At 39.1% G+C, this 242513-nt stretch overlaps 4 protein-coding genes across 14 annotated transcripts; 3 read left to right on the top strand and 1 right to left on the bottom strand.

The window, feature by feature from the left end:
- The first annotated feature begins 10644 nt into the window (after positions 1-10644).
- On the top strand, positions 10645-79587 carry sh3rf1 (SH3 domain containing ring finger 1). Of its 6 annotated transcripts, none has more exons than XM_066719978.1 (13): positions 10653-10973; positions 11589-11729; positions 12098-12585; positions 59650-59925; positions 61946-62041; positions 64218-64523; positions 65521-65631; positions 70744-70895; positions 73167-73337; positions 74124-74392; positions 75568-75911; positions 76161-76492; positions 76593-79587. In XM_066719978.1, the coding sequence occupies exons 3-13, from the start codon at positions 12211-12213 to the stop codon at positions 76759-76761; spliced, it is 2601 nt and encodes an 866-aa protein (XP_066576075.1). In that variant the 5' UTR covers positions 10653-10973; positions 11589-11729; positions 12098-12210; the 3' UTR covers positions 76762-79587. The 6 variants fall into 6 exon arrangements, with proteins under 6 accessions (XP_066576077.1, XP_066576075.1, XP_066576073.1 ...); XM_066719976.1 differs by having other exon boundaries at positions 11589-11787; positions 12101-12585; XM_066719975.1 differs by having other exon boundaries at positions 11589-11787.
- Positions 79588-88497: 8910 nt separating this feature from the next.
- cbr4 (carbonyl reductase 4) lies at positions 88498-93812 on the top strand. 3 transcript variants are annotated; one of them, XM_066719968.1, is made up of 6 exons: positions 88498-88518; positions 90651-90793; positions 90921-91041; positions 91603-91739; positions 92422-92556; positions 93131-93812. In XM_066719968.1, exons 2-6 carry the CDS (start codon positions 90652-90654, stop codon positions 93307-93309), a joined length of 714 nt encoding a protein of 237 aa, XP_066576065.1. In that variant the 5' UTR covers positions 88498-88518; position 90651; the 3' UTR covers positions 93310-93812. The 3 variants fall into 3 exon arrangements, with proteins under 3 accessions (XP_066576065.1, XP_066576063.1, XP_066576064.1); XM_066719966.1 differs by lacking the exon at positions 88498-88518 and adding an exon at positions 88525-88672; XM_066719967.1 differs by lacking the exon at positions 88498-88518 and adding an exon at positions 88525-88672 and having other exon boundaries at positions 90638-90793.
- Positions 93813-95299: 1487 nt separating this feature from the next.
- On the bottom strand, positions 95300-196080 carry palld (palladin, cytoskeletal associated protein). Of its 4 annotated transcripts, XM_066719961.1 has the most exons (22): positions 195935-196079; positions 191616-192620; positions 151429-151604; positions 148985-149051; positions 147245-147362; positions 146353-146421; positions 145349-145490; positions 144685-144708; positions 142750-142869; positions 141495-141837; positions 111430-112131; positions 109291-109426; positions 108584-108685; positions 107850-107900; positions 106154-106378; positions 105833-105982; positions 103847-103935; positions 101418-101550; positions 98838-99045; positions 98456-98621; positions 97968-98101; positions 95300-97478 (listed from the first exon to the last, which is right to left on the bottom strand). In XM_066719961.1, the coding sequence occupies exons 2-22, from the start codon at positions 192617-192619 to the stop codon at positions 97306-97308; spliced, it is 4332 nt and encodes a 1443-aa protein (XP_066576058.1). In that variant the 5' UTR covers position 192620; positions 195935-196079; the 3' UTR covers positions 95300-97305. The 4 variants fall into 4 exon arrangements, with proteins under 4 accessions (XP_066576058.1, XP_066576060.1, XP_066576059.1 ...); XM_066719963.1 differs by lacking the exon at positions 108584-108685 and having other exon boundaries at positions 195935-196080; XM_066719962.1 differs by lacking the exon at positions 107850-107900.
- A 27403-nt stretch (positions 196081-223483) lies between these two features.
- On the top strand, positions 223484-234984 carry anapc4 (anaphase promoting complex subunit 4). The gene is made up of 28 exons (XM_066719955.1): positions 223484-223731; positions 224183-224299; positions 224797-224902; positions 225167-225299; positions 225575-225649; positions 225737-225763; positions 226060-226144; positions 226363-226470; positions 226738-226821; positions 226929-227015; positions 227191-227255; positions 227814-227856; positions 228196-228272; positions 228571-228671; positions 229015-229066; positions 229261-229316; positions 229564-229610; positions 229977-230033; positions 230116-230172; positions 230417-230510; positions 230766-230863; positions 231772-231833; positions 232534-232572; positions 232674-232775; positions 233076-233153; positions 233421-233579; positions 234286-234409; positions 234661-234984. Exons 2-28 carry the CDS (start codon positions 224192-224194, stop codon positions 234718-234720), a joined length of 2184 nt encoding a protein of 727 aa, XP_066576052.1. The 5' UTR covers positions 223484-223731; positions 224183-224191; the 3' UTR covers positions 234721-234984.
- Positions 234985-242513: the final 7529 nt, after the last annotated feature.

Genomic DNA, 242513 nt, shown 5'->3' with positions numbered 1-242513 from the left:
GGTTCAGTGATGTCACTCTGCACTGTTCCCTGTATTTTTAGACCTTTGTAAATACTGAAACGTTTCATTTTAATGTTGAGATGTGTATTCATTATTTCTGATTGCCTCTGAACAACTATTTTTTTTCACATACGCTTCAGAATGACACTAACCTAGGGGTATCACATTTTTATATTTCAAAGATCAAAACAAAAACAAACAAAAAAAAATCCTTGTCCCGAGACGAACAGTAAAGTTTCTGAGCATGGAAGAGACGTTTCCTGTATGAAATACATTGATTGGTTCCTTCAGTGACATGGGATGATAGTTTTAGAAAAGCACCACCTGTTGCACACTAGGCCTTTCTTCAAGAAGCAAGAGTTGTCTATCTCTGGATACCAAGCCAAGTCTTTGTTGGGGAAATAAGCCTTTATATAACTGAAGACCCATGCTTTGAGTGTTTTGGGGTTTTCCATTACTGCACAGCTCTTGGTTTGCAGATAGGATCTGAGAAACCAGTATGAATCTATTAAATATACGGAATACAGGTTTCTCAGAGTATTTAATGCAGCTTTTTTTTAAGATGTAAAAGCACCAAGGTTGGGTAGGCACTAATCCTTCCAATTTAGTATTCAGTGCGTACAGTATTTTAAACCTGCATTATGCTACAACTGTTTTAATAAAAGCATATATCTTTGCAATGTCACGTCCAGAGATGAGTCTTAAGCTATTCACTTCCACTCTATTTAAGTTTTTGAAATTGAAGATCAAAACACTCCACTCCAAGCCCCTGGCAGCCACTACATCAGTTTCAGGTCTTTATTTTTTGGTTTGTTTGTTTTTCCCCATATTTGTTATAATGTAATTTGCAGCTTTGAAAACACACTAGTTTGGAATTGGATGTCTGTCTTTTGTTGCTGCACATGAAAATGAGCAAAGCAGTATCTGCTAATGTGCATCTTTGCAGAGAACATGAGATGAACTGGCAATTCAACACATGAATGGAGACCCTAGTACAGATTGAATAACTCGGACATGAGTCAAGAGAGTGCTCAAGCTCATAATAAACCCTGTGTGCTCACTTTTGAATCTGTACTCATTAACTGGGATTTCTAGGGAAACCAGAGAACCCAGACTAATATGGGAGATTTTATTTAGGCTGAAACTGTTTTAAGAAATTAATTTGCTTTAAAGAGTGAAGCCATGTCTGCAATAGACTGCCTGTATATTCCATTAGAAATAAATACATAGATAAATTACTACATAATTGAAAATGAGATGCAGGGAGGGAAAAGCATTGGGTTTTGATGGAGGTGTCTTGCATTTGTATTGTTGTCTAGTGCAGCTACAGTTAGGTCCATACATATTTGTACAGTGACACAATTATTGTCATTTTGGCTCTGTAAGCCACCACAACGGGTTGGAAAGGAAACCGGATGTGCTTTAAGTGTAGACGTTCATCTTTAATTTGAGGGTAGTTACATCCAAATTGGGTGAATGGTGTAGGAATTGCACCCATTGTTATATGTGGTCCACCCAATTTTAGGGGCTCAAAAGTAATTGGACAAATTAACATAATCATGAATTAAATTGTAAGTTTCAATACTTGGTTGCAATCCTTTGCAGTCAATGACTGTCTGAAGTCTGGAATCCATAGACATCACCAGATGCTGGGTTTCTTCCCTGGTGATGCTCTGCCAGGCCTGCACTGCAGCTGTCTTTAGTTCCTGCTTGTTCTTTGGGTGTTGTGCCTTCAGTTTTGCCTTAGGAATCAAAGCAAACCAATCAGAGATACAGCAAAAACATTAGGTGTGGCCAAATCAACTATTTGGTACATTCTTAAAAAGAAAGAATGCACTGGTGCGCTCAGGAACACCAAAAGGCCCGGAAGACCACAGAAAACAACTGTGGTGGATGACAGAAGAATTATTTCCCTGGTGAAGAAAACCCCTTCATAACAGTTGGCCAGATCAAGAACACCCTCCAGGAGGCAGGCATATCTGTGTCAAAGTCAACAATCAAGAGAAGACTTCACCAGAGTAAATACAGAGGGTTTACCACCAGATGTAAACAGGAAACAGGAAGACCAGATTAGAGTTTGCCAAAAAACATCTAAAGAACCTGTACAGTTCTGGAACAACATCCTATGGACAGATTGACAAAGATCAACTTGTACCAGAATGATGGGAAGAGAAGAGTATGGAGATGGGAAGGAACTGCTCATGATCCGAAGCATCCCACCTCATCTGTGTTGTTGTTGCGGGCGGACACGGACCTGCAGACATAACGACCAAGCTCTGCCAAGTACCGGTTGTTTACTTTATTTAATTGTATTTTTACTGCACCTATATTCGTAAGGGCAGCTACTGTTTGTTAATTACTGTCTGTAACCAGAAATGGCTGCATTGCATATACTATTGTAGAGAATATATTGTACAGTGTTGTTGTGTGCTTAGCTTCGCCTTTTCTGCAATCAGAAGAGGCAGTTACGTAGAGTTTAGCATTCCAGACATTCCAAGCACTTAGTTCGGCTGACGCTGTACTTGCAAATCCTCCCTTGATTTTCTGTCCTCTCATGTCTCGTCCTGTCTGTCCCTCCCCTCCTCAGCCTTGGATCTCTTCTGTTCTCCGTTCAACTCGATCCAGTCTGCGTGCCGCTGAACAGAAGTGGAAGAGGTCCAAACTCCCAACTGCCCTCGAACTCTACCGCTCTCACTCACCTCAGCCAAGAAGTCAATCACTTTCAATCACTCTTTGAATCCTGTCAACAACCCCCGCAAACTCTACTCCACCTTCTCCTCCCTCTTTGCCCCCCCTCCTCCTCCTCCTCCCTCTTTGCCCCCCCTCCTCCTCCTCCTCCTCCTCCCTCATCTCTCACTGCTGATGATTTTGCCTCCTTCTTCTCCTCCAAGATCACAGACATCCGCAAGCTCTTCAACAGTCCCCCTTCCTCTCCCATCCCGCCCAAGCCTCCCACCGACCAAGCCTCCCACCGACCAAGCTTCCTTTTCTTCATGCTCACCTCTCTCGGACTCTGAACATTGCTCTCTCCTCCTAGGTCACAAACCTACAACGTGTACCCTGGACCCTCTCCCTTCTCGCCTCCTCCAAGTGGCCACTCCTGATTTACTCCCCTTCATCTCCTCCCTCCTCAACTCCTCATTCCTCTCTGTCTGTTTCCCTCTGCGTTTAAACAAGCTGCTGTCATCCCACTCCTCAAGAAACCAACCCTTGACGCCACCTCTCCTCAGAACTACCACCCTGTCTCCCTACTCCCCTTCCTCTCAAAGACCCTCGAGCATGCTGTGCTGTCCACCGTCAGCTCTCTGCATTTCTTTCCCATCACTCATTCCTGGATCCTCTGCAATCCGGCTTCTGCACAGCTCACTCCACTGAGACTGCTCTCCTGGCAGTCACTGACTCCCTCAGCTGTGCTCAGGCGGCCTCCCTCTCCTCCTCAATCCTTCTGCAGCATTTAACAGTGTTGATCACTCCATCCTCCTCTCCTGCCTCGCTGACCTTGGAATCTCTGGGACTGCTCTCACCTGGTTCTCCTCCTACCTCAGTGACTGGTCCTACCAAGTGACATGGCGAGGCTCCTCATCCACCCCCCAACCTCTCCTCACAGGCGTTCCCCAAGGCTCCATCCTGGGCCCCCTCCTGTTCTCTCTCTACACTCGCTCCCTGGGCCCCCTCATCGCATCCCATGGCATGGTTTCTCTTACCGTTTATACGCAGATGATGCCCAGATCTTCCTGTCTTTTCCCTCCTCTGACCCTCTCATCCCCTCTCGCATCTCTTCCTGCTTGTCTGCTATCTCTGTCTGGATGCACTCACACCTCCTCAAGCTCAACCTTTCCAAATCGGATCTCCTCCTCTCCTCCCTCTTCCTCACCTTCTGCTGAGCTCTCCATCTCAGTCCCCTTAGAAACTACGACACTCTCTCCCTCTTCTTCTGCTAAGAACCTAGGAGTCACCCTCGATCCTGCACTCTCCTACACTCAGCACATCACCACGTTGACACACACCTGTAGATTCTTCCTCTGCAACTCCCTCCTGGCCGGCCTGCCTGCATCCACTACCCGCCGCTCCAGCTCATCCAGAACTGCAGCTCGTCTGGTGTCTCTCTGCCAGGATTCGCACACGCTACTCCACTGCTCTGCTCCCTCCACTGGCTCCCGATAGCGGCACGCATTCAGTTCAAGACTCTGACCCTCACCTACCGCTGTCTCGACCACACTGCACCAAGCTACCTTCAGTCACTCGTCTCTCCATACATCCCCTCCAGACCACTGCGCTCCTCCAGTGCCAGAAGGCTAACTCTGCCTCCTCTCCACTCTCCCTCCTCCAGAGCCCACTCCTTCTCATCCCTGGCCCCTAAGTGGTGGAACGACCTGCCCACCGAAGTCAAAACAGCAGAGTCCTTGACCTCCTTCCAGCGCTTACTCGAGACGCATCTTTTCAGATTGTACTTGTAATTTAGTCTTTCATTCTCTTGTGAGATTGCACTTTTCCAACTTATACAACTTAACTTTGCACTTATCTCCTGTTACAATCTAGGATGTAAGAGTTTATATATTGTTTACTGTATATCTCATATACACTTGTGTAAATTTGAATTTGTAAAATGTGTTATGCCTTGAACTGCACTGTATTATTGCACTTTTATAATGCTCTTATATTTTGTAAGTCGCCCTGGACAAGGGCTTCTGCTAAGAAATAAATAATAAAATAATAATAATAATCTGTGAAGCATGGTGGAGGTAGTGTTATGGCATGGGCATGTATGGCTGCCCATGGAACTGGTTCCCTTGTATTTATTGATGATGTGTCTGCTGACAAAAGCAGCAGGATGAATTCGGAAGTGTTTAGGGTTATATTATCTGCTCAGATTCAGCCAAATGCTTCAAAACTCACTGGACGGCGCTTCACAGTGCAGATGGACAATGACCCGAAGCATACTGCGAAAGCAACCCAAGATTTTTTTAAGGTGAAGAAGTGTAATGTTCTGCAATGGCCAAGTCGATCACCTGACCTGAATCCAATTGAGCAGCATTTCACAAGCAGGAACTAAAGACAGCCGCAGTACAGGCCTGGCAGAGCATCACCAGGGAAGAAACCCAGCATCTGTGATGTCTATGGGTTCCAGACTTCAGGCAGTCATTGACTGCAAAGGATTTGCAACCAAGTATTGAAACTCACAATTTAATTCATGATTATGTTAGTTTGTCCAAATGCTTTTAAGCCCCTAAAATTGTGAGTGCCACTTATACAAATGGGTGTAATTTCTACACCGTTCACCCAATTTGGATGTAACTACCCTAAAATTAAAGATGAACGTCTACACTTAAAGCACATCCTGTTTCCTTTCCAATCCGTTGTGGTGGCTTACAGAGCCAAAATGACAACCATTGTGTCACTGTACAAATATGTATGGACCTAACTGTAGCTGCACTAGACAACAATACAAATGCAAGACACCTCCATCAAAACCCAATGCTTTTCCCTCCCTGCATCTCATTTTCAATTATGTAGTAATTTATCTATGTATTTATTTCTAATGGAATATAGCAGTGTAAGCAAACCCAGAACACAGTATCTGTGTTTATTTATTTATAGTTCTCAAATATTGGTGACTATTAAATTGGCAAAAAAAAATGCTATCAGCAGGTGCCAAATTGCATACCCTCAAATAGAACAGCATGCAACTCCGATCCAACCTGGACTCCTGTTGACATAGACGCATGTGTTTACACCATGTCTGACTGCCTAGCATTAATCAAATATTTAGTGCTGTGTGATTTGATGTCTACTGAGGGTTAAATGCAAAACACATTTCTGGCAGTAGATTGAACTGGCTTTAAAGCTGGGTTACTGGAGATCAGTTTCTATTTTGCTTGAGGAAATACCCATGCCTTTTAAATGCAGTTTCTATTTAGTGCTTCTACAAAGGGGTGCTATTTTAAACTCTGTGTAAAAGGATTATGTAGCGAGTTCTCCCTTTATTGCCTCTAGCTCTCAACACTGCTATGTTGTCCCACAATTCTGATCACCTGCTTTTTACCCAAACAGTAATTACAGCCTCTTGGGGGTGACAAAGAGTTTTACATTGTCTGATTGCTGTTGCTTTTTTTTAATGTGTTAGGAGATGGTATGCTACATCTAAAATGAATGGTGCAAAACCACCACCTACTGATCCCCCATATCAACCCTAGCTTCTAAAATCCTTGGAACAAACTAGAACTAGAAAGGATTAAGTGCTTCTTAATTGTTGGTGTGAAAGCAAAAGCTCCAGCAGCCGCGAATGGGAGCACTGGCACTGGAACAATCGTGCAAATTAAGTTGTATTGAAGATCGAAAAAATTAATTTGTGCCTGCACTCTGATTGTGGATGTATTCCACAGAGGTTACCGGACAGTCAAGTGCTAATGTTAACAATCAATAAATATCCCCCTAAAAATGCCTCTGGCTGTGTAATGGAAATGGCTTTAATTAAATCCCTATTAAAAAGTCTTTAAAAAACAGTTGCTGGTTTTCATTTGGTTTGTTTTAGTGCCTTCAATTCAAATGCAATTCTGTTCCTGCATTCTGTGAAACTACTCATTTCAACCCAATTTCCTACCCTCTTTTTAATAGTACCAGGCAGTTATTATTTTACAAAAATGTGATTACTATAACCTTGCAACAGAAATAGAGCAAAGCATTTACATGAATCAGTTTTATGAGACCCTGGTAATGAATCTCAGGGAGTACATTGTTTGTGAAGATAAATGAGAGTGGGAATCAGCATTTTAACATTCTTTGACTTTCTACTCCTAATGATTCATACTTAATTATATTTAATTATAAGACAAAATCCTCTTGATGCTTTCTTCTAAATCCATTGTAAGGAATCTTGGTCAGAAAATTAAAATAATGAGCACGAAATAAAATCATCTGTTTTATTCAAGCCACTATAATACACCATTCAGTGTTCTTCAGACATTCACATTGTGTGTCTTTGTCTATTAGACCAATAATAGTGACTAGAACATAGTAATACCAAAGCTGACATAAAACTGGTCATTCTAAATGCAGTATACAACAAATATCCAATTCTTAAAAAGTAATCATGTAAAACTCTGCCTTATAAAGTCCTGTGGCCTTGTTTTTATTCTCTATAGTGACAGCTGTTCCATGGGTGTCAAATAAAAGTGTCAGTGATGGTATTGTCCAAGCCATCGTGATTAATGACCCTTCATTCTTCTCCGTACCATATAGGTCTGTCCATGTTCCCTTATTATTATTATTATTATTATTATTAACAAAAAAAAAATCTGTTTTAATAATCCGCAAGCCCTGCAGTGTCTTGGTCCCATCTGACTTTCACCCCTCATTTGAGACATTGAATGAATAATATTCTTTCCAGGGAATGCACTGAGATGAAATCAAAGTAAAATATTCAAAAGACCATAAAAGAAAGAGTAACTGTGAGTTGTAAGATGCCACCTAATATGCAATGATAATTTACTATGAGAAACAGTTAGTGTAAGATTCTAGAATCCAGCTCTACGTGATATTCATTTTGTGGCAAATGGATCAAGGTGTGTTCAATGAAACGTAGCAAGAGGATAAAGTTACCTTGCATTTGCTTATCAGTGCTACGTGTTCAGGGGGATGGTCTGCTTGGCACAGCTTGTTGTCTCTGACCTTTGTGCAGTCAGGTGTGCATCTGTTGAAGAGCTCCAGTTCTTGTCAGTGCTCTGCTGCTATTTCGTCATTCAGAGAGTAATTCTCTAATAAAAACTACAAGCATCCTGTATCGTAAATAATAAAAAAAAAGTCTAAGACAAATTGTGTTATCAGAAAAATGTTAATTGTTAAAGGACTTTGCTCTCTTCATATATGGTAGAAAAAAATTGATTGAAAATATAGCATTTGCAATATACATCCACAAAAGTCAGCCATGAAAACACTTTTCATTTTCAGTACCGCTTTGGCACTCACTAATATCTGCGCTTCTGAGGTTCCAGTGACAGAAACCTCTGATGCTTCAGCTGTGCTCAAACAGATAAGAGTCTGCACCACCATCTTTCTGATGCATCTCCAAAGTGGCTGTATTTTTCCATTTTGTGTGTAAGCCTCAGATGCATGATGCCATTCCAGTGCAATCAATGGCTTGCAAACTGGGTTGCACTGGGCTGCATCCATCATTCCCCAGGCCCTGAAAATGCAGTGTCGTGTGATTCTCCTGCTGAGGAAAACCCTGGAAGAAAAATACTGAAACTGGCACATTTACAGAATCAACAGTGCAATGATTTTAATGTGAAGGGGTGTTTAATAAAACTCACAACATAGCAACACTATTTAAATCCATTAAACAAAACTGTTGGGCTTCTTGGTAGTGCAAAAGATGCAATAAAAATTGAAATTGCTCTTTCCCAGGCAGATCAATACCTGTATCCACTCCTTCCATGTCTTGTGCTCTCTGCAATCAGTTATCACTTCAATCAATCATCACATGCTGTATCATTCATATATGAATTCAATATATGTGTAACAGAGTTCATTGTGTACCGCTCGTTACGGTGACAGTCAATTTTATATGGGTAAGATTACAGTCTTTGGCCTATATTGTCTGGCGTGTATGTATTTGTGTAGACTTAACCATATTGTACTTGTGTTGTACTTAACCATATTTGTACCACATTTCTACCATGTTGTAACCATGATTTTACCAAATTTGTACTACGATTTCTCCATTCTTTCACCATATATTACCATGCTACACCACACTACACTATCATATTTAACTATATTCTTCACCACGGTAAGCTATACTTTACCACGTGTTTCCCATGCTACTCCACACTACGCCTTACTGTATTTAACACATATAATACTTCAAATCCAATAATATATCATGCAAAATGCAGACAATTTCATTTCTGATACTAAACTCTAGTCATATTATTATTTCTACTTCCATCTTTTTCATCATAAATTCAATTTTATACGCTGATACTTGGAAATGGTCAAATACATTTCACTACTCCTTAGTGTAAGCGCTTATAAGGATGATCAATCAGCTTTAAGATGTCGAAATAATATTCTCTATTTGCCTGGAATAACTAGACAAAGTGGCCTTAAATGACAGAAGGGCATTCATTATCCACGGTGTGTGTGGAACTGATGCATTACACTGATCAAAGCAGATATGCTCTACCACTGAATAGCTTCACAAGCACATCATCTGAATACATCTTGACTAGGGACAGCTCCCCAGAGCGGACATCCTGACATCGTGTCACTGTGGCAGGACTTCAACTGGGAGACGTGTGGGCTTCCATACATTTACATCCTCCCCACTGTGGAAGGACCTGCCAAGTCCTCATTAAAACACACCTCTACACTGTAGCGTCCTGCACCAGCTGTACACTCATGCAATCAACCACGCCAAGAAGCCCTCATAAACTGACTCGCTTACACAACCTGGCATCACCGCCGCGGAAACGTGACATCCATCAGTCACCAGTCAGTGACTACTGATCCTGTCTTTGAATACTGGACCAAATAATCAGTCACTGCAATAAAAATAGAGAACATACACATGTCTAACCTGTGCACGCCCTTAAAGATTTACACTTGTTGCAGTGGGCTGGCTTCACAGACCCAGATTTGCACTAGTCTGACGCGAGCCATTGTTGTGTCAGATTTGGTAATCCAAGACTCATGCAGTCGTGGTGTGTGAATCCAGTTCAATATGTTTTATGTTACACTTGTATTCAATCACAAAAGAATAGGCTTGCACTTGATACACTTGCGTGCTTCTTCTCTGTAGGGGTCACTGTGCTCATGCTCCTGATGGTTTTATGCTCTTGTTTAAAAGAAATGCAAGCAGTGGTGTTAGTATAAAAACACAAGGCAGAAAAAAAAATATATATATATATACAATCAAATGTCTTCATGTGTATTGCAGAACTAAAAGGGAAGCAGCAGCCAGGATTTGCGATGACCCTTTCCCTTTGTGAATATTTAACGCACAATCAGAACTTGACTAAATGACCTCAGTAATAGAAATCATAAAAGTGCTGGGTCAGTGAACTTACTGCACACAGGGTTTGCAACGGACTGAATCGATGCCATAAAAGCAACACATGCCTGCCTATATAAGCCTAAACCCACTGCTGCTAATGATTTTATTTTATTTAATTTCCCCGAGCTTTTCCCCTACCCCACACGATCCCGCCCGGGGGGGGGGGGGAATAACCTGTACCCGGTTTCCCTGCTCTCCTCCCCGGGCAAAGCACCTCCCCGCACCGGCCCCTCTGCGTCTTAAAGGCACCTTCAACATCCAGCCCCAGCCCGCCGCCAACCCCGCAGGGCTGTTACATGCGCGGTGCGGGCGGTGACCAGAAACTCACTTCATAAAAACCTGTACGCTATCGCAGAAACTGCATCTAAAACACTGTCAAGAAATAGTTGAAGACGTACATAAATACACATTACACATGTATGACCGTTAATGAAAAAAACGATTCCATCCAAGCGCATATTTCAACACTATAGGTGTTGTTAAAAAGTACAGCTAAACCTCTATCGAAACTCAGTTGTTCCGCGCAAATGACCGAATCGGTTTATTTCTGTGTTTTCCTATTTGTTTTCTTACCGACCGAGCGCTGTGTGTATATATGAGCAGCGGGAGTGTCCCGGCAGATCAATCCAGCTCATCATGGCGTACGAGTAGCCGCACCGGAGTCGGGTCTGGGATTTTGCCTTGGAAATCACACTTTTACCACAACGGCTTGAGTTTCCTCATCCCAGCGCCTGGGTGTGGGGGTCCACTTGCGACCAGGCCGGCTTATTTGCGGGACAGAAAGGCCTGCAATGGGCTGCGGATGAGTGTGAAGGGGACGAGGGGGAATTGGGTGGATGTCATTCTCAAGTACTGGAAAGTCTGGGAGAGATTTGTTTGGCAAGAGGAGGGGGCGAGCAGAGAGGCCCTTTAGAGAGTGGTAAGTTTGGGTTTTCTTATTTAATGTGTGATTTTATATAGAAGATATAACCCCCCCCCACACACACACACACACACACACACACACTCGTTGACTTAGTTGTAGGAATGAGATCGGACTTTCTTTGAACCTCTTGGATGCAACACACTTCCCAGTCAGCCTATTCATATTTCTCCTCATATTTTGCACAACTTGAAAATGATAATGCATGTCACTATGTATCGATACAGGACTAGTTTTCTTATATAAAGGGCTCTAGCTACATAAGACGACCCCCAGGGAGCCCAGCTGGCTTTTACTACGACAGTGTTCAATGAATAATGTTTCTGAAAATATAAATCTCTGCAGCGTAAATATGGGGTGTTTTTTTTTTTTTTTTTTGGGGGGGGGGGGGGGGGTTGATTTGTTACAGTATTTGTAACCAGTTTCAAGAAAACCTCCACTGCTAGACTTTTAAAACAGTTTTGAATAAAAAGTACACACACACGTTTCCAGCTCCAGGGTACAACACGCCTTTCTATAGGTTACATATTAAGACTTGCCTCTCATGGTTTTGTATGGGTTACATCTGAGACGCTGGTTTGCAATGTGAACTGTGTGACCTTGTTTTTTAAGCGAAAACCGGCGATTCAAGAGAAGCTGCTGGGTTTGTCATATCGGCCAACACCGCGCAGTGCGAGAGACTCGTCTTGCAACCAAGAGGTCTGGGTGGAAAAGGTCTTCGTGGTGGCAATTTGTGAAACTGCAGTTGTCTGGGTACAAATCGCATTTCCATTGCACTAGACTGACTGCACACACAATGCAGATTTGCGTTGTAAGTTTGAATATTCATTTCGCTTTAAGTGGGCCCCATATACTGTTTATGCATTTTTATGTGCAAATGTATGCTAATAAAGCTCACAGATTCTGCTGTCATGCGTAAAGGATAGCCGCTTCTGTACTGTGATTATTATGCAAGCCAATGTGATTTGTTATTCTGCACTCTGTAGCATCCCATTCATTTCAATCAACCTTCTTTTATGGGTGCCTTTGATTGATGACTTTTACATTGCTGTTGACAGGTTGATCAGATGGCCCATTTACAGTGATAAGTTCATGAAAACCTGTCCCTTGACTTTTTCTAGCAGATGCCTATAATATGGCGATAGACCAGGCATGGATGTGACGTGACCCAGCATTTGCTGCCGGACAAGACTCGCTATGCTCTTCTCGCATGTGTTGTAAGACTTCATGAAGAATGGATGAATCGGCGTTGTTGGACCTGCTGGAGTGTCCAGTGTGCCTGGAGCGGCTCGACGCCTCTGCCAAGGTCCTGCCCTGCCAGCACACCTTCTGCAAGCGCTGTCTGCAGGGCATCCTGAACTCTAGGAGCGAGCTGCGCTGCCCTGAATGCAGGACCCTAGTGGACTGCAGCGTGGACGAGCTGCCCAGCAACATCCTGCTGGTCCGGCTGCTCGACGGCATAAAGCAAAGGCCCAGGCGGCCAGGAGCCAGCGGTTGTGCCAATGGCACCAGCGGCACCAGCAGTGTGGCACGGGCACAAAGCAGTGGTATACAGGGAACCCCAAGTGGACAGCTGCAACGGATCCAAGCAAAGAGCCCACCAGTCAGGGTGAGTGGGGAAATTGCCTTTTCTCAGTCTGCTGATCATTTCCTCTTTAACTGCCTACTAAATGGGTCAAGAGGGTATTTTCTGCCTGATATTAATGCAAATAACATCTGAGAATTGAGTTCAGTCTCCATAGTTAGAGCACATAAATGTGTTTATATGGGCAATAAGGTCTTATTACTAACCTGGGATGTCTAATCTGTATTGTGCTTACATCTAGTAAATGAAGGTTCTTACTTTGAGAAACTCTATGACCTAAGAAAATATTTCAATAATATATTGAGTTACCAAGCATTAAATTTGTGATAGATGACCGCTTTCCAAAGGCAGAATTCTGGTTTGAAATGCTTTGATTTTAAATGGGCTTTACGGTGCTTCTTAAGAAACATAATAACACTTAGTTATAGAGGTAAACCGTTGATGTCGAAATAGCTTATGGAGGTAAACATCTGCACACGCGTGTAAACATCCAGCCTTTTTCACTATCTGTAACAGCTGAATAGAAACATGTAGCATCATCCATTGTTTGTGGTTGTACATGGCTGGTTGAATTGTGTGAAATTAATGCTTAATTGTTGAAAAACAATTTAAACCAGTGTGCATTTTTCCACAAGTATTTAACATAATGATGTAATCTTACACAGAGGAAATTTCTATGATTTGATAATTATCACTTTTGCCTGAACTTTTTTAGAGATCTTAGCCAGTAGGATACATTGCAATTTCTAAGAATAGACTTGTCTTATGATTACTGTGTAGACTAGTATTAAGAGACTTGATATGTCTGGGTGATAATGTGCAAATGTACAACTTACTACCCACGGATGCTGGAGAACAACCCAGAGGCACTGGTTCCTGTGAGCTTTTCGAAGTGTACAGTATAACAGACGGTCACAGAGAAATCCTGTAAGCTTATAACAGCCTGGGCTCCAGGATTTTCTTGGCTGTGCTGGTAAGCCTGTTTGTAACATTTAAAAACACGTTCATTGTGGACTCTTTGCTAAGTTCAGAGTATTAAGAGTTTTACCAGATTTGATGATACAGGTGAATGAACATGGGATGGATTCAGTACAAGGCATTCATCTCTGCTGTTAATTGTGTTTGTTGGGAACGTACGTTGTCAAGATGTCAAGCAGATGAAAACTCAGATTTATTTGAAGGAGCAAGGTGTGCCATGTCAATGTGCTTAGATTGTAACATTTCCAATGTCTGTGGTTAGCTGTACTTTTTTTTTATATAGCATACATCAGTTTGTCACAGCATTCGTATTGCGCTTTATTGTAAAATAATTGTACTCCATATGAAATGAAAGTGAACAGATTTGATTCTTTCTTACTGTATGTGATGAAAAGAAAATGTCCTCAACATTGAAACATGGGATGGGGTTTTTGAATAATTTGCTATTTGAATACTGCACCAGCATTTTCATCTATTCAATTAACCTAATATTACTCTGTTCTTCTGCTCGCAAGAATAAAATGTGTATACAGGCCTACTTTAAACTTGCAGCATAATTGTTTAACATTTGTAGCTACCACACACACCAAGTACCAACATCAGATTAATTTAAATCAAGTGAACTATTTATGGAATGGTTTTTAAATCGTCATAAAGGGGCATTTGCAAATGCACAATTTTTTATTTAAATTCCACATCATTTTTACTAGTCGTTTATTTTCTGCAGTGTGCCTGTCAGTCATTGTTTCAGTTCGCAACGCAGTGCTTTGTAATTTCCAATTTATAATACAATGGCAGGTAGTAGTCGCATATGTATTAAATGCAGTCCATGAATCCATTGTAATTGCCACTTTTTCTACAATCTCACACAAACTGCAGTGACACAATCTTTTCAAATGTTCAAATCCAGCAGTTAGGGTTTTACATGTTGGTATGAGATATTCTGAGAAATGTCATCAACTCCCCAAATCCCTTACCTTCTGCAAGGCTTATCGGAAGCACAATACTGATATTAAATGTCAATCACAAATGATAGCTTATATAATATATTGCAGTGCAAATATGTATTTTGGTATTCTAACGGTGAACTAATTTCCTAACTAACTTATCCCTAATTGAAACTGTCTTCTGCCTGATGCGTTCACTGAGCTACTGGAATTGATTTCTTTGGCCATTGAGTGATGAGCATCAATGTGCTGTATCCAGGGAAATGAGGGTTTTCAGAGTTGCCAAAATTGCTTGAAAATATGTTTCATTAGATAGTTATTGGAAAGTAAATATGTTTTGCAAAGTATAAGCTTGTTTTTCTAAAGCAGAAACTGCAAGGTTAATGTTTACATCACATGAAATGATGACACCAATGAGTTTTGAGTAAACAAAGGTTTTCACTTGAATTCAGTGACACCCTGTTCTCCGCAGTTGTGAGTGATATCCCAAACCCCTATAGTTCCTAAGAAGCTACGCCACAATGATTTTTATTTTATTTAAAAGTTGTTTATTTGAGATTGCATCTGTAATGTGCACTGTTGCCGCACCTTTATTGTGTCTTTGGTCTATTTTTCTGCTACTGTTATACAATGCAGTGCTCTTTGGAGTATCAAAACTCTTACAAAACTATTCAAGTCTTTACTGGAGATCCAGCAGTAGATATGGCGATGCTCTTTTAAGAGTCTTCAGATGTCTTTGTGGAATGCGTGGAGAGCATGAAGGTCCCACAGGTTTTGGGGCGGTAATGTGGTGGCCTGGAGGCAAAATAGATTCTTATCTTTCTGAATTTCTTTCCTTTTTATAAACAGTTTAAAGTTGCTTTCCTACAATATGGCATTTATTTCAGGATGTATTTTTTTTTATAATCAACTCAACCCAGATAGATGTATTTATATGTTTACATATTCTAAATATCACCCCTTAACTAAAAAAGTGAAATACTAGACGTTGCCGTATCTACTAAGTTTCAATTCAGTGAATTTACTGCTGTTTGAGGTACGAGAGTGAAAGAAATAGGGTAATGATTCTTGGTGGGACTGAGTTCCTGTAACCACACATCACATCTAATCTTTCCAAATTGCAGCCAAATTGCATTCAAAATAATGGTTAAAAAACTTGTGTACCTTCCTAAATGTAAACCAAATCTTTGTACAGCTGAAAAAACCTAAAAGAGAGGAAATGGCCTCCCAACACCACACGGCTGGACAATGTAACAGGATAAAAGTGAGAGATTAAAGAATCCCCAGCCCAGCACCATTCATAATTGATTTCTGATGTACTAGTGGTGTCAGTAGGGAGCAGTTGCCACAGCATTTAAGTGTTTTGTTGATTCGAATACAGCAGGAGTGGTTTTCAGCCCCCACTCACTTTTAAGGTGCTTTGAAAAATGCTATAAATCTTACGCCACCCACCCACATAGACATCTACAATCACAGCCTTTCACAGTGGATTTTAACTTTGAATTCCCATTCATTTTAACCTTTGCTTCTGAAATTATTTATTTCCAATACCTTCCATCACCGTTCATCACCGTTCATCAGGGAATGTCTGTTCCTATTTACTTCACGATGGTTATTTTAAACAAAAAGAGAATGCAGGCCTTCAAGCAGACACAAGACATTGTATCGTTGTTACTTAGCAGTCATCTGAGACCGCTGTATCAATAATGACTGGGGGTTAAGGGGTTAATGCAGTTTGCATTGTGGTTGCAGATTCTTTCATTCCTTCTATTCACAAGATCCAACTGCGTGGATGTGTCTATTGGAGATGTGAGCAGATTGTTTCCTGTTAAATGTGGACAGGTCCTCTCCTCTAAGAATTCAAGGTGTGCCAAAACCAAAAGAAATGCGCAACTGTGAAGGATACACACTTTTGTTTCTTGTATATCTACTGGTACAGCAGGAGACTCTTCTTAAAGCAAGGAAACAGGAGTTTTTTTCAAATCGGCAATGCTGGTCTTTTATAGCCTCTTACTTTTGCCGAGATACAAATTTTATTATTCTGTCGAGCTTCACAATTTATGAACCACATTGACATTTGTATTATTGACACAGAACCTTTGTTTGATAAGGGTGTGAAAAACTCCACCCTTTTTCCAGCTGGCAGATTGTAATTCTCTGCAGCCCTATTGTGCAAATGGGGGAGGGGTCCCGGACAGCAACATTTGAAACTGTGATAGGGTACCATTAATCAAATGTAATAGTTCAGTCCTTTTTCATTTTATATAGAGCCTTATATTGGTGATCGTCATATCAAAGCTCTGTACACATTTGAGTTACAACAAGGCATTGTGCGGTAACAGCACAAACTTAATACAATACAAACCGGTAATCATTTTTAAAAAGCGTGGAGTATTGAAATTCAGTCTATTTAACAGTATCGTGACTGGGATTTGATAGGAGTCGAAAATGTATGCAAAGTCACCGTTCAAGTAAATATATGGTCCCAGATTTGTTGCTGCTGTGTTGTGTGCTGACTGGAGCCTGTTGCAGTGCTAAAGGAGTCTAGTGAAGTTGGTACCACAGTAGTCCAGGCAGGAGGAAGGTGTTTGGGAGGCAAGAGACCGCAGCTCTCGCAATGGATGACGTGTTTGTTGCAGATTGGCTGCTCGATGTGAACTCCTAGATATTGTTGGAAAATAACACTTATTAACTGATATTCCATTTCAAAGCTCATGGTGATTAATCGGATGCATTACTTCTTATGCTTAATCTTCTTACAGAAAAAGGCATTAAAAGTAGAACGGGCAGCCAGTCGAGGCTTTATAATAGCCTTGAATTGTTGAATATAGCATCATTCACCATGGCGCTACTCTTCTTCAAAGTGAAGAATGCAGGAAGCATATTCCCGAGGTTGCGGTTTGTAGTGCAGCAGAAAGAGCCTGCTCCTGCTTACATTTAATGATCAAATCTATAGCGGTACGCAACCCACCTGCCAAGTCTGTCCAATCCCCCTACGACAATGTGTGCTAAGCAGGGACGTTTGGGCTGGTCTAGTCTTTGAGCATCAAATATTTCACGCAGATCCATCTCCATTTCTTTTTTCTTTTCACTTCAGGTTGAAAATGTTGAAGTAATACTCTCATGTTTTAGGTATGGAACGATGCATGTTAATTTGCTCTCCAGTGACTGACTGTCTGACTGTCAGCATAAAATATATACATCTGCCTAATTGTTGTGTGATGTATTGAAATGTCTTCATCTGGAATGCACTCGGGATGTTCTTTAGCCTAACTGTTCCTCTAGAGTAGTGAAATCTTACTGCTATATAAACTATATCAATTACATTTAAAATTGTTTGTAATAATGACTACAAGTTATTTGGGTGTTTTAATTGAAAGCATCTTTTTATAGACTAGAGGGACTAAGAAACCCTTTCCAGTCCTTTCCTTGCAAAATATTTGTATTTATCTACCAACAATATTGCCTGAAGAGGTTTAAACTGAATTGGTCTACCATTGCAGATGTATTTTGTTTTCTGTTAGATTTCTACTCAAGTTAAGGACACAAAAGCATATGAATGTGGCTATTACATTGTAACTAAAAAATAATTGCACTAGGTTGTAAAATGTAGTTCTTTGAATACATATCCTATCTGGGTGAAAACCATTTAAAAATAAATTGAGGCAAAGGCAGGATGAACCAGAACACACGCATTCAGTAAAAATATTATTTAAAAAAAAGTTTTCTGTTTTGTTACTCTTTCTCATTACAAGTTAGCGGAAAAAAACAACAGTTAAAGTAATCCCTGTTATTAAGGTGAAGTGGACCTATAATTAAACAATCCCCACTTACAAAACTGGTACCCTGAAGCAATCTGAGGAAGAACAATTACTGTAAATCCTATAGTAAAGAAAAGGTGTGGTTGAGTCTCTATCTCCTACCCTGTGTTTAGAGCTGGTCATTAGACCACTGTTGCCTTCCTTTAATGAAGGTTTATTAAATGCATGGGTGATTTCCTAGGGGGGATGCTGTCACTGAAGTATTGATGAGAATTTCAATGTCTTATCTATAGGGTGAGTCCTGACCTTGCCTTAGTTTGCTTCAGGGCTGGTACGTGTCCTGCCTGCCACCTGGAATGCATTGCTTGCAAACCAGACAGAAAGAGGAGGGCTTCCACCTGGAAAAAATAAATGAAAATTGTTGTTTGTGGAAATGGGAAGTATGCCTTATATAGGTCTACATTTCTTTCCTTTTTCTTCTAATATTGGGTGTTATTACCAAGTCGTGTGTTTACAGAACAGGTATTGTTTGGTGCTGAAAGACTATTTTGCAGTTGGCGGTTTTTCCTTTTTAAGCCTTTGTTCCTGGCAGCCGAGTGTCTTTACACAGAGGGTCCTCCGAGATTTCTTCAAAAAGCAATTTACAGTTGTTTTGTGGAAAGAAAGATTTCTCTTGACATTTACGTATGAAAAATAAATTGGAAATATTTTGAATAAAATGCTGAGTTTGGTTTGTAAAAGTTTCCTCCACCTGCAGATGAACAAGCACATTTGGAAAAACTTATACTGGTTTGAAAGACTACTACTTTGGAAAATCTTTAATTTTTAAAGGTTTGAAGGTGAGAGAGGGTAGAAGGTTTCATTGATCATTAGTTTTAATGTATACATTGTATTTAATTAATGCACTCTTGTACATGAAGAAAATGTAATCGTATATCAACAGACAAAGTTACAAGATCAAAATTGTATGCTGTTTTAACTATTACCTATAGTTAATGTAGACTGTGTCATTAGAGCCCTTCATTTCTTGAACAAGTTAATTGGTTCCTAATATGATGCCAAGGTCCTGGTTGTGTGTAACCTCTTTCACAATTTGACCTTTTTATCGAGATAATATGTAGGAGTGTGGATGTGTGAGGAGATGGGTTTGGCTTGGGACACTACAAGCCTTTTCATAGGAATGACAGAATGCTTGTGGTGGTCATATTGCAAAAGGGGGAACTATATGTGGGACTGCTTTCTGCTGCAGGTAGTGCTAAAGAAATGTGTGTTTTGCTCATTCTGTGGCAGACCCTAAAACCTCGGCAGCTTTCTCTGTGTTTTAAAGAGGTCAAATGGGACATTGGGAAATGCATTAAAGCACCCCAAAGATAGGCAATGCATGGAGGGTATAAGCTACGTGCTCCAAATGGTCCTTAAATGTTAGTGGACTTTTTTACACTGGATAACTAATTGCTCTGTTTACTATAGCTGGCTGCTAATTTCCTTTCAATTAACACCTCCTCGGTCACAAAGCAGCTTTATTTCAAGATTTTAGTGGACAAGGAGTTGGCCTGATTAATTTATTTGGCAGTTTTCATGACCTTTTTTGAAATGTGTGAATTACTTTTTTTTTTGGTCTGGTTAATGCATGACTCATAGTCTGTTTTGCATGTTAAAGAAAAGGTATTATGGACATTCCTTCAATGTCGATGCACCTCTTATACTTCCTTGATCTTCTACCCAAATCAAGATAAATGGCGTGAAAGGGCATTTATTTAATCTGAGTGGATTCTTCCCCTTCCCTTTTGCACTCACCAGAATAATTCTCACCTGCTGAGATGTGAGAATTGAACGGTTCCTAGAATATATTTTCTATACAACCTACCCTATAAATAAAGATGTCTTTTTTGTTAATTTTTATTTTTTCAATGTCCTTTTATTTTTTTTTAAAGATTATTATGGAAAGGCCCACACCAATTTTCTGCCTCCCACAGACCTTCCAAATAAGTATTGTTCAGGTAATTGTAGGTCTAGAACACCGGTACTTTGCTTGTTCAAAAAACCAACACATTTTTCCCCTTGAGAGGATAATTAAATAATCTATAAATACTATCCTCTGAGGCTAGCTTGTTTATTACACAGTAAAATCTTGCTGCAGCATGAAAAAGTGTAATTTCCAGCCAGGGAGTATTGCTTAATAGTAGGTTCTTAGTGAAGATGTTCTCAAGGGTTTGTTTAAATATATGGCGAGTTCAAGATCATACAATGTAATAACAGTTTGAAGTGTTTTTGCTAGGTTAATTTTCCAGGATCTATAACATAAACATGATGTTTTTGCCCCACCATGGCAGTTTTTTATACCTCTAAACACAATCCACTTCAGCGACTCTTCGTTTGTTTCACATATTCAAATGGACCCATGATGTAAGATGGTTAAAATAGCCTTAGGTGTATCATAGCATGCTCACTAACATTATGTGTAGCATGAAATGTTAGTTCAAGTTATGTGCAATCTGCCAAAACAAATAACAATCACACACAGTTCAGATTTGCAATATGAGGGGGTTGCAGCTCCCTTGCATGTGTAGTGTCACTGGAAAGAACCAACATCTACATTCTACAGCAGTGTTTGTTTTTGTAATACAGTACTTATATTCAGGTCACATATACTAAGTAAATAAGTTCACTGCTTCTCTTATCTAATTTGGGCTTTGAAAGGTAAAACTATCTTTGGCAACCACTCCTGATGAAGCTTCCTCTAAGGTTACATCTTATTTCCAATTTTCTGCCTCTATGCAAATGTGAAATTAGTGTGTGTGTGTATGCATGCATTGATCTTTCTTTACTTTTTTAATATGTGCTATATACATATAGATTTTTTTAATTGATAATCAAATCGTCAGCACTTGCAGTTGCATTGCTTCCTCTCTTCCACTGCAAATATTCTTTCAGCAGGGAATTGAATAAATGTGTGCCCTTTAGATTATATGCCATCTTTTCATATTTTTAATAGTTTTAAATTGTCCAGTCTTGTCTCAAATGTGATCCAAAAGGTTCCCTAAATTAGGAACTGAATTGTTCTTGAATTGCTCTTTTTGCTAATGCATTCTCCTCATGTCTGTAAACTCCTGTACTCTGCTTAAAGGCCAAAGGAACCTTTTGCATGAGCACTCATGCGAAGGATAATGAAGACACTGATTCAGAATAGGTTATCCGTTATTTCAGTAAATACTCCCAAGTAATTTGAGAGCAATGCAGGGTAATGTGTTCATATAAATTTTCGTTGACTCGATGTCACTAATGCAACTAATATTACAAAATGTAATATTTACAATATCGTAGGCACCCTGTCAAAATCAATGAAAAGCCTGTCCACAATTTGGCTTTTCCAAAAGTGTTTGCCAGCAAGGCTCTATTATTGAGGAATGGCAGACGGCAGCTGAGGCACTTTCTATAGGACTGGCAAAGATGTTGCTGAGCAAGCACAGTGCCAGAAATGGGCAATCTGTCACCAGATCTCCATTCCTTTGGGGGAGCTTGTTATATGGAACTATCGCCCCTTATTATTGTTTCCCATCGTAGATTGGACTACTGGGGGGATGGGTTAAAATGGACCTGTCCAGTCTCCAACTTGTGCAGCCCGTGAGGCCTGATGCAATATAGTTTTTGTTTTGTCAGGGAAAGTGTTTTGTGAAACTTTTTTTTGCTGGTGTTTTCCTTTGAGCTTTAGTATATTCCATCTTTTACAGCTAACTTGTTCATTTTTATTTCTCCTGTTAATTATAAGTGTTTAGAGATTCCAACTGAGAATAGTTTTTTTTGTTTGTTTTTAACATCAAGCACTTGAAGGATATTTTGTAGTCAATAACTATGGTCTCAAGTTATTTAGAGGACTGCTTCAAGCACCACACTTGCAGGGGGTAGATGAATGAAAGGGCTTAATCAGGTGCTCAAGCATATCCATGGAGACCAGTTTCTGTTTATGTGGTAATATTATTCCATGGGGGAAGGAGTGTGTTTGGAGAATATACAACACATTCCTGAATAAAATGCCAAAACAAAAAAAAACCCGATGCTTCTGTTTTTTTTTTAATTATTATGATTTGGAATTTTGGTCTTGTTTGTGCAGAGCTAGGTTAGTTTGTTTTGCAGTTTTACTCTGATCCCACTAGTAGCACATCACATGGGAACTGTAATTTTATAGTCTCGGTTTTGTTTTTTCTTTCCCCTTTTTTTGCTGTTGATAGGATTAGGTGGGCTGTGCAAATTATAATGTCTGATTTGAGTAACTCCCCGCAGGCCCTGGCTTGTCAGAAGGGTGCAGCTTGATGGTTGCCACTCCGAACGCTTAAGCACAGGTATCTGCTGTTAGTCAGGAACATCTGCAGCTGTTGTTTGGACAGTTTTCAGTGTTGTAGTAATATGAGTTTCTGCTCTTTGGTGTTTGATTTGAGGTTGAAGTGGCGACATCCGCAATAAATCTAAATCTTTGTACATGGGTGTTATTTTCAAGCCAGGAAAGAATGTTTTATAATTGTGCTCTAGTGTTAATGGCATTCACAGAACTCGGACTATAAATCACTGAACCCTGTAGAGACTGTGAAATACATAGGTTGGCAGTCTTGTTTTCACTACATTTCTTCTAGGAGAAGTCTTTAGTACGCCAATTGTATCCAATACTGCAGATCGCAGCTGAGTGGGTGACAACTGGAAGTAAAGGCCAGTGTTAGTAAATGGAAGATTAAAGCCCAGTTAACAAAACAGTAATGGTTTATGATCCATCTTGGAAGACTAAATGCAGATGTTATGAGACGTGACTTTTTGAATAAACCTCATGGACAGAGTTAATGTTAATAAAACGCATTTCCTTGCTAAGTGTAATTTGACTTATTGTAAACTTGTTCACATACGGCTTGTGGCAGATTACATTTGCAGCATTATAGAAGTAAATACATACAAATGTTTACCCTTGGAAGAGTAATCCAAACCTATAAACTAATGCTGAATGAAGGCTTGTGAAGTCCCTTCTATTCTTTGTTTGATGACCTTCCTTGTAGAGTGGTCCCACTATCTAGAGACACCTGCAGTGGGGGCAGTACTTACACAGCTGCCACTTAACTCAGGACTGTGGAAAAACAGTGCTTGTGAGGTCTGATGGACACAAGTATCTGACTTTCTACTAACAGGCTGTATAAATCTTGGCCTCCCCTGTCACTGAAGGCTGAGCCAGGAAGACTCTTTCTAACGTAGAATGGAATCTTCCCCTTCATCTTTCTTTAGGCTGGTCTCTTCTACATTTGTTTTAATTTCAAAGCTTAATAACTTGTTTGCTGTGCTTTGTTGTAAATGCATACTATGAGCTGTTCTTTGGGCTATGTGGAGATGTGTGTGGTTTGGACATCTCTGCAGTAAGGCTTAATTCCTCAGATTCATAATTATTCTCTTAAAAAAAATATATATATATCCCCAGCAAGATCAACTTAAATTGGTATGTTTAGATCTGGGGTAGCATGTAATAATGCATGCGACTGGATATTTATGTATACTCTAATCTCTTTGTGTGCTTTGTAGTGTGAATTATTTATTGGTTTTGTTGTAATTTATGGTTTTGGTCTGTGACTCTGAACCGCACGTTCCTTTTTTTTTTTTTTTTTTAATAACACAAATATTTTAGGTTTCCCTAATGGTGTAGGGAATTTTAAAGCATTTTATAGTGTATTTGTGAGAAGGTCTCAGTGCATTTCTATGGGATAGCGCAACATACTTCATTCCTCCTGTTTTATCCCAGGGAGAATTCTGAGCAAATAAATTGCATATCGTAATAAATAAGTGAAGAGGACAATGTAAAAATAGAACAAGCTCAGCAAACAGGTTTCAAATACATCTGGGATTCTGTAAGTCATGTACAACAGAAGCCCTAGTTTCCTCAAAGTGATGTGCTTGTTGCTTAAAATCCTGAAATGCACCAGGTTCACATTTTATTTATTTTAAGCCTAAATCTACATTCACTTTTGAGTGAATGATTGTTCCTTTTCACAGAACTAAGCTGTGTTTTCATTTAGAGTTACCAAAAAGTCAGTTTTTCATTAAATATATACTAAAATGAATGCTGTGTTTAAACCAAAGCTTGATGTAGGTTTTTGATAGTGAATGCGATGTCTAAAATCATTAATTCCGATTGTAAGAGTTTAAAATGTTTCAATTTACTGCACTGAAAGTAGAGACCTTTAGTCTGTTTCAGTAGCCAAACTCTAATCCAAACCTCACACTTACTCTAGACTAACAGTGACCCTGGCCCTGCTCCAATCCTAATCTTAACCATAATACATACCCAAGTGATAATCGTAACCATTACTTCAGACGGGAAATTAACACTCTCAGCCTAACACTGACACTTGCCCGTCCTTAATTTCATCCATGCCACTGATTTTGAAGGTCAAATGGCTAGGTGTCTGAAAATAGCTGGAAACCATTACTTTTGGTTGTAAGATGTCACTTAGTGAGTTTGTATAGTCCAAATTGCTCACATTCTTCTACACATTGTGAAGCGATTTAAAAAGACACGTTACAGCTTCCACAAAGTCTGACTGGAACATTTCTGTCGCAGCCGAGAGAGCAATGCTGCTTGCTCCAGTATCACATGCACTCGACTGAATACAGCATCTCTTTAATACGACTTCATGAACAGATGAAAGACCTGAAAGTGTTCGCTTGCCAAGATTGTGTTTGTAAACATATGTATGGGTGAGACCTTTGTTGTTCAGTGGAGTGTTTGGAATAAGTACCACTTTTCTCTGTACAGATATGGGCTCAGGAGGCTTTTAGAGTGAATTACCTAGCTATATATATAATATATATATTACAGCTCTAGAAAAAAAAATTGAGACCACTGCAAATTTTTCCTAAATCAACTTCTCTACATTCCATTCATATTTTTATTTGGAAGAAATGTCCGTAGATAATAAAATAAAACAAAAATGTTCATTTTACCCAAACCCATACCTATAAATAGTAAAACCAGACAAATTGATAATTTTGCAGTGGTCTAATATTTTTTTCCAGAGCTGTTTGTGTGTGTGTGTGTGTGTGTGTGTGTATATATATAATTTTTTTTTTTTTTTTTTTTTTTTTTTTGCAATGTTTCACAATCCAAACAATAAAACGACAAGTATCTGTTTTCAGAAACTTAGCTGTTTGACTTTTAACTCGGGTTTTATTACAGCGTTCAGACATGAAGTCAACTCGGAATACAAATGCAGAGATAAGGCATTATAAAATAAAACCGTTTTGTAATCCAAACTTTCTATCTCCCTCTACTGACCCTGTAATATTTAACAACATGTTTTTGAAGTTAAAACAACGTGATCAGCAGATGTGGAGGGAAATGCTACAATCAAAATGAGCAGTGATGTCTGTATCTGCACCGATCAGTGCTCTTTAGTCCCTGTGGAGAAGGATGCAACTTTTACTAAACTTCAGTGTCTCTGCATTGGGATTGCTTTCCTTCCTCAAGGGTGGCATGGATGCAGCTGCCGAAGTGAGAATGTGATGTTTTGCAAACCTGTAATCAAGACATCACCATGACAGCTCAATCTTTTGATGTGTAAAATGTGTTAAGATAACACAAGCCCAGAATTTTATTGAGGAATGAAATGTGTATGTGTGTGGTCTTGCCACCCTCATCACCCTCTTTCACGCCCAACCCCCCCCCCCCCCCTCCAATCTGGACAATTTCTAATGTTTTTGTCTTTACTGGAAATGCCCACACTGCAGGAGGGAGTGGATTAGCAGTTTCTGGCTAAGATTGTTTCCTCTACAAAGAAAGATAATCTGTGTTCTCCAGTGTCACTGACTCACTGGTTTCAGGTGAGGTCATTCTGTCTCTGGGAACGTCTCCCCCTTCAGAAGAGGCAGCTCGGAGCCACTCCCTTTGCATTCCTCTTGTCACAGTGCAGAGAAAGGGCGTCATTCCTTACCTGTCCTTTAAACCAGGAGTGCTCTCCCATCTAAGGGCTCCATGCCAAGCTCACAGCCTTTTGTGGAGCATGAATTCACAATAACAGACAATACGCTCCTGTTTTGGAAATGGTCTGATGACGGACAAAAGACCTTTTCTGTGCTACTGCAACTTTGAGGTTTATGACCGAATGGCCCCATCTTTTTTTTTTGGATTGTTTTTTCAGTCATGGAAACAATGGAAGTACCTGCACTCAAATGCTGAAGCCAGGTGCTACAGTGTAGTCCTGTTATTCCCCAACTCAGATTGCTATCATGTGACTTGCGTTATGTGTTTTGGAAACTATTAAGGCAGATTCATTGCTAATTTTGACTTAGTTTTGTTCCAGCATACAAAGTGCAACAATTTATGATGCGAGTCTGATAGATAATTCCTGTATAAATATGGGTGTGCTTTAGTGCTTTACTCCAAGACATGCAATGCTGTTTATATGCTGGTTCAGTAGTCTGTGTAAAAGTGTCAATTCAGAAACACTAAATCAAAAATCTAATCATCCACATAAAATGTCAGAGTTTAGTTTTTTGGGTTTAAACTCTGATATGTTCTAATGCACACATCTACCCACTGTAGCTTGTTGAATAAAACAAATATATAAAGTGAATAATGGAGACTGACTTTCTATTCTTTACTCATTTATCAATATTTAATTCACAGTTTTGTACTCTCATTTCAAGCTTTCATAGACGTCATTTATGGGTTTGAGCAAAGGAGAATGAAGCGTATAACTTGACAGTCACCCGAAGCATTTATTAATTAGACTAATAAAACCTTTGTTAGGCATATTAAAGCAAGGGGAAAATGTGATAGGCTGTATAATATCTGGCATTTTGAAGGTAAAGGATTCTAATTTAATTATTAGCATGCTAAGAGACCTAATCTTACATGACACGGTTACTCCGATATCTGATTAACACTTTCCAGTATGGCCTACTAGCAGTTAAATAACATTCTATTATGCTTTGCAGAAGAAGGCAGCCTATGTGGTTTAAATATAAAAGGTTCTAAGGCCTTTATTATTATTAATGTTATGTATTTCTTGGCAGATGCAATTATTCAGGGTGACTTACAGGTTAAAATAAATAAATATCTACCATCTTGCCTCAGAAGACATCACTGTATAGGCTATAGGAAGAGAGACCTGGTTACCCATGTTTAAGATCAGATATTTGGCATTCTTGCATCTTACACTGAAGTGTTTTGACATCTATGATATTCTCAGTATTATAATGCGCCTTGACAATATGTCCTTTTTGTGCTGGTATTACTAACATTAAAACCTTCCTTCTCCCCATGTATACAAGGAAGTCACGACTTTGAATCATCTTGGTTGCATTAGGCTTGCCTCATTATTTTGTTGAATTTCTCAGGCAATGGGGCTCTCTGCTTCACTCGGTTCTCTTCTCGTGCTTCAAAGAAGGTGTTTTTTAAGGATGAAGATTTCCATATTCCAGATTACTACCACACATTTCCATGCCACTCCTTTGGATATAATTGCCCTTGAGTTATTTATAGGAACAATTAGGACACAATTGCCTGAGTGTGAATGGAAATGTGAAATAGGATATGAAGCCTTCACCCCAGGGTCACCAGTGCCATCTCAGGCCTGATGTCTTATGTGGGGAAGTAGTTTATATACTTGAGGTTGATGTTTAATTAACCCTTGTTTTCTCTTCTTGATGCTTAAGAGAACTTTTCATACAGAATAACAGACTTTGGAAACAACTCTGTAGACCAGTGGTCCCAAACTCAATCCCCGGAGGGCCGTGTGTATGCTGGTTTTCATTCCACACTCATCAATGTCTTAATTGGTCTAATTGTTTAATTCGCTAGATACATTTAAACATCTATCCAGGCCCTGGGATATTTTATAAGCAACTGTACCTTGAATCAAATGCACTTTTAGACCATCAACTCTAAAATACCTCGCAATATATATTTTTTTAAATATAACTGAAAAATTAATTTGACAAATTAAGTACTTGAGGACTCGGTTGGAACAAAAACCAGCATACACACAGCCCTCCAGGAACTGAGTGAGACCACTGCTGCAGACTGTTAAGTTTACTTTGCTGGTTATATAGGAAAAGCTGTGAGTTTCCCATTTGATTTTGCGGTGTCATTGGGTGGAAGAGAACGGCATGAATAAACAAAATGCCTGATATTTACATAGAAATTACAAATTACTTAGATATTTACAAATATAAACCGCACCCATGATTAGGCTTTATCTTCTAAGATTATTAGACTAGTCATAGAGTAGAATCCATGGGGATTATACTGTAGGAACTGTAAACGGAGAAATAAGTGACACAGTGTTCCTTCAGACCATATCGTCAATAGTATGTATAGTATGTGATGCAGGTCTGTGCTTGCTTTGCAGACCTATATGGGGATCACATTGCAATATATTGTGTCTAGAATTTCTTGTGATCATATTAAGAATGAATCTTTGTGGAATGACTTGTGATGGAACCGCAAATGAAACGTGGGAAATGTTATACTTTTGGTTTAGTGTAGGGTTTACTAAGTTTTTATTTTCAAAGAAGAGAGATTGTAGATTTGTTTTATCCTCTAGACATATGTATTGTATTTGTATTCTTCACAACAGACAATGGAAGTGTTTGGTTTCTATAGATGTTCACTGTGTTTGGATGAGCTCATTTAAAATTACCTAATGTTTATCAGAAATGATGCTCGTATATTTGTATTGGAATCAAATATTGGAATGAAATATTTTTGTAGCGCAGTGAATGAAACACCCACTAAATGCTGGCATTGCTGTGGTATTTTGTTCCCGATTTAGTCACAATTGCATCAGCTCTGAGGAAGCAAATATTGCCCATCGGTGTGAGTGGGAGAGATTCGATAGCATAGAGCTGAGAGGTGTTAATAGCCTGAGGCTGGACTGCAAGGTGAAAATCAGGAATTCAGGCCCCACCTTATTTGCCCACATTGCAGTGTGTGTTGTACTTCTCAGAAGCTGTTTTTCTTTTGTTACAATATGTTATCTTAATCTGTGCTATAGAGTGGGCTCAAACACACAATACCATATCATACTTTAAACTGTATATCATTAAAAAATAACTGTGTATTATCCCCTTTTTTTAATAAGCGGGTAAAAGCGCTTCTTCAACATGACGGAGAACTCAATTCTCTTGAATAACAAATGTTTTGTTGTCTGAGGAGCAGTTGTTCTAAAGCAAAGACATAAGCATCTCGGTGCTGACCTACTTTATTAATAACCGTATAACCTGTAGCCTGTGTTTTTAAACTCAGCCTTTTCATTAGGTTTCCTGTGGTTCTCGTCTTGAACATGTTCACCAGCACCAGCCTGCGTGACAGTGTTTGAAGAACATTGAATTAATTATAAGAAAAACCTGGAAATGTGCCAGGTAGACTGCATAACTTCAGCTCTCGTGAAAATGTATGCACTTGTCAAGCTGTTGCATATCCAGAAAATAGAATAAAAGATTTTGTTTATATATTTATTTGTCTGTGAAATTCAAAAACCTCTTGAATGAGACTGAAAGCTGTAGAAGTATTTGGGCAGGGCATCCAAAAACGAAGGAGATAGTTCTTCAGGAGGGTGGATGACTGCATGTATTTATCCCTCTATTCAAATAATTCACCCCCATCCAAGCGGTGCCTCAAATGTATGAAATGTAAGATTGTAGAATTTAAATCTGTCATTCCAATAATAGTCAAAGCTGATAATATGGGGCGATTTCTATTTTGCAGAGAAAAAGCTTGATTTCATTCAGGGATTGTAATTAAGTATTAGCAAATGTCCAAAGTATACAACTGGATGCATCCTCCAGGCATCAACAGCTTACATTCCATAGCAATTGTGATGCTCAGTGTAAGAATTCAGAATACACTGTCTTACCGCTAGCCAAACTTGTTCTTCAGATATTGCCAAGAAAAGTCCTTGGATATTATTATTATTTTTTTTGGCTCCAAATGAACCAATATACACTCACCTAAAGGATTATTAGGAACACCATACTAATACTGTGTTTGACCCCCTTTCGCCTTCAGAACTGCCTTAATTCTACGTGGCATTGATTCAACAAGGTGCTGAAAGCATTCTTTAGAAATGTTGGCCCATATTGATAGGATAGCATCTTGCAGTTGATGGAGATTTGTGGGATGCACATCCAGGGCACGAAGCTCCCGTTCCACCACATCCCAAAGATGCTCTATTGGGTTGAGATCTGGTGACTGTGGGGGCCAGTTTAGTACAGTGAACTCATTGTCATGTTCAAGAAACCAATTTGAAATGATTCGACCTTTGTGACATGGTGCATTATCCTGCTGGAAGTAGCCATCAGAGGATGGGTACATGGTGGTCATAAAGGGATGGACATGGTCAGAAACAATGCTCAGGTAGGCCGTGGCATTTAAACGATGCCCAATTGGCACTAAGGGGCCTAAAGTGTGCCAAGAAAACATCCCCCACACCATTACACCACCACCACCAGCCTGCACAGTGCTAACAAGGCATGATGGATCCATGTTCTCATTCTGTTTACGCCAAATTCTGACTCTACCATCTGAATGTCTCAACAGAAATCGAGACTCATCAGACCAGGCAACATTTTTCCAGTCTTCAACTGTCCAATTTTGGTGAGCTTGTGCAAATTGTAGCCTCTTTTTCCTATTTGTAGTGGAGATGAGTGGTACCCGGTGGGGTCTTCTGCTGTTGTAGCCCATCCGCCTCAAGGTTGTACGTGTTGTGGCTTCACAAATGCTTTGCTGCATACCTCGGTTATAACGAGTGGTTATTTCAGTCAAAGTTGCTCTTCTATCAGCTTGAATCAGTCGGCCCATTCTCCTCTGTCCTCTAGCATCAACAAGGCATTTTCGCCCACAGGACTGCCGCATACTGGATGTTTTTCCCTTTTCACGCCATTCTTTGTAAACCCTAGAAATGGTTGTGCGTGAAAATCCCAGTAACTGAGCAGATTGTGAAATACTCAGACCGGCCCGTCTGGCACCAACAACCATGCCACGCTCAAAATTGCTTAAATCACCTTTCTTTCCCATTCAGACATTCAGTTTGGAGTTCAGGAGATTGTCTTGACCAGGACCACACCCCTAAATGCATTGAAGCAACTGCCATGTGATTGGTTGGTTAGATAATTGCATTAATGAGAAATTGAACAGGTGTTTCTAATAATCCTTTAGGTGAGTGTATATTGTTATGCATTTTAAGCTGTTTTTTGAAATGTAGGTTCATGTAAAAAGGAATAAAATGTAAGCATGTCTCTCCAATTACAATTCATTAGTAGCGTTCAATATTTTGTCAGATTTGTTGAATTAATCAGTCTAGTTTTTATGTTTAGATAATATTTAGTTTAATAATATCTTGATATAATTAAATTAATTTGGTACAGGATGTTCTCACTAATGAACTTGATTTCAGACAAGGGGAACAGGCACTGACGTCTCATAAGTCGCCTGCCAGCACGTTCCTAGCCAGCTGACAAAGCATTTCTCTAGATTTCTCTTGGCCTGTCAGGAGAGGCTGCCTGTTGCAAAGTAAGCTGACCTGAAGATGTTCTATGAACCCAATTAATGCGGAGGCTTGTTCTCTCAAATGAGATGTTCACATGCAAGCCCATTGAGCTTTAGTGTTAGTGGATGTGAATCCATCTAGCAAAATTGGGCCAGAGGGGTTCCTTCTTCTCTTACTCCTTTGTCCTGATCTCTGCAGCTTTTATCTGTACACTGCTTGATGTAAAGTGCTCCTGTCTTTGTATTTTTCTTCTACACAGCTCAGTCGATGGAATCCCCCTTTAGGTGTCCATCAATTTACACGTTAACTGTGTCAATTTTCCCTGCTGTGTGAGTGCATTTTTTGCCAAATTCTATTCAACTGTATTTCTAATATTATATAATAGTCTAATTTTGGCATGCAGTTTTTCTGCTGATTTGTATAGCAGCTGTGTACATTTCACTTACTGTAGCTTGACAATCCTCTGACTGGAAGTGAGCAGAGGGTACATTATTGGAATTCAGTGCATCTGGAGATAGGGTAGCTCTGGGAGCAGTTAAAAAAAAGATGAGTGGAGTAACTGAGGTTTTTATTTTGAGTTAAAAATGTCAGCATATTTCGGCATTTAAAATGGAAAACCAAATTACATTACCTCTTAAACATGTGATTTACATGTACAATACACTGCCTGTATCCCTCATAAAGCCTGGACCCCGTCCTTCACTGAAATTATTTTATTCCAAATTATTCTCCATATTATCCAAAAAACACTCCTGCATTTCCTTCAACAAGAAGAAACATAAGGACATCCTTAGAGGACGGAGAGATTCACATACACCCCATATAAATAAGATTCATAGGGCAACCATGTCTTAAAGCCTGATAATATCATGAACTGCAATATTCTGCTCATTGTCTGGTCTCAAAGCTGATGCTTGCTGTGGTCTCGGTGCATGACAGACAGACAAAGCTGTTGAATCCAGACTCTGAATGAAAGAATGTCTTGTGGAGGACCTATGACCGGCTCGGGCAGGAACAGATCAGCTGTGGTCTGGGCCACTGAGGGCTCACTCAGAGTCTGCAGGAAGTGTTTATTGAATCACTGTAGTTCCTTTGAATGCGTCCAACAGATTTTAATTAAGTTGGTCTTTGTCAAAAAATGTGAATTATTCTAGAAAACGGTTCCTGCTGATCAGTATTGGTGAGAAAATATCCACACTGACTGAACAAGGTCCCCAGAAAGGGGGGGGAAGAAGTATTTTGCTTTGTGCTAGTGGAACACTATTAAGGTCTAGAATGCATATTTTAGTTTTTAAGTTGTCATTCTTTCTCTCTTTATAGGAGTTAAAGCATATTCAATGTTTCTATAAAGAGGAATTCCCTTCCAACAGTTTTGCTGTTTCAAATTCACATAAATCATGAATACATCGCTCATTGTAGCTGCTTTGAATGTTAGTTCTTGACACTTGGCTGCTAATCTAACATCCCCCTGTGTGATTTGCTTTCTGCCCATTCTCCTGACTGGTTAGTGAAGAAAATAAAAACCCAAAGTGAGCCTAGACTGACAAGAAAATATAGGCTAAGTTTGCCAAAATGTTTTATTATTATTCCAGATAATTATCTAAAATATATCATAAATGTTCCACTCATAAATTAAGATTTTTACACACACGTGTGATGTGGTTTATCTGCAAAGCACAGAATATAATTTTTATCCTTGATGTTTAGATTTTCATCATCCAATTAAAGCATTATTTATGTTTCCCTTCAGTGTTTTCGTCTGTTCCAAATTTCTAACCTTATAAACAATGCATTAGGCAGTTTTTATATTGCTTTTGTATTTCTTCATGAAGGAGCATACTTTTGTTGTTTTGTTTTTAATATTCATACGCTGAGAAATAGCTGCATGACATGGCGAAATCATATTAGACGAAGAACACTGTTTAAAAAAAGCTTTATGGCTTCTTAGAACTAGACCACAAGAGCAATTAACATTTACAAATGCAGTTTCTTAAATGAGCCACAGTGTAGCTTCAGCATGCTTGTAAAATTGTAAATAAAAACGAACAAAGCGAAGCTGAGAAAATAGATTCCATTCTACTACTCCTTTATATCACACACAACCAGCATTGAAAAACATGTGCTGCCACACAACTGCTGCACATGTCAAGCTTTAATAGAAAAGCTACATGTCCTAAAATGAAATCTGCTGCACTTTCTGTAAAGAAATATGACATTGCCTTTATTCTCGCCTTGTTTGATCTTTTCGGTATGGTGGTAACAGATGCTTTCTTTCTCTCTCTAGTGCATTTTACCTCTAAAATTATTATTTATACCTTTCATTGACATTTTAACAACCAATATCCTGTATCGTGCCTGGATAATAAATTGTGCTGTAAACCAAGGTGTATCTCAAAACTAAATATATTTTGTTTTGTCTCAAGATTTACTGCAGGTTGTCTGCATTAGTATGGATTCCATTTTGAGATTGTTACCCAGTGCCCAGAAAAGTGTATTGTGAACATAGCTGCAAATGAAAGCAGATTTCAACTCTGTGAACAACCTTCTTGTTTTGAAGGCTTGGAATTCTTTCAGGTGTTTCTACCTACAATTTCCATAGTAACATTTTGCAGACAGTTTGCTTTCAGAAACCGCATGAGTAACATCCATGCTAAGACAAAGATGGGATGCTTGTTAAATAAACATTAAAAGAGTGATTGGAAATTAGTGCTGCAACTTTTAACTGTTAAAAAGCTGAATATTCTATCGATTAGTATAGATATAATTTAATCACAATTTTTGAATTTGTAAAATGCTTTATTTCTGTTTTAATGCATTTGAAATTGGCATGTAGGCTAATAAAGTAGTCATTGCATCTGTATTTCACAGTGATTTTGCACAACCAAGTTTGAAAAGTTATTTTGTGCTATGATCCATGCCATTTTATAATGTATGTATAAAAATTTAATACAATCTTTAACAAGATGGCATATTATAGAAGAAAAATAGCTGTTTGCTCAAGTTCAGGAAAAAGTACTCGTTTCAGTTTTATAAAAATAGATTCCAGTATAATAACCCTTACCCCTGCATCTGGCTTTAAGTAGTCACGTACAGATTTTTTATAATGATTAATGCTTGAACATTAGTCACTTGTGTGCACAAAAATGCAACACACAGAAAAGACACTGTGGGGAAGCTGACGGGTCTTGATTAATGTACTATATAGAATTTGCATGTTCCAGAAGCTAGGCTTTGTTTTATGTTGGATCCTCAGAATCCTGTCCATGATATGGAATTCTTTGCAGGGATCATTTGATTTTTGTACTTTCTGTAGTGCTTCCTCTGAAATGTTTTTGTTGTTTGTTCACCAATGTAGCCTGTATCATAGGTTAAACTGGTTGAAAAATAATTAAAAATAGGCAACAAACTAAGAATCCAGTTAACTATTATGATATTTGACTTTAGAAGATCCTAGAGGCTAACTAAATATTAATCCAGTAAACATTAAAATTGGCTATGCTCTCATTTCCTTTGTCCAAATGCAGTTTCTGTTTTTTCTTTTCTTTTTTAATTTTGGCTGATAAATTAGCAACAGCTCTCCCAGAACATACACCCCGAGGTATAACCCATTCTAATTAGGAGTCTGGTATGACTAAAACTTCTAACAATTGTTTCGAAGGTGCCTTGTAGTGGCTTTTATTTTATGTTGTAAAAGGCACTGTGTAGGTGTAAAATACAACAGCCTGCTTTTTAAGAGCTGTTTTAGCCAACTAATAAGGCTTCTTGAGCAATTGCCATAATGTTCAAAGTAATAGTTACATTCATCTTAGCACTTTCCATTTCTATTTACTCCATTTACTTATTTATACAGTTTTGCTGTAATGCTGTGTTCAATAAAAAGGAAATTACATGAGTTGGTAATGTCTGCAGCATGCAATTTTAAAATGTTGTCTTTTATCATCTGTTTGCAATATTTAACAACCTTCTGAATGGAGCAGGCTGAGCACAAGTCTGGTTACCAAAGGCACACACAACCTAGAGTGAAAAGGGCCAGTGTCACACATACCTTATCAGCCGTTTGTCTGCTCCTCAAAAAACAAAACAAAAGTTTTAGGAGCCAGGACTGTCTAGTGTTTATGTAAGGAAGTTTACAAATGACTTGAAAGCAGGAAAGCTTTTAATTATTTTATACAGCTTCACAATCAAGGTAAGCATCTTCAGTGTGAAAAGGAATTTACTACTGTATTTCACAAGTATTTACTGCCCTTGGGAATTTGAAGCAGGCAATTTAGGTAATTTCATTGGAAGATAAAAGACCCATTACCTTGCTGGCAGACCACATTACTGCAAGATACCAGGATAAACTGGTATACACTGTATATAGTATACAGATCAGATTGAGGTGCATTAAAAGTGAACTAGAGGCCCAGTTTCTCTACAAATACTACTCGGAAGCTGATTGTTTTTTTTTTGTTTTTTTTGTTTCAGTTATGGGTTAGGTAGTCTTGTTATCTTCCCGGTTCCCCTATGGTTTACACCCCCAAACAGCCATATTCATTACACAGTCATGGGCTTTCAGTTGTGGCGGGAGTATGCTGTCAGAACAATGACAAATACTGCTTCTTAAAACAGCTGCTGGCACTGGAAGAAAATATTGTTTGTCATCTTTATGAATGCTAAATAAATAGGCTGGGTCGAAGCAGCAGAATTCGGATGCTAAATTTGTCTGGAACTGTTTTTGAACTTCGCAGCAAAAGATACGTGTAGGCTATGTTTGTCTGTTACAAAATTCTTAAAATGTCAGCCAAAGAAAACTGTTCCATTACCACAAACACCAGGACCATACAGTAGCTTCATTATTTCCTAGTCTCATGCATGCTACCACAACAAAGTTCAGTAATCAGGGACTGAATTGTCTCCGGATATTGTGTTTATGTAAAAAAAAAAAAAAAAAAAAAAATCGCTTTTATGTAATTACCTCGTTTTCATGTTTATAGTGTCATTCGGTGAATCTCCAAAAATGTGCTTTCCAGGACATCCAGCTCTCATGGACTTTATTCTGACCTTGTGTGGGTTATAATTGGTAGTTAAAATGGCAAACCCCACTTTCCGCTCAAACAGTGTACTTCAGCATAACTGGGAGAGAAAGTACAATGTGTGTGTGAAAGAAACGAGCTGAAATCCATGTGTCATCTGTCCTTGATTTGTACAGAATTGGGTTAGAGCTGTAGCTGCAGTATGCTGAGCATGCAACATTGAGCAGGCTTGCATCGTGACATTTTGAATTTGCCATAGGAGCGCCTGAAGTAGGGAGCCAGTGGTTAATCGTAAGTTACATTTGAAGTAAATTGCTTGAATTGCTTTCTCTTGAAATTGGGTCATAATTTAAAAAAATATCAGTTATGTGCAGTGAAAGCAAGCAAAACTTGGTTGTAGCTCACCCATAAACATTTGATGTAAAAAAGAATTAGGCTAAACCTTTCAAAGACCACAGGCATTCCCTAATGTAAAAAAAAATAGGATTGATTTATTCTTGAATGTTAGAACAAAGAAGTGGTACAAACAGGTGAAAGGCAGATGTGAACAGAACTCACTCTAAAGAAAGGCTAGATCTTGGCAGATGATACACATATGTGAAGTCTCTTTAGTAACAGAGTATAAAATATGAGGAGATGGTCAAAGGGTGAAAGCAGAGTGTGAGAAGCTGAACTATAATGCATCTTTTATACATCTGTGAGGTTCTGATGGGACATGGGGCATTTATCAATTCTTTATAGATTCACATTGCAGTGAGCTTCAAAACGGGTAGGGAGAAACAGATTAGGGTGAATGGGTTTGTTTTGTGAGTGCATCTTGGGTGAACTGCATACAAATATGAAAACCTTGTTCCATCAGATATAAAGAGTGGCTTCTTTTGCACTCAAGTCAATCATAAACTATATGAATAATGTTCTTTTGTCTTGTTTATTGCCAAATGAGTCATAACAGCGTAAAGTTAGAACAAACTGTATTGTACAAGAATTTCTGTTAAATAAAGAATGCTATTTTAACATTTGTGGTATTATAACCATCTAGGGCAAACATTCGACTGAAGGTGGGACAAGGAAGTCTCAGCCATATTTAATATTTTTGACTTAGAGGGCCTGTCATAGAGGCTTATGTGTATAGTGACTCCGAACAGATCTGTTCCTGTGAAAAGATTTGGCAGTTGCTTTACAGAAACCTCAGTGTCTCCATGTTTTAAACGCTAAAATTAGTATTGTCATTAAATACAAATAAAATTTAATTTGCCTGATACTTTGATTGGGAACTGGTGAGATTGCCTCTCTGATGCATGGATGTACAAATTGCTGTTGTGAGTCCCTTTTGTCGAGCAAAGTTCACTGATGTGAGTCTGCACTGAACATTTAATTACCCCTTAGTCACCTTCATAGTTGAATGTTTTCTACTGAGCAACAAAGCACCAAGCCTAATTTTAATCTGCATTTGGATTTCGTATATAATTTGTGAGCCAGCTAGTCAACTATGGCCTCTTCTGGCAGGCAGCATGTTTGACCACACCTCCGAGCTTCCTCGTAGTCCCTCAACCCTTGATGTTAACATGATGTTAACATGATGTTTGGTAAAAAATAACATTGTCACCTTGAAAAAATGTCCGTTTTGAATTATGCAGGTGTGGTTGAAATGAAGATTTAGTGTTATAGAATCACAGTGCTGAAACTGATAATTTCGATGTTAATCTGCCAAATAGTGCTCAAGACGCATATATTTCACTCTTGAGTTCACAACTTTTCATTTAGTTTTGAAATGTATCCTTCTTGCACAGTGTAGATCTTTCAGGCATTTTCACTGTAGCAGCAGAAATGTAAAAGAGGCTTGGAGCAGTGGAAGCTCATAACATCTTTTGAAACAATGGCCTGTTGCTGAGATTTCTCAAGTGGGAAGATGACAAAGCTGTTCATCAGCTGAAGCATCTGTTAATTAAATACAATCAGCTTTCTTATTTCCACTCCAAGGGAAGAAAGTATTTAAAAACATGACATGCTCAGTACCTCATTCCCCAGGCCTGGTAATTACTGCCTCTTCAGATTTCATGAAATGGATCAAAGAAGTGCTGCATATTGGTGGGTCATTCACCGTTTGGAGTCGTGACATTTGCCAACCCGAAGCAAGTTATTGAAACTAGGGATAATTTGCTTTCCTTCTGATGCATAGGGTAGATTTCAATATAACTTAATATACATATACACTCACCTAAAGAATTATTAGGAACACCTGTTCAATTTCTCATTAATGCAATTATCTAACCAACCAATCACATAGCAGTTGCTTCAATGCATTTAGGGGTGTGGTCCTGGTCAAGACAATCTCCTGAACTCCAAACTGAATGTCTGAATGGGAAAGAAAGGTGACTTAAGCAATTTTGAGCGTGGCATGGTTGTTGGTGCCAGACGGGCCGGTCTGAGTATTTCACAATCTGCTCAGTTACTGGGATTTTCACGCACAACCATTTCTAGGGTTTACAAAGAATGGTGTGAAAAGGGAAAAACATCCAGTATGCGGCAGTCCTGTGGGCGAAAATGCCTTGTTGATGCTAGAGGTCAGAGGAGAATGGGCCGACTGATTCAAGCTGATAGAAGAGCAACTTTGACTGAAATAACCAGTCGTTACAACCGAGGTATGCAGCAAAGCATTTGTGAAGCCACAACACGTACAACCTTGAGGCGGATGGGCTACAACAGCAGAAGACCCCACCGGGTACCACTCATCTCCACTACAAATAGGAAAAAGAGGCTACAATTTGCATAAGCTCACCAAAATTGGACAGTTGAAGACTGGAAAAATGTTGCCTGGTCTGATGAGTCTCGATTTCTGTTGAGACATTCAGATGGTAGAGTCAGAATTTGGCGTAAACAGAATGAGAACATGGATCCATCATGCCTTGTTACCACTGTGCAGGCTGGTGGTGGTGGTGTAATGGTGTTGGGGATGTTTTCTTGGCACACTTTAGGCCCCTTAGTGCCAACTGGGCATCGTTTAAATGCCACGGCCTACCTGAGCATTGTTTCTGACCATGTCCATCCCTTTATGACCACCATGTACCCATCCTCTGATGGCTACTTCCAGCAGGATAATGCACCATGTCACAAAGGTCCAATCATTTCAAATTGGTTTCTTGAACATGACAATCAGTTCACTGTACTAAACTGGCCCCCACAGTCACCAGATCTCAACCCAATAGAGCATCTTTGGGATGTGGTGGAACGGGAGCTTCGTGCCCTGGATGTGCATCCCACAAATCTCCATCAACTGCAAGATGCTATCCTATCAATATGGGCCAACATTTCTAAAGAATGCTTTCAGCACCTTGTTGAATCAATGCCACGTAGAATTAAGGCAGTTCTGAAGGCGAAAGGGGGTCAAACACAGTATTAGTATGGTGTTCCTAATAATCCTTTAGGTGAGTGTATTTTGTAGTATTTTTCCACATTGTGTCTTTCACTTAGCAGAGGCTTGTTAATTGTATGCAGTCTGATTGCGTTTTGGGCACATGGTGTATTTAATGGTATCACAACACCCGTAAAGACCAGCAGAGATGTCACAGTTTGGGTGAATGGCAGGGGATTTCTAAATCAGACTTTAAAAGGTAGTCTGCCTCATTTATTATCTTCACATCACAAGCTGTTTTTCCACTATTTCTTAACGGGCTAGTGTTTTAATTGCTTCTATAGCAACCAGTTCATTATGATTAATTCAAGCTTGAGGCGTTGTTTTCTTGCTACTGTGTTGAGGAGAGAAGCATTTTCATTCACCTCACATCAGGCTATAATTTAATTGTGCTGCTGTTAATGCCAGCTGTCTCTCATGTCTTAACAGGAAAACTGACAACCAAAGCCATTAGGGACAGCTCAGAGTGTCACTGATTATACCTCATCAGGCTAACGCAATACTGACTCAAGAAGGAACTGTGATACCATTTTCTTGAATAAAAACTGTATTTCTTATGCAGTTATTTCTGATCCAAGATGCATATAGTGTTGTCCTTAGGCTGTGTTTCAGATGCAGAAGAAGAAAAAAAATTTTCTTAAAGATGCATGATTGTGTAGATCTTAGGTGCAGTGTGGTGTTTAAATGGGTTGGTAATTTTGTGAATTTTTCAGAATGCTTCCTTTTGAAGCTGGGAAATTTTGTCTTGACAACCAGGATGATAGGATTTAATTCTGTTTCTGCAGGCTTGTCAGTCTTTTTATTAAATCTGTACAATTTACCTGAACAAAACGTATTTTCAAACAATGTAAATTAAAACCTGCACTGTCTGAATGGTCTGCAATCATTTCATAATAGGCCATTTGAAAAAGGATGCATTTTGCCCTGTAAATAACAGTCAGAAGGCACTTTATCTTGGACCACTAATGTAAAAATGCAATGGTGAAATTAGTTCAGCCAGGTATAGACTGATTTATTTAACGCTTGTCAGTTGTGAATCTTTAGCTGTGGAAAGTTCCTTTGTACAGATCCCTCATTTGTTTACTATATATATATATATATATACACTCACCTAAAGGATTATTAGGAACACCTGTTCAATTTCTCATTAATGCAATTATCTAAACAACCAATCACATGGCAGTTGCTTCAATGCATTTAGGGGTGTGGTCCTGGTCAAGACAATCTCCTGAACTCCAAACTGAATGTCTGAATGGGAAAGAAAGGTGATTTAAGCAATTTTGAGCGTGGCATGGTTGTTGGTGCCACACGGGCCGGTCTGAGTATTTCACAATCTGCTCAGTTACTGGGATTTTCACGCACAACCATTTCTAGGGTTTACAAAGAATGGTGTGAAAAGGGAAAAACATCCAGTATGCGGCAGTCCTGTGGGCGAAAATGCCTTGTTGATGATAGAGGTCAGAGGAGAATGGGCCGACTGATTCAAGCTGAAAGAAGAGCAACTTTGACTGAAATAACCACTCGTTACAACCGAGGTATGCAGCAAAGCATTTGTGAAGCCACAACACGTACAACCTTGAGGCGGATGGGCTACAACAGCAGAAGACCCCACCGGGTACCACTCATCTCCACTACAAATAGGAAAAAGAGGCTACAATTTGCACAAGCTCACCAAAATTGGACAGTTGAAGACTGGAAAAATGTTGCCTGGTCTGATGAGTCTCGATTTCTGTTGAGACATTTAGATGGTAGAGTCAGAATTTGGCGTAAACAGAAGGAGAACATGGATCCATCATGCCTTGTTACCACTGTGCAGGCTGGTGGTGGTGGTGTAATGGTGTGGGGGATGTTTTCTTGGCACACTTTAGGCCCCTTAGTGCCAATTGGGCATCGCTTAAATGCCACGGCCTACCTGAGCATTGTTTCTGACCATGTCCATCCCTTTATGACCACCATGTACCCATCCTCTGATGGCTACTTCCAGCAGGATAATGCACCATGTCACAAAGGTCGAATCATTTCAAATTGGTTTCTTGAACATGACAATGAGTTCACTGTACTAAACTGGCCCCCACAGTCACCACATCTCAACCCAATAGAGCACCTTTGGGATGTGGTGGAACGGGAGCTTCGTGCCCTGGATGTGCATCCCACAAATCTCCATCAACTGTAAGATGCTATCCTATCAATATGGGCCAACATTTCTAAAGAATGCTTTCAGCACCTTGTTGAATCAATGCCACGTAGAATTAAGTCAGTTCTGAAGGCGAAAGGGGGTCAAACACAGTATTAGTATGGTGTTCCTAATAATCCTTTAGGTGAGTGTATATAATTTTTATTTTTTTATATATATATAAGTAGGCTGAAGTTCCATGCTTCTACATTTTTTTTTTTCCACCAGCTTGTTTGAAATGTATTTAGATAAGGTGAACTCTTTAAAGAAACAGCCTTAAAACTTTGCTTCAGTTCCAGAAGAGCCACTAACTTCCAGTGTTATAGGATATGAGTGTTAAAGTTCTTGATATAGGCTAGTCCATTTATTTTTTGGTCTCATTTCAGTTTAGGAGAGAGCTGTGGGGAAAATTACGCTTTTATTGACAGTTGTTCACATGTGTGTTCCAGACTCGCATATGGCAAACAGACAGCTGGATTTGTGCTCAGGAGTTCTGGGTTTCTTGGAGGGCACCGATTTAAAATTGTATCTGCAAATTTGAGAGTTTACAAGTAAAAGCGTTGAACTACATTTCCTGAAAGACAAAACCCTTCAGTTTCAATGCCAAAGAAAACCTAATGTTTAAAAACAGTCAAGAAATACCTATCAGCTCCTATGTTCACCGCAGAGCACTGAGGTCTTTGTTGTGTGCCATGGATACTTGAAGCAGAGAGGCAGAACATTGACCTGCTGCATAAATAAGCAGTTTTGAATTTGTTGGGTTCATTGATATGACTTTGTGAGATTCACAACATTTGAATGAAATGCTTTTTATATAAAATGTAAAGATTGCCTTCACACAGATTTTGTCACTAGCCTAATTTATACTTGAGATTAACAGTTTCCCCACTAGAGAATTATTATTTTTGGGGTGTTATTTTGTTAAAACTCACAGAGAGGAGGAAAATGTGAATAAAACAAGTGGTGCATGTTCTTATAAAGATTGCTGGTAAGTAATTAAATGTTCTGTCCCTAGTAGATACATAAGCTTCTGATTTCATGCTGTACTGTGTCGTACTGAAAGCAAGAACCAGAAATGGGAAAAGTCTAATGGGACTAGTTGCTATAGATACCAGGGCATTTAAGTTAACATTACCTAGTTGCAGAATCATGAAATGGCTAATTGGAGTCTTTCTACAGTAGAAGATATTACTTTTACAACATGCAAAGAAAGGAATATTGATGGGTGATAGCAAAGTTAAACCTGGTGGAGCCCCACTGCAGAAAGAGTGGATAATCCAAGCCAGTGAGGGATTTCTCCTTAAATGGCCTTTTCAGCCAGTTCAGTAACACAAGGAAGGTAGTTTTTGCTATGGAGTTTGCCTCCCCAGTTCAGTTGCTTGACATGTCAGATTAGAGGCATTAACTGAACATGTGCTTTTGTAGCCAGTGAACAAGTAGGTTTTAATTGGATGCAGTTGTCAAATGTGAAGCAAGGACTGGAGGAAATATAAAAATAAAAATGCTAATGCACAAGAACCCCATTAAATAAATTGCAAGCGATTTATTTACTTTAAACCTTGGTTAGCGTGTGGTTTTAGAAAGGGATTAGACACTTCTTTGATTCTATTTGCTAAATTGTTCCCTTGGCCAGCAATTAACTGCTCACTGTTATAGTGTGGGTTCTGTGTCAACAACGATCATAAAGTAAAATCCTCATGAACAATCTGCAATTCATTCACTAGGTAAAAGACCTATTATATAGTTCAATTTCTAAAAGGATCTTGCATTTCAGGAACGATTGGTGAAACAGTGGAGCTGCTATATTTTCTGTTTACACAGTTGATTTTGACTTTTTATACATTTGGTGATTCGCGTGTCCTTGTGGTTAAAACACTTTGAAATCTTCCTTGTTTTAAAGAAAAATATCTACAGAAACAAACCTCTAAAAATAATCTGTGCTATATGTTATTTAGAAGCCTAACAAGTTCAGCAGAAAAATAACTCATACCCCAGAATAAAGGATGTCTTATTTTCAGTAACACTAACTAGTGTGTATTGCATGAAGTGTGGAAATACGTGGAGGGACTGAATTTGGCCGCAAAAGGGATTAATTGGTTGTGCATGTGAACAAATTGGCAGAAAGCTGTTTGGAATGTAGCTCTGTGCAATTTGTGCACCAAACAGTAGAGCACTGACATTGTGGCTCATAATTCCAGCTGAGGGGTTACTATTCTGGTACTGTTTCATAATTGTTATTCTGTTCTCATAATATTTTTCAAATGTATTAATCTGCAGTATGCCTCTTAATATGATTAGGGTTTGCAAAGCTCTACTTAAAATATTTCCCTTTTATGAAATTCAAATGCAAGTCCTTTTAAGAGCTATGTTGGCTGCCTATCACCTGCTTGTATACCAGACATCTATTGTGTTCAGTCCTCACCCACCAAAGCAGCAGACAGAATTAGTCATAGTATAGATTTGGATTATGCTTTAACATGCAAACCATAAATAAGACCATTAAAAATCAATAAAGTGTCTCGAAAAGCCTGCAAGTTTAATGAAAACATGCAATCTTTTGGTTACAGCTTTTCTTTTTTCTTGTTTTGTTGCTATTTTCACAGATGAATAGTTTATAATATTCTTTTCATTGTCAATTTTATATATTTTTTTAAAACCAAGATGCACATTGCTTAATTATAAAGATATAAATAATGTAACAAATAGCAATGCCGTTTGTTGAATATTTTATCAATCTCGCTTTGTCTGCGATGTGGCAGTGATGCAGGCCGAGTCCAGACAGCCGTGTCTAGCAGCGCGGGGCTCTCTGCTCCTACTGGTTTCAGGCTGGGCTCGTCGGGGGTGGCTCTGGTGAAGAGCAGCAGGGTGTTTCTGAAGCCAGCAGGAGACGCATCACCTAGCCACATTGCTGGCTTATTGATTGGCCGATCTGTTATTACCACAAGACATGTCGTGTCTGGTTTTGTAAGCCTTGTGGGACCATTTTTTTGTCTGCTCGCTTTTCACAGCTGCTGTTGTGTAGGGATGTCCAAATCTAGTACTTACATGCTAGTGTCTTATGGTGTGTTTTTTTTTCTTGAATCCCTCATCTGTGCATTTTGTTTTTTAATTGGACTAAATTATGACTCAATTAGTCTGCAGTAACATCTTTCCCAGGACTTTAGTGGACTGGGATGATTTAAAGAGCCATATAAACCTGCAGGATCCAGCGCTCCAGGACTAGACTAAGTCTTTCTTAGGATACATCTACAGTGCCTTTGCTCTGCACCTCACTCTACATGATTAGTGCTCACTCTCGCAGTGTGGAAGTGCACATATATAGGTTTATTCTCATTAATACATTGTTTTGAAGTCAGCTGAGAGGGAAAAGGATTCAGCTCTGAGGATTTCTTGTTTATTAGGTCTGTTTAGGAGGATGCAGTTTTAGGTATTTTATTGTAAATGAAAGATTAACAAAAAATCAGTTACTGTTTACTCTTATGGTAAAAATTGGTTAATGTTGTGTTTCAACCTGTTTCAGATTAATTCAATGAAAACTTAGAAGTGCACATTGTGCAAAATCAAAAAAATGACTAGACCCAGCTGGATGCAATATTTGTTAATGTTCATAAGAACATGCTGTCCTTACAACAACAATTGATTTTGTGTTTATAGTATCTGCTTCATATAATGTCCTTCCTATCTCCAGCTGACTGTAATGAGACCAAATGGGAATGATCATCTCTGGTAACTTTACCTCCTTGTGTCCAGATGTATAGTCCCTCTCGAAGAGGGGCAGTAGGACCTCGCGGAGGGGTAACACGTCTAGGTGGAGAGCATTTTTCCATATGCAATAGAACCTCTGCTCTCCTAATACGTACTTTTCAACTACTGATGTTGGCCAACACAAGACCACACACACATGCACCACATATGATTTTAATTGCGATGGGCCCTTACGGAGGCAGTGAAAAACGGCACAAGGGATATCTCGGAGTACACGGGAGTGAGGAATTTTGCAGTAGTCTAAGGTTCATTGTCAAAAATGTGCAGACTTAATGGATTTAAAGTTTGTCTGGTGACTGGCTGGTTGTGTTCAGCAGTAAAAGCTTTAGCATGCTGTGAGGAGGGCTAGCAACTAATTGTCACCATTTCTCCATGTGTTTTGTGGTAGTGGCAGGGTAAAGACAAATCACTCAGTGGAGCCAATGCCAAGCAGTATGTTTAAATATGATCAGTTTTTTTTTTTTTTTATGTATTTTTGTATGCTTTCACATAAATTGTATTGTAAATAATGTTAAAGTGAATGTCCATTTATAAACTAGTACCATATATGTATGGGGTTATGAATCTGAAGCTTTATAAAGAGTTTTATAAACCACTTTTATGAGCAGCATTATTATTGAAATTATACTTGTACATGTATAGCTTTACCCAGATGGATTAGAATTAATTAATGACTTGAATTGACATCTGATACATCTTAGACTTCAATAGATATTATTTCACAATAAAGGAAAGAACAAGATCGGAATATAGGAACCTTTATATCAACGTCATCTTTCAGAAGAATTCTCATGTGGGCAAGAAAGTGTCTGCCTAACCGCTGGGCCTCTTGTTAACCGTGACACTTTGGGATTTCACATTGTCACTCCCTCTATTTAATACTGCACAGATCACTAGCTTCAAGTTATCCTAATGGGTTTCTAGTGTGATGTTAAACTCCCAGGCAGTGTTGTTTTTAATTTATTAGACCCAGATCTATGAAGTATCAGTGGGGTTGCTGCATGCGTTCACTGTTAATAATGATTACACCTATTTTAACCACCTTCGGTCTCAAGCAGCAGTTTAGAGCAGTAAAAATGTTTCAGACATCACATTTCCTTTGGCTTTGTGACCCTATTTTAGTTATAGCCAATACATGGACGAGATGGAGACCATCTGATTTATAGATTTAGTTGGTTACAGATTGTTAGATACCACTAATGCATAGTACAACGTAACAGAAGAGTCATAAGTTATTATGAATCTTGTATTAATCTTGGTCTTCCATTGTTCATGTCTTGCAGTATTTTCCATTTGCTGAATACCTGAGCCATTACGACTGGCCTCAATGGATCTTTGTAAAAGCACCCCACTAAGTTTATTGCCTAGGACTTTGTCACATACTGCCTCCAAATTGGAATGACAGATCTCCACTCTTGTCCAAACAATTCATAAATGCAATTCTTACTTTTACAACAGTGGCACCACTAAGTATAAACCCAGCCATAGTTGTTCAGCTATGTATTTTTGTGTTTCCATGTATGATATCATACACTATTCCTGAAAAGGCACAAATCCTGCAAATGTTATCCCTGAATATTCAATAATTAAATACACCACACCCTCGTTATAATGAGGAGATATTGCGATTGTGGGTTTGGCTCCTTTTTTTAATAGTCAAGATGTGCATGCCTAGGAATATAATTTAACCTCATGATTTTATCAATATTTTGTTGTACTATACAGTACATAGGCTACTGTTACTTGAAGTGTTACTTGTTATGTATGAGTCCTGTGCAAATTGTTACTTTTACTCTTTGCCCTACTCTATAGACAGCATTACGATTGCACTGTTCACTGTATTTTTCTTGGTTTCTAGATTATTGCTGCCCTGTTTATAATTTCTGAAACCTGCAATAAAGCTAAAGTTGGTTGTACAGTAACTGACTTTTTTTTCTTTGTCTCTCACTTTATCGCGACCCTCAATATATCAGTTTTTTTAATTGGATCACCAGTGATATATAACGAGGGGGTGGTATACCTTGAGCACATGGTGATTTTGACTAATTAATATAAAACCAGAAAACGGGTTAAATCTCCCAGGCCAGACTTGGCCAGCCCATAGTCTCGGTGTGAAACTTGATGAGATGCATTTGTATTCATTGAAGAACATCTGCTGGGTTGATTTGATATGCGATTCATGATTCTTGCACTACTGGTTTCTTCTCTGCAGGAGAATAGAAACGGGACCCTGATAAGGAAACTGGTTTCTGTCATTTCTAAATTCGACAGTCTACATTTAAAATTCTGCACGACATATTGCTTTGACTTACCTAGTTTAATTTTGTTGAGGAAATCATGGTTTTGCATGTGAAAGACTTATTTCTGAAGTTTTTCAAACCAATGAAAAAATAAGGTTCCTGATTATGTATTTTAAACTAAGTTCTTATACAAAATACTTATGCCACTGCAGAATGGGTTATTTTAGAATTATGTAAAAGGGCCACAAAAAACAATTATGCACATGATCATATTACAATGTCTTCCTCCATGTTTTCCTATTTAAGGTACTGCCGATTCTGAGTGATCTGCTAAAATCATAAATTACATTTAATATTCCTTATCATCACCATAATTAATTAGGTAGGCCCCCACTGCGGTCCATTTAGCTTTGCCTCATGCATTTTCCAGTTTGCTTCTGCGGTATCCAGGTGGCAGATCTAGCTTTGACACTCATCTGGGATTACTTTGCTCTGTTAAACCATACTGCTGGAAATGGTCTTCAAGCCTATTTCATATGTCCTCTGTGACCCATGCAATAAAGCAGCACAGGATGAACTTCAAAAATGAATTGTTGATTACCCAGAGAATCTGCAGTATTTATAATATAAATACGGCCTATTTACCTTAGAGAATGTTCTACAAAATGTGAACAAACTGTTCATTTTTTCTGCAAATCTAGTTTTCCACACTTTGCCTCTACAGTTGCTCACCATTGACACTACACGGTGAAGTGCTCAATATCTGTTAACCTAGCCTTTTTTGCATGTGTGGGGGTTTGGACACTAAGAAGCTCAACTGTACTGCATGTGCTAAAATTAATTTTAAAAACAATGTTCCTAATCAGCGTTCTCTCTGCCTTAATGAAGCTGATGGGCTAGCCTTAGTAATGGGACTGGGGTGGCCCCATTCTGCCTGCTGTGGTGGCAAAAAAACATTAGAGGAAAACCTTAGTAAATGTAACAATGGTGAACCAGGGTCTAGTCTGATTAATTCATGGATGATTGATTTATAAAAGACTTATTTTATTCTTTGATGCTTACTGTGTTTCTACTATAACTTTTACATAGCTTTTAAAGCATGGTATTATTTAGGAGGTTCCTCTTTTAGTGCCTTTTATAAAAGACCTTTAAGCTTTTCATTCTTCCATTTTCTTCTGCGTGTATTTGGATATTGAAAACTAGAACCTGATAATACTGTTCGGTTCTAGGAAAGAACGTGAACATTGTGTTAACATTTAAATTCCAGATTATTTTGCATTTCTCTTAGTCTTCTCCCTAGAGTGCGTAACACAAAAGATTTACACTTTAATGTAATGGCATTTGGCAGAGTGCTTTAGTGTAATTCTACTTACAAGTATTGCAAGTATCTTAAGGCACTATAATGCTGTAATTTATGGAACTGTCAAATGTTATCCAAAAGCATTAGGGCTTTTATATTTTTCACATTACCCACTTTGGATGACTTAAACTCTCCTTTCATAGGGGAGATTTGGTCATCATTTGGCCCAAATGACTCTGCGTCCTGTTTCAGATGTGGGTCATGACTAATGAGCCAACAATGCCTTGCTTGACGTTATTCATCTGAACAGGAATACTCATTTCCCCTTTTCCCATTCACTGATTTAATTTGTGACAAAGCAGATGTCAGAGTAGAGGGAGTTGTGGGTTAAACTTCTTTCAAAGGGATAACGATGATGACGGAGATATGGAATAGCTGGTATATTGGAAGGTCATACACAATATTTCAAAACTAGACTGCAAGTCCGGGGTATACACTTTATAACAACAAGTTGGTGTTTAACTTATTAATTGATCACAAGAGGAGGATTTAAATGGAAGTTTCTATGTGTAAAGTTTAACAACTTTAGATCACATTTGTTGCGAGGATTTATTATACATCTCCACATTTCCATGATGCTAAGATGCTTCCTTCTACACAAGTTAAGGGTTTTGAGTCTCAAACTACATATTGATCATCTGCAAAACATTTAAAACAAGCATCTATTATAGAGGCTAATTCTCATTCTGAAAATGTTTGATGTTAAATGCCCCTAATCACCCTTTGATCCATTAACACCCAAGACATGATTATATAATACTACTTAACACCTAATTAACCTTTTGGTCTCTGTTAACTATTAGCCATCAACTCTACTGCAAGCAAATGTTCATTACACTCCTTTGTGGAGTGCCTGAAAGAGGGGCAGGTATGACAGCTGTTCATTCCTGACATTTCCTTTAGTAGGAAGTAAACTTCTTTGTTGTTTTTACCCCACACATAGGGTTGTAACAATTTGGCAAAAATTAATATCTGTTTTTAGAAGAGAACCCCCACAATGACCGCAGAGGCTGCACTGAGCAAATGCATATAGGTCAAGAGACTAAAAAACTAATGTAAACATAATTCAAAACCATTGCCTATTGCCTATTTCCTACTTCATATCTTGTTCCAAATCATAAATTGAAAATAATTCTGAAATCTGTTTTGCCAATGATTTACAAGAAATATTAAGAGGCCAGTGTACACACTGATAGCTAATTTTAAGCATGAAAGAGTCACAGCCTTGTTTGTGGGAAGTAGAGCCTGTTTTACTGTTATGATGACGTTGTTTTTTAAAGATTTATACATTTCTTTATTGATTAGTGGCTCACTAAGCTGTTAAGCCATTACAAAGCTTGTAAATCATTACAGTAGGCCTACAAGTTGAATTTAATGTTTTACCATTTCCACTATTCACAAATTTTTCCAGTTTATTTTGGAATTCATGTCTTCAGTACTGAGAATAGCTATTTTAGTGTATTTGGGAAAGCTTTTAAAATATTTTGTTGGCTTCAGTTCAAGTGTGTGATTTTTATCAAGACCTCTGTTTGTAAATGTTAATATCTAATGGCTTCTATGGGGAACACATGCTACTGTCATTGTCATAATATTAATAGTTATTTATGAGTTGATTTAAATGAATGTGTGTGCTTTTGAGCTTTATCATTTATTTCTGTCATGGGATTATGGTAGAGTTTTGTGAGAAGCTGAAAGTGTTGTACGGTTTCAAAACTCCTCACAGACACTAGAGAACGGGGAAGGGAATATTACACAGTGATTGAATGGGCTGGGGATGCATTACTGATGCAGGGCTCATTGTAGAACTTGAAAATGTTGCGGTTGAGGTTAGATTGTATTGTCATGCCTGCAAGGTATCATAAGAACTGGAAACAATGACTTGTACCTGTATATGAAATTGATTTTAAAAATTGAATCAGTGGAATTATTTATACTATGGGTATATGGCACATTGGGTGTATAGCATATTAACCTTACCTGGAAATTGATTTCCGTCGAACATGTTTTCTGCAAAGTACTACAAGAAAAGTAGTGGTTGTGGTTGTATATATTTAATGAAACATCAAGATACTATGACAGTTAATGTATTTAATATTTTATCAAAACACAGATGCTGCAGTCACAGAGATCATACTGAAATCCATCTGCATTTTGTCCCAGGCATTCCAAATAAATGTACATTGGTACTTTATGGCATGCGAGAGACTGTATGCCATACTTAATTTTATTTTGTAAAACTGATAATTTGCTTAAAGGTTTTTTAAGCACAGCAGATAACCCACATTAAGGGAGCAGTATGAGGACAAGACAGTGAAAGAAATCTAAATTGGACTTTCTAATTGTGACATTTATTAAACCTGTCATTATTCAGGTAACATTAAAATGCAATTCCATGAAATGGGAAAGAGAACCATTTTAAAGTGGCTCTTTCAATTCAGCTCTGGCTTACATTGCGCAGACAACCACATCCTTCAGAAACATTTTAGCAGAAGAAACGACAGTCAAATTGCATGGCTTGCATTTTTCTATTTACTTTGGCCTTTTAAGAACAAAAAGGGAAATGCCCAGGTTGTTAAAATGTCAGGCTGTACACAAATTTCCATTGATAAGAAAAATGCAACAAGAGACACATTGATAAACTGTTTCCTTAGTGAGTCAAATGCAAAAAACGGCAAGAATAAAGCAGTGTTGTGTTCAAACATAAGTACTCTTGGAAAATGGGCAAAGATTGTGGGACTTGGAAAAAGTTAACCCATTACATACAATATGGGTACAAGGGTGCTTTTCATGGGTTATTTTGCAGCCTAGAGTTTCACCTGAAGGATATGGGTCACACCATCATTGTATATCTTTTTCAGGTCATTATTTCTGGATGATTAAAACAAGACAAATGTTCCCTGCTCATTGCCTTGTTATGAACTGCATGAAATTGATTCACTAGATCATAAAAGATCATCATGTGGTGTTTTAAATAAAATCAAATTTCTGACACCGACAAGCATCTGATCCGTTTCAACCATTATCTACAAAAAACACTGCTTCGGTGTTTATTCATACACCTTGTTTAGGGAGATGAAAAGATAAGAGAAAACTTACACACTCTTCATTTTAATGCAATAACTTTATGAAGAGAATCAATATATTTGGAAGTAACTCTAAAGTAATATTATGTTCAAAACATTGTATGTTACACTTAAGAGATTTAAAGAACAATCTAAAACTTTCCACTGTGCTGTTCCTTAAATTGTCAGTTCAGAAAGGGTATTTTAACTAAGCAGTGATGTCTCCTGTAACACAGCGTGATGGTGAACTCTTAGTGGGAGCAGATCAAAGACACTCCAGACAAGAAGCTGTGCTCAGTACACATCCTATTACAAGGTGAAGTAGAAAAGGTTTAGTCAATACTCAAACCTAGGTGTTGAATCGATTAGAATCGTTTTTTTTTTTTTTTTTTTTTTAATCTGACCCTAATTAGCTATTTAACTAGCCATAATTAACGGATCATAATTTTAAACTAACAGTGCCCTTTTGTTCTTGTCAAACACAAATACATACCTGCATGCATGCTTGCATACATACTGCATTTGGTGTAAACAAAACTTGTGCATGTCTTTATTCCAACATGTTAAAGACCTTTCAGTGAGGTCAGGTTAATAATCTCCACCAGCTCAATGGCTTATTTCTGTTCTCCTGTAACAAGTACATGTTATTTCTGGAGAAAAAGAGCTAAACATAATAATCAGTTTCCTTGTTTATCGGTGACCTTTTCAGTTTGGGTGTATTAATAGGCCTCAACCCTGACTGATATAGGTCTAGAATTTACGTTTTTATGTAGAAGTTTCTCTTAAATAAACGAGAAGTTTTTGTTTTCAAATGTTCAGAGTTCCCCTCTGATGGGATTTGAGCAAGGTCATGACAAAACCATTCATGTTTTGCCTTTACTGTCATTGTCGTTGTTTGTTTTGCATGGCTTTAACGATCGTTGTTTTTTGCGGGGGAGAAAATATCTGCGGGTCATGCATTTAAATGTATATTTGTTGCCAAATGATTTGCTTCTCCTGCCATTTCTCAGCATGTCTGGCAGATGAGGAAATGGGTAACAGTTGTCTGCTTGGCATTTTTTTTTCTGTGTTCCGATTCATAGGCTGCCAAAGATTTACTTGTAATATTTAATTATCTAGGCCTTCATGTGTTTAGAAGATTCAACCTTTTGATTCACAAAATAAATAATATGTATTCCCTGGAGAATTTTTATTGCTTCCGCCCCCCCCCCCTTTTCTTAGATTCTTTTGTACTAGTAAAGCAACATTTTCTTTAGAAGAAAGTGGTATTTTAACGATTCTTTGTCTTGAAGTTTGAACTATCCAACTTAAGTGTACCTTTTGAAGCTTCCATAGGATTACTCAATCAAGCTGCTCAACTTTCAGTTTTCAAATGCTGTGTAGTGCTATATCTGAACATATGGCATTGTTAACTCTCTAATGTGTCTCATGGGCTTGAAATGTAAGATGAACATGATTTTTTACATTCTGGACGTTTTTCAGGGTTCTCAAAGGACCATCCTATCATGTAACCACATTTTAAATGGATATCACATCTTGAAGGATGGGAAACCTGTGTAACCTTTAAGAGAGTGATGAGTGTGTTTGGATATGTACATGATACCCTATATCGTGTTCTCAGATTCAGTTCTGTAGTTTTGACTGACCAGTAACATCAGACATTTTGGTCTTTTCCCAATGTTATAATGTTTAAACTTTAAGTAGTTGTGTGTACATTTTAAAATCTTAAGCATATACAGGGTGAAACTAATTTCTGTCCAAAAACACAGTCCGGAGGTGAAATGTTTAAAAGGTTGTTCAAAGACCGCACTGAACTGTAAAAGTGTGATCACGAGGGCACTAAAATATCTTCGGGACTCTATAATTTAGACCAGTGAATGGATTATAAATCCTCTCAACCTGTCTCTGCAGTCTGTCCCTCACTTTTTTTTGTTTAAGTTCTCAGCCTGAAAGGCTAAAGGTGACGCCCCCCCCCCCCCTTTTGATTAAGCTAGCAGAAAATGGGAACTACAAACCTGCCGATAGCCTGCAGAGATCTTTCAGCTTTCGTTTTATGTGTAGCCAAAAGAAGGGAGCAGGGAGGAGTGGAGACTGGGACTCCCTTCAAATGGAGGGAGGAGATTTTGTGGCAATGTGAGCAGTTCCATTTGACAGAGGTTCTAAGGGAAAGTAAGTGGCTTTGAAAAGGCCACTGTGAGCAATAGACGAAACCCAACTGCTACACCTCACTTTCTCCTCTCCCACTAATGTCCTCACTGTCTGGCTGCGCTCGAGTAATGTATGCAAATTGCATCTTTGCACTTTTAAGTACAAATTCTAAAGTAATTTTTTTTAATACTATGAACCCGTGTGTGTGTATAATATATATCTATATATGCATTCCTGCAAGTAGGCTAATTATACAGGAGGATGACAACTTGAAACAGCAAAGCATCAATGAAATGTAGAGTGAAATTCTGATGGGACTCACTGAATGTAGTAGAGAGACCCATCTCTGACGCAGTGCGGTCTTGCTGGTTAAGTTGGTCTCGCTGAAAACCTGCTTTTGATCTTCGGACAAGTTTCTGTCATCTCGGACCTTTCTGCATACCATGATCATGTGAGTTTTGTTATTCTTAACAAATAGCTGTGGTTTTATGACCCATTATTATGCATTTACATCACAAAACCAACTGGCATTTTGGTACAATAGTCTTTCTTTACGAAGAAGAGGCCCAGGATTAAGGGAGCTGGAGCTCGCTTTTTGTCTGTCCCTTCTCAAAGGAGGGGTTGCCCCTCCCCCAAGCTGGGTTCAGGGAATGTCAGCTGAAGGGAGAGTGGGTGCACTTTGACACTAGCAGCGCAGTGGGTTTTTCAATGGGACGGCAGAAGAACGAAGATAGCACGGCTTTGCCACTCTCATCCCAAATCGTTTTATCAAATTAAAGTATTTAGTTGTTGTGAGAAACTTGCTTCAAAAGCTGACTTAATGTTGGAGAAGGAGTTTTAATTTCATGAAGATACGATTGTTTTTAATAAAATTGTTTACAAGATAACTGAAGAAAACATACTATGACAGCTTGCATGATTTTAGAAAAGACGTACTATGAAGTGGTAACAAGCTAGGTATGCACTGACAAGACCCAGTTCTGTCTTCGCCAGCTGTGAGTGGAGACAGGGCTGTTTGCGCTCGTGAAGGAGCTCAAGTGCTGTGGCTTTGCAGCTGAAGCCGTGGACGTGGAGCCTCAGTGATTTATGTCGTGAATCTCAGCTGGAGCATGGCCTGCTCATGTGACCCAGGGGAAGAGCCATATGTATTGTACTCTCTCCTGTTTCCAGTCAGCTGTGTAAATGGGAACAATCTGGGAAAAAAATTATCTTGGAATGGGGGTAACAATAAAAATATGAATAAGATTGGCTCCAATTCGTATTGCTTAGCGTAATTAAAACCATATTCGTATTGTAATTTATAACTTTGAGGCTCAGCTAAACATAGGGGTTATAATTTTGGGGAGAATATTTTAGTTTTTCCAAATTTGGAAGATTTTTTGGTCATAAAAACGTGGTTGTTTGCCCCCCCTCCATAAATCCGGTAGGCTGTGTCTCAAAAAAGCATTTAGATAGTAATCTGATGTTATTTAGATATGAGGTTAAATCATGTGTCTGTTGAAAGGTTCCCTCTTTCCTCTGTCTCTCAGCTGCCTCTGGGCTTCTCCTGGCAAGCCTGGGACTGACAGGCACAGCCCTGCATTATGCAGGACCAGCGGCGGTTTTACACGCATCGCTCCCAGGTTCATTTACAGAGGCTGAATACACGTACACGGAGAAAATATCTTTGGCTCAGGATCTGGTGGTAGTAACTCAAGCATTAACCAATAAAATTCAGTATTTGGCTTTGTTTAGCTGAATTGGAAGGAACCATGATTTGCATATTTTCTTAAATTGACCTGTTTTCAAGTTCTAGGCATAAATTTAAATTATTTACCTTCAAGTATGAAAAAAAAAAAGTGATGAAGGCAGTTATAGCATTTTTTGTGTACGTTTAGTCAAATACCAAAACTGTAGGATTATTGATAATTGCACCCAATTAATCAGGATGATATACATTTATGAGATGTTTATCTAAACAATACAGCTTTGTACGTGTTGTAACGTAAGTAATAACATAAGTTTGGTTCTAGGAATACTTTCATTTTTAAATAAACCCCCCTTTAGTTTTTGGACAGTGTTGGGGAGCAGAATAATTTCAATTAATTCAACTTGGACAAAGAATATCACATTTTATATATAGAGTGTACCTGAACCTCATGAAGTTTCTTGAACAACTACTCATGTCTACCTTAAGGGAATTCCATATGAATGTAATACATTTATTGTATACAGTTAACACATCCAGTAATTCCTGTTACAAAAATGTAAAATAATTCATGATGTATGGGATTTTTAAATGTTTTTAAAGGGATAGTCTGTTTTGGCCCAATGTGACTTTTATTTACTTTTTTGTTGTTGTTTTTGAATAAATTGTTTGTCTCACTGAATTGAGTTATAAGTGTAAACTTGGTTTAGTACGTTGAAATAATAACTCAAACAAAAATCCACCGGAGGGCTACAAATGCACTAGTGCATAAACGATGCACTGTTGCTGAGTTTCCCTTTGTGTGTGTGTGTGTGTGTGTGTGTGTTAGAAAAAGCCCAAGGAAGCTGAGTATCTCTCCTGTGTTCAACCTGTATCTAAAATTAATATGAGAAATGAAGCATTTTGAAAGGGGTAGAATGTTACCATTCAGATGGAAACTAACCTTTATAAAAGGACTTAAATGCATCTAAAGAAATTCTTAAGTGCTCCATTTCTTTTTACCTGTAGAATATGTATAGATAGGTTAGAAGTTGGTTATGTACATTTGTTTTTTTTTTTGCCATCTTTCTTTCAAAGCAAATTTTAAGCACTTGTATTAAGTGCTACTAAAACTTTTAAATTGGTCATTCATTAAAATATCTGTAGCAGAAATTGTATCTTGACTCTTCAACTTGTCATTTAATGTTCTGCACTGCAGAAACATATGTTTAATGTGGTGTACTAATCAAGTGAGGAAAAGTGTAGTAGAGCTTTTGTCTTCTTTGCTTCTTAAGCTTGAAATGCACAGGATTTATTCCTCTACTTCTTTTGGTTTCAGTACGATGTCTTTTTATTTTATTATTTACTAAAACATGGAGAAAATCTGCACTACCAAGCAGAGGAATGAGTTCTTAAAATGGGCATTGGCTGTGGGAAAGTAGATTAGTTGCTGGGCACACCAGTGCCTGAACGTGAAATGTGTTAGGAATATGTATTAACTGTTCAGTGACAAACCCATTTATCACCCAAGAACAGGTCATTGTTGCCCTGATCTGTGGAGATCTCCTGAAAGATCTATTCAGCGGAGATATTGTTAAAGACCGGAGTAAATATGCATTTCAATGAGGCCTTTTCAGGATGAGTCTGAGATAGAATGGCCAGTATCCAAAAAAGGGAGGGAGGTCTGTGCCACAGATAGAGTTTCTGAGGAGAACCCATGAATAGCAACTACATCCAGTTACTGGGATTCTCGGTCCAGAAAAAATCGGGCACATTGAATAGGAGCTTTAACTAGGCTATTGCAGAGTATGCTATGTGACTGAGCATTTTAAATTAAAGATTTAAATTAGAATGATGGCTGGAGTTTAAAATTCTTGTAACGGATATTCTTGCTGAACCCATTTAAAAGCTGCCCTGCAGCTACATCTTTGGCACTCGGATGTGTTTTTTTTTATTTATGAATTTGTCCTCCAAGTACCAAATTGGTATGGCCTATGGGTCTCACAGACATTATCTGAATGTACTGTCAGGTTTTCATACATGCTCTTAACAGGCACATCAATTTGAGGTATTGTGTTCTGTCATAAAGGATAAACTAAAATAAATAGATACATTAGACATTTTACACTGAAGAGGGACAATGCTTCACTTTTTATTAAACAACATTCTACAGAAAATGCCTGTAAATGAAAACCTTCGGTTAGCCTTCAGCTATGTTAATTTTTGCCTGTTATCACACAGGAGCACCAGTTGAATCTGAAAATATCTGTGCTTAGGAAAGCATGCCGTTTACTTGGTGTACTATCAGTCCTGCAGTGGAATAGGTCTGATACGGGAGCAGACCATCTCTCCCACAGTGTCTGTTGGCTATGCATTAGCATTGGATATTGCAGCACAGGGCTGTTCTCACTGATAATGTGTGGAGGCTGAGAGATTGGCTGTTATTCCCTCCGGCAGGCAGGTGAGGGCAGGTATTTCTCACCAGTGAGGATGGTCAGTAGTTCAGTTGAAGTAGAGAAGCCTGTTGGCACCTAAGATGATTGACTGTTTTGTGGTCTCAAAAGGTGCAGATATTGTAATCAAAGTTCTGTATAGTGGTTATTTGAAAATACCCTTATTTTACTGTATCTGAAAATCTTCCATCTTGAAGCAAAGAGCTTAGCATCACTGGAATATTTTAATTTTCGTTTTCTCGCAATGCTCCTTTACAGCAATTGTTTCAACATCACAGAGTTGTAGATAGTCCATAAGAAAAATGTTGTTAACACTATATCTCATTATGTGCATCCTTTAGGTCAGTGTTCTCATTCTCTAATAATGCATAATCTAGTTGAAATGTGAGGGTTTTCATTCCAGATTTTTTTTATTACTGGGAAATTAGTTTCTTAGTGCTTTGAAATTCATACATTTTTAAATTATCCATGAACTCCTTTTCAATGCAGGCAAGCATGTGAAATAAAGCTTTTTCATATTAGATGTGAGCTACTTTACAGTCCAGAGTTAAGCTGCTCATATAATAGTTATGGTTCTTTTCTTTGTTGCAGGGTGTACCACAGTTACCGTGTGCCAAAGCATTGTATAACTACGATGGCAAAGAGCCTGGCGACCTCAAGTTCAGCAAAGGTGACATCATCATCCTGCGACGACAGGTGGACGAGAACTGGTACCACGGGGAGATCAATGGAGTTCATGGCTTCTTTCCCACCAACTTTGTTCAGATAATCAAACCCTTACCTCAGCCTCCACCTCAGTGCAAAGCACTTTATGACTTTGAAGTGAAGGACAAGGAAGCTGACAAAGACTGCTTGCCCTTCTCAAAGGTAAGAAACGCAAATCTTCGCCACTGAAATCAAGGCATTTTGTTTAAAATACTTGGAAAGACATCAATTAATTTAGGAAATGAATTGAAAATGAATTGTATGTTGACCTTGATACAAAAGTACTGCTGCCACATGAATTACAGGTATCCAAGAGGAAGGAAGGTACAAAACCCCACTGATACAAAGATTTTATAATTTGATTTGAAATATGCCTGGATATGTTCGTTTGCCATTGTATTAAGCAGCCTTTGTCTTGGATTGCAGAAGATCAATTGAAGACAATACAGACAGCATGACTGATGTTACAGTAAATCCAGAAGGAATAGGTTTTTGCTTTCTTTTTGATACACACTTTGCATAATATAAATAATACATTTCGTAGTATACATATTTATTTGAAGATATTGTGCATATAGTCTGTAGTTTTTACAGCCTAATTATTGCAGATCCATTTAGTAGATTTTATTCAGTGGTTATAAATTCCATGTATTTTGTAACATTCTTCAAATTGGTTTCCTTCAAATTTAACAACCTTGTAATGTTTTACACAAACATTAAATGTAAGGGTCATTATAGCCTCCATGTTTCAAAATTAAGAAAGGCTTATGAATTACATTTCACAACTTTATAGAATTCTAATTCTACACCTAACAATTTTGTCTTCAGTTTCCTGTTGAGAAGCATTGTTCCTCACAGGCTTTGCTCCATCACGTCTCATGGTCTCTGCTCTCAGTCCTCCCACCTTGTTACTTAGAATAACCTCTTATTATAAAAGATGTTGTTTCATCTCTTTTTTTATGTTTTATCAATTTGCTTTGAAATCATGAAGCAAAGCTTTATATGTCAGCATTAAAATTGCACCTGGGGTGAAATCTTGTGCTGTAGGAGGCCATGTAGGTGCTCAGTAGCCTTCAATTAAACCACTCACTTCTGTATAACTCATGTACTGTAAAGCAATTCATGAGGTGTCCCATTTGACCAGCTGATTGACAGATAAAAATGTTGTTATGCATCCATTAAAAATAAACACACAAGAAAAATAACATTTAAATACTGTTAGTTTACTTTCTAGATAATTGTGACATCATACTGGTGCTTTGACTAGCCTGTAAGGCAAAATCTTCCTTCTTCGAAATAGTCTGTCCCCATTTATTGTTTCAGAAGCCAATGGTGCCTTTGGCAGTCATGACCTGCTAATGATTTTTGCTGTGTTGTCTTTTATATGAATCTATCTTTCAATTTGACCACGAGTAATAACTGATGTGTAATGTGCAGTACATAGCTCAAAAGAAAAACTAAAAAGTTGGCTGCACTGAATTGTTTAGGATCAGCCTTCTTGACTGATGCAGTTGATATGTAGATATTTTCAAGGTTCACTGTGAAAAGGAGCCTGTTACAGTGACTAGGTTATACTCCCCTAGACTTGCAATAGCATACTAACCCCCTCACCACATCGTCCCCTGCCATAGTGGGTTTGTTGCTCACTTTCAGTTGTCATGATCAGGCTTGAGGTTTGAGCACATACACTGCATAGAAAATGTGCTATTAATTGGCACTGTACAATATTCTGTCCATGAAATCCCCCAAAGCACTCCCTTTTACCCCATTTGTGCATTCGCTTGAAGGTTTGAGGATTTATACAGTAATAAGTGTGGTTACTATGATACATGTAGAATATCTTGGGGCTGAAGTATTCTAATGTATTCTAAATCAATAGAGGTTATGAAGACCAAAGGTTTAAAACTTTGATTATGAATTATGTATTTGGATGTTTTTTTAAATAATGCTTTAATTTAGTGGGGTAGATTTAACAGCTTTAATTTAGAGAAAATCTGTTAAGAAAAGGAACATATTTATGCACCTCTTGCTGGGGTTATACTGCAGTTTACAGTCTTTGCCTTAGGCCCTTAGAGGAATGGATAACTAATGTAAAACATTACAGCTTGTTGAACCTTACCCAGTATTTTTATGTGGGAGTAGGAAAAAAAAAGTAGTACTTGACAATTTCTCATTTTTTCAGGATGATATTTTGACTGTAATTCGACGAGTGGATGAAAACTGGGCCGAAGGAATGCTTGGAGATAAAATAGGAATCTTCCCCATATCTTACGTTGAGGTAGGAATAATCTGTTTTGATATTGCAAATGCTTTTACAAAATGTGTTCTATCATAAACAGTGGATGCATTCAAAAGTGTGTGTGTGTGTGTGTGTGTGTGTGTGTGTGTATGTATGTATGTATATATATATATATATATATAATTTATTTATTTAAATTCCATTCACTTTGTTTTCATACCATCAGTAATGGACCAGCTTGAAGATTTAGGTCTGTTTTTTCATACCTTTTCACATTCTGAAGCTAGGTTTGGGATGCAGTTGGGTTATATTTATGTTGTAAGTCGCACTGGATAAGGGCGTCTGCCAAGAAATAAAAATAATAATAATAATAATATATCACTGACATGGATTTGTAGCCCTTGGACACCCACAGGCCACTCGTATTTCTAATGAAAACTTACTGTCAATAATAAAACCCATCTACCAAGCCTGTCTCCAATAAACAGCCATTGCTTTTGTAGAGGAGCATCTTTTAAAAATTCTTATTTCAATCAAAAAAGGCGGTTGAGATTCAGGTGTGAAACACTTCACCTATACAAAAGAAATATAGGAAGTATTCACCCCCTTGGACTTTTTCACATTCTTTCGTGTTACAACCTGACATTTCGATGCATTTAAATTTAATCTTTTCACTTTGATTTTCATAACCTACTCCATACTTTCAATGTGGGGAAAAAAATTGGGGTGAAAAAAACAAACCAATGAAAATGTAACCAGTCAATTTGCTTAGAACTGGCAAACTCCCAAACTGAGCAGCCAAGTTAGAAGCCACCAAGAGACCAATGACTACTTTAAAGTGCCTGCAGTGTTCCATGGCTGAGATGACATGCAGACAGTTTCTCTCAACAATAGCTCAGGTACTCCACAAATATGACCTGTATGGAAGAATGGCAAGAAGGAAGCAATTTCTGAAAAAGACCATGTAAAATCCTACTTGGAGTGTGTAAAAAGATGTGGCAAAAGATTCTGTGGTCCACTGAAACAAAAATTGAACTATCTGGCCTAAATGCAAAGCATTGTGTTGGGTGCAAACAAAGCACATCACCCAGGTAACACCATCCCTACTGTGAACCACAGTGGTGGCAGCATCATGCTATGGGGGTATTTTGCATCAGCAGGGACTGGGAAGCTCATCAGGGTAGAAGGCAAAGAGGATGAAGTTAAATACAGGCAAATCCTTGAGGAAACCCTGCTTCAGTCTGCAAAAGACCTAAGACTGGAACAGAGGTTTTAGTTTCAGAAGGAAAATGACTCCAAGCACACAGCCTAGGTGACACTGGAGTGAATGTCCTTCTCATACAAAGATATTCAATTTTTTTTAATGTTTCATTACATGTTTCTCAATAATAAATCTGTACAATAGGTTCTGTAAATCAAAGGGCAAAATCCCATTGAAATGCAAACAAATTTCAGCTTGTAACACAACAAAATGTGGAAAAAAGGGTGGTGAATTCTTCCTACAGCCACTATAAATGTGAGTCAACGTGGTATAAAATGTGTAGTGTTTATGATTCAACAATGATCCTTTTGTCTGTATGGTTCTAGATATTGTACCCTTACAGTATACTGTGTAGCCTCCAGAGGCCTCTTAAACTTGCAGAAATAGAATCCAGTGCAAGCCACTAATGTGACAGTTTAACTTTATAGCATTACAACATCCACAGACAGTAGCACCCTGTTGTCCTGGTGTATAACTCATTGAGTCCCCCCTGTGGACAGCACAGGAAGCCATGTCATGTGACTTATTGCAAAAAATGCATTAAAGGGATGTGACACGTACATCCAACCAGCAGGACAGGGAACAGAACAGTCCATGCTTTCACTTTAACTTTTAACTGCCTTTACATAACCCCCCTGTCCCCCTACCTGAAAATATACAACTGCACCAATTTTAAATTAAAATAGACTCTTTTACATAGACTTACTGATGTGCATGTTGATGCAGTAATTAGCATTATTTAGCTTTATCGGTATTCTGAATATCTGCGCTAGGGTGTTCGTAAACATTACCTCACAGGAAAAAACAAAACAACAAACTTTCATTTTTTTATGAAGCCAAGCACAAAGCCTATTGCCAAGCATAATACCACCATCAAGCAGTGGGTTTGTACTTGGCACTTGTTAGGATTTGTCAAATGCAATAAAACTCCCTGCATTCTCCTCATTCCCCCAGTTCAACTCTGCCGCCAAACAGCTGATCGAGCTGGACAAGCCCTCTGACTCCGGGGGGGATTCGGGGGAGGGCACCTCGGCAGGCGCTCAGAGCAATGGCGTCCAGAAGCCCGCCGATGCCAAGAAGAACACCAAGAAGCGGCACTCCTTCACTTCCCTCACCATGTCCAACAAGTCCTCCCAGGCCTGCCAGAACCGCCACTCCATGGAGATCAGCGGCCCAGTGCTCATCAGCTCCAGCAACCCCACGGCCGCCGCGCGCATCGGGGAGCTGACGGGGGGCCTGTCTTGCAGTGCTCCCTCACAGGTTAGCGCACAGGAGCGTTGAGGGCCACATGCACACAAGAGCGTTGAGGGCCACAAGCTTTGTCCATCACAGTAACAGTAACATTAAAATTGAAATAAGAAAACTCCCTTATTTCTGTTCATGGTGCCTCAAAGTACATCTTCACCCTAGTGATTGCGCAACTACTGAACACAAGTTGAGTGCCAGCATTTTGATTAGATCACACACACCAGGCTTCACCCTTGAGATTTCCGACAACCCCACTTCATAATGCAAAGCTGTGCTGTGATTGCAAGACACTAAGAGAGGATGGCATTTTACATGACAATTTCTTATTTTTGTTTTCGGTAAAAGATTGGGATCTGCTGTGTGAAGATGTTAGAGTATTAAACACATTTACGCCAGAAAATATAGTAATTAGTCTTCCCATTTACACAAGGGTGAATGGCTGTGAAGGAATTTAGTTTTAATTGTCTAAGCCAAGTCATTGCTACTACTGTCTCTTCCTCTTTGCAGATAACCTTATAATCAGCTACGTTTGCTCTTACTAGGATTTACAATTAAGCTGGGTTTCATATATAGTACAATACTTCCACAGTTTTTAATTTTAATGAAGTTTGTTAATCCCCCCCCCCCTCATAATTTGAGATTCTTGGTGTTGGTGTGATATAATACCTTGATTTATATTCTCCTTGCTCAGTTTAGTGTGTTCAGAATGAGTTTAGGTAAGTCAGCAGTCATAAGAATTGAATGTGCTGTGCCAACTGGAATTATTGTTAAACAGAGAATTTGTCATTCTACAAATGACATTTCCAGGCCATCTTTTTTTTGTGGTGTTTAGGTAGGGGTTTATAGGTTGCTGTAAAAATTGTTCCGTCTTTTCAAGAATAATGATAAGTGTTTGTGTTTGGTAGTTTGGCATCTATTGGTCATAATTCAGGCCTAATGTGTGTTATTCTGTTTTTGTGTTATGATGGAGATGCTCCTGAGACTGTAATTTGTCCACTTGGTTTTGCAGGTCCATATTAGCACAACTGGTTTGATAGTGACTCCCCCTCCAAGTAGCCCCGTCACCACGGCAACAACTTTCACTTTCCCTTCAGAGACCAGCTACCCGATCGTCCCCGTGGTAAGATCAACAGCCCCATTCAACACACAGCCTAAAGCTTTCATAAGAAATCTGCCAAAACATCTGATTTTCTCAGTAGATGGTGTTTTTTTAAGATCTGAGAACAACTACATAGTTAAACATATAAACTAAAATATCTCTGTTCTTTAAGGTACCAGCTAAAGTTAATTCTCAATTAATCCACAGCTGTCTGTCTGTTATACGAATATAAACAGTAACAGTGCATATGAGTGTGAAGGAGAAAAGTGAAGCAATATTTCTCACTGCTTAGCAGAGAGAAATCATTGCACAAAGAGGAGAGTTTTAAACTGCCTTTTGAATGGTAACTAATTTCCAAAAGGAAACAAACGGTAGATCTTTTTTCTTCCCCTAATTGACAACATATGTTCATGTTCATATTAAAATTTGAACAACTGGATGAGCATAACAAGCCAAATTGTCTCGTGTTTTCTTGGGTTTTCATGCTCTCATACAGTGTAAAAGCAAATTGATAATTTTGTCCAAACAAAATAGCTTAAAAAAAAAATAATTGTAGAATACCTGTAATTCACATATTATTCTGCATTCGACATACATATATATAAATATATATATATATATATATATATATATACACCGATCAGCCATAACATTATGACCACCTGCCTAATATTGTGTAGGTCCCAAAACAGCCCTGACATGTCGTGGCATGGACTCCACTAGACCTCTGAAGGTGTGCTGTGGTATCTGGCACCAAGACGTTAGCAGCAGATCCTTTAAGTCCTGTAAGTTGGGGCCTCCATGGATCGGACTTGTTTGTCCAGCACATCCCACAGATGCTCGATTGGATTGAGATCTGGGGAATTTGGAGGCCAAGTCAACACCTTGAACTCGTAATTCATCAGACCAGGCCACCTTCATCCATTGCTCCGTGGTCCAGTTCTGATGCTCACGTGCCCATTGTAGGCACTTTCGGCAGTGGACAGGGGTCAGCATGGGCACCCTGATTGGTCTGTGGCTACGCAGCCCCATACGCAACAAACTGCGATGCACTGTGTGTTCTGACACCTTTCTATCAGAACCAGCATTCACTTTTTCAGCAATTTGAGCTACAGTAGCTCGTCTGTTGGATCGGACCACACGGGCCAGCCTTCGCTCCCCCCGCCCATGACCCTGTCGCCGGTTCACCGCTTTTCCTTCCTTGGACCACTTTTGATAGGTACTGACCACTGCAGACCGGGAACACCCCACAAGAGCTGCAGTTTTGGAGATGCTCTGACCCAGTCGTCTAGCCATCACAATTTGGCCCTTGTCAAAGTCGCTCAGATCCTTACGCTTGCCCATTTTTCCTGCTTCTAACGCATCAACTTTGAGGACAAAATGTTCACTTGCTGCCTAATATGTCCCACCCACTGACAGGTGCCATGATAATGAGATTATCAGTGTTATTCACTTCACCTGTCAGTGGTCATAATGTTATGGCTGTTCGGTGTGTGTGTATGTAAAATATCGCCATCAGCCTATATCAATCCACTGCTGGATGAAGGCCTCCTCAAGATGTTTCCGCTTTGTTTGAGCTATAGCTTCCCTTTCTTGTATTCTTTATATATACAGCACTGGAACAAATTAAGAGACCACTACAAAATGATCAGTTTCTCTGGTTTTACTATATATAGGTATATGTTTGGGTAAAATTAACATTTTTGTTTTATTCTATAAACTACTAACAACATTTCTCCCAAATTCCAAATAAAAATATGAATGAAATGGATCCATACATGTAGAGATGCTGATTTCTCCATTTTTTCCAACTTCAGGAAAGGTATATTTTACATTCTAATCTGCTAATTGATAAAATCGCAATAGTTGCAACGAAGATTTTAATAGAAACTTTAAATATGCTTTTGTATGATTTTTTTAATTGCAAAGCCATTCATGTTTATTCTTCCATCCATACCCTACCTCTTCCTCTCCCTTGTATTAAGTGCAGTCATATTTCCTGTCTTTTCTAGCTTGCAGGTATTTACACACTCCTTAAAACATTGCATTTAACCCTTCACTTATGACTAACACAATTAATATCAGCTTGGTAGAAGTGCATGTAGATGGCCCTTGACAACCTGTGAACAAGCATTTTACAGTTACGATTTCTGACAGTTGTACAAATATATGTTCTCTTATCTCTGCCATTGGACATCTGAACACATCTTTGGGGCCTCCATAGATCTACAGTTCAGTAGATATTTTTTGTGATGGATTAACAGTTGCTTCCATTAGTGGAATGCCTCCACAGTCAGTCTGCAATGGAGTCATTTTCATATGATAAGCCTCCAGGGATTATAATGATAGTAGATTTTTTTGGTTTATAGTAGCTAACACTGCTCTCTGGTCCTTTGGGACTTCTGTGAGAGATATATATATATATATGTGTGTGTGTATATCTCTTATACATTTTTTTTAAAGTTGTTTTGAAAAGCGAATTAATTAATGAACCTACCCAGATGCATTTTAATTTTAGGTGTGGTAAACAATACATCAATTCAAATCTATGCGTGCAACCCAGTTCAGCTGTTTCTTAAACTCCAGAACCTGTGTGGACTTTCATTAATAGTAACCAATACTATAGTAATAGTAAACCATTTCAGAATCTTGGCTCCCATTCTCAGTTCAGAATGTGCTTATTTCCTATAACCAATCTTTGTTTTTATGTAAGTGCCTGGAAGCCAAGCTGTGTGGTGGCATCTGAGTCTGTCACGGACAGCTTTTGCCCCTGAATAAGTGTAAACACGAATAAGTAGCTAGAAATAAAATGGACTATCAATATGTTGCAGATACCAGTTAAAATACTTGTTTTTTTAAATAAAACTATGTATTTGCTTTTAATGAATTTATAAAACAGTGGCTCAGTGTTGAGGTGTAGGAGTTGTTGTTTTGACGTGAAACCTTTCCTTAGCCCCTGAAGCAAGTTAATTAAGTCAGCCACCACCATGAACAGAGAGTGCATTACGATCACGGACAGTCAATTTCTGCATTTTCACTGGATGCTTTATGTTAATTAGTTGCTTTGGTGCCTGTGGCAGTTGTTGTCGTCTTAGCTCGTGATAGATTTTCTTAATGAGTTTCTTAATTGTTTGTGCACATTCTGAAATAACATTTAAATAATTGATGGTGTTTCTGTGATTTGTATGTTGGAAGGGTTGCCAATTTGTTTGTCATTAGAAACTGAAAAGAGACAAACTGCAGAAGTGTGAGTGGTTTTGTAATTGCATAATGTTTTTAAAGGGTTTTCTGTAGTAATCCTAAAAGCCAGCCAAATGCATTTTGAATGCTATGTTCAAAACATTCATGTGTATCTAGGCAACACACATCACTGCATATTGTTCCAGCTCAAAAGCCAAGTTCAGAAGTAAAGCTAAAGGCAAGACAGACACACACGCATAGTACAATTGAGTTTAATTAAATGAAATGCCAAAGTATACAAACGTTTATTTTGTTTTGTCTTCCACTTTGATTAAACGACTTTGTGAGTTTGTGGCTGTAGGTAGCTGTGATTTTCAAATATATAAAAGCTGTTACTTGAGCTACTTCTAATGGTAAGATCAAAGGGAAAGTCACATTCTTAATCTTAGTGTAGTGTTCATTGCTCTCAATATTTCCAGTGACAGAGTGCAGACTGAATGTACTGTAGACTCACTAACACTAGTGATGTCCTTTTTCTCCCCCTTCCATTCAGATGGACAAAGACTGCAAATTACACTAACCCACCCAAATCATTGAGTGTAATTAATTGAGCCTTGGTTTTTTTTTTTTTTATCAACACAGTCATTATAGCCACTTTCAGACTGCGTTTTTTCTTAAAGCCCGTTAAGAATGCACAACTCTGAGTAGCACTGTAAATCATTCACACAGTAGCCATAAGCAGTTTGTATGTGTTTGGTATGCATCACAGTCACAGAACCAAATGATTCAAGTATAACATAAATGCTTTGATATATATTCTCAATTTTTTTCTTCAATAGTTACAATGCATTCTTATATTGTGCAGTTTCTATTAATGGTTGATTTAATTGTAGTTCAGTTGCACTCTCTGCTTTGACTTTCCCAGAGGTGTGTCCATATAGATTTTCAGTCCAGATAATAAGTTAAAATCGGACATGTTCTCAGTTTCACTGATCAAAGACCACAAATGCACCATTCAGTTCTGTACTACTGATGTAGTAGGCAGAGGGACAGAGACCCTATTAGGAATTGCTGCTCAGACAGAATTATAGGCTTTTGTTAAGTTGTCACCGGTAAAACAGCACTGCAGAAGATTAGTGACCCTGATAAACCATAAAACATCAAAGCCATTTTACTCTTTAAAGAAATAATAAGTAAAAGTGGCCACAATAGCCTCTTGACTGAGACCTGTCCTTGTTTCTGTTCTTGTTGGGCAATACATCAAAGCAACGTTTCAGAAAGGGAGTTGTCATGGGCAGGAGATCTGATGAATTATTCCACGCACAATGTTTTAGTCACTGAGCTCAAAATACTTAAGTGCAGCAACTGATTTTTAGCACCGTCTTACAGACATTATAGCAGCCATGTCTTTGTTGTTCTAGTGTTTCATCTGATTTATTTGATGGCTATTTATTATTTACAGTTAAGGCTGTTTGTGTTCACATCTGATCTGATTAAACTGAAACCTTGATTCATTTTGATACTTGAGCCCAGGCTTTCAATTGATAGAAAAATCTTCACCAGTTCTGTCCACTAACCTGAACTGCATTAATCTTTACCAATAAGTTTTCCCTAAATCCAATCTACAGCGTGCTGAGTGCCATAGGCTCTGTTGCACTGTGGTAGAAACAGGACTCAAATAAGCCTCTAATCCATTCGTTTGCTCATGTTTAGATATATTTGTGGTGGCAAAGTGCCTGGTCTGAGAGGGTGGAGACGATGCATATAAAAGACAAGACTACTCGCAACCATAATGCTTCTAGAATTAGTTTCCTTAAATAAATCCAGAATGATTTAATTCTATATTTGATGTGTGTTCCTCTTTCTTAGAAATTCAAATGAAGTGGATGCTCTTGAAAAAATGGACCAAATGCATAAAAAGCAGAGTTTTTAATCAATGTGTTTGTGTCCTAGGATGGCCTCCCCCCTCCCCCGCCTCCTCCTCCCCAAGCCCCTGCAGTTGGAGCCTCGTCCTCGGCTGCCTCTGCCCTGGTGGCAGGACAGAGACCGTCCCCTGGACCAGCTGAGCAGAGCGCCTATTGCCGCTCCCAACAGCGGCCGACAGTGTGAGTACCAGTCAAGGCCAACCCCACAAATGTGATGGTCAAAGAGCCCACAGTGGTGTTTCTTTAATGCTAGGAAAATATAGTACAAGTCCACTCTATAAAAACAATGTGGTGAGATGATGCCTAATCCAGGAATCAACACTGTCCCTTTAACTTTTCAGTGATTTTATGATCGTCGCCTTGTGGATCGCTGAATCTGCATTTCATTTATCTATTTACAGGTCTCCTACTGGGGCTGGATAATTTATCTTGTATAATTTTAAGTAGCGTTGTGCGCTGACCTCCATGGGACGATTCACGCAGGGTTACGATCTGCACTTCTTTTTTGAATGTCTTCCTTTGTCCTTGTTTTTGCCAAATGTATTCGAACAGATGGCTCCTTCAAAATCCTATGCACAGTGAAAACACTGCAGTCATTGCAGCGCGTTATTGAGTTGTGATAGAAGAAGTATTTGCGATCACGTTCGAGCATTCGCCTCTCACCCCTGTGACTGACATTTGGCATCTGTGCTACATGAGCTCTGGTGGTTGGTACCATACCGTGAATACATTTACACTTTCCAGTCCCCCCCCACCCCCTCTTATTCCTATACAAATAACATGACTGAAATATTTCTGCTGAATTCCACCAGCGTTTCAGTTCTAGCCTGCAGATATTTTAATTCCACTATTCGGTTCTTAGCAAGATATGAATCCATCTCATTTGCAGCCTAATTACACGAGGGTGCATGTCATTTACATACATATTTAATCTAAACTTGTGAAATGGAATTTAAATTAACGAGTTGTCATTGCTCAGAATATGTTGAGATCGACTTCTGTAATTGCCGACTTCAGATATGGTCTGATCTGAGTTATATGGTGCATTTTTAATACAGAATATTCTGAAAAGTCGATTTCTGTACATCCTGATTGTCTTTTTGTCGCTTTCTGCACTATCCACTAACTGAAATGCTTTTTTTTGGTTTGCATTAAAACCCTCCCACTGTCCTCGGAACAGTTTTGACAGCCTTTAAATTAATTGGCAGCTATTTTAAGGCTTTCAGGATGTTCAGGGAGAATGTCATGTCATTGTTCTGACATCTTTACCCTTAAGCAGTCGCACTCCTTTGAGCAAGGGTTCTTTTGTTACAAAGCATTTTTGGCAAACCTCATGACAAGTATCCTGTGGCATTATAAATATGCATTAACAGAGCCGACAAGCGCAACATAAGGCATAGGCAAGGCAACTCAATCATTTCAATCACATATTAATTGGCTGACTTCATGTATGTTGAGGCAAGTAGATCGGCTTGCCCAGCTGAGGGCCTTAGCAACTCGGGGCTTAGTGAAACAAAGCCTGAACAATGTCATCAGTGAGCCATTGGTGGGCTTGTGCTTTTTACTGTACAAATAAGATGTCCGGCGCACTATGTATTTGTGCTTCAAAAATATAAATACTGAAACAGCAGTACAGTGCAATAGAAGCAGAAAACAAAATTGTTATGAAGTAATTTTCAGACTGGATTGTTTGAAATTAAAAATTTTGAAACCCTATTTAATGATTCAAGGTCAGGTCTAAGTATGATAATGAAATGCAAATTTGGAGTGAGATGTGCTTTACACTTTCTTGTTGGTCGGGGTTAAGAAAATGCAGAGCCATTTTCAAATGGAAAGTGTTGCATCATTTCTGTCATAAGTGTTTTATCATCTTTTGTGAGTGTGAGGTAATATCCTCCAGTAATGCGTACGGTTTCCTGAATGGCTTAAACACATGCAGTATGGTATTAAGGAAAGTATTATAGACCAAGTAAAGTTATACACGGTCATTCTAATTAACAATATGTCAGTGAATTTGCCTCCCAGGTGAAAGATTCTTGACAGCCCAGTGAGGGGTCCGGTGACCTTTTAAGCTCTGTCTGGAGCACTTGATTAAAGACGAGAGCTGGGATCCTGTCCGAGAAATGATCGATAATCTTGACAGTCAATGGAAAGTAGTTACTGGATTGCTAGTGTAAATCGTCTTGGGACCTCCCATTTTGAAATAAAAGTACGCAGTAGCCTGATGGACACACAAGCAGCTGCCCACGTAGGGAAAGTCTGCTTAAGCAACATCATATCTCTGGGTTTGTGACAGCAAATGTCAGTAAGTGTCTTTGTTGTAGCTACCAGGTAAAACATATAGCAGAAATGACGATACATTTTTAAGTTTTGCTTTGCAGTTAATGATGCATCTTCTGGACACATGTATGTGTACATGGTTATGGGAGTCATTTTGCGGTCTGTCTACAGGTATGTGGCTATGTTCCCATATAGCCCCCGGAAAGACGACGAGCTGGAGCTGAGGAAGGGAGAGATGTTCCTGGTCTTGGAGCGCTGCCAGGACGGCTGGTTCAAGGGGACGTCGATGCACACGGGCAAGATCGGCGTTTTCCCTGGGAACTACATGGCTCCCGTGTCGAGGTATTCCCATACTGCTGTCACCACTGCACTCGTCTCAGCGGGTGTATAAAAGGGCCAGGCAAGGCTTGGCAGCATGTTAGGTTACTTGCTTCTTCAGCCATTTGGAAGTACGTTGGAGCAGAAGTAATGCAGCTGCCTTAAATATTTCACGACAGCCCACTCTGTTGGGATTGCACCATTGACAGACGCTTTCTAATTTAAAAGATAAAATGTTCACGCAGTTTCAATTAAACAGATTTGCTCGTTACACCATTTACATCTTGTCTAAACTGCTTCGGCTTCAAATTCTAAATTGCCGGCAGCAGTGTTAAGGGATTTATCCCCAAGGGGGGGATCTTTTAAAGCCCACATGAGTTTCCCTAATGCTGTATTAAATTAAGATCATCTATGATACTTCAGAATAAATGGATTGCATTAACACTTTTGATTACAATCTACTATTGCAGTTTTACCCCAATTTTGCATTGCTTTCATGTATACAAATATGAAATTTGTTAAATTAGTATTATCCAGACCCAGCCTTCAGGACAATTTTCTGGTAAACCCTAAGGTTAACCTATCTGTGTGTTGTTTAGACATTCAAAAGAATGTCATATGCAAAAGAGAAAATCAGTTAATAGTTTGGATACAAATTTCTTAAATTACATTAATGTGTTTATTTATTTTTCATTTCTGCCACAGCCATGGTAATTAATTCTTCATTGATATCCATTGACTTACTCTTCACTATGCCCGTCTTCATTAGATGTTACTGCTGCTCCTAATAATGTTGATTATTGCCCATAGGACGGGTTCCAGCAGCACTCAGCCTAAGGTGTCCATCGCTGTGGCGACTCAGGCTGGCCGGGGGGTGACCATCGTCAGCCCTTCCTCCCAGCAGAAGCCCCCGGGGGCAGTTGCCGGGCCTGACAACGGCAAGCCCCTGACCCCCAGCCCCGTGCCCACAGCCGTGGTGTCTGCTGCCCACATCCAGACCAGCAACCAGCAGGCCAAAATGCTCATGCACATGACCGGCCAGATGACTGTCAATCAGGCCCGCAATGCAGTCAGGACAGGTAATGGAAGTACTGCCTTCTCCTCTCATCTCGCAAAGCAAGAGCCCATGGAATCTTTACCGGGATTGTTGCTTGACATTTCCTTGGTTCACAGATTATTAAGATCAAGGTAGAACAACCTTTTCAGATGTTTTCCTGTCTTGGAGGTGTGCTCTCTCCTCAGAATGACGGTCTTGAGCTTGATTTGATTGCCCACAGTTGTGTTTCTGACACATCTGCTCGGTTTTCCATGGTATTATGTCCCCTGTTATGTCCCCTGTGGCGTTAGTTGTTTTTGTAATGATAATGGATACATGCTGTCAGGTTCAACGGGTAGTCTTGGTAACATTCATTTTAAGATGGAAAGTATGCCAGCAGGGTTGAAGTCTTGCTTTATGCTGACAGCATGAGTCTGCATTCAAGGATCTAAATTAACTCTTGTGTGACTGCTTTATATTACAATTCCTTCTTCAAGTATAAGCAATGATTGACTTGACAGTTGGCTCCTATTCAAGACACATGAGTTTATGCATGCAAAAGTGTTCAGGCATGAGGACACTAGGCCATATCCTAAAATATCTTGTTCTTGAAAAGCTACTCCACACTTTCTATTGAGTTTGTATTCATGCACAGGTTGAATGTCTTGTTTTTTCTCATCTTTGGAAAACATATTGTGAGCAACAGTTTACAGAGGTAGTTGTGTAGTTACACAAACGTACAATGGAATGGCTGTTTTATACAAAATGAAGCAGGTTTTTGACCATTGAGACTAAGAAGCCTGTTGATCTTAAATATGGCAACACAGTCTTGAAGTGCCAAGTGACACAGTTGTCATATTCTGCCATCAGTGAAGGCTCCTGAATGTTCACAGTAAGATGTTTCTGACAAACTGTACCAATTACTTCCCCAAACACATCACATCAGTGCAGATCGCATTCGGGTGATGGATGTTTGGAAGTGATCCAGTGTCACTTATAACCGAAACTTTCCTCAATAAACATGACACTGATTTCTTCTTGAATTATGTGCCAGTAGCTGTGTTTTCAAATGCCTATTCATTTTCTTTCCCGTAAATAAGATATCATTTCAAATAAGTTCAAATAAAAGACAAAGTTTCTTTGTAGTTTAGGAATGATACAGATTTTCCCAATTTTATTTTTTTCTGTCCCCCTCCCATCCTCTCTCATTTCTTCTAGCTGCAGCCCACAGCCAGGAGCGGCCCACGGCAGCGGTGACCCCCATCCAGTCCCAGAGCCCCATCAACTACATCCCCTCAGTCTCCGTGCTCCCCCACCTCCCTGTGCCACCCCAGCATCTCTCTGCCCAACCGGCCTATGCTGTCTCTTCCTCCACCGCCCGCTCGGCTGTGCCCCTGAGCTGCGCTGCCACCTCCTTGACGCCCCCCAACGTCAGCGCTGCCTCCCTGGAGGGGGAGACGCCCCTGAGGCCCATCGCCATGCTGGCTGTACCCATCGCCCCCATCAGTGCTCTGCCAGCCAACTCCAATCTGGCCAACAGACCAGACAAGGACAACAACAAGGTGGGCGTCCGTGTCCTCTTGGACTGTACAGCTTGCATGCATTGCAGAATACAATTCATTCGTTTAAAAGAGAGAACCTGTTGACAACAGTGTTCCTGGTGTTTCAGCCCACAGGGATTGAACTCTGCACTGTACTTGAGACCATTCTAGGGAATTTGGTTCTGAGGGGTAACTCTTCTTGGTGAAAATGAGGGTAGATGTGGAGGGCCATCAGCTGCAGCATTAGTAACAAAGGTCTTTGTCTTGCAGAAGGAGAAGAAAGGCCTGCTGAAGCTGCTGTCTGGCGCGTCTGCCAAGAGGAAGCCCCGTTCGTCCCCGCCCTCCTCCCCCACGCTGGAGTCTGAGCAGGCCGCCGCGGAGGTGCTGCAGGGGGCAGTGGGGCCAGAGGTGTCCGCCGCTGTGAGCCACGGCCGCGCCGTGTCCTGCCCCGTGGACTCCGAGGGGGCGTCCTCGTCCGCCGAGGCGCTGCACCGCAAGAGCAGCTCCCTGGACTCCAGCGCGCCCATCGCCCCTCCGCCCAGGCAGCCCTGCTCCTCCCTCAGCTCCCTGCAGCAGGACTCCCGGCCCATCGTGTGCGAGAGGTACGAGTGCCTGTCTGTGACATCACACAACCCTGTCTCAAAACACTTACACTTTAATGCGTTAATGTGCGTCATCTGTGTTGTATTCATTTTCCTGCAGGTACCGAGTGGTGGTGTCCTACCCGCCTCAGAGCGAGGCTGAGCTGGAGCTGAAGGAAGGAGATATCGTGTTTGTGCACAAGAAGCGTGAGGATGGCTGGTTCAAAGGCACACTGCAGAGAAACGGAAAGACCGGTCTCTTCCCTGGCAGCTTTGTGGATAGTATGTGAAAAAAATGACACTGACAAGTGGAGGGAGATGTCGAAATCTGCACAAAATCATTAGCACAAGATTTATTTTATTATTTTTTTGCTTATCAAAAGAACCATATGAACTGAGAGCAGCGATGCAGAGAAAAGAAACCCTGAGCACAGCCTACCAGAATTGTGAAGAACACATCAGTGTGTTGTTGTCGTTTTATTTCTGTAACATTTCAAGCGTAATGTGTGCCTTGTACTGTTTCTCACTTTATTGTATATAATCAAACGTGTAAAACGAAAAGCCACAATACAAGAAAATCAAACTGTTTATAGTGATAATATAAATCTAACTTATTTGTTTGGATTTTTTTTTTTTTTTAGTAAAAGGAATGTTAGGACTTAGGTTAATTTAGGTTAATTTATGAAGATGTTTTCAATGGAGAAGCTGGGTTCTCTCCTTCAGTCTGATAGTCTGGTACCTCTGGTTCACACACAGCCTCCACCCTCCAGTCACTGCTGTTGTCCTTACAGGTTTTAGCGTCACTTTTCTTGGATATGTGCTATTGTTGTATGTGTTGTATAGGGAATGAAGGGGAACCAACAGGATGGCAATCAGAGGCTAATAGAATTTTTTTGAATGATTCTTTATATAAATTATAGAGTAATAGATTTTTTTTTTTTAATTTGTATTGTTTTAAGATTATGAAAAACCACACTCCTTCGATCTTGCAGTCAAGAGTTTGTCATTTTGTGTAAAATATTTATTTATAAGAATGGACGTATTGGGCACTCCTGAGATACTTAAAACCTCATTGTATTTATCAGTCGACATTTACACCATACAAAATACTGTTCCACGGTATTTATACTTTTTCATTAATATACTAACACATTTTTAATGGGGAAAAATACAACTTATGGTATGTTAAGAACAATCATCATACGAGGCCTTCATTTCTTCATGTTTTTTAAAATGTATTCTTTTAAGCATTTTCCTTCATTTCGTCTAATGTCCTCACCCTTTTCAGCTGCTAAGCACAAGGGGGTACATGCAGATTAAAGGGTCCTAAGTGGAGATGTTCAATGATATTTCACTTTATAGTTGAAATAACCTTTGTTATGATGATTTCCTTATACCGATAAACCGTAAATATATCATCCCCAAGGCGAAAAGCTATGGGAATAGAAAAAAAATAAGTTCAGTTTTACTCACTGATTATATGGACGACGTCTTCCAAAAATAACACCTTTAAAATTAATAGTCATATCCAGTCAGTGGGTGAGAGGCCACACAGCTTATTGAAAGGCCAGAACGTTCCGTGGGAAGAAGAGAGACAGTGGTTTTAGTTAGAAAAGTGTTTAAACTGTAAATGTTTTTCCTAAAAAGGGTCCATTTTGTTGTTTTGTTGTGTACAGAAATGTAAATGCCAGTGACATCAACTGTAATTTAGACTTGAATTAGACCATGATTGGTTCTCCACTAGAGTAGAGTTCCAATTTTAAGTGTTTTACAATAATAAACCTTTCTGAGCTTTGAGGCTGAATCTGGGGTACACCTGTTCCCAATTACTGTTCACTACGGACTCTTTCTTTTGATTGGTTGAGCCCAGAGCTAGTGTTCAGTCGTGTCGCTAATATTGGATGCGTCCCCTAGGCAGAGGGGAACTGATTTATTCACAGAGAAAACATTGAGGGATGCAAGATTGGCAGATGAAGCAATCTAGCTCTAGGTGGTTTAGATCCCTCTTTGAAAGAGACAGCACTCATTTAAAAGGTAGTACATCTAATATAGGTAAGACAGAATGTGCTTTTCTGCCCAAGACATTCATATTGCTTGTATGTTTTAGTAGGTTAGACCTCAGAATAAGCTGATTTAGGGTCACACTATTATTCCAATGTGGTGTCTATTTTAGGGAACATGGTGTGGATGGAATTGAAATATTTTGTGTTGTTGTGCTTTGGACGGGGAAAACTGTAAAGGTGGTATTAAACACTGTGAAGACATTGTCACTAAAATACTTGTGTCTTACTGAATCTGTATTTCCATTGTTGTCTTGGCATGCATGTTATGGCTCTACATAGTCATTTCGATTGTGCATGTGATGTACATTTTGTTGCTGTTTACCATGTGTTCTGTTGTTTGATGTCCATGATGCTGCACGGAGACAAAAATACACCCAATGGTGACATGGAATTGTTCTTCACGCTCTTACATTTCCATCAGCATTGTGCTGTTGTGAAATGTTTTAAACCAACATCAAAACAGTACCGTTAATACTATTTGACATATATTAGAGATGTCTGTTGGTAATGTTTTAATCAGATATTTGTTTAAGAAAAGTAGGAGAGGTGGTTACATTTTTACTGTAAAATAACACCTTGTTCAAACTTGAGGCAGCACTAAACTCTTGACTTAACAGATGTCTTCACCTACTTGATATGTTTTTTTGTTTTTTTTTTAGATTGTGATAGATGGTTTATTATATAACTTGGCAAAGGAGATGCTGGCATCAGCTAGAAGTCTTATAGTTTTTATCCAAAAAAATGTATGCGTTTCAAAGCACAGCACATTTTGTAATATGAAAAAAAGTATAAAAAGTGCACTTTTTAAATTGTCACCTTTCAGCATTTTTTAAATCATTGGTGCAAACCTCCATTTATGTGATGCTACAGATAATGACAATTTAATCACTTTTGGTAGGAAAAAACACGATGTACTTCTGTAAAGCTAGAAACTCTCTCTTGGCTAGAATGGCATTTTAAGCTGCCTGGTAACTATTTTGAACCCGTTGGTGTTGCCAAATCCTTCATGTTCTTTCTGGAAAAAAGATCAAATATAAAAATGCTTCTAAAACATGTGTTCTTATTTCTTATCTTCTTTTTCTTAAAGGTGTTCTATGAGTCGTGGAATTACAATCTTTGATCGTATTTGAATGAATGTGACTCGGGCTGCCATTATGACCGTAAGGAAAGTTGTCCTTCAGCTCTGCAGCATTTGAAATTCTTTACTCCCTTATTAGTGTCGTCCCTGGAGCTCATCTTCCTTGCAGCTGTAGCAGGAGCCCTTAAGGATCATTAGTAACCACTAGAAGCCATTAGAAATCATTTCACACCTACACACACAGGAGGAGTCTCTTTCATACCCACACCTAGTCATGTCTGCCTCAATTCACACAGCGTTACATCTCGGGCAATCAAAATAAACTTTTTTTTTCGTTTTGTTGTGGTGAAAGAAATCTGGTCTTCCAGCTAAAGAAAAGAAGGGCTGAGACTTATCTGTAACATAAAAGTAGCTCATGAAAGCAGAACTGTTCATAATCTTTTCATCAAAGCAACTTTTTGATAGTGGGTGCAAGAGCATGCATGCTGCACTTGGTTGTGGAGTTTCAGACATTTCTGGACAACACGATGTCAGGGTACCTTATAGCTGTTTGTGGAATTAACTCAATCCTTCTTTTAAAAGCTGTAAAGAATAATGTTTCACAACATTGACCTGTAGGATTTTCTTCTCCACGCTGGCAAACACTACTGGAACCATCGTGTTGTCTCCAGAAATTATAAATTCTGTAGAAAAACAAAACAATATCCAGAGCCCTGCCAATGGATGACATTCCAGTGTGAGGCAGTGTCTCCACATTTGTAAAATTGTACTTGGAACATATGAGCAGAGCAGTAACAATTGCACGCTAAAGCTAAGCTACGTTTTAGTGTCATTTTACCCAAAGAAAGACCCATAAGAGGAAATCACTGCATCATTGTATTTGAATTTTGTTTCTAATGGGAGTTATTGGTCTTTACCACAGCTTGGGTTGGCTTATTATAAAATAAACCCGCAGAGACACTGTGGGAAGTAAATTGTCAGCTGTGGTCTGCTGAGGAGATTCCCTGCTCATACCAGTAGTTTGAGGTGGTTCAGTTTTTGTTTACATCTAAATTCACAGATTGAGGTGCCCCGTCTGAGAGACTCACAGACCTGACACATCATGCATCTGGAGACCGGACACAATAAGGTCAGGGATAATGAAATGTATTTTTCCTTCATTATCGATTTCGTTATAGTCATCACAGTGGAGGATCTAATCACTAAACTTACTACCAAATTACCAGCTTCATTAGCATCATTTTACCACAATGATACATTTAATTATTTTTGTTCGTTTTTTTTTTTCCTCAAAATTTATCACAAGAAAAGGGATTTATGGATTGAAATTTAAGATAATTTTTGGTCATATACTGTACAAAATAGTACTACTGTAGTAAAGGCACTGTATGTGTGTGTGTGTGTGTGTGTGTGTGTGTAATATATATATATATATATATATATTTTATACACTCACATAAAGGATTATTAGGAACACCTGTTCAATTTCTCATTAATGCAATTATCTAACCAACCAATCACATAGCAGTTGCTTCAATGCATTTAGGGGTGTGGTCCTGGTCAAGACAATCTCCTGAACTCCAAACTGAATGTCTGAATGGGAAAGAAAGGTGATTTAAGCAATTTTGAGCGTGGCATGGTTGTTGGTGCCAGACGGGCCGGTCTGAGTATTTCACAATCTGCTCAGTTACTGGGATTTTCACGCACAACCATTTCTAGGGTTTACAAAGAATGGTGTGAAAAGGGAAAAACATCCAGTATGCGGCAGTCCTGTGGGCGAAAATGCCTTGTTGATGCTAGAGGTCAGAGGAGAATGGGCCGACTGATTCAAGCTGATAGAAGAGCAACTTTGACTGAAATAACCAGTCGTTACAACCGAGGTATGCAGCAAAGCATTTGTGAAGCCACAACACATACAACCTTGAGGCGGATGGGCTACAACAGCAGAAGACCCCACCGGGTACCACTCATCTCCACTACAAATAGGAAAAAGAGGCTACAATTTGCACAAGCTCACCAAAATTGGACAGTTGAAGACTGGAAAAATGTTGCCTGGTCTGATGGGTCTCGATTTCTGTTGAGACATTCAGATGGTAGAGTCAGAATTTGGCGTAAACAGAATGAGAACATGGATCCATCATGCCTTGTTACCACTGTGCAGGCTGGTGGTGGTGGTGTAATGGTGTGGGGGATGTTTTCTTGGCACACTTTAGGCCCCTTAGTGCCAATTGGGCATCGTTTAAATGCCACGGCCTACCTGAGCATTGTTTCTGACCATGTCCATCCCTTTATGACCACCATGTACCCATCCTCTGATGGCTACTTCCAGCAGGATAATGCACCATGTCACAAAGGTCGAATCATTTCAAATTGGTTTCTTGACCATGACAATGAGTTCACTGTACTAAACTGGCCCCCACAGTCACCAGATCTCAACCCAATAGAGCATCTTTGGGATGTGGTGGAACGGGAGCTTCGTGCCCTGGATGTGCATCCCACAAATCTCCATCAACTGCAAGATGCCATCCTATCAATATGGGCCAACATTTCTAAAGAATGCTTTCAGCACCTTGTTGAATCAATGCCACGTAGAATTAAGGCAGTTCTGAAGGCGAAAGGGGGTCAAACACAGTATTAGTATGTTGTTCCTAATAATCCTTTAGGTGAGTGTATATATATATATAATCACACACACACACAGTTAGGTCCATAAATATTTGGACAGTGACACAATTGTCATCATTTTGGCTCTTTACGCCACCACAGTGGATTTGAAAGGACACGATCAAGATGTGCTTTAAGTGTAGACTTTAATCTTTAATTTGAGTCTACACTTAAAGCACATCCTGATTGTTCCCTTTCAAATCGATTGTCACTTTCCAAATCTTTATGGACTGTATGTAAAAAAAACACAGACATTTGAACATCCTTTTCAAGTCAAGGAGTGTTACAACCACAACACGTATTGTGACAAAAAATAGGGTGGTCAACGTTTGCCTGTAGGATGTCTACTTAGATGGAACATTTTCAGCAGGCTTAAGCATAAATTCATTTTATGATAAAACTGAAACCTTTACACGCATGGAAGATGCCTATATTCTGAGCTTGTTGTAAATAACACTGACCAAACATTTCCCAAAACTGGTATTGCTCCACGCAGAATAGGAGTTATTTTGTTAGTGGCTTTGGGGTGATTTTGGTATTATGCTGTATATTTTCCTTTGGGGGGGCAGACAGAATCGGAAGTTCCCAGGTCTTTCCCCTACGTAATTAGTCCCACCCGGGAAGAAAATCCAGAATATCAACATTGGTCAGATGAGCCACAGGGAAAGTGCACAGACCCAGATCTGGATCAGTGCTGAGGCTGTGGTCGTCTGCAGCAGATTTATTTAGCTGGGAATAATTACAGAGGAGGCCATTTTCCGCTGGAGTTCTGTTCCTTGTGTCTTATACACTGAGAACACGTCTTGTGGTTGAAGCACAAACGTGAACTGTAAGCATCTTCTGAGAGAGACCATCAGTGACCCCAGTGTGACAGACTTCCATTACTACCCTGTGGCTGTTTATTGCAAGGGTCATCCTGCCGTATTTTGAGCCGGACTTAGTGTGTTTCTCCACACAGTGAAGATCTGATGCGCAAACACCTGCCAAAGGATCTTACGGCCACATTTGTCTGCGTCCTGAAGGTCGTCCTGCTTTTAGTGTGAAAATCCTCATAACAGCATGGGCTCTAAATGAATAAACAAGGCTTCGGTTTCTCAACTGTCACTTGAGAAAGCCATTTAGAATCTGTCTCTTTGATGTCTGTATTTACTGCTGAATGTGTTTCTTGAAAAAAGAAAAGAAAGAAATGTTGACAACAAATCTCAGATATATGGATTTATTTGTTTTCATTTTCTTAAGTAGTTATTTGGTGCCTTCAGTTTATTTCCATCATTATGGCCATTTTGTAAGACAGTTTGCAGTCTCTGTGGTGGCTTCTTCAAAAATGCAATCGTAAATATCAATACATGCTGTTAGCACTGGATTCTCAAGGTTAAATCAAATCAAATGACAGATCATATTTGCTTTCTGCACACTGTTATTTTACTAAACGTAGATCCAAAGAACTCATTCTAACAATTTAATAATAATATTATTATTACTAACCATACCTAAAACACTGACTTAAATATCCTTTTGAATAGAATATATAATTGAATACATTATACTGGTAATTATATATAATGAGGCTACTTGCATGATCCAAATGGGATTGTATGGTGAGTTACCATGGTTTAAAACACAACCCTTCCCTTGAACTCTATTCTCTGAGAGAAATCATTGATTTACCTTGTGCAGTGCAGACCACAGTCAACTAAAACAGAAAAACTGGTAGCTATACAGAGGGGCCGAGGTTAGAAGAAGCAGACTGTTTTATTATGACACGAATACTGCTGTTGTTTCTGAAAACAATAGCATACAAAAAATAAAGCTCTGTGGTAACATCAAAAAGGGGAATGATGCAGTGCAAACAAATGGGTGTGTACATCAGGCTAAGAATGTATGTTGTTTTTAGCCTAAACAGGATATGAGAAATATGTAATATTGTTTTAAAACACTATTGCCTGTTTTTTGTGTTTTTAGAGACTAACAATTATATTAGAAAACAGGTCACTTTCTGTCATAACATCTTGATCAGGAAAAAAGCTGATACTGCAGTTTATTTTTTTTTAATTAAATGAAAGAGTTTAAAACGTAACCAAGATAACCGTTCTTTGAAACACATGTCCTCCACTGCCTTCCTGCGCCACAACATGGGTTAACTAAAAGGAGGAGTATTTATCTTTATCTGAAAAAGTCAAAGAATAAAAGTAGATAAATGATAAAAACACATTTTCTATGTTATAAGGTTATAATAGACTTGTCTAAACTGGAATTTGTCTTTATTCTTAAAAAATGCATGGGGATTTATTTTCTCAGACAACATTTACATTAGATACCATTATGGTAGAATTCTCAACAAGACATTTACTCTGAAAAAGCACCATAAGACTGCAGTAAATCCTATTATTAGCCTTATCCCTGGTTCATTCTGTAATCAGTAATGATTTTCACTATAGAAGGGCATAAAGTTCATCTCCCGTGCTTGTATAGCTGTTGCCATTAAAGCCTTTTGGAAGCTTTATAAGTCAAACTCATTATAAAGGAGCAAGACGTGCTGGAGTGTTGCTGCAAAGATATTTTGTGAAATCATTGCACTGCCATTTGGGAATCAAATAGGGAGAACAAAGAGGGACGGGTATCAGTCTTAACCTTTGTGGTGCTTTTATCGACCCATTTAATGGCGGTAAAGCACTCGGGCAGAGAAAAAGGAGAAAGGGACTGTAACTACAAATGTATAACATTGTGCTGCTGAGCTAAATCATTAAACCTATCAGCCCACTGCAGTGTGGAAAACAAAAATGAGGTGCTTTGTTGTATAGGAACAAGAATGGAATACAAATGGAAGTGGGTGTTATTATAGCCGTAGTGCGGTATGAGGAGGGTGCATGAACATTTTATGCTGTATTTCTACAGACACAGTATACACACATGTTTATTCAACTGAAAAATAGCCTAAAAACAGTATCTGATAATGCCAACACAGTATCCTAACTTTACCTATTACCTGAACAATTTTAAATTGGCCATTGATATGAAAACATTATATTTCTCCAAGGGAAATATAACAGATATTCAACATTTTTACGTCTAATTTCCCATCAAAATACCAACCCCTTGTTAGCATGAAAGCTGAAATTACTCTAGTTGTTCTGTCACAAAATATTTAGGCTGGTTGCAGTCTTTTTTTTAACGCTTTGCTTTAAAGTTAATTCACTTACATTCCAGTAGGGTCAGAGGCTTGTCAAGGCCAGTGCACTGATATCAAAACTGATTTAAGTAAATTAGGTTTAATCTGGCTGTCGTTATAATGTGGAAAAATAAACCCGTCAACCAAGTTGCCCTGCAGAAGAACAGATAATAGTATTTTCAAATGTTGGACCGTACAGAAAACAGTGGCATCTTTTCTGCCACTTACTCATGATTGCTATTATATATGGAAAATAAGGTATATATGGTAAACATTTGTTTATTATTTCACATTAATTATTAAAAAGAAAACAGTGTAATCAGATGTGGACAATTGACATTAGTTAAATGATCATGTTGTCCTTCTGAAGATAACAACTTCTTGAGGTCTGATTGAAAGACATATTGGATAAAACTGGATATTTTAAACTCGCCAACCCTTTTGCTTTTCTTTTATTGTATGCCAGCCCACACACCTTAAAGGTACTCTTATCACTCCTTAACAGAAGGTCATTCCAACACAGATGACTTGAACTGCAAGGTTTTACTGGTAGAAAGCTACTCATGTTGTTAAATTGCCTATTTATCGCTGTTATTGACTTTGGCAAGTCAAAGAGAGTGGAAATCAGGGAGGAGAGCATTCAATCGTGCCCTTCATGACTAACAATGAATTAATAACCATTATCAGGAAAGATTGCAGCTGGAGTCTCATTGGTGCCTGACATGAACTAGTGCACTGCCTTTTAAACCCAATAATAGCAATAGAGCATCACAGCTCCTTTAAAGAGTGACACCAATAGTCACCAAGTTGGGGAACCATAAAACGAATAACTATAATATATATATATATATATATATATATATATATATATATATATATATATATATATATATATATATAAAATAAACTAATTGTATCTTTAGTAATACATTTAATGGAGTGGTAGAATTGTGTGACGTGTGAAAACAAATCATCCAGTATTTATTGAATAGCATCCCAACACCAAGTTTTCCAAATACAATCATACAATCATTGGATGTATACTAGTAACTAACCAACTGAAGGATTTCACAAAGCTGTTTCCTGAAGTACCCTAGTGTATCTGTTTCAACAATATGATGGGTTGATGTCCCAGACCCCCACAACTCTCTGTGTGAAGACGTGTCTCTGTCATCAGTCTTAAAAGCACTTCCTTTTCATGTCCACTGGTGTCCTCGTCTGCACGTCAATGCTCATTGTGAAGAAATCAGCTGTGCCGACTCTTTCGATTCCTTTCCCGATCTTCAATTCTTCTTTTAAGTCCCCTGGTGGTCTAACGCTTTTACAAGACAACAGACGAACTTCCTTTAACCTGTCCGTGTCTGTGTAGTACCGGGAATCAATCTGACTCATCTTCTGTGAGATTTCTGGAACCACAGTATATCAATCTTTCCTCCTAGAATTTGCCTCATCCATTCATAATCTGCTTTTCCTGACATTGTAAACTAGGGTCTTAGACTCTCCCTGTGAGGTTCAAAAGTGCTGTGTTGTAATCACAATTTCCTAATAAGAATTTCCCTTCTGGATGCTTTGACAAACTGGGTGAAAAAACAGGCATAAACCACCTCTATCATCTGAGCTTGTGTGTTCCCAATCGGGCATCTATTTGAGAAAGCTGAAGTTCCCCATGATAATGACTTATGATCTGCCTTGGAAAAGCTTTCCTTTTAAGTTCTTCTTAATACTGCTACTGCTAACAGTCATATTAATAATATTTAAGTGGAAACATTGAATTTGCCTGGAAAAAAATCTGATTCAAGATGTAAAACAAAAGAAAAGCAGCAGGGGCTTAAGTCATCAGAGGCTGTTTAGCTCGACGCGCGTTCCTTCTGAGAAGCGTTGCCTTATCCAGACTGTGTTTGCTGCTCTCCGGCGCAGTCTGCTGTTCCGGCTTTGACTTTAGATCTTGTTGCTATGGAGATTGTCTTAAACTCACACAGACAAAGGAAACCGGGAGCAGCGTTCGCAGCACTTGAAGTATAAATGATGCCGTACAGATCCAGTGACACTGCGCTCGATATCACGACAGCAAGAAGCGGTGCAACTACAAAACTGCCCCTTGCGAGAGAACAAAGATAGATAGATAGATGAACTGAAGTAGATGTGGGCTTTATGTAGGAATTACCTTTTTTCAGAATCGCATGGGGCTCATGTTTTCTTCACCCTGCTCACTTTCCTGTCACTGATTTACTGCTCTGCTCTCTACCAGTGTGATTTCACTACCCTCTATCTTCCTGACCTTGCTCTGTACAGCTGACCACACCATATACCTCCCTTTGCTCTTGTTCCTTGAAACATCAGGCACCGCTCTGGCCTGGTTTTCTTCCTTCCTCCCTGCCAGCTTTTCCATATGGCTCTTTTCCTTCACCTCACCCTATCTGCTGGTCTTCCTTTACACAGACTGTATTCGGGGGGGGGGGGGGGGGTGAGGGACCTGAACCTTTTCACCTTTTCAAGTCTTCAAAATCATGAAGGGCATCGACCACATCAAACCAGAGCAGCTTTTCCAGATCACAGGACACAAATGGAAATTGAGCTTCAAGACATTCAAGACAGAAAACAGGAGACACTTCTTTACACAGAGAGGCGTCACAATCTGAACAAACTCCCCAGCGATGTGGCTGAAGAGACAATTTGGGAACATTTAAAAACAGACTGGATAGGATCCTTGATCACTTAGTTATTATTGGACACCAAATGAGCACGATGGGGCGAATGGCCTCCTCTCGATTGTAAACTTTCTTATGTTCCCACGTACATAAAGTCTATTGTACAAGAAGCAACGTCTGTTTTTTGATGTATTACTGTCAGAGTGGGCTATACATATGGGTGTTTGAGAAACGATTATATATCCGACTATATAAGTGATTTTGCATGTAAGTGCAACAGTTAGTCCTGGGTATTTGAGCTGCTCAGGTGAATGAAAGCCACGCACTCTCTGCCGCTCTGATTTCTATGGCCTTCGTGCGGGTCTCGACTGAGCTGTGGTTGACTGTTTTCTGGCTCCCCCTGCTGGTTCGCCACGGAAGTACAGGTCAGTAAAGCACATGCAGACGCCCTTGCTTGGCTGCTACTTTCGTTTTAGCCTATGAGCGACATGGACACGAATTAATACAAATAAAACGCCACTGTGCATGAATCATGAAGTAAGGCCAATCGGATCAAAGGACGACATTGCTGAGCCGGACGTGAGTGAAAGCACTGTCTTGTGATTTCCTGCTGTCCGTTTCCAGTCTGCAGGAGATCGGTTTGCAGCCGCAGATCGTATATCGTACATCGTATATTTATTTATATTTATGTATTTTCAGGCACAGTATGAGTTTCTTTTCTGTGCACGTTTATTACATTGGGTGAAATGTGAAACTGGATTTTCTACACGATCCACACGATTGATGTTGGCCTACGTAGCCCAACTATGCACAGCAACAATACCCGTTTCAAACGTGTTTTTTCTTTATATAGGCCGATTTGATTTTACTCCAAACCCGGATTGTCTTTGAAACCTGTCTTTAAAACCAACAGAGCCTCTAACTACAGTCTATGCGGGACGAGCTTGACGTCGTAGGTCCGCATATGCACAGATATACCGGCTGTGTCCTTGTAGCGCAGGTTTCCGCAGTCCTGCGCAGATCTGCAGAATCCCTGGGATCCCATTGGCGGAGCCGCGCAGAGATGCGGACTTTGCGCTACACGAACTGGAGGCAGTGCTGTATTGCATGCAAATCGTGTGGAAAGTTAGGGAAAGTTACAGTGATCAGGAATGACACATTGTGACAAAACAGAAAGGGCTGTTTGGGTTTGATTTCGTGTTTATTTGCTGGAAATGTAAACCCTTGCAAACTGGATAAACAGCACATGATCTTTTAGTAATATGCTTTCACTGACATGCATATATCTAAGCGCACAGGATAGGTACCAGCGGGGATGTAGTGGTAAAAACGTCCTTTTCATAACTGAAACCTGAATTTTGTAATGTAATTTGTATAGAAATATTAAAATACTATTAAATGGATATAGAATCAATTAGACACTGTTTCAAATGTAAATGTGTCATTTTGTTATCACTTGAGGTTCCAGATTTGTAAATATTTTAGGTCAGAAATGTCAAACTAGGAATATAAATATAAATTAACAAATAAATACATAAATATTTGTTTTATTAATAATAGTAGTTCTTATTATATATTTAATTTAATATTAATCAAACATTATAATAGATTCCATGATGATGTTCATGTTGAAATTCTATATATATATATATATATATATATATATATATATATATATATATATATCATTAAATCTGATTTCAGAGGAACTGGTAACAAAGCTCAGCCCTCAGTCCCACTGATTCAAGCTTTTCTGCTGCCCAGTTAATTTAAAGTTTCTGAATTTCTGTAGCACAGTGCAACTGGTATCTGTATATCTTAATTGGAAGATGAAAGAAAAATCAGTTTGTTAAGGCGGTGGATGGGACTGCAGTTACTGGTGTGTTATAATCTCGATGATTACTTGGACTTTATTATCATCAAAGGCTACTGCCAAAATTGTAACAAGGTCAGGACTTTATTGCACTTACAAATGCCTGGAACGTTTAACTGTTCGAGATCATTTGTACCAATCAGCTACAGCGATGCATACGTTTTTGATTTTAGTTCATACTTTATCAGTCAGGTTTGCTAAAAATATCAGGACATTGAATTACAGTCAAAAGACCAACATAAAAGAGTGGATGTAAATTCTGCATTCAGTCAGTCAGCGTTCGCTCATGTTGCTGAGTTTGATGTTGCATCCTGAGCACAGCAGTCAAGACGTCTTCAATAATAGTGCAGGGATACAAGAGGCTTTCAGATTCACTGCATCTGAGGTCACTAATTACTGATAATCCCTGTAAAGTTGCGAATTCAATAGCTAAATCCCCCTTTTGGGAGGAATCAAATAAAAAAATCTGTGCTTTGGTTAATTCCACTGAAAGCTTAAGATAATAGAGTATTCAGTCACTCAAGGACATTTTTTTTTACTTTTATGGTAGATGAACAAAAACAATGACATTCAAAGTTGTGGTAACTGGATTAACCCAAATGTATGTTTTTAAACTCGACCATGTCACAGGCTCAGTAATGCTGAGCTTCATATATGTATCTAAAATATAGATCTTTTGACTAGCATGTCCAAAGTGTGTGCCGTGTTCGGGGGCTCCAGGGGGATCGGGAAGGCCGTCTCTCAGTTGCTGGCTAAGAAGGGACATCGAGTCATTGTCGTTGCAAGAAATCTCGAAGCTGCCCAGTCCACTGCCACGTCTTTGGGAGGTATGGCCAAATAGTTTCTTATTGCAGTGAGGTTATTCAGAAGACCAGTACTACCATTAATAATTACTTAATTATTATATGTAGTTATTTAATTAATCATATTATTTCATTATTTATTTCACGCCAGAGGACCACCTTGCTCTGAGCTGTGATGTTTCGAAAGAACACGACGTCCAGGAAACATTTGAAAAGATTCAGTCGAGCTGTGGAAACATTAACTATCTGGTCAATGCAGCCGGTCTGAACAGGTATGTTTATGTTCAGTTGGTATCTCCTGTATGGATTACCATCTTAATTAGACAGGGATTCTTATTTTTATGGTAAGTTTTCCAAATTATTGGTGAATTTTTGTCTGGTGCAAGTCGGGCACTGTTAGACTTTGTGTTTGCAAGCGCTATCATGCTTAATAGCTACCATTTGGCACACTGCACAGAAGCATCTTTGGCATTCATCGCACCTGTGGTGAAGCACAGAGAGGAAAGTGTGAATTTAAACAAAGCGGCCCCTGAGCGTTTTTCTACGGCCTGAGCTTCTCTGGCGCTTCTTTCTAATTTCTTTCCCACAGAGTCAAGAAGATTATTGAGTGAGACATCAGTGGCAATGGTCTCCCTCCAGTCTTTTTTCTCTCCAGCACCTTTAACCACATGAAGTGAATAACATTACCAAACATTTAATTATTTCTAAGGTAGAGAACACTGCAATGGGCTTATATAGCATTTCTAGCTTTCTTGACGTTCCTATTTAGAGAAGGAGATGAAAAGCTTAACTAATTAAACTGAAGAGCAAATGATTTCTGACTTGCCTTAAAGGGACGGGCTGTTGTTGCGGACCAAGACAGAAGACATGGTCACCCTGCTGCACACCAACCTCCTGGGCGCCATGCTGACCTGCAAAAGTGCTTTAAGAGGCATGCTGCACAACCAAGGAGGAGCCATTGTAAATATAGGTTAAGACTGACTTTTCATACACAAGCCTAAATACACATCCTGTTTCTGATAACCGTGCTGAAGCATTTGCCCATTTTACTGGGACATATGTAGGCTAAGCTTTCATGTGAAGCACTTGGGGGCGATTCAACTCGGAGAGGAAACCTTTGTGAATGATCAGAGGGAGATCAGAAGGACTAGCTAGGCTCACACTGTAGGTTTTTATTTTCCTTGATAAAAATATAATTCCTTACCATTGGATTGACAAGTCCATATGCATATATCTGGGGTACGATCAGCCTGTTTCCCCATTTGTAATGAATGATCCTAAACATCTAAATATAATGGTGGATGTGTGTCATTCGCAGCTCTCCTGACTCACTAAGCCACAAGGCGGCACTGTAGGGGAGGAGATTTGAAGTTGTTGGTCTTGATGGCTCTTTATTCAGTCAAAATCTCCCTCACTAAAATCAAGACCAAATTCCAAACAGGACAGTGAAGACTGACTTGTTTAAATGTTTAACTTCTTAAGCTTTAAAAATGTGTGTTAAAATACACGAAGTTCTTCTCATTATATAGTCTGTATAAGGCAGTATCTAGCAACTGTTGACAGTAATGTGTATTTGATTATTTATAAGGGGCACAAGCGTGTGATAAAAAAGGAAAGTGTTTTCTGACGATACCCGTGTCTGTTTTCTCTAGGCAGCGTCGTTGGGCTGAAGGGGAATGCGGGGCAGAGTGTGTACAGCGCCAGTAAGGCCGGGCTGGAGGGCTTCACACGCTCTCTTGCCAAGGAAGTGGCTGCGAGAAACATTCGGGTTAACTTGGTCGCTCCAGGTAGATCACAACTCCTTTTCATAAAAAAAAAGATAAATTCCCATCTTTAAAGCCAATAAATAGGTTTCCTAATGACATTACTGCAACGGTCTTGAAAGGAAATAATGCTTTAGACACTACTATACCAGTTTCCAGTTAATCTTCCATTGCATTTCATTTTTTTCTGGTCATTCTATAGTTGAGATGACTTCCACTTTAATATGGAAGTAATAATAATAATATAGGATGCTGTACTCCCATTAATATCTGGTCCTGCTTCTTTTGCTCTTAATAAAATCCAAATACAATAGCTTTGTTCAGATCGGTTATTTTCTTTGTTTTGCAACAGTATTTCAACTACTCCATGATTAACTCCCTAGAACAAGATTTCATTTCGATTTCTTGAACGTCATCTGTTTTTACTTACAACATCTGTTTTCCCACAATGGAGAGGTTAGATGCCACACGTCTGCAAATATATGGACTTATTCCTTAGTATGAACGCTTGGAGTCGAGTGGCCTGGAATGCTCTTGAGAGCCCCGTGTCTGCATGCATGCATATATAACATGTCCTCTTGCTTCTGTGCCTCCACAGGCTTCATACACACAGACATGACGGCGGGCATGAACGTTGAGGAGCTGAGCAGGAACATCCCACTGGGACGCTTCGGGGAGCCCCAAGAGGTGGCCCAGGCCGTCCTCTTTCTCCTGGAGTCTCCCTACGTTACTGGGCAGGTTCTGGTTGTGGATGGTGGACTTCAGCTGGCCATGTAGACTCTAATGTTTCTGTCTGTTTCTGGTGAGAACAGGATGCTCTTCTTGGGTGAGCTCTTGATTTCTGTTCCTCAGGCAATAGCAGAGCACAATACGCTGCAGGCTGTATTTAAACCTTGAATGAAATAATGTATCGCTCATGATAGGACTTAGGAATGCAGAGGACAATTAAAGAAATTATAACTGATGCCATGATGCTTTATGTGAGAATATTGTGACTGAATCTAAGAGGGACATTTTATCAACGGAGCAGCTTATCTATGCTGCCACCAAAGGCAAATGGCTGCTCTGCTCATAGATAAGTCTGATCAGTAATGGTTCAGGGTATCTTATACATGTGTCATCGATTTACTTATTTCAGGATTTTATTGACAATATTTGAATGTCTGAAACAGTGCTGTAATACTGATGTCATACCATAAAAAAATTATAACTCACTCATGTCTGGTTTAAGTACCACAGTGACATTAAAATAACAGCACAAAGCTGCTGTAAAAACGATTGCCACAGACGTCACTATGATTCAGTATATACATTACTTTGGCTGAATGCATTTAAACATTTACCTTAAAAGTCACGTGCTTAAACTCACTGTTATACCCAGTCTAACACTCTAAAGATATTAATACAATCACCTTCAAGACACCCGGGACTTCACCCCAATCAAGAGGACAAGCAGGATTCAGAAGTGGATACAACACGATGGGTCATATACAAGTTGTACAACAAGAAGACATCAGAGACCAAATGAAAAAGTGTGACATAATTGAAAGAGTGAAAATGTTAAAATGGCAAAGGACTGGACATTGAAACTGCTGCCAAAGGTTCTTCCATGAAGTATTAACTCAGTGGAGACTTATCAGTTTTTAATATATATATAGTTTTTCACAAAAAAACCTTTTTCCCTGAAACTCCGAGGCACTGACACAACAAAATGTGACAAACATTCAAGGGCGTGTCGACTTTCTATAGGCACTGTGCGTATATATGCGGTAGTTGTTCATTTATTACATACCCACATGTACCTACACTAGAAAATGGTAATTTCCATTATAGCTCCCTCCCTCTCCAAGAAAAATAAACTTCACAAATCTAACTGAAGGTGATCTAAGTAACTTGAATCCATGGAAAACATATCCACCAGGTTGTCAATCAGCATTATGTTTCCCCCATCCCCCAACATCTACTAGAGGACAGAAGACCAATGTGGTGTGAGTCCTGCTTGAATGAAATCGTAGAAGCCACTCAGGTAACCCACAGGATCTGATTTCATTTTCATTTCTCATTTCTGCCCTCTCATCTCCCCAGTCCTGCTGCATGTGCGTGCCGGGAGGAAAAACAAGTGCCCTTCCCAGCTCCGGTGGTTACAGTAATGAGAGATGATGTCTCGCTCTGATTTGGTGCGGCCCATTCCAGGGCTTCTCTTGGTCTGTTTTTACATGCCAGTGTATTCAATTTGCCATTTATTGCATAGCAGCCTTTCATGTGTTCGCGATTCTTCTTGCTGTTTGTGTTTTGTGTGCGACGCTCTTGTTTTGCAAACAGGGTTCTGCTCTGGTTTTCAGCTGTTTACCATCCAATGGAGGAGATCATTCAATCTACCACACGCCGGGCAGAATGTCCCATCCGATTATGGCTGCTTGGTTAATTCTCTGCATGGGGTTTGGCATTGCTTACAACAAACATATGACTTAGAGTTTCCCTCCCCCTCTGAGTTGATTTCACTCTTTGTGATTTCACGATCCTTACCTGTTTCTGTTAGGAAATCCTGTAGAAGAACTAAGTTCCCTGTTGATGTAAGGCTGCAGGGACAGTGATCTTTTTCAGTGTGATGGATTAGGATGAAGGTATTATCTTCCTTTTCCTTTGGTCCTATTTTTAGAGCTTTCAAAAAGTACTATATATTCACTCCTCACTGTAAAGGTGGCTAACAAAGCAGCTTTACTCCTACTTTACTCAGCAGTCTTCATTTAGTGCAGATTAAAAGAGATTTTACATCAATATATATTTTTATTAATATTTTTGAACCAAAAGATGGTTAGGAGAACAATCCAATAAATCACCAGAGGTCTTAGAGATAAAAAGGTGACAAAAAAAGCAAATATTGAAATATTAACTTATACAGTATGATCAAACGGTGAGGAAACAGGTGGAAATAAACACGAGCAAGAAGCATTTTGTTACCTGGAAAATAACATGGATATAAAATATATATTTAACCACATAAGTAAATGCTTTGTTGACAGATCAGATAACTTCTGTTAGTAAAGAGTCTGTGATAAATGCAAGCTTTCCTTTTGTACATATGTTTTGCTTTCCTACGTTGCCTGTAGATCCTTGCACAAAAGTCTTTCCAAAGTAAGGCTTAGTACCACAAACACAAAGTCTACGCTGTAGTACACGCACAGATATAAATAATAAAAAATCTGCTAATGTGATCGGCAAAGCATTATATGTATAATTGATAAGAACCGGACTGAAATACGGATCATGCTGAAGTTTCGCTGTTACCTAAGAAAGAAAATGACTAACTGAACCGAACACGCTACAAAATGCTCTCATACAAAAATAAACCGCATCCAGCTGCACATGAATCCACACTGAAACCCATCAGTCTTGGTTTAGGGATTTAAACATTACAAACAAAGCAAACAAACTCAAGCATTATTCTCTTCCCCCGTTTTCATTCATTTATCCGACATTTACTTCAACCTATACACCCCTACATTAACTACTTATCTACAGATTTAATTGCTGGGCTGTGCATTACACTGACTTCCAAAACCCACCTACCAGACTCATCAGCCATTATCAACTTACTGTACTGACTCCCTTGTTAAAACCCTTCAATTATAACAGGAGTGACACTGGACTTACAGCGGAATCAGTGCGATTTGACAGACGCTCCCTTTTCTTCGTTGCACAAGAGCTTCATTGAGGAAGCCGAAACAAAAGAAAATAAAATAGAAGGCCCGGCCTTGTGCAAAATCTAGTTTCTTGTGCTGGCTGTACTGAGAAAACATGGTATCACAAATTACAAATAAAGAGAAAAGCTATTAGCCATTAGCATATTGCATGAGATCTTGTAGAAGTGTCTATGATAAGTAGTTTCACATCCCACAAAGATATATTGTTCTCCCAGAATTGATCCTTGGTTTTGAGAGACACACCAGACTTCCTTTACCACTAAATCGATACGGATGTCCTCTGGGTTTATTCTTATGCACAATCCCCTCCCTACGTGTGTGGGACCCTCACAGTTTATGTATAAAAGTGTCACCCATATAACATGCATAACTAGATAGTATTTTTGATAAAATAAAATACAAACAAAAACTCAGTATTGCTACCTCTTAAATAGAGATCATATTAAATCGCACAAAGGCACAAAGGAACATTAATCTGCAAAGATCCGTTAATGTAAATATTACTGTTTCTTCCACAAACACTAGCTTGCTCTTGGAGAACAAGGAACTTGCAAGTTCACACCCTTATATAAGTCTTGGTGGCTTTTCATCCATACAGAACGTAAATGCAGTGACCAATCAGAAACTTGATAGACTAAAACACCTTAATGAGTTATTGTGGCCACTTTTCACTAAAAAAAGACCTACCTGTGCTGTAACAAATATTGAGAACATTTTTGTGTATCCAAGAACCATGCAATACAAAACTGGCACTTAGCACATTTACCTGACATTAAATACACTTCTATATTCAGACACAGACTTATTTATTGCTTCGATGGAGCGGCGTGTCTCTGAATAGTTAAAAAGTCTGTTGCAAGTAGAGAGGACCTGGAACCTGTGCAGAGTGTGACACTCAGATCTCTGTATGCCAGCATATCCAATTGTGAGCGGAGAGAGAGAGTGCAGGGACAGTGCAAGCGCTGTGTTTGAAAGCCAGGCTATTGTCTATGTTGCCGGTGAGGACGTGGCTTCTTTGATCGTCTGAGGCTGGTGTGCAGGGCCTGGCAGTCGCTTGCTCCCGCGGGCCTTACAGGTCGTCGCTCTCAACCAGCTCGGGCTGCGGCAGCAGGTGGGCAGGGTTGGCTTCGGGGAAAAAGGCCGCCTTCACGTCAAGTCCTTTCTCCGTCAGCGCGGCGTAGCGGCTGGTGGACGGACGCACCTTCTTGGGCTTGGGGGTCTGCGAGTGCTGCTGCCACTGAGCTGTGTGGGGAAGAAATAGGGTCTGAGATCGAGTTGTATCCTAAACACCAATCTCAAACTTGAAACAAGGAAAAGACAGAATCTTAAAATGCTGTCTTGGTGTTTTTTGTTACCATGAAATGAAATATGACATTTTAGACATTGCCAATGAATAATCTGAAATTACAGTTGTGAATAGATGCTTAATATCGAGAGGAAAGCTACATCTACATCTAGGACAGAAGTAAGACAAATTTTATAGCCAGACTGTTTCCTCATAATTTCTCAGTCAAATGTAGTTATTTAACATCTTACTATCCTGATTCTCAAATACTTCCTCCATTCTCTGGTGTTTGTAGTGACTGATTAGATGCAGGAGGCCTACATCATTATTTGGAAGTTGGTTGGGGCAAAACGAACGTCATTAACTCTCGCTCTTCATTGATTTGGCAAATCCCTAAGTACTCATGATGCACTTTTAAGAGATACGTGCTTGTAGACATGACTTACTGTAGACATCCAGCCTGGCAGTGCTTGACACAATCCCAGCCTCGTTCTTGGCAGACACAGTGTACCAACCAGCATCCTCTTTTGTGGCTGGCTGGATGATCATACAGATGTAGCCATAATTGTCCTGGTGCATACTGAGGAGATTCAAAAGATAAACAGACTACTAACTACAGGCGTGAATCAGAGTAGGCCTAATTTAGTTTTGTTCTTAATAAGTCTTGGCACATTCTGCAGTCGTAAAAAAAAACCATCACAAACTACAAAGAAAAACAAAAACACTACTTCATATAAACTAGTGGAAAATAAAATCAGGGGCACTTGTGTGGTTTCCAGTGGAAGGAATGCAATATTGTTGACAATTATATATAGACGATATGTAAAATATAAATATATATATATATTATAACTAAAAGGCAACACTGATAAAAAAAAAAAGTTTGTTTAAAGAACTGCGAGCCTCTATGTAAGTCAGTGAAGGACTTGCTAACCTCACTCGGTCAGTGTTGTGAGTGAGGGATTCGTTCTCCTTCTTCCAGAAGATCTGAGGGTACGGCACCCCCGAGACTCGGCACTCCATCCTCACGGGGAAACCCTCGGCCACGCCTGTGTTCTGCAGCTTCTCCACGAAGCAGGGGGCTTTGTGCATCTCTTTGGCTGCAGAAAGAAAACATCATCAACTCACTGACCATCACAGCTGTGCAAGCCCAAAGAGGAGGTTTGCAGCCAGCAGATTTAATCTTGTTTCATAGCTGACACTTAGACAATCAAATGTTGTGCAATACTACCATATGTATTGCAATGAATTAGCAATCCAGTCAGGAAAAGAGTCAGACAGGTTATACAGCAGCTTGTGGGTTTCATTGCGTTTACCTGCGACTATGAGCTCCAGATTGAAGGAGTTCTGCCCGGCTCGGTTGCTTGCTATGCAGGTGTAGATGCCGGCGTCCCTGGAGGTGACTGGTTCGATGATCAGGGAGTGCACGCCGTTCTCCCTCACCAGCATTTTGTGAGAGTTGTCTGGGCGAATCGTTTGGCCGTCCAACTGCCAAATGAGATCTGGAGTCGGCAATCCACTCACCTGTTATTGGGGGGGGGGATAAAACATGCCAGATTATTTATTGTCCCTGAATAGACTTTGTATTACCCGCCGAGATACTCTGTTGTGGTTTAAATAAACATATCTGGCATTACTGCAATGTGACGCCCTTTTATCTTTCATGAAACCATCTGAAATTCTAGGCTAAAGGATAGAAACATCTATTTGGGTTTATTTGCTTTAAGAAATTACATCTGGGTATGAATACTAAAAAACTGCTCAGGTTGTGCATATAGCTTTACAACATAAATCCTGCTTCCTCCTAAATTGAATTGTAATAGGTGCTGACAAAGTACATTTTTGATTGGTGTCGGGTCTGAATTAGACACAAAAACAAAGCTCTCTTCAATAATAAGAAATGCAATTAAAAAATACCTTTTTCTTAGTTAAAATAAAATACCACTAGATAATGTATTTCTCGTGGGAAAGAACAACTCTTGAAAGGAGTGCAAAATATTTCCCATTCAAAGCCAGCACACCAGCAATTTATAACAGAAACTTTAAACATATTTTATGTAAATGTCAGTACAGAGCACCTGTGTAAACACAAAAAATGCTAAGTTTGAGTCTGAGAAAGTAAAGATCCATTGGAAAAAAATGTAAATGTGCAACACAGAATACATCTCTGAGGATATGGATTTAAAATGCCTCATATACCAGAAGCTGCTGTCTTTGTGATTTGTGTTTGTTTTGTGCTGTGGCGGTAAGCATTAATGTGTTGTATTTATACACAAGGCCCTGGTCCAGAAAGTTGACATAAAAAACGTACTACACTTGTTTATGAAACTGTTTTTACAATTTATAATGCCTCCTAGCACCCAAACAACAGATAACTGTTTTCTAGGGCCAACATTATACTTATACACATCCAGTTCACAGTCTTTTCCATGTCAGAGAAGGACTAATCTTTTCATTTTCAATTGTTTGTGTCTACCAAGGTTATTGAACCATTTAGGAATGATTGGAATGAAACGGCAGTATTATTTCAGAGTATAATGTCTTATACATTGCTTTACTGGAATGTTAAATTGTTAATATCCATTTCAATGTGCCATTGCAGTGGGATGAAAGTTGAGAAATGCAGTTGGATGAAAATGAGAAATGTACACACCATTCATACGTTCAGAAATGGTTAGGCCCTATAAACGTAGAAAAGATGTGGCTATTTTCTTTACACATTTTGATATAAACTTGAATACTATACACATAATTTAGGATTTACAATACGTATAGGTAGATATGAGGAAAACCTAGTGTATACAAATGTAATGCTACATTTCCCAGCCTCCCCCTCTGCACTGGGGGTTTCAGACACTCTTTCACAGTTTACTTACTGGCTGTATTTCATAGCTAAGTATCCTTATGCTACTACATTAAATATTCTGCTGCTTTCGTTTTTTCCAATAGGTCTCCCATTCACTACAACAATAAACTATCTATAGCTGCTTCCTATTGGTACACAGCCATGTTCTGCATCTGGTTTGGACACTACTGTCTACAGTTTCATGATATGCTCACTGGTCACTATAACTGCTGCCCAAAGAAACACAGGCAATGCATCTGCTTCTAATAGCTTTACTGGCAGTGCATCAGCCACCTATAGGTGTATTGGCAAGCTGACTGCTACTCAGGGCTTTCTTGGCTCTTTACATTCACTGGCACAGGGACCATTCTTCATTGCTTCCAAATTCGGTTCGCTAGAGTACTTCATTTAAGTTGAATCACATTGGCAGCCAGCTTCGGTCTCCCCTCCCCACAGAAACAAGGTTGCTTAATTCACAACAGGTCTCCATGATATAACACAAACGAACCCTAGTGTAGAAACAACAGCAGGTTTCATTCGTACAGGATGGTTTGCGCATGTATGTTTGCCTTCTGTTCGAAAAATCTAATCACGCGCCATGAGAAGCCTCCATAGAACTGAAAAAATATACATATATTTCACAAATCTAGCTGAATCATAGGGTTGGCGCTCATCCTGCGCTCTCTATGTTGACGAATAGTACAGTATTCCCTCAGGATGGGCGTTTGTTCAACACAGGATAACGCCCTATCAAACGCTTGAACAAAATGATGCAGCAGAGGCGACTGAAGCAATCAAAATATGTGACTGGACCATTCAGAGAACTGTGAGGATTGTGATACACAGCAGTCTGTCAAGAAGCACGTCAGTCCCCTCACATCTGAAAGCTTTCTTGCATTTTTGTTTTGAACCCTTTCAGTCGTCCGTATGTTATATGGCACTGATAAGTCAGGACTAAAGTATGCATACAGATGTGGCTGATAGTAATCTATCCCCTTGGCCATTCATGAAACCGGTATACAAATCAAAAAGAGAGGAACTGTGATGTCACCTTGCAGTCCATCCTGCACAACTTGCCCTCCTGGACAATCAGGTCCCCAGGTGCCTGCAGGAAGTGAGGTCGGAAGTGGCGTTCCTGGATGTTGTCATTCTCATCCCCGCTGTCTCGGGACCTGGACCTAGGTCTGAGAGCAAACACACCCTGTGAGTGATCACCGCACGCTGGCCTCCCTCAACTCCGTATTATCACAAGCCTTCCATTCCCTTTTGGCTTTTCCTAAAACTCCATTTCAAAGGCAAGGCTCTGCTTCGGACGACCTCTCGTTCTCCTCAGGGCCTGCTTTCCCACATTACTGCTAAGATAACACTGACATCATAAACTGTCCACAGTCCATAAATTAATTTCAGCTGGTATGACTGGATTTTAAAAGAAGAGCAAAGTTTTCCTACTTTTAAAATATAATCCAATATTATTTTTAGATTATATTACAATTCCACTCCTGAAATTAACCCCATCTTGCTGGTCGATTAATTGGCATCTAGTAGATTAATAGTGGTATTCATTTACCTTGTAAATAATTACCAAGCTTTATAAATATGGCTACTGTTGTGTAGAATTATTAGAAACACTGGATTTGTTTAGTACAATACAATATTAATGTAAAAAAAAATGTGTTTCAGGTTCTTCTTGCTGTAGTTTCATAGTGTATTTTTCTACGACTGACACTGACAAAGAACGGGCAACATTTTTATAACAACTGGCATGTAGCGAATGTTTCATTATGTTAATGGATGAAGGTTTCAAAGTAAATAAAACCCCAAACACTGGCAAATGTTCAGATTTGTAATTATACTAATATAAAAAGGTGGTTTGATTAACAGCTACTTCAATATAAATGTTCTGGTATTTTCACTAACGGAGCATCTGGCACAAAGTTACTGCCAATTATGTGGCTAAAAGATCTTAATGTAAAAAACTATTTGTTTGGCTTTCAATTAGTAAAGGTGTTGATTTGTATTCTAACTAAAACTAAAACAGTTGCACACCCTTCAGACTCTGAGGTAAAACTGATTATCTTCTGTTTTTAAGCATACTGATTACTCAAACTGTAAAGGGAGGGATGTGATAATCACTCGGTTTGATCTCTGCATTTAAAATTTGGGAGTTTACATGGAATGATCCACTCCATTCATGAAATGAATAACGTGGCTTTTTTCTCTAGAATGGACAGTTTGACTGAGCTCAAGAGTCTTTGTAAACGCAGATGATTCATGCTTCGTGGTCAGCCACGTCTAAGGTGGTGTGTCAGACTCTGTGTGATTGCTTTTGCTCTCTGACCCACACAGTCCCGCAAATTCTTGTTCATAGAAGGATTTCCAAACAGTGATCTAACATTCCCACCCATTCACGCCTTATATGTTATTATGCCCTGCGAAAGGAACTAACACACCCAGCGAACAGAGAGTCAGAGGATGTCTGATACGCCTACTTCACATACATTCACTGTTTTTGTTTTGAAGTCGTGCTGGTGAAAGACAATCAAGTGAAAGCGTCTGTCTGGTGTCTATCCAGAGCACAACTGCTTGCCACATAGCTTCCAAGAAGAACAGTCCATAGATTGGAACACTGAACTCAAAACTATCCATTATTTTGTCCAGTTCATTACATTGTGTCCTAATGATTCATGTCTATTTGTATTTAAGTTCAAACTATCTAGATCACTTCACTTGACACCCTGAGTCATCTTTAACCCTTAGGAACATACAGAGGATAGTATATTTTTTGCCATGTCTGTTAAATGCTTGTGGCAACCATGTCTCAAGTGTTAAACTGAGGCCTCCAGACAAGAAGAGTTTGAAAATGAACCTGCGTTTCCATCTACAGTACTCTTATTTACAGAGTCACTGAATATCTGTTTATATAGAATAAGAGGTTTGAGGTCATTTTCAGTTTTTTAATCCCTTATAGAATCTATTCAATTGGATTAGCTTTTACTACCTGCCATATCCTTCAAATAAATCCATAACTGTTTCAGCACACAGCCAGGCACGTGGATGAAATGTACAGTGCGTCTTGAAATAATCGGCAAGGATACATTGGGATCCAGCCAACGACATTTCTAAGGGAATAAGTTCATGACATGTATTTAAAAAATAAAACTGGAAACTAACCATCAGTTGTAGCAGATGGTACCTCTTACAAAGCCAGTCTTAATTTTGTAAAACACTTTAATAGATTTAAAGCTACATTATTGTTCTTAATTAATATAACCACAGCTGTCTCATTATGAGCAAAGTTGCATAATCAAATCCACTGAATCCCTGGACTATCTCTCACTTTCTATCCTTGAATTTTGTAGGGACAGTTCTTGCTTTCTTTATTAAGTTCAAAACTCTGTTTCTGAAATCATGCACCTTTTTGATGCATTGGTAAACATACACGGGAGGACACTGATATGATCTTGTTTCTTTATCAATTACCTCCTGATGTGTCCTGGAGGGGATCGTGTGCTCCTTCCCCTCTGGTTCACTGCCTGCACCATCATCCTGCCAGTGCAGCTTGTCCGGCCCTGAGAGAGGGAGAGGGAGATGGAGAGAGAGAGAGAGAGAGAGAGAGAGGGAGATGGAGAGAGAGAGAGAGAGAGAGAGAGAGAGAGAGAGAGATTAAAAAGAAGATTCACACCTGTGCACGTAAACTATGTTAATGAGTTACATAACTAATGAGCAGGTAACAATAATATAACTAAAATGGAACAGATCTGAATTTTGTGCTTTAAACTTTATCCACAGTCGCATAGTCTTTGCCATATCTGAAATGCCAACAGTATGCAGACTACATGTGTATGGTGGCTCTAATTTGAAAAAGCATCCTCATAAACCATTTAAGACTGTGTTCCATGTATTAAGCATGTCCAAAAAATACATAAAAAATAATGGTCAAATCTTAAACCGAGCCTTTAAAAAGAAGCAAGGTTACTATCTGAACATTAATAATGTTATTGTTACTAACAACATTCATTTAAGATTTTACTGCCAGTTGTTTTGAATAGCAGATGGCAATTTTCAGAGTTTTGTTTTGACCTGTTTTTAGTTTTTTTGTCTACACCATTAGTGTACTTCCTGTTGTGTCTGAGTAACACTATAAACTGCATGAATAATCCCCTCATGAAACACAACAACCAATACTGCACATTCCCAATTTCGTAACAATTGGAGATTGCTCTTATTAACACGTCTGCTCAATATATCGTTTATTTATTTTGTACATAATTTGCTGTGATTGCTGGAGGTTTAATCAGACAGTTTGGGGGATTAGTGTGAGTAATGCAAACAAACGTCTGTCTTGTTCTGTGCCAGAGCGGTTGACAAACACACTAATTAAAGCAGCCTTCACAGATTTATAAACAAAACACGGTCCCCTGAAACTCGTAAATGCAAACAGACTTCAGGATTATGCGATTAACACCATATTGTCAACAGCCCAGTAATTATTCAGTCTGTGATTAAGACCAAAAATGGAATGGAGGTTGTTTCACCAAGAGAAAAACATTTCCATTTAACAGCCCTGCACAAATAAACAGAAATGTTTGATGGACAGGTATATTGGTTCCTACCCTTGTGCTTTTACATTCTAAGTTACTGTTTTAGAAACTATGTTGACCCAATTGGAGTCACTTGATCAGTCTATTTCTCTGCATTGTCCTTTAACATGCATTAAATTCTTCATTCATGTATACATAGGTAATCCTCATTTAAACTGTATGCATGTTGTTTTTTATGATACAGCTGATAACTAACAGTGTGGACTCACACCAATCCACAGAATTAGGAATTGTAGGTGTGTTTTGACACATCCCCAAACCCAGGAGTTGTAATCAGAGTGCAGTATGCACTGGTGGTCCACAGATTGCTAAGTTAGGATTTTGTGAAAACCATTAAATGCCACTCTTAGAGACGTATGCAATGTTGGTATGGCATAATTTGAACCTTTCCCAACAAGCCTCCAATACATCAACCACTGTGACTGCAACCATAAGCAGATGCAACCACATACACACAACAGTCCACACGGCACGCAAACAGGAAGACACGTCCCAGCAAATTGGGTGTGTTTGGGATTACCATATGAAAATGACAGCAGTGTTCTGCACGTGCACATTTACATGTTACCATCTGTTGGGACCTTCCTGCAGTCTTCCTTGAGCTTGTTGATGACTACGACCCCAACAATTAAACTCAAGGGGACCAGCAAAGTGAATGGTTTCTGTTTCCTGATGCTCACAACTACAGCTGATTGTTATTACCCCTATTAGCCTGCTGTAATTATCATTAAGGGCTCATACCTTTTAAATCTGTATTCAAGGATGCAATTAATGTAGATAATTCATTATTGATCTGTATGTAGATTATACATATATATAGATAGATACATATACAGATAGATGGATAAACAGACAGATGGCTCACCTCTGGGTTGGCTGCCATGATTGTATAGTTCCCATCATCGTCGAGGGAAGCGGCCGCAGTGTGCAAAGAGCACGTACCATCCGGCTCCCGGCTGATCCTGTAGTGCTCACTCCCTTTGGAGATCTGCTTGCTATCCTTGAACCAGTAAATCTGCCGGAGAGAGGGAATGCAAAACCACTGTGAGAAGATCCGAAGGTTCAAGCTTCACAAATGTTTCTATACGAGGCCTTGGTCAGTACAAGCATTTGACACTTTTCAGCAGAGAATGTGTTTGCCTTGGTATCAGTGCCTTCCTCCCCTGTGCGTCTGTGGTCCCGTTACCTTTGGCTTGGGGTCTCCGATGACCTTGCAGGAGAAGGTGACGGGCATGCCTTCGAAGACCTTGTAGTGCTTGAGTTTAAGGTCAAAGAAGGGCGCCACCTGCTGGCCCGGCGCATCCCCCTCGTCGTGCTGCACCTCGTCGTCCGACTCCTCCACGGGGGAGCGCTCCAGACGGAACTCGATCTCGCTGATGAGGCGCTGCTCGAAGCTGGACACCTTGTACTCCTGCAACACACACAGGAGGAGACGGCACGTCAGCCTCTGTGCCATGCTCGTACACTGCAGCAATGGAACAGGCCTCCATTTTAGTGGGAACTAAAAAAGCAGGAGCATCCTTCGATGTGATACTTATTATTTTGTATCATTCTTCTATTTCCCCTTTTTATTGTCCTCAGCAGCAGGGAATCTTCCGGGAGAGAGTCACACACACCCATTTATAATCACAAATAGGAAACACTAGGACTCTCCTGCTTTGCAAACACACACTTATAAAACCCAGCTGTAGGTCATACCGGCCGGGTTAAGCTGAAGAAGCTGATTCCAGACATATTTTGAGGTTTTGTTATGCTTGAAATAATTAACATCTAAGGCACAATCATTCAAAACTACGTCCAATAAATTCCCAAAACCATTGTTCTCATATTGATAGCTTGGGAACATCTGGAGAGGCCAGCTTGTATGACATAATTTGTCAATTACAGGCTGACATCAGCGGAAGTGGGTAGTTGATTGCAGGAGCATCCACAGACTTGTTAGAGTCTGGGAGGATGAAGTGTCTGTGGGAGGCAGCGGTGCATGTGTTTACCTCACTCACAAAGGTGTATTCAGAGCATAAAGACATTAGTGTGTTAATTCTGGGACAGATCCAAGTTCATCCGAGCTAAATACAGCAAAGAGACGTTCTAACACAGATACCAACGATAAATTAAAAAGGACGGTGAAACGTAAGATATATATTTAAATGTATAATATACCTTGAGCTCCATGGTACATTTTCATAAATACAAAATAGAATCAAATAAACCACGAACCAAATTGTAAGGTTAACGTAAGGGAATTTATGTGAATAATACAGCTCTGGAAAAAATGAATAGACCACTGCAAAATTATCAGTTTCTCTGGTTTTACTATTTATAGGTATGTTTGGGTAAAATTAACATTTTAGTTTTATTCTATAAACTACTGACAACATTTCTCCCAAACTCCAAATAAAAATATGATTGGAATTGAATGGCTGCCATACATGTAGAGATGCTGATTTAAGAAAAATGTGTAGTGGTCTCTTAATTTTTTCCAGAGCTGTGTATATTAAGTGCACACTATGATTCAGACAATGTGCAACATTTCAATTTAAGAATGAATCTTGGAAAGTACCAAAGTAATGTATTATAAATGACTTTATGCAGTTTGCTAGGGCTTCTATAGCTTGATATATTTTTAAATAAGCATGCAAAAAATAACGACTCTGAAAGTATAGTTAGGGTTGTGAGGGTTACCTTGTTTGACAATTAAACATTTTAGTGAGACCTCTTGGGGAGGGTGTTTGTGCTCAGGAAGCCATTTAAAATGGGTTGTCAGTACATTCTTAAGACCTCGCCTTAGTAACCCAAGGTGAACAAAATCATAGTGCTTTGAGTCAGTTTTCATAGGTTGCGTGATCACACTGAGGCATTTAAAAGAAGAAGCTATAAATAACCTTCTGTGGAATGAAAGACCTTGATATGCTAGGATCAGATGAGTCACTTTCCTGCAAAGAAAGAATAAGAGATAAAGCCTCTGTCTGCCGTGCTACTGTAATGTCACATTAACAGAATCTGCAACAGAGGTGCTGTGAAATTCTAGAGAACAGAATAAGGATCTCCTTACGGATTCACAGTATAGTATCAATGGGACAAATCAGTCCATCCCACACTATCATTCTTCACACTTCATAAAAGAACATCCACCCACATGCTCACGTCAAAAATACATTATTTTAATTTAATAGTTAGTTAGTAACTGCCTGAAAAAGTCTTACTGACAACATCTAAATTCGTTTAGCAGTAAAGGGGCAGTGGTTTAAACAAAGCACTGCATATAGCACTAGCAACAAACACATCTCACTGAAGGTCAGCGGGGTGTGAGATTTAAAAACGGTACCAGTACAAACTCATGTAGTTCCAGTCCTGCATCTCAAGAGAGGAAGGAGAATATTGCCAAATTCTTCTTAGGGGATGGTTTAAATAAAAACAAGCTAATCCAAACAGTGTGGCAGGATATTAACACAGACCTTGTTCCCATTAAAGAAGGAAGGTTTTAAACAGAAAACACATATTAGCATACTGTTGTGTCCTGTGCGGGCATTATCATATAGTGCTACTCATACTGAAGTTATTTTCCTTATGGTCTACATTTCGTTTGCGCTGGCTTGCCTAGCCATAGTTCTCATACCTGCGTGGGGGGCTCCTCTTCCGTCTCCTGTACATTTAAGACAGTGGCAGCACTGTCAGCCCCCAGCAGTCGCCGGGCCATCTTCTCCTCATATGTTAACCTCTGGAAACAGGGATTAATGGGTGTCAGTGTCTGATTAGTAGATACGTACAAGCGCTAGCCAGCAAGCATCAGAAGATTAACAAAGCTGAGAAACGTACCTAGTCATAAAGTTGTTTAAAATGTAACATTCAGTAATCTGGAGCACATGTTTGGCTTTTGTACATCAAATTGGATGAAAATATGCTGGTGTATCATTTTCTGTAAGAATCTTTCCTTGTGAGAGCCCTTGTCATTACAACATGAACAGACATTAACATTACATTGATACTGTATGATGCTTAACAACAATATCATATCATGTTTGTGGTCAATATTCATATGCACCTTTACAGGAATATTATTTATTTGAATTTTAGAACTAAAGAATAAATCATTAAAACGAGTCTTTCACTGTTAAATGGGAGATACCTCATCATTTTGTTGGATTTGGGGGACAGGTCTTATTTCTTATTACATTCATGGCACCGAAATAACTTGATGTGATGCTCACTTATTTCTTCTTAAACTGAGCTTAAGGGTTTACTTGCAGACTAGATCTATACAGATATGTTTGTTAATAAATGTTAATGGGTTACTGTATTCTGCATTTTTTAAATGAAGATCACCTGCTGTCCATTGCTTAAGCGTTCCTCTTTAAAGCGCAGTTTCCTCTCGAGGTCTTGAATGACCGCATCCTTGGTGCCCTGAATCTCGGAGTCTGAAGCTATCCGTGGAGTCCTGCCAGTCTTTCTTGGGAACCCTCTATAATGAACACAATTATAACAGTTCAGAAAGTGTATATTACTAAAATAACATGAGTTTACAAACGTGGAGCTTCCTAACACTAACACAGTTTATTGTAACTGTTAATGTGCAATTCAAGATCATTTGTGTCTGCATGCAGCTCTTCCACTCTCACTTATTATTCTCACTCACACATTGTACCTTTTCCATCTAAAAATGGTAACAATGTAAAGCCTATGCACTAGTTCGAATTGTAATTCAAGCAGCCGAGAGAAATGAAGTTGGCAAGTAAGAGCGCCACTGACAGTTGCCCTCTTCAGCCTGTCAGAACAGGCAGGTGCACCCGAATCATTTGTCACCCCCGTCCGCAGATTTAATATTTGCCTGGATTTCACGAAACCGCAGGCTTGTTTGCAGACATACAAAGTATTTGCTCAGGTCTTACAGCGATCCACAGAGAGCGGAGATGCGAGAGGCTGTAATTTCACACTGTATGGTCTGGCATATTTCACAGGGGAGCTCATATTCTGGCGTTCCCACCAGCAGGAGTGAAGTTCGATTGAAAGGTTTGTGTGAGGCTGATTATTAACTCTAGAGAAGAGCTGCACTTAGACAGTCTGTCGAGGCTTTTTCTTTTCCTTTGTTTGTGATCCTTCCAACCCCGACTCTGCTATCTTGGAATTTCTTATTTGTGTTCGCTGACAGATTCTGTGAGATACCCTATCTAATTTCTCAGGCACTAGAATGTAAAGTATGGCAGAGATGCAAACAAGGAGCGCTGAGTCAAGGCACGATGAAAAACAAGCGCGTCTTGGCCAGTATCTTTGGAAAATAAAGCTTTTTTCTTACTTAATCACATACAGCATGCACTGATGAAGCCTCCACCATAAGACAATTATAAATCAAATATTAACTGCTCCTTGAATTGAGCTCCTGAGTTTTAGGAACTTGGCTTATAGGATATGTAATCTATATGTTCTAACAAATAATATCAGTAGGAGCTTTGGAGAATATTGATTCTAATAAAACTGATATTTCTTAATATTGTATGAAAACATCTGGGCTTTCCCCTATGTAATAATTTCTGTATATTTTCTTCTTCAAAATCTTCTGAAATCGACTAACTTAAAAAAGCCCTCATCTCAAAACATCACGTTAACCACAAAAACAGAAAGATTGTTCCCATATAAACCCACTTTACAAGTTTGCTGCTCAATAAAAGGAACTTCAAAAAATGATAAACACATTCCCTTAATTTTCTCAATATAACTCATTTAAATGCAGAAACCAGCTGGGCATGTGGAAATGTTCACAGAAGGCTGAAGATTACAGATAAATCCACAAGAGCATCTTTCACCCCTGGAGCACAGTATAAATTTAAGTAGGCTGCAAAATACTTTCAAGAGTGTTTGACAACTCAGTTTATCTAATACTTGGCCGTACACATTTTTACATGTCAAATGTAACCTTCAAAACACGCAATCTGTGAGTCAGATTGCTGAACAAGCTACAGAAAATATAAATCTTCCTTTTATTTGAATTGCAAGTTAGCAGCCTTTTATGAACTTAAATCAAAACATCACACTTCATATTTTATCCCCCTTCCCAAGATTTGAAATGCTGTCACACCCAAAAAAAATACATCTTTGGTAAGTTTGGATTTCAATTCAGGCCTATGAGATCAGGATAAGTTTTTCTGTGTATTTCTTAAAAGCTAAATTTAGAGAACATTCTTACATTAACATGCTAGTGCATTGGGGGATTTTCCAAAAATAACAAGCACATTTGCAAAATGGTAGGTTACATGTAAACTATCAGAGCCAAACTGGATGACTGGAAAAAAAAAACGGATTGAAAGCAATATTATAATTTGTAATTTGCACACAAAACTGTATTCACTCAGCAAGAACTCTTGACCTTAGTGGGCAGATGAAAAGGGCTTAGACAGACTGAAAGTGGTTCATACAGAGGAATGGTATGAATAAGAGAACCACACGCAGAGGAGATGGGTGTACACTTACACAGTATTGCTTCCTTTAGGGAGGCCCAGGGCATTGACCGGAGGCGGCAGGGGATGCTGGGAGGGGAGCACCGAGCTGAGGAAGCCAGCTGGGGACTGCTGTCCAGAGAAGGGGGCGTTCCTCTCCTCAGAGTGGGACAGTGTGGGGCTGGTGAGGGGCAGGGGGGGCGGTGGCGGGGGCAAGGCGAAGTTGTCTTGACCCGTGAAGGAGGACGTTGGGCTGAGGAAAGGTGGAGGTGGGGGAGGGAAGGAGGGTGACACCGGGGAGCCGATACTGTCGCTCTTATTCGAATACGACTGCTGGAAGGGAGGCAGGCTGACTTTGCTGAACTCCTTGTGAGGGGTCGAGGGCGAGAGGGGAGAGGGCAAACTGGAGCCCGAGGAGCCGGACGACGGGGTCATGTACCCCGAGGAGGGGCCCCCTGAATTCTGGGCGGCGATGAACTGCTTGGGCCGCGCGTAGTTGAAAGTACTGCTGGTCTGCATGCTGCCGGTCGGGCCGTGGGAGTTGAGGAGGCTCATCTGGGCTGGGGATTGCTGGCTGCTCTCGAGCTCTTGGAAGGAGGGAGGTGGCGGGAGAGGCGGAGAGGGAGGCGGAGCTTGATCCTGAAGAGGCGGGATGTCCTGTTGCTGCAGCCAATTAGCTGCCTCTTGCTGCTCCAATAGAATCTGGTTTTGCAGTTGTTTCAGCTGATCTGGATCTCTGTGGAAAAACAAGAGATATATCCTGTCAACTTGCAAAAATCGAAATGGGACTTGGGCAGAACCCTTTCACTCCAACCAACCAGCTTTTGTTAGTCAGATTAAATCAAATCAGATCAAGTTAAACATAATATGTGATGACAGAATGATTTTCCACAATTTGAACACTGTTAATGTTATATACATATTAATTTTAGGAACAAAAAACATATAGTGGCAAACATGATTCCAAAAAAGGAATCAGATTTTCAGATTCACAGTGCATTATTCCAGCTAATGTTTGGAAGTCTTAAGTTCTTAAATAACTCCATACTAACTGTGCAGTTCCTACTAATTTTCCCAGCTTCCAAAATAGTCTAAAAAGTCTAACAATGTTTTCGGACACAGAGTCACAAAAAGTTATTAAGCAAATAAACAACCAGGGTTCTGTGTGATCCTCCTCAGAGTGGAAAACTTGTATTGATGAGCCTGCCAAATAAAAGGTCAACACACTAGCAGGCTAACCTAATACAGAAGAGCAATTACTATCTGTTTAATGTGCTGTTACTTTTATTTTTCCAAGACTTGGCTTCTATTCTATAATATTTTTCAAAGCTGCTGAATTTCAGCATGGTTGTAAATCTACCTGTACCTCACAGCCAGGGGACCATGTATTTTCAGTTAGTCTGTTGCAGCCCCATTAGTCAAGTGCCAGACAACAGTCATCTGACCTTGTGGCCTTGTAGAAGCATGGAAACTGGAGTTGGTTGTCCTTTATAAATATCCTGTGCTAAAAGCATGGGTCACGCGATCCTTCCCCTAGGATCAGGTTATATTCTATCAACCTGAAACAAACTGAAATCCCTCAACAACTTGGGAAGCCCAAAGAAAGACATTTTTTTGTTTAATTAGGCACAGGGAAGGTTTGATCAAACTGATACCAGTTTTTGCAAATCAGTATACGATTTAGAAACAAGGATGTGGCAATGCATGTAGCAATCTGCACAAAGGATGTCATTTGTCAGCAGGATTGGATGAGCCATATGTTTGTCAGACAGTTTTGTTTTTTGTGATGTTTCTTTGTACGTGATAAACAATTAAAACAGCTAATACGTTTAACAGACGCCAACTCTCTCAGAAGTTGATTTGCAGGGCAGAGTGCACGTCAAACTTTTATGTACAAGTGTGAAGGAAACATTGCTGGTGTGGGAGAAACAAGATAAGCAATCATATGCAAACTGCCAAAGTGGTAAACGCCAAGGCTGTTGACAGTGCAGTGAAAAGCTCGAAGCTGGTTAGCTGTTTCCACCCTTGTCATTCCTCCCCTCGACAAACACAGTAATCAGACCACTGAGAATGAGCTGAGCCAATCTACTCACCAATTCCTCACATTATTAATCTCATTTACTACTGTGGTCTGTCTCTATGCTAACATGTCTGAAGCATCTGGGTATTAAATGCAATGCTTTTGTTTGAATAATGTAAAGAATGTAAAGTGTACTTTAGGTTGTTTCATTCCTACAATACCCTTTTGGCTCTTTTTGAGATAAGGGGTGATACATATTGCTTACATTTAGTACAGGTTCGATTCCAGGTTATGGCTACAAGCTGTGGGAATGCATAGTGAGGATAATATATTTATATTTTATCCAACAGCTGGTCCGCTCAGAAGTACCTCAAAGCTAACAATTGAATCTACACACAAAGTTTACAACATATAGGAATATATAGTAGTTAAGTCTGTGAATAACATCTGGTAATAAAGTTAGCTTATTTTATTATCTTTGAAAATACATTACAATACCACACATATATCCCAGAGACCAATAATTGGACTTTGGAAGAGTTCACAAAATGCAGCCTGGCTTCCAGCCACAGGTCAACAGAACCATTGAAATGCGTAACACCAACCCTACATACATACTGCACTGTACTATGCAAGGTAATAGGAGGACAATGCACCTTTATCACAGTAAAATACAACTTCTCTTTGCATGCAATACCAGGAGCAGAACTTGATTAAACCACATGATCTATATATAGCATACATGTTCCCTTTAGTAGAGAAGCAATATTGGATGTTTGTATGTATGGGGCCTCATTATAGAATGAAATACAAAACAGTCTTTGTTTACCAGCATCTAATTAAGCACAAAATATGCAAAGTCATTTTGGTGTGAATAAGAAACCTGTTCATGGCAGATATTTTTAATGAACCTGATTACAAAACAAACTGTGTAATTGGATTCCTAACCTGAAGCCATCATTGCTTCAGAAAATAATTATATTTCTTGAGATATTCTGACATTAAAAATACTTTCAGATGTGTGGAATTGAATCTTTCTCTTAAATTCTCATGAGAAAGTCCCTTGAGTGATAGCAGATTTAATGTAAGCTTGGATTGTCCACTGTTTTGCTTTCTTGTTGAAGAAGCCTTTAATGTTTTTATGAGCACCAGAGGAATTATAACTGGACTTAAAATCTATAAAAAGCTGTTTCTGACATCTAAAAGAATTATAAATAATTATAGAGTTATTGACCTATGATAGGTACACACAAAACTGGTTATTTAATATTATCCCATGGATTAGGCTACATTGAAATTGTGTCACTGACCATGCATATTGAGTGACTTTGCTGCGAATCAATCAATACATAGTGTAACATGACAGTTACCATGGTACACATTAATATTTATATTTTGAATACAATGGAAAATGTAATCAGTACTTTCATAGCATTGTGTATGGGCACTGATTCAACTGGACTTTAAAATTGTTTCCATTCGCAAAGACTGCATACACATCTAATTACATCAGCCAGTTGCAGACCAATGGGCTAGGCTGGATCTGTGACACCCTGGAGACCTCTTAACTGTGAGATACAATAGAGGAGACAGAACTAGAAAATAATTGTATGTGTTTTATATTGATGTAGTCAGTATCTTAGATTCTAGGTTATTTAGAAAACGTAGAAAAACAAATCACTTATTGTGAACTTCATGCCTAATTGGAACACCACCATTTTCCCAGATATCCAAAGCATTACAAAGGTCATTTTCAGCAGGAAGACTTTCATGGTTAAACTGTTAACTCTCAGTCTAACACGAATACACGAAGGTCTGACAATGCTGTTTTGTTAGCAGTGGTTCAGTCTATGAAAGGCACTCCCTGTCAACCTCTTTTGTTCTATGGAAGAGAAAAACATTGATGTGATGCAACATTTTCATAAAGACAGATTTATGTAATCTCAGATTAACTGCTGTCATTAAAGATTTATTTTTTCTTTATCCTATAACAATTAGCTTGGCACATACGTGTTTCAATGCTTCCATGAGAATAAAAAGTCAAGCAGACTTAGTTTATTGTGCTTCATGGTTCCAAACTTCAAGTGTTTCAATTTTATCATCACTGAGCAGTAAACTGTGTAATTGTGTGATAACATGAACAAATGTTTTAGATCAGGTGAAATACAGAGCGTGTTGCTCAGAAAACATGTTAAATGTCCTAGGTATTTTTTGGCATAATGTCTTGAATGACATATTCATGCTGTCTCATACATTGTTTTACTACATTATTTGTTATGCCTGGTGACATCCTAACGACCTTGTCTTCATTACTTGAATGTGAAATGTTGCTAGCCAACATTAAGAGGGTTCTAATATAATATATGTTTATAGGAATTTTAAATTCCTTTGATAGAAGCAGGTCAATCTCCAGATTTGGATCTTGTTATATTTTAAATATGGCCACTGATGTACAAACGAACAATCCAGTGCATTTGTAGGCCAGTGCAAAGAGAATGGCAGAATTGTAAGGCAAGGTAAAGGCTAGACAATACAACTGTATTCAAATATATTCTTACAGAACTTAGTATACTGAACATACTTTTATAATGACCCCCGAATATGCATGAACTAGTAAGCAGCCACTATTTGTCAATAAATCATGAATTGTCACAGATGAGAACTTAAACAACAAAAAATAGTTTGTTGCCTTTCTTATTATAATTATTATTTGAGTTGTTTTCATTGTTTTTCAGCATTGCATAGCTACAATTCGCTATGCAAGGTTTTTTGGATCTGAATTTTCTTTCCATTTCCTGTATTAAACCAATTATGTTTTAAGTAAAAGCTCAATTCACATTAGAATTCACATTATCAGTCACATGTCTGCTGCACTCTTGTTGCCCAGGTGAACCTAAAGTAGACATGACTAATTTGCTCATTACCAACATTTTTGCTTAAGCATGTACGTTGTGTAACTTAATCAGCAATTTCAATACTGGTAACTTCCTGTTTCTGTGCATTTTTTCATATTGTAGCTATCGATGACATTTGGAAGTTAATACAAAGAACACTTTTATAGGAATAACTTGGAAGTACTTGAGATAACATCACCAGCCTCCTGCAAGGATTTTATCCCTTTTTTGGTTCTATTTTGGGCATGCAAGTGTACGCTTGCTGAAATCAAATGAAACCACTATTACTTCACTGCTTCTTTTCTATCCTCATTTCAAACTACTCTGTTTATTGCTGATGCATGTCAGGAGTTATATGATGCCCTCAAAGTTCAACCTCTAACTTAGTATAAAAATAAATACAAAATACAAAATTAAAATGTTTTTCTTAATTGTTTCCATCTCACATAAGTATTACATTGTATTAATCCCGAGCCTTGTTTGCTAAATATATCTGAATGCTTTTTTTTCTGGAATGTTGCTTGTATAAATAATAGAGGAAAACTGGAAGCTTTCCAGTGAAACTTACATCATTCTTCCTTAAAAGGTGATCTTTCTCTAAATAGAACTGCTACATTCAAACAAATATACTCATTCATTTCTGAATGAGAAACATCTTAACATCTTCCTCACGTTAGCACATCACAAAACAAGATTCATTATTGACAGGCCCAGAGCCTCTCATTTCATTTTCCTCAGTGTATTGCCTTGAAAACTACTACATCACACATTCAAACTGAAAATAGGGAAAATATAGAAGGTTCAAAGATTTATATTTAGCCACAAGCAGTAGCATCACTGTTATTCTCAATAATATATAACTTAATTCAACTGAATAAAACTCGAATTAAATGAGAAGCAAAAGTTGAGTTTTTTTATTTCCTGATTAACATGCATGCATGTGGGTGTTATCTGTTAATTACCATCTATTTGGTAATATCCACAACCGATGATATATTTTCTTAACAGAAATATAACAATGTGTACAGAACTAACACTGATTAAAAACAAAAAAAACAGAGCAGGTCCACTGTAGATTGAATGTAGTTATCCTATCTCTTGTACAGATTTGCACTTACAAATAGGATTTTTTTTTTTTTTTCCAGTTTGAGCAGATGTCTGCTGACCTCAGAAAAGTTGCTCGAGACTTTCTCTATAAACTTGACACATCCCTGCAGGGCCTCAACAGTATCCTTCTTATTGTTACTAATGGCAGACAAATCTGTTTTCTAAATGGACCCTGGACCCACAATTTGTTGTTCTGAAAAATACGTTTCTGGGTTAGTTAACTTCAGATCAAATAATCATGTAAACATGTCCTGAAGATGAATCTGCAAGACAATGGGAAACACGCCAGTCAGTTCTTGGGTATTTCACATTGTGATATGTACCACGGTAAGAAGCCAACTCTGCTAAATTGCTCTACCAGGGACGAAGTGCCACAGTCTGGGCTAAATCGAAGATGCATATTGACACATGCTGAAAAGGACTTTCCATGGAAAACAACAATAGCCAGGCTGTCAGTCTGTTTATGAACTGTTTCATATTTAAGCGGACTTAATGTAAACGGAACATCTGGAAAATATTTTATGGATAAATGTTTCCTAACAAGTCACTCAAAGAACTGGTCTCAGCATCAGATGAAAAGGCAGAGGTGTGAAAGAAAACAAGTGTGACTTTGTTCCTTTTTCTGTATAAAATGAAATAAAGAAAATATTAACTCATTTGCAAGATGCATATGCTGTCTCCAAATATGCATTAAGAAAAAACAGACATTTGTCTTCAATTTGTTTTTCTTTGCATTGTTCATATCTTGACAAGGCTTTAAAGCTATGTGTACAATAAGGAAGGACAATGAAAAAGAAAGAAAAAGAAAAAGGAAACAACTTCCAATGCATCACAGTTTGGACTGAGGCATTTAGCTGAGAAAAGCATCAGACAGACAGACGGCAGCCTCAAGGACACACCTTCAGCACAAACGCAACCTGCCAAAGTGATGGTAAATATAAAAGCTCTAAGGACATGTAAAATTAAATTAAAAAAACACAATCCTTAAACAAGTGAAGCAAGGTGAAATGTATGGTGCACAAGGCTTTCATTTTCAAAACCCAGCTGTGTGCTCTTTAAAATCTTTACTATGTATAAAAGCCTATAAGTCAAAAACAGAACTGTAATTCCTATTTTAGAAGGTTGTGCCTAGGGAACAGTCTTTCCCACAAATAAGTGAATTCCTTTGCAGAATTAGAAGAAAACGAATTATCAGATTTAAAATAAAGACATCCAGTTGATATATAGACCTATTAGCAGAAAATGACAGGATTAAAAACCAGTGTACATTGTGAGTCTCAGCAGGGCTACAGGCGAAGCTGAAAGTAAAAAGCAAGATGCTCCAATTCAGTAACAGTGTCCCATTATGTAAGGTATTCTTCTAACTAAAGTCAAAGGTTATGTGCCAGCTATGGGTTTACAGAATTAAGCATTTAAGAAAAGCATTCAGCTGCTGATAATCATTTAAGCTGATTAAACACATTTCTCAAAATACAGTCCTTTTTTTTTCCTGGTACGAATGGCACAGACAGTCTTAGATTGAGTTGTGCTGATGCTCAGGCAAGAGATACTGACTGGTTGCATGCCAACACCGAAGTGTAATGAAGGCAGACAGCAGACTGCATGGCTCCAGGACTAACGCTGTCACTAAGCTGTGAGTTATAGAGAGGAAACTTCATGCTCGGCTGTTATTGCAAAGCGTATGTTTCCCAAACTATGTTTTACTCCCCTTTTGATATATAAATAGAAGCATCTGGTATCTCCTCCTTTTCAGCCAAACATGAAAATATTTAAAGTGGGGTCTCATGCAATTTTTCATCAAGTTGAAAATTCATATTATAACCAGTGCACAAAATGGTGACCGCACACTGCGCTGTAGCTCACTTGTACTGCAATGAAAGACCAGGGGATTCATTGTGGTTTGGTGGTCAAGTAAAAAGGACCAAAAAGGTATTTTCAGACTTTGTGTAAAGTGCAAGGACAAACAGCATGAAGGAAAGCTTTTTAACTCACATTAGTCAAAACATGTCAGCTGGTTTAACTTCCCTTGCTGTTTACACTGTGCATTCAATTATAATATGTACTGCAGATTCATATTGTGAGATACTTCATCCCTAGATTGGCTTCTCTATGCTTATTTTTTTGATTGGATTTCCATGTCTGTTAATCATATTAATCCTAATTGTTTTCCTTTATCCTGTGAAACCTAAACACGTTAGAAAAATAAAAGCTATATCAAAAATTGAATGCAACTGCAAACAAAGAACTTTTCTAGAATATTTCTAGGAATTATAAAGTCAAATCCCAGTTTCCTTAACCCTTCAAATTCGATGACATACATATCTAACCAGATGGGAGTTCATTTTCTTGTAAGTGGTTTTGCGTTAACCCTGTTTTTGAAGCGGACATATCTTAGATCCCTTTAAAATGACTTAAAAGGCTAACAGCTTCCCATTAAATCAACTGTTTATTTTTAGCTGACATCTTTAACATCCCACAAGTACATAGATACACAGGGAGATTCATGTTTTCTGGAAGCCAACTCCCCTGTGGCAACAGAGGAATAACCACAACAAGACAGGACATTATAGAGCGGAAATTACACTTAATGAGGGTCTGCTTGCTTACATTGCATTAGAACGGCAAACAACAAACACTTTTATTGCTCAAAGGACTGTGTCTCGAGTTATTGTCTTTACTGAAGACAATTGTTCTGTCTGTTTGCATGTTGTTAAGAGAAAGTTCTAGGTACTTCATCTGCCAGTTCATTTGACAGTTCAGTATTCCATATGTTACATATATAGGTCAAATCTGAAACATTTCTGCTTGTGTTAATGTTGATGTTCATTGATGGCTCAGTAGAGTCTGTTTTGTCTCGCTCTTTAACCTCTGATAGCATAAGGTGGGTAGAGTGTCAGTTAGTATTATTAGTAAAAGCATTTCAACAGTCATCCCTGACAATTGATACATTACAACCCCCTAAAATTATATATTGCCATTTTAACTGAAAAAAAAAAGCATCTTCATTCTAAAGTCACAAATATGCATGAATATATTACTACTACACATGGGGAAAATTATCCAGATAAGTTAAGGTGAAATATTGTACATATAGTCTGTTAATTAAGTTAAAAAGAGATTATTAAAAAGTCCCAGCATACACACATACAACTGCCAAACTGAATTACACACTGAACTCATAACTTGGAGTTTTACAAACTTAAAATCTTAAAAAAAAAAAAAAAAAAAAAAAAAGTTTCATTGATATGGCATGGGAATCTGAAATGTCATGATATTAAGTGTTTTCATAATTCACAAAGGACATGCAAACTTTGGTCCACAATATGATAAAGCAACGTAAGGAACAAGGGCTTAACTAGTTCCTGACTACAGTACCTAAAAACAACGATCATCCATTATCTCCAGAGAATGGGATAATCCATGTAAGATGGCCTTAAATAATAACAAACAGGCCGGGCAACAAAAGCACTTTAACTCAATGAATGAGTCTGGGAAAGCAAACAACAATAAGAAAGGCAGTACAATGTGGTTCTGCACAACACTGACAATCTTCATGATCATAAGCATGGAAAAAATAACGTCATAGATAAATCCTTCCTCTGTTTTGGACTGAAAAACCATTTTGCCAAAAAACAGTTTAAAGGAGGGGGTAGGATTAAGTAGTGTTTCAGGCTAACCCCCAACATGTTCACACATGCCTGAAAACCATCTATGAAAAACTCTTTTGCTCGAGTCCACAGCTTTGATGTTACGGCATTTAAAGCTTCGATTTAATATTACTTTCCATGACCTTTTGATCTATTAACTTGGTCCTTGTGTGGACAAAGGTTTGAGGTATTATCGTCCTTTTAAGATGAATCACCAAGGCATGTATATCGTGTTAAGACGATTATGTCATTTTCTTTTGCCTTTGAACTTTCATCCCGTTCCCCAAAACAGTCTTTCTGAACTTTGACTCTTTCTCTGGCAGTTATATCATTTAACATAGCATGTATTATAGATACAAATAGTTCTATCAAGGGCCATTATGCAATGTATTTTTGTAACTGAGCTAATAATTGAATTTATGTCAGTGTTCATATATAATACTTCATGATAAAAATGTGGTCAGCGCACCTTGATTACACTCAATGGGTTGATCATAGTGAGGTACATGGTTATACCTGAAAACAGACGAAAAAATGGTTGCCCGGGTGAGCACCTCTGTGTTTTTGAGATGTTCTCAGGCTGGGTCCATGTGCATGATCCATGCCAACCTCTCATTATATCTTTCATGACATATCTGCTTACCCATTGAGTTAACCATCCAATGTGATACAAAATAAATAAAGGAATCAGAAATGTATGTACTTCAGGATTTAGGATTTTGTATTTAATTTTGACTTAGTGGTGACTACTAAACACATTTAAGGTGATTGTGTTTCTAGCAGTTTCCTAGAGGCAAAGGTTTCAGATTCAGAGTTCAGATTTGTTTTGGGGAAAAAGTATTTCTAAAGAAAACAAACATTAACTTGTAAAAGCCAACTGCATTAAAACTGCAGTTTTCTGCTCTTGGGGTCGATAGCTGATATTTGAACAATTCTGTGTCTGACAATGTCTGCCAACACCTTAATATGCTTCTGAAAACACAGACCGTGATATAGTTATTTGATCTCCAAGTCTAGACATAAAGTAGACTAACTTGTACAGCAAAGCAATTTAGTGTATTCTGTAGCCACACCAGACAATAACTGTACTCAGTCAAAGGCTACGCAGTATGGGAAACTAATTTATTCTAGGTTGTGTCTTGCCAGTTAGGAAGTTGATAATGTAACTAAACAATTGGTTTTCCTTTGAGCTGAAACTCTGATTTCTCAGGTATTTGCTTAAGGAAAATCATAGTGGACACTGCCAAAGTTCTCAGTTGGGTTTCTCATTTTCACCTAAACATTTCATACATTCAGATCCCACCCACACGTCTAGCTGCTTGCAATACGATGTGTATACTCACATTGCTCAATCTATGTGAATCATGTATGTACGACACTGTATGTCTAGTAATGTTTAGCATATGGATGTCTCATAGTATTTGCCATGACTGAAGTAATTACAGCTTGACAGCTTTTTTAAATGTCAAAAGAATGACAGGGGTGACTACCAAACATATTTCCAGACATGTCTGTGTCATACCCACCCCTGGATTAGACCCATACATCCTCAGATAACCAACTTTCTGCTGCAGCTGTTCTGCTTCAGTCTTGCATTATAACAACCCTTTGAATACCACTCTGAAAGTCTCCTATACTACAAAACTGGCTATATTGCCAGGTAAACATGGCATTGTAAAGAAAATAAATTACACAAATACCTAGACAGTAGCTAGTGACATTTATGTGTCACACTTATACTGATTATTCCAGTTTAGTCATTGGCCTATGTGAGACGTATGTTGAGCGAGGAGCACTGATTAGATATCAAGCAAGATATAGACTTGAACAGCTTAGACACATCCAGACAGGCCTCTGAGAGACACAAGCTTCACTCTGGAGTTGAGGAGAAATCAGTCCACGTTGATATGATCAAGTATGTACAGAAATGCATACTGCAGATATATGAATGTTACAACAAGTTGCTTTGAAGTGGCTGTAATTGGGAATAAGTACTGGATGAAAGGAAGCTGTGTCCTTTCAGACTGATAACAACTGTATTCCCCTCCAAACTTGAATCAAAGACAATACTACACTGTTCTCTAAACTCATGAAACAAATATAGCCAATTAAAACAAGTCCCTATAGTTCCACTGAAAAAGAGCCATCTGCACAATTGTTTTTGCAGTAATTGTTTTTATTCAATAGTAATAATTAGTTTATAATGGTTTAAAAAATCAGTAAATTATTTATCTAACAGAGAAGTGGTACAACAATATTTTGACATAATGGAATTCAAGCGAATACTATGGTACAGGCCCTGACATTGGCACTCTGCAGAGCCTGGCATGACGGATAAGCTATGAGTTCAAATCTAACTTTAAATCATTCATTCATAATAGAGGTTATTTGTGGGGAATCGTGTGTGGATGAGTTCAAGAAAGTAAATATTTCCCCTCGGAGAATAACAGACTCTTTAAATTGGAGGAAACAGTGGTTTCAATTAGCAGATCTTATAAAAGATGACTTGCACATGTTTAAATAACCTCGTCAATGAAGAGGCTTTGATGGATATTGTTTTGTAAATATCCAAATATCATAGTTACAGTATGTGAGTATATTAAACAGTTAATGCATGAAGGTCCATTAAGTGAAAATAAACAAGCTGCTTACATTCTGGAAATGCCAGGAAGTCCTGTGATTTTTCAGAGGCACATATTTGGGAAACCTCCATTTTCAACGATTTGTTATGTTGGATTGACATTAAATGTTGTTTGCCTTAACCTATTTCGACTCAAACAAAGATGTCTGTATTTATGTTACCAGAAGCAATACAGCAATCTCGACTATAAGTAATAATAGGCAAGTGTTTTTATTCAGTCTGCAAGGAAATGTTCCCTTCCAGTTTGTTTTTCTATGTTTCTTGTTGCCTTGACAATGCCACTCTGCTTGCTAGAAGTGGAATTATTGAACTACTTCATATATAAATACAAAAGATGAACGATAGTCTGCTAATGCATATAATAGATTGTATTTATGGCCTGTTTTTTCTGAAATTATTGTTTAAACACCATCAAAACTTATCTGAGGTTTGGAAAATTCATAGATGAGCTTTCAACACAACTAGCTGATAACAAGCGCCAGTTGAAGAGTTTGCAGTGGCCTGTAAACTACAGCCAACAATTTGTAATGTCTGGGTGGCTTTAAAGTGATTCTGCAGCATTCATAATTAGACCTGCAATACAGTAATACACTGCCTGTGAGACAACAGTGAAAACTGCAATTACTTTCAAGTATTTTCAAGCAGATTCAGATTGCCAGCAGCTTTTAAACTTTCATAAAGTTCTTGGCTGAGGGTCAGTTTTAACAAAGCACATCAGGAAGCTAGGAAAATGATGGAGTGTGTATGGAAGAGAGTGAATATTTTCTGGAACATATGGATAATCCTTTTCAGTCAAACACTGCTTCTCTATTGCTATCAAGGTAAAAAATGCAATTGTCGGACTGGCGAAGATTGTACCACAAACATCCTTATCTTTGTATGTTTAGTTTTTGTCTGTACTTTCAGAGAGGGAGAGAGAGAGAGAGAGAGAGAGAGAGAGAGAGAGAGAGGTATATTTGTTTTCATTCTAAAATTGGACTTTTACCACCATTCTTTAAAGCATGACTAGAAACATGCTGATTTTAACAAATACAAAGAGAGCATCACCGTATTACAATGACACACACACGATTCTAGACTTAAGGTGTATTTTGAGAGTGGTTTCTTCTTCTGTACCAATACTTAAAGTACCAAACCACAAGTGTCAGGGTGCCGGCTCCCTCTTTATAAACTTCAGTACAGTTATCTTTTAGCCATTGCTTGAAAGCTGGGTGTATGCATGTCAGAAACTCAGCACGCCTTCCTCTTACTTGGAAGGAAAAGCAGCACTCACCACATTTAAAGATTAACTGTACATCAGCAGCCAATTGTTGCTTTTGCTTCGCGTTGTCTCAGAAACTTTTACATTCCTCCTCACATCTGTGTACCAAGTTGCCCAGTTTGTGCCCTGATGTGTATCCAAAAACAGCTCCTAAAAGCAGCTGCTGGATCTTTTCAGTGGCCTGTGCACATATTAAGCTGTCCAAGTTTCCATAAACATTTCATTATACTGCGAAAGGCACATTCTCCCAATGTGCTTTGTAATTGCATACATACCACATAAAATATATCCAGCTTTAATGTTTTACCCCTTCAATATCTGTAATATAATGCCTGTTTTAGCCTTATATTAAGAGCTGAGCATCTTTTAAGAATGTATGCCAACAACGGAGCCTGGTTCTTAATTGTGTAAAAATTCCTTTCCAAATGGGAGTGAGTGTCACATCACCAAAGGGATTAACTGGGAGCAGGGAGAGTAAGAGCACAAAACAAAACCTCATGCTTCTATACAGCCCTGAATAACAATAAAGCAGAGACAATGTGCTGATTAGAGAATATTATCCCTTAACTGAATATAGTAAAACTTATATATATATAAAAAAATACCATTCCAACAGACAACTCAATGTGTTACCAATTTCTACACAACACAGCCTCTCTCTAACTAGAATGCATACTTTTTTGGTAAGATAACGGTACAGCATACAGTTCATTCAAGTCCAACAAGTATTTCCTCCTATACTGCATATAAGCTCAGAGGATGTGGTTAAACTTTTGTGAGGAGTATACAGGCTAAAAAAATACATCTGCCTTTAAATGAATGAACGAGCAGTCGGGGAAAAAAAAAAGAACTGTGCTTCTTTCAATATAGATTTACCTGGTGTTTTTCTGCAGTGAAATCCTCAGAGCAGCGCCATACAGTTACTCCCTCATGCAGGCTAGTCTTGTGTTGTTTGGGGAATGCTGAGCAGACCAGCAGGTAGAAGTCAATATATACAGATTAGTCAGGCTTCATGACTCAGTGAAGTTCAGCTCCAGCACAACCTTTTTTTTTCCTAGACTACCCTTTCACAATAAAAGACCTTAAGGCTCTGTGGAATTCCATAGGGAGAGAGAGAGAGAGAGAGAGAGAGAGAGAGAGAGAGAGAGAGAGAGAGAGAGAGAGAGAGAGAGAGAGAGGGAGGAGGGGGGAACAGTCTGCTTGTGTCTGGGATGATGTGATGATGCCTTATCTGCTCAGAAACGCTGCGTAATATCCAGGTATACTGACACATGCTAAGGATCCACTGAAATTAGTTTTTTACTTTATTATTTGTGTCAAAACACTGTTTTATATCTATGCAGTGAAATAATGGAATGAAATAAACAGCAATCTGCTTTGAGAATAGCCCCCCCGCCCCCCACATACACACACACAACAAAAACTTGTTTGTTCTTAAATTGATAAATTTACTCCAAACTAGAGACTAGTAAAAAAGCTTATCCATTCTAAAAGTAATTCTTATTAATGTGCAATATTAGGTAGTAACTGCTAGTAATGTAAAATGTAAGTAAATCTATTACTTATGTTCAGTAAACAAAAATACGTGTTATTGTTTAATCTAGTGAAGTTACTTAATAAACAACCATGCACTCCACAAGTCATTTTAATTATTCGCTGAAAAGGAATTCAGGTAATCCAGTTACTTGGTTTAAGCAATCCTGAACAAGTGAATCCAAGTCAATATGCAGTAATGAAAAGTAAATAATAGTAATTTGTAGTAATAAGTAATAATTAGTTATAAGTAAAATAAAAATACTAAGTCATATTTTGTGAGTTTAAATAATTAAACTGACATTTTGTACTATGAGTAAAAATACCCTGCTTTGTACTCATTTAAATAACAAAAATCCATGCACAATTGACCTCAGTGCACATATGTTCTGCTTTACGCTTCACAATTTTGAATATCAATGGCTTACAGCTATAGCGTGGAACTCCTGTAAAGATGAAGATAAGCAGCTTTATCTCAAAAGTATCACCCAAACACTTTTATTTGCTTTTGTTTAAAACTAAATAACTTGTTTGACAACACAGCAAGTCACACTTTCATGATGTTGATAGGTTTGTAAGTACATATTGAATAACCCTCTTGTGGCTGTCAATGAGGGATATAAACAATGGGAAAAAAGCTGAACTGATGCAAAGCATGACAGAAAAAGAGGTTTACTGAATAATCTGTCAAACTTGTTCAAGAGTAAATGTAGGGTGTAAGCATTGGAAAGCTCACAAGAGTTTTATGTATTTACACTGATAAAATACTATAAGATATTGTATATGACTTCAACTTTCTAACATAAATAACGAAGGGGTTACAATCAGCGATGCCCTTGTTTAATGTGGTTCCTTCGACTGAACCATCCATCTAGTATAAACAGTATAAACAGTATAAACAGAATATACTTGGAAGATGTTATATAAACATTTCAAATAACTGTTGAGATCACAGTTTGTTGAGGCAACAAAGGCTATAGGATTGATTATTCTTTAAAATATATGTTACGTTATATATACTTACGTTAAGGACTGTAGTATATTTCAAGCATATTAAACTTTTGTTTATTACAGTGTATACTATATTTGAATATCTCAGTTTCTTTATTGTTTTGCTGGCCCGGCTACTGTGTATCTGTGTCTGTTTTGTGTCCAACCTCAGTTTTCAAGAGATTGTTTAGGCACTCTAGCTGTATTCTCTCAGTGCGCATAATGTCTCGCACATGACTGATGTAGTTAATGATTTAGTTTCTTGTTTATTAAACTAAATTCAGATTTCCTTCAAAATCTTCTTCAAATACATATCTAAAAAGTCTGTGTATTATTATGACGGTGTTAAAATGTATCACTGGTGTAATTTAGTATATTTTACAGAATAAATTCCTTCACAAACAGCTGGGGTCATTGCTGCACTCCGGCAATCTGTTTATTCTCACCTTCATATAAACAAAGTGAGACTGCAGGCAATGTTTCTGCCTTAAGCATCTTGACATAATAAAAGTCTGTTTATACAGACTTTCTGTCGCTAAACACAACATATTGGTCTTTTTGAAGACTAAATGGTCTTTCTTTTCAGGTATATCACAGAGTTGGAAACTTCATTCCTATAGTTGGAACAGCAATGCTATAAATGTCTGTTTATCAGTCTGACTGTCTGTTCTTTAAAAACAAATTGTTTAGTTTTAAATTTGACATGACAAAACCAACACCACCAAACCAAGAAAGTATAAAAGTGAAATTAAGTGAGAATACACCAGATTACAGTGGGAAGTAACATGATTCTTTCAACAAATCTATTAATGAATTTACCTATTTAAATTAATCATATGATCTAAAATACTGCCTGTTCAGAACAACAAAAACAATAACAACATCAGCTAAAGAACACAACATCACATACATTAACTTCAAATAAGTAACTTTACCATAACTGCTTATGAAATTGCTTTACTTTATCCTACAAACTATTTACAATCCTATATTAGAGCTGTTCTGGGGGGCAGGGGGCTAAATCTCAGACTTACTTTTACTGACTCTATTCTGGTATGTGAAACAGAACATGGTCTCTGTGTTTTCATACTTTTAGCTCAGACTGCAACGAAACTTCCCTCCCTGCACGTTCCAGACACGCTTGTATTCTGAAAGCTTGTATGGTCAGACTTCCTTATTTGGAAGCCGGTGCTGTTCTTCGTCTTGCCGAAACATTTTGCTCAATCCCCCCAGACTGGCTTCGGGAGGTCAGTCTGACTCAGCCTCCCTTGTTTTCCATTAGCCAATCATACACCAGTTATATCCATGTTAGGAGCACCTTCCCTTATATGACTCTGAAGGTCAGAGGTTTTATTTTTCCTGTTCACTTTCTTAGGAAAGTCAGCATCACTGCTGCCCTGCAGGTCATTAAAGAACATCTATTTCACATAATTGCTTTTGTCCCCAGGGCTGTGTGCTTCCCTGGTTAAAAAAAACAACGAACTTTAAAACACAAATGCAATTGCTCTGGAAGAATGCAACAGTTTAGACTATATCTTGCATGATTTCATAGACCAGCCAAAGCCAGAAAAATGTCAAAATGGAAATGTGTTTTGTTTAATTTGTGTGTATGCACTGCAATAGAGTATGCAGGACAACTAGACCACATCATCATTTAGTAAACTTATTTCTCAAAGGGACCTTTAATTTGTTTTAAGTGTCTGTTCTGGTTTAGCTGTTGTTTGATGTGTTTTGCCCGGCTTTGAAACAATGCCCCATTTCCCTGTTTGTCCTCATTCAAATATTTTCATCAAGATCAACATATTGATCTGCAAAATATAGTATTTTAGGAGTTGAGTTTATGTATGTATATATGTATGTATGTGTGTATGTATGCACTTATTATAAATATGTAATTCCAATGACAAAGTTAATTTTACAAATGCTCTTGGTGGAAAAAAGAGCAAACGTCAATTGGAACCTCGAAAACTTGTGAGGTATGTGCAGACTTTGTCAATTCCTTAATAATTCAAGGTCAGTGATAAATATAAAAATAACAAACAGAGAATGATAACCTGGTTTTGTACGACTCTTCATACACAGTAAGAATCAGTTTTCAGTTTTAGTATTGCCTGCAGCAGGTCCCAGTGGAATACAAAGACTGTTACTTTGACACAGTGAAAAATGCCTGTTGTTATAATACTGGACAGAAAACTCGATTTTGTACTTGTAAGAAGACGTTCTCATGAATGCGGTTTCGTGTAACTGGTTCACTTATTGGTATATATCATCAGTAAAATGCTGTAAAATGCAAACTCTATTTCATGCACGTCTTTACTTCACCTCCCACTTGTACATGATTTGATTTATGCTTCGATTAAAAATGACATACAACACTGTCTACAATTAAATGTACTAGAGCAGATTACTACGCCAGCAGCTATTCAGGAAACTGTCCATAAAAAAAGCATGTTGAGCATTTATCACATCCGGTTTACATGCAGTGACTATAGAGATTATCAACTTAAAAAACCTGGGGCTGTTGCTATATAAGAAACAGCAGTGGAAGTTGATGACTCTCTAGAGGTAGATTGCAAAAAAAATGTATCAACAGAGAACAGATACATTAAAACATGGGGAAACAGTGTGATCATGATCATGTGATCTAACTTCTTGGGAACACCTCAGAGTGCCCAAACAAACGACCCACCGGCTATACTAAAAGAGCTGGCTCCTGGTACTCTTGAGAAGCTAGGGAATGACATCACTGATAGATATAAAACATTTAATTAGTGAAATATCCTAAGAATATCCTATGAAAAATAAAGAATACATATTTAACTGTGTCTTGCCCCTTGGCAATTGGTACCTGAGGGATTCAAACAGTAACTGGGGGAAAGAAAACTAGGTCTGCCTTTAGTTCAGTTCCACTAAACTGTTGGGCTAAACTACACTCATGAACTGAGGAAATCAAAGGCACATTCCTGTCCTGGAGTGTGTCCACTGCTCACTTTTATAGGCGGTCAGACATGTGTGCCAGAGTCTCAGGAAGCTTAGAGAGAGCTGGGCCAAGTGTACTCCCTGTAGGTACCTCATACTTTACAACATGACTTTATTTACAGCCCTGCAGGAACCACCAGGGCTATGGAAAATGAGATCTACAAGCCTACTGTACTCCTTCACAGTCTGATTCGTTCTTCAAAAAAATGCTGAAGAGAAACATTATGTTATAAAAGTTCCATTCTTTTTTTATTCTTGGGGGGTGGGGGGGTGCATCACCAAAGATCAACATTGTGTATCCCGGTTTCTTGCTTTTACATCAGGTGAATGAAAGCCAATGCTCCAGTATTACTTTTAACAAGAGACATTTATAAACCACCATGGTCAAAACCAAAAAACGCACCCAAGAACAACACAGTAATACACTGACAGTCTGTTGTAAACTAAGATCTCCGTAAACTGCAAGTCTGCAGTGTGTTCATTCTTATGTCAGCAAGCATGAACAACCCACAGCAAACTAAAACGAATGTCACAGGGATAATCGAACAATTCATCTTTCAGTCAGGCAAAAATGTGTGTGACCGTTATAAAAGTTTATTGCTGTATTCTATGGTAAGACCACACTAAAGCATTAGAAAGCAAAATTTACTGCACTAGCATTGAACATACATGCTAGACTAAACATAATATCTTTAGGCATTTCCTGACACTCTGTATGTGCTGAATGCAATTTGAAAAGCTTTATTCCTAATACCGACACTTTATTAATCCTCCCATTAGTTTCTTTGATGTTTCTGCTTTTTCATTTATGTAAACATAGCCATGAGTCCAGATATGTATTTGATTAAACAAGTAGTGTATTCTGAACCAAAATGTTCAACTACATTTTCTTTAATGTATGTATTCTTGGAAAAGCTAATTTAGTCATCTCGCGTTTCTCTGTGATTTAAGTATGAAACAGATGCAGGTTAACAAAATATTTTAAAATAATTAAAGCTTTAAAGTGCAAATAGTGGGTTTAAAAACAAAAACAGAATCGTGTATCAACAGGTACATCCACCACTGTATTAGTAATTGTCCTACTCATCACTCATAACCCAGGACATGTTTTTGACCTTTTAAACTAAGCTATAAAGTCCACTGCAGTGTCTTTCAAGATGTCAGTTCAATCCAACAGAGTCATATCATTTTAGGCTTCTGTAGTTTAGATGTCACTCACGTCTACTATAGGAATGCCAAACACTGGTGCTTCAATTCCAAAAGCCTTGGAGTACAAAGTCTCTCTAGAACAAAGTGAAATATATCCCAAACCCCACTTCTTCATCTTTTAAAGAAGGCAGAGAGGACAGAAACACTCACTGTATATCACTGGTAGTTCCTTTATAGGCCTACATCATGTTCTTCTGCTTACATGTTCTGTTCTATGTTTTTTATGACTGTGTGCTTTGGATTTTGCTTATACTGGTACTTGTCACACTTACTACTCCAGGAAAACAGGGATGCATATGTGAGAAGGAAGGAGTATGGAAGAAGTATGGTATATCGGAACAGCACAGACTTCAGAAAATGGCCTCAGAGCACTGGGTGTTGCTAATTTGATCTCCCGTCCCTCCCAGACACCCACACATTCAGCCTGATTATACCTTTCCACTGGTTATTTCATAGTAAAGAAAGTAGCAGCCCCAGCAGAAACATTGCAAAATCTCTCCCACAGATAGCATGATACAGAGCAAGTAATGAATGACATCAGAGGACACCATAGATGATGTAAGACCCTCCTTAAGGCAAATAAATAATGTCAAACTGGTTTGTTTGTTACTCTGTGCTTATTTCCCAGATCTTGATAAGAACTAATGCATATCCCCTGGAGGAAGGCAGTGGAAGACTAATGCAAAACAGAGTATGTTAAACCAGTCATATCTGCAATGATCTCTTTCCAGGGGATCTGGGAAGGACGACACATCAAGACGTCATATCTGAAATCCCTCAAATCTCTGGTTGAGAAATCAGCTAATCTCCTTTGATGATTTTATAACTTGTTGAGGGACAAGAAGATGGAGAGGGAATCACAAAGAAATTACTTAATTGTTGTTCGGAATAATATAGTAGTATAGTATGTAATTTTCAATGTAGAAAAACTAAAATTGTGGTACGTTTTGAAGCACTCCTTGAATTTAAAATATGATACAATTTCAAATTCCTGAAGGGACGATAGCAGCTGTCAGCAATAATTGTAATTTCCTCCAGGAGTACTGCATACTGCCCATTTGGCTTCAGCCATTATAGCTATAATGATTAATCTGCATCGCCTACAATCCTTGGCTCCAATTCTCAAGTATATTGGAACACATCAATCACCATGCAGAAACCTACAGACAGTATTATACATTTACAGAATGTTACATACAGCTTTTAAGGCTATCTGTGAGTATTGTGTCGGATTATTAACTACACCACGTCTCTAACTGAAGCAAATAAACAACAGATCTTTAACTACAGATTAAAATGTCCGTTTACGCTAGTATTTTCTTTATACTTTTTATACTGATCTTCACCCCAGCTACCAGACGTAACATTTGCATTTCAATTATTATCTGCTGTTTCTGGACCAATCATGAAGTCAAGTCCTGTTACTCTGAAATCCTAGTCCTGATAATCTGTTGATATTCCTCATTCCAAATCAAGGTCAGATAAGAAAATATTTCCCTCTTATCTATGTTAGTTATTTTTATTTGAATGTATTACTATTGCTTAGCTAACAATGCGATTGACAAACAATGTTTCTCAATGCCAGATTCTAAGAAATAGTAAACTATTTTCATTTTATTTTATTTTATATAAGAGGAGTTCATCAGTCTTACTGCTTAGCATTAGCCCTATCTGTTCAAGCTGCTGTCAGCTTTCTAGAAGAAGTTTTTCTCAGATTATATCTCATATAAAAAAGAGGCATCATCACATATGGCTGGTATATCCTGTTACAGCACTAAAATCCAAAATGGCAACTGATATACGTACAACAAAACCCACACAATATTTACACTGGTCATCTAATTCTGTGCTAAAATATAGTTAGGTTATGTAAGTATATTTATATTCTGACATTTCAGTATTTCAGAGGAGTGGAAGACTTTATTTGTTTAAAGAACAATTACCTTTATCTTGCTTAGATAAATAGATTAATGGTTTTATGTGAATACAATTAAAATAATCCATTCACTAAAGCCTTAAATTCCATTACACTAACTTGCCACATTTTTACATTTTAAATAAATAATATAAATTAAATGCAAAATGTTGGTCATGGGAGACATACCTAATTTAAAATTAATTCATTTAAGCTGCCATAAGAAGTATTGTTATTCTTTTTTAATTAAAAACTTAATGAGCTTGTTAATGGTTTGATTGCCTCTTTCCAAATTAATATTGCGGAATGCCTCTAGGAACAACTTAGACAAGAGCTCAGTTAATAGCTGATTGAAATAAATAAGCTTTAAACTTTAAACGAATTAGTGGTGGACCTGAACCTCAAGGATGATTAACAACAACAAAAAAATGTAATGCCCTCCTCCATGTAATGCAAAATAGGAATCCTGTGAAATCCAAATCCCATGCAATCTCTGCTTGCACAGCTCACTTGTGTCAGTAGCAGCTTTGAAGTTATTATGAGAGAATATGAGGAATATGCAGTGCCCTGAAATTAGGGATTTTCTTGGGGTTACCATCAGCTTGTCTCAATGACTTTCAATGAATGGAAGAAGCATGGGCATTTTCAAGAGGCTTGAAAAGCACTCTGGGTACGGCTGCCGACTGCGAGATAAAATCTGAGGCCGACTGCATTCCACATCAAAGCCTGGGATGTATTTCATGATTATATATTGTTTTAAACGTCTCCAGCTGATTGGTCTGAAACTCTGGTATCTTTGCAGTTTTTATTTGACTGATTTCCCTGTGTGTCCCCCGCCCCCAAACACACACACGAGTAGTTTAACGAGCGTTGAAGTAATGCTCTCTGGGCATATAGCATTTTCTTGTACATTTCTACTGACTGATCCACTCTCCACACACACACACACACACACTAACAAAAAGATCCATCATCTTCAACCATTCTCTGTCCACATCTGGATGCTGGATCCAAACTGCTGCATCTTATCTAGCCATTTTCCAGAAGGTATTCCTATTGGTCTTGTTTCTTCTTGTTTATTGCCTCTCGAGATCCAGTCCAGTATTTGTCTTCACACACTGATTTATTCAACCTGCTCCGTGTGCAGCCCATTGCCATTTTAGTTTCTTCTGTCTTGCAATGATGTAACACACTTACTTTACACTCTTACTCATTTGTTTCTTGGAATTGTACACAGAATATTTTTTTCATGATTCCATGTACTTTCCCATGTGGAAATAGTCAAATGCAATGGTGTTTGCACAACACAACAGTCCTGGCCGGGGCAGTGGGGAAACAAATGAAAATGAAACAGGAACTTGGTGGAAGAAGGAATATCTGCCCCCTACAGAGAGTAAAGTTTCAGACATGATCTGCCTGCATATTTAAATGAATGTCCAAACTGCAATATAAGGAACAATTGTTGGATTACTTTTTGATTATGTTTGGTATTCATTGTGTATGTGGCATGTGCTGTCAAATTCCAGATTTAACATCCGAGGCACACCCCAGTGTAGTAGACAGACAGTTGAATTGCATTTGGGTAGTGTTTCTAGCTGTGAAACTTCAGTACCTCTGGTTTCATTTTGCTATATTATTGTTGATATACTAAACGAGAGCCCAGTGAAACGTCAGCTACATTCATGGCTGGTCATTATCTTGTTTGGGAATTGCTCAACTGCGATTCTTTATTTTAATCAATAACATGCCAGGGAACAAAGTACAAGCAACCTTTGGCATGAGAATTACTCAGTTTTAAGTCTTTTTGTGTGCATACGTATTAATGGAAGACTGAAAACAATCCAGAGGAACTGCAGAATGTCCTAGGATACAGATTACATTTTGAATTTAAACTAAAATAAACATACAAATCGAGAAAAGGCTAAAATATAGCAGCACACCATTGCTTTGAGAGATCTTCTCAGGTCTGGATCTAAAAAGCATTATTGAAAGTATATGGGGAAAACATCAAATAAGATAAGATAATATAAGATAATACAGGCATAATCCATATTTTCAATATAAACAGGTTCAGGTATTTGTTTTCAACCAGGAAATAAATGCTCAATTTTTTAATTAGCTGCCAAGTCTTTGTGGTTTTACAGTGTATCTGGAGTGACACCCACTACCTTGTATACAAAAAAGCCTCCTCTCCAATTTTATGAGAAATAACCTTTGCAATGCAGACTCTTATATATGCATTTTTCTCTCAGCCTACCTATAATAACTTGTTTTGTGCACACTTGCTTGCAATTCTTTCCCCTTACACAAGACACTACTGTTTAGAGTACCAGTCATAAACAGATGAATGCTCTTATACTTGGGCTGAAGAAAATGTTTACCAAATCTTATGAGGGGGACACTGGAGAAACACTTTTAATTAAGTGTCTCCCAGTAGTGCAATTTCCAGCAATTTTCTCAAAGAAATCTCCAGTTTCAAAGCCAGATGTTTGTTACATATTCATTAAAACAATTTGTTTCAAGAACTAAGTGCAAGGCTCTTGGGAAACTCCTGCATTCTAAGCAGTGGAGTTATGAGTATTCTGTCTATATGGCTTCCATCCCTGACATCGACATAGCTCATCTTGATTCATTATAAACCCGTGGACTGCATTAATGGCCCCCGAATGTCCTTAGTACCATGCAGTGTATGAATATAAAGACTCCCGCAGTCTGCTGACCATTAATAGCTTTGTTAAATCTAAGAAAATTGAAGTAGATCAACGGATACTCGAAGAAGTGAAAAGCTATGTTGACCTCGGACAACAAATCTGCGCAGACAGAGATATTAATGGAAGAAATCAGTCTGGCCTGTGCACAAGACCCTTCAAGACAAGACCACGAGACGAGTAATTTGCACCGAATAATAACAGTATGTATTTACTTATTACCTAATTTGATGTCATGCTATCATGCCATGTGGCCTTAACAGAGTTTCAAAGTTCAATGTTCAGTATGTCAACCCACTAAATTTGTAATTAATAGAGTGCCTGTGAATGATTATTGGAAATAGACTGGTTTCAAGTTTCACTTCAAGGAGGTGGTAGCCATGTGTGTGCTAGTATTGTTTTAGGTTGAAAATAAATTACCATATTTAAAGGAGTACAAAACCCCTGTAAATGACACTTTGCATTAAGCATTGCCATCACAAGTATCATTGTGCAGTGTAGCATCGCTCTCACAGCTGCAGTACACACCTTATTTTCTTGTAGTATGTGCAATGATTTGCCTTAATTTACTGAAGTATACTGAGTGAACAAAGTAATTAGAGTCAAATAATAAAACAAATCATTCTTATCTTGGTTTCTGTCCTTGACTTGCTAATGGTGTCCTAAATAGATGGTTATCAGGACCCAGCCAGGTTTGGAAGTTTACACAGTGGGTGTTTTCCAATTATAACATTGGGGGAGTTTACATGCAGTGTTCTTAACTAATTAAATTATGATCGTTTGGCCCAAAAACTCGACAGAATCAAAAATGGTTGCATGATGTTGCTTAAACAGCAGCTCTTCATTACTGTTAACTTGAAATACACCATTGCTAACTATGAAACGTCCATCAGCAACCTTTACCTTGAATCTCACAATAAACTGACCAGTTACCTTGCACTTGTATAATTCTGTCATTTAAGGATATATACGATTATCTCGGTAGAATGAACATGTGAACTGTGGGTTTACAAGTGGAAATGGGTGTGGTTTCGTCATTTTTACGTAATTTACTCAAGCATTTGGGATTGACCCTGGCATTGTCTGTGGCCATTTTGTTTATGCAAACCTGATTCTGCTAAAATATACAGAAGAGCATTAGGGCCACTTAAGAGAGAGAAAATATATATATATTTTGAGAAAAAAAGTCGAAACTTTTGAGAAAAAAAGTCAAAAGTTTTGAGATTTAAAGTCAAAATAGACTTTTGAGAAAAAAAGTCAAATGTTTTGAGATTTAAAGTCAAAATAAACTTTTGAGAAAAAAAGTTGAAAGTTCAAACACAACAGCATCGATATGGTGTTATAAGGGGACTGGGCAAAACCCGAAATGGGATGAGGAGAAGGTTATCGTGAAGTTAAAAAGACTGTGTAGAGCTGTATTGAATTGAAATGTAGGTATAAAAGGGAATTATTTAAGTCTAAATTACTGAAAAGTATGCCTCGGAATGCTAATAAGCCTTATTAATCGATCAAATTGACAAATAGTGTAAACTATTTTGGGTGTATGTTTCCAGTTCCAAAAATAACTCCCCAGCAAAAAACTACTGTACCTTAAAAAGGACTACAATGATTTTGGGGAGTTGTCTTTTCAATATTAGAAAGCAACCCTTGGAAAGCTAACAACCCAATCTAAGACGCAAACTTGCAGTATTGGGGACACTTATTTGGTTGTCTCTTCCCAGTCCGACAAATTTCTCAAACGTTTATTTCGACTTTAAATCTCAAAACTTTTGACTTTTTTCTCAAAAGTTTCGAATATATATATATTTTTTCTCTCTCTTAAGTGGCCCTAATGCTCTTCCGTAAAAATAGGTTTCTTCAAAAACAATAATAAACTCAATAAGACCTTATTATAAAAAATAAGAAACCTTGCCCTCCTAGATAATCCTGCACATACAAAAAAATCCCCAAAGACACAGTCTATTTTAAAAACTGTGCATAGCCTACCTCTGTGGTAACTTGGGCATATTGATCTGTGACTTGTGATGTTGGGTTGTATTAGGCCCTTGGATGGAAATGAGCACTGCAGGCAAATACATTTCTGACAGAGAATCTAATTGAAAACAATGCATCTTTATCCACTTTTAAGCCCCTCAAAATGTGCTGAGAAGGAAAGAGCCTATGTGATATCTGTGGCTTTCTGTGCTCTGAAAAAGCCCCCTTTCTATCTGCCAGTTTTGAGTTTCCAAAACAGAAAATATGGCAGTGATCTCAAGTTTTATCACCGATTCCCAACAGGCCAATGTGTTCTAACTCCTAAAATTCAAAATGGCATGCTTGTGACCTCACATCCAGACCAAAAAAAGCACAGTAATCGAGAGTGAAGCAGTACATAATTATAATTTATGGCTTAAGCTGGAGGCCAGTGCCTTGCCACAGCCCCCTGTGTGCATTCATCTCAGGCCTGTCTACTGCAGTGAGTTAGACTCTCCGATATGTGTGTGAAAAATGAAATTGTAATCACAGCTTAATTTTGCGATACAGATATATAGATAGATTGTACTGGTTAATATTTGCATGCTCTGTCTTCCTTCCTTGCAACCTGAAAGTCTCTGCTGGAAGCCCTCCACTGGTGCAGATAGTGAAGTCAACTTTGTGGTCTGTGATCTCACATCTTATTTCATTTATGAAGTTCAGGTACTCATTCCTAAAGGGTTCCCTGATTCCCTCCCTAACACAAGTGCAGTGTAAATCAACCACATACATGCTGCCCTCAGCTGAAACTTTATTTCAAGACACTCTTTTTACACCAGAGTTCACTCACTAGGTAACACTTTAGGGGATATACTTCAGCTATATCAATATACAATTTTAGGAAGAATGCATCCTCAAGTGGCTAATTCTGAATCCACAAACATACAGTAGAACATGGAATAAAAGGATAAATTATGTTTTTACATACATTTTCAAAATGAATTAAGAATGTGTAAATATATCTTGAAAGCACCTTTTAACTGAAACCAGATTAAACAGCAAAATAGCTCATCTGAGGTGAAAGACAAGCAGCTGCTATTGGTTGCAATGAAAAGCAGGGTGATTCTGTGCGTCTGCCATCTACGACTACACAACTCGGTTGGAATGTTTTTAAACGTCCTATTCTCTTAATTCTCTTGAAAAACAAAAGCAACCAGGGGTCATATTTAGGTGGTATTTGTTGCTATAAACTAAAAAAGCACAGCCTCTTTCAACACTAGGTGGAAATCCTACCCTGCGCTTTCTTTTCTTTGCTATTATACAAAGCATTCCCTTGACTGGAATGTGGTCGGCTTCCTTTCATTCATCCATTTGTCTTCTAATGGGACACTAATCAGACTCCCTTTTCCTATTAACAGCAATATTCAGTGTTTATACAGATTGCATCCCCGTCTGTCCTTACACTGTCCTAAAATAAAGGCTAATTGCCAAATTACACATTTGCTCACCATCCTGTGCCTTATTGTGTGTAGATTTTCAGAATGTGGGAAAATCTGTTACAGGTATCTCTATTTATTTACATAAAAAATAAAGAACTGAAACATGAAGGAAAGAAAGTTCTAAAGGCTATCAGTCAGTGTTGCCTCACCTACTACATTTTCCTTCAGTGCCTTCTGATTTCCTATTATTGTATTTAGTTAATCTCTGTTTCTAGTTACATTGTTATATACTAAGTTCGCTAAGTGTCTTGATTTGTGGTACAGGCAACTCCCGCACTAATGATGTGATTGGTTCCTGGAGAGCCATTTTAAGCCAAATCCTTATTTCATGTAGGCGCTATGTTATAAATGATGGATTCATTCTTGGAAACCCAGGAAATCCAGAAACCCATTTTGTTCCTGGATGGGACAGAAACTGCCATCTTTCTTGAGCACTAGGAAGAAAGGGGAATAGAATCCCTCGTGCTGCGCCAGAGGGGGCACTTCGCAGATGGCCAATAGGCATTTTAGTTATACAAAATGCGTTCACGAGATCTCATGGTAATGACATAAGCCCCTCCCCCCTAGGGTAGTATTCTCCATGTTCTATTTAAATGTAACATTTATACATTCAGCTTGAATGGATTCATAGAAATTGTAGGTAGTGAGCCTTACTTCAATTTTGTGTGCAACACCAGAGTTGCAATTTTTATTATTAATTGAATGAACTACAATTACATCAAAACCTTCAGTCCTAATTCCAAACAAATATAACTGAACCAATTATGTTTGAGGACAACAGAAAAATTAGACTGAAAATCTCATAACATGTTTATACTTCCATTTACTGGTAAACAGTCTGACTGAATACGCTGTGCGGCCAGGATTTTATATCCCCAGAGCATTGAATGAAAAGCACACTGAGGTGTAGTGAAAGCCCAAGGAGGTCAGAGGTCATCTTCTATCTGACAAGTAAGTCATGTTGTGATTCAAGCAGCTCAGAAACATGAGTCACAGTGGAAAAGAAGAAGGTGCTAATCTCTAACACTGGAGTGTAAAATTGCCCAAATTAAACATAGGAGTCGTACAGTGATACTAATTAGCGCAGTTCTGAGTTTAGTTGTAATTGAAGGAAACCTGCTGGGCAATGACTAATAAAAAGTAGGCTGTGAGGTTTTAAACCCAAAGGTCTGCATTTTCTACTGCAGGCGGTGTTTGGTTGGCAGTGCATTTATTTGGTGGAAAAAAAGAAACAATCTAGGTAACAGGGATTCAAGTGAAAAAAAGCTCCCGCACTGTTTTGATGTACGTTTGAAGATTTGTTTGCCTTTTTTATGCAATTGATGCTATTTGTACAGTGTTTTCAACACCATGGAAATATATTATTTTATATAAGGGCAGTACAGAGTTTCTGTAATAAAAGGATATAGTTACAATTGGTGTAAGACTAGATGTTTCAGCTTTCCTAATTCACCTCTGGTATCATGTTTCTGGTTCAACAAAAAATGTTCTTTTATGACCCAAGTGAAGATTAAATGAAGTTTATAGTTTTGTATTAAGTATGACAAACGCACTGCTTGATTCTGCCCGCTAGTGAAACATCAGAGCCTAAGTAAACAATCATCACATTAATTCTCAATCATTATCACAGCGTTTCGACAATATGTAAACCTTAGCAACATGTCCCTTTTTTACATTTCATTGTTGAATGTTATTTGATTTGGACAAAGCCAAGGGACACAAATAAGCTATTGTTGTACTTACAGTTTGGGCTTGGGCTTGGTGGGCATTGGGGGTTCCTTCACAGGGGATGGGATCCGTGGCATGGGGGGGGCTGTGCTCTTCCCATTGGGAACCCCATTGGCCTGCAGGCTGCTGTGGACCCCGTTGGTCTTCTCCACAGTCGGACTGAGCTGAAGCAGCTGCAGGGCTGTCGCACTGGGCCAGATTTCCAGCTCATTGACATGCAGGCTCTCCCCACTTGCCTTCTTCGGTGGGAGCTCCAGAGAGCTGATCTCTGTTGGTGGAGGTGGAGGCGGGAAGGACTGGAGGTCTTCCAAAGCTTCATCAGCAGCAGAAACTCCATTACTAAAAGGCTCATCATTACCTTTAAGAAAGAACAAAGTATTGAGTACAAAAAGGATGTGCACTTTAAGAATCAATGGGCAATTTTGTTTGTCTCATTTTGTTTTATTATCATATGCTCTAAATTTTCCCAGTTTTCAAAAAGCAGGTCTCTCTACAGCTCAGCCTTTCGCGACAGGTGTTCCCCAAGGATGAGTTTTAGGACCCGTTCTTTCTCACTTAACACAATCTCTCTCTGAGTTCTACTACCATTTCTATAATCCATATCCTAAAACCCTGACAAATATTTACCTGTAAGCCACTAACGTTGCCACGTTGATGAATTTACATCAATTCAAACTTACCCTTTTGAAACTTATGTTCTGTTTCTATTTATCACTTGAAAAATATAATGTTGCATTCCTTCATGCCATACCCATCAAAGGCAGTAATGTTGACTCAATTAAATGGGAAAGAGGTATTCAGACTAGCATAACACATGACAAATTAGAAAGTCTAATGTGATCACATTTTCTTTTAACAATAACTAGGACTTAAGTTGCAGGTGAACATTTCACATATTTTTTACATATGAAAATGTCCTTGATTGCAGTCCAAAGGAAAACTGTGTTGTAAGAGTGTGTTATTACTAGTGTGTTATTAGAAACCTTCATTAAGCTAGATTACAATAGATAATGTACTGGGTGTAACCAACTAAAACCTGACACCACAATATTGACCAAAATGACAATAACAAGAAAAAGTAAAAATTCCACCGTCCTGGGAATTTAAAGAGGTGAGTCAGACTTGAATAACTTGGAAAGCAGCCTAACAATATCACAAGAAAAGGGATTTTGAACATTCCTCTGCAAATGGGCTCATTTAGGAGGAATTTAAATGGACGCAGCAGTGCGAGACGAGCGCTGCACTGGAGCTCCCAAGCACGCTCACTCACCTGAGCCGACAGTCAGCTGTGCGGAGCAGCTGACTGAGCCAAACTGATTACTGGCCGTGCAGCTGAAAGTGCCTCCATCTTCCGGAAAGGTCTCTGCGATCACCAGCGTGCAGATCTCCTCTGCAAAGAACAGGGATGCAATGTACTGTATCTGTTCCACACCAACACCTTATACAGAACTGCATATCTTTCGTGTAACCAGAAACTATTTCTCACACAGTATAAGCATTTTGTTCTTCCTGAAGGCATTTTATGGTGTGAAGCACCTTTTAATGCTACCGGCTGTGAAAGGAAAGACTCTGTGGAGCCCATTTAACAAATAGATAATGTGCCTTCTGATGAATAGCAATGGCATCCGCTTTTAATCCATCAAAAGCAGCCCTGCCTGTCCCTGAATTTCACCTAATGTTACTTTGGACAGCAAAATCCTCAATGGACTTTAAAATCTTGAATGAAAAATGTGATATAAGAAGTCTATTTAAATGTATTGCTAGGAACATTTAGAGTATAATCCCTGCCAAAACATTTCAGTCATTTCTGATAGCATAGATTGCTGTAGAGATTCAAACAGGAAAAATATATCTCTGACTTGGCATATCTTTTGAGGTATTATATGGACACTGAGTCCTGGGCTGATGCGATTAATTAAATGTATGCTGTTAAGTTACATTTATGATTTTTTATGAAGCAGAAAAGCTGAGGATTTTAATAGTCTGGTATGAAAAATCTCACATTTACAGAATAAATAAATGCAGTGGTCTATGAGTTAAAAAAAAAACTAAAAACATATTTTCATTACGGCTTACTAATTGTGTGGTGATATATCAGTTCTCCATCACTGCAAATCTACACACAGGGCCCCTCAAGGCATTTCTACCTCCAACAATTCCAAATTAATTCAAGACGTTTGAAACATAGAAATGCTTTATATAGCGTTCTTTGATGTGACTCATAAATCTTACAACTTTGACAGGTTCATAATAAATACACATCTAGACAGTTAAGAAACATCAAAAAATCAAATGGCAGCTGGCAGAATGATTCATTCGCTAAGCAGGGGTTCAATCTTCATGGGTTTTTTTGGTCCATCGAAAAGCACAGTGACAGTCTGGATTTACTAAGACAAAGTACCTCTGGCAGACCACAATGATGGTCTTCAGTTTCCCAGAAACAATTGCAATAATTCAACAATAAAAGAATATCTTCGAGGAGAAATCACCAATATTGTCTAGACAGCTAGGAGTGAAGCGTGTGTAGACAGCATTTTTTTTGCTTCTAGCTTCTACTACAGTAAAGCAAAGCAGGAATTTCACCTATACCAATTAAGCAAAAAAAAATATATATATATTACACAAATACAGACCTGAAGTAAGGGTCTCTATTTGAGACAGGTGTATCACTCATTCATGTCTGTCTAACAGTGCCTTGTTATGAATCACACATAATCTTGTTTCAGACGCACACACAAAGTGGAAGATTTAGCAACACCCTTTCCTGCAGCACCTGGTTTTCCTTGTTAGTCACTCTTCCTCTGGGACCGGATTAAATCACATTCTAAGATGGCATGTCTGAGTAAAAATCATTTTCCCAGGGTGTCCAATTATTTATCATTTGTCTATACGAACTGGAGTGAACAATTAAATCCACTGTTTATATAAATGTGAATATTCTTCCCTATAATAAAATAATGATTATCATACACAGTATACAAACAGAATAAAACCTTACAATGGCAAACAAAGGCACATTCGATCACCTCCACACAGATACTAATCTTATACATTTGTACAAAACTACTTTGCATAATTGTTCGTGGTGATTCATTGGAAATTGACGACCACTGCGTTTCAGAAAGTTCAGGAACATACATGCAGATTTTAAAAAGGGGAGCATCATCTTCATTGAAATAATAACAGAAAGTATGATCCTTCTTACCAGGTTCTGCAGCAGATCGAGGCTCTGAAGTCACGTTTCATGAAAAGAAAAAATGACACATAAATATAGAAAGTACAAGAACAGGTCACTGGTAAAGTCACTGCACTAAACTAAATAACTGCATAGTACTAATACATATAGAAATAATATATAATGATATAACTCCTTTGCATTATGATAATATCTAAAATATACTTTCAAATTGACACAGATTTGATTTCTCTACTTCCAGGTAGATGCACAGGGCTGGATTGTGCTGAGTCAAAGACACATTGGGGGCAAATCGGGCTCCCACGGTGTTTGGATGCGTGCCAACTCTTTCCTCCCAAGTTACTGATCCTGCAGCAAAGCATGGTTGCTATAAAGACAAGCTTGGAGGCTCCTATGAGATCTGTAGCTTCCTTGTGTACTATTTTGAGGCTTTGTGCATTTACCTGTTGTACTAAACATAAATAAATACAAATAAATAAATAAATAAATACAAATTGGAATACCGGCTATCCATGATCATCTTGTGCTTCTGCTCGATTAATAGGCCTTTGTAGAAATACTTTCCTTATGACAAGATTACATTTTTGTCCCCTGCAGACTCTTTAACTGGCTTTCCATTACACAGCTGCTTATTTTTGGTAACAGTACACAGATTCATGTCCCTTTGCCTCACTTTTCTGCAGGATCCTGAAGTCCGGCGTGTCTTGGATCTCCTCTCCTTGTCTGAACCACTGCACCTGCAGGGGTGGGCTACCCTTCACTCTGCACTCCAGGACCACAACCTGGCCCTCGGATGCTGTGGCGTCTTGTAATGGCTGGATTGAAACAGACACACACAAATATTATGTAAAGGACATAGTATCATCTAGAATATTCTGTTATCCTGGTTCCATTCCTTCCATATTACCCCCAGCTTGGTATCCTCAGTACATTCAACTAAACTGATGTTTGTATACCGATCTATTCCACTGAAAAATACCACTTTTTACATCAAAATCTTATGGTTACTTACTCAATTTCTACAAGATCACTTTTCACCTCTGTTCAGCATTCTGTTATCTAGGTATCAAAAGGTCAAAACTTCCTAAGCAGAACTTTCTTTCCTATGGAAGTCTGCACTACAATATTTGTAAGACCTTCTTTTCTGTGCAAGTGACTATAAGATATCTTTTTGACATATTTTGTGCTACATCATTAGAATGTTGCAGTTCCTGCTGTGTTCATGAATATGGAAAATACAGTCCATTCAGGAAATAAGGCAAGCCGAAGGGGATGAGTTCACAGTCAAATGGCTCCTTTCCAATTATATTTGCTAACGTTGACAGAACAGGACTTTGAAGACGGCAATTCTGCAGCTTTCGCTTTCTGAATGTCATCTGTTCATTTTCCCACACAAACAAGATACATTATTTTGCCTCTATTAAAATGTCAGCGTCTACCACCGCCATCTGAGGGAAATTGAAGCAATGTGTAACTCAATCTGTTATCCATTCATTTCTGTTTCACACTTCTACACAAAAAGTGAAATCATCTTTTTTGTGAATTAACTACACAAACATTTAACCCTCTAGTGAAGAAAGTTGGCCTTCAGATGAAGCTTTAATTATTACTAGTTTCATTACTGTTACATTGTAGATCCAGCACACAAGAGATTGAAGGTTCTTATGGATGACTTACCTTAGTGAAGGCTGGAGATGCTGCAAACGGTCCATTCTGTCCACATAAAGAAGAAACTGGACTCTGAACCTAGCCATGTCCAAATAGAAGTGTTATCTACCATTTAGTTTGATGGGAAATTCATAATTTTCACATTGAATTCAAAGCTATCAAAGAGGAATGTACCCCAAGTTAACATATCCAGAAAGGCAGTGTTGCATTTCATCGATATATAATGTACATCACCAGTGAAAACAAGCATTAGGAAGAAGATACAAACCAAACCACGGAGAGCATGAAAAGAAAGAAAAGAGCACAAATTTGAATCTTAAGTTAAGGGAAAGCTGTGGCAGTTATAAAACACTAATAAGCATTTACTTCCAAATTCTAATGGAAAAAAAAGAGTATGAGGAGAACAGTTTAAACAAGAACACATGTAAGTGACAAGGCATCTGGGGAGGTTCATGACTGTTGATTACGAATTACTTTGAGCTCAAACTCAAGCCCTGCTAAATACTGGCACTCACAGAGATCCTACTGAGGGCTTTTCTGGGGTTCATCAGCATGGGAAGTTAAGTTGAAACAAAAAAAAGAATATAATTAACCAAGACCATCCAATTCCTCAGTTGCATAAGCATGACCTATTAAGAGTAATTAAATCTGATCAAAAGACCGAGGCGGGTGTTGTGAGCAAACTACAGGACTAATTGGATGCGCGAGAACCTTTGGCCCAGCTTTCCTCTGCTCTGGGATCTTGGACAGAAAGGGAACTGGTGTGTGAAACTGTCTGATTGGGATGACTGACAGCCCAGTTGTGGTGATTGCCTTTTCATGCTGGCAGCCAAGCTCCAGAGCGATGAATGACTTATTCAGACTTATTTCATGCACGACCACGTGAGCAGGCCATAATTACCCGCTGGGGAGGAAGAGAGAGGGGCTGGACAAGGGTGGACCGATGCGGCTGGATCTCTGGGCTCTTGGCTGTCGGGGAACCAATAGTGAGAGACACAGAGGTGGTTTTCTTCTGCACCCTGGGATGGAAAACATGAGAGAAACTCAGACTTGAAACTCCTAATAAAAATGAAAGCTGCCATATTTCCAGGCTTCTGTGAAGGACATATATTTTATTGCTGCTGTTTAGTCATGGTATATTAAACTGTACCTACTCAACCCATAGGGAACAAATAAACATGTTAGAAATGTGTGATGCTTATATGATTCTTATGTCAAAATCACCGCCTTTGTGTCTTTTTAAAATATATGGGATATATTTTAAATATATATTTAATCTGTAATCTGTATTTTTAATATATATGCTTAAAACATATTGTAGAAATGTATCTCACTATATATTTTCAACCTGTAAAATAAATGTAAATTATATCCCAATTATTTTAAATCTAGAAAAAGAGGATCACACAATAATGAATTATAATATTCAAAATGTTTATTGTTTTCGATTTGGGAAACATTACCTTCTGATTACAATCTACTGGTTTAAAAAATCTGTGGTTTATACAATAGTAAGGATCTAAAAAGAGAGCATTTAGATTAGGCTGCTCTTGCTTGAACTTTCTTTGACCTGTCAGTGAATTATAAGAAACAATTATTTATGTTCTGCTTCTGTTTTCCTTTTCTATAAAAAAACGCCCCATTTTTAAACCAGGAATGACTTCCAATGTCATTCTTAGTATAAAACACAGCCTACATCTATACATAAAAAGCTTAGAGGCTATAAAAGATATAATTATACAATATTGTGGGCTGTGAATGAAGTCTCGCATCTGTTGTTCTGTCCTCATGCCCACAGTACATCAGTATATCATTTTGAGGTGTACTTTGATTAACCCAAACTTCAAAGGACCTTTTATGTGTAATCTGAACTGATTTTATATTTTATGACACCAAAGTAGCTACTCTGTATTTCTTTGTAAAGCTAATATGAATTACTGAGAGATCAATGGTCAGCGATGTGACCCAAGCATGAAATATACAAAGAAAATACTAAGAAAGAACTCCTTATGTAATGGGTTAAGTAATCCTAGTATGTATTTTCCTGTATTACCTGTATTATGACAACCAAGAATGCATGAACTGTGCTGTGTTGTTCTTTGAGGCTCAGCTCAAAATAAAACCACACATTTAGAACAAAATAAATGCCCAAATAGGATTCCTGCTATAATAGTTAGGCTACATAAACCCAGACATAATAATAGAAAACGTAATGCTACTTAGAAAATGGTCAATATTAAGAAAAAGCTAGTAAAGGAGAAACATTGAACATCTGATAATAATTTTCAAGTTACAATTACAGGTAAAAGAAATGCTGACTGAAAGATTGAAACAAAGATTATTCCTGTAGTCTGCAACCCATACACATGGAAAACATAATTATTTACCAGTACCAGTGTTTACAAGGTGATGCTTATAAAAACAGAATTGGATTTTTCTGTAATTAGCAATAAATCTTTTTACAGATGTTGTTAAATTTGGCTTTATAATGTTATATCAATCCAGTAGGAATTATAGAGAAAAAGAAAGAGGGGTTATTTCAAAAATATTTGTATTGTAAATTCCTGTGACAACCAATTCAGAGTGAGCTGTGCTGCAGAACATTAAAAGGTGACATCGATATGGTTTAGCTGACACATACTGTGGCATGGCTCCTGTTTTGTCTTTCAGCGTGGATCCTTCTCCTTCCGAATCTGAAGATGAAGCCCCTAAATTAACAGTGAGGTATTAGGAGAATATGCACATAAGGCTTTCCAGTTAAGAGCTAATACAAAATAAACCATATTGAGCTTAAACAATCTATTCAGTAAGCTGTACCTTGAAGGAAATTTATTTGGATGATCCTGTCTTGTAGAAGTTTTATTTTTCACAAACTCTGTAAAACTATGATTAAATAAATTAATCAATACATGAATCAATACATTAACAAATACAGTGCCTATAGAACATCTACACCCCATTGAACTTTTTCCACTTTTTTTTGTTGTGTCAGAGTTTCAGGCATTTAAATTAGGATTTTTTTAAACTTATCTACAAACCATATTTCACACTGTTTTGGGGAAAGAATATCTTTATTATGTAAAAATATATATATTAAAAAAAATACAAACCTGAAATATCATAATTGGATAAGTCTCCACCGCCGAGTTAATACTTGGTGGAAACACCTTAGGCACAAATTAGAGCTGTCTGTTGGGATAAGTCTCTACTAACTTTGCACACCTAGATTTAGGAATGTTTGAATGATCTTCTTTACAAAACTGTTCAAACTCTGTCGTGTTCTTTGGGGAGCAATGATAGTCTGCAATCTTCAAGTCATGACACACATTTCTGAATGGATTTAGGTCAGGGCTCTGACTGGGCCACTTAAGGACATTAACCTTTTTGTTCCTCAGCCACTCCAGTGTAGTTTTGGCTGTGTGCTTTGGGTCATTGTCATGCTGAAAGGTGAACTTCCTTCCCAGTTTCAGCTTTCTTGCAGAGGGCAGCAGATATTCCTTAAGGACTTTTCTATACTTTGCTCCATTCATTTTACCTTCTATCCTGACTACCCCAGTCCCTGATGATGAGATACATCCCCATAACATGATGTTGCCACCATCATGCTTCACAGTAGGGATGGTGTTCTTTGGATGATGCGCTATGTTGGGTTTGCACCAAACATAACACTTTGCATATAGGCCAAAAAGATCCAGTTTAGTTTTGTCAGGCCACAAAACTTTTTGCTACATGACTACAGCATCTCCTGAGTGTTTGGGTGGGCTGTCTTGACTAATGGCTTCCTTCTTGCCTCCCTATCATACAGGCCAGATTTTTGCAATGCTTGGAATATTGTTGTCACATGCACACTTTGACCAGTCTAATCCATAAAAGCCTGTAGATCTTGTAAAGTTGCCATTGGCCTCTTGGAACCTCTCTGATCAGTCTCCTTCTTGCTTGGCAGGGTCTTGGTGTCATACACCTTCCACTTCTTAACAATCATCTTGACCATGCTCCAAGGGTTGGTCAAGGCCTTTGATATTTTTGGTATATTTGTCCCAGTGTTCTTTTGAACTACACAGCTACCCAGCAGAGGGAATTTACAGGAACTTTTTATTTTATCCTGAAATCATGTCAATCATTACAATTTAACACAGGTGGAGACCACTTAACTTGGTGTGTGATTTTGGAGGTGATTGCTTACACCTAATTGAGCTAATTTTGGATTGATATTACAATCTATATATACATTTTATTTCCAAGGTATGAGGCATCTAAAGGTGAACATTTTATAGGCACTGTATATGCTTATCTTATGACATCTATTGGTATTAAATATGCAGGAAATGTTACTTTTCAGGTAGTACACAATTAGAAATGTATAAATACACCATTTAGTCATAATCTGAAAACAGCAGTCTGTTGAACATAGCTGGTAAACATTGATGAAGTTTATAGGCTATTGTTATTGTACAGTGATAATACTGGTTACATAAGGAACTGCAATTTGAATTATACAGAGTCTGGTACAGCTGCAGGTAAAAAACCTAGGCAGCCAGATGTAGCATAGTAACAGTGAACAGGAATTCAAATAAATGTCAGACATTAGGCCTACTCATCTCAAATGACTTTCAAGTTAAATCTACCCTACATGTTCAAAATTATAAACATTCCCTGTATTTAAAGCGATCAGTGTAATGAAATACACTGATAATATATGAAATTATTTTCTTTCACAAAATCAACATTAATATTTATGTACACAACAACAACTAAAAAATCATTCATAACATTATACATAAAATAATTAAATATGCATGATGCCATAACTTATATAACAAATATTGTTCAATGATAATCATTGGTTTATAATCAATAACTCTGTTTCTTTGTGAGATTAGGTCTCCAAAATATAAATGCTGTGTATCAGGTTAAAGTATAGTAAAGTTCATACACCTATTCATTAAAGAGCACCAAGTTAAGAGTTTTTAAACGCATTTTGTACATAAAATAAATTGCAAAACTAAACATATAGCAATAACATACTGCAATAATAATATATTATTATAAAACTCAGCAGATCAAAACATCAATATGGTCTCATACCTTCAATATAAACTTCAGCTGATGTATTATCTGATCCAAAAGCGTTTGAAGCCACACAAGTGTAGCGTCCTGTGTCGTCTTCGAAAGCTTCGGTGATGACTAACGTGTGCAGATCCACATCCTGGGAGATCTGAATGTCGGGCGAATTGAGCAGCTCTTTGCCCTCACAGAACCACCTGTGGATTAGTCAGAGAGATAGAGCGTGAGTGTGACTGGTTCAGAGAAGCCTGAGAAGACATGGCCTGGATGAGTCACCATAATATCGGTGTCTACAAGCTACACTGTGAATATTGGGTAATTCAAGGAACGGAAGAGGGGACCTTCTCAAGAGCACTTCTGTCTCTTTCATCACATAGATGACTTCGCACATGGCCGCCAAAAAGAGGAAAACAATACGTTACACATCTGCAGTGTGTGTACCTGTAATTACGGTTCCCATTGGCCCAAGCTCCCCTTCCCAGCAAAAGTTTGCATTAGGGTGCCCACATTTCTCAGCCTCACTTTCCCTTCCCCATGGTAGTGTTATAATAACAGAGTGCTTCATCATTCAGTGACCATCAACTAGGTCCCTGTTTTAAATGCCACTTTTGAAGACATGAAAAAGCACTTAGCGCTGCCCTGCCAAAAACTCAGCAGAATGAAAATGCATAGGAACGCCATGGAGTTTTTGGCAAAATATTAACACTATGCTACAGACTTGAAAGTATATCCTTAAATGAGCTCACAGTAGTCACACTTTATCTTCCCATCCTCTGCTAAGCTGATACCACTGCGAGTGCGAGTCTAACAGAATCAGCAGCTGCCACTAGAAGGGTGAGGAATCTCTAAACAGTCTTCTTATTTAAAACAAGCAAAAGGGATTGTATTCTTCAGCACTGAAAACACCTGCCTATAAAAAAGGCAGCATTCTGGTCATGTTTGTTTTGCTAATGCTGTTTTTTTCTGCTGCTGTGGTTGCCATGTGGGATGATTGCACTGAGACTGGAAATGTGAGCAATATCAGAGATAATGCAAGAGATCCCATAGCAGAAACCTCTCCTTCCAACAGAAACACAAATCTAGTAAAAGGGTGATGACTGTGAGACTGCTGATAAAAGCTAACAGACTTGGAACAGACCTGCTACTATTAATTATGCCACTATCAATATCGCTTGTAATGTCTGAGCCATTTTTCATCGTTCTACCTTTTTAACCAAAGTCAAAAGCTGTTTTTTTTATATTTAATATTCTCATTTTGTACAAAATGCACTATCTTTATTATTATAAGTTAATAAAAACCTTAGTTCATTTTTATTTAGTGAAGAAAACCACAAAAAAAGTTATTATTTGTCTTTGGGAGCTGTAAATGTGGAGTTTTGGGTACAGTACTTGAATTACCATTGGAGAATATGATTATGGACTGAATTAAATCAAAACTTTGACCCACCTGCTAATAGCAAACTATATGCACAAACCTGTACATCAAAGTGGTTACATTTATGATTAGAAGAAAGTAGAATCTTACTAAAAATGAAGAAGCAACTGAGTACAATTTTGTAGTTTTCTATTAGCGTGTGGGTCAGCACGTTTTTCAATTTTATTGTTCAAATGTGCGTTTTCTCATTGGCAGCACAAATTAATGTTGTTCATGGTATAGTGCCAAAACAGACTTCCAAGAAAAGCATTTTAAAATAAGTCTCTGTGACAAAGTTTCATGGATAAGTCCCAATCTTTCCTTATGGAGTTCACAAGAGTTTTTCTACTTAATCAGAACTAAAGCAGAAGGACCCGTTAATCCATTTTACCAAGTGTAATTCCAAGCATTTCAACTTGAACAAAGACAAGACATCTTTCGAAGTAGAGAGAAGCAGCCAGCTAAGTACAAACTAATTAGTTCAATGATCAAGGCATGAAATCTTGTTTTTCATCTTTCCTGCCAGGCTGTCATGTACAAAGTGGAACATGAGTGGGCAGTTTCTATGACAGCTGTCTCGTATAAAAAAAAGACTTGTTTTTCTCGGTAAAGTATGATCTTCGTTAACTACTTGTTAATGACAATTTAATTTAATCTCAGAGCTGGAGTTTCTAAGTGGCAGAATTCAGAAAAAAAATATGATTTTCTCCCGCAGTCTTTCTGCTGCTCTGCCCTGAGACCACGTGTCAGGCCACTGTCCTAAAATTTGATTATTGGGAAGACAGGAAGACCGCAGGGTGATGCCACAATCCTTCAGCTGCCCACTCAGCCACCGGTGGGTTTCAATGGCTCGCAATATTACTGTAAATGTGTAGGAATTCCACAAAAAAAGGTAAAAAGTCACACTGAGGAAGGATTTAGCTAAACAAGACACAATGCAGGCTAAGTTGGTGCCTTCTATTTAATATTAACAGGCTGCCAGGTAAATCAGACCAGTTGCACATGCATGAGACTGAACTTACAGAATAATATATATCACATTATGTCTTACAGGAGGGTGTCCAGTCTGCCCTACCCAATCATGAGATTGCCAAGAATTGTCAGTGGGTAACTGTTAATATGCATAGCATGGAATCCCACTGACTTAAAAGCACCAAGACATAAGTCCGGACAGGATAAAAAGCTTCTTTCTCCACCAGCTTGCAAATCCACTTAACTATCCAGCTCTGTTTTAATAGGATTCACTTAAGTCTGTTAAAGACATTACCTAAAGGCCTAAGAATGCTACTTGATTATTAGTTTAGCTTTTGCACAGATCACATTTCTGCCCCATATTTTGGTTGTCATTAATCACTGTGATTTAAAAATTCCCTAAGATCAATATAAATAGTCATTATCAAAATTGGTCTAACACTGTTACCACTGTATGACTGTTTTTCACTGGTCTCCAGGCTTTTGCTTTGGAAAAAACATGCTTTAGAAGTTCTATAAGACACTGTTCTGCTCTCAGTTTTCAAACAGTCTTCCAAAGTAAACGTTTAAACCAATCCAATATCAAATTAACATCGAAAAAGTAATTTGTCAATTTCATTTTCTGATGAAAGTAAAAAAATACTGTTCAAAGTTCTGGTTGTTGCCAAAGGGCCAATTGTCGAGGAGCCAATACATATTCCATTAATTATATACAGTCACCACCTGCATTAAGACAGGTAAGCAGATATTTATCTATGACTCATTCGGCTGTGATTTAAACCAGAGAATCTTCTCTTTGCTTTCGCTGCCTCTGTGGGAGTTCTAATCTGTGACCTGTATAATCTTGCACGGGTTTAACTTGAGTAAGGAGCTGCTGTATCTGGGATGAAGGAAACCGTATTTTAACAAAATATAACAATTAGATTTAATATACCTCTGTGTATTCAGTTTACTAATACTTTTAGTAATGTTATAAAATACTTTTCAATCAAGTGCCAAATATTTTGACAAAAAAATCCCAATTTTACATCATTACCTTATAGACAAGTTTTGAGTTTGCAATGTACTTTATTTGATGGTATTTGTAGTCATACTTTAGCTACTCTTTACTCAGGTACATGCAGCAGAAGTCCACCTTTTAGTCACATTATCAAATCAATCAATGTTTGGTTTATGGAGCACCTGTCCATGGTTAGTACAGTGGCCAGCAAGACTCTCATTACTTAAATTCAAAACTGACTAGACCTAAAGGCAAAGAAAACAAGCAAACTGTCTAGGTTCTCCGTAAACTAAACATGAACTCCAGTTTCAAGTTATATCTGAGGTTCGTATAATCAGAAAAATTAGCTGTATACTTCAAACCAAATACTGGGGTATGCTATTAAACCCAATCTGCTGAGAGGATGCTCAGTCATACATCAAAGGAGTGATGACAAAAATGATCAAACTAATCCTAGTTCCCATCACTGTTTTCGGAAACAACAGTAATTTAACTATATAATTACGATTACAATCATTTTATAATTTTTCGCCATCTAAATTATACATGCCTTTTTAATGTTCTAATTGATTCATGTATTATTCCATTATGAATTAAACCTTCAGCCTTCACACGCTTCACTGATCTTAAAAGAGAATCGTTTACAGCAAGGAAATGTTCAGCACAAACGTCCTTCGGCTGAATTTAATCATAAAACATTTATTTAAAATCAGCATGCATCATTTCCATAGATTGGCATGTTAAATAGGATGGCCTAAATTCTATACAAATGTCTACTTTATGCCAGTCTCAATTATGTATACTTTAATACTTCAATCAATCAATCTTTATTTGATAGTGCCATTCACCAAATAACTGCAACAGAGTATTATCGAGCTGCACCCATATACAGTACTGTGCAAAAGTATTAGGCAGGTGTGAAAAAAATGCTGTAAAGTAAGAATGCTTTCAAAAATAGACATGTTAATAGATTATATTTATCAATTAACAAAATACAAAGTGAGTGAACAGAAGACAAATCTACATCAAATCCATATTTGGTGTGACCACCCTTTGTCTTCAAAACAGCATCAATTCTTCTAGGTACACTTGCACACAGTTTTTGAAGGAATTCAGTTGGCCCAAACATCTTAGAGAACTAACCACAGTTCTTCGGATCATGTAATCCCAGACAGACTCGATGATGTTGAGATCAGGGCTCTGTGGGGGCCATACCATCACTTCCAGGACTCCTTGTTCTTCTTTACGCTGAAGATAGTTCTTAATGACTTGCTGTATGTTTGCGGTCGTTGTCATGCTGCAGAATAAATTTGGGGCCAACCAGATGCCTTCAGAAGAGCTTGGACAGCATATCTGGAAACTCGTGTCTGCCTGGGAGGGACATTGCTGATGCAGTATAACTACCTTGTGTCTTGTTTCTGTGCTCAGTCTTGCCATGGTGTTTGACTTTTGACAGCAAACTGTCTTCAGCAGCCTCACCTTGTTAGCTGAGTTTGGCTGTTCCTCACCCAGTTTTATTCCTCCTATACAGCTGTTTCTGTTTCAGTTAATGATTGTGTTTCAACCTACATATTGAATTGATGATCATTAGCACCTGTTTGGTATAATTGTTTAATCATACACCTGACTATATGCCTACAAAATCCCTGACTTGTACCTAGAGGAATTGATGCTGTTTTGAAGACAAAGGGTGGTCACACCAAATATGGATTTGATTTAGATTGTTTTCTGTTCACTCACTTTGCATTTAATTAATTGATAAATATAATCTATTAACATGTCTATTTTTGAAAGCATTTTTACTTTACAGCATTTTTTCACATGTGCCTAAAACTTTTACACAGTACTGTATGTAATACGATTGCGATTTCTGTATTTTTCTTTGCAAATGTTTATTTTTAATCTGACTCAGTGTGACAAAGTTTCCCTCCATTGTTTGTATTCTTTATTCTTGATTCTTCAGGTATTACTGTTTTGATTACTGTTTTTCACTTTATAAAATGCATCAGCACTATAAATGCTTCTTAATAACAACAAATTAACTGTGGTCACTACATCTGACATAATTGCAATTAGACAGACTACACCGTGTAACAATTTTATTGTATTTATTTTTCCTGGGTAGTAAGTGTTATTTCCTAATTTCTTATGCCTCAAAAGTATAGAAAATGGCTATTATTCCCCACAAACTTTGCTTTTGTGACCAGGACAGTGATATTTTGAAATGTACCTATTTCCAATGAGAAAACAGGCGAATCTGTGTCTTTTCATTCACATAAAGTCCGAAAAAAACAATTGTATTTACAGTATAATCGTAAATCTCGAAAAACTACTCACTTCTAAATCTTTTGTAGTCATTTTTGTATTACTTTAGTATAAATACAAGTTAATTTGGATTCATATGTTGTTTTTTTCTGACTTTATGTGAACAAATTCACCCGTTTTCTCATTGGAAATAGGTACATTTAAAAATATCACTGTCCTGGTCACAAAAGCAAAGTTTGTAGGGAATAATAGCAATTTTCTAATAGCAATTAGGAAATATCACTTACTACCCAGGAAAAAAAATTGTGTTGCATAGTGTTATTTGTTTACAATAACAGACTAATCAACGGGAGAACAAACTGCCAACTTAATATGGGAGACTATCCAGCCCTCTACCTTTAAAATAATACCAAGGTTTCTTATACATTCTATGGAGAAAACGCAATCAATCTGTTTGTTTTTATGTTTACAAGATGTATGTCTGGCTTATATTATCTGTATTTGCTTCATTTAAGTGCTGCCTGATGATTTCATCCCATGTAATATAATTATGATGACTTGGGATTTTAAACTGAAAATAATAGATAATACCATGTTAAACGATTTTATTAAACATAAACATGTGCACCTATAAACTCCAACAAAACTCCCCTGACATTTCAATTGAATTTAACTATTATGCCAGTAGGTGTGAGGAAATCTCCCAGTGCCAACTCACTGGGTGTCTCTGCTGGATGCAGACACCCTGTATAATTCACACGTGTGAGAAAAACAACTAAATCAGGTTTTAGACGGTCACCACGGAGACTGTCTACATAAAAACAAATCTTGCCATCAATGCTGTCTGGGATATGTAGGGATAAATCACGTCCCATTTGTCTCATATCCGTCCTTGAAACTTCTGGATATTAATTTTCCTTGGATCTGCCTTTTGAAGTTCACCTGTGTAGTACACCTCCACTCTGCCTTGGGGCCCATTTCTCACCTCGGTGTGAGGTATACGTAAGCGAACAAAGGATGCAGGACCATGAGCAGCCATGACTCTGTCGGCAGACACATGATTCATCATGACTGGAATCTGCTGGGGCCTGGGCCAGGGAAATCCTATCGCTGGGCAAAATGCTTCTCTGCTGTGACAACTGGTTAAATGTCAGATTGATTGCACATTCTTTTTCATTAGCCTTTGTGCTGACAACATAGTCACTTCAAAGTAAGGTGCAACAGATTAATGACACCTCCCTACAAAGTGTAGCAAAGTGATTACCTTTCAGAGTGATGGGTTTGGATTCATTTAACAGACTGATTGCGAGGCTGTGTGCACAGCTGTTCAGGCATCAACCTTAGGACATTCCTCCGATTTTAGACAGCTTATAAAGATTCCCCACATTCCAGAAACTGATTAGAATATGGAATTATTCTGTGGGTCGTAGTTAATTCCATTGTACAAGTAATTGGGGTAAAAGCACATGAGACTATTGGAATTTAATTAGTAATTGTTACTCAGCAATGATAACAGAGTAAAAGAGATGCAATGTGGATTGTGTGCTGCGCAGTGCTGAAGTAGATCTCTCCATGCACAGTATGAGGTTCAAAGGCTATACTAGTGCCATGGATAGCATGTTATATTATGTTTACCACCAGCCAAGTGCAAAGTTTGTGCCCATATTCTGAAGGGAAATACAAACAGGAACACGCAAGAAAAAGGCTAGACTCTCTACATTGAAATGACTAACTACAAAATGTGTAATTTCACTGCGATAATAATACTCCACAGGCATTCCAGTTCCACGTCTTGATTCTGAATGTTTAGTTAATATTTTTATCCCACGCTAACGGGAGACTGCACTGCGCCAGACAATAAAACTGGCGCAGGTAAAAATGTGTTAATTCCTGTGCTGCCTGGCTCTCTGGAATGCTATGAGGGAATAATGCTCCATGGCGCCAAAGAGCTGAGGAGATGCCAGTCCTGTTTAACTGTAACACTGATGTAGAAAAACCATTAATAAGTAAGGCGGTGAACAGAAAACAGTGGTGTGTTGCTTAGCCCAGTGAAGCAGTAGGGGCAAGTGGATTTGACGCAACTCCGCACTGCTAATTTAAAACAATAAACAAAATCGCCCTTCATCCCAGAATGCATCCCCATGGGTCTCCCCAACAGAACTGGATTCTTTCATTATGCAGGCAGTGCTGTTTCTGGTCGAGGATGAACTGCCTGAGGGAAGAGGACAAGAGGCAGACAGCTGTCTCTTTGTGGCCTTGCTTGCACTTTTCTTCTAAGCCACTGATCTCCGTGTAAATGTATTTGGCGAAGACCTGCACAGAACAGTGTTGAGTTATTTCCCATTTGTTTGTTGGAAATCAGTCCTTGTTACATTGAAACTGATCCTTTCTAAGATGAATATAAACTCATATAAGCTTTGTATTACTTTGCAATTCAAGCTCAGCTGGAGGTCTAACACTACCATCCTGTTCCTGGCTTTATTCTAATAAGCAAATAAGTGACCAATGTGTACTAGACAGCACTTCCAATCACCTGACTATGCTCCCTGTTAAAATCTCTGCAGCATAAATTAGATTGATTTTCGTCCTTATATGTTTTTGCAGACAATGTTAATTTTGCCCAAATTCCACAAGAATTATAATTACAACTGCATCAACTTATCCCTGGTGCAAATCTGAAAGTAAACTGGAAGAAAACAAAGTTAAAGAAATACACTCAACCAAATCAACTGAAGTAACTGGCATCAAGCTATGTCAAGAATTATGTGTATTATAGTCACTCGATAAATTAATTAACACTAAACATAATCAGTTATGTACTGTGTATATTACATTATATTATTCAATATTTAGTTTACTTTGCATTATACTTAACAGTGATTGTTGAGGTGAAAATGTCCTAATAATATTATGGTTATATTCAGACGACTGGAACAATCAGAAAAGGTATAGAAGAATAAATAGTTTGCTGTAGATTTGAAATATGATAATACTATATATTACTTGCCCATATTTGATGGAAAATGGCATATCATCTTCCATTATAAACCCTGCATTACTACTTCAGAAAGTTTTAGCATTGCGTAATGTGTTGTCTTTATACCGCAGATAAAGCTAGTTAGTAATAACACAGGGAAACAGACAATAACCAGTGCTAACTAGATCATCTGCTCTCTGCTGGAGCATCTCCTTCATCATTCATCAACTTAGACCCTTGCTTATCCAGCCAGCAGCTTAAAAATAACAGAATGGCCTACTGGGGAGGCTTACGAATCTGCAGCTGGCAAATCCGTTGAGTCATTTCCTTAACTTGTTGGGCACGGCTAAAGCAAGATTTTGAAGAATCTCCCAACCTTCCAATTATAGCAGTGGGCTTGTGTAGTACAGACCAAGATATTGTAAACACTCGGCTCCGCTACAGTGACAGCTGAACTAGAGTACGAAAGACTGAAGAATTCCTAATTACATGTAATTGTCTGTCAGATGCACCACTTGCATAAAACAAGCAGGCGGAAAACCCATTTAAAGGGTGCATATAAACCTATCGATGTGAAATAACTTTGCTTACTTATGATTCTCTAGTTACGACAAAGATGTGCATTCTGGGGGGCAGTTTTATATTATTCATTCATGTAATCATGAGTGTGTTGTTGAGCTTAGGAGGTTATTCAAACTTGCTCTTCCATAAAGTAATGAAAGCATCATAGGATGTGACCTTGTGACCTCTAGTAAGCTTCATTCAAAACCCTTCAAAACAAAGTGTGTAATATATACACTCACCTAAAGGATTATTAGGAACACCATACTAATACTGTGTTTGACCCCCTTTCGCCTTCAGAACTGCCTTAATTCTACGTGGCATTGATTCAACAAGGTGCTGAAAGCATTCTTTAGAAATGTTGGCCCATATTGATAGGATAGCATCTTGCAGTTGATGGAGATTTGTGGGATGCACATCCAGGGCACGAAGCTCCCGTTCCACCACATCCCAAAGATGCTCTATTGGGTTGAGATCTGGTGACTGTGGGGGCCAGTTTAGTACAGTGAACTCATTGTCATGTTCAAGAAACCAATTTGAAATGATTCGACCTTTGTGACATGGTGCATTATCCTGCTGGAAGTAGCCATCAGAGGATGGGTACATGGTGGTCATAAAGGGATGGACATGGTCAGAAACAATGCTCAGGTAGGCCGTGGCATTTAAACGATGCCCAATTGGCACTAAGGGGCCTAAAGTGTGCCAAGAAAACATCCCCCACACCATTACACCACCACCACCAGCCTGCACAGTGGTAACAAGGCATGATGGATCCATGTTCTCATTCTGTTTACGCCAAATTCTGACTCTACCATCTGAATGTATCAACAGAAATTGAGACTCATCAGACCAGGCAACATTTTTCCAGTCTTCAACTGTCCAATTTTGGTGAGCTTGTGCAAATTGTAGCCTCTTTTTCCTATTTGTAGTGGAGATGAGTGGTACCCGGTGGGGTCTTCTGCTGTTGTAGCCCATCCGCCTCAAGGTTGTACGTGTTGTGGCTTCACAAATGCTTTGCTGCATACCTCGGTTGTAACGAGTGGTTATTTCAGTCAAAGTTGCTCGTCTATCAGCTTGAATCAGTCGGCCCATTCTCCTCTGACTTCTAGCATCAACAAGGCATTTTCGCCCACAGGACTGCCGCATACTGGATGTTTTTCCCTTTTCACACCATTCTTTGTAAACCCTTAGAAATGGTTGTGCGTGAAAATCCCAGTAACTGAGCAGATTGTGAAATACTCAGACCGGCCCGTCTGGCACCAACAACCATGCCACGCTCAAAATTGCTTAAATCACCTTTCTTTCCCATTCAGACATTCAGTTTGGAGTTCAGGAGATTGTCTTGACCAGGACCACACCCCTAAATGCATTGAAGCAACTGCCATGTGATTGGTTGGTTAGATAATTGCATTAATGAGAAATTGAACAGGTGTTCCTAATAATCCTTTAGGTGAGTGTAGATAACGGGCCTGCATTCCAGCAAGCAGTTCAATGAGAAGTAAACCACTTGAATGAAGGAACTTTGAAGGGAGACTGCTGGACCCAAACCAACATCAACTCCCTTATTCCTCATGAAAGCCTCATAAGTCCCATAGATTCAAGCGGAATTCCCCTCTCCCACACTATATTCCCACTATGTCAAACTAAATATACAAAGGAAATGAAAAACTGCATGATACTCAAGAGTTGGTGATCATATACTGTATATATGTGTTTATCATCATCGTCATCAATATATATCGATCCGCTGCTGGATGAAGGCCTCCCCATGTTATGTTTCAATATGCTTTGATCTATAGGCTAGCTTCCCTTTTCTATGTCATGCCTGCAAAGTGTATTATTTCATCTTCTCATCTTTTATGTGGTCGACTTCTAGTTCTTTTTCATCTCTGGGGAGATATATAGATATATATCATGCTTCATGTTTCAGTAAGTCATTTTAAATGATCTAAGTCAAAACATATGCATCCATAAATGCAAAACATACTTAACATTTAAACAGGTCACCGCATTTTCCAAAACAATGTTCGCAAAGAATAGAAAAGGTAAATTTGCTTAACAGGTCATGAAAAAAATAAACTCAAAAGACAAAAGCAGATATGAAAATGCTGCTAAATAACCTGGAGCAGATCAATTAAGTTAGCTATGTAGAATATACCACTTTTGTATTATGTAAGTATTATTGAAGAATGTTCTACACCGAGAGAGAAGGCTCTGGAGATGTGTGTGCTGAATGTATTGTGAAAGGATGTTTTCTACACTTAACAAGACTTTCTCTGGGGTAAATGCATTCCACAATATAATACACAACAGAAGCTACATAATAAAGAAGCCTTTGAGCACTATTCCCATGAGATCCAGGCTATTCTGACAGCTAGTGAAAGGTATACAGGATTCATGCAATAATACATATACTATTCGAGACTGTGCTCAAAATAAACACACTTCATTTTTTGTAATTGCTTAAAGACTTCCAGTCAGGTTTACTCCACCACACTGTGACCATGCCAAGACAAAAAGGCACTCTTATAGCTGCATTTTTATTCCTTCAAAATTGTTCTGCAAGCGGTACTCCTAGCCTGCTCTCTGAGACTGATCGTTCTGGCCCTCTTGAAAGCAAAGGGCTTCCTCCATGTTGTTTCAGTCACACAGAAGGAGGTTTACACAACCTCTGTGTATTAAGGTAGGCTGAAGTGTATGTAAAGGACTGAGGGAATGTTACATTGTGATGAATCATGTGTAACTTTACGATACAGCTGGTGTTCACAAGCTTCAGCAGCCATACATATTTATATATTATTGAGAAGAAAACTGATTTTTTCAAAAGCATATAAGGCAGCTTTTTTCACAGAACTCATGAGATGCCATTAAGCCATGAAAGCTGAAACCATCAGTTTGTTCTAAGCAAGATGTAGGCTATGTACTTGCCATTGAAAGTGTCCCAGTGCAGCCAGAAAGTGGATTAAAATAAAGAAGGGGGACAACAAGAGGCATGAAATAAGCACAACCTACCACTGAACAATAAAAAACAAAACAGCATCATAAATCTCATTTAAACAATTACATTCCTTTAAAACTTGATATTAATCAGTCCATAATTATCTGGTATTAAGCATCATGACCATATCCAACAAATCAGAAGTAACCTACAGTTTTGCTATGGTTACTAAAATAAACAGGAATCAATTAATGGCTGCTCCACTATTCCTTTAAACTCCCCACATGTACAGAAACAGATGTGGTCTTGATTCACTGTTTCTAGGTCTTATGTGATTAAGATAGAAAATGCAATGACTTCTGTAGGATTTTGCACTTTGCAGACTCAAGACCTGCTAAGGGCAACTAGGGTAACACAGTGTAATTTCTGTGCATGCTTTTTCAGCTTGTGAATCTGTTTAAGGGTTTAAACGAGGCGAGAGGGGATGCACAATAACTACAATAAATCACACACTTATTTAAGTAGCTGCTGTGGCTCAGAGACATACAAAAATATATTGAATTTGATTACATTTTTAAATTATGGATCTGTTGAGAGGCTGAGTAAGTATAACCATCAGGGATGGCTCAGTGGGGCAGAAATGTCAATCCCCACCCCCCAAGCTAATACACTACATTAATCTATTTTTCGCATCTCATAAATAAGTACTTATAGCACTGTGTCTAGTCAGCCAGTATTTTTTATTTTAGTTTAACAGTGATTTATATTTAAAGTTAAACTTTAGAATTATATGATTATATGTTTTAAAATGCAGATTTTTAACTATTGGCTGGTTGGTGTTTTTGGTTTGTTTTTTAGATATTATTTCGAAAACGTTACGTGAAACAGGCTGGAGACCCTGTTTTAAAGACAGAAAAACAGTTCATCTGTGAAACCTAGAACATCTTTAGGAGATCATTATCTTATTTCTGCTAGTAAGAAATAGATTGATACTGGGTCCATGCCTTCTTGAACTGGATTCTAGAATTTAAATGCCTCGAGTAGGCCAAATACAAAACAAGAAAATTATGATTTCCTGTATTCTGCTACATTACACATAGGCATAGGCATAGGTGTAGGGGGGGAAGGATCGTTGAAAAAAAGGTCAGTTATTCCCCCCCTATAATGTATGCCTGCATGTCCCAGTGGCGTCTCTAGACAGTATTTATTCTCTGTCAGTCCCCCTGAAAATATTACAATCAAAGAACTTTTATATCCATCGATAAGCAGAAGAACTAACTTGCAGGTTTGAGGACCACGTAGAAGCCAAAGATCTAGGACTCACATGTCCCTGCTGTGCTTAATTTAAATGAAATGAGAGGGATTTAAATTAAACTAAGACCTCAGATCCATCTAAATGCCAAGCCATTGAGTCTAAGGCACTCACTTGAATTGGTGCTGCTGCTCAGTTTAAGTGACTTTGCTTGACCCTGCTTTATTTGCTTTTCTGGTGGAAACTTTTGGAGGCCGATTTACAATTTCACCACAAAACAAAATAAAAAAACTGATCACATCCAGATGAGAACAGGCTTATGCTTAGTCAAAAACGTATATGTTGTAAATGACCAAAATAAAAAAAAGTTTGACGCACATGCATGATTCGAAATTCCCAGAAATATGAAACTATGCATACCAGATAACCTTATAGTTTAACACACAGATTGTTTTTTAAATATTATGTTGCATCTCTCCAGGAGACATCCACATACCCATATTGAGCTTTGTACTTCAGCCAGGCCACACAGATACACAGGCCACAGGCATCCCAACAATTGCTTTACAAGTTTAAGTCACATCTTTAATTGTACTAGCGCATTCAGGACTGAAATACTAAAAATACCATACATTTTAAAGAAGGGCATTTACTTCCTATATTTATTTATAATTACAAAGCTCACTGTAAATCTAAATTTAACTGGTCAATTTTTGGCATCCCCTGGACTTGGCAAATTAAAATCAATAAAAGTATTTTGTTAGCACAGAAATGGAATCAAGGGTCCATCCATTTGCATGCATCCAAGTCATTAAGGCAGTAGAACATTGGCTTGCACAGCTAACCCCCAAATATTCGTTCTAACACAGTAGGGTACCAAAACCCACTTTTTCTTCATTAAATCATCCCTAGCTGGGTCTGAATCACTGGAACCACAAACGTTTCCAGCGGCTCCGTCTCTCTGCCATGGAATGCGCTGCAGCAGACTTGAAGTCGCTGAGGAGCGCGAGCGCAGGCAGAGACTGGGCAGCCAGCGACACTGCCTCCAGCCGAACTCTTCCACTTCAGAAAGGGAAGTAAGCTGGCAAATGACATCACTAGTTAACCATTCTCAAAAAGTGCAGCTGCTGCAGAACAAATAAAGCCACAAACCAGGATGGTTCGGTGAAGCCAAGATTTCACAAAAAACACTCTCCCGTTCTGAAGCTTATGTCCGGGGGTTCTGCTGTGAAGGGTCTGGTTGCCGTTTTCGCCAGGGAAGAAAATCTGATACTGAAACTTTGCTGAGGAAAGCAGTGAAGGCTTGTAACAACCTGTGCCGTAAAGCAGATAATAGCACTATATGGCAGGCAGTCCTTCAGTATTTGCTCCCTATCTTCCTACAATATGAAACTCTTTGTGTTTTTTATAGCAGTCGTTTGAACATGAATGTCACCAGATATGCACGCTACAGATTTAGTTACTGTTTGATTTTCACAACGATTGCCAGCAGTTACAGAATAACAGCTTTATTTGTTGCATTGTTTTATTTAGCCTGTCTCTACATAAATATATAATTAAATGGCATCCACCAAACAACCTGTACATTCAGAATTCCTCTTGGAGACATATCTGCCTCCCTGAGAGAATTCTCAATAGTGACGCACAAAGGAGCCTTACCAGAATAATAACAGAGTATCAATACAGAAACCTCCAAAATCCCTTAATGTAAGTCTAAATCCTTTAGTTACAGCCCCCAGTAACTCAGTCTCCCAGCTCCCTGCCCCGAGGAAATTCACTACAAAACAGTCTGTCACCCAGAGACAGCCATTGGCACAACTTTTGTCAAAATCGCCATGCAGCAACCCCACACAATGCAGTGACGAAAGAGCGATGGCTGCTGCTGGTTTATTTTTAAACCCCTGTTGTTACAGTGGCAGATGACAAAGGGCCAAGGGTGAGAGGGAATGACACTGAGGAAATTACAGCTCAGGTCTCGTAAAAGTTCTCTGCTTTCATCGAGATGGTAAGAGTGTGTTGACTGACTCTCTGGGCAAATCTCGTTCTGCTTTGTTGCTGCTGTTTTCCATGCTCTGTGGTTTTTCAACGTGCATTAACTGAAGAAATTATAATGCCCATGTCTAAGCTTAGAGCAGCAGCAATAAATAGTTAACAGCTGGAGGTTTATGTGGGCAGCTGGGTGGATGGCCAGATATCAGGAACAGGAGATATGGCAGGGAATAGGAGAACCACAGGGGTTTCACTTGTGGAAAAGCTACTGGAAATAAAAGTGTCCACAGCAGCTAAACTACTGAAGGCCAATAAAAATAGAGGGTAACTATTTACCATAAGATGTTATCCTTTTCTTATTGCTCTAACTCAGAACATATGCATTTAATGTGTTTGTTAAAGAAGAAATGCCAGCTAAAGTATCAGGTAAGAATGCACATCACTTTCAATTGCACACAACGTAGCCCCCTGCTACAAATAACTTTGTTTCTCTTCATTCATCTTGACAAGCAGTGGAAATTTCCAAGAATGTCAAGTTAAATAGCTCAGAAGTTAATTTTAAATGTAAATCTTTTGAATACTATACTGAGTACTCTTTTATGTTACTTTTATTCTGGTTGGGCTTCCTGTCATATTAATAAATTAGGTGTTATAATAACCTATTTAAACAGTCTCTGGTAGCTGAGATCATCACTATCATCCAAATGTATTAGTTCATATTCATGTACAGCTCTCTTCCCAGTAATGTGCATGCTTTACGAATAAGATCCTAGGCTACCAAGAATCAAAACACTGACAGGGAGTTTGCTGGTATTCCCATTACTCCCTCCGGAGCAGCCCTTGTGGTTACACATCCCTTGCAAAGTCGTTAAAACACCACAGACCTAATCAATTAATCGCTCTTGCGCAGGTTCCCATACAAAACAATCATATATCCAACTCAAACAAACAGATCATAAACTGCAATCCAGCTCCACACACTCACCCAGGCTCGGGCTCCTTGCAGAGAAGGCTCCTGCGTGTCACAGTCCTCGCCTACCTACGAGACTCAAGTGGAACCACAGAGATCTGCAGTCTGGCTCTCAGAGTCACAGAGCGAGTGCTGAGAGAGAGGGAGAGCGCTGAGTGAGAGCTGCCAAGTTCCTCACAGCAAGAGAATTAGCTGAGGCTGAGTGGAAGAACAAAGGTTTCTGCGACCCGGGGAGACAGACTTTAACCTCCTGGCACAGCTTCAGCTGCTGCTGCTTCTTCTCCTTCTATTGCTTTACAGGGACACTGATAGTATCCCAAAATAACAGCACTGACAGGAGCTGGGGATCCGCCTCCATGAGCAGCCCTGGCTGACAGCACTCGCTCAGGCAGATCAGAGCTTTGGGAAAGGAAGGTAAAGGAACTGAAAGACAGCCACAGGGAAGGTAGCCCCCTTTTCAAGTCGGGTACTGTAGTAGCATTTAATGTTCTTAAAGGCAATATCTTCACATCCAACGTGCCAAAAATCCTTAGGGAAGCTGTAGTCATTTAATACATCACAATTGGTCTGTTGACTCTGACATAAAATATGATAAAAGCATTCCCCGCAGTGCTAGAATTTCAATGAATTAATAACTTTTTAACAAAGTCCACATGGGGATTTTATCTCCATCTATATATATATATATATATATAAATATTTATTTTATTTTTTTCTTTACAGGTTCAAATCAGGTCAGAAGTCTGAAAGTACAAAAAAAAAAAAATAATGACCACAACTATGTGCAAAATGCCGTAAATACCAAAAATGCTCAAGTTTTAACATAGGTTTGCTATTTAACTTAAAACATTGCAAACTCCCAGCGAACAGATCAAACAGGGAGCAAGCTGTGAGCGTCCAGGGGAACTGCGTTGTGTTTATGGAAAGCCAAAAGCACTGCTGTCCTGGCACTGAAGCAAACTCACTTAAACTCCATTAGAGAAGCACAGCAATGTGTGCTGCATGACAAAGGGGGATATATATTAGCAGGGAGGAGCACAAATGAATCCCTGCTATTGAAAAGAATGTGGTTTATGTCTACAAACATAATTGTACAGCCTTGTAATAATTGTACTTTATTGTTTCTGAAACAGAAGTCAATTAGGATAATGGACAAGCTAGTACGAGAGAAGTGCAATTAAGAACTGACAAAATTGCTTTGTTTCAGGTAAGAAAGATTTTATATGCTTTATATTTACACTTATGTACTCATGTATTTTACCTTTTATATTCTGAGAGCTTCAACAGCTTAACAATAATTCAGACTGGACCACAATTAAATATGAAATAATAAACAATAAACACAAAGAATTAAAGTGAAAGAGAAAGTAGCTTTGCCTTAAGAATGTTTTTTAATACACTACATAACATATCCAACTGGTAAGCCCAGCCATCACTCCAAATAAAATAGGTAGAGGGGGAAAAGGAGCAAACAGGGGTGTAGGGGCTGCATGCTACTGCATGCTACGAACAAATACAAAAATGTCTTTCTTCATCAGAGAACAGAGTTATAGCCCTTCACTTTACAATTTTTCAAATAAACCATTCAGACTGAGCACCTGGCCACGGCCGCACGTGAGTCTCAGCTTGATACCTGATCAGCCGCCAACTCTGTGTTTGTGCAACACCTCCGGCCTCCACAGGAGGCGATGAGGCCCCGCAGTCTGTGCCAGCTCCGAGGGAGTCTGAAATGTACTGTTTCTAACAGTGTAACTCAATACAATCATCCCATTCAACATTAGATCTATTTCATTATCCAGATTTGTTATGCAAAACTGTCAGGAGATATTGTGTCTGGTAACTCAAAAACCAAGTCTGTTTCAGTGTATGTTCAAAATGATGACGGCAGACACTTTCAAAATCCTCAGTGCTGAATCTGGAGAAGACTAGCATGAACCTACTGAGCCTGTCGCACTGAGCCTGGATACAAAATTGTGATACAGCGGATATATAGTATTCATCTCACATCTACACAGCAGCTTTCACAGGCTGCATGGGAGACACACAATTCAATTTCTCTGTTTATTTTTCCAATTAAATTTTCAAACAGCAGCAGATCTTTGGGAAGTAATGGTTCATATATGTATGTCAAATATCAAATTTCAAAGAAGGTTTGATATGATAAAGCTTCCTTTCTCAAAAAGTGTATTCTTCTTTTATGGCTCTCAAGCTTGAGAAACTAAAGAACTAAACTGAGGTATTATAGGAATAACACATCATATAACCATGGAAAAAAACTAAGAAAGGTCACAGATATTGACCACTTGACGTGGCGCAGCAACAACAATCTGTTATGTGATACTTTCCAATAACTAATGTTATCTTGCTTTAGGGTATCATAAAAACACCACAGAAGATTTTCACTTGCACATATGTCAGTAAACACTGTAACTGATATAGTTGCCAACAGGATGGAGCAGCGATCATTCTGTGTCAGACTAGGCCTCTTCTGCAACACTGCAAAGACAATACCGTTTTAACAGCCTCACTCAGCCTAAAGCTGGTACTTCTCTGACTGGCATGCTGAGATTTTGCTTGAAGTAGTGCAGACTAAGAACTTGTGTTTTATCTCAAGATCTTTATAGTATAATTCAATATCAGAGAATGAAACCAAATACATAAGGATGTAGGAGGCTAGACTGCAAAGAACCAGGAACACTAGATGTTTAGCCTTTTGGGTATATGTAGCCAGAGAGACAGACAAAAATACTTAGGAGAATGGATATAGCAGATTTCCCAACATACTCCACTTTACAGATTTCTGTCCTCAAGCTATATCAGTGGACATTTCCCTCTGTCTATGATCCAGGGAGGAGCACACAAGTGACCAAGCACTGCTGGTGGGTGGGCTGCAGCCTACAAGTGCCTGCAAGTTCAGGGTCTTAGCTGTACTATAAGCAATGTATGTGACAGATGGACTGGACCTAAATAAAAATAAAACAGAGACTTTAACAGACTTGAAGGCATGTTATAAAGAAACGCCAATAACCCTATCCCTTCTATTTCAAATTTAATGTAGCTTATCCTGCAGGGGGGGAAAGACTGACTTGTTGTTTCCAGCACGCTATGTTTATTGCAAGCATAGTTCTTTTTAATTACAATGTCTGATTCATGGCCATTCCATTTGAAAAGAGTATTGTGCAACCCACCACAAAGGCAAAATGCATGGTACTGGTTTAAATTACCTTACAATGAATGTATAGCTTCTTTTTTTAAGTAATAAAATGTTCTGTTTAATGAAAAGCCGGGCTTCGGTTAATCTTTTGCTTTGCAATCATTTTCTTCAATGCATCTGGGAAGAGAAATAGTTTTATTCTGAACAGAGAGATTTCTGAATCCTTGTGTTGGAACTGACTGAAATAGTTTCTTATTGAGTTTTATGAAAGCTCCTAAAGGTAAGCTATTGTACAGATTAAACCATAATACAGACATTGCTATAACATTAAAAAATAATACAAATGGCACTGAGGTAATTTCTGATGAAGCCAATACATGGTTTGTCACTCAAGAGCCTGTCTGAAATCATACCACCACTGGCCCAGTGTGGATTACTATTGAGTTGCAGGGTTAGATCATTCCTTTCTGTGTTTCAGAAATAAAACGTAAAAGTCCACCCGTAAAAAGATGTATGAGTTGTGAGTGAAATGGCACTCTTAATGCATGTAGCAAAATTATGATTTACAATGAAAAGTGATAATGCATGTAACAGGACATCACCTAATGCATTTCACAGACATCCCCCCAGAGAAATCCTGCACAAAATTTATTAAACGACCGCATCCCCCTTCCTGCTTCCCTGTCTAAAACAGTCCAGCTGTCCAAATGAATGCTTGAATTCTGGAATTTTCTCTCCAAGCATATTCAGCTGGCACCATGATGACAGGAAGGTAACAAATGTGCTGCGGCAAATACTGAGACATTACCATACTGCAGCTAGCTCTATCAGTCAACTATTAAGATGCAAATTTGACAAAATCTGTGTCTGAAGTTAAGTTGTTGCTTTTTTATTAACAAAGTGGCCTGTCTTCGAAAAATCAGATCCAACTGAGCAAAAACATCCTGCACTTTGCTTCCCACATGGCATCTGGGCAGATTCCCTTTATCTTGTTAGACTTAGACTGATAACTGAGGTCAGCCATAAATTCTGCATAGAAAAAATACACTTCCTGCTTTGAAGTTTTTCAGACACAACCTTGATGTGGTCTTTAGAAAAAGACTTTATGATCATAACAGAACCAGTTCTCTACACCTAGGAATAACTGAACAAACATGAGCTCTAGATATCAAAATAGTCCTCTTCAAGTTCGCCCTTTATTTATTATTTCTGATAACTTTGTAGGCTGTTGTTTTTTGGGATCATACAAATACATTTGCATGATAGATGTTGTTATGTTTCAAAGCAAATCAGCTGAGATTGGGTGATATTTATTAATGTCAAAGATTTCAGAAAAAGTTTGCTCATCAAAGGTCAGTTGAACAGTCAAAAAGGTATTGATTCTTCACCCGCAGCTTATTATTTATCTAAACCTGTCATAATAACACCAGTTCATGGGGGAATGTGTGAAAACAAATTCTGTGAACTTTAGAAACTATTGCAATAGCTGTATTTCCTCGGTAGCACTAGGACAAGAGGTAATATACTTCATGTAACAGATTTCCACAATAAACAGTAAAGTGGAGGCAGAAGCACAGGTTTGCAGTGGTGTAATGAGTTTCCATACAATATGACTGGCACTCAGCAGGTTGATCAGGTACAGATTGGTTCCTTTCATAAGAGCATTAGATATACTAGACCTATGACAACACAGAATACTGCAGTTTCATTTAATACCTAATAGAAGCATAATGGTCACTTTGCCAACTTCCACTTGGGGCTATGACTCTTGTGGATTTGATTTCCCTTGTGCCTGGATTTACTCCATTACATTTGTTATGGAGAGATTTGTAATATCTTCATAGAAACAGTTCTTGGGGCCTGCAGTAGAATTGCACTGAGGTATATATATATGTATAAAGTTTTGGGGGGGATTCTTGCATTAGGTTGCTTCAGAACACAAAACCAGTGACAATTCAACAGCTCAGACAGTCTGGTAGGCAGCAGAGAGCAGTGCATAAATTACAAACATTACAAACGTTTCTTTTAAAAGAGCTTCTAATTATAGTTGCAAACCAAATGCTGAAATTGTCTTCTGTGAAAACACATAATCCAGTAAAAGTACAAGCAGGTCACCGTCTATTTAACCCTATGCTGTAAAATATGATTTAACCAAAAATCATACAAATGGTTGCAATTAACTCTCTTCCCATTTAGATTTTCTTTCGTTTTTTGGACAAACCTGGAAAATGTAATTTCCAATGAGTTCGTAGTTTCTTGTTACCCCCTATATTCAGAGCCTTAAACTAGCAGACGTTTTCATTTGTGTTTCACACTGACAGCCACTTATTCAAAGCAGACAGTTGTTTACAAAGCTGACAATAAACACAAGCAGACATCTGCAGTTAATGACCCCTTTAACTAATGTGTAGAGTTATCATTTGGACTAATTATTCTGCATTTACGTAAATTAAAAACTGTTCTGGGTATACAGCATCATTCTTTTCTGGAGTCCTCCAGTCTTAAAAACAAACACTTTTTCATTATGGCAAGTTCGACAAACGGAGCAATTCGAGATTGGCAAGTATCCCGAATAATTTTGCCGAGTTACTGCTTGACTGATGATGCTGCATAGATTAGTCTCAACATAAAATGAACCTCATGGAAATGGAAATTATAGTATATGGAATCCACTCACTAAGTTAAATTAAACCCCAAAGCATGAACTTGAGATGAACTCCTTCATAAAGTCAGCCATAATTACAGCTTTTGACCCTGGAACTATAACTCCCCCTTTCTGACTTCAATGTGTCAGTTTGCTTTACCAACCACAATACACTACTTATTTTTTACAATTTGGAACAGCATTGGGAAATGGTTTGAAGACATGTCAAGTTCTTCAAATCATTTTTGAACATGGACTTCAGGAGCTTGTGGTTGAAAGAATACATAAAAACAGAAGAAAAGTCTAGAACGAGAATAGACCCCTCAGCCAATCACATATCACTTGAGAAACCCGATAGATTGTAAAAAGCACATGCTGTAGCCCATGCTTCGGAGATAGAGTGTGCTGGATTCAGCGGTGGGAATGGCTTGGCATCTTTTAAAACGGGAAGATCAATTCTCAGCTGAGCTTGGGTCGAATTTGAAAACTCATAGTATCACAAACACAGAAGATTTTATTTTTAAATAAACTGTGAAAAAACAATGTGCCGACCTTATAAAACCAATTCTATTTGAATTACTCCAGTAGGTGCTTTGTGAATATAAATCACACTTAACTATTCAACTATACTATTAGGCTCTAGAAAATGTCCCCATTAGATTAACACTGTGTGTTGTATTCTTTAAACTGCATACATTAAAAAGAGAGAGGTGTACAAAAGGCTACTTTAGTTGAACTATTGTGTTAAAGTGGGTTTTAGATGCAAGGATTACTGTGAGATGCTTGAACAACTTTTATTTGTCAAAGCACAAGCATTTTCAATCTCAAAACAGCACATAAGTGCAGTAAGTCTCAGTCCATCTCCTACGTCATATGTCAGACAATCTTAGCATTTCAATGCAGTGTCCTACTATGCTGCTTATGATTTTCAAGCAACTGTTGTTCATCAAGGTCATTTCCACCTGTATCCTTAGCAACCCAGATAATGAAGAAAGCCTCTGTCAGTCATGGAGCCCAACTCCTCTTGCCAACTGAAGTCATTGTAATTCAAATTAACCAATTCAACTCAAATTACCCATCTCTGTTCTGTACAGCAGTGCAGGCAAATTGTGACCACAGCAGATTTCACAGCAACAATATTCTGTGATTTGAGAGAAATGTCATGATCCCCTCCATTTTAAAAAGAGCTGAAAGATTAAGACCATAAATTCTAACTTTTACAACCACGATTACATCATTAAAACACCATCTTTTATTGTTACATTGATACATGAGTGAAACATTGATATTAAACTTATCTCAGCCAAGATACATTTTTCTTTCTTAAACAGTGACAGTTTAATAACCTCTGCTATAATCATGTCAGATGCTACAAAATGTAACTCTACATTGTGAAGTTTTTATGGGCACCATATGACATTTCTCCTGTTAAATAAACATATACAGCTTTCAGTATCTGACATGGTGGTATCTCAAATGTGTTTGTAATATATATATTCTCTCCTGTTCAAAACAGTGAGTTATGAGTCATTCCATGACCAGACTATGCCTGTGTTTTACAGTGAGCCTGACCATAAAGTCATTTTATTCTTACCAACTGCTGTAATATATTCACAGGAGGTCTCTGTGCAACAATGCAGTTTTGTCCAAAACATAGGTTGATTTTTGTGGCCAAGACTACAGTTGTCCCATTTTTCTTCAGATATGCACACCCAAAATGGTAATATAATATTTCGTAGTCAAAGACAATTTATTGAAAGACTAAAAATGTTGCATACTTTTTCTAATACACAATCATAAGTTCAGAATTAATTACTTTTAAACCACATGATAAGATATACATACCAAGCTCAAAGATATAACATCTGGCTTCAGGGAGGATTCACCAATGGGGATTTTTGTAGCAATATTTCCTTATCAGTTTTGTGTGCACAGACAGGCCTAAGGCTAACTCTGTTAATCATTGATGATTTCAAAGAGACTTAAATTACAGATATTTCAGTAAGAGATTCAATTCTCAGAACTGTGCAGATCTTCCCAGATACCAGGTCAGAGTCTATGCCAGAGAGATGCAACAGCACCCATTTCATTCTTCACAGTCTTCAGACAATGGGTGGAAACCGGAGCGCTAGGAGAAAACCCACACGGACACAGGGAGAACATGTAAACTCCACACAGACAGGTACCCCAAGCTGGGACTTGAACCCACGACCGAGGAGCTGTTGAGGCAGCAGCCCTAACCACATTGCCACCGTGCCATTCAAAACACACAGCTACTGCATCACAAGGAAAACAGGTGCCTGCAGTGTGTATTCACTGTTAACTGTGTGATTCATCAAAGCAGCAACCCATTGACAATTGAAACTGCAAATACTTTACACATATCAGCTTAAGTCAACCGCAGCAGAAATCTTTGGATTCTCTATTGACTATACATGGCCTCAGTCTTAAAGGCACATGTTTGCCCGATTCATTTTATAACAGAAACTTTGATTTAACATCGATTAAAAAAATGTGTTCAGATGCTTATATTTGGGATCATTTAAAACAGTCAGGGCAGGACAGGGCCTTGTAGATTGACCAATTTACTGATTTCTTCCAGTTGCAGAAAACGTCCCCATTGTGACCATCATTCACGACATACGACACAAAGCACCATCAGATTGTTGCTTTAGGAACACATCTCCCTCAAATTCTTAATTTACGACAAATATAAATATAATTTCTGTGATGGATTTGAATTCTCGGATTCACATGATCCTGACTGTAATCTCTCATGCTCAGGCAACACTGCACTTTCTCCACAGCAGGAGACAGGATTTTTGAATAGATTCCTATTTCTAGAATATACATACGAGAAGGAGGGCATACATAAATTAAACAAGAACACAATATCAAATCATTTTCTGCAAGACCAAAACTTTGTTTAGTAACAAAATTTTGTTTTTTTTTGTTTTGTTTTTTAATCTCAGAGTATCACAAAAGTAAAGTTACTAATAAATATCTACAGGAGGCGTGTTTTTATCAGATGCCATTGTCTGAATATTCAGGTTTCCTTTCTCACTTGCATGCTGTCATGTTTTACTGATTAGGCAGGCTGGAGAGAGAGCGCTAGCAGCTGATCAATCACTGCCGTTTTCAGAGATGTCTGTGACTAGAAGCACCCACACGTATCACTTCAGCTCAGAATAACAACAGCGCCGATTCTGCTTCTTGTCAAGTCAACACTGCACGTATTTTTTTGTGATTATAAGTTCTAGTATCACATATATGCACAAATGTTTTCTCCAACCTTACAGATCCAGTCTTCGTGACATATTTGACACTTTGTTTAAATAACACCCTCACCTCATTAGTCACTTTCCAGGCCCCTAACAATAGTTTATTCCCCTATACATAATAAGAAACATGAACCCCATGTTCACTTTTGTTTTTTGTTTATAATGCATTTGCTCAAGAATCAAGCATCGACAATGATAATTCAATCTTTAAGCAATACTGCAATGATTTCAAAAAAGTTGCAGTGGAAACTTTACACATCTGAGTTAAATCAACTTAAATCATTACTCTTTTCTCTAAACGCAATCAGTATAGTTTAATTTGCAACATACATAATCGCTTAATAGCATAGTTTCAAATGAAGGGCATACATACTTTTGACTACAAATGGGTGCATAGAAAATACACACTGAATAAATGTGTAAAACATCTGAAAATTGTCTAGGTGAGCTCTGTCTTCCATTCTGAAAGACATCTGGAATATACATTTACTATTACTGGTGTAAGGACATATATAAAGTGTTCTTTCAAAAAGAGCACCTAATTCAATTACTGTTTTTTCTTTTTTTTAAGTAATTCAGAATCTACAGCTCAGGGAGAAGTTTTTAAATATTTGTATAATCTCTTGTATCTGGATAGTGAGGAAAAGTATTTCATTTCGCAATTAGATTAACTATTTAACAGGAAAGAGTCAAGCTCACAGGCATACCAGAGTCGTAAGTTAACCTAAAGGGAAAAAGGCGAGTTTGTTTAGTATTAATTGGATTTTTTTTTCCAATCCAGGTATTCATAGATGTTATCCTCCTACACAAGCTTCTGCAGATTCCATGGCCAGTTTTGGGATATTGAATTTCAGTGCAGTGGACAGAGTTTCTTGCCAGTACAGTTTCACCTAATCCAGTATTAAGAACCTGTTTGAGTCCCAAGCCCATGCTTTCTATTGTTGGTACATCCTCACAATTATGTTGCAATCACACGTATGAATGACATCAGACATCTGGTTATGTTTAGATGACAGAAGTGGAGTTTAAACTAGAAGTAGCAGACTCTGTCACTGGCCAGGGCCCTGGGAAAAGGCATCAGCTAACAAATAAATAAGTAAAACACATACTAGATGCCAGTATGGGGAGAACAGAGGCTGTGCAATCAAGCCAGTTTGGCAGAAACTGATACTGAAAGCTAATAACAAAAGCACTGGTGTAATTACTGTTAACAAACTAGAACCAAATGAATAGGGAGACTTGCAGGTGTTGGTGAACTCAATACTTTTCTACACAGTGAAGAGTAGTCTATTCTTACTTCACACACATAGGAAGTCTGAAAGTCTGAGGTCAGCCTAGGCAAACATTAATATACATATATTATATATGCAGATTATCGATTCTAATTTGTAATGCTTGTTTGTGAATAAAGATGTGTCTTGATCAATACTATCAGCACAGTCCTATCAACAGTTTCTGCAGAGCTTACGATATCTACACAATATGAAGTTGATGGGAACACCTTGATGGAAACTATGACTTTACCACTATAAAATAAGCTCCTGTTTATAGAGGATGTACCAACCATATCCTTATGTAACTTTTTCCACTTTTTAATAACTTTTTGTGGAGTTTTCCTTTGGTTAATCATGGATATACATTCTTTGGTGAACTGATTTTATTCTGGCAAAGCATTGTAAATTAAATATAAATCACGTTATGTTATTTGCATTATAAAAACTGTCTAAAGAATATTCCATACGTCTCGTCTGTAAAGTTGAGCTCAATACTGCCTGAACAGATTTCATATTTGACACGTGAAGGCTGCAGTCTGTGTAGTTTTGTGCAGAAATCAAATATTTTCCATTTCAGATTTTCACAGACAAAGGGAAACCATTATTTGACAGAGTGTGGTAATCTTCCATTGGCAACACAATCCAAGTCACATCTTACTCAATGTACTTGCTGGCAGATATCCAAAGAAGTAAGCCCACCAGGTGAGCAGGACATTTACTTGAAAGAGCAGAACTTGAAAACAAACTTCCTACCAAACACAATAGGCAGCCAATACATCTGAGAGGAGAATTTCCCCCTAAGTCCTTCCGTATTCAAGGTGAAACATGTTTTTGCTAGCGGGGTTATTCATATACACTTTACACTTCTGCATAAACCCTACAGGGATACTACTTGTAAGCAGAATAAATGTATTCATTGAAACTCAATGTTCCATATATTTGTAACTTACCTCTGGCCTTCTGGCTTCCCTTAGATCATTATACACAGAACTCCAGTTACCAAGTCCAAACTATGCATCCATTACCAAGTCACTTGCTAGCAGTGTCCTATAATCTGCAAACAGGAGCAAAATGAGCCAAACCCAGGAAGCACAGGCCAGTGCATGTGGTCAGCTGCAAATGTTATGTCAGCAATAGCCACCCAAGCCTCCTCCTACTGCCCCACCCAGCTAATTAGTGTATAGTCCATACGCAGAACTAAAAACAGTGGTTGTTCAAATGACTGCTTAGCTATACTTTGCATGGACTTAATTTTCAAAGCTCGGTAATGTGTTTTTTTAAAAGATGGATGGAATAACTCTTTCAAATCAATCAAGAAATGAATTTGAGGGTTTAGCTTATTTCCACATGAAAATCAATTCACTTCAATGCTTTTGTATATTATTATGTATTAGGTTTTCCCCCAAAACACAAATAAAAAAAGTATGTCACATGTAGACATTTGAAAGTCAATAATGGTCGATTTTACTCAGGCTACAAATTGTAGCTCAGCACTGAAAGATGGTCAACAATATGATGTGACTTACAAGTGACTTAAAAAATAGATGCTGTATGTATTGCATGTATTGCACTGTACTGTATTCATGCACTGTGCATTACAGTATATTTGTATTCATGGTCTAGTTTGTAGTACATTTGTCGATTAAATATATGTATAAGGTTACAAAGTTATCCAAATGCCTATAGGTTTTACATTACATTCAGAAAGTCTAAGCCTTTTCTATTCACGAAACATCTACACACAGTAAATGTGCATATGCGTCCATGAGTATTTGTATTTCAGTTTTCAATTCCATACAACATAAGGACTGCAAAAACAGAGAGTATAGAGCAAACTCTTGAATGCAGCCTATGCTAGATAATAAGCAACTTTTTTGTATTCAGTTTTAGTTGGGTATAAAGTCATCTACTGTCCTTCTATTCTTTTTTATTTCTTGGCAGACTTACTACATACAGTATCATGTATCCAGGAAATAGTAGGTCAGATAATATATTTGACTCTTTACATAATGAAGGGAATCGGTTAACACTTAAATGATACAAAATCCATTATATATTTATATTTATACAGACATTAAAAGCCCCTCAATCCATGTGTAATGCACCACACTGCTGCAATCACATGCACAAAGAAGAAAAAAGGGAAAAGAAACAATTGTTCGCATAATGGAAAAAGAACTTCTCGGCAGGGCAGGTTTCATCAGGACACACATTTTTCTCATTCAAAGCTGAGCTGCTAAAGCCAGCATTGACAAAAGTGTGATTATCTAAGCTTCTGCCTTCCCAAGCCTGGTTCAAAGACATCGCACATTGGCCTGCTCCCTGCCTAGGAATGAATTATCGCACTGTACATGGTCTTATCCCCACAGCTGGTGCACAAGTGTGAAATTTGCTTTGACAAGGTGCGACTTTTTCATCCACACACTAGCGTACAATCTGGAAAATAAACCAGAACCAGAACCCAGGGATTGACTGGAATCACCACGCAGTATTTGCATACACACCCTGAAACAAGTTAATGGAAGGATTCAATTAAAGACGTAATGCATTACTCAATCAGTGGCTGCTCTTTGGAAACTCTTTGCACTAACTAATACCCGACACTTTTCTTAATCTTTTTAAGACACTGTAAGCCTTTCAGCTGTGAAAAGCAGTAATGTAGGTTTCAAGGTTTTTGCTGATGCATCATTAATATATCTGCACTTTGGCAGGACTTTGAAGTGCTGTCTATATATATTTAGGCAGTTTCTGTAAATATAAGTGTGTTATTTAATTAGGAAAGTAATTCTCAAACTTTGCATTATGTTGCCATTCAAATATCTTTTGCATCTCAAACTTAACCTTTCCAAATTAGATCTTCTCTTCTTTCCCTCACTCTGTTTGTCCTTTCATGATCTCTCTATTTTTTACCACACCATTCACCCATGTTACTTCACTGCTCCATTCCCTTAACTGGCTCCCAATCTCAGCTCACATCCAGTACAAGACTTTGGTTCTTGCCTACCATTGTCTTGACTACAACTAGCTATCTGCAGACTTTCATCTCTACCTATACTCCCTTCAGACCACTTTGGCCTTCCTGCGCCAGAAGACTTGCTGTAACTGTTTTCCATCAAGTAGTCCACTTTACCACCCTGCTAAGTCTTTAGTCAGAATGAATGGTGGTCTAATGAGGTGGCCTCGCCCCCGCTTGCAGTTATATAGAGCTTTAATTGTGTCAGAATCCCATGATGCTGAGATTATGACATGCATTACTCCTTTGCTGAAAGTAAGACTTGTAATGGTCACATCATCTGCCAAATAACAAGCATCTTAGAACTCCACCTTTCAGATATCTGCTATCATGACAGTCACTCAACAAAAAACAAAAAAACATCACAATAATAATGCAAGGTACCAAAAAATGAACGCAACAATTAACTTTCACTTTGACATTGCAAGTTTAAAGATGTATCAGTTAAATATATTAGATTGAATAATCAGTAATTAAAATAATTTGATTTTGCCATACCTTGACATTGTATTTAAGAATGTCTGTCCATTGTCAATCCCACAAATCTTTCCAATAGCACAACCATGTTAGATAGATCAGAGGTATTTCTCCACTGAGAGCCAGCCCTTCCTTTTTGCCATTCATGAAACATTAAGGTCAGCTTGGGTTCCCACCTCATTTCCTATTGGTTTGCTGAGTTAGAAAAGCACAATATTTAGTTGGTTGCTATGTGATCGAGAGAGGTTGCCAAAAGTTTAAATCAATGTGAGTGAACCTGTGTTTTGTCGATAAGCCTGCCGACTGTTTGATTGAAGCCTGATGATAAGGTGGCCTATTGTTTAGCTGCACTTAATCTCAATACCGACATTTTCAAGGACTACATAAAGTGAATTTATCAGCCTTGGAAAGTTACTATGAGACACCTTTCCTTAGAAAATGATTGAAAAGCCTTTCCTTCCTGTCAATAGGCACACCATGATTACTTTTTCTACTGTTTCACAAGATCTCCTCAGCTTTGTAATTCCAATACAGTAAAAACTACCACAATAATGGCAAGATTTGACAGGATTTGACAGGATTAATCCATCTCTCTGCACTGCAAGGCACTTTAAAGAGCAAAAGTGAGTTGTGTCTGTCCTCCACTTTGCATTTGATTATGGTTGACTGACATTTTAGGTCACAATGCAATAGACAGAAGGGATTTGAACAACTGAACTCCAGAGTAAGTGAAAAAAACACTTAAACTAATGTATTTTTGCAAAATCGGATTCAAATGAAATTTTCATTTACAATAAATAAATACCCGTTACTGAAATTAATAAAAACCTGACATTGACAAGGCTAAAGAATCAGATAAGACTTTGTACCTGAGGTGGAGTTCAGAGTAACTTCATTATTCTGTAACCATTATGGATATACAAAGGCTCTGTGACTTCTTCACATCTGGCTTGTGACATGATCCCGCCTGGGCACTTTGAAGTAATTTAAAGTTGCATGAACAGCCTGGAACCACCTGTGGACTGACTGGCTGACAATTTGACAATTTGTTGGTTACATTTCCAGAGACGCACAAAAGGGGAGTCACAGCATGAAGCGGGCCATGACCTGCCCCAGAGCCCGGCTGCCCAGGAGAGGTGGCCCCTCTGTCAGAACAATCCTGAGAGGTCACCGCTGTTGTTTATTTAATTCCTGCCACACAGGGCCTTGATTTTAAGTGCTAATTAATGTATTTATTTACACTCCATCTGCTGCTGTGACATGCATGCCCCCCCTGTTGCCTCTGTTTGACAGTCAGCCAATGGAGGGTGTAATGTTAGCTTTCTGTACCTCAGCATGATGGAGGCCACTGCTAACAATGTCTTTTTGGTATTCCCATACAAACATAATTTGGTTATCAAGATAATTAAGGAGGTAGAAAAGGTAGAATCTCTACAGTGCATTTGTAGGTCATAGTTCCTCCTATGAACCAAACTGCAGAATCTTACATCACCGCTACAGACACACATACACAAGTAATAATGGCATGCAAGACTGCAATTTTGTTGTATACTTAAAAATGGCTGGTGTCCCTTCTAGATAGTTATAAACGTAATTGGGAATGTGCACAACACTTCCATAAACAATAGTTTTTCTGTTTTTCTTCTCATCTGAAACAAAGCGGAGTTCAGTATTCTTACAAATACTATACCACAAAATGAAATGTTAAGATGAGGGATCCAATTTCCCCATCTCCAAACAGGCACGTGGAAAACTATCTCAGCTGGGTCTCTGGAGCCCCAGACTACACAACTGTAAAATCCAGTCTAAATACTAGACGTGCATTTAAAACACAATGCTGGGTTTGTTTCTTAATCGTATCCAGGGGAAGAACTTGGGTTTTTAACTGTGCCTCCCTGGTCTTTGTAGAATGACTGCTAATGCATTCCTGCTAAGCTGGCTCAGATAACCAGGTCTCAATTGCTTTTCCATCTGCAGCAGCAAACAGCAGAGCTTCTGAGGAAGTCATGACATCACAAGGGTCTCCACGAACCTTTAATTTGAATGAATGAGAACAAAGGGATGACAAAGGAGTGATTCACTAAACTCCCTTTTAACTTGCAGAAGCAAACCATCAACGCTGCCATTTTCAGTTTGTCTGCATTTTCTTTTTTCATATACATTAACTTACAATCACCACTTACTTTTCCCCTGGTACACCCCACAATTTAAGAAAACCTAACTGCTATCCCCCAGCTGATTGCACGCTACAACACCCTGCGTTGTGCACTCCTAAGAAAGCTTTGCACAGGATTAAGGCTGAAAACTGAATGCAAGATAATTTCACAATTTATTATTAAATAAAGGTTAATGTATATTGATTGCCAAATACTCAAAACAACAACAACAACAACACAAAAACAACAGGATGTTTACACTTAACATCAAAAAAGAATTTACTAAAAAGCATTTTTTATTTTTTTAATGAAATAAATGTTCATTTGTTAATGTATTACCACTTGTTTGAAATACTACTAAAGACTAAGGTTCTGCTCATATAATTAAAATTAAATTGATATGCCCAACAGTAGATACAGCTTCTTCCTGTAATAACACTGTATTTGCATTGCCTCCAGGAGTACTTCACAGAATTGATATACAGCAGTTTAGTAAAGGTAAATCGTTTAATTTTAAATGACTTTATTTGGATATTGTATTCTGTCTACATATCATGTTGCCAATCTCAAATAAAAGGATCTCAGTTCAGGAAAACCCAACACATCAATTAAGCCCTCATGCACTTCACTTCCATACAGTATCTTTAATGTAATTTGATAATTTGTTTTAAGAATATTTCCTGTCTTGGGTTATTTCCAAAGGCATGAAAGAAAAACTTCACAAACCAAGACTGGTTTTTGCACAGTTAAATTGTAATGAATATTCTTCTACCTTCCATATATCTGGAGTGGTTGACTATTAAAACTGTTGGTAAAACTGACTTATTCAGTACTCTAAACCTTGGCATACAATCTTGGCTGTTTTGGACATGTGAAAAAAGACACACTAAAGAAAAAAGAAAAATAATCCAATGAGTCTGTGTATCAAAGAAGCCGAGGTTTCTCACCGAAAGTTATATTTTATTTGCAAGTTTATAATGGGGGTGAGTGTGCAGGTGGGTGAGCAGGAGGGGTTGGCGAGCCACGCAAAATTGTCAGATTAAATAGGTGTGCCTTAAGTTTTAAAGGGTTCGGATACACTTTTCTACAGCACCCATCTCACATGACATGGGTCCCAGATTCTCAGAGATTGGTTAATACAAAAAGTCTATAGGCACAATGGAAACAATAAAAATCCAAGAGGAAACCGGTATGTGTGTGAAAATACGTGACCCACCTATCGATCTGAAAGGAGAGACAGGAGAATAGCTCGGTAAGAGGAAACGTGGCACCTCTGAGTACAATCCATGCTGATCATGTTTCAAACCAGAGTCCTGAAAAGATCTTTATATTGTCTGGAAAAGGTGTTATAGCAGCATTACTTGTTTAATCAAATGACTCAGGCAGTGACTAGTTACCACACGCAGCGCCATTCTGACCTCTGTTTGGATGTTAGTAACCAAACATAGTATTTGTCCATGTTACAGTACAGTTCACCATCAAATCTCAGCAGCTCAGCAGTGCTGGGATCAGTCAGTACTTGAAATAGACAACTGCAACGAACTCCAAGTACTGGAAGGTCTCCCGTGCACAACCAATCTTAATCTCCATGGGGTTTCTTTGTTAAATAAACATTGCACAGCAATCTGGTTTACAACTCCCCATTGTTTACAGACAAAAGTTAAAAGGAAATTACTTCAATGAGGGAAAGAAGCACTTAAGCACATATGTATTCTATAATGGAAGCTGACTGGAGCAATGTCTGTATTAATATAGTCTTGTGCCACCAGCAACATCTCAGGTTGCACTATATTTACATAAAGGGCTTTGCTCAAAACAAGAACCATGCCTCGTACTGCTTTTTTGTCAATAAACAAAGAGATGTGGGAATGTAACTGCGTTTTATTGAACTGTTTTCTGTTTCAACTTCAGTACCTATATATCTAGCAGACAACATATTCTAGAATTTAAAGTGGTCAATTCTATCAGTAGGTTTTTTTCTTGTATCTCACCTTCATGAATTGGATTTTAACTCACACACGTATTTCCATTTCTGCACTACTTCATGAATGCAATGGCCTCAAAGGGGTGTATCGAGTTGTATTGTTTACCCATCATTTTCTGAAAAAGGCATTTCAATGGGCCCTCTGTACAACCTGGCAAACACAGTCTTCAATAAACATTTACAAATACCAGGCAGTAAACATGTGTGTCAAAATGCCTTTCTAGTTAAACTTTAATCATTTCATAACATCATCCTTGATCCACTGCAGGCAATGACAGGAATGCCCGTTTCCTGAGAATATCAGCGGATCTCAGATTGTATGCAAAATATTGGCACGGCCGCTGCAATTCATCACAACGAGCAACGGCTAGTCGAGGTTTTTGATGAGAAGGTGGTTTCTGGTCTAAAATCTTTTGCATGTGTGTCAAAAGCCTCAAACTGGGCATAATGCAAATAGAGGTTCATGCACAATTAAATCAAGACGAGGAATAATGGTCGGAAAATGAAACTAGACATCTCCTCCTTGTTCAATGTATTGGGCCTCATTCACTAAAGAGCATTAATGTAAAACGCGCACAATAAGCACGATTACCACATGTGTTGTACACCTGCTTTATTCATGAGTGGCAGTAGTAGTAGCAGTTGGCAACGTAGCACACATGGAGCACATGGGGTATTAAAAGCTGGATTCCATAGTGTTTTACAGGTGTAAGGGGACTCACGAAGTGTAGAGTTCATTGAGGCAAATTCACAACAGCCATTTTGTGGGAGGTGGACGTAAAGAAGTGAAGCATTACTTACTCAATTAAGCGTACACATGCACAGGCACACGCACCACCTAGTCACCACATGGAAGCATTGGTTTGAAATGTCTCACCCAAGGGAAAGAGTAGCAGCTACTCCTCGCTTACAAAACTTCTCAAACCAAGGTGATTGTCCTCAGATGTCCTCAGAATCCAGGTACGGACCATACAAAGAAGAAGTAGGATAGTAGTTGGCTGTTTTTTCTTTAGAGCTTGACTAAAATTTAAGTGGGTCTCTGTTAGCATGTCTTTGGAGGGGATTACGTTTGATCACTACAGCAAAGTTAAGCAGCACTGGTATTATATGAACCTACCTACCCTGTGAGAGCCTTGACAACCCAGTCCAAAATGTCCAGTTAGCTTTTTCTTCTTTCTATTAGAATTATTTTGCATATTAATAATTATTATTATTATTATTATTATTGTTTCTTAGCAGATGCCCTTGTTCAGGGAGACAATACAAAGTGCAATAATACAGTGCAATTCAAGGCATAATACATTTTACTGTCAAGTACTATTAAGATAATAATAAAATTAACATGGAATCAGTAGGCTTCAGACAAAGTTTAACATTTAGCATTCAAAGATAAACTGAACAATAAAGACTTATAGGAAGACACTTTCTCTTTATATATTTGTATACAGCATGAACATCATTTACGATCTCACTAAGCCAATAATGGAAAACCTATGATACACATCAGAATAACATGTGCACTGTGTTTAAAATGATGGCGAGAGGAGAGACCATCTGAAAATGTCCTGCAGCCTGATTTTACACACGCAGCTGTTATCAATTGACAGAGCCAGAGATTGTTGACCTGTTTCCTCTAATTTGGAGAAAGCACTGATAATAGATTCACAGCAAAAGAGAGATACAATTCTTGTGACTGGGAAATCTTTGGCTCTGTAATAGCTGTGTATTGGAATAATCATTTTGTATAGCTACGTATTGGAACAGTATATTATTTTTCAATAAAGACAAATGTATTAGAAGGATCTGTTGGTCGATAAATCTTCAAGACTTTTCACTAAGAAAGCAGACTGTAAATCTCATATGGAACTGAGAAGAATTGTACTGGTGAAATTGATGAGTGGCAAGATAAGGAAACCACGTCTGACTTTGAACCCACCCAGAGCCTTGGGCATTCTGCCAATTGTGTGGCATCCCAAGGGGGAATCCGGGTCACAGGCGGCTAATGAAACAGATCAGATCCAAACCACCAATGCTTTGGAGGATAGGGACCAATCTGTGCTCAAAGCACAATGGCACTGCATGTGTATTTTACCTCATGTGGATGCAGACACAAACTCATATTAAACGAACACAGACCAAAGCCTTTCCTAGCAAACAAAATGAAGTCTATGCTCTTCCAGATTTGTGTCCACAGTCTAGAACAACAATTCTAAATCATGATATAGTTTGGCTTACAAACAACAACCTTAGAACCCAGTGATTGAAACTTTAGATTCGGCCTGTAACAAAATAATGCTTGCATGGGATGAATATTTACATTGAGACCGGAGGCCAACTCTCTTGTTTACAATTATCCAGTTTCCATTTTTGTACACAGTCTCTGTATAAACTTAGTCCTGCTGCTGTCGGCTACACTGCAATGCTGAAATACTTCAGTCACGTTAGATATTCCATCGATATTTTAGTTGACAATATTCCACCAAGACATATCTTGTTGCTGGCCCACTGGGGGGGTGAGTTTTAAATATAACTGTAGACCTTCTGTACTTTACATCTTTTAAATATGAGACCTTTACAACCCTACAAGGAAAGCAAGGTAGTGGTGAGAATAAATCCAGTTAATTTAAACTGTTTGCTGTGCTATCCCATGAGACCCAAAAGTCCTTTTCCTTAAAACAGCTTTGTACCGAAGAAGAAACCCAAAATGTAGGCTAATTGCAAAAGGGAACGTCAGAAGTTGAATTTGTGCTGAACGGCCAGCAGCTTTCTCCCAGGCTGGTTTAGCAATAAGAAGTGTTTTTTACACAATAGTTTTTTTTTCTTTTGAGACTTTAAAAAAACGAACAAAACAAAAAGACTTCAGCTGGCACTTTCCCCTGTGATCAGGAGCAATACACAGCATCATAGCCTGAAACCTGCTCCAAGCTTCCTTCTCAGGAAGAGCAGTAAACACAATCAACGATATAAAACTCCCCTTGAGACAAACAGTGACAACCAGGTAAAGAGTCGAGCACTGTGAAGAATAATACCTTTGTCTGGATGCGTTACATTTTATACCTGAATGTTTTCTACCTTTTTATGTATATTTTGTGTGTAAAACAAAATACGTTTAATGCAAAATTACAAACAACTGAAACATCAAATAGATCAACAAAAGGGGTAGTTGCAGGGTTAACTCAAAATTAGATTTTAAAGTGAATTAATTACACAATTAAATGAATAGTCAGAAGTAAAGTGGAATTATGTATGATTCAAAAGTGTTTTTGCTAGTTTGAGCGCAGCATTTTGGAATTTCATATAGTATACTGCCCTCTGGTGTCTATTTATAGTTATAACAATAAAAGCAGATGGTGACGTCTTTTCTTCAAAAACACCTACACAGATAGTGTTTGTAACCCAGACACACTTAACAACAATGGCACCAATTCTTAATCAAGTGATGTATGAATACCACAGTAATAACACATGAAAACCTTACGCATTAAATCTGAGTTCTGCTGTTAATCATGTGTAACAAGGTTAGGGTCAGAGTTAGGGATAGGGTTAGACTAGGTTAGATGTTAGAGATAACATGTGATGAACATCAGATCTCTGTGGAAGTGCAGGAGGGGTCCATGTTATTCCTGTGGGACTCATACATTCATTTATTAACAATTGGTGCTAATTATTAAGAAGTGTTACCCGCAAATCCAATACAATTAGAAATTCTTCCTGTGTAGTTTAGGTTTATGTTGAAAATATTTGATACAATCATAAATCTATGGCAAGTCTATGGCATTTTAAGGTATCTGCAAATGACTTCCTGTATATAGCCTGAGATTATCACTTCCTGTCACTCATTAATTAATTTATATGTATCTAATGAGTAAACAGGAAGTGATCATCTCAACCAACATACCGGAAGTCATTTACAGATATGTTAAAATGATTTGCAGACATCTCTAAATGAACAGGTAGATATTGCAGATTGCAAAATGATTTGTAGATATATATCGAAATAGACAGGAAGTTATTTTGAGATATTTTCAAATATATTTCAAGATATCTTGAAATGAATTGGAGATATCTTGAAATGAAAAAAAATATCTTCACATTTATTAAGGATATCTTAAAATTAATTTCAGATATCTGTAAATGGAATTACATGAGATATCTTAAATTCATTTAGAGATATCTGTAAATGATTTAAAGATGTTTAAATATTTAAAGATATCTTAAAATGCATTCGAAGATATCTCTAAATGATAACTTGGCTTGCCGTATAAATCATTAGTGTATAACCCTCAATATTTTCCCTATGGGAATATATCCAGCATGGGTTTTTTTTCTTACATTGTGTGGAGAAATGTAGACAGTAATTACTTTTAATAACTAATGAAAGAATCCAAAGTCAAGATTCGTTTTTGTGTTGACGCCAAAGGTAAAGGATTGTAATCCCTGGCAGAGAAAATCTTACACTTCACAGAAATATAGAAACTGACACTGATGGAAAAACACAGATGTTCTACCCCTTGTTGGTATCTCTTCGCACCAAGAGTGTCTGTGACAGCGAAGTGGTTTCGGAGAGGTGAAAATGGACCGGTTTTCTGCAGATAAGCCATACCTAGATATTCACGACAAGGCGGCAACAGAACGGTCTAAAAACGCTGCATCAGCACATTCCCAGGATTCCTCTCTGAGGTCCTGCTGACTGATGGCTATTTATAAAAGAAGCTGCCCCTTGTAGCTCTGGAAAGGCATGCTCGTTTGCCACAGCTCTTTCCTGCAGCAAGGCTGGGGGTAGTTATTATTCCTCCATTTTGTTCAGCTGCTAAGAGTGGTCCCCGTCACCCGCAGAAGCAAATCACCCAACAGCAGTGGCTCCCGGTGGGCTTTCAACATACCCCCTTTTCTGGGGCTAACCTCCACAACCTTATCAGCACAACAGGCCTGGACATCATCACAATGGCTAGGGGTATCTCAATCTGCCCTTAGTCAAAGTGTTCCTCGAATTCAAACAGCAATGCCAAAGACATCTGTGGCTTGGCTTTTTTGACAGCTAGCCAGTATACAAAGTTTTTCTTCATGCTTGCTTGACTCTACAGGACACAAGGAATGCAAAGCTTGCTACAGAGCAGTTTAGTGCCAATAATTAACATGCTTCAAATGAAGGCATTGACATGGAAAGGGAAAACATTCAAGTGAATTATTCAGAAAGAAAAATCATTGTAAAGTTACTTACATTGTAAGTTAATGGCCAACGAGGGAATCCACTGCTCCACAACACTAATTATTTTGTAGGTGTAGAAAATCGGAAACAGTGTTATAAGGGAAGTATTGTTTAGACGTGACAGATGCTAATCTCTGGTTTGCAGCCAAAATGTTACACATTAAAATAAAGCCCCATGATTGGTCTTTTTAGTCATATAAGTCATACATAACTCGTTTTTTCCATCAGAATAGGATGTGTTCAAAATCAGGGCTTGTGTGTATTTGCCTTTCTTTCTGTGTCTTGGGAAGTCTGTAGCAGATAGAGACACTTGGTTCCCATAACAATTAATTATCCTTGCCTTGACACTTTCAGGGGATGAGGTCAACGTGTTTAAATTGATAACAAACCTTCCTGTTGTTTCTAGGAGTTGTCCTCAAGGTCAAGTGGTGTGGTGGAATTTTATTGAATGGGCCTGACAAAGGGGCATCACGTTTACTCATAGTTTATATTGTTGATTATTCAGTAGCCAATATAATCTGTTACACTTGTAATGCATATTCATTGTTCTTTCAATTAATCCCATATATGGACTCTTTCTTTCTTCTGTCTTGAGGTATCAGCCTACAATAGCTTAACCTCACCCTACAATAACAGCCAAGGCATTAGTTCACAACATACTGGCCTATGGTAACTCACCTGACCAATGGCTCTGGGTTTCCTATAGCCCTGCATTCCAGTCGCACTGGGCTTCCTGCTGCCACTTCTTGGCTTTTGAGTTTCTGTGTGAAGTGTGGAGGTGTGGGAGGGCCAGAGAGTTTGCTCCTGTCTTGCTGGGCACTCACGTCCTGGGCCTCTGCTGAGAGAGAGCTCAGTACCGGCGGCTGCTGGGGAAGGACTTTGCCCAGCTGTTCTGCTGAGGTACTGGGCGGCACAGTGGGGTTCTTCGGGGACAGATACCCGCTGTCTGGTGATGAGGAGTCATCGTCCACGTGGCGCTCCGTTTTCGCAGAGCCCCTGAACAGGGACGAGAGCTCCTCTATAAAAGAGGCTGCCTTGCTGCAAAATTCATTCTTGGATGCAGTATTACTCTGGTACAACTCCTGATGAACGAGTTTTGGTTTGTCTTGCTTGTATTCAGGAAGAATAGATTTACGACATTTTAATTTGTCTGGTTTGGACATATCATGTGAATCTCGGAGCTCCTTTTCTGCGGCTACTGGCAACTGGGGGTTTCTATGGAAGCCACAGGGAGTGCTGGTGTCAGAATGATCCAAGGAGGGGGGTTTGGTCTGAGGGGAATTGTGAAGTGTGTCCTGAGAAGTATGTAATTCCACAAAAGGAGCAGTTTTGGTCTCTACAGCGGATGCATTGTCAGTCATGTTAAGAAAAGGCGAGTTGAAGAAATAGGAAAATTGCTGATCGGAGCTCGAATCTTCGGTGTCATCTTCAGAAAACGCCTCTCGGGCGAGATCAAGGCTTTTATTGATCTCCTCCTGGCTGAGGAAGGCCGAAAGCACAGAGAAGTCTCCATCAGATCCTTCCACTTCTGTTAATGTGTCAAAGTAAAGGTCCCCATGCGAGGAAGCCTCTGATGGTGGCGTACTGTTGCTGACACCCTCCCATGCCCTTCTCTCGGCAGAGTACGCCTCCTTCAACATCTGAGACAGAGGGACAGTCTGGTCACAGTTCCCGTCCTGCATTCTGGAATACAGTGCCATGTTAGACCACTAGAACGTACAGAGACTCCAAAGACTACAGTTTTCAGGTTAAGTGGGATCAAAATATTTAGTTTTCATTAGAATATAATTTAAAAATAAAATCTAAGCAGTTAAGACCTCATTAACCTATAGATAATATAATTTAAAAAAACATGGCATCATAAATAAATACAGATTATTGGAAATTGTCACCTCTGTCATACTTATTTTCCTCCCTTGGCTTGTGCATAGTAATTTCTTCTACCCATAACTTCTCACATATAGACATTCATAGCTGCACAAGCAGTCCCCAGTGCTGCAGTGTAATGGTTTGTGAGAAATATTCCAGGTCGGCAATCTGTCGACACACTGGGCAGCATTACCGCTCTCCCTCGTTGGGATCGGACTGGTCTACATCTGACATCTGTTGTAGTGTTTTGTTGTTGTTTTCTACATAGGATTTGCTCTGCAGAATTTAAACTAAACTCACATCTTGTCCACACTATTGGGAAATCACAGATTCAGCTTGGACACTGAGCACCGCTCACTCAGGACCAATTTGCAGGTGTCATTTTATCTCATCATCACAAATCTGGATCACATTACATTTTCATTGGACATATCCATCATCCTTTATCCTGGTTAAACGATTGCTTAGTATTATCATTACATATCAAGGCTCCCAACATTTTCTACAATATCCATGAGTCTGATAAAAACCACTGTGGGCACTACAGATCCAATGTGATGTGTTCCAGAAGACACTTTAATGCTAACCTTTAATGAAAAACTACCAAAACATGGATTTTCATGAAAGGAAAACTATTAAAATCCAGTTTTTAAATAAGTTAAATTACAGGTACTTGAAGAAAGTCTATGGAAATCAAAAAAATATATGAATTATGCTATATCTGTATACTAAGACTAAAATGTTACAAAGGTTCTAGAATTAACAGAAACCGAAAGCTAGTTATAAAAACATAATAAGAAACCCTTTATTGGTGTTTTTTTTGGGGGGGTGATAAAAAACTACTTTTATTTTCTTTTTTAAACCTTATGATCCCACCTTACATGTCACAAACATTTAACAGACTCGCCACAAATATATTTCCCAGTTTACCAGGATATGACATGGGTTAAGGAAAGTAGTGCATGTAAATTATTTACTTAGGCCTGGATTAAATCACAAGTTTGACCTTCATGTACTCATTAACTGTGAATTACAACCCCAGTACTTGATGTTGGGTTTCTATTTACCAAAAGCCTCTTCCTGCTTCCCAATGGAAACCCACCATTATGCACTGGGTTTGTTATTTACAGTTGGCTGCTGAGTTGAGGTTTTCGTTTAATCTATAAAGCAGCTTGACTTTACTTCCATTGCTTTTACATGCATCTAGGTCATTATTTGAATATCCATTTGTAAACTATTGAATTGTATCATTAGAGTTTAAAATGTTATTTATTTTTCCAAATACCCCATTACCTTTAACAATTACACTGACTGTAAAGGCAATTCAGGTTCATAATTAAAGTAGTTATCAATGCATTGGCAGACATTAATTGTGAAATAAATGTAAATGTCTGTGTTTGGCTTCATAATGCAGTTTAAGAACTTTTCCCCCCTACCCCAAATACAAACAGACTGAGATAGTAGTAAACATCTACTAGGTTTATTTAAGTTTTTATAAAACCTGATAAGGGCTCTTTGATTTGCACAACTGAAATACTGTTAAAAAGTCATGCAAAACACAGGTCCCAACTTATAAAAGCATATTCCTGGAAATAGCTCTAAAGAAAGTTTAATTGTTCAGCTCAAAACAAAATAATCTCCCCTTCTTATAACCAGTAACTGAGGAACTTATACTAAAGAGAATGAGATTTGAATGTTTGTTATATAAAATATTGAGCAATTAGTATTTAATTTAATCATTCAACTTAAAATAACATCCTGCAAACACAAATACATGTATATTTCTAGTAAGATGTCACTATACTCAAACAGAAATCATGCACTACATTAATCATTGTAATTATAAGGATTACACTTCCATTCATTGAAAAATGTGTTATCTTTGATTGTGTTTTGTTTCAATATGCTTGTTTTTCGCTCTCTCTCAATATATACCATCTTAAACATTTTTCACTTTTACAAGCCACCACAACTCCCCCCACACACACATTTTGTAAATAAAGAGAACGAGAAAGTTCCAACATTGTAAGAGCAAGTTGGACATTCTTACAGTGCCGTGTCATATTTACCAGCTGTTGTTATTTTTAAAACTATTACAGTCATGGCTCGGAGGTTCCTGTTATAATTAATATGGCCCTGTTCAATTCATTTCAAATGACAGATTACTGATGTAGAAATTTGATTTGTCCATGAGAAAGCCTTGTTGAGAACACTAAGCACATATTAGAACAATATGAAAAAGCAAAGCACAGTACTGAGAATAGATTTGCTATACTGAGTATGCCATATTATCCATATTATTTTCTGTTATTTCTCTCATTATGTCTACGTTCACACTCATTGCTGTCTTCTAATATTTAGTTTAACTATGTATGACTTACTGTTGTTCACTGTAAAGCATATCTAAATGTATGCTTTGTAGAGATGTTATAGCTTGTCATGTCGTACATATGTTATACATTGTGTACTAATGTTGGGAAAAAAAAACGCACAATGTTTTAATGTTAATGATGATAAGGACGGTGATAATGATTATTATTATACTTTCAAATATTGCTAAATGCATATGAAAAATATGTGGTTTAATAACTTGATTTTATTATGAGACAATAAAAAATGTATTTCTCCAATATCTTGGGTTATTTGTCACTGTATATGATCATCTATCATTAAATCTTTAATTTCACAGATTTTACAATCGTTTACAGCATAAATAATAGCAACATTCTGTTCCAAAAAGAATACAAATTCTATTTTGATTAAATTAAAACCAGATAAGGCTACATATGTGTTTATACTAGTTGCCAGATATTGTCAGGACTGATATGTTGATTTATATTTATTCTGATCTAATAACTTAGATGTAACCTTTTACATTGATTTTACATCTTTTTCCTAAAGTGCATTTCTATGCATTTGGTAAGTTGGGATACTCTTCAAAATGAAAATAAATAAACACAAATTCAACAAAAGAATCTCATTAACTTTCAAAATGGTTACTGTTGAAACTATCCACCAAGTTAAACATATTTCAGCTAGGCATCAATATACATTCATACATATTTTAATAATTTCACATTAAATCTTGTAAATACTAGGTGAATTCAATTAAAATTACTGCACATTACCTTCCACTTTGAAAGCCTGTAGTCAGAGGTCAGTATTCCAGTGCAAGATCTAGTATAAGAAACTATTTCAAGTAAAAAGTGTAGCTGCTGATAGTCAGTAAGAAAGCAGACCACGACAAGCCGGGAGTTCAGTGTGGCCTGCAAGCTACATCTGTCCTCTGTGACAGACTTCACCATGTCATCTATATTTGGTAGCTGTGCTCATATTTCATCCAAGTGCTTGTATCTGGAATTTTGATAGAAGAGACACGGGCAAAGTAACGAGTGAAGTGCCTTAACTATGGTTCATAATGAACAGCAATTAAAAGACGTTATTTAGGTGCCAATAACAATATTACCACAACTGTTTTGTTTTAAATAAACTGTTTGTTTAAATTGTTTCTTTGTAAATTAATCAGATGGTTGAGTATTTATAAAACGGAAGCTTTCAACAGCCCGGCTGAGCATCTTCAACAACACGTCTGCTATCTTTCTTTACTCCCTCCCTCTGGCCTCCATAAGCAAGGGGAAACTGCCCACAGTCAGGTTGACTATTTTTAATAATGTTCTATCATTTATAATAAATTGGGGGGGGCATGAAATAATACAATAATGAGTGGTGAACCAAACTCACCTAAAACAATTATGATTCGGGTTCAGTAATTCATTATTTTGTGGATGTGTCCTTTCTGAAATGGTAAATATTCCTCAATTCAGAATTTAAGTCTGATCTATGCATACAGTAAGAGATCATCCTACTCCTTCCATCCTCAAATTTCTTCACAGATGTTTGAATGCCTCTCAGCCATCTCCTGAATGTACCCACATCACCTCCAACTTCTTCCCAACACTATTTGAGTCTATCACCCTCTGCCAAGGAAACTGGCTGGACAGCTTTTTTCATGGCATATTCCTACCATCTTATGCCAAACAACTTTCCCTCTCCTTATGATTTTTCCTCTCAATCACTTCTCCCCCTCCTAGCTCTGACCCTTGCCTCTAACTATACCTCTCATAAATAGCTACCTAGGAAATGCAGGACTAGAGACTGCATTATCTCTGACCACTGTGTATAGCCTTCTGAAATGCATGGCCTCTTCACACTACCCTTGTGAACACAACAATCTATGGACAGACATCAGTCAAATAATTACTATAAGCCTGTATGATGAAGTATGTAGTTCCATTCATTCCCGTGAAATTGCATTTAACCTTACAAGTGTTTACCTTGTAAGTGTCAAAAGCTTTCAGAGAGAGAAGATAAATCATGTCATATACTCTGTTGTCAGTGTTAGTGGTCTTTTTATTTAAGAAGCTCACCAGTTTAGTTTCATACTCTCTTCCTTAACTAACCCTGCAGAGTCTGATATACTACTCAAGACGAAATCTCATTTTGTTTCTCAGTTTTCAATTATGATTTTGCCCAAGTCATTAGTGCTTACTTGATGTGCTGCTGTAACCGCAGTGCCACCATTGCCAATGTCACTAATGTTTCCATCATTAAAGGTATCTGTAATGAGTTCTAAATGTTCACTGCAGGTGTCGTCAGGAAGATCGGCATTCTGCATTCTTCACATCATTTGCTTTCTCATTTTCTGCCTAATTTTGTGTTTGACTTTTAGAATGTCAGATAGGAGCAGGAAATCAATTGTAACGATTCAGGGGTGCAGGCCACGACAGGGACTCGAACCCCATTCTCCCCCACCACAATGCAGCGATGCCCAGGCCTCTTAGTGAGGCTTGAGATCGCTAAAATATCTATGAAACTGAATTGCATGAAAAAGATATTGATGATAGACGTATTTGTTTTATACATGCTACTCAAAATCTTTCACTACATTTTACTGAAATTAAGTATTCCATCTGTGTAAATGCATATTCACGATTACTTAACAAACAAATTTCAAATACACTTCATCAGCTAAGTTCGACACTTGTTTGTTCTTTCTGCTTTTTATTTTACTGTCCTTTTGCAGGTTCGCACTTTATGAAGTTAATTTATAAAATAAAGTGAAATGAAAATTGATTAATTGATTGGTTGAGAGCCTGAAACAGAACAGAACAGGTGGTTTTGCTGCCTCCAGTAATAATTCCTGAACAAACACAGAAAAAAAAACATCAGCTGTTGGACACAGAAAGGGATTCAAAGCATCTATAGGCTGAGTAAATATCAAAAGACTGTTAAGCCATGAGTCTGAGTGAGATGTATCCCCATCTGAATCCAGTAGAATTGTTGAAACTATTTTGAGAAAGTTGTTCCATGGAGCGCAAGAGCCATTAAGCACTGAGCTATTTTAGTTCTGTAAGCAGCTACTGATTAAAACAAGAACCTGTTGGCAGCGATGCATGGAGATTTTTTCTTACATTTCTCTCAATGCGTATTTACAAATCTAAAAATAAATAATATTCAGTGTAAAAGTATACTTTAATTTTAAGGTACAATAAAGTGAGGATTTACGAAAACAATTTTAAAAATATATTTTGTAAATATTACTTTTTTTAAGGAGGGGTGGGGCTTTCCATGTCTAACAATACTGCCCTCTTGTGTAACTACAGGATTCACAGCAGTTATTATATGTGGAGTAGAGGTTAGGGCTACGGACCCTGGAGAGGTCATGGGTTCAATCCCATGTAGGTACCCTTACCTTTGAGCAAAGTAGTTTACATAGATCACTCCAGTAAAAACACAGCTGTATAAATAGGTAATTATATGTTAAAATAATGTGATATATTGTAACAATATATAAGGGCATCTGCTAAGAAATGTAATAATAATAAGATAATTGCAGTTCTGCACACTGATCTATGAAGCCCAGGGCAGACTACTGATTCCAATTAGTGTGCTTATCTGGATGCCTGAAAGAAAATTGATCATTTAAAATGACTTGTAATGACTTGATCACTGATCTAACTATTTGGGTATAATTGAAGGCTGAGTATAAAAATACCTGAATTCCAGGCAAGACAGATCAGCTCTGTTGCCAACTGAACTATACTGATCAGGGCTGTAGAGATCAAATATATACAGCAATGGTAAATATAACCAGCACAATAAAACAAATATTGACATTATGACAAAATCAGTCAATATTCATGAGTACAAGATTGATAATTAGGCAAGTAATAGGGAAATCCCATTTAAGAAACAATTTCTAAAGAAAAAAATATATATGTTGAATGCGTAAGTATACTCTGGCCACAGTTACAGCTGCAAGTCTTTCTGAGTAAAGAAGTCTCTACGAACTTTGCACACTGTCTTGGTGCAATTTTATCCCATTATTTTTAGCATATTTGTTCAAGCTCTCTCAAGTTTCTCAATGGACAGCAGTTTTCAAGTCTTTCTATGGGTTTTCCACAGGATTCAATTCAGGAAATTAAATGGGTCAAATACTGTTATTATCAGAGGTGGAAAGAGTACTGAAAAATCCTACTCGAGTAGAAGTACTGTTACGTTGATGAAATTTTACTCAAGTAGAAGTAAAAGTACTGGTATAGAAAACTGCTCAAGTAAAAGTAAAAAGTAGGTCATTTAAAACGTACTTGGAGTACAAGTTACAAGTTAACAAAGTGTTGTCACATCAAATGCAGTAAAATAGGTTTGACTGCATATATACACTCACCTAAAGGATTATTAGGAACACCATACTAATACTGTGTTTGACCCCCTTTCGCCTTCAGAACTGCCTTAATTCTACGTGGCATTGATTCAACAAGGTGCTGAAAGCATTCTTTAGAAATGTTGGCCCATATTGATAGGATAGCATCTTGCAGTTGATGCACGAAGCTCCCGGTCCACCACATCCCAAAGATGCTCTATTGGGTTGAGATCTGGTGACTGTGGGGGCCAGTTTAGTACAGTGAACTCATTGTCATGTTCAAGAAACCAATTTGAAATGATTCGACCTTTGTGATATGGTGCATTATCTTGCTGGAAGTAGCCATCAGAGGATGGGTACATGGTGGTCATAAAGGGATGGACATGGTCAGAAACAATGCTCAGGTAGGCCGTGGCATTTAAACGATGCCCAATTGGCACTAAGGGGCCTAAAGTGTGCCAAGAAAACATCCCCCACACCATTACACCACCACCACCAGCCTGCACAGTGCTAACAAGGCATGATGGATCCATGTTCTCATTCTGTTTACGCCAAATTCTGACTCTACCATCTGAATGTCTCAACAGAAATCGAGACTCATCAGACCAGGCAACATTTCTCCAGTCTTCAACTGTCCAATTTTGGTGAGCTTGTGCAAACTGTAGCCTCTTTTTCCTATTTGTAGTGGAGATGAGTGGTACCCGGTGGGGTCTTCTGCTGTTGTAGCCCATCCGCCTCAAGGTTGTACGTGTTGTGGCTTCACAGATGCTTTGCTGCATACCTCGGTTGTAACGAGTGGTTATTTCAGTCAAAGTTGCTCTTCTATCAGCTTGAATCAGTCGGCCCTTTCTCCTCTGACCTCTAGCATCAACAAGGCATTTTCGCCCACAGGACTGTCGCATACTGGATGTTTTTCCCTTTTCACACCATTCTTTGTAAACCCTAGAAATGGTTGTGCGTGAAAATCCCAGTAACTGAGCAGATTGTGAAATACTCAGACCGGCCCGTCTGGCACCAACAACCATGCCACGCTCAAAATTGCTTAAATCACCTTTCTTTCCCATTCAGACATTCAGTTTGGAGTTCAGGAGATTGTCTTGACCAGGACCACACCCCTAAATGCATTGAAGCAACTGCCATGTGATTGGTTGGTTAGATAATTGCATTAATGAGAAATTGAACAGGTGTTCCTAATAATCCTTTAGGTGAGTGTATATGAAGTGGTTTAGTAATTCGCAGGACGCACCAATGAAGATGTAACCAGTTTATTATACAAAATAAGAAATACAAGTTAACTCAGAGCCCTCTTCTCACATGAAGTGAAGGAAAGAACTAGAGATGTGAGCTGGCAGAAGCCCTTTGTATCTTTGACAGACAATAGGTTACAGCAAATTAAGCTCAATCCAGCTGTATGAGTTCAATTAACCCCATGCATATTGATAGTTGTTGATCAGGTATTCAAAAGACAATAGCTGTAGGCCTTTAAATTCAAGAAACAGTGAGCCTTGAGGCAGGGGCAGAGTGACTTGGAGACAATAGGTTTGTATACAATACAAGAAACATTAAGGTAGAGGCAGGGTAACATGACTTTGGTAGATTTTCTGTAGTATTCCTGCATGTAAACTAATAATTAAAGTGGTTTCCACGAAGGGCTAAATACAAACAAATGATTGGTGCATAGATAAAACTAGAACAATTAATAAGATAAAAATATAGTAAGTACTAATTAAAGTAGTCCCCATGAAGGGGTAAACGCAAACAAATTATTATTTCATAGACAAATCTGAAACGATTGATTCTATAACAACATGAAAATGAAATTAATAATATAGAAATAATATACAGAAAAAATAATAAAAGTACATTTTCCCACTACATATATATATATATATATATATATATATATATATATATATATATATATATATTCTGTCATCTACATTTTTGTACACTGCAAGTTCAACCTTATCTGAAACAATAAACTGTGTTAATGGAAAACTGTATGTAAAATAATGCGATATCTTGAAACAATTGTAAAACACCCTTAATCAAGTGTCTGCAGGTGTCTTGCAGGATTATTTATTTATATTAATATTGTAGCAATCCTGGCGGGTGTCTGTGGGTGGGCTGTGTGTGTGAGTGCCAGTAGGGCAATCTAAGGGATGTGGGGGGTGTCAAAGTGTGTATGGAGGGTGGGCAGGTCAGTTCGGGGACCCTGTCTGTGTCTGCGTGAGTGTGTGTGTGTGTGTGTGTGTGAGTGTGTATTCAATTTCATATGTGTATGTGAGTTTCATGTGTGTGTGCACAAAAAGTTTAAATGATGTCCCAAACGGCCCCTCCTAGTGTCCACAGGCATTTTTATCAGTGTAATCGTATTGTCTGAAAACACAGTGTTAAAATATAATCTGGTCCATTGCCTGCTGACATGACATGTGCAATTGAGGGGCTTTTTATGACGGTTTGGAAGTTGATTATATCCAACTTTTATTTCAGTGATGGGCAGTATGGAAATCTAATGTTTTAATGTAGACAGAGGGACATCTCAAGTGTGCTTTAGTGTTGTAACGCTTGCAGGGGCTTCCAAGCAGTCGACCCCCCTCATCAATGCGGTGCAGAAACAACTCATCGTATTCATTCTTAGTGCAGCCGAGCAGACGCAGGTCTCAGGGGCTGAACACCCTGTATCCCCCGTCCCTGCACTCCTGTCCCCCGCACCCCGTGATCCTCACATGACAAACCTTCGAAGGTCTAGAGACCGAACAAACCTTCAAAGACAGCCCTCACTTCAAATGTCAAGGCCCTGTACCGAGATCAATAAATCCACCTCCACCCCCAGGAGCACAAAGACCGAGTGCCCCAGTGTTTCTATTAAACGCATCGTCAGCTCATTAGACCAGTCCTGTCTGTTCGCCGCCGCCATGTTTTTGAATGAGTCTGCTACGTCAGAGCAGACCAGGAGGAGCATGCGCACCACACGTCCACTCATCCCGCATCATAATGTCATCGAACAGGTGTTTATATGGCTAATATTCTCCTACTGAACATGTTATCAAAAGGCACACACAGGCCCATTACTGAGATTGGCTGCGCTGGGGTTATTCTACTGCGGTATGAGGCAATTGTATTCAGAATGGACTTGATTGGGATTGTTCATGGAGTATCACAGACACTATAATATATATCTGGCCATCCCTGGAGGATAGTCTTCGCTTTCACCGATACTCAGGACTCCTGAAATGGAGGGGATGTGGTGAGGATTCATACTGTGCCTCTTCACATCACTTGAATTGGTTTATGGCGCAGCTTGACACTGCACACAAGAAGGGCAGGACAGGAGATGTTGTTGCTCTGAATTGGGCTTTTTCAGGATTCTTCTGTCAGTCCTACATCATCCTTATTACTGCAACACTGTCAAACTACGCCAACCTGTTGAGTTGATTAAGGGGTCAGGGTCCCCTAAATTCACTTCTGTAATACCTTCCCCAGGATGTTACCAGTGAAGTGGACACAGAAATGTAAGATGTAAGTCTTTTTTTATTTTTTTATTAGTCTTTAACATAAGACAATATACTAAAAAGAGGCAGGTGTTCCCAATTCCACATTGCAGATACACATTAATCTTATCATTAACACATCTTGCTACTTATTCAACTTGAATGACTTACATCCTATCTTTACTATCAGCAAAGTACCTTCCAATGCAGCTGGCAATTTAGAGGTTAATGATTATTATTCATGAGTGATGGTGATGGTAATATTGAGAAGATGAAAAGGCTTATGATAGAATGCCAATGAAATCGCTGCTGTAGGGACTAGGATGACCAATCAGACACTGTTAGTAAAATGTCAGGCCCTTGAGGGCGTGTCCCAGAGGGGAAATATAAGCCTTGTATGTCCTTGAAAAGTTGGAAAAACAGAGAAACGTGCTTAACACTTCCTTGTGGTGTTTTACTGTGTTTCCCGTGCGCACGTAATCCACTCGGATAAGAACTGCCGACTCCAGATCTGTCTTCCAGCACACAGGCTAAAGGTCATGGATGCACTTTTGTGGATGCCCTTGCTTTTATATACTCCCACCGCTTATTGCTTTCTGCTGTACCTCGTGGATAGAGGGATCTACTGTTTTTGGGAGAACCTTATCATTTTTGTAGCTAAATGTGTAATATTACAAATGACCATCAATGAAAGCAGCATTTGACTGATATTTGTTTTATTAATTTAAAGTGTTGGCTCCTGATACCAGCACACATTCAGTTAAATACATAAATAATAATAATAATAATAATAATAATAATAATAATAATAATAATAATAATAATAAATAATAATAATAATAATAATAGTAATAATAATACTACTACTACTACTAATAATAATAATAATAATAAAGTAAACTCTGCTTGGCCAGCTTGATCTTTCTCCTCCTCTTCTGTCCTCAGACACCGAAGCCATTTTCTGCTTCCACTTCAGATGAATTTCTGAGAAGAGAGATATACATTTACATACATTATACAGTATATACATTTGTGAATATGCATGTGTGATATTTTCCCTTTGACCTGACAGAATGAAGGCCAATGTGCTTTTTGTCCCCGGAGTTGAAATAATACGGGTCCCACAGTGAATGAATCATGCGCACTGTATACTGCACTGCCTTTCATTAATACAGGAACTCACTCTGAGCAATCAGTGTGAAGCGGACAAGTGACTTTGATACATGAATACCAGCGCCCAGCCCGTGCCCCTCCTGTACCTGACCCACTGAGCACTACTAACTTTTTATCACAAAGCTGAACCAATTATGGAACAATACAAATGTGTGACAATCTGTTAACAATTCACACCCCTAACTTGGATTTATGCAGACAAATCTGTACAAACAAAATAAATCAGCTGTACTTACAATCTCTGATCCTCATTGGCTTGAAACGATGGGTCTGAGAGAGGAGGCTCTGTCTAAGAGGGGGTTTAGCTCACTACCATAGGAGCCTCATTGAAACCTCTTTCTGTCCAAGCTGCCTATAGGCCCCTGTGTGCGTCACTCAAACAGTCCCTTCCTATTTCCTGTTTGTATATAATGTGACACACACAGGGACTTCCTGTTTGCCGGGAGACCGGACCGGTGTGACCTTGTGACCCCTGGGCAGAGCGTCCTCTCTCAGGTGACCGGGGCTGCGTCCGCAACCCGTCGCTATGTTTCCTGTGGGAAGCACTGCCCCGGGGAGGGGTTACTGTGGGACCGGACCATCGCACGGGAGGGCGCAGCGAGCTGGTGAGGGAGTCCTGCAACTCAGGTTAAACGTTTCACCTCTGAGAATGAAGAGCGCTTGTCATTTCATATTTTGTAGAACAGCACACAATACTGTGTTCTCAGCACAGCCCAGTGAAGTACAGTAACAACAGACACCCACAGTCACCAATGAACTGGAGCGACTCGGGGGGGAGACACACTTGCTATGAGCAGCCAGCTGAAAACACAGACTCTGCAACACGAGTCCAAGAGCAAAACGGCAAAGTGCCTGTGTGTCGCCCTGTTGCCCCGCTGGCCATACTCCTGTACAGTGGGTCTGTGGCCCCGGCCCTCGCTGTGCTGTTGTTGAATCACTGTTCCCAGTAGAGCGTGACTGCGGTCTTCGCTCCTGGGCAGCCCAGATGCGTCCCCAAGGGGCCCCTGTGGCATCTATCCAGAGCTGATTCAGCAAGGCCCCCCAAGGGGTACGCCTCGGGCCAGACTCCCTCACCAGCTCGCTGCCCCCTCCCGTGCGATGGTCTGGTCCCACAATAACCCCTCCCCGGGGCGGAACTTCCCACTGGAAATATAGCGACAGGTTGCGGACGCAGCCCCGGTCACCTGAGAGAGGAAGCTCTGCCCAGGGGTCACAAGGTCACACCGGTCCGATCTCCCGGCAAACAGGAAGTCCCTGTGTGTGTCACATTATATACAAACAGGAAATAGGAAGGGACTGTTTGAGTGACGCACACAGGGGCCTATAGGCAGCTTGGACAGAAAGAGGTTTCAATGAGGCTCCTATGGTAGCGAGCTAAACCCCCTCTTAGACAGAGCTGGACAGATGACCTCGTGTGACTCCTCTCCCACACCGGTGAAGTGGGCTGGATAGCTCTGCCACCAGCAGCAGCAGAGTTGGATGCCTGCAAGACAGAAACAAACCACCGCAGGTTACACACCACATATCATTTTATACCAGCTTCTCTACAATGTGCTTGAACAATATGTTACATGTAATCCGTTACTTTAACAGCAGATAACACATCAGCTTAGTCTGGGCCGTTCAGACACCAGTCTGGGGTGAAGAAAGTCCCTGCTATATCAATCTTCTTAATCGATTCTTTCAGCAAAGGGAGCGGCTCTGTCAAAGGAGCCTAAAGCACAGTCACCTCCTCGATGGTCGGGAGGCTCCCCCGTGTCCCCAGCGCCGGGCCTCAGCGCTGGGGGAAGCCGGCCTGGACTTCGGCTGCCCTCCTCTGGACCCATGGATCAGAGTCCTTCAGGAGGGCAGAGAGAGCTAGGAGGAGAGAAACACAAATAAATGAGAGGGTCTCAGATCAGAAGCTTCTCACATCAGGGTCACCAGGGTGTATCTGGTTTCATTGGGGACTATTTCATTATTTTATTGGCCCATCCTTTCATCACACAACTGGGCTGACAGCAGGAGACACAGATGATTATTGTTTCTGTTGTAAATGAAGTTCCTCATTGTCATTCTTTCACATTTCTGGCATCACAGCAAGCGAGAGCGCGGCCCTCGAAGTCACAGGCGTTCTGGTACCTGTTTTGAGTTTCCTCGAGGCCCAGAAGCTGCAGATGGTCTTGTCCATGCTCCCAAGAAGGGCCCCTGCATGGAAAAACAACATGTGTGAAGTTGTGCAAGATGCGGTGGGACAGCGGCACAGGACATGCTTAATCTCGCCAATAAAAACAGCAGCACTGCGGACCGAGCTGCCTGGCTCTCTTACCGATGAACACAGATGTGCCGGCGCGGAGGTGAGGGATGCTGCTCTTGGAGAGGCGCAGGGCACAGCGTCGATATACGGCCATTGTGCTGGGGAGCCGCGCTTGCTGCGGGGACAATAACCGGGTTCAGCAGGAGATACCAGAGGTGGTGTACAGACAGCGAGGCTGGAATGCTTCAGCACGCACGAGGAGCAAAACCCCACCAGGAACCCACAGTGACTCACCAGCGCAGCGGCCACGTCCCTCGCGAAGGACGGGAAGTCCAAGGTCTCCTGGCTCAGGTGCCCCTCGATCAGCTCAGTTAGAGTCTGGCAACCCAGCGCCGGAGCGCACTGCCGCAGGGCCCGCTGGCACGCCTGGGGGACACACAACAACACCGCACCGTTCAGACCGCAGGGAAAGGGTTAACACTTTGAGGAAGACCACTTTGAGCAGCCATTGGGTTTCCTTCACTCTGAGCTCGTCAGACGGCGTTTCCGTCTTTATATTCAATCTCCAAATGGTGCCGTCCACAGAGGAACCACTCGTCCCTTTCCTGATGTCAAGTCGCCCAGCCCACTTTTTCATAGTTTACACAGCAGAGATGAACACCCTTTCCTGCTGATTCCTTTCACTCCACACAGTTACGTTTGTGAACCTGTCAAGCTGTCGACCCCACGTTTTGCCCTGGAGCACAATTTTGAAGAACTACTGGCTACCAAAGTTTCCACTGAGATAAAGACATATGGTGGGTCTCCGCGGCCCGGTGTACTTACCTGGGAGACGGCCGGGAGCGGGTCCTGCAGGTGCAGCAGCAGCATGGCCAGCGAGCCGTGGCACTGCTTCTGGAGAGATCTTTTCACAGAAGCCGCCTTCACCAGCTGCCCCAGCAGCAGCATGGTGGCCCCGCGGATCTCCGAGTCCGGCTGCAACACAAGCACAGACCTGTCAATCTCAACGGCAGAAAGCTTGGGACTCGATCCGCTCCAGTGATGGAAACGCTATATAACATCATCATCTTTAATTGAGCATGGGTATATATTTATAAATAGGCATGTCTCCGCATGGGACAGGACTGCAGTGTTCAATCCTGGAGATATTGTCAAATATTTGTGTTAGATAAACACAACTGAATGAGTGAATGAATTTGAGGTTTTGTTTACGAAAACACAATAAAACATATATATCCTCCAAGAAAAAATGATATTGTACATATATACAAACTATTGTCCTGGATTAAAACAAAGTCAGTGATTTATTCAGTCTGCTCCTCAAGAAAGCAGCTGACACACGTGGCTGCTAAACTGCTGAACCAGCACACATGAGCGACTCCAGATTCAACGAAGGCAGATTACAGCCACGGTGTTTCTGAGACAGAGGATCTTCTGCACTAATGGAACTGAGGAAACAAAGGACAGCGAATCAGTCCAACACTTACATTCTCCAGGCACCCCTTGGCCATGTGGTACAGCCTGGGGATGATCCTCTGGGCTGTGCCGTCCTCACAGAAGCGCAGGATGGTGCCCAGACTGGAGACGGCGCTCAGGATGTCCGACTGGGACAGAGCGCCGCTCAGCAGCTTCAGCTGCTCTGTGGCGTATCTGTGCATCTGAGCAGAGAAAATGTATGAACACGGTGAAAGAGTGCGTTGATAGCATCGATGTAATCACAGCACTGAGGCAGGAATGCCACACACCCAGTCAAAACCACATGGACACCAAAATGACAAGAATGAGCCTAGAAGCACAACGGGTGGATGAACGACTCGCAGCGTCTCCTCCTCTTGCACACAGATATGATCCCCAGAGAGAGGAGCCATCGCTGGGCCGTTTCTCTTTACCTCCGTGGGCTCAGACTTCAGCCCCTGCATGGCCAGAAGGCGGACGTCCTCCAGGGGCTCCTCACACATCTGCAGCGTTAGGTTCCTGACCTCGGTCAGCAGACAGGTGTCAGTCGGGTGCGGCTGCCGCAGAAGCTGTGAAAGGGGGAGAGAAGAGAGACGGGAGAGTCAGACACTCTGGAGAGGATGGGACATTCACTGGACACACGCACGATAGGATCACATGACAGTCCCGGGCATGATACTCACTCCAGCGAAGAAGGCAGTGATGCAGATCTTCTGGCCTCTGTCTGCACTGCTGTATCGCTGCCAGAGAAGCTGCACCACCTCCGGCAGGACAGGGGCGGCGAATGTCTTCAGAGCCCTGTGGATCAACAGCACGAGGATCAGGGTCCATTTTTTGCTGCCAGCTCACTGATTTTGCACATATTTTCTCTAAAGATCAATGTCATCCTGCTGGGGGTTGGTTATGAGGGTGTCTATGCACAGTTATCGGCCGTATTAATCTCGCATTAATGAACGTCTGTGAGGAACGTTTTTGGATCTGCTCTGGGCCTAATGCTCGGGCCCGGCTCATCGTACCTGGTCAGCCGGAAGATGCCCTCGGGCTGTTGGCCTGGTTCCCGGATCAGGCCCCAGTCCTGTTCAAGAGCCACCTCGCCCAGCTGTGCTCTGGACAGCAGGACCTTCAGAGAATCCACGACGAAGCTGGAGAGAGGGGGGAACAGCGTCAGCGGAGATAAAGGGAGACACGTTACACAGGGAGTGGTTCTGTTCTGGTGCGATGCTCAGGGTGACCCCTGGCTCCCCACACAGGCTCTTACCCCTGGACAGCGAAGTCTCCGCCTGAATCCTCGACACCCAGGAGAGGCAGAAGGGCAGCGAAGACCTCGGCAAACGTGACTGCCTCCTGGCTGAGCGCGGCCACCACATCCTGTACAGCACAAGCCTGACAACAGCAAAGACAAGCAGATTGAGTCAGAGTCTGGAGGGAGAGCGCTGTGCGTGTCCTCGTCATGAGCGGCATTCTGGACACTTACCACAGAGGCCTGACTTCTGGTCGCCGACTGTAGCTTCTCCACAATTGCCCTGAATGTCCAGGGGCCCAGACTGCTGGCCCCGATGGCCCCCCACAGCTCCCGGCACCACTGCTGGTACCGAACGGTGCTGGAAAACACAAGCAGACACTCAGTGTGTGCCGACCCGCACCGTGACCGACCGCCTCTCACTCTCAATAGCGCACAGAGAGGCCGACACTCGATAGAATTGAGCTTGTGATGGAAACAGCACGTGGACATTGTGTGGACACACGTGTTGATATCAGACACAAGCATTTTAAAAACATCTGACAAGCTGTGGGACTCCAAACATGTATGCTCCCTTAGAGAATCATATCCCTCTTCTTCACAGGATGGACTTATGTTGTAAGTCGCCCTGGATAAGGGCATCTGCCAATAAATAAAAATAATAATAATAATAATGATGATGTTTTAGATGCTCACTGGTCAGCGGGTGGCGGGTGGCTGACGAGGGACTCGATGGCCAAGGCTCTGTCCTGGAACACCAGCCAGAGGACGCCCTCCTTCGCGCTCTGCCGCACGCTCTCCTCCGCACCGGACAGGCCCAGAAACCCATGCAGCACCTGAGGGAGCTGGAGACATGCACACAGGACACTTAATACTTCACACACGCTTTTCTCTGGGCAACAGACTGACATCTAACACTGGGCATCGATTGGTTTACATTATGAATCGTACAGATCTCTTCTTCCCTAACAGGGAGGCTGGAGCTGAGCTTCCTGTCCAGATGCTATAGAGACGCTCTATAGCGCAACAGACACTCTAACTCACCAGTTCGGTGAGCTCATCAGGGTGAGAGCTCAAGAGCTGGCACAGGAGAGCACAGCAGGCCCTGGCAGAGCTGGCCTGGGGGTCTTGGAGTCCATTAAGCAGACCCTGAACCAGAGTCTGCCTGTGACGGGGACGGAGACACTCGCTGACGATCTGAAACACAGAGACACACTCAGCCCTCGGCCAACGATGCGGCAGACATCTCTTAAACCCCTGAGGTGACACGGCTCCCCTCCTCTCCCTCTCCGTGGGCCAGGTGTGGGAGAGGGAAAGCAAGACCGAAGGACTCAATATTACCTGGGGTTGGGCAACAATACGAGTATGACACAGACGCCCCCCAGCACGTGACTCCAGGCTCTGTGGGAGGAAGACCGTGGTCCCACTGTGGAGACGGCAGGGCTGGACATAAACCTCACCTGGACGAGAGCAACGCAGGATTCCCATTCCAAGGACTCCTCCTTAATCCACTGCCTTATGTAGCCCATCTTCTCATCGTCAATGTAACCATCTTTAAACAAGAAAAGAAAGGTTTAGCCGACAGACAAGGCTTTGTACACTGTCAGGAGCAACACACACACAAACACACACACACACACACACACACATTGAGCTGTTCACTTCACAGCCACCATTACCTTCATAATACAGCCACATTTCCAGAGCCATCTTGATGCTGGTCACAGCCTGTTGAGCGACCACTGGCTCGGTGTCCCAGCATCTCGGGATGAGCGAGGCCAGTAGGCCGGCGACCGGGACGAGCCCTGACCCCTGCAGGAAAGAACAGCCACCCGGAGATCAATGACAAGACCAGTCTGGTGTCCCAGCATCAACGTGTGAACTCGAGCCGCACTGCTCAACTTACTGACAAAAGCTCAATCTGACTCACCCGGGTGACACTCATCATCCTGTAGATGCCAAGGACGGCGCTCACCAGTGTCATGGCTGTCACTTTTGCCACGTTGCACGCAGAGGAACAGGCGGACTGCAGGGGCTGAGGAGGGAGTGATGCCAGAGAGAGTGGGAGTGAACACAAGCAGAACTAGACCTGAATAAACACACTTTTTAAATCTCACCAGATTCGTCTCTCGTTCTTTTCATGTCAGGGCTCCTTATGGGACAGAGAGACACAAACGATGACTTCCACAGAGATGTGACATTGATCCACAACTGTGCTGGAAAGTAGGAACACCGCAGCGCCACTGAAGGAGTCACAATCTCTGCAGCATCCATATTAGTCTTTAAACATCACTGCCCCTCACTAAGCAATGGCATCTCTAGACACAGGGGCTTGTTCATCAATTGTTGTCCTATTGTAATGTGCACAGAAAAAAGAATCCAGTCTCTCAGACAGCCAATAGCGCGGCAGTCACTCTGCTGTGAGGCGAGGTGAAATGGCTGACCTCCAACATCTCCTTCAGTGTCTCGAGGCAGACGTCCTGAGTCAGCGTGGCTGTGAGCAGGGCAAAGAGGCCATATGTGTCGCCTGAGAACACCTCCTACACAAGACAGACACAAGCTGTTAGATACAACGACGGCACAGTATTCATGTGACACACGTTTAAGGAAGGTGTTTAAATTGAACACCTAATATCATATCTAATGCCGTTATATTGATCTCATCGTTTCTGTTACAACTCTGTGTCCGATCTCTCTTCCCTGGACTCCCATTTCTGCTCCATGTCTCTCTCGGCAGATTGAGGACAGATGACTGAATAGTATTGTTAATTCACCAACATCACACTTATTACTGACGACTCACAAAAGTCATTTTCAGCTCTGGACCTTTTTCAGTATTAAATGATGAATAGAATGAGTGGAACAGGATGAAGTGTGCATGAGGATTGTCCCGCAGGTCCCCAGTCATCGTGTCAAGACAGTGGGCCACAGGCTCCACAGATCCTACCTCGAAGTAAGCCTCGCTGACGGCCTCGCTGGGGCGACTCAGGACTGCCCCGACACACAGCTGCACAAGACGGGCTTGCATCTCATTGTAGAAGGGTCCCACTTGGCTGGGGAAACAAGAGCATAAACATCAATCCCAAGTTCATTTAAATTGATCACTTCAGCCAAAACACTGAGCTGATGCAACCCATCAGACACTCATCATAGAAGAGCCGCTGTGATTCAGGTCAAGTCTCTCTAAGCACAGTTACTGTGGGGCTGATCTGTCAACAGCACACATTGAGTGTTTTTACAGTTTTTACAATGACCCATCAAGAGTCAAAACACATCTCAGCCATGTGCGGCGCTGAGAGCCGGACGGCTGCAGTGAAGGTGCGTCTCTAAGGGAGAGTTACCTCAGATGGATGCAGGCGTGCAGGACCTGCTGACAGTAGAACTGACTGGCTGCCACCGTGGGACGATCCCTGATGTATTTCTGTCGGGGGGGAAGAAAACGGGTTTCTGACACTGAAAGACAAAACACACTTGTACAGACAAGCATCTATACGAATCCAGTACTCGAGGAAACTGACCATCATCACGTTGAGCATCTCCGCTTTGCGAGGGATGTCCACCCCAGCGCTCCCGAATGCCTGGGCCATGATGCTCACGCTGAAACACACAGCTGCCCTGACGGTGAGGTCCTGCAGGAGAAGACACAGCAACTCAGTCTCTGACGGCCGTCACCGGCAATGAACAGCCAGGTGTGGACAATCACACTCTCTCTTGTTTGAGACATATCTTGCCTACCTTGGAGGTGAAGAAGGGGCGCAGTTTGGGCAGGATGTGGCGCCTCAGGTATACCTGCCGCTGTGCTGTGGGGATCTGCAGAGTTACGAACCCGTAACAGAGAACCACTCTCTTGTAGAGCTCGGTCTGCAGGAGAAAACGCGGCAGGTTATGCAAGATGGTGGCCGTGTATTGTATGTGAGCATCCTTCGCTCTTTAGGGGGAAGGTCTGACCCACGGGATCCATCCCTCAGGACTCAGATACGTTTGGTCTTCGGTAGTGGCAGCCGTGTTGTGTATCAGCAAACAAACACAGTCTGTGTCCTGTGGGCAGGTGTGGACAGTGTGACCAGGCTGTGGATGGCGTACCTGACTGGCGCAGCGGACACTCAGCTTCCGCAGATCGCGGCCGCTCTCAAAGATCCCCACAGTGACGATCGAGGCCATCACTTCCAGCGGGCAAGACAGCGGCTTTCTCCTGGCCACTGTCTCCACTGCATTGCATATGACACGCCGATGCTTCATTGGCACCTGTGGCAAGAGCAGGACAAGAAAGAACTAATACCTCCTGTGCAGGTGTTCAGTCGGTGGGGAACTGAGCTGGAAGCGAATACAGATTGTACCTGTGTCTGTCACAATCCTCTGCGCTTTAGTAAGACTCACACTAACTGTAGATGACTTCATTTGAACCCTATTCTTGATTAAATTAGATCTGCATGTGTATAATATACTCATTCTAAAAACTACATATAAATACATCCAAAAAGGTTCTTTCAGACTGTGTACATTGTGATTAAAAATTTCACCTCAGGGTTCTCTCCCATGTCCCGAAAGAACCGAAGAGTCTTCCGGAGACAGTCCTCCAGGTCGGCCAGCACACGTGCATCACGGCTGTCCGATGCCTGGTTTGCTCCGGCGTGGTTAGCGGTGGGAGTGCCAACTGGAAGAGAGACACACATCAGGCCGTCAGAAGACATTCAGCTGCCCGCTAAGATCATCGCAGGACACAGACACTGCTCTTGCTATGGAAGCAGTGCGACTATAGACATACATACAGTGAGGGAAAAAGTATTTGATCCCCTGCTGATTTTGTACGTTTGCCCACTGACAAAGAAATGATCAGACTATAATTTTAATGGTAGGTGTATTTTAACAGTGAGAGACAGAATAACAGCAAAAAAATCCAGAAAAACGCATTTCAAAAAAGTTATAAATTGATTTGCATGTTAATGAGGGAAATAAGTTTTTGATCCCCTATCAATCAGCAAGATTTCTGGCTCCCAGGTGTCTTTTATACAGGTAACGAGCTGAGATTAGGAGCACTCTCTTAAAGGGACTGCTCCTAATCTCAGCTCGTTACCTGTATAAAACACACCTGTCCACAGAAGCAATCAATCAATCAGATTCCAAACTCTCCAACAAGGCCAAGACCAAAGAGCTGTCCAAGGATGTCAGGGACAAGATTGTAGACCTACACAAGCCTGGAATGGGCTACAAGACCATCGCCAAGCAGCTTGGTGAGAAGGTGACAACAGTTGGTGCGATTATTCGCAAATGGAAGAAACACAAAATAACTGTCAGTCTCCCTCAGGTTTGGGCCTCCATGCAAGATCTCACCTCGTGGAGTTTCAATGATCATGAGAACGGTGAGGAATCAGCCCAGAACTACACGGGAGGATCTTGTTAATGATCTCAAGGCAGCTGGGACCATAGTCACCAAGAAAACAATTGGTAACACACTACGCCGCGAAGGACTGAAATCCTGCAGCGTCCGCAAGGTCCCCCTGCTCAAGAAAGCTGTAGCGTTATGTTGGGTGTATTTGGATAAGAGCATTTTGGCTCTGAGCTGAAGCACTGATCTAAAGAAGACCTCTCCCCCCCCAAAGTTATCAGATTTCCTTAGCTCATCAGCTTGGAACTGGTTTGCATCAAAGTGACAGTTTTGGGGAGGATGGCACCGAGAAGAGGCCAAATAGTTTGGAATTCTGCTATGAGATGTCTGGAGAAAGGGGCCTGTAGGTGATAAAAACTCTTTGAAGTGGATGAGAGCCGAAATCCTGACATAGAGCTTCGAACCCGGGCCAACCGGCATTTCCAAAAGATGGCATGGATTGACATCAGTCATAAATCAAGCCCCCCTCCAATAGGACACTGGGGGCTGAAACTGAAATCCAATCTCAAGAACTCAGGGACCAATCACCTATTGATCTGACAGACTATAAGGAACAGCGGACAGTCTTTCTCTCTCTCTCTCTCTCACCTGAACCAGTAACTCGCTGCCACAGCTCAACCTGTAGCTCTGTTGCCCGAACCGGAACCAGAAACCAACCAAGTCTTTGCCGGCAACAGAAGAGTTAAACTGGGAGAAGGAGATTGAGCCGTACGAAGAATTCTTTTAAAGGACTTTATTAAATAAAGAACTTTACAGACTACGCTGCCCACCTGTGCGCACCTGATCAGTGGAGTTTTACAGCTGGACAATTGACTAAGTCGACTGTATACGAAAGTGTCAGTCATTTAAATAGCTATTGAGTCTTAAGAAACTTGACCCTTTGAACGAACAGGGCCCTGCTTTCCTCAAAGACTCTGTCTTCAAGTAACTACGGTGGAACCCTGCTTACAAAGAAGATTTTGTGCACAACCTTGGAGCCTTCAAACCAGTGGAAAATCTGTTTGGAAACGACTCTACTTTTGCGAAACCCCAACTTCCAGGTGCATCGACTGAGTGGAAGTTCTTGGACAAAGCCGAACCGGACTGCCTTTGATCCAACCACACGGACCTCGTGCCGTGTGCTGTTATCTGAGCCCGAAGCCAGAGAGGCCTCTCTGCGACGAAGTTCAGATAAGTTTAACAGTTTGGAGTTCATGATTCATGACATTTGAGAAGTCAATTAGAAATGTTAATCTGTGATTCATAACTCTAGAATGTGTAATATCATTTAGATTTCTTAAATATAAATGTGTGTTGCATTAAACTGTTTTGTTGATAATTTTAGAAATAAAATCTGTCAACGCCGAGAAATATCTTCTCATTCCTGTTTAACTGTTTAGTCTGAAATTGACACAAGTTAATAGACATTAGATTATTGGTGGCCCTGCCTATCCTTAATCATTGAATAATAATCAGTTAAGGGAAATTGTGGTAACAAGTAATGATAGGATCTTTCTCTGCACCTAAACATAAATGAGACTGATATATATATAACGAGAAGTTACCTGACATAAATACAAACCTGCATAGTTATTTAATGTCTGACTAATAATACTAACGAGAGACTCACCTTAGTCTTACTAACCGGTATTGTAGTCAATGTGTTTATAACCTTTTTTGTTGAACGATTAGTGTGATATTATATGCGATCCCATGTTCTTTGATTTGGTCACGGAAGTGATTTGTCTTTGATTTGTTGATCTAGAGTTGAATTTTAATTAGTTTTTCCCTTTTGTATAATTAGTGTAGTGCTACATTTAGTCTTTGTTTTTGAATAAATTTGACAATTTATATCTTTGGAATTGGTGTCTGTGTCCAATTATTACAGAAATTGAGTTCTACAAGATTCCAGGATTCGTGATAAGGTGATACTATAAATTCACTTCTTAAATTGAAATTTGTAAGTGTACCTTATGCTACAAAGCACATGTACAGGCCCGTCTGAAGTTTGCCAATGAACATCTGAATGATTCAGAGGAGAACTGGGTGAAAGTGTTGTGGTCAAATGAGACCAAAATCGAGCTCTTTGGCATCAATTCAACTCACCCTGTTTGGAGGAGGAGGAATGATCCCAAGAACACCATCCCCACCGTCAAACATGGAGGTGGAAACATTATGCTTTGGGGGTGTTTTTCTGCTAAGGGGACAGGACAACTGCACTGCATCAAAGGGACGATGGAAGGGGCCATGTACCGTCAAATCTTGGGTGAGAACCTCCTTCCCTCAGCCAGGGCATTGAAAATGGGTCGTGGATGGGTATTCCAGCATGACAATGACCCAAAACACACAGCCAAGGCAACAAAGGAGTGGCTCAAGAAGAAGCACATTAAGGTCCTGGAGTGGCCTAGCCAGTCTCCAGACCTTAATCCCATAGAAAATCTGTGGAGGGAGCTGAAGGTTTGAGTTTCCAAACGTCAGCCTCGAAACCTTAATGACTTGGAGAGGATCTGCAAAGAGGAGTGGGACAAAATCCCTCCTGAGATGTGTGCAAACCTGGTGGCCAACTACAAGAAACGTCTGACCTCTGTGATTGCCAACAAGGGTTTTGCCACCAAGTACTAAGTCGAAGGGGTCAAATACTTATTTCCCTCATTAACATGCAAATCAGTTTATAACTTTTTTGAAATGCGTTTTTCTGGATACTTTTGTTGTTATTCTGTCTCTCACTGTTAAAATACACCTACCATTAAAATTATAGACTGATCATTTCTTTGTCAGTGGGCAAACGTACAAAATCAGCAGGGGATCAAATACTTTTTTCCCTGACTGTATGTATATATATGTAATAAATATTACCCAATACCCATGATTGTCTGTCTGTGTGTATGTAGGCCGTCTCACTGCAGAATAATAGAACATAAGAACATAAGAAAGTGTCCAATCGAGAGGAGCCCCGTGTCCATTACTAACTAAGTCATCCAAGGATCCAATTTAATCATTTTTTCCAACATTTTACAAGTAATGCAGGTGAGACTGATTGGTCTGTAATTCCCTGGTTCAGTTTTGTCCCCTTTCTTGTGGATTGGTATGACATTTGCTGTCTTCCAGTCATTTGGCACATCCCCTGTTCTAAGTGTCATTTGGATTATTTGAGTTTGTGGCCTATAAATAATTTCCCTCATTTCCCTGTTGGAAATATACCATCAGGCCCAGGTGATTTGTTTGTTTTTAATTTTGCTAGTCCCTTTAGTACCTCCTCCTCATTTATCCTGATCTCTCTTAGGGTTTGACTGGACTAATTGTTAACCTGTGGCATGTTATCTGTTTTATCTTTTGTAAAAACCTCTGTGAAATACTCATTTAGAACATCTTGTTCATTTTCCAAGATACTTCCATGTTTGCCCTTTATATGTTTCACTTCCTCCTTTATTGACCTCTTGCTGTTGTAGTATTGAAAATAGCACTTTGCATTAGTTTTAGCTCCAAGAGCTATCTTTCTTTCTATTTCCCTTTTTGCTTTCCTGATCCCTTTCTTAAGATCTGTTTAATCTCTATCCCTTTTGTATGCACTATTCAAAATTTTCTTTCTCTTGATATTTTATTGCATTTTGGCCAATGTTTTTTGGTCCTCAATTTGCTAAGTTTTGGTACAAATTTCTCCTGAGCCTCAAGTAGTATATTATTAAAATATAACCATCCATTTTCATCTGAATCTGTATCCAGTGTGCTCCAGTCTTCTAAGTGCCGCCTCATACCTTCAAGGTTTGCTTTTCTAAAATACTAGCAGGATCACGTATCATTTCAGCCACTGCCCCCATTTTGTGCCTTGCATTCAATTAATGGGTGAACTGCAGGGTTTTAAATATGGAAAACAATGACATTAATGTGCGATAACCATATGCAACGTGCTGTAGACCCCTCTGCATGGCGAGCATACACTTTGAATATCGGGCCCATAGTACCTTGTCTGGTAGGGTTCATTCCTGTCACCGTAATTCTTTACAGTTCTTCTGCAGAATACAATAGAAAAAGACAGGTAAGCAAAGCAAACACTGACATATTATGTTACCAATTAAACCAGCTGACTGATTGGTTAAGTCGTTAAGAACCCATGCAAATCAGGGTGATAAACTCATTCGCACAATGAATAACAAATTATAAATATGTTAAAAGAAATGTAAATAAATATGTTTTCTTCATTCAAATAGATTGTATATTGGAATTTCATAAAGTGTGTAAAAACACATTTTAAATGCCTCCTGCTAATAGTAACGCCAGGGTTGCATCAGGCCCTATCTAGTACAAATTACACTATTAAACCTATATACCTATCTGGTTTTAGAAATGCTTTGCACTCCATTGCATGCATTTGATTTATTTCCCAATAAGGGTAACTCCAGTTGGCTTTGTAAAGTGCATTTCAGATGTTAGTTTCCAGAGTAAACTTGTCAATAGTATCACCAATGAACACTGAGTTGCTTTATTGAAAGAAGGTCTTAACTGCATATGGCTGACACAATGTACAACCCAGTGATATAGGATATGAATATACAAACAGAACACAAACAAAATACAATCTTACCGAATCAAAAGCAGTTGTCTTCAACTCAACAGAGCTAATGAAGTGTGGTCTCTTGTTGTGTACTGTTCACATGTAATACAGGATGCGATGAAGATGCTTGTTACGTCATAGCTGATTTACCCGAGGCTTCTGAGCCGCAGCGTTCCAAACCGGCGGACTGAGCCAGAGCGACAGCGCATGCGCGTTTGTTTTTATAACATTTGAGTCTCCCGCCCAAAGTATAATGAGATTCAAATGATGTTGAGAGTCATGTTTACGACTAGACATCTGATTCTTATTATGATCCCTGTCGTCTCTATGTATGTTGTGATCCTAACTTTATTAAACGCCTATAATACATTCACGGCTCGCTGCCCACGTCAGTAATTGCACCCCTCGACTCGCCCATTAGAGACCGCAGTGCAGCGCAGATGTGTAACTCAGTCCAGACACAGACACGGGTACTTGCGGATGTGGGTCGTGCTTCGGAGTCGGTTCATTGCCAATGGACGCGCATGCTCCGCAGCCTCCTTGCGTTTCCCTGCGCAAACAGCGCACAGCTGCCCGCCGCGCCGATTTTACTATGAATTCGCTGCTCTGGCCTGAATGCGCAGACGCGAGTGCAATACAGTAGCACGTCAGTCCGGAGACAGAGATCTGGACTCCAGTGTCAAACACACGCAAACCCGGCCGGCGGCCTGTGACACTGCCAACCTCGGTACAGGACACGCATGCGTGCTGCACCCGGGCTTCACCGCTCGCATATAAACCCCGTAATAAACAGTGACTGCCTTTACGCCCAAATGAAAATGAAATACACTAGCATGGCAGTATCAGTCTAAACTGTCCTCCCAGCCTAGTCGAGTCCATGTTCATTCAACAAGAGGGTGGAGACACAACAATCACAGAAGACAGAGGCTGCAATTCTCCTCGCAAACATCCACACCATCCCTGCATGGACATGTGCATATTGCAACATTTGACAACATTGCCCAGATATTAGATGCACCAGTCGTTACTCCGGAGTCAGAAGTTACACAAATAAAGAAATAAATCGATTCCACTCAGCATGGAAGACAGCAGGTGTGAAGATTTTATCCTCCAAGCTGGAGCGGCCTTTGAGAAGTGTCTGTGGTCAAATATGAAAGTGTCTTTTCAAAATCCACAAATGATCTATATTCAACATATAAAATAATACATCTGACAATTTCAATTATTGATATTACTCTCTCGGAATATTTGTTTTAATAATCACACAGAAAGGCATCCCTGTCTACTGTTTAGACATATATTTTATTTTAAACTCAATAAGAACATACTTATATTTATTTCCCTCTAAATATTTTCTATGGGATGTTATGTCAAATACACAATTATTTCATATTTCTGAGGTTGTATCCAATCTGCTATGTTTGTTTCCCCTGCAAAACAAATTCCACTTTTGGGAATGAGAAGGAAAAAAACCTGCTATTTTACAAATAGGGAAGGACATGCTCTATTTGGATTATTTTTGTTCCAGTTTCACATCATATATTCAAACGAGCCAGATTCAGAATTGCATCTGCAGCATTTACCATTATCCATTACATTTACATTGAAATAAATTTGCTGGGGTGTAATATGACTTTTGAATTATTGTATACTGTATTGATCTGCAACTAGCATTAGGGAGAACTCCTTTCCTATTTTCAGTTTTTGCCGATTGCTTACACACTGAAAGTGAATGCTTAGACAAAAGCCTCAAAACCTTAACTTTTGTAACCATGCCTTAATCAAATGCACCAAAAGTACAAACACATATTCAGCTTTTCACTTTGTTTGCAATTCTGCAACACACTTGCAAAACACTGCACACTGTTTCTTACATTAGACACTTCGTTCAAGAATGAAATCTCTTGCAATCATTGGGAAAACACTTCTATTCAAATTGCAAAACATACCTGAAATTGGCAACACCCACACACACAGGAAAACACTTATACTGTAATTGAACACCAATTAGACTGAGCCTTAGCACTACAAATTCTTTTCAGGAATTCTTTTCAGCTTGGCGTTGGAAAGTGTATGACCGGCAACCACATGCCCGCCTGCCTCTTCTGCAAGCGATGGAAGAGGCATGCGGAGACACTGAGGTGGGGTCCCTCCAGGGTTGGATACGGCACGCAAGGCGATATTTTCCCCGCTGCCTAGCCAGGGATGACATTGCTTGTGATGTGGATGAGGTGATGTGGCCAGACCCTAACAGAGGGCAGGATCCATAAACCATCCACCCCATCCCTTACAATCCCTTACAATACTATTTTTTGTAATTTTCTGTGAGTTTACAGTAACACATTGTTTTGATATAAATCAGGAATGTCAAATGTCGTGTTTTGGTGGGGAAAAGGCAGTTTTTAGCATTGGGATTACAAGACATGACTCGTTTTAGATGAAACTGTGTACTATGTGAAAGGGCACCTCTAGGAGTATATCCTTAGCAAGAACCTGCATTATGTGTGGAATTGGCTTCATTATCAAGTTTGGCCATGAAGCTCTTCAATGTCTGCTCACTATAGGGGTGAAACGATTCCACACATTTTCCATTCAGGTCAATTTTCGATTGCAGTTGTTATTTTTCTTCACACACTTGTCTCCAAATTAATAACCTATTTTGAGAAAAATTGAACAATTATTTGAATACTGCCAGCCAGGAAATGAACAATAACAGTATTAACAGTAAATGAACAGTAAGGGCTTATGAAACGCACTTTAATGGACTGTAAGTGGTTCTAGATTTGCATGAACAGTTTTCTGGATTGCAGGATCGTTAGAAACTCTGAGGCGATCAGGACAGGCAGACAGAGCTGGATCAGCTGCCATTCAACTGCATCAAAACCTGCACATACATACACAAGAACAATAATACATTGTACACAATACATTTTATAAATCAGTATGCACATATCTTGGAAGACATATACAATTATAAAATAAAGAACCAGTTATAAAAGTAGCATTAAACTGAAATATAGTATTATTATGTGAAAGCGCTATGAAATGCCTCCGTCTCTATTACAGCCGTACATCAGTGCAGTAAACGCGCTTTTCAACACTACAATGTATAATATAAAATAATTAGCATCAAACAGCTAATGATCAAACACTGATCCAGAGACCTGGCTTTGCAACGAGATGAGACTGAATTGCACAGGAAAGACAGAAACGGGCTGAGCCGATCACAGAAATCTGCTAATAAAATAAATAATGACAATAAGATGAATATATGACTTGTATAAAATCACGTTTCCGGAATCAACACGATTATAACTCTTTCACAACGACTAATTTTCATTGCAAAGCCCAGATTGTCAGCTATATTGTATTCAGTATATCTGCCGCATAAACTGCGGGTTCCCGGTTGCTGAAGAAAGTGTTTATAACTGATTACATCTGAGGAGTTCACAGCTGAAACGCCGTATCGGTACTTATAGGTATTTAATTCAAATATTTAGTGACACAGAATAACGGATAAGCGGGAGAAATGCACATGCAGAGATATTAACTGGCTGCTGTCGTTTGTTTTTTTCTGATACCTTAATTATTACATCATTGGTTTGGCGAAGTGAAATAAATCAATAAATCACGACCCCGTCTTTTAATCCGATGGTCGAAATGAAACACTCGCTTCGATCGATCTTTGATTTGGATGAAATCATGTCCACCTGCTGACCAACACTGGAAACGTCAACCTTTAATGGACTGAACACTGTGATTGGCCCGCTGAGTGCTGTGCCGGGATGCTGGACATTTGAATGTGTTGCTCTTCATTGATTGGTCTTTTTGTCTGTAATCCACATTTGTTTTTCCATGACAGCCTACAAAATGTGTACTCTGTAACGAATGCCTGTTAAAAGTAACGAAGTACAATACTTCCCTCAAAACATACTTAATTACCACATTGGAAAAATACTCAAAAAAGTACACGAGAAATCAACTCAATTACAGGAACCAGAGTAGTTGTAATTCGTTACTTTTCACCCCTGTGCATTATTGTTATATTCCGTGAAATTGTAGTCGATCCCCATGCTGGACTCTATCCAAGAATAGAATCGATACCTAAATTCAGTCGAATCAGAATCGACCATCGACTTTTCTAGAATCGACTCCCTATCCTTACCTTTCAATGAGCAGCTTACACTATTGTTAGCAAGTAAAATATATTTTGTGTGCACTTTAAAAGTGTATAGTTGTATACAATTTATTTAATGCGTTTACATTTCTATATTAAAAATACTATATAAAAACAGCATCTTAACGTATCGTATTGTTTTACTACAATGTTTTCAAATTGGCTTGCGCGTTTGTCTGAGCATGTCCCTCTTGGCTCTCCGTACTGTTCATTTCTCGGCTCTCTTTGGCAAATGTGATTGGTTGAACCTCAGTCTCCTCTTAGGCCCAGTGGCCTTGGTTTATGGGATAATACCACGTTAAAAACATTGTTCCTCTCATATGACAAAACCACATTCAAAACGCGCTGCACTGAAATAAGGGCATGCGGAAGATCTATAGTGTTTTACTGCGGTCGTGACCTGAAAACCGAGGCCATGTAAATGGCGCGATACATAAACAGAGATTATGAAATAGAAAATAATTTATTTTATTCTTCCCTCCTCCGATTTCAACGAAACCTGCACGGTTCTCTTTTGTGAAACTAGAACGGTATGTATGAAGCAGCTTTATGATTACAAGCATGTTTGATTCATGTATAGCAAGGGATATTGGATGTTAACGTTTGTTTCTTGCCTGCACAAACATTGTTACATTATTTCGCTTCATTGTGTGTTCAGAAATCTGAAATCCTGTGTGATTGTATTCCAAATCGCTGTTAAAAAAAATGTTATTCACATACATCTGTCAATACAGAGACCATCATTTTGAAATGTACATTGTTTAATGAAAATATGATGCTCTTTAAAGGGTGTGTGTTATCAATCCTACCTAACCAATCTTTGCAAGCCGATTTACCGAAGTTCTATATAATTTCAATAAACTAGCTTAAAACAACCCAACGAGCAAGTATTTGTTATATTCTTGCATTGCTATGTGTCAGTTTTGGATTCCTCAAAATACAGTCCTATAATAATAATAATAATAATACATTTTATTTCAGGTGCCAAAGATGCCTGCATTTCGTCAAGTTGGAGAGAAGCAGCTTCCTAACCCGATCCTGTTCATGGTCTGGTCTCCAAAGAGAGACCTCATTGCCCTTGCAAATCAAGCTGGCGAGGTAATGATGGTTGATGATGGGCATGCCATCAGCTGACATTTGATATTAATGATAATATAATAATCGACCTTGTTGTGAATACAAATAAAACATTGCATTAATATAATCCATACACTGGGTACCTGAAGGTTGCAAGAAATATGTGTCCACTAAAAGTACAATTCTTCATTTTAAACATTGCTAACCTTCTCTTAAAATATGTTGCAGTTGCAGGATTGGTGGGTAGGGTTTAAAAATGCCCTGTTCACTCCAATACAACCTGGCTTCACACAAAAAACACAAACATCTGATATATTCACAATGTGTTTCAGAGAGAGTGTTTTTCCTTTTTCTGACCTGGGATGGTTGTGTTGTTGGGAGAAATTTGCAAGAATTGATTAGCTGTTTCAAGTTAGTGTTTGTAGAAAGCTTAATCTGTGTAAAAAGGGAGATTATGTAACATTATATAAAATCTCTTTAATGATTATTATTATTATTTTTTTTTAAATTGGTTTAAGCTTTTGTTGCACCGCCTGGCAAACTTTCAGCGGGTCTGGACTTTACCTCCGAATGAAAATACTGGCAAAGAAATCACTTCACTAGCATGGAGACCAGATGGCAAAAGTAAGGGCAGCCTACCTTTAATTGAAGGACAATGTCTGTATGACTAACAACATGGCTTTAAGGCAAATAACCTCTTCATTAAGTTCAATCAACAGTTTGGGGGGATATAAATAAAATAAGCTATGCATTGTGAAGTAACTGAAAAGCTTGTACTGTAAATACATTAAAATAAAATAATTGAGCAAAAAATATTGAAAAAGGTGTAAAGTGAAATTCAAGTAAATTGTATATTCATATTGTTTTTCTTTCTGTCTTTCTATTTAGTTTTAGCCTTCAGTGTTGGGGACACTAATCAGGTGATTCTTTGTGATGTGGAGAAAGCAGAAATCTTGCACATTTTCCCAGTCGAAACCCCAGTATCATGTATGCACTGGATGGAAGTTTCAGACGATAACAGGTTTGTTGTCATGTTTTACATACTGTGGAAAATCTCCAGCTCACATTCACTACAGTGTTAATGTATAATGTGATTGGTGACGAAGCTTTTAGCACCATCCCTATTCACTAACAGGAATACCGCTAGTAGTTGTGCAACATAGCAAGTGAAACATGGCATGTGACGTATTATACCACATTGAACTTATTTGCATATAATTAATAATTTAATTTGATTGTGTTTAAGAGGTATTGCTTGTTAAAACAAAATGTCATTTGTTTTGTTATGTATTGCAGTGTCCTCTCATCATTTGATAATGCTGAAGATGAATCCGATTTTTTCCTGCCTAAGTTACCAACTCTTCCAAAAAGGTATGTCTTTTGGTGGTAACTTCATTTAAATTCACAGGATATTTGCATGGTTGCTAAAACCTTTTTTGTGTGTGCTTTTATCCGTAGCTACAGCACAGCATCCAAAATGTCCAGGTAAGTTTATTTACAGGTTAAACACTATAACTTTTAAATGTGTAAATATCCTTAAACTATGAATGTACAGTGCTTGCTGCAGATTTTCAGAGAGGAACATTGTGCTTTACAGTTCTGAAGTTTTAAAGGTGATTTAGGCAGTAAGTCACATCTACAGCTACCGATTATTAGGTGTTTAGTTATTTCAAATAAAAAATGTTCTAAGAGAAATGAAAGCGCTTTTGTCAGATGTGTGTGTTGCAGCAGTATTGAGCAGTATTGTCTTGTGTTTCGCACGTCTATACTTTCTGCCACAGGCTAAACATACTCGTTCTTGGCGGCAACTCTGGGTTTATTGAGCTCTATGCCTATGGAATGTACAAGATCGCTACACTGACTGAGGTAAGGCACTTTGACTGTTATTGCTGTACACTTTAAAGTTGAAAAGTAATACAAATACAAGTAATAAGAAGTAGTAGCTGCTTTCTGATCACTGCATGACAATGTTAATTTGAAGATCACATATTATTTCAAAGGAAAAACCCTCACCACTACATCATACTTTGTACTGCAAACATATATTGAATACTGTTTTATCTTTCACACTTGATTTTCATCAGGTTGCAGGGACCTGTTGCAGTTTGTGCCTCTCCAGTGACCTGAAATCCCTGTCAGTTGTCACAGAAATCAAATCCACTAACGGCGACCCCGAAATCCGATATAATCAGGTAAAGTATACAGCTCACCTGTCTTAATATTACTTGCATGAGTAAGTTCTGTTTTTTATATTGAACCAGAGCGTTTACAAGTTTTGCCTCTGCCCTTTCTCTAGTGTTGTCATTTCAGGAAACCACTTTAGTGAGAGGGGATTGGAATACATACATTGTACAGTTTAGGGTGAAAGATCTGTGTACACTGCTTTTAAGAGGCTACCACCCTCCTCTCTCCGTGTGGAGAATACTGACGTTAAGGAAGATGTGCACTGTTTCTTACAGCTCGACACCAGCCTGCTGTCTGACTACCTCCCTGAAGTCACTCGAATGGCAAGGAAGTTCACTCACATCTCCACACTGCTACAGGTGAGAGCGGTGCACACTCACAGTGTTGAATTATTCTCAACACTTTACAAGAGGAGACACAGTGTAACTATTTCTCTTTTTTTTTTTCGTTTTTTTTTTTTTTGTAGTACCAGAAGCAGTCACTGACGTGTATGTGTGAAGCTTGGGAAGATATCCTAATGCAGATGGACTTGCGGCTTACGAAATTTGTTCAGGTCGGCCGATTGCAGTTAATTCAGTTGTTTAATTCTATAACATTTGTCTGTTATACTTAATGAAGAATAAGCTGTTTTATCATGTTAGTGACGGGTATCAAAATGATCTGAACGTCTCCTGTTTTAAAGATGTTATCTTGTTTGGTGTTGGATTCATGTTTTTGCAATATCATAGGAAAAGAATACGGAAACATCAGTTCAGGATGAATTCCTTGACCTTCTCTTGTGGGGGAAGTCAAGGTAAGTAAGCGATTGTTTATTACACATCAAATACATCTGTATCCTGCACTCAGGTGTTACAGGAGATCTTGAAGTATGTGTGAGTTATCGTTTTATATGATAGAAACATAAAACGGAGACATAGGTGTAATGCACATCTATCACACTTAAATAAATATGATGTATTGGAAAATATATATATACTGGGGGTGCCTGAGTTGAAGATTTTGAAGGCTAACTTCTGAAACGATGTGGGAGAGTTATATATTACCATCTTAATTCTATTACAGCATTCACCCAAGAGGTGGCAGCACAGAGATGTCTACAGTGCTCTCCAAAATGTACAGAAAAGAGACAAGATGCGCAAAAGCTGGAAGTTACTAGACATAAAGGTTTAAAGACAGTGATGGTTGTAACATCAGAAAGAGAGGTAGTTAGTTATGGTCAGGACCTCCATTTGACAGTAGAGTGTAAAATCAGATTGGAGAACCATATGAAGAAATAATGTCGGCTTTTATTTCCAGTTTGAACCAGAATTAATTGAGTTGAACAAAATCATTTTTATTTTTTCTCATGCAGTCCTGAACTTCAAGCACTGCTAATGAACCAGCTGACAGTAAAGGTAAGTTGAATGTATTTATCTGCGTGGGGTTTAGAAATGAAGTGCTTTTTCTTATCTATATCTACACTGTGTTATTAAACTATATGTAGGCGCAACAGGAAACAAAAATAAAGACAGTTCATTATGTATTGAATAGTCTGCAGGCCCACCCTTAATATATTCTGTATCATTCTTTATACAGTGAGAAAAGTTTGCTCTCTGTGGCCTCTTTATTTGACCATAGTTGACCACATTTTTCCAATAGTGTTATTGTGCCGTTAAATATACATTGGGGCCAGAGCATTTAAGTCTAAAAATAAATATAATATATAATCACTCTTGTGTATTCTTTGTTTTCAGGGCCTGAAAAAGCTTGGACAGTCTATTGAATCGTCTTACTCCAGTATTCAGAAACTGGTGATCAGCCACCTACAGAGGTAACTTTTTGTGTAACTCTTCTTCAAGGAACCCTCCTAGCACACATCCAAGCGCTTGTTCGTAGAGTCCTACATTTGAATGGTCTCCGATGAAATGTAAATATATACTTCAAAGTTACTCTCCATGCAAAACCTCTACAATTGTGATATACAGATATTTAAAGCACAGTTCGTTTGGTTTCCACAAAGAAATGACGGCTGTAGACACAACAATAAGTGGTTCCAGTGTGCCGAGCTGTGCAACTGTTACCAGTAATCTCAGCCAAGCTCAGAGTGCGATGTGTTCTGTGCTCCTCAGTGGCTCAGAGGCTTTGCTGTACCACCTAAGTGAACTGAAGGGAATGGCCCTGTGGAAACAGAAGTACGAACCCCTCGGCCTCGATGCGTCTGGAATAGAAGGTAGTGTGGTCTGAAGGGCAGAGTGCCGCCTGGTTCCACTACTGCATCTGCGCACATTTACTCTTGCCTGGGCCGCCTTTCATTGAGCTTTAAGTATTTCTTTGGGTTGGCTTTGATCTAGAACACTTGCTTCCCATCCCCATGCATTCTCTCCTCAACACTCCTGAGATTCAGCTATATAACTTGATTTGGAAAAAGAAAATGTTATATTCGCCCTTTGTGTTTTTGGAGACATCTCAAAAGCTATATTATTTTTGACTGTTCTCTTTCCATTTCAGTGTTGTTTGTATACTTTTTAATGAACTGAATTACTGAAACATTTTTTTTTAATTTTATTCTGAAGATGCAATAACAGCTGTGGGGTCCTTCACACTCAAGGCAAATGAACTTTTACAGTGAGTAACGGTTGTGGTTGTTTTATTGATATTACATTTGCTATGATATTGGCAAGCATTATAGTAAAATACTTGTTAACTAAGAGTGGTCAAGACCTTTTCTATAAGGCTGTGTTGCATATTTCTAATTTATTTCCTGATTACGTGTTGTGTTGACGGCAGGCAATAATAATGATTGGTCTTCTCCTTTTTAGGGTCATAGACAACAGTATGAAAAACTTCAAAGCATTTTTCAGATGGCTGTATGTAGGTAAGGCCTTGTGTTCTGCCAAAAATATGTCTTAAAGTATAAAAACTGGAATAATATTATTGTATTGGTTGCATTCAAAATGTTAGCTGGGTAAGATTTTATTTTGGTCAAAATAATGATCTTGTATAAACTAGTGCTAGTGGATTCAGCTGGTTCATACTGTTTTCTTTTAACAGCAGGAATGCGGGTATGCGGCCTGTTCATTGCTTCTACAACTGACCCTTTTTGTCCTCGTTTGTCATTGCAGCCATGCTGAGGATGTCTGAAGATCATGTGCTTCCAGAGTTAAATAAGGTCAGAAACGGCCCCAGGGTTTTATCATTCTGTCACGATAATTTTAAGAGATTCTGCCATCAGTTGCTGTATTATTTTAAGTATCACTCCGCAGACACTTTTGATTCTACAGAAAGCAGAGTCGTTTATATATATTATATCGATGTCTGGCTGCTTATTTCTCAATGCCAGAGAGAAAATCAGGTTTAATATGAGCCCTCCGTTTTTTAAATTGTATAAGTTTTGATTAACATTTGGATTATATATTGCACATATTTGGCAAATACAATCTAACGTTCACAGTGTTGATTAGGATAACTTGCATTTTATCTTTTGCCGTGTCTTTTTATTCCTATTTCTGACTTTCGCGTTTGACTCTTTCTTTAGATGACGCAGAAAGATATCGCCTTCGTGGCAGATTTCCTCTCAGAGCACTTTAGTGAGGTGAGACTCAAGTCTTTTCCTGCTGATATCAGGGTGAGATCATTACACAAAACTCGTAACCCGTGTCCTTGTTTGTTCGCAGCAACCAGAACTCTATGACCGGAAAGGAAAATACTTCAACGTGGAAAGGGTTGGCCAGGTAAAGATGCTTACGATTACTCTGTGTCCTTACATCCTTTCAAATATGAATGCAGATGCCGTGAGCTATAATCCATTAAGACAATTAGCCTTTGTGTGGAAATCCTGTTTGGCAATGGAGTGAATCTGTACTGCCTATACAACCTTTCCATAGAAGTGCTTGAAGCGGTACATGCATCGTGTTGTTTATTCACCTCTTGTCCGTAGAGATGGGCCTAACTTTAGTAAATGGATTTGTCTTCCAGTACCTGAAGGATGAGGATGAGGATCTGGTGTCTCCCCCCAACACTGAGGGGAATCAGTGGATCAGCTTCCTTCAGAGCAGCACGCGTGTCAAAGGCAAAGACACCTCTTACAGCGGAATAGCATCTCTCTCATTCGTCCTTTTATGGTTTTAATTCAAACTGATGAATAAAGACATACATAGGGAGGAAAACACGTAATGAATATAAAGATTATCTATACGTTGAGTAATTTCATATTATTGAGAAACTCCCCGCGTTTTTCAGACGCATGAACAGAATAAGTCGGGTGATCTGTTTTTCCCCACTTGTGCTATATTAATGTGAGGATGTGTTTTTTTTTCTTTTTCAGAAAGTCCCCTGCTGTTTCCATATTACCCTCAGAAATCCCTGCATTACGTCAAGAGGATGATGGAGGGGGTTATTGAGTTGTGTCTCCAGAAGCCTGCTGTGAGTGATCTGCTCGCCTTCACTACCCTGTGCTCTTTAGGGTATAAACTGTGGGTCTGAAATGGCTCGGCCTGTTTGGAGAAATGCAGATAAATACCTCGAACCCGTCAAAGAATCATAGTGTTGGAAACGGAGCCGGCTAAAAGCATGTGTTTGAGTATCAGAAGCAGCTTAGGATGTTTTCACTGTGGCTGGGTGAGCTTTAGGGACATTATTCAGAGATGGATGAAGCATGCAGTCAGATGATGCACTTCTGAAATTCAAGTCCAGTGAATAACCTGAAATGGTACAAAGGTAAGCGGTAAACTGCCAGAGGTAAAAAAAAAAAGATTCTGAATGCACCTGTGCATAGAAGTTAAACCGTTACTACCCTGCAGAAAAGGTGCTGCTCGAAATCATGCAAGTTACTAAAACTATTGGTGATTGTATGCTGTAGGAAGGCAGGCCAAAGAGGGCTGGAAAGACATCTGTGCAGGATGCTTATTGTTGTTATTAGATATTAGATGTGATGTTATCGTCACACATTATTAAATAAAAACCTATATAAATACAGATTCCTTAGTCATGACAGCCCTGTTGTGAGCCTAGATGTCATCAAATCAAAGTAAACGAATTGGCCATTTAATAGGAGGTCATGTAATGCTTTTAAGGTTTTCCTTGAGGTTTCCAGCAATAGAAACCAGATGCTTTTGAATACTAACTACATATACAAATAACAACTTGTTCTGGTTTCAAAATAAATTCATTTTACATTGAGAAAATACTTTACACTTTATTACCTTTTTTGTTTTTCTACAAATACCACTTCACAAGTCAGTTGTGCAAGGTTTCCACACATGAACTTTGTACCTATCAAAGGATAGGAGCATATTAACTGTCAATCTAAATCACATGTATTCTATTTTTAGGAAGTGATTGGACAGTCTGTGAAAGAAGCTGTTAGTATGGCACTCTACACAGTGCCAGCGAGGTAAGATCAGTGTTTGATTTGTAATGTCAATGTCTGACACAAAATACAACACAGTACATTCTGCCATCTTGAAGATTCCTTTGAAGAAAACACGTTTATATTTGTAATTGCTTGTAAATTACATGGATCTCTGGGTTAAAAAATAATGTTGATTTCACATCATAGTTTACTGCCTTTGTTTATGCAGGAACAAATTATTCCAAAAATATTTTTCTTGATGAAGGGATGTTTACAGTGCTATGTGGGAATAATGTTAAAGAGGTGTACACAGCCTGTCATTTCCAGCATTGTCCATAGAAATAAGACCTGCCTCTGGTATTTCAGGCAAAAAAAAAAAAGTTTTACATCTGTGAAAATTGTAGATTGTAAATGTTCCCTTCATTGTGGCCATTAATTATCCACAATTGTGGAGTGTATATATACTTAGTGGTAGTTATCCAATTTGTCTGAAGCTGTTATCCAAGACAATTTACAATCATTACATTAAGTAAATACACCATGTTATAAACAGGGGAAGAAAGTTTAAATGAAAGACATGCAATAAATTACAACATTCAATAGTCAACATTAATTAGTACAGTACAGGAATTTACATAAAGCAGGGAAACTAAACAAGACTGAAAGGCATAAGCAGACGGCATTGTACTTGAGTTGTCTCCCAAATAAAGTGCAGAAAATATTGTTGTTTTTTGTGTTGTAGCTCCGAAACTGCTCCACGGCTTTTTGAACTACCGTCTCTGTAAGTGAAGTCATGGCTACTCTTTCTGTGTAATATTTCACACACATTTAATCATTAATTTACATGTGGTTACATGAAAACTAAAATCATATTTTTTCCAGGTGGAATGACAAAAAATCTGGCATGCATTACATAGTGTTCACCATGCCAGAGATATCACCCTGTAAACTGTACATAATGAGGAGAGCAACTGACCCATCCAGGTAGGCATTTCTGTACAGCCTTTATAAGATTTCTGATTCATTGACATGCTCTCTGATTGCCTGTGGAAAAGAAAGCCCAGGCCTCTATCCTTCATGTCCAATCCAGAATACACTGGGAAAAACAGTGGATAGTATTAGTATTAGTATTAGTTTCTATTTAGGAAATTAACAATGCAAAACTACAGAGAACCTCTATGATTTTGAAGCTTTCAGTTTTTTAAACATTTAAATATATGATGAACAGGAGCTCTGTGCCTTGAGTTTATTGCATGTCTAATCAGGGGTATTTGTTGTTTATAGGTCTGTCACTAATGGCTTGTTATCCCTTGACCTTGGGAGTCTTCTATCCAGCAGTGCGGATGAGAGTGCAGAAGCCAGGTGGGTGTTTAAAGCCGGGATTGTGCCAGGCGACATTTCTGGATCCATTTACTTCTTTGTGAATGTCACATCTGTGTTGTACATACAAATATTTTAGGAAAACATTTTGAATTTGTGTATTTAATTGTATGTGCGTTAGGATAATTAACTAAATACAATATTCTGAACTGTGATATTGCATTGTAGTGTCAAATCAATACATTGTACATATGGAAAGTTTGAAAGTTCACTGTAATATCAGTCCAATTGGATGTAACTATTCTGCAGCCAGTACAGCTGCCTCGACGCCCGTCTGTATGATGACGAGACCCTGACAGTGGTCCTGAAGGAGGCCGTGGACGAGGACAAGGGCAGGATGCTGGCCCAGCTGCCGCTATCCTCGGTGTACATCGCTGAAGAGGAGTTTACATGGGACCCGGTCTTGAGGTAAATGGGCAGCAAGTCACAATTAAGTTCAAATGAATTAATTGCCTTTGTGGCTTGTTTTTCACATGTGGACTGTAAAGCATTTAGCACTCAAAGGTTAATAAAGGTGTCGTGTGATAACAGAAGTATTTAAATCTGTTATCGGTTGATTGTTTGCAACATTAGGACTCTATGGTTCTGCCCAACTCCTTTTTTCTGTTAGACTATTGCTAGATTAGGAGAAAATCTCACCTGCCAATTCAGTTGTGCCTTCTATCATAAGCAGCAGCGGGGATTTTAAACTAAACCAGGAAATTGCGCATTTTCTTGTAGTTTGCCTCTCAGAATACCCTTCCTTATGAAGATCTATCTGCTATTATATTTGATCTACTTCCTGGGAGCCATTGTACCTCATTAACTCACACTCATTCCCTTCCCTCTTCCCAGTTCCCCATTTAAAATAATTGAGCAATTGGCAGTTGCTTGGTTCCTACATTTTGACGCAGTTCCCTTTTCTCCATTAGTACAGGTTCTGAGAGTTGGCTGCAATGTAGTGATGTGCACTGTATTGTAAGGGGTAACCAAAAGATGGGAGTAACTAAGTAAATTTCAACTGAAATGGACATACAATTGTACTTTATCTTTCCCATTAAGAGAGAGGAGGCGGTTTTTCTCTTCTTGATGGAATTAGGGAGCTCAACCATTACTGACTGGTTCATGCTTTCAGACTGGACCAGCAGAGTGCTGATATCCCAGTCCAGAGCTTGGTCCTGGAGAACCAGTGGAGGACAATGGAAAACATGAAGGCACAGTATGTAGCAGTCAATGGGATCCGTAAAGTGTCCTGTGTGGTAAGAGAGCTCCTTTATTCCTTTACTAGACTGACTTTGTGCCAATAGCTGCTGTAATGGTTTCCAAAGGGAATAGGCCAATGATTGATCATAGAATAGTCAACACGTTTAAATTAGGTTAATCAGTTTCTTCTGTAATACTTCTCATAATAAATCTGTTGTTCACAGCATGATAAATGGCCTAGAACACAATGCCTACATTTGACATTTCCCAGAGCACAAAAAGTAAAGAGTAAATTGCTCTCCTACAGCTGAGCTCGAACCTGCGGCACATCCGAGTGTTTGAGATGGACGTGGAGGACGAGGAGTAAGAGGACAGAACCGAGTCCGGGTTAGCAGTGGTGATGTGGACAGGACGGGGACCCTGAAGGAGTATTCAGGGAAACCCCTTTACTTGACAGAGGAATAACCTCCCACCCCTGAACACAGACCCTATAGGGAAATGCACCACGATTCAGAGGGCGTTCCTGAAACTGCTATGAACACTTTTGCATTTGAGGGGAATCTCGCTTGACTGCAGTGTCTGACATGGGCAACCGGTGACAGGACAAATCCAATAAAGAATGATTCTTTGAGCTTTTTGAAAGTGATTTGTTGTCAACCCATTTTAGTGCACACACTGTCAGTATGTTAGAACTACCCCCATCCAACCCCAGAAAGAATTACTTGCCAGCAAATTAGAATTGCATTTCCTTTTTTTTTACTTTACTTGCATATTATTCAGTTAATGTACTGTTAACTTACTGGTGTTCATTCTATAACTACCAACACCCACACACATTTACATGGATTGGGTAGCTGACTGATATAGTCAGATGTGGCACCACTGTCAGCAGCTTTCTTTACCAGATGGTCTAGAGCAGTGGTTTTCAAACAAGTCCTGGAGTACCCCCTGCCCTGCTGGTTTTTGTTCCAAGCAAGGTTTTAATTGGTATATTGCTTTGTTAGGTCAATTAAGCATTCAATTAATAATTAAGACCTAGGTTGGAACAAAAACTAGTAGGGCAGGGGGACTCCAGGACCGGTTTGAAAACCCCTGCTCTAGAATGAACTGAGTATAAGGAGACAACCCTCATGTATTATATCACACAGACACCAGGAGCATCAACTCAGGATAGTTTATTATTGGACACTTGCACAAACATGTAAGTGCATGTAACACAGGTGTTTTGTATGTCTTGATTTATTATGAGTGATATTAAACTTTCTCCTTATAGTTGAGTGCACACTAATTAGGCTGGTTCATTGCTATTCCTTTGCCATTCCCTGCCCCACTCAGGCCTCCTGTATGGGATGATGTGCAAGGATTGCTCCTGATTGTTCCATTGTGTTCCTTTAAGCTCTCTCCCTCTGCTTTTTACCAGTTCTTTGTTTGTAATGTTCAAATTTGTCTCGGTCCAGAGTCAGAGTTGTTGTTTTGACAGTTATTTCATGGACGGTGTCTATTTTTGTGTCTTTACACTTGAATAACTTGCTCCACATTAATCAATACTCTGGTTAAGTGCATATGGGTCCTCAGCTGCTCGTCCTCGGCAAAGTCTGTCAGGCACACTTGACATCTAAAATACAGAACAATGTTGGACACAGGTCAGTCAGGGGACCAAAATCTGCTTATTTACATAGAACATAGGTTGTAACTACATTAATGTAATGCTCTCTTAGATGAGCCGAGATTGTATTTTAGAACAATGTCTAAAAACGGACTCCCAGGCCGCCGGTCTCACAACAGACCCTGGAAGTGAGTTTCATTAGGTTTCACTGCGTCTAGAGACCCAAGGTGAGGAGAACTTGCTCTAACTCAGCAATAGGCTGCAGGAGGGCATCTCACGCTGTCTTCCATCCGCTGTGGGCCGGATTGAACCTCTTAGTGGGCAGGAGTTCAATCTGGGATGCGCCGATTCCCTCGTCTCCAAAGGCACCACCAGGTTCGAGATCATTGTCCGAGGAGGAACAAGAGCACAAAGCCTGGTTTAAAGCACTGTGGATTTGTAAAGGCAAAGTGAAAAGCAGCACACAGCAAAACCAGGGTATTGTCAATGTTGTTTTGGCAGGTCAAGTGAATAGATAAGCTATAAGGGGATTTTCATTCAAAATAATACAAATCCCATGGCTAATCAAAGACTTAAGAAAACACTATGTACGTGTGATGATGGCCAATTTAAAACCTCAGCACATGACAAATGTCCTAGCAATCATATTTAACTTCATCTAACAGTTCACTTCCATATGTTTATTGATGTGTATTTGGCAGCAGTTGATGGTAAGCAGAGTAGGGCTCAATTATTTTTGTTTAATTCCAATTATAATTTCAATTCAAACTCATCAATTCCAATCCTATAAACCAGGATATTTTTTCTAAAGTTACTAAACTGGATTAATGAATCTAGTGCTGCTCCACTCGCATTGCTTTTTGGCTGACAATAATGATATTTCAAATGAGACGTTACATGTTTTCATTTAACCTGCAAGTTTAATAAAACATTTTAGAGGGAAGACTGCAATTGTAATTTTAAAAAAAGTTTTCCAAACACATCTAGATACACATGACCTACTAAACGATACAAAATATTGTAAAACAGGTGCTGCTGTTCCTGGTCCAGCAGAGCTTTTCCAACTCTCTTTAAAGCTCGGACACTTTCAGAAAGAGTGAGGTGCACTGGCTCTACCCAGACCAATCATTCCCACAAATAGGACATTGAGTGCTCAGGTGGAACAAGAACATGAAGACGGTGCAGATCCTCCAGGACCAGGACTGGGGACCGGGGACCCTGCTATAAAACATCTATTGGACTCAGACAACACGTCAGGCCTAAACCACTGGACACCTGTTGAGAGACCATTTCTTACCCACGGGCAGCAATTCCCACTCCTGTACGCCAGGATCCTGTTCATCATCTCCCACAGCCACCATGAGATACCGCTCACTGAGCTGCTGATGAGGGTTGTTGAACCCTTCTTGGAAATAACTGGAAAAGTTGTTGAGATAAAGCAAATAGAAACTTTATTAACAAGCTAGCTTTGAAGCACCAGGTCAGGGAATTCCTTGGTCTGCATACTATTATTAATATAAAACATAATACAGTCTCTTCAAGGATGAATCTTATCGGTGTGCATTTCTGTTTTGTTACAAACAGGGCAAACGCAACACAAAATCTCAGGGTGGAAACCAATGAACATGTTTTACACAGACACTCAATGAAACAAGAAGGCTGATCGTCCCTGTTTGTACTGTATGGTATAGGAGTTTACAGGACATTTAGAAAAATCAAAAAGACTGACCTTGTGAAGCTCTTCCACCACCCCTCCATCAGGACACCTCTTCGGCCATCGCTGGGCTGCAAATAATCATTAAAACACAATTCAAAAGCCAGTAATTCATTAGGCCGTCCTGACAAACAAACATTCAAGATTAAGCTCACATCTTCACTTTATCGCACAAACAATCAGCAGTGGAGGGATAAGACTGCCATTGCACAGCAGTTTGAGCCACATTTTACAGCCTTAGTATCAGATAAGAGGCCCTGGAAATCGGTGCTCGTTACCTTATTTGGAAGAACAACCGAGGAGAAGTAGCCTACATGTGTTGAGTTATATTGTTCAATGTCATTTTTCTGCTTCATCCATTTCATTATATGAAAGTATAGAGCTCTTACGGCTGAAGGGTACCTGGCTGCTGTACACCTCGGGGCTCGGAGCTGCAGGCCGCACTCTGCCATTGCGCTCCCACACACACCGTATCATCTGTTCAATTTGATATATCATTTTTAATAGTTTATATTTTGAGTGTACATCTAGTTCAATTCGTTTTCTTTTAAACTCGTCTCTTTAATGTCCCCTGTTCCGCCATTGTGTTCAATATCGCGTCAAGCAACCCGTTTTTGTATGAATGTGAAGTCGACATAAACACAACTCACCTCAATGGAGTAACACAAACGAGAGCCACGCAGGAAACGATACAGCAGTGGCGTCGTGGCGTCATCCATCAAAGACGTCCAATTAAATATAGGATATAGTTTATTTGAAGTAGGAGTCGGTATTATGGTTGCCATAATACGGAATCGGCCTGTAAGGCAGAGAAAAACGCTGCGGTCCGGACGGATCGGTTATAAGCGGACCTGGCGCCCTGGCTGCTACGGAAAGCGGCGAGGGGTTTGCAAATGCGCGGGAAGAGATCAAACTGAACATGTGACGTCGATATTGAAGGCGCGCACAATGGACAAGTCAGCGGAAAATAAAAATAAAAGCAAGTGCGGAAAATTCAGTTTTGCATGTAAAAGTTGTATTTCTGCGCTGGCTAATTTTGACAGTGAATTCACAACCTGCAGGAGGGCTTTGGGGAGGGGTGGCACAGCCATAGATGATTAGATATCCGAAGACAGACATGGCACTTTACACTGTGACAGTTGCTCTATTAATCAGTCAGTGTCTGATTTTTATTGCATTGGTTTCATGAAGAGAAATATAGTGTATATATACAATTCCAGGAAACTACATTTATTAAAGGTTGTACATTACAGCCTTGCTCAAAAGGTGTACAGATCCTTGAAGCATGCTCTTCAGCTGGTAATTTACTATTAAGAACAATATTACTATTAAGAATGCACTCCCTTATATGAAAATATTAGTGACAAGGGCCACCTGTTGTACGCCAGATCTTACCCATTTATACAAGATTTCCATTGCCTAAAACTTTCACTTAAAGGTCAATCTAGCATTTGTATGACCTTCATTATCCAGATTGTTCTCAACTCAACCAGCTTTTTATGAGTATGAGTATTTTGGCACACAAAAATATCCAATTCAAATCTTCCTCCATTGCTTTGTTGAAGCAGCTACTCTTGACTTTTTGTCTGTGAATCTTAAGTCTGACTCCCATAGAGTATCAAGCTCTACATGTGTGCTTCACTATCTGTCTGTGGCAGCTCTCCTTGCCAGGTCAAGAGAGCCACAAGAAAAAAATGAGAAAGGAAAAAAATAAGTTTGTTCTCAGTCACTTGTTTTCCTCCTTCAGTTTCTCCATTTCTGCCACCAGCAAGTCAGTCACAGAGTACCTCTCAATCAGGGAGTGGATTTCATTGTATAGATGAAAGTCAAAATGTGTGCAGAAATGGCATGAAACTTATTGGCTTGAAGGAGAACAGCAGTGCTTTGGTTGTGATGTGTTTAACTTCTTTAACTTTGGAAACCCAGTTACAAAAGGTGTCCCTATCATTCATATATATTTATAGAAATGAAATAGTCAGATTGAACTGCAATAGCATTTCATCATTCACTGGCAGTTACTGGCAGAAGTAGTAACGGTATAATCAATCCATAGATGAGCTTCATCTTATTTGCAAAACCACACTGAACAGAATCAAATAAAGTCACAGATTATATGCCTGTTAACGACAACTGAATATTCCCTGCAGTTTTATGGTAAACATACAAATTATAGGTATCAGTCACACTTACCATCTGTATATAGAACTGCCTGATCATCTTGATTTCCAGATTGACAATATCCCTGTGGCATGCCTCTCTCTAGAGAAAGAGAGAGAGAAAGAGAGAGGCAGAGAGCACGACTTCAAACCGTGTCAATGATTATAGCCCACAGTGCATATAAGTATCGCACATATTATACTAGCTGGCATGAGCTGCATTTGTAATGAAAAGAAAACAAAAAAGCACCCCAGTTTTTAGACACTAGAATTGTGTAGTGTAAAGAAATGTACTAAGTCTTTTGTGATAGATGGTTAAGAACAGGGCAGGAACACGTTTTGGTTAAGTTGGTTGGGAATGTCAGTAAGGGTGGGAATCAGGTAAATGACTGTATTGCGTTGTGTTGAAGCCTGTGCTGGCAGGGAAGGCAGCGTCTCCTTGATCATGTTCCTGATGAAGCGGATATGAATGGCTGTGAGCGGCGCCCCGCTGCCCTCTCCACTGATGGACTCCACCAACCTCTCTGACAGCGAGGACGCCACTCCGGCAGTGACTGCAGCAACACCCCTGGGCCTACAAGATGCACAGAGTCAGAGAGGGGGCGGCTTGTCAAACTCAGCATGGAGACCAGCATGCACAATCAATTCTCATCGTTTCCCAACCAGTTTGAGAAATGTATCATTCCCACATTCCACTGTCATTGCTGTCCGACTTTCAATTAATTAATTACATTAGTGACTCCTCTGCTATGCACCACTAGAGGGCACCAATGTTGTACCATTAGACAGACCCTAAACCTCCTGGCTGCCTGTACTCATATTGCACAGAAATTATGTATGTATTTATATTATTCTTTGGATCGTACTAGGAATAATAATCTATGAAGTTACCATATAGCATCTGTTATAGCACAGGCAGTGAACAGACTGGAAAGATGGGACAGCAGGACATTTTGCACTTAAAACAGAATTACCTTCAGAAGTGTCTTACAGAGTTCATACAGAATTAAAGTGGCTGAGTTTGGGTTGGGAGATTTAAAAACATTACAACATCATTCTGTTTCCTCAGCTATATTCGATGTGGGCTAAGAACCCACATTTAAAATTTTCCTCCACGGGTGCTGGACGATAAAAAATTCTAGCCTACAAGGATTTTGCAACGATAACTCAGGAGGGGAAATGCATTATTTAAACTGGCGCACATGCACTGTTTTTACATGCAGAGCTGTGTTTAGGACAGGAGGAGCTCTTTTCAGACTTTGCCTGTGACTCACCATCTCTCACGGGTGAGAAGATGTCCAGGCTGTTGAATCGGGAGAGGATTGGGAGCCTCGGTCTCTTTAGACGGGAAGACATCCAGGCTGCTGCTGATGGGGATTCCTGTGGGATGAGGGAGTCTGCGCTGGTTAATAAACGGTCTCCAGTTACTCTTACTTTGGGTAATATGGATGAGCAATGCATTTGGGACGTTTCTGGGAAAAGATCCGATTGCTGCCTTGTGTTGGTCAGGCCCTGCTGCCAGTGGACATTAGTTAGCCAGTCAAACAGCATTTTATCCCACCCTCAAGTAAACACAGAGGACAGGAATTCCTTCTTAAGTAGTGGCAACAAAATACACTTTCTCACTTGATCATTCAAGTTTGAATACAGGCATTAGCAGTATTTGTAAGGATATAGGAACTTTTCAAGTCTATAACTCAGCCCTTTTATTATGCAGAAACGATCTGGTCCTCGCTGAAGATCTCTGCTGGCATTAGAGGCCTAAGCATGGGAGGACTTGCTGGAAAGAGCTTTGCTGCTGGACTGAAACAAAACCTCAGATAAATAATGTATACCAGAACATATCTCCAATTTTCAAAAACACTAGAAAACATGCATCAGTAGCAAACTGGAGTAAATTGCTGGTCAAGTCTAAATACTGAAGCAACTGTAAACATCCTTAAATGTCAAACAAATGTATTTAAATTATTTGGGCCCTGCCCTCCCTGGACTGTGCTGAACCTTGGGGTGAGAGTGAGAGTGCTGGACGTGGAGGCCAGGCACGGAGGTCTTGTGGGCAGCCACAGTCTCCGTGGGGGAGGCGAGCATGCGCAGCAAAGCACACTATTGCAACCTCAGCTCGATCTCTGTGGCCCACACCCCCACAGCCAATACCACTCATTAGAATTTCCCTACCATACAAGACCAAAGCAGTCCAATTCCTACACCATGTCTCCATAGGCTACAATAGTAAATTGATGTATCAGTGAGCCTAAATGCATTCATATTTTAAATCACAATCAAGCATCAAGATAAAAACACAGCACTCACCATTAAGAGTTGAGGGTGGTGAGTGTCAGAACGGATAAATTGCTCCCCAATGCCCCCCCTTTGTGACAACCCTGCAGTGATACCCGCTCCAGACAACAACAACATATAACTGACTTGACATCCGGTAGCTCATGAATATAAATATAAAACCACCAAGGTTCCCCTGCTGCAGTGCAGTGTAAGTGAATGGAGGACGGGAACCTCATGTATGAAGCAAACATGCAGACTGTACATTTGACATTAGTCGACTTTACTATACATTAATTTTGGCAACAGGTTTGCCATACCTTTCTCAAACTTATATTTTATTTTCCATACATTTCCAGGTCTGGTAACCAGTCTTTTTAAATTCCATTATTTTCCAGACTTTCCAG

This window comes from Amia ocellicauda, chromosome 13 (genome assembly GCF_036373705.1).
Source record: "Amia ocellicauda isolate fAmiCal2 chromosome 13, fAmiCal2.hap1, whole genome shotgun sequence".
In the NCBI taxonomy this organism is placed as follows: domain Eukaryota; kingdom Metazoa; phylum Chordata; class Actinopteri; order Amiiformes; family Amiidae; genus Amia; species Amia ocellicauda.
This window is presented reverse-complemented; position numbering and strand designations above follow the sequence as displayed.

Coding starts and splice junctions, on each gene's coding strand:
- sh3rf1 (XM_066719979.1), top strand. CDS start 12,211: ATGGATGAATCGGCGTTGTTGGACCTGCTGGAGTGTCCAGTGTGCCTG. Junction 65,632..70,743: donor GCTACCCGATCGTCCCCGTG/GTAAGATCAACA, acceptor TTTGTGTCCTAG/GATGGCCTCCCCCCTCCCCC. Junction 73,338..74,123: donor TACATGGCTCCCGTGTCGAG/GTATTCCCATAC, acceptor TATTGCCCATAG/GACGGGTTCCAGCAGCACTC.
- cbr4 (XM_066719968.1), top strand. CDS start 90,652: ATGTCCAAAGTGTGTGCCGTGTTCGGGGGCTCCAGGGGGATCGGGAAG. Junction 91,740..92,421: donor AGGAGCCATTGTAAATATAG/GTTAAGACTGAC, acceptor TGTTTTCTCTAG/GCAGCGTCGTTGGGCTGAAG. Junction 92,557..93,130: donor GGTTAACTTGGTCGCTCCAG/GTAGATCACAAC, acceptor GTGCCTCCACAG/GCTTCATACACACAGACATG.
- palld (XM_066719961.1), bottom strand. CDS start 192,619: ATGCAGGACGGGAACTGTGACCAGACTGTCCCTCTGTCTCAGATGTTG. Junction 141,838..142,749: donor ACAGCTGACTGTCGGCTCAG/GTGAGTGAGCGT, acceptor TCTTTCTTAAAG/GTAATGATGAGCCTTTTAGT. Junction 105,983..106,153: donor TCGGAGACCCCAAGCCAAAG/GTAACGGGACCA, acceptor TCTCTCCGGCAG/ATTTACTGGTTCAAGGATAG.
- anapc4 (XM_066719955.1), top strand. CDS start 224,192: ATGCCTGCATTTCGTCAAGTTGGAGAGAAGCAGCTTCCTAACCCGATC. Junction 230,511..230,765: donor GAGCAGCACGCGTGTCAAAG/GCAAAGACACCT, acceptor TTTCTTTTTCAG/AAAGTCCCCTGCTGTTTCCA. Junction 232,573..232,673: donor CTTTTTGAACTACCGTCTCT/GTAAGTGAAGTC, acceptor TATTTTTTCCAG/GTGGAATGACAAAAAATCTG.